This window comes from Phocoena sinus, chromosome 2, assembly GCF_008692025.1.
Source record: "Phocoena sinus isolate mPhoSin1 chromosome 2, mPhoSin1.pri, whole genome shotgun sequence".
In the NCBI taxonomy this organism is placed as follows: domain Eukaryota; kingdom Metazoa; phylum Chordata; class Mammalia; order Artiodactyla; family Phocoenidae; genus Phocoena; species Phocoena sinus.
The window spans coordinates 66,777,286-67,065,643 of NC_045764.1; the positions used below are offsets into that span (position 1 = coordinate 66,777,286).

Consider the following 288,358-nt stretch of genomic DNA (forward strand, 5'->3'; position numbering starts at 1 on the left):
TCTTTTAGTGACAAAAAGAACCCCACGGAGTTAAGAACGGCCATTCCTCTGTGAGCTAGTCTGAAGGTCACTTGTTAAGCAGGGTGCAGCCAGCTCTGTCCTAGGTCCCCCGCTGGGGATGGTGCCGGTTTAAGAGAGGTATAAAGCAAGGTGCCTAGGTCTGTTGGCAGGGGGTGACTCATCTCCCATCCCAGCTCTGGATCCGTTCCTGGGAGGCCTCCTCGCACGACCCCTTTCCTCTCCCTCTTCTCCCCATCCCCCTCCTCCCCTCCCCCTCCCCCCTCCCGTAAGGGGAAGCCCTAGGCACCCCTTCCCCATCTCCTCCCCCCACCCACCACTAAACCACCACCCTCGCCTGGTTCCCTGTTTCAGAGCAGTCCCTGATCCCTTCCCTTTGCATCAGCCAGAGGGAGGGGTTCATTCCTGCTTCAGCTGAGTGGCATCCAGCCTCCCGGGGCAAGGATTCAGGGCTTATGTGGTCTGGCGGAGACCCTTCTTCCTCTGCCCCGGGCTGCATCCCTGCCTGGGACGCAGCTCCCATTTCTCACATCGGCGACTTCCTGGAGAGTGCGAGGGGCTAGAGCTGGTGAGCACCAGGCCCGGGCTAGGCTGTGACCACCGGGCTGCAGAGGTCTGGCTCAGACCCCTTCTCCTCCTTCCCTGCCTTTTCTTCCCTCCCTTCATGTTCCCCGGCTCTTCCTTCTGCCACCTCCTCAGCTCCCAGCCTCTTCGAATTGCAGACTCACCAGGCCCCTCCCCGCCATTGTCCCTTGGGCAGGGCAGGGAGGGGGGAGCTGCTTAAGGTCACAGAGCAGGTCAGGGGCTGGGCTGGGACAGGAACCCCATCCAGCCTCTTTCCAGCTATTCAGAACAGAACAGGCAGCCTCAGAGGAAGGTGAGGTGAGCGCCCTCCTCTGGCCGTTCCTTGGAGAGAGCTGACCTGGGGCAGCGAGGGTCCTGCTGCCCCCTTCTGAGCCTCCCTTCTTTGATACTTGGGGCGTTTCGGACGCTGGCTCTTCTGTGTGCCTGCTCTGCCACGAGGCCCCCCTCGTGCCTATGGTTGGGTTATTCATTCTGGGGTGAAGTGGGAGGTGACAGAAGGGACACAGCTCCAAAAAAATGGGCTTGATAGGAAGGCCATAACCTGCCACCTGCTGGCTGGATTCAAGCTCCAAGCAAACTTCCTGGTCTTTGAATCTTGCCTTAATCACTGTGACCTTGAAATCCAAGACCTTTGTCTTCAGTGTCGCCATCTCCCTCCTCCCACCTGAGCCCACCCTTTTTCATTGCCCCGTTGTTTCCTTTCTTCGGTCCTTCAACCCTGTTCACGTCAGCATCCCAATCCCAGGGGGATATGTATAGGTAGGGCTCTGGTAATAAGGGCAATGCTTAACCCAAAAGGTCTGTGCTCATGGGGGGATTCCAGGCAATGGGACAGCCAGCTATAAGGGAGGGGCTCTGGGACAGGAGCTTCGTAGAACTCTGCAGACCCGACCCTGTAGATGCTCACCTTCTCTCTCACAGTAAGGCTGATCCACTCGTGTCTGTTACTGAATTAAAATTCTAAGGGAAGATAGTGTGCAGGTTGTTCCCAAAGAGAAACACACACGCACAGAGAATGAGGGGCTTCTGTCAACATCGCCCTCTTCCCCTCCCTGCTCCAAGGGCCTGCGTCCCTCCTCCCTGGGCTGGTGGACTGGAGGGGCAGGGGTGGAGGACAGGGATCTGGTAACGCTTCCGGTGGTGAAGGTGGGTGTCTGCTTCTGCCCCAGACAGCCCTGTCAGCGCAGCCCTTCCAAGCAGGAAGGCTAAGGGACAGGGCCCTTGTGGTGGAGATGTCTGCAATATGAAGGCATTTTCCACAGTGAAGAAGCAGCCATGTTCTGCACGGCCCACTGGCAGTCTGGGATGTCTGCCCAGCGCCAGGAGAGGGTTTAAAAATGCCCAAGCCCATCTTGGGCTCTTGGGAGGCTGGCTGAAGGGAATCTGGGAGTCAGCAAATCCCTAACAGCTGCCTGTTCCACACGGAACCTGGCAGAGGGTGGAACTCACCCCGGCCTTCAGGGGCTACACGTCCTGCTGGGTGACACGATATCCATAGATGGACCACTGGTTGGAGCCCCTCAAGGGCAGGCCTGGTTCTTTTTTTTTTTTTTTTTTTTTTGCAGTGCGCGGGCCTCTCACTGTTGTGGCCTCTCCCGTTGCGGAGCACAGGCTCCGGACGCGCAGGCTCAGCGGCCACGGCTCACAGGCCCAGCCGCTCCGCGGCATGTAGGATCTTCCCGGACCAGGGCACTAACCCGTGTCCCCTGCATCAGCTCTCAACCACTGCGCCACCAGGGAAGCCCCAGTCCTGGTTCTTTCCCATCTCTGGGTTTCCAGCGCCCAGTACTGAGTAGATCCAGCCACTCAGGGTGTGTTAGGCTGAGTTGAAAACCCAGGTAGGTGTTGGTATGTGGAGGGTTGTGAGACAAGAATTCTAGGCATGCCCCAGAGGGACTTCTCCATACAAGAGAAGGGTCTGGAGTTTAGCCTGAGATGTTCTCACTTGGAGAAAAGAAGGGAGCAAGCACCTGGTGGGGAACATGGCAGTGGGAAGGGGTACAAAGAGCTAGAGGGCCTTGTTCTCCTATATGGTTATAATAATCAAAGCAACGTGGTGGGCAAGGCCGTAACTGTCAGCAGGATCAGTGTAACAGACAAGGCATGGAGTACATCCTGGTATGTGAAGAACTAAAGGACATGTGGACAACCAACAAGCAATTGATGGGTTCATCAACAAATGCAGCTGGGAAGTGGGCTGCCTGGAGAGAAACCACGTTCGACTCTGACCTTGGACAATCTGCCATAATAAGTGATGATTAAAGAGCTGCCCAGTTGGGCTCAGAATTGGGGGTCCCGTGGGACAGAGGCACACATGAGACAGGTCACCTTGTGCGTTCACCTGCTCCCCTGGGCCCAGGTGGGAGGAAGCCTTAGTCAAGGACCCAGCTCCACCCACCTTCCTTGGCATCCCCAGAGAAGGAGCTCACGAAGGCCAAACTCTCAATGACCTTAGCATTTCTTTCAAGCCCAGGACTGTGACTTGATCTACAGCAGAAACTCCAGGAGTGTCTTTTTCAAATTCATGTTTAGCAAAAGTACTTTTCTGCACCCAAGCCCTGTAGGAAGCCACCCTGCTGCTTCCCTTCGCCTGATATACTTCTTGTTTGTACCACTCATGCTAGACAATGGGTGGTCTTGGGGATCTATCCCATTCTTCCAAATGCTAGTGTGGTGGAAACTCAAGTGTTAGACCAGGAATGGACCCTCCAATTTTCCTATCCCCCCCCCCTTTTTTTTGCTGCATTGCGTGGCACGTGGGATCTTAGTTCCCCGACCAGGGATCAAACCCGTGCCCTCTGCGTTGGAAGCATGGAGTCTCAACCATCGGACTGCCAGGGTAGTCCCTATACCCTCATTTTATAGATGGAGAAAGTGAAGCCCAGAGAGGAGAAGTGAACTTCTTCCCGTCACACAGCCCGTCAGAGGCAGAGCTGGGCCTGCACCACGCCCTCCCTGTCCCGGTGTCCTGCCCACTGCTCTTCCACTGCCTTTTATCACTTCCTCTCCTGCCCTTTTTTCTAAGGCTTTCATTGCTTGCCTGTGGCTCTTCTGAGTTTCCTGGGCTGTCCACACTGCCACATGCCTGTCCACTTTGCAGCCTGACAACTCTGCTCCATGACAACTCTGGCTGGGTCAGAGAGCGAGGGTGTCCCAGCAGCCTGGCAGCCCCTGGTCTCACGATGGGCCCCAGCCCTCCGCCCAGAAGACACCCTGCCCAGCGCTGAGCCTGGCTGAGGACCAGGAACACGTGCCTCCTCTGGCTCTGGGCTCAGAAGATCCTCATCCCTGTGTGTCTTCTCCGTTACACCCGCTAAATGACCTTCAGCATGTCACACTCTGGACCTGACGGCTCTTCTGGAAAACGGGAACAGTTAGAACATAGCACCTAGAGCTGTGAAGATCAAAGGAGTCAAATACGTGGAATAGTGCTTTGTAAACTGCAAAGCACCATTCCAATGGTGTCCTTCAGACCCCAACACAGGGCTGGACCTACAGCAGATGCCTACTGAATAACTGTTGAGCAGTGGTTCTCAACTGGGGGCGATTCTGACACCCCAGGGGCCACTGGGTGATACCTGGAGACATTTTTCTTTATCACAACTGGGTGCTGTGGCATCTGACGGGTGGAGGCCGGGGATGCTGCTAAACTGTTTACAGGGCGCAGGACAGCCCTCACAGCAAAGAATTATCTGGCGCCATATGTCCACAGGGCTGACGTTCAGAAGCCTTGCTGTAGATGGATGAAAGTGTGAAATTGTATCTGTAGACACAGATGTGATTTGTTGTTCCACTAAAGCAAAGGAGCTGTGGCCGGGGAGCTGACCATCAGATACCATGGTGACCAAGAGCAGGAACCTCCCAGGTTAAATGAGCTGGCTGTGCCCAGGTCCGGTAAGTTGAAAACATTTTATTTCAATTCTATCCTCAGGAGGCAGCATAAATAATCACAGAAGACCACAAAGGTCAGTGGGGAGGAAAAAAAAGCTTCAGAAGTGTGGGGAAGAGGAGATGTAAGCTTACACAGTCTAGCTGCGGGGTCTGGGGGGTGAGGAGACCCTGCTTTAGCTGGCTGAGAGGGTGGAAGGCTCTTGGGGGAAAAGCCCGAGGGGTCAGGGGGGCTTTCCCTGCCCAGGTCACTGGGGGGGCTTAGGGAGCCCCGCCTGTGTGGATGGATGCTCTGCAGGGTGGCCGTGGGACCAGCAGTGTGGAGCACAATGCATGTAGTAGGTCCTAGCTAATGAGAGAGAAGAGTGGACACCCACTTCTTGGTGCCCAGGCCAGACCTCACCCCTAAACTGTGACTTTTCTAAGAACAGTGTTCATGGACTCCATAGGTAGTGACAAATGAAGGGAGAAAAAGAGGAAAAAAAGAAAATTGTAGAAGACCAAGTGAAATGTGGCATCTCCCAGGGTCCTGTGAGCCTGGGCTGCTTTTCAGTTTCTTTATCTGCAAAATGGGGAGAATGCTCCCTTCCTCTGGGAGCTGAGATGAGGCTCAAATGGGATCCTAAGTGTCGAAGGGCTGTGTAAACTTTAAAGTGCTACACCCACGTGAGGGGCTGTGGTCATCCTACAACTGTTAAGGCTGACCGTGACTGAGAGAGCAGGGCCGAGACATGCACACAGAGCAGCCCCTGGAGCCATCCGGCCCCTGCTCGGCCTCCCCAGGGCCAGCTCCACCCTTCTCAGCCTCAGCCTCCAGGAGGAAGAGGCCTCATCTCAGAGGGAGTCCCCTGGGGGGTGGGAGCAGAAGGTGGGGGCCGGGAGGACGTAGGGACACTGAGTGTGAGGGGCCTCGACTGGGCAGTGAGACACATTGGCACTACTGGTGTTGGGAGGCTCCCAGTCTTCTCCTCCACGGAGACTTGGGCCCTGGTGATGCCCCCGTGGGATTGGCATCTTGATGCAGTGGGAAGGGTCCGGGCCTGAGGTCTGCACACCACTGGTCCTGGTCCTGGGTCCACTGTTCATCTTAGTGAAGCCACTACCCCATTGCAACCCTCAGTTCTGTCACTTGTAAAATGGAGACACGATTCCCTACCCTGCCTGCTTCACAAAGTCAATGGGAGAAGGGTGTTGCCAGAGCTTTGAAGAGCCTCAGGGGAAAGCAAGGGGGCATTATGGCCTTGGCGAGCGATCCTCTTAATTCCCTGAAGATAAGAGAGAGGGGGCAAGAGACAGGAAGGAGTTGGGCTGCTCGCAACCCTTGTCAGGTGAGTGGGCTTCCAGGGCTGCGGGGGGGGGGGGGGGGGGGGGGGGGGGGGGGGGGGGGGGGGGGGGGGAGAGGTGGGGGATGGGAGGGAGAACAGCTGATGCCGGCAATCCAGCCCTTACTGTGCGTCCATCAGGGCCACTGTGAGCCCCAGCAGGGAGCACGGAGATGTCCTGGCAGCCCCCTTTGCAGGGGAAAAGTTCAACCTCTAAGTCTCCTGGGGTCCTGGCTTCCCCCTCCGCTCCCTGGTCCATTGAGGGCACCCCTCGGGGAGTCCGAGGTCTTTGCCAGCCAAGGGGAAGCCGAGGCTCCTGGGGTGGCAGGGGAAGGGGCTGACAGCCTGGGTCTCCGGGAGAGGCTGGGGGCTTTTGTTAGCATGAGGTCGACAGGTCAAAGGTCAGCTTCCAGTTCTTGAGGTGGCAGGTGGGGTCCTCAGGCACTCCCCCAGCTCCAGTCCTGGCTCTGTCTCTGGGGTCACCGGAGAATGGGAAGTTAAGGGACGAGTAGAAACAACGGAGAGATCGGCTTAGAAAGCAGCTCAGCCGGGGGAGCTAACAGTTCTTGGGGCTGTTGCGCAAGTTTTTCAGTTCCAGCTGTAGCTGCCGAATGCGGATGTCCTTCTGGGCCAGCTCCTCCTTCAACCTCCGAATCTCATCCTGCTGCCGGAAGAACATCCGGAGGAGCTGGGGTGGGCGAGAGAGGGGGCCGGTGAGCCGAAGAGAGCAGGTGAGAAGGTGACATTTCCAGGGGGCATCCAGACCCCCAACTCCACCCCCACGCCCCTTGAAGCCGCTGTCCTCCTGGCCCAGGCCTCCCACCCCTCCCCTGTGCCGGTGTCCCAGGTGACTCAGGTCACTGCCGCTCTCCCTTCTCCAGATTCAGCTCATGGCTCCCACCCACGTCCACCCCCAGCCCGCACCGTGAGGCAGAGAAGAAAAGCTCTGGCATATGCAGACCCGCCTCGGGCACTGATCCAGGGTCACTGAAGAAGGGATGAGTCCACACAGGCCAGTTTTCCAATATCCCAAGCTCACCCGTTCAGGGCTTCAAACGGAATACTTCATTTACCTCCCACTCGGAATAGAAAGCTTTCTAAAATGTTCTGCATCCTTTTCTCAACGAAGCTCAGGATACAGAATGGAATCCAGCTTTTTTTCCTGCTGGAAGGGGACTAGCACGGCGCACCAAAGTCTGCACCAGCCATCGCTGGAGTGGCCATGAGCAAAGCATGGGAATCTGACAGACCCTCGCTTAGATGGCTCCCTGGATTAACCAGCCTCTCCATTTCTTCCATAAAACAGACTGACTGATGCCCGCAAAACGTAGCCTCCACAGGCTCCTGGAGGACCCCACACACTTGAGCTGAAAGTTACCAATAAGCAGTCGTGTTGGTCCTCAAACTGCCTACTGTGAGTTGCATCTGTTTTTGTATAATGATTGCACAGTTTAATTAAATATGACATAAACTGATGAAACAGGAATACAAAAAGAGAGTTGCTGTTTCCATAAAAACTAAGTTGAATGCATTCGAGAATCTTGAAGAAGGGTGTGCTTGAAGAAATCTTGAATCTTGAAGAAAGTTGTTACTGAATTAGGTGTGGATGATATACACATAAAAGATTGGGGAATATTCTATATCTTGATTGTATGGTAGTGGTCACCCAGCTGTAGGCATATGTCAAAACTCATGGAACTGTACACTACGAAGGATGAATTTTACCGTAGGTCAATTACACCTCAATAAACCTGTCTTAAAAAAAAACCCGGGGGACTTCCCTGGTGGTCCAGTGGCTAAGACTCCACGCTCCCAATGCAGGGGGCATGGGTTCAATCCCTGGTCAGGGAACTAGATCCCACACACCACAACTAAGAGTTTGCATGCCGCAGCGAAGATCCCACATGCCGCAACTAAGACCCAGAGCAGCCAAATAAATAAATAAATATTAAAAAAAAAAAACTGGGGAAAACTTTGAAAAAACAAGGGCTTTGTTTTCAGATTGATTTTAAGTTCCACTTAAAAGAAACTGAAACTGGAAACTGGAGTTAAAGTGTGATTTATTTGACAAAGACATAGCAGATCCCAACTGGGACGTCCTCAAAGAAGAGGTCTTGGTCCTACATCAAAACGTGTGGAATGAATGTATATGTTTTACATTTAAATGAAAATAAATTGTTTAAAGAATATATATATATATATATATATATATATATATATATATATATAAATTTTGTGATTCTTCCTTTAACTGACTTTTTTTTTTCATTAACCAACAAACCAGTCCTGGTTACGTCTGTTCACAGGGATGCTGTGGTGTCTGTCCTGCACTAAGTGATTCTACGCACTCCTGTGCCTTCCAAGTTCTCCAAGTTTCTTTGTATAATTTTTTGAATCTACTTTTGTTTAAAAAACAGATTTACTGAAGTGTAATTCATGTACCATAAATTTCACTCATTTTAAGTCAATTTCAGTGAGTTTTAGTAAAATTACAGAGCTGTACAATGATGTCTTCTCCCCTGTGTCAAGCTACCTGTTGTCTCTTCACACTTTAGACCAATGTGTCTACTGTTCACAGCCCCATTATCTCATTGGTTGCTTTCCAATCTTCTGTGATGATTAAAACTGTGGGTAAAACCAGAGTAACAGACTCTGAGCAATTTTTTTTTTCCCCAAGAAGTAAAGTATCCAGGCTGTAGTGTAGAGAGATTGTGGCGTCTGTGCTGTCTGCTCAGAGACCCTTTAAAATATTTCTCCAGGGTCCTCCTTCTGATACAGACAAGTCCATAGCTAAAGGTTACTCATTGTAACTGCTATTCACCCTGCCTCTTCTCCACACCCAGTACTAGAATCAACTTCAGGTTCTTGTTATGGCCCTGGGCTATCGCAGCAATCAACTATGTCTACCTTCTCAAGGTACTTAAAAGAAAAAAAAAATTTTTTTTTAATGGAAAACAAAAACAAGTACCCATCATCCATTTTCAGGAAATAACATGCAAGCACTCTTCTTCTTTTTTTTTTTTTTTTTTTTTTTTTTTTTTAATTTTTGGCCGTTCCACGTCGCATGCGGGATCTTAGTTCCCTGACCAGGGATCGAACCTGCACCCCCTGCACTGGAAGCATGGAGTCTTAACCGCTGGACCACCAGGGAAGTGCCCACGTGACCACTCTTGCTTCGGCTTTACTCTTACCTACTTTCCCTGTACCACCCTCCTCGCGATTATTTTGAAGCAAATCCCATTGATCACACGGTCTCATCCAGCCTTAGAAATCTGAACATCCCTCTATAATGGCACATAAACATATTTTATAGCAATTATCAATTTACCTGCCAGTTTCACCTTTAAGACTGTGAGGTCCCAGAGGTTAGGAATGGTCTTACTTTTATGAATAACAGCGATAATTATAAGTTGGTGTGACAAGAAATCCTGTAAGATGGCCCCATGTTATCCTCTCCTTTCATGGGTAGACGGGGCCTAGTAACTTGCTTCAAATGAACAGAATATGGCAGACATGACAGTATGTCATTTGCAAGGGGAGTTGACAAAAAGACTGTGGCTTCCATCCTGGACACCCTCTCTTCCTCACTGCCATGCTGTGAGCAGCCCTGTGGAGAGGTCCATATCGCAAGGACCTGAGGGAGGTATCCGGCCGACAACTCTTGAGGGACTGAGACCCTTTGTCCAATGACCTGTGAGGAAATAAGTCTTGCCGGCAACCAAGTGAGTGAACCTGGAAGCAGATCCTTCCACAGGTGAGTCTTCAGATGCGACCGCAGCCCTGGCTGGTGGTTCACACCCTCATGAGAGACCTCAAGCCGCGTGCACCCACAGATACTATGCGATAATAAATGTTTGGGGTTTAAGTCCCTAAGTCTTGGGGTAATTTGTTACATGGTAATCGAGAGCTAATACAGTTAGCCTCTTTATGCATTTAACGTGAGCAGGAAGAGTGCTAGATACTTAGCAATGGTCTCTTTAATGCTCACAGCATTTCATAGCCCCGTTTTACCATGAGGAAATGGACTTAGGGAAGTCAGGAAACATGTTCAGGCACAGCCAGGAATTGAGAGGGCCAGGATCCAAATGCAGGTGGGTCCCTGCCGCCATCTCCACCGCAGCTGCATCAAGCCCAGGGCCTGGCACACGGTGGGCATTCCGTGAATCCTGGCTGAGCTGAACTACGCTGGTGCCAGGGACCGAGGGTGTGGCTGGAAGGAGAGGCCTCTGGGGGGCGTGGACAAGGCCCAGCTCCGGTTACCCCTGATGAGCTGCTCCCTTTCCAAATGGTACAAAGAGTACTTTCATCAACACGCAGCCTCTTCCACAAAAACAGGAAATCATCAGACCTTGCTGCTGCTGCCATGCCAGGGAGGAAAGCAGTGCTGTAACGCACGAGGCTGGCTTTCCCCATGAGTCAGGAATTTATAACTCCAGATGACAGCAACATTCTGAAATGGATTCACGAGGGGACACGTAACTCTGGGTTCGCGGGTTTGAGGGGCATCAGTATCCCTACCGTAGCCCAGCCTCTAGTTATTGGGGTCAGAGGCAACGGAAGCCAACAGCAGGCTACTTATGGTATTTGTCAGAGAAAGAAAAACGCCCCAGAACGGAGCTAGCTTAAAGGCCTGAAGCCCATAATTGAAATGCAGAGGTCTCGCTCTGCCGGGATGTGTGGCAGCAATAACTTACATTCCTTACCTCATTCTCTGTCCTGGGTGGGACATTTTCTAATAAATCTATTCCGTTGACCACAACGCTCTTCTTTTCTTTGATGGGAGCCTTGAATACCATTTTGGGGGACTTCTTATAGCCTTCTTTCAAAGACATCAGCACAGGATCTAAGAAAGGCAAGGGACGTGTTCTCACTGTCAGTTCCATTGACTGTCAAGTGATGGTGGCTCTCACTTAACACCACGCCCGACAGTCGTGTGAGGGCAAGTTCAATGAGGAGGATATGCAAGGGGAAGGGGGTGGGCTAGACCGAATGCCAGGGTTGCAGTCTCCTAGCCTCTTCTGGGAAGCCCACCCCTTGCGGTACCTCGGTTGATGCCTCCCAGCCACTCATCGGGGGTCAGAGCTGGCTCTGTGCCCGGCGTCATGGGGTAAATGTCTTCCTGGTAGGAATCCGACTGCAGCGGGGGAAGCAGAAGAGTGGACAGATGGGGGGCTGCTGAGAAAGCCCGTGCTCTCCAGTCAGATTCTCCTCTTTGCTGACGTCCAACCGCATACCTGCTGCCCTGTCTCCGGCCTTTGTACTCAGTGTCTCCCATTTGGAATTCCCACCTTGCCTTCCGTAGCCAGCCAAACTGTCCTCACCTTGGAGCGGTCTCCATCCCCCACCCCAATCCACAGGAAAAGGGCTCCTTCTTCCGGGCTCCGCCAGGCTTACAGTCAGTGGCGAGAAAGCTAGGCTTCAATGCCAGGGGCCCTTTGGAACCAGCCCAGCCCCACTCACCCTCCGGGGCACGATCATGGAGATAGGCTCAATCAGGCCCTTGAGAGTCACCAGCTTGTAGAATCGGAACACCTCGCAGGCAGACACATCCAGCCCGTGCTTGGGCATAACCCCTGTGGACGGGCATACATACGGCTACATGGGGTCCCGGGAATCCCCCCTCATCGCCCCTCCTTCCTGATGACCTTGGCCAGGGGAAAGGCACAGGTGGAGGGCACTAGGTTTGGAGGCAATGACCCATACAGTAGACAGGAGGGGGCTGGGGGCTTCCTGAGTCAGGCTCTGTCTCTGGGTGGTAACTTCTCAAATAAGCCCCGTGGGCCGGACCTGCCTCACCAAGGGGCACACTATAGATTTGGGGCCTTTGAGAACTGGAAGGGGCTGCAGAACTATTTGAATCTAATCCATTCTTTTTACAGATGAGACTCTTGAGGGTCAGCGGAGACGGGGCTTTGGCCCGAGGTCACACAGTGTTGCCACTGCATAAGCCACAGAGACCATCACCTTCTGAAATGAACTGGTTTCCCGAAGCCTCTGTGCCCCCAGTCTTCAGAGAGAAAGAAGGAGGGAGAAAGCTTTCCCCGTGCACCCCAGAGGTTTACACGCAGCCCAAGACTGCCGTTCCGTCGTGTGTCTTATAGGACCGACAGGGGTGCATGTGTGCACGTATGTCTGCGTGGGCACCAGATACAACATCCCTAACAGCTGCGTCATGTGAACGCCGGCTGGGGCAGCAGTGCAGTGTGGGGGTAGGAACACAAGCTTTGGGGTGGGACAGAAGCCTGGGTCTGAATCCCGACTCTCCCCTCTTTCTGGCCGGGAGTCCTTGGGCAAGTCACTGCTCTCTGAGCTCCAGCTTCCCTGGTGGCCTAGAGGAGTCCAGTAGCGGCCCCTCACGAGGTGGTCGGGGGACTCAGTGTGAAGCTGCTTGTTAACTGCCCGGCAGTGATGAGCACAGATGACATTAGTTTCTTTCTCCAGGATGTGAATGTGAGTTAAGGTTCTACCTCTCCTCGGCTGGAGCAGAAGGCTGCTCTTCCAGAGAAGGGAATTCCAGGAGCTGGAGGGAAGTGGCATCATGGTACCAAGTGAAACCAGCAGACTTGGGTTTGAATCCTGGCTCTGCCACTTAGGAGCTATGTGACCTGCCTGGGGTGAGTGACAAAGCCACTTGGAACCTACGAAAAGTGCCTGGCTCGTGGCAAATGCTCAACAGTGGCACAGGTGAGGAGGACAAGGAGAAATAGCTATTCTCAGTTGCCCCTCCCTCCTCCCCATGTCCTGCTGACCCAACTTTCTTTTTTTTTTGCGGTACGCGGGCCTCTCACCGTTGTGGCCTCTCCCGTTGTGGAGCGCAGGCTCAGCGGCCATGGCTCATGGGCCCAGCCGCTCCGTGGCATGTGGGATCTTCCCGGACCGGGGCACGAACCCGTGTCCCCTGCATCGGCAGGCGGACTCTCAACCACTGCGCCACCAGGGAAGCCCTGACCCAGCTTTCTAAACATCTCCTGGATCCATCCTCATCTCCTCATCCCCATGCCATCCCCCTAGTTACCATTCTCTCTTGCCTAGAAGTCCACAGGGGCCTCCTAACTGGTCTCTCTGCCTCCCTCCTGCCCTTTCAAGATCCAGTCTCCCTACAGAAGCCAGAGCAATCTTAAACCAACCTTTCAGATCACATCACACGGTCCCATTCCCGCCTACCCATCCACCCAAGAAAAAGAAAATTCTACGAGTTCCCGGTGAAACCCCAACTCCTTCCCCTGGGTGATGGTTAATGTCGGTGGGCCCAGTAAAGTAGATGGCCCTCCCCAATGTGGGTGGGCATCTTTCAACCCATCGCAGGACTGAACAGAACAAAGGCCAGAGGAAGGAGGAATTTGCCCTTTTTTCCCTGCCTTGCTGCTTGAGCTAGGACATCTCACCTCATCCCCTGCCCTTGGACTGGCATTCACACCATCGGCTCCCTGGGGTCTCAGGCCTTCAGACTTGAGCTGGATTATACCACTGGCTTTCCTGGGCCTCCAACTTGCAGAGGGAAGATTGTGAGACTTCACAGCCTCCATAATCATGTGAACCAAATCCTTGCAATTCCCCTTTTATAAATATACTTGGTTGTTTCTCTGGAGAACTCTAATATACCCTGTCTAATGCATCCCATGGGAGCTGGCCCCTGCACATCTCTCCAGCTTAATCCCCTAACACTTACCCATCTTCCGCATGTTTACGCTTAGCCACACTCACCTCCCTTCTGCTCCTAGAACATGCCAGGCTCTTTCTGGCCTCAGGGCCTTTGCACTAACTGTTCTTTCTGCTGGCACTACTCTTCCCCTTTCCTGCCTTTCGGATCTCAGTTTAAAATGTCACCTCCACAGCAAGGCTTCCCCCGACCACCTGGTCTAAAACAGCCCCCGTCACTCTCTGTTCTATTACCCCATCTGATGCTCTTCTTAGAACTTACTACCATCCAATATTTTCCTTACTTATTTGTTTACTGTCTGTCTGTCCCTCAGTGGGATGTGAGTGAGGCTGTGTTCTGTTTTATTTATCACTTTACCCCTGGACTAGTCCAGGGTCTGGCACAGTCCAGGGTCTGGCACACAGCTGGTACCCAGTACATGTCTGCTGAATGACTACAGGAAGGAACAGGAGCCAAGTACTCTGCCAGGTGTTTTGTATACATGATCTCTAAGCTTTACAACAGCCCTTCAAGGTAGGTTTAATTACCCCCATTTTACAGACGAGGAAACTGGGACACAGAGGGGTTAGGGACACAGTCCCTAACCAGAATATAAACCTAGCTTGGACTCCAAAGTCCAGGCTGCTTTTTATACTATTTGATGATGGGGTGACAGCGAGGGAGGTGGGGATGACAGAGCCCTGGGGAAGGGTGGAGTCAGTGGAATGGTCATTCGGACCTCAGGCATATCTCTGGGCCTCCATTTTGCTGCTGGTCCCTGAGAGGGGTCCTTGGGCCCCTCCAGCCCTGATGTCTCTGAAGCTGGCCCTCAGGCCGTGTCCATACCCAGATCCTCAGAGGGACAAGACCAGACAGAAATTCTAAGCAGAGGAGGGAACAGATCCCTGAAGAGATTCCTTCCTCTGGGTGATTTGGACCACAAATGGGGGACTGCTGAATCGGATGTACTGCCAGTGTGAGTCACTGGGCATGAAGACTTCACTGTAAGGCTTTAGCGGTGGGAGAGTGTAAGGCGTGAAGGACGGACTCACTACACTCGTCAATCCTGGAGCCCTCTATGGGATTTGCCTGAGAACCTGGGGATGCAGTGAGGGGGACACCCTGGAATTCCTCCTGTCTTCTCAGGCAAGGACAGAGCTGCTTTGGGGGACTGAGGGTCCTGACTTCCCAGAGGCTTCAGGAAGGGACATGCTCCTGGACCCCGTTCTGACCTTTAGTTACTGAACCTCCTCCCACCATGTCAGAACAACAATGGGCTTCGGCCTCCCCATCTGCAAATGGGAATGAAGGTACCGCGCACACTCCTGCAGGCTGCTGATGGCCAGAGATGACAGAGCACACCAAGCCCCATGGGGTGACGGAGCCGGTCTTCAGGCTGGCTGAAGAAGGGCGGGCTGACCTTCACAGGGCGGCACCCAGAGGTTCCATTCTGACCTGCCCATGAGCCGTGGCCTTCTGAGTCTGACTTTTCATTTTGGGGGCAGGGTGGCCCGAAAGCCAAATTCCAGTGTCTCCTTCTACAGCCTAACAACCGCAAGAGCCCCCGGACCCCCTTACCGAGGCCTTTCTGCGGGGCTGGGGAGCGGAACTCCATGAGGTAACTCAGGTAGGGCTTCTCGGTGCTGATCTCGTAGTATCTGATGTTTCCATCTCCCTAGGGGCCGGGTGTGGGGAGGGAGGTGAGGAAGGAAGAGAGGAAGGGGCGGGCTCAGCAGGTCCTGGTCCAGCGGGCTGCTGAAAAGAGCCTCTGCCATGCCTCCGAGGTGGTCAAAAGACCCAGGAAGCCTGGCCTCTAGGCCCCCACTAGGGGACTGGCCGGGGGCGGTGGGGTGGAGGTCGGGTGCTGTGCGCGTGCGTGCACGGTCACGGGCCTACAGACAGACTTTCTAACAAGATCTCCTGGCAGGTGCCTCCAATCCCATCATTAGGGATGATTCACGTCAGGCTCTGATCCTTATTCCCAAGTAAAACCCCACTCCAATCCACCCCTGAAGGGATTCTCAGTCACTGACACCGCAACAGAATGCCTGTCCGACTTGAGGGTAGGTTTTGACCCATGTTGGGTCAGGGGAAGGGCAGAGAGGCTAGGCTCTTCTTGGGAGGTAGGGCAGGAGCGGGGGCCCAATGGGGGCAGGGGTCTCCCACAGCCTGTCCCTGTCCCTCCCCCATCTTCTCCTACCTTTCCAGCCAGGTAGAGCATGTGTGTGTCAGCGTCGTAGAAGGGGAACAGGAGGCCGGAGAGCCCATCGATTTCCTCCTCGATCAGGGGCATGGACAGGTCCTCCTGCGGGCCGGGGGCCAGTATCAAGGCAGGATGGCACCTCGCCTTCCCCAATCCCAGCAAAGCCCCCGGAGTAACAACGCTTTGATGTTGCCCCACCCGCTCCGGCCTCCCTGCGGCTGACCTGGTCCCAGAGGGCGATCTGTCTCGTGTTCCACCTGGAGACCCCCGTCGTGAGAAGCCGCTTCATGTTTCCCAGGAAGACCACCCGGTTCACTCTGTGGTTTTTGCAGTTCGCCTCCTGGCAGGGACAGAGAGCTGGTGAGCCAGGCCCCAGACAATAGGGTGCTGGACTGGGCTGCCTGGTGGCCCCCAAACATACGTCCATGTCTTACTCCCCAGAACCTCTGGGTCATCCACGGGGGCCCTAAATGCCATCACAAGTGTCCTTATTTAGAAGAGAAAGGTAAAGGGAGACTCCACAGACGCAGAAAGGAGAAGGCAGTGTGACCACGGAGGCAGAGATTGGAGAGGTGAGGCCACAAGCCAAGGAAGCCACCAGAAGCCGGAAGAGACCAGGAAGGCTTCTCCCCTAGAGCCGCCGGAGGGAGCCAGACTTCCGGCCTCCAGAACTGTGAGAGGATCAATTTCTGTTGTTGTAAGGCACATCGCTTGTGGTAGTTTGTCACAGCAGCCACAGGAAATGACTACAGGTGCTGTGGGGCAATGGAGGCTGGGGACCAAGAAACCAGGCCTCGCTGCCAGGTCCCAGAGCGGATGGGGGATGGGGAAGGAGGGAACTAATTGGACCAAGTCCCAGGCAGGGCCTGAGCTGGGCTGGGTGCCAGGTGCTCTCACCAAGGCATCTCTGAACTGTCACAATACCTACTGCAAGGACTCTCTGAGGATGGAGAGCTCGAGGCTCAGGAGGCCGGGGACTCATGCTGGTTCACTGCGGGGCGACTCACTTCACCGGGGGCTCCTTCTAACTGGGCCATCCTCTGCCTTCTCTCCTGCCTCTGGACTCATGACACCTCCTTTCCCTCCTAACACATGGTGGCCCTTTGCCAGGATGAGTCAGCGTGAGGCAGGAACCAGAGGCTGGTGGAGCAGTGCAGAGACCCAGGCTGGCGTCACTCACTCTGGATTTTAGTTCCAAGTTCTGCCGAAAAAGTGTAACCCTGGAGGAGTCCCTCACCCTCTCTGGGCATGTGTCCACATCTGTGAGAAGGAGGTTGGGGTCTCTGCTCTCTTATATCTTTTCTCCTTGGCATGGGCTCTGGGGTCCAACTGTCTGGGTTTGAATTCTAGCTCCTCCTGTAACTGTGAGAATCAGGTCAGCCCCTCTCCAAGGGGCAGCGTTGCCATGTGGGAAATGGGAAGAGTAACAGTACCCACCTCAGAGGGTTAAATGAAGGGACGATGGGGAGCCCCTGGCACAGTGCCTGCCACACAATGAGCTCTGAGTAAATGGTGGCCAATACCAATGACACTAATAACTATGGTGATTATTGTTTGTAGTAGATGACATTCTGGTCCTGCAATATTGGCTTTTTCCAAGATAAACACAACCAGGTCACGCACCAATCTTTCTTGCGTTAGGAGGTAAACCTCAGATCTCATCCAAATTTTCCATCCCATCTAGCTCCATGACCGGCACACAGTAGGTGCTCAAGAAATGTAAATTTCTTACTCCCAAATGACATCTAATCCCTTCCTCAGAGTTAAGACCCAGAGTCAAAGACCAAAACTGGAGCTAAGTTCACCATCCACCTCCCCTCTTGGAGTTGTCCCTGGGACTGACTCCCGAGCCACTTTCTCCAGTTTCGTCCCATGCAGGTGGCTGGGCAGTGAGTCCAAAGTCCCCTCCTCCTGTGTCTACGATGGTCAACACCCAGGGATTCATGCGCTGAAGGGGGTTACCAGTTTGGCCCCCAGAGCAGGCAGAAGAATCCCATCTGGGGAGAGGGGTGGAGTCTGTGGGAAGGCTACTGAGGTCCCTCCACTTCCAGAACAAGGCAGGGCTCCTCTGAGCGGAGAAGAGCCCAGAACAGATGGGGTGGTCCCCAGAGGTGCAGGCCAGGTGCTCGGGAGAGGGGAGCTGGCACAGCCCTTCCCTCCAGGGCCGGCTGAAAGCAGAGCCCTGGGTCCCAATACCTTTCCTTCCCCTCGAGAAAGATGCGGGGCTTCACCTGCAGAACGCGGCCGGAGCGGGGCTCGATCACACGCAGTTTCTTGTCCTTGCACGTGGTGGTAAGCAGGCTGCCGTCAGTGTTGAAGGACATGCAGAGGATCACGTCCGAGTGGCAGTCTATCATCTTCACCGGTTCGCCCACGTCCAGGTTCCAGATGAGGACCTGGGAGGGCGGATACACAGGAGGTGGGCTCAGCCCTGCTGCTGCTGGCACAGGGTGGCTGTCCCCAGTCTGCACCCGATGGCCCTGGGAGAGACGCCCCACGCGGGGTTGGATGTGCTGGGATGAGGGATGGTGTCGGTGGGTTCTATATCAAAGGCTGATGTGTCCCTGTCACACAAATCCACAACTATCCTTGGGCAGATCCCAGCCCCAGCCTGGGCTCAGTTTCTGCTTCTAGCAAGAAGGGTGAGTGTTCCTGGCCAGGTTCCACTGGCTGGCACACCTCTTTTGAGGGCATGCCTGGGGGTAGGGGCTGGGGCTCCATTCTCCCCACCAGCAGCTTTGGACGCTTCTTTTTCCTACTAGGAGGGCAGCAGCCACTTCTTGGTTAAGAAGTGGCCAGGCAGAGAGTGTGGGCACGGAGTGGGCATTCTTCTCCAATTTATCAGTGCCGGAGAAGGCAGTAAAGATGCCTCCAGCCTCTGTGAACCCCAGGAATGACGGGCGCACAGAAGATGCTCAGCTGTGTTGTTGAATGAGCGAATGAATGGATGTGACAATACTGGTTAACAGGCTCGGAAAAGTAACAGTGCTCCCTACAGGCCCCCCAAAGTGCCTTTCTCTCTCCCTCCACTTCCCCGCCGAGTCGGCTCTGGCCACAGTGCCCACCGGCTGCCCACCTTGTAGTCGTAGCCAGCACTGAACAGGATGTTGTTGGTGGTAGGGTGCCACTCGACCAGCCCCACGCGCCGGCTGTGCCCATGCAGCTCCAGAAGAGCCTCCGTCATGTTCCGCTTCAGCCCGCCCTCGGGGATCTCCCAGATCCGCACCTGCAGAGGGGAAGGAGGGCCTCGGCTGGCTGGGCAGGGCCAGGAGAAGCCCCTGCTGCCCTCTTCCTCAGACACCAGGCTTTCGGAGATCTGCCTGGTAAGGTATCTCCTGGCCAGGGTGGTGGGCAGAGCCCGACTGAGGCCTGGGGGGGAGGTTGCAGGGTGTGGCTAGAGAGAAAAGAGACCATCTCCTCTGTGCCTTTGGGAGGGTTTTCTCCAATTAGTCTCTGCAGACGTTGGTGACTGTTCTTACGGGCATATCGTGATTGTTATTGTCTAGCCAGGCCCAGAGGATCACACATGGAGCAGCTTTTAGCAAGTGCTGTATTCAAAGCCTATCTCTGCTTCCCTTCCACACCCTTGTAATAGTGCCTTCAGCCCCAGCGCCTCTGTTTGTACTACATGGCCTGTCCCTCACTCTGTTCCCCACCCGGGATGGACACCTGAGCAGAGGGAAACCCATCTAGGAGACTGGGAGGCCCAGAGTCTCTCCTGAAAGATGATGAACCGAGGGGCAGAGACCGATGAGATGCTGGAGCCTGAGCCGGAAGGATTCAGAGCCTGGATGCAGCTATTATCAGTCTTATGGGTGCTGATAAAGAAGCAAAGAAGAGAGAGGAGGGTGCAACTCATGGAGAGAAGCAGAGAGAAGCAATCACGCAGCCCTGGATAGAGAGAAACGGCAATTTCTCTGCGATCTTTGAATAACCCCCTGATCATTTACATCAACGCTGGTAGGCTTCTGTTTCTCAAGCCAAGCATACCCTGCAAGTTTCAACTGTTTCATCTATAAATGGAGCGGGGCGGGGGGAGTCTTTGCCTTGCCTGGTCTACTGGCAGAATAAAATAAGATAGTGGTTGGAAGAGTTTGTAAACTATAAAGTGCTCTAAAGACCTATGGAATTATAGTTCTTGTTATAATTGTTATCATCATCATTAATGCTATTTATTATGATCTAACTGGGTGGAGAAGAAAAAGCACATGTGACTATAGCTTAGGACACCTTTAACACAAACGTTTAGAAAATCTGAACTCCACCCTTGCCAGTAAGGAGAAAAACAGGGAAGACAGCTTTGAGATACCATTTATAATCTTCTAAAATAGCCAACTGAAAGAAAAAAAAAAAACAGTATGGACAAGATTATACGGGAACTTATAGATTCAGTTGGTGTTGGTGGTATTACAAATCAGAGAAACTCTGTTTTGGAAGCAATTCGGCAATCTTTAGTAGGAACCATAGAGACACTTGTATTATATTCCTTGATCTAGTTATTTCACTCTTAACATTCAAAATAAGCCCAATTCTCCACGCATGAAGATGTTCATTGCAATACAGAAAATTCAGAAATACTCCAAGTGACCAACATTAGGGCAACAATTTAATATGTCACAGCAATATGGACTATTAGCCACTTGACGATAATTCTGAAGGCTATGAATAAAGAGGAAAAACATGCTAAAGAAAGCCAAAGGCAGTCCCGAAGACAGGGCAGCAAGGCCGGGAACCGGGGGTACCTCTAAGGGAATTCCCTTGTGGGTTTCCCTTCTTGGTGCTTTACCCTCAGGCTGTAGAAATGAGTATTTCCCACACGTTATGTTCCCCCGAAGACCCAGCTCGGCACATGTAGACCATGGGAGGCCCCAGGTCCAGTCAAGGATTAGGGGTCACCCTTAGAAGTACCATCCTCAGTTTCAAAAACATACTTGAGAAAAAGTTTATAGTTAGGGGACAGTTTGAGGTTTTCCTGTCGTCATTGAATCATCTCCTGTGTTTGCTCCAGCTCTCCAGGAAAGCCCAACACTCACAAAAGCCTGCATGGTGGCAGGAGCCTGGGGGAGGGAGGTGATGGAAAGGGGGCCCAGCATGCCCTACGGTCTTTCCCCGACAGCCCTGTGCAAGGGTCTTCTGAGATGAGGTCTCGTCTGGAAATGGCAGGGAGGGTGGAGTGGGGACCAAGGTAGATGACTCAGTAGTCACCAATAAGACACTCATTCTTCTTGTCCCCAAATGCTCCAGAGGAAGGTGACCCTTGAAGAGTGGAGACTAATGCTTGTGTTACACACACACACACACACACACACACACACACACATACATCGTACATACAATACCTCCCCCATCCTCCGCATTTCTTTCTTTTTTACCCAAAGGTATGCTATGATACATGTACTTCTGCAACTTGCTTTTCTCATGTAACTAGTGCTAGTGAGCATTTTTCCACACCACTACGCATGGCTCTACCTTATCTTTTTAAGTGGCCAGAGGGACAGCTGTTATGTGGCCATGCCGTGATGGGTTTAATCAACTTCTGTTAATGGACACCTGGGCTCTGCCCATTTTTTTTCATTGTTACAATTCATTCTGTGATGATCAGGCCTGCCATACAAGTTTGTGCATGGCTGTGAGTATTCCTGTAGGACACATGCCTAGAAGTGTTTCACTTTTTTAGTTACTATAAAATTGTCCTCAAAAGCTGTCCCAGGGACTTCTCTGGTGGCGCAGTGGTTAAGAATCCCCTTGCCAATGCAGGGGACACGGGTTCGAGCCCTGGTCCGGGAAGATCCCACATGCCACGGAGCAACTAAGCCCGTGCACCACAACTACTGAGCCCATGCAGCTAGAGTGCCTAGAGCCTGTGCTCTGCAACAAGAGAAACCACCGCGCAATGAGAAGCCTGCTCACTGCAACTAGAGAAAGCCTGCACGCAGCAATGAAGATCCAACGCAGCCAAAAATAAAAAAAAAAATTTTAATTAAAAAAAAAAAGCTGTCCCAGTTTTTACCAGCAGAGTCAGAGTGTTTCTTTACCCATGTCTCTAAAACTATACCTTCGAAAACACGTTTCTGCCCATCAGATCAAAAATGCCATCTCCCTGTTGTTTGGATTTGCATGTCTTTGATTCTTAGAAATACCAGGCATCTTTTTCCGTGTTGACAGGCTACCCTTGTTTACACTTGAGCAGGAAGCCTGAGATGCTTTCAGGGTCAAGGGGACGAAACTTGAAGGAGCAGAAAGGCAGGCCAGTGTGGAGGCATCTGGGGGCAAAGGATCTTGTCTATGGCCAGACAAGTACATACACACGCGAACCCATGTCATTCAGTGTGTAAGTGTTGATTAGGAAGGGGAGAAAATCTGGCCTTTGAGAAAATCTTTGAAACCGAAAGTTGAGTCTCATTCATTCCACTCACACCTCTTATGAGCCAGGCCGTGGGACAATGAGGCAATGGGAGGGGCGCTGAGCTTGCCCCATAGCCTGCTCCTGAGCGCACATGGCAGAGAACCTACAGGAGCTCAGAGCTGGGGGCCCTGAATCCAGTCTTGGGGGTGACGGGGTGGAAGGGTCAGGAGGCACAGTGTTATTAGAAGAGGGGATGTGACCCACATTTGAAAAGACAGGCTGGGAATGTGGGGAATGATGAGACAGAAAAATGACCCCGTGTGTGGGTTCAGGCACACTGGGCAGAGAAGCCGCAGGAGGGTCAGCCCGGCTGGTGTGGGGCAGGGGAGGCCAGAGGCCATGTGTGTCATCCCTGGTTATCGATGTCCCAAGGAATCCTGCTCGGGCTGAGGCTCAGAAGGAAGCCTTTTTCCAGAACAGCCTAATTCCCGAGGAGCCAGCTAACGGAGGCATCCCTGGATGGCATCACGTGCAGGGTAAGGTAGAGAGACGGGGTGGGGGTGGGGGGGAGCTGTGAAGGGCGGGTCCACTCAGGCTCTAATCCCATTGACCAGCTGGATGACCTTGGACAAGCCGGTTAACCTCTCTGGGGTTCAGGATCCTCATCCAGGTGATGAATTGAGAGGTATGTACCTTTTAGAGGTGTGTGGGTGGAGCTAAACTGAGCTTCAGGGTCCTTGTGAGTCTGAGGCTTTCTAGCCATAGGAGCTGATTTGTTGGCGTGACAGCTCTGCCTAGGAACCGAGGGGCTAAGCCAAGCGGATGGAGAGGGCAGGCACTGTCTGTGACCAGGCTCAGTCCCCGGACTGGCGCCAAGTCCAGAGGAATGAAGGGCTGCAGGGGGTAAGCCAAGAGCTGTTTTCACCAGTAACTGCTAGACTTGGGTCTCAAATGGAAAATGTCCCACAGAGAAGGAGAGAGGCGTCTTGCCTCATAACTCCATTTGATTCCAGCCACTTCTCTCCCTGGGCCCCAGTTTTCTCTTCTGCACACTGAGACAGTATTAATCTTCCAAACTTCTCTGCTTTTGACATCATTGAATGTTATCACCGGGTGGGGGGGGGGGAAGAGACTAGCTCCGTTTGATCCACCACTACAGCTAACAGTTGGCAGCACGCACGACAGGAGCTCAGAGGAGGAGCTGCAGTTCACAGTGGGCCTAAGTAGCTGGAAAAGGAATTCCAGTCCCTAAATATTCAAGGGATTTGCTGGGAACAAAGAGTGGATGGGTTTGGGAGGAGTGCTATAGATCTGTTCAGAGGTTGCTCTCAGAGAGGTTACTTCAATTCAACAGGAAACCAAATAGAGTCTGCCAAACGGGATTTCTGGAAGGAAGGGGAGGAGAGAAGTGGTAAAAGCGCTTTCTCCAGCAAGCCAGCTGTGCCTGGGACTGTCCCTTTCATAGGTCCCTGGGTCAGAGCCCTGTTTAGTTAAATTCAGTTCCAATCAATCCAACGAAATATGCCTACCCCCCTCCCCGGCCCCGGTCACAGTGTTGGCCACCGGGGGCCAGTCCTTGGTCTCAAGTAGCTCACAGTCTTGTGGGGTTGACAGCAGACACGTGCAGACAAGGCTAAGCCAAGGCGGCTGAAAGGGACAGTTTATAAAGCTGCAAAACCAAGTGTCCCTGTGCATGGGTGAGGGAGCAGCTGGGCCAAGGAAGTGAGAGCTTTGTGGCCTTACAAGCTCCATTCGAATCCAGGCTCTGACCTTATCGGCTGTGAGACCTCAGCCAACTTATTAGCCTCTCTGCAACTGTAAGAATAATTACACCTACGTTACAGCTGTTATGAAGACTAGATATATACCCTACGAAGCAGATTACTAAGCACCCTTAGTAATACTTAACAATGCGTGCTTAGTATTAATTAAGGATTATATACAAGTCTTAGATAGGTCAGATTTTAGATGTGATTTCTATTTTTCATCTGTGCTTTGTGGCCCCCTGTGTAGTCAATGAATGTGGTATGAAGTCTGTCTCCGTTTTATGGAATGCAAATACATTTCCTCTTTAAAATTATTATGTGATTAGGAAGGTGTCTGGCTGGGTCTCTCTGCTTTCTGATACATTGAGGATTGTGGCTGCTAGTGACTTAGGGCCAGGGCCTAGTGAGGGCCTACTCAGCCCCTCTGACAACACTGTTCTAAGGGAAAGAATGCTATGGTTAGGGGAATTGCTTGTTACACAGCTACAGCAAACAAGCTACTTATTGTCTGTATCTGATGTATAGGAGCTAAGACAAGGAGTTGGAGTTCACAGTGGTCCTAAGTAGCTGGGTAAAGCTATGGATTCCAACTCCTTAGTATTTACTTCAAAAACAACCCCGTTTGGAGTAGTGCGGGGAGGAACAGGCAAGTATAAGATATGGTTACTGCCCTCTGATGGCATCCAATTTAGCTGTACTACATTACACTGCCATTGGTCCTAGGATTTCCATCCAACAAATCCACAGAAACACTGCCTGGGGCTGAGATCAGAGCAACTCTCATGTCTCTTCTGCAGTGAGAAGAAAGAAACCGTGAGGGTCTCGCCCAGAGGGTCTTGGAACTCCCACCTCCTCATTTCTTGCCAACTATTCTGTTTACTACTAGAAACTGAGTTTACCGTCACTCACCTAAACAAGAGGTAGAACCTCAAAGTCTACCTTAATGTTATCTTCTGACCACTTAACTGTTTCCCAACATGGGAAACAAATCACCCCTAAGAGAGGGAGGTGAGAGAGGCCACCTGAGGGCCCAGAAGGAAGCCTGATTGAGCATCTACTGCTGAGAGTCTTGTGAGGTACCTGCCAGCAGATTAAATGAAATGCTAAATGTGAGGCTGGACACATGAAAGGATATGTGCTACCTATTATTATTACTATTATCATTAATGACTATTCTTACACAGGTAAGGAAACGAGGCACAGACAGGTTAGGAAACTTGCCCAGGTTGCACAGCCAGGAAGTGGGGAGCTGGGATTCAAACTCAGGATTTGAATCAGGCAAACTGCCCTGTTTCTCTCTTCTGAATCTCTGCCCCTGCCCAATCCCTTCCTTCTTCCCTGGATGGACTCTGACAACCTGGAGAGGGCATGGTCTGTCTTTCTGCTCATCTGTTCCAAAAAAGAGGTGCCACTCCCTGGCCTCAAGAATCTAAAAATTACCCCATTTGGGTCACAGACAACCTTCAAGGCCTCCCACTGATGGTCAACTCCTCCATACATGGGTGGGGTCTTTAAATTCACTGCCCTATCTCTAGGGTGAGGAACAGTGCCTGGAATATAACAGGCACCTAAGACATACTTGTTCAATGAACAAACCAACGGAAGAAGCTGAGAAGCCCAGAAACTTTCTGACCATTAGCAGATTCAGCAATGAGTCACGTGTAAGGAAGCAGGCTAGCCCTTGCTCTGGCTGGTGGCGAGCTAGATAGATGGCAAATCACCCCTTTAGTTCTGAATGGGAAGGCAGACCTGGTGGGGATTTCTTTCCTACATTTTAAGGCTTAGCATTCAGCTTAGTCTTTTTTGGAAACCAGTGATGGGAGGCCTATTTGGGGCCTCAAGAAGCAAAGAGTGAGATACAGTGGAAAGAGCACTGTGTCTCTCTCTTCCAACCCTCTAGCCAGCACTCACCAGGGCAGGTTATCTAAACTCTTTGGTCCCCACATCAATGGTTATAGAGTTTTTAGTAGCCAAGAAACACTATATTCATTTTGTTCTCATGATAAGCCCAATATGGTCCCCATTTTATAGCAGGACTATTTCAAGATCACAGACACGGGAAGTGGCAGGGCCAGGATTTGAACCTAGGCTATGGCCTCCTGAGCCTGGCTGCCTAACGACTGAGCCACACCTGTGCACTGGTAGTGTCTCTGCAGCTGCCAAGTGCATTGGTAAGGCCTCTCGGGGCTGCTTTCCTTCCATCTCTAACAGAGATGTTGCTCCCTTTCACCTCAGAGAGGTATTGGTTCTCAAACTCGTGTGTGTGTGCGTGTGTGTGTAGGAGCAGGGTGGTGGGTGGCTTCCGGCTGCTTCCAGCAGGGTTCTCATCCTGCCCCAGCCCACCCCCAGGTTCTTTCGGGAGGAGCATCACCTGGGGGGTGAGGGCAGCTGCTGGATGGAGAAGCAGAGAAATAGAAGGGAAAGGAAGGATGCTGAGCCTGGGAGAGGGGCCTGCCTCCCTCCTCCTCCTCCCTCTGGGATCACTCTCTCCTCTCCCTGAGATGTCAGAAACCTCTCTCTGTGGCTGCTGGAGAAGGGCTGGGAGCACGAGGCTTGGAAACCCATAGTGCCCTTCCCTATCGCCTGCCAGCCGCCCTCCCTAGCTGCGGCAGAAGCTATAAAAAGCACAGCCCTTCAACAATAGGTGACATCACCCAGCGGCGGAAAGAACTGGATTCTGCCAGATGCCAGGGAGAGTTACAGCCCCCATCTCTCCCTCAGGATGGAAGCCCCTTGGGAAAGGGCTTGGGTATGTTCCGTTGGCTCCCTGGAAGGATGGGGTTAGACCCCTGAGGACCTCCTCACGCTGTCGGGGAGGGGAGGCTGGGGGGAGGGGAGGCTGATCCTGAGGGACATGGGGGATGGACATCACTGGACATTTTTCAAGGGATGGGGATATGGAAAAGGAGCTGGGAGGGGGTGGGGGCTGGCTAGATCCCTTCAGTGTCCTCTGAATGTTGTGAGACAAGTAGAGGGCGGGGGAAGGGTGGCAGTGGGTGTGCAGGGCCTGCCGGGATACGTGGGCCTGGCGTGCTGCAAACGGCATCTCTCTGGGCCCCTTCAGTCTGATTCCCTCCCTAGCCCTGGTGTGTATCACAGTGCCTGGTGCATAGTAGGTGTGCTGACTGACCTCTTAACCTTGGTTCTGGGTGTCATGTCTGATGCGCAGTAAGTTGACCGTGTGGTCTGCAGAGGCTCGAGGGAGGCCTGCCCGTGGAGGGGGGCTTTGGCAGAGGCGGGAAGGTCAGTCAGAGTGGTCCTGGCAGCTCTGACTGGCCTCCTCCCCCCCACCTTGGGGGCCGCTGGTCCTCTGCCTTTACAGCCCCTCTCCCAGGACCTGGGTGAGGATGCCCGGCTCCATGTGCTCTCGGTGCTCCACAAGGGCTTTGCACAGAGAGCACGCTGAGATCGAAACACTGAGTGTTGGATGGATCTGAACTGTCAGCCCTTCCAGAATCTGAGCCTCAGTTTCCTCACTTAAAACTAGGGCTGTGAGTAGGTGCTCAGGGTGCTGGCTGGGAGTCAGGAGACCTGGGTTCCAGCCCTGTCTGGGATGTGACTCCCTGTGTGACCTTGGGCAGGGGCTTCCCCTGGGCCCTCAGTGTGCCCTTCTCCAGGAGGGGCATCGTTCCAGCCTCGGGGTGTCAGGGGGTGCTGACTCCAATGCCAAGATCCTTGGCCCTGAGGCTGGGGAGGGGTGGAGACCTGAGGGGCAAAGAGAGGGTTTGTGAGCGGCCGCTTCTGGGCAGCTGGACCGGCACCCAGAGCAAGAGCTTAGATCCTCGCTGATCTGTGACGTCACCCCCCTTCTCTCTGGATCAGTGGCTCTGGGGCCATCCTCTCTCTCCCTGTGCCCCTAAGCCCGGTGTCCTTTCTCTTTACACCCTGACATGTACCCAAGCCATACCCTTCTCTTGGGTGCTCCCCTTCTCTCTGCTGAGCCATATTCCAGCATTTGCCCAGCGTGCCTGGGCTCCACTTCCTCCACAAAGCCCCTGTGACCACCCCCCAGCCCCTTCCCTGACCCCCAGAGCGTGCAGTGTCTCCACACTGCATACGTGGTGTCCTGGCTCATGTTCGGATGGCTTGAGAAGCACAAGTCTCACTTCAAAGTTCAGCTGCTCACCCTGGTGACCCAAGCCTTCTCTCTCTGCTCCCAACCTCCCTTTGCAGCCACCCCTCCTGCCCATTCCCCTCCCTGGTCACCACCCCAGGACCCCAGCCACACCAGATGACCCCCGTCTCCCAAGCACACCATATGAACCCTGCTATCGTCAGAATGTTTGTCTTGTGCCCAAATTCAAATCCTAACCCCCAAAGCTGATGGCATTAGGAGGTGGGGCCTTTGGGGGTGGGCAATAGGTCATGAGGGTGGGGCCCTCATGAATGGGATTAGTGACCTTATAAAAGACACCCCCACAGAGCTCCACCCCCTCCACTATATGAGGACACAATGAGAAGAGAGCCCTTACCTGACCATGGTGTACACTGATCTCAGACTTCCAGCCTCCAGAACCACGAGCAATACATTTCTGTTGTTTAAAAGCCACTCAGTCTGTGGTACTTTGTTATAGCAGCCCAAGTGGACTGAGACATACTCCCTCCAGGCCTTTCCCTATGTCCTTTCCCCGGGCCTCATAGAACATTTTCTCTGCTGTCAAATTCCTGCTTCTCCAGGGTCTATTCAGCCCTCTAGGCCCCTCTACCCTGCCTGTACCTCGGCCAAAAGTAATTCCTCTCTCCTCCCTGTGCACACAGTGCTCTGTTAGACCTTCTGTGGATGCAACGACTTCACTCTGCATCCTGAGACCAACAGGCATAGTGCTAGGCACAGACCTCGCATCCTCATAGCAACCGCCTCAGGGACGTACCAGTATTATTGCTATAAAACGAGGAGCAACACTGAGGCTCAGAGAGGGTACATAACATGCCCTTGGTCACCCAGCTAGTAAATGGTGAAGCTGAGATTCAATTCCAGGTCCAGCAGAGTCCACAGTCCAAGCTGATCATTGAAGCCAGCATCCTAGGCAGGCACACCGTGGTCCAATGTGTGTGACGCTGAAGAGAGCCGCTTGGCTCGTGCAGTCAGGGCCGGGCCCTATGCTTTTCTTGAGCACACAGCATGGGCGTCTGGTTTATTAGCTTGGGTCCCGGAGGACGTGGCGCCTGACTCAGGTGAAATAAGGTGCTGAGCTAGAACCCGGCAGGGTCATCAGGGCGAGTGACCCCTCCCACCCTCGCCCTGATTCAGGAAGTTCAGGACCTGAGGTGGAGCCAGGACAGCCAGCAACTCTGAGAGCCCAGCCTAACCTGTCCCCCCACACCCAGATGGACACTGCCCTTCTCCTTCCCAGCTGGCTCCCGGTGAAATACGAGACACCGGAGGGGCCTGAGGCTTCCAACACGGACTCTCTGTATTCGTGTCATCACAAGACTTCATAGATCAGGAAGAGCGTGGGCTCTGGGGCCAGCAGTCCTCCTCTCCTCTCTAGTTCTGTGACCTGACCCCAGCCCTCAGCTTGGGGTGGCAATGCCTGTCGCACAGGGTGTCAATGAGGGCTAATGGCACATAGAGTGTCCAGCCCAGAGTGGCTGGAAAAGTCAGTGTAAGGCAGCCCTGAGTTTCAGGGGTGTTTGCTCTTCAATGACTAGTGACAGTGGCTCAACACTTCAGCACAGGCAGGGACGGAGCGGGCTGTGGTCGCTGACACTCCTTGGACTCCCTGCACCCAGGAGAGAACAACGGACAGCACCTCCAAGTGCCCTCTCTCCCACTGAGCCCAGTCCTAACCTATACTGACCACTGAGCTCCCCAGCCCCCACTAACTCCAGCTGCCTCCTTCTCAGCCCAGGAAGCGACCAGTGTCCTCGTTGCCCTCTGGGTTTCCTCACTTGTCCTGGGCTCCATCACCTGTGCTCATCCTCTGGCCTGTCGGTTCTCTGACCCCTGGTCACTGTCTCCGTCTTGTTGAAGAAAGTAGCCAAACCTGATGGGTCGTGCCCATCACAAGTTCTTGCCCTCCCTGCTCACATGGGCCCTGCCCCTGATGCTGCTGCTCTCAGGAATCCTCTTGGGTTGACTCAGGGCTTTGACCTTCAGGAGTGGGTCAAGCCCATTCCCTTAGCCCCTCCCCAGCACTCCCTTTTATTAGGTACTGTGCCAGCTGACCTCCTCCATACCCCCTAATTTATTAACCAATGGAGACTATTTACTGCGAATCTCATTCATTAGTTGGGCTATATTCATTCTCTCATGCATTCATTTATCTTTCCATTCTATCCATCTATCCATTCACCTTCATCCAGTCATCTATTCATCCAATCATCCTTCCTCCTTCCATTCAACTATCTATCCATTATCCATGCATTCAGTCTTCTGTCCATCAATGTAGTCATCCATCCAAAAATCCATTCATCTAGTCACTCATCTAGCCATCTCTCCATCCATCCATCCATCCATCCAGGTATCCATTCCATTGAATACCTACTATGTATTTACCATGTACTAGGCTCTGTGCTGGATGCCTGGGATTCAGAACCAAAAAGGCCATGGCCTCTACTCTCAGGAGCTCTCAGGCTGGTCTGGAAAGACAGGAGACATGAGCTCCAAAGTTCCTTCTAGTTCCAATATCCTGGGAATCTACGACCTGCACCCGGGCTATGCCAGTGGGTACTAGAGAGATGCTTGTGGCCTGATCTTCCTTCACCCGGGAACACCAGGGGCTGGAGCAGCCCCTCCTCACCAGCTCAGCTGAGGCTCTGAAATCCCCTCTTGCTTCCAGGCTGGGGTGTTGACATTGCTTAAGGGCAATTGAGGAAAGGCATGGGGCCCCTCTCCAGAAACACGGAGCCTGCTGCCAACTCCTGACTCTACCTCCACGTATGAAAGTCAGCAGAGCCCGGGGAAAGGGTGGCCAGACAGTGGCTTCACATTTTACTCTCCCTGGATTCTTCAACTCCCCTCTCCAAACTTTCTGCCACCTTTCTTCCCTGTATCTCATCCTTCCCACCTGTTCCCTCTTCCCTTCCCCTCCATCGCCTCTCTGTTCCCTCCTCTTCATTCCCCTTCTCCTGTTTCTTCTCTCTCCCCACTAAGTGGTGGAACACATGATGTTCAAATCCTGGGCCATCATTTTGGGTCCTTGGATAAGTCATGACAATCCTCAGACCAGTGTCCTCCCCTAAAACCGTGGCTCACAGAGGACAAAACTAGATGGTACACTTGCCCAGCCTGCAAGAACAGGGCCTCTTTTCCTCATGGCTCATCCACTTCTTCCCTCTTCCCCCTTCCTCCTTGTCCATAGTATTCTTCCTATCCTTCTCCTTTTGAGACTACAGATGAGTGCCAAATCACACACTTCATCTTTTTTTTTTTCTTCTGATTCTCACCTACAAAGTCAACACCTCCAAATGAAAACATGCTAAAGGTACAAATAGTCCATGGATTCACTCCCTCTGTCCTCTTCCTAACTCCCCATCCTGGGGCTAGCTGGAAGGATGACCAAGAGAACAGAGGAAGGGCAAAGAAGGGAGAAGGAGGGCATTTAGGGAGGAAGACATCCAAGAAGCAGGGAGGTGCCCCCATGCACCCACCCTCCCCACGGAGCACCCCTCCTGCTCACCGACGTGTCCTCCGAGCACGAGGCAATGATGTTGTCGATGAAGGGGTTCCACTTGATGTCCAGCACGTTGCCCTGGTGACCACAGACCTTGGGGTAGTTGGGTTCAATCCTGCCCGTCTGCAGAGGAGAGAGAGAGACAGAGACAGAGAGAGAGAGAGAGAAAAGGGAATTAGTTTGATGAACCTGGGGTGACTTGAAAGAAGAGCCTTTATCCTGGGCTTCTATACTGGACCAGAAGGTCCTTGAGGGCCCACTAATGTCTTTGGGCCCCTGCATCCGGCTGAGCCATACTGCTCTGTGGCTGCAGTCTCCCAACACCGAATGGTCGTGGGGAGGGTCCCACAGCAGGGTGGTGGGTGGGGCCGTGCGTGTCCACACGACACCTGTGCACAACTTAGAGAAAGGTGCCCCTTCCTCAAGTAAAAATGTTTAAAGTTAAGGTGTAACTGTCCACCTGAACGACCAAAGCCTGGTGGGCAGCAGCCCTGGCAGTTACTGGGCCGTGTGCCTGTACTCCCCGCTGCCTCTCAGGGCGGGTGACACAGCCAGGTTTGGATCAAGAGGCGGCTCTTTGCTGCTGCTCCGGGAATCAGTGGAGACGCCTGAAGCTCGGGGTCCACCCATACACTCTCATATGTTATCCTGCCTGGGATGTGAGCGGTGCCATTCCCAGATGTGGCATGCTTGTCCAGTGTGCATCTTAAAACACCTGTACCCAGTGCCCTGTGGCCGAAAGCACAGTCTTTGGAGCCACACAGGCCTGTGTTTGAATCACAGCTCTGCCACTCTTTAGCCCGGTGGCCTTTGGAAAGTCAATGAGCCTCAGTTTCCTCATTTCTTTTTCTTTCTTTCTTTCTTTTTTAAGGCTTCAGCAACTTTATTTTCAGACACATGGATACAAAATCAGCTGGAAAGCTTGAGAGTGCAGCTGTCATGAGAGAGGTTCCTCACTAGTACTGTGAAGATTAAATGAGCTCATGTGCTTAGCAAAGTACTTAGTGTGGAGGTTGTCATCATAGTGAATGCTCAATATACGATACTAGTTATTATCATACAGGTTAGATGACACTTCCTCCAGGAAGTCTCCCCTGATCCCTCAATGGATTAAGAACTCCTCTGTGAGCTCAGGGCATTCTGTGCTTCCCTCTATTATAGGCACCATCATGCAGAATTGCAGTCTGTTTCTATCTGTCTATGAGCAACTGAGGATAGGCCTCCTTGTCTCTGAATCTCCAGCTCCTTACAAGCCTGGCACACAGTGGGTGCTCAGTACATGACTTGAAATACATCCTGCAGGGGGGATGAAGTCCACAAAAGATGGAACAAAGGGTGTGGGGGTGAGGGGTAGTTCCATACTTAGTTGTCTATAAAGGCGGCAGGGAAGGGAGGGGAAATTGCAGGCAGAGGCTGTGTCTCCATTCCCAGGTCTTTTTAATATTAGCTTTTTGGGGTGTGGAGGAAATAAGGAGGGTTTTTCCAGTCACTGCCCATCTGCTAACAGTGGTTAGGTGGTCAGAGGCACCTGAGGCAAACCTCACCGTCCTTTAGGTTCCTCAACTGAATAAGGAGGAAGGCAACCAGTTTTTGCCAAGCCCCTGCTACACGTGCCTTATATCACTACTTCACCAGTGTGATGGGCAAGAGTTCTTTCAGAGTGTGCATTCTGCCATAACCTCTTCCCCAGCCACTTCTTGCCTGTATATCTATCAGCTCATCTCCGTATCATTTGACTTTTTGTGACACCGCAGTGGCAAGGTGCGTAGAGGAAAAAAAAAAAACCTAGAGAAAATGGCAGTGGTATGGAGGGTGAGGAATGAGGTAGAGAAAGAGAGAGGCAAAAGGCCTTGGAGGTTGTACTTAGAAGAACTTCACTGACACTGTACACTGGGGGAAATCAGAAAATGGAGGAAAAGGATTGGGGGTGTATTGCTCTCAGTGAAGAATGGGATCCCCTCTGACATTCCATGAGGGATGCAATTCGAATTGGAATATCTTTTCCAATGACTTTTAGGCCGTTGGACTATGTTTCTTTAGTTGAGACTCTGAGCAGAGACCGAGCCACATGTGGCCCTGGGATTTATTAGGGTTACACAGTAGCTTCTTTAACTCTCACAAAACCCTGGGAATTAGGCACGAGGAAATTAAGGCCCAGAAAGGTTAAGCCACTTGCCCAAGGTTACCCAGCTGAAAGCAAAGCTAGGATTCCCACACCGGTATAACCCTCAAAGCTGAGCTGAATCCTACTGCTTATTGCTAGCCAGCTCCCCTCTCTCCAGCTCTGACGTCCACAGGCAGACAGGCCCTGCATTGTCTGCTTCCACAGCTCACTTGCTCTCTGACAGAGCCTCCTCTCCTTATATCTGGTCCCAAAGGCTACCCTGAGTGGTCCCTGAGTAAAGCTGTCTGCATTAAGCTTTCGGCAACCAGGCAGATCTGCATCAGTCAATAGGTGGCCATCAGCTAGCAGCAGCTTCTGGCCAGCAGCCTGCAGGTGATGTCCTAGAGGGACAGGTGAAGCCACATCACTGCAATGTATTCAGAATGGCGAGAGGTCAGGGCCCTGCATCAGGAAGGGAATTAGTAGCGGATGATCCCGACGTAACGTATCCTTCCAGGTGGACCTCTGTGAATGCCTTCCCCAAAGGGGTGTGTAACGATGATTTTCATCACTGAATCATACTGTTTGCAGCCATGGGAAATGGCTCAAGGGGAGGGACCTCCTTTCAACCTGGCAGCTTTGATTTTCCCATTTTATAGAGCAGAGTTCATATAAAAAATTTTTTTTCTTTGCAGCTTTGTTTGATCTTAGTTTCCTGACCAAGGATTGAACCTGGGCCCATGGCAGTGAAAGTGCCGAGTCCTAACAATTAGACTGCCAAGAAATTCCCAAAATTTTGTTTGAAAGACAAGTTTCATTGCTAAGAAGAAAAGTATGAAAGCCACAGTTTTATAGAGAAATCATGCAACTTTTAAAATGCAATTATTAACTCCAGGAAAAGAGCTGTATAAGAAAGCTAATACAATCATAGTGATAATGACTTGGGTACAATGTTTACATCATGGTAATAACGTAAATCCTGAATATTTATTTAAACACGAGTTGTGCTATAATATACTGGCAAGGCAGAGGTAGGAAAATTGTGTGTGTGTACAGTTAAGAGGGGAGACAGAGCTGGTAGAGAGCCAGATCCCCATCTTCCATAATAGGAAGTCAATAGACAATGTCTAAGATTTAAAAAACCAGACATAGCCGTGAAAGCATGTAACTAAGAAAGACGAGGAGAAGTACAAAAAGACACAGCTCAAAACATTGGAAGCAGCTACCTATAGGGAGTGGGAAATGAGGGGTGTAGCAAAGTAGGATAGGGATCGAGGGTACAGGCCCTGGTGTGCTGGTAAATGTTTAACAACCGGTTTTCCAGGAAAAAAAAAGGCCATGGTTTGGAACATTTGCCAGTTTCAGTGGCAAATGCCCACTATGCCTAACTTCAAGCTACCAAGGTGATATCACCAAAAGTAGAGTTAAAAGAGACTCACAGTAGCTCACCAGATCGTAGTAAAATAGTTAGTAAGGAATAAGTTTTTAACATTAGTACCTCTGTTTTTGACATCATTCATTTAATTGAAAGTTGCATAATTTAATTTTTAATAATGGTCGTTTTTAAAAACTGGGTTGCAAAACTCCTAAAAATTTAACAGTAAGCTCTCATGAGTTGGTATAAGCCAACCCCAGCACCTCCCTTGTAGTGCTATAGGCCTTGCAGTGTACTATTAGACTTCATGAACTCTGCACAATTATTACTCTGATAGACATAAAAATTAAAGCACAAACCAATAAAGTACATGTATAGGTGTTCTAAAGGAAGCTTGTTCTGAAATTATTTTTTTCTGAATTTAAATAAATGTGAACAATCCTCTCCCCAGACCCTCCAAATGCCCCTGTTTTCTGTTCTACTTTCTGGATAGGGGTGTGACTACAGACCAAATCCGAATCTGGTTCTTAACTGCTACCCAATACTGCCTTCTCATACTTGGGCTCAAGCCAACACTAGTAGCTATTATTAATATAATATATTAATACAATCAAATTTATATTGATTTACAGATATCATCAAATTTAATCCTCATAACAACCACACCTTACATCTGAGAAAACAGATGTGTAAAGAGTTTCTCAGGAGCGGAGTCAAGGTTTTGCACTGTTTTATAACTTTAGAATCACTGTTGAGATGGTCAGCTCACAGAACTGTCCCAGTGGGAGGCTTCTCAGTGGTCCTGGGGTCTAACCTGCCATCTGGTGTTTGAACCTCAAAGAGAGCTTGAGTCTCAACAGAGCTGGAGCAGAGGCCTTGCTGCATGGGGTGGGGTCGGGATGCCTGTTACACAGCATCTATAATCATTAGGGAGATCTTCATGCTGTTAGGATGGGCCTTATCCTGGAGGCCTCAGAGGACAAATCCAATCCCCCTTTGCTGGGGCAGATTTTCAATGTCAAATGTTGGGTGGCAGCTGTTATGTACCCCAAGTCTTCTCAAGGAGGAGCCCAGTGCTGGGGATCAGGCTGCATGTCAAACACAGCTGAGCTGCCAAAGACAAGAGTTGGGGGGTGCTGGGACATGACCTCTCAACAGGGTGCAGGGGAGTGAGAAGCATGGCAACTTTCCCACAGATCCATTTGACAGGGTCTCAAAGACTTTTAAAAGGTTCATAGCCTTTGAACAATAACCCCACTTTGGGAATTTATCCCAGTCAACAGGGAAGCATACGAAGACACTCAGTGCCATGTTATTTATAATAGGGAACAATAATAAATGCTCAACAATGTGGCATTGCCAAAACGAATTATAGGACACCAATATAATGGAATATTATGAGGTAATTTAAATCATAGTTTCAAAAAATATTTAATGGCATGGGAATTACTCAAGCTCTAATGGTAAGTGAAATAGTCAGAATCAAGTTATATATGCAAAATGATCCTTAGCTATTAAAAGAAAAATACATCAAAAGTTAATAGTGGCAGGACTTCCCGGGTGGCACAGTGGTTGAGACTCCGTGCTCCCAATGCAGGGGGCCCAGATTTGATTCCTGGTGGGGGAACTGTGTCCTGCATGCATGCTGCAACTGGGAGTTCGCATGCCACAACTGGGGAGCCTGCCTGCCACAACTAAGACCTGGTGCAACCAAATAAAAAAATAATAATAATTAAAAAAAAATTAAGAGTGGCAATCTCTGGCTAGTTGGATATCAGTGGTTTCTAATTCTTCCCCAATGAACATTTACAATTTCTATTAAAGATATAGATGTTATTTAAAACACACACATACACACTCACCATAGTTTTTTATTTTGTTTTTGTTTTTAGTACCCCAGGTGGGAGGTGATCACCACAGTTTTGATTGAAAACTATTCCTCTCCGGTTTTGGTCAAACAGATCTTAAAGAAATGAGATACAGACTGGGGTCGACCAGATTTATGTTCCAGAAGCTTCTGTGGAACACAGATGTATCTGCTTATATAGGCTTCTTTACTCCCTTATTATGATGCAGATCGTTTAGGGGAAAATAAGATCCTTGAAACTGAATAAAATTATACAACTAATTGAAAATAGGTTTTAGAGTGCGTGTGTGTGGCGTGCGTGTGGGCAGGGCAGGCCAGGCCCTGCCTTGGCGGGTTGGTAGGTGTGGCTCACCCAGCAGGCTGCCAGGGGAACGGCGCGTGCCCTGGGCCTCAGTCCAGGCTTTATCTGAACCCATTGAACTGACTGAGGACGAGATATTTTCAAAACAACCTGCACGACAGCTTCAGCTTCCTAGAATTTCCCATGGCTGCAAAGCTGAATTCTGTGCACAGAGCAAAATGTTTTCTTACCTGGGATATCAGTGTAGTGAGGCAGAAAGAACAGACTTAGCAAGAGGTAGGGTTTCTAGGCCCAGTCCCAATTCACCTCACCAGCTGAATGACCTTGAACATGGCCCTTGGCCTCTCTGGGCTTCCCAGATTCCTAGACCCTGGGCTAATGCCCTCTCTGCTTCTTTGTGGCTGCCCTTTTTACTGTATGAAGCCAGGCACACCTGCAACTGGAGGGCCTTGCTTCTGGCATACCAGGACAGAAGTTAGGGATGCACATCAGGTCACGGGATGGAAATACTAATGATAACAAAAAAGACGAGGGTGATAAAGGACCATTTGACAAGTGCTTCAAAAGTGCCTTGTGGGGCTTCCCTGGTGGCGCAGTGGTTGAGAGTCCGCCTGCCGATGCAGGGGACACAGGTTCATGCCCCCATCTGGGAAGATCCCACGTGCCGCGGAGTGGCTGGGCCCGTGAACCATGGCCGCTGAGCCTGCGTGTCCGGAGCCTGTGCTCCACAACGGAAGAGGCCACAACAGTGAGAGGCCCGCATACTGCAAAAAAAAAAAAAAAAAAAAAAAAAAGTGCCTTGTGCTCAGCAATTTGTATACATCATTGTATTTAAGTCTGAAACAAAGTTTCATTAAATCCAGCAAGGACCTACTGTATAGCACAGGGAACTCTGCTCAATATTCTGTAATAACCTAAATGGGAAAAGAATTTGAAAAAGAATAGATACGTGTATATGTATAACTGAATCACTTTGCTGTCACCTGAAACTAACACAACAGTGTTAATCAACTATGCTCCAATATAAAATAAAAATTTTAAAAAAGTTTTAGTAAATCCTTACGACCCTCCTGTAACAATCCATTTTCTGGATGAGAAAACCAAGCTCTGGGCCATGATTTGCCAAAGGTGATGCAGCTGGGCCAGGAGGAGTTGCAGTTTGCACTGGCTGTTGTCTGGCTATGCTGCCCTCCTATTTCAGAATGTAGAGACTTGATAAATTAGGAGGAAAAGTCATACATCAGAAGTAGGGCCTCAGAATTTCTCATAAGGTTCTCGGAAGGGGCTGGCAGGCAACTCAGTTGTGAAGACCTTATACTTGCTCCTGAAGACCCGCACTTTCCCCACTCTGTCTCCCCCATCCCCCTAGTGATTCTCAAACTTTGCTTTTTTTTTTTTTTTTGTGGTACGCGGGCCTCTCACTGTTGTGGCCTCTCTCATTGCGGAGCACAGGCTCCGGACGCGCAGGCTCAACGGCCATGGCTCACGGGCCCAGCCGCTCCGTGGCATGTGGGATCCTCCCGGCCCGGGGCACGAACCCGCGTCCCCTGCATCGGCAGGCGGACTCTCAACCAGTGTGCCACCAGGGAAGCCCTCAAACTTTGCTTTTGTTTTAGAATCACCTGGGACGTTTAAAAAACCCCAGGGCCCCGATGGGTACCCCATATCAATTTAATCACAGTGTCTGGGAGTGGGCAGCCAGGCATCAGTATTTTTTTTTTAAAAGATTTCCAAGTGATTCCATTGGGCAGTGAAGTTTGGGAACCACTACCCTAGAGGCTCCATATTCTGCTGGGGCCTCAGGGAAGCACCTGCGCTCATTCATTCTAGGACAGGGGCGGAGACCATCAGTGTTACCCGATGTAGGTGCAGGGGGTGGGGTGAGAAATCAAAAAACAGTATCGCGTGTTTAATGCACGCCCAGATAAAGCGAATAGAAAGATAAACAGTCACGTCAGGTGCTGTACAATTTAAAGGAAGCCCCAGGGCAATGGATAACCCTGACAGAGGAGATGGGTGAGCTAATGGTGGCACCCCAAGCTTCCGCGTGACAAATGTTTGGGGATCCCCACCCCTCTGCCTCCGTCATCACACTCCCTCTTCCACGTGCTGCCCCATGCATCCCAGACCATCCAGGTAGGCTGCCTGCCGTCTTCTCTCTTCTGGATGGAAGGTGACATTAAATGAGAGAGTTATTATACAATGGGTACTGTAGTCCTTCTCTCCAAAACTCTGGGCAAAGTCAGGCCCCCTGTGTCCAAGCCTCTGGGGTGTGAAGCAGGCCTCACCCTCCAGCTCACAGCCCTTGACACTTCACAAAGCGCTTACACATGCATTATCTAATTATTACTGCCCAGGGAAGGGGTGACTCGAGGAGACTTGAGTTTCCGGTCACCTCACGTCGCAGTGACACTAGAACGAGTTTGTGCAGCTTCAGAACTCTGAGTACCACTGTGGCATCTCAGCAGGAATGAGGGGTGTTTCGTGTTCCTAAACACTGGGTGCCCTTCGTCCAAGGTGTGGGTTGCTGTCACCCCAGGGTGTGCCCAATCTGCCAGTGACGGTCCCCCACACAGCTGCACACACAGTCACGCACGCTCACACGTTTATACACCGCCCCCCTCCATACAAGCTTCTCTCCACGCCACTTCTGCTCAGGCCTCTGCACTCCTTCCCTCCCTCCATCCCAATCAGAACTTACTGGGCTCATGTCCCACACTTTAGTGGCCTGCTGTCTTCAGCCCGTTAATCTGAAATAATGTATATAATAAACGGGAGCCTTCTAAGGAGGACACTGGGGGGTGTAATGCGTCAGTCCATTTCTCCTTGTGGGTCATCTATGTGCATGTTCACAGGAGCCTTTAGAGAAAGCCATTTGGCCCAGAAGTGGACTCTCCTGGGTTTTCAGACTCCTGGGCAGTCCTCTAGGAGATCTATTTTGGGTAGAGGGCTTTATTCATACTTGAGCTCCCAGGACTGCCTTGCAGGATTTCTGAAGTGGGTCCACTGATTTGTCCCCTTGCCTCTAGCATCTGCCCTCTGCAATTCTCTCCAATCCATCTTACATAATGTTGCCTAATTCTTCCAGAGTACAGCTCTGCTGCAATAACTATTCCACTCTGAACTTTTCAATGGCTCCCTACTATCTTGACTTTAAAAGCCAAACTCCTTATGGGACATCAGAGCTACTGTGGTCCCAGCCTGACCCCGCTTTGACGTAACAGCCCACCCCACTGCACGACACACACATGACTATACATACACCCCTAGCCTCCAATGCTCCCGCCGCCTAGATGACCTTTGGTTCCTGGTTCATCCCTGCCACCAGGCTGTGAACACCTCGAAGACTGTGACCTTGGCCCAGGCATCTTCAGAGCATCCTTCAATGCCAGCTCATAGCAAGAACTCAAGCTGGGTGAATGACTGTCACCCTGTTTCCTACCTCTGGGTCTCTACTCACGCTGTTCCCTGAGACCAGACTCCCTTCCCTTCTTGTGCACGTCCATTTTCGTCACCCAGAAAATATCACCCAGGGAACAGACACATCTCTCCCTTCCTCATGCCAGGAGATAGTTCTGGATCCTGCTCTCCTTGAGAAGTTCTAGATGTGGGGCTGAGCTTCGGGGTAGGTTCACAGTCAAACGGCAGCAGGTGCAGCACAGGCTGTGATGCTCTGAAGTCAGTCACCCAGTCAGACAGAAGTTCACGGCGAGACCTCAGGAAGCCTCCCAACTTGATGACTTCCTGTTGTGATTCTCCCCCTCAGTCTTTTTATCTTTGTGTTTTTCAAGCTGGAAAGGGTTTGCTGGTTTTTCCAGTCGAAATCCCTAGTGTGTATGTGCGTGTGTGCGTGCGTATGTACTGGGGGAGAGTGTGGGAGTAGGTCCCCAGGGGCGGGGTGGGGGTGGAGTTTGTTTGGGGAAGAGATGTAAGCAATTCTGTTTCTCCTGGTATCTGAGCACTTGGAGATGAACTCGGTTTTCCCAGGCTCCAGGAAGAAGAGTGATGGGGCCACCTTTGTCCTTGGTCCTGGGCAGTGTCCTGTTGCAGAGCCCAGCAGAAGAGATAAGAGACTCCTTGGGGCTGGGATAGGAAGAAGTAGAGGAACAGTGGATGCATGAGTGACAGAGAGAGAGAGAGAGAGAGAGAGAGAGAGAGAGAGAGAGAGTGTGTGTGTGTGTGTGTGTGTGTGTGTGTGTGTGTGTGTGTGTGTGTTGGGGAGAGGCCTGCCTGGGACATCAGAGCTCATGCTGGCCCCTGTGGTTTCCTGATTACTGGCCCCTTCTTATAAAACTCTGTGCTAAAACACATGAAGAAAATAAGAAAATTCCAAACTCAGTGTGCCTGATGAATCTGCATAGGGGGTGGTTTTTGATGGGGTGTCCTGGAGGTGTGGATTTCTAGCCCTGGCTGCTCACAGGGGAGACAGACAAAGAGCCGGACAAAGTGTAGGGTGGGCTGTGCTTTGGTGGGGGAAATGCCAGAGCACAGGAGAGGGGCAAGTACTTGAGGTTCTGAAATCCAGAAAGCCTTCCCAGAGGAGGTGTGGAAGGCCCGAAGGATTGATAGCACACAGCCAGGGACGGCGTGGGGAATGCTTAGGACCCAGAAGGACCAGCCCCTGCAAAGGCTGAGGAATATTTGGGAAAGCCAAATAAGTAGAAAGGCCACAGAGAAAGGCCCAGATCAGAGGGTTCAGCAACTTGCCGGTCTCATGAAGGAGTCTGGACTCTACCCCATGGGCCTAAGTATAATGGGGCTGGGGACCACAGAGAGAAGGAGAGTCCCTCACACCCAAGTCACCCCATCATGTCCTAGTGTCCCACAGTGGGGAAGGAGGGGAGCGAGCCAAAATCCATAGCTGTTGGAAATGTGAAAGAATTGGCAAAAAATACATAGCAGCATCTATGAAAATTGTGAGGGAAGCCATAGTTTTTCTTTTACAATGGGTAGAAAAGCAGATTTCTGGCTGTGGCAGAGAAGCAAAAGCGAAAGAGGGCTCGCACCATCTCCAGGCTGTCAACACCAGCCCTGCCACAGAGTCAAGAGGATAAAAATCCCTATTTCCATTTGCCCATCTGGCCCAGGGAAAAGGAGAGAAAGGTGGACTCTCCCGCCTGAAGCCCTTCCTGCAACCTCCTCACATACTTAACTTCTCCTGCAGAATGAAAGGGAACTCATTTGGGGCCATGATTTTCGGCCAGCCCACCTGGGATTCCGGGAGCATCACTAAAGCTCTGTTCCCAGTGGACAGGTCAGCAGCCCGGGAGTCAGGGGACCTGGGCTCATCTCAGCTCTGCCGCTCACTGGCTGGGTGGCCTGGGACAAGTCTCTGTGTCTCAGTTTCTCCCTCTGAAAAGTGGAGACATTCTGGAGGGCTAGCGAGAACAAACACAGGGTACACTTGCCACCCCTCAGGCTTCAGGCTCTACGGCAGGCATTGCTAATAGCTCACTGCCACTGCCTCCCTCCTGAGCCCCGCCATCCTTGGTGATCAGAGTGGGAAATGAGATGAAGTCTGAATGTCTGCCTAGGGCCACGTGACCCCCTAGAGCTCTGACAGCTGTTTGCTAAGCCTCTGAGATCGCGGTACCTCTCTGCATTCAGAGTTGATTCCTAGAGGTCTCTGATAAATTAACCCTCAGAAATGCCTACACATTTGCCCCTTCTTCTCCAGGCCCACCATGCTCACGCCCCGCGGAGGCACTTCAGCACTCTCCCAACTGCTCTCCTTCGCGCTTGCCTCTTCCCAAACCCCAGTGTGACTCTGGCGCTCTATAACGATCACTTGCATTACGCAACTCCTCCAGAACCTTCCACGGTTGGAACCATTTGTAGGAATTTTGGCAGTTGGGTATCCAAGCCCCCTTCCTGATTTGGGGGAACTCTCCCACTGTGTGCTGTACTGATGGGATGCAGTGCCTTACCTCCCATTGTGAGAACTGAAATGGGGCTCCTCCTACCCGGGGTCCTCTGCTGGCCAAGGAGGGACACGTAGCCTGGCTTGGCCAATCAGACCTTCCATCCGGGATGGCCAAGGACTGATTTAACTTCCTCTGGGCCCCCAGGAGCTGCCTTGGTGCTCACCAGTGTTCCAAGTCCGATTCTCCACTGCCCCCAGCTCCTTGAATCTGTGAAGGCCCCAAATCCCCTTCTGCTCAGAAAGACCAGGGGCGACTTCTGTGGCTAGTCAGGGATCTTGACTCGGTCAGCGCCCTTATCCCTACCTCATTAGATCTAGCTCGTCTGCTTGGCCTTTGAGGGACCCACACACCCTGTTCCCCACCCTCTCTCAACCTTAGCAGCCAGTTTGCTCAACTCTATTGAGGTCATACTTCTCAATTTTAAATGCTGTGTCTCAGGTCCTTATAAAATACTGAAATCTCCCTAAATCCCAATATTTTGATGACCACGTTTTTTTTCTCAAACTGCTTCTCACATATAGAAGAAATACAGAACTTCTTTGCCAGATCATGTGTATCCTAACCCTTGGATTGGGAAAACATGGTCCCCAAACTGTCGAACGAGAGCCTCACCACCTTCCTCACGACACCCATCCTTGGAAGGACGTGGGCCTCTGGGCCTCTGCAAACCTTAATCATCTTTCCAGAGGCATCCTGACTCCTGCTCCTGTTGAAATGTCTCATCTGACTTCTCCACATCTTGTGATTTCCCTTTTCCTTTGCTTTCACAAGGCTTTCTACCCATAACCCACCATTTATGATAATAATGGCAATCATTCACTGAGAGTCTTCTACATGTCAGGCCTGAAACCAAGTGTTACTTCAATTATTTACCATGATAACTGTATGAAGTACATATCATTGTGTCCATTTTACAGATGAAGAAACTGAAACTCAGTGAAATTAATTAACACAGTGCAAGGCCAGGATTCAAGCTTCAGTCTGTGTGACTTTTGAATTAGAATGTAAGCTACATGAGGTGTGGTGCTTGGTCTAGTTCTCTGCTATAACCCCAGCATCTGGAATCATGCCTGACTGATGGCAGGCTCTCAGTAAATTTTTCTTGAATGAATTAATGATGCCATAAACTGTGGACCTAATCAGGTCCCCTGTACAGTTGCATGGGTTGTACACTGCACAGTTCAAGGGGGTCCCATTCACACAGTGTGCAGCCTTCTGTGGTGCTCTGGGCTTAGCCATGATGCTGCCCTGCTTCTTCATTTAGCACCGCCTTGTGTTGTTTGCTTTGTTTCATGGTTGTTGTTTGTCTTTCCCAAGAGGTTATCAGTACCTTCATCTTAAATTAGATAATCACGGAGGGTTCTCAGCAGAGTGTGGGATACAAGTGAAACCTAAGAAGTATAAGACATGCTTCTTACGCCCTCTGGCCACAAATACAACGTCAAGTTTATATTCAAGATCAAATGATTCCTCAGTCACATGCTGCCAGTTGCACAGATGCTACTTTTGTCAGCAGTGGGAGTGGTCACAGGGTATCATCCACATTCTCCCGAGCTGGGCCACTCCTCTGCCTTACCTCTTTGGGATTATCGACTGAGCGAACCCACCATCCATCAAGAGCGTGCTGACTCTGTCGAGGCCCAACACACACCGCCTTCCTTGCTTAGACACCACGAAGACTCAGCCCTGGGCTGCCACTGCCCCATGGGAGCTGTGAAATGCATGGGCAGAGCAGGGGCCCTCTGGCTCAGACCCTCAGCCTTGCTCCATCAGGGACATCTAAGAGGCCAAAGAAAGAGCTGTACCACCTCCAAGGCAATGGCCCTGGAACCTCAATGGCCTTGAAAATGTCCTTTAAACAGCAAGTGAGCAGCCCAGTCCTTAGATGCCCCTTCCTCTCCCAAGCCCTCTCCCTGCTGAATCTGCAGAGGCTGGTGATCCTCAGGGGCTGGGGCTGGTGGGAGAAGGAACCTATCGCAGCACTTCAGGCTCTGAAGCTCCAAGGTCCAGTTTCAGCTCTGCTCTCCCTGATGAGTGACTGAGCAAGTTCCTTCCTCCTGGGCTTCAGTTTCCTCATGACACAATAAACATAAGCTCACTGGGTACAGCGCCTGGCACCAAATAAGCATTCAATCAATATTAGCTATCGTTATCATCTGCAAAATGAGGGTTTGAGTGCCCCCTCCACCCCTGTGTTCTGCACAGCAACTGCCCCCAGGACCACACCCTCCCCTGCCCTGTGCTCAGTGTCTCACGGCTCTGTCCCCCGACCCGATGGTGAGCTCTCCGAGGGTGGGCGTGTGTGTAACCCATCTTCACACCCCAGACCTAGCACAGCCCCTACACATATGCCCAGAAGTGGCTGGTGAACAGAACTGAAATATCAGGGCCCTTCCAGCTCTGATGGTCTATGGTTATAAGTTGAACCTCCACCCATATGCTCATCAAACACAGACAAGGACCCTTCCTGGGTTTGGCACTGGCCACCTAGAGAAGAAATCCCTCCTCCGAATGCCAGCTCCATGACAATATGTGATTTTCTTAACTGCTGTATCCCCAACACCTAGCACAGTGCCAGGCACATAGGAGACTCTACTGAAAAATATTTATTGAATGAATGCATGAGTGGGAAGCAGGTGACACTTCCAGGAAGGCCCACACCCTCCCTCACTCACCTGGAGGGCCAGGGCAGGGATTAGCTCCTACTGTCAAGCCGAGATGGGCTGTCGGGGGGGCAGGGAGGGGAACACATCCCCTGGTACGCCTGCCACCTGGCCTCTAGCCAGACCCTTTATGTTTCCAGTGACCTGGGGCTACTCTAATTCTCAAAACATAAATGGGACATGAGGCTTGGCTTGCATTGGGCACTAGGGGACACAGCCATGAAGGCCGGGGGTGGGGTGCATAGTGCCTGTGTGTCTGGAGGCTCCCCACGGGAGACGGTGTGGGCCGCTCCTCTGAGCCTGGCCCTGGCTGCCCCACCTGCCGATCCCTGGCACACTCAGGTTGCCCGGCGGCCCCATGGCCACCTCCTGGGGGGAGGTGTGGGGAAGGGGCAGAGAGGGCTCCCATCGACGTAGAAATTGGGGCTTCCTGGTCCTCCAGAGCCCACACTCTGCCCTGTGGAGCGCCAGGCCATGCCTGGCTTGATGGTCTCCCCAGATTGGGTGGCGAGGGGCTAACCCACCCGTGTTGCAGAATGGGTGCTGAGCGACTCTCCTGGGGATGTTGAGTGCATGTTAAGCCTTAGTCAGGAAGGGACAGTGGCACTTGGGGTGCAAAGGGGGGCTCTCGTCCGTTACAGAAGGCCACGATCAGTCTCCTTGGCCAAGGCTCTGGGCCTCGCTGGGCCCCAGGAGGCAAGGGCTTTTCATGGAGCCTGAACTCTGCGTGGGAGGGAGAGGAAGCCCTGGTGCCATCCAGCCTCACGTCTTTTTTTTTTTTTTAATTTATTTATCTACAGCTGCATTGAGTCTTTGTTGCAGTGCGCGGGCTTCTCATTGCAGTGGCTTCTCTTGTTGCAGAGCATGGGCTCTAGGCACACGAGCTTCAGTAGGGCTTAGTTGCTCCGCAGCATGTGGGATCTTCCTGGACCAAGGCTCGAACCCCTGTCCCCTACATTGGCAGGCAGATTCTTAACCACCGCACTACCAGGGAAGTCCCAGCCTCACGTCTTTATACAGTTGCAGAGACCCTGTGGCCAGCTGAGCCAGATGATCAGGATGTGTTCTTGACATGACAGTAGAGGAGACCTAGCCACCCAGCCATGGAAGCAGGAGGAAGGCTCAGGAGGAGGAGAGGGGACAGGCGGTCACCCTCTGTCACCTCAGTCCTGACAACTGAAGACAATGATCTTCAGCTAGCTGAAGGCCAAGGCGGGCCAGGAGGAGGAAGAAGAGGTTCCACTTGAATTCAGCACCCTCTCTTGGAGTATCTACACAGCTCATAACAACTCCCTCACTACGGCCTTCATAGATGCTGCGGCTCGAAGTCATGTTAACCATCCCCAACACACACACACACACACACACACAGCTGACTGGATCAGAATGAACGTCTAATTCAAGCTGAGCCAATCAGATTCCCTGATCTGCCCGCCACCCCCACCTTCCCAATACACACATACATTCAGCTGATTGGACCAGGATGAACATCTAATTTGAGTGTCGAGCCAATCAAATTCCCTGACCACCCTATTTAAAGTTGTAACTACCCTCCACCCTCCCATACCTCTGTCAGCTTCCTTAATTTATCTTTCTCCCTAGCATTAGTTACCTTCTATTACACTCTATGATGTACTTAATTGTCTGTCTCCTCCACTACAGTGTAGGTTCCACAAAGGTCAGAATTTTGTCTGTTTTGTTCTCTGCTGGATCCCCACTGCTTCCAACAGTGCCTGGCACAGAGTAGGGGCTCAGTAAAAATTGGATGAGTGAGTGAATTCTTTCCAGGTGATGTAATAATGGCTAACATTTACTGAACACCTGCTATGTATTCGTGTTTTCTAAGCACTTTAAATATATACTAACTTGTTATAACCTTCATTTTACAGATGACATTTTACAGATGACAACAGGTACTGGGTATATGTGTGTGTGTATTATTCTATCGATGACCTTGGTTTTATGGTTTACAAACATGTTTATTAACATCTTACTTGAGTCTCACCACTCCCCTAATTTTCGAGATGAGAGAACTGAGGCTCAGAAAGGTTAACTGACTTGCTCAAGGTGAGTCAGCAAAAAAAGTGTCAGAGCTGAAACTACAACCTAGGATTACACACCCTTCCCCCAAGTCCCCAGCTCTTTCCAGACACCAAGGCACCCCTGCCTGTGTCTAGAAGATGCTGTTCCAGCCCTCAGAAGCTTATGCTTTCCCTGGGAAGATAAGCTAGAGGAAGGGACAGATCTGCAGGCCCAAGCAGAGGTTGAACTCACTGAGGAAGGGGAATTAGCACAAGCTTGTTTCCCTTCAGTTACTGTGAAATCCTCACAAAGGACTGACAGCAAAGCAAAAAAGCAGACGCTGGAAAGGGAACTCCAGAGCAGACTGAAGGGGGATACAAACACTCCAATTCACGCTGGATCAGAAGTATTTTCGCCATCATGGCTGCCTTCTTCAGATTACCTTCTGCTCTATTTCCCAATTAAAGTACGGCTCATGGAGCTGAGAACAATACTGTTCTTCCAGCTTGTGGTCTGACCAGCACAAAAGGGAGGGGGAAAGATTTCCTTCTTCTTTCTTGACTGTAAGATCTTGCTGCCTTATAAAAAGAACTCTGATTCTCCAGTTGACTCAGATCTGAACTTCCACCATTAGGGATTCATTCCTTTGGGTCTACACCTTGCTGCTCTTAACATATAGACACAACTGAGCAGGGCACAGTGGTGGGAGATGTTGTTGGTCATTGCCAACACATTCTGAATGAGCTTTGGGAACTTTCCTAGAGGCAGAACTCAGGGGAAAGAGCATGAGGGCACTAGTGGAAAGGGTGGAGAGGGGGAGAAAAAGAGAAAGAATAAGGTGGCTGGGTAAATTATCATATTATTACTATTATGAACTCTTAACCTCAGACCTTGCCTGATGAGGTCACTGGGCACCACTGAGTTTGGTGTTGTTCATGCTGTGTCTCACAGAGGCGCCCCTATCCATGAGCTTCTTTCTCTCTGGCAGTCAGAGCCTCTGCCTCTCCACCCACCATCAGTGTGAGGCCCAGAGAGGCGAGGCCACTTACTCAAGGTCACCCAGGGAACAGTAGGTGATGTTATGCCCAGGGCCACACCCAGGTTTCCATATACCCAGGTCAGTCCCCAGTCCCGTCCCTGTCAATTTTGGAGGCCCTGTTCCAGAAGGGGGCAGTAAGGTCACCCCGAGAAGGCACAGGGCACACATCAGTTACTTGAGCGTGGTTTACTGGCTTCCCTCCACGTCACAGAGACTGGTGGGGCATTCTGCTGACCTTGCCCGCCTTTCTGGTACATATGTGCAGGGGTTATACCTCTACTGTCTTCCTGAAGTCCCCTCAGCAGAGAGCTCTCAGACCCCAAATGGTTGCTTCTTATCTGGAAAGCCTCCCTGCACCAGAGAAATGGCATAGTGGACAGTAAGGGGAAGCTGTGCTACTGCCATTCCACCAGCAGAGGGCGGTGGCTGCGCTGCTCTCAGCTGCATCCTGAATTCTAGACTGTGAGAGGAAATGTAGCACGCCAGCTCTCTCTTCCTAAGGCTCTGGTTCCTGAGACACACTCCTGCCTTGGCTTGAATGCTTCCAGGCAACTGTAGCTTACTAATGTGATATACTCACTAGAACATTCTTCTTTATATTGAGATGAAAATCTGCCCTCTTGTAACTCTCACTATGAGCACCTAGCTTTGCTTCCGGGCCACACAGAAAAAGTCAAGCACTTTTTTAATCTGCCAGTTCTTGGGAGTTGGAGTCCTGTTCCTAGTTGGCCACCTGCAGTGCTGTGTGATTTCTGGCAAGACACTTTCCTTAACTTTTTTTTTTTTTTTTTTTTTTTTTTTTGCGGTACGCAGGCCTCTCACTGTTGTGGCCTCTCCTGTTGAGGAGCACAGGCTCCGGATGCGCAGGCTCCGCGGCCATGGCTCATGGGCCCAGCCGCTCTGCGGCATGTGGGATCTTCCCGGACCGGGGCACGAACCCGTGTCCCCTGCATCGCCAGGCGGACTCTCAACCACTGTGCCACCAGAGATGCCCTTAACATCTTTATTGGAGTATGAATGCTTTATAATGGTGTTAGTTTCTGCCTTATAACAAAGTGAATCAGCTATACATATATCCCCATATCTCCTCCCTCTTGCGTCTCCCTCCCACCCTCCCTATCCCACCCCTCTAGGTGGTCACAAAGCACCGAGCTGGTCTCCCTGTGCCATGTGGCTGCTTCCCACTAGCTATCGATTTTACATTTGGTGGTATATATAAGTCCATGCCACTCTCTCACTTCGTCCCAGCTTACCCTTCCCTCTCCTCGTGTCCTCAAGTCCATTCTCTACGTCTGCGTCTTTATTCCTGTCCTGCCCCTAGGTTCTTCAGAACCTTTTTTTTTTTTTTAGATTCCATATATATGTGTTAGCATACGGTATTTGTTTTTCTCTTTCTGACTTACTTCACTCTGTATGACAGACTCTAGGTCCATCCACCTCACTACAAAGAACTCAGTTTCGTTTCTTTTTATGGCTGAGTAATATTCCATTGTAGATATGTGCCACATCTTCTTTATCCATTCATCTGTCGATAGACACTTAGGTTGCTTAATGGGGTGGATTCTGATTGATCTAAGACTCCTTCCAATTCTGACATTCCAAACGACATCCCTTTCACAGTGACCGCTGAAGGGCAGAAGTGTGCACCCCACTCTTGGGAGGTTTCCAGTACTCATGGCACTGCTTTACCACCCTCCAAGCTACAACCTATTCTTAGACCTTTTCCTTAGGATGTGGGTTGTCTGGGCTGCTGCACACTCACCCACTTCCACCTGAGCTCATCTACAGCCCCGGCCACACCTGACACCTTCCACTAAGTGCACTGACCCAACTGCCATGCAGGGGTGCTGCTTGTGAGTCACTGAGCTCATACCCCTGGCTCTCACCATTCCACCTATAACGCCTGGACATTTGGTGGGGAGGGGAGAGGACAGGTTCAAGGGTGGCAGGTCCCCACCTCATCATCTGGAAGTGCCTCGATTTTTCTCGTTCCCTTTCCACCTCTCCCCAGGCCTCTCATCCTGGACCAGGATTCTTCCTGGTTCTCGTGCTGCCTTTTCTTCTCATTTGCAAAGCTCAGCCACTGCGTGATTTGTGGTTTCTTTTGAGAGTCAGACGGACTCACTGTCGTTAAGACGTTTTTGTTTTAATTTCAAAAGTTATCCATACTCAAAGAAGACAACTTGAAAACACCCCCAAAGCATACACATACACACGCATACCCCAACTCCAAATCACCCAGTCGTTCTACTATCCTCAGGGATAATCACTGTTATTTTTGGTGTGAGTCTTCCCCAAGCTGCACTCAGTGAACAAGTGGAATCAGGGCCTTTCGTTCCTGTTCACTATCCCTGTGGGCGCCCCCTCAGGCTCTCCAGAGCTCCCCCAAAAGTCGGGCATAATCAGAATTTTGTGAGTTGATGCACAGCCCCCCACAGCCTTGTAACACTACGTCTTCCTGTGAAGCGCTTTAACCCTGGGATGTGGTAAGAGGCAGCCTCCAGGATGGCCCCCTGCAATCTCCACCTCCTGGTGTACATACTGTACCCTCCCACGTTGCACCAGCGTCATTGTGTGTGATGCTAAAGAATGCAGTGAGAGCTACAAAAGCTTGTGGTTTCTGCCTTGGGCTCGCTTCCTCTCTTGGATCACCAGTCAGAGGAGGCCAGCTGCCATGAGTGAGGACACTTAGCCTGTGGAGAGGCCTGGGTGGTGAGGCAGTAAGCCCTCCTACCATCAGCCACATGAGTGAGCTTGGAAACAAGTTCCCCCAACTGAGCCTTCAGATGACTGTGGCCCCAGCCGACAGCTTAGCTGCATACCTCATGAGAGATCCTGAGCCAGAACTTCCCAGCCAAGTTTGGGGGTAATTTGCTATGCACTAGTAGAAACTAATACAGACATAGTTTCCATTTGTCATGGGACAGGCAGAACAGGCATTATCATCTCAGATTTTGACGTGAGAAACCAAGGCACAGAAGAGCTAAGCCATGTGGGTGAGACGTTCACCTACATGTGGGTCCACAGCCAATGAGGAGTGAACCTGATGTGTGAACTGTCTTGGGTACCCAGTATGAACTCCAATTCCTGACTTTTCAGAGGCCCCCTCCTCACTTAAAAAAAAAAAGTCGTTAAAAAAAAAAAGAAAAAGAAAAAGGAAAGTTGGGGAATACAGATGAGGGATAGCTACTATTATGACCTGGTAAATATTAGCTCCATTTTATACCCAGCTGGAGAGTGTTGTTTTTTCCTGTGCCATTAAATAGTCCTTGACATCACCATTTTTATTGGCTGTATTTTATTTCATAGTATGGCTATACCACAGTACATAAAGCAATCCCCTATTTTTGGATCAACAAGAGGTTCATAATTTCCAACACTTTAAAAAGGTTATGGTCAACGCAGTGGAATCTTTGCACACATTTGTAATATTTTTATAAGGATAAATTCCTGTATGTGAAAAGGCTGGGTTAACGAGACTGCACTAAAAAAAAATGCTTTTCTTATGCATTTTTAAATGCCCTTGAAAAAAGCTGTACTAATTTATATTTCCATCAACAACTCAAGACCATTCCTCGAACCTCTGATAGCACAGGATGTTGTGATATCTTTAATTTGCTTATTTTTAGATGAAGAAAATAAGATCTCATTGTTTCTATTTGCAAACCTTTGGTGTCTAGTAGGGTTGATTATGTCTCCATTTGCTCACTGGACATCTGCATTTCTCTGCTTGTGAATTACCTCCTTATATGAGGTATGCAAATTTTTTCTCATGGGACGTTTATCTTTTTCTTAATAAGAGCTGTTTGTATTAATCCTTTACATTTAGTGTTCCTTTTCACTGTTGATCCATCTACAAAAATGAATGATTCTGAATATTTTTACTTTGTCTCTTGGTCCCTATCCAGTTCCATATCTAGTTGGTTATCTATAAATAATCTTTTTATTAGCAGGAAACTGTTAGGGATTTCTTTGTTGAACCCAAAGAACCACCCTTGGGATGATCTTTCCAGTAAGTTCGGATTTATTCCTGGCCCAGGGGTACAGAATCGTAGTTAGCTCAGAGATAGCTTTGCTCATAGCTCTCCAAGTGGGGCCACCCAGTGATACACCAGAAGTCAGGGGCAGTCATGGGAATGGGTTCCTCTTGTTAGTTCTCCTGGCCCGGGCCCACTCCTGTGTTTATGCAAAGCACTGCAATTGCTTTCAGAGAATATGTTCCACCCACTAGGCCAGAATAATCTACCACACTCCTCACACCTATACCCACTTTGCCCTGGCCAGAGAGAGGCCCTGTCAAGATTCCCATTAGGGAGTCCACCCATCTGCAGGTTGGCAAAGGTACCTGTATAGATTTCAAACACTCAGACGCAAATAAGCTATCGTCCAAGTGTAAACAAGGTGTCTCGCTTCTCAAAGTCAGAGTCCTGTCTCAGGCTTCCTAAGGGATCTATTATTATGTGTATTTCTTTGGCAGCTCAAGTAAGAGGCAACCTTGAGCTTGAAATCCTCCAAAGGCTTCCCTCCGCACTTAGGTGAAAATCCTAACTCCTTCATAAGATCTCTAGAGTTCTGGGTAATCTAGCCCTGCCTATCTCTCCAGCTGCATCTCCCACTGCTCTCCTGCTCATGCACGATGCTCCCCCTACATTAGCCTTCTTTTCTGTCTTGGGCCTTAGCACATGCTGTTCCCTCTGGCTAAGACACCTTTCCCTGTGGTCTTTTTTTTTTTTTTGCGGTACGTGGGCCTCTCACTGTTGTGACCTCTCCCATTGCGGGTCCAGCCGCTCCGCGGCATGTAGGATCTTCCCGGACCGGGGCACGAACCCGTGTCCCCTGCATCGGCAGGCGGACTCTCAACCACTGCGCCACCAGGGAAGCCCTCCCCGTGGTCTTTACGTGACTGGATCCTTCCCATCCAAGTTTTCAGAGAGATCTTTCTTAACCATCTTATCTTATATATTCCTCCTAAGTCTCTCCTGCATTACTGAGTTGTTGTTTTCACAGCACTTATCCCTATCTGAAATAATCTTACAGACTGGAATGTTTTCTTGTTTATAGTTTGTGTCCTCGTATTGCCTGTGACTGGCCCACACAGCTCCTGAGAACAGGGACCTTGTCTGTGCACCCTGTCTTCACTGTCTGCATGATCCAGAAGGTTCTCTCATCTCCTGTGGCTCCCCTTGTTGCTCTCTCCTCCCACCCTCAGCCATGCCTGCAGATTGCCAAGTCTGGGCATTCGGGGGTTGGGGGGCAGACGACCCAGGCCATCTCGCTGACTGAGGCTTCCTATGTGCCAGGTACTGCTAACCTGCTAACCTCTTGGCCTACCTCATCTTGTCTTCTTCTGGTTCTATCATTTTGCAGCTGAGTGACTTTAGATATGTCACGTCACTTTCCTGTGCCTCCGTTTCCTCATCTGTAAAATGGGGCAGCCTTTGTTTCACAGGATTGCTGTGAGCATTCAGTAAGACAAGGAACAGTCCCTGGCCCACTGCACGCGCTCAATAGGTGTGAGCGATTATCGTTCTCGTAACAACCCTGCCAGGTAGGATTTATTTATTTATTTTATCATCCTTATTGGAGTATAATTGCTTTACATTGTTGTGTTAGTTTCTGCTGTATAACAAAGTGAATCAGCTATACATATACGTACATCCCCATATCCCCTCCCTCTTGCGTCTCCCTCCCACCCTCCCTCAGGTAGGATTTATTACTTCCAGTTTATAAATAAGACCAAGGTTTTAGGGTCTATAGCTCAGCTGGGAAGTAGCTGAGTCAGGATTCTAGCTCCAAAGCCTATGACTTCATGGCCACATATTCTAATTCTTTTTATAGAGACAGACCTAACCGATCTGGAGTCTCTCTCTTCTTAGCAACTGCCTCCCCACAAATATAGAACTAACTCTTTCCGCGTTCTTGCAGCGTGAGTCAGTGCCACATTACCCCAGGCTTCAGTGTACTCTCCCGTCTCACAGATGAGGCAAACTGAGGCTGAGAAGGAGTTCATGGGTGAGCAGAGAAGCCCAGTGCAAAGCTGGTTCACCGGATACTGCTTCCAGACACCCAACCTGGCTAATTCTCCACGTAGGGGTATGGCTGTGGGCAGCTGGGCTGGGATCTGCCGGAAGCCTCTGTCTTGTCCACAGAGCCTGACCCATCACATCCCTTGTCCATGGGTTTAATTTCAAAGATCTGTAGTCAGGCAGACTTGGGGCTTTGGCTAAGACTTGTCACCACTCTGAGCCTCAAGAGGTTTCCTCGCCCAAAAAGATCTCAGTCTAGTATCCTGGTGGAACCCTGGCTGTTGGGAATAGAAGGTTGAGTGGGAATTGTCCCCGGCCTCAAGGAGCCCAGCAGGTAGTAGCAGGAACAGGTGTGAAAACAGACGGAGACCCTCCGAGTGGCAGGGACGGGTGCGAGCAGAACCAGCTGGTAGATCAGAGGGAGAAGCAAGGCAGCTCTGAGAGCTTTCCCCAAGGCGGTGCCCCGGAGCTGTGCGGAAAGGATAGGCAGGGTTCCTCCACGTGAAGGGGAGGGGGAAGGGCAAGGAGGTGGGAAAGACCGGGATGCCTCAGGGCTGGTATGGAGGATGGGGTGAATCCCGAAGGAGGGGTGGGACGTTCGGTGCAGCCAGGTAGGTGTGAACTTAATCCGGAAAGGGAGAGGAAGGCTTGGGAACTTTCAGAGTCAGGGTGGCCCCGAGAGAGTGAGGGGAGATCCAGGAGGGGCGAGGCTGGAGAGAGGGACTGCAGTGCCTGCTCGCTGTGCAGACGGGCACTTCATTGTGACTGTGGGGCCTCTCATGACCCTGAGGAGAAGCTGAGAGTTGTAACTCGCCCAAGGTCACACAGCTAGTTTCCGGCAGGGCCAAGATTTGGAGCCGAGTCTTCTGAACATAAAGCTGTGTACTACTATAATATATATATTTATGTGTATTTATGTGTACTACTATAATATATATATTTATCTCAAGGAGGTGACTGCAATAGTATACATTAAAAATGACAATGCAGAGGCCTCCTGTCCACCATGGAGCTAAGAGAGACACAAAGCTCCTTTGGCCCCTTCCTTACCCATCCCCCAATACTCAGCTTCCCCCCACCCCACCCCCGCCAGCCCCCGCCTTACTGACCACTCCAGCTGTCCAGGAAGAGCTCACTCAGGGAGAAGGGAGGCACCTTCTCAGGCCATTTCCCTTTCTTTGTCTGCGGCTCAGACAGGAGGGGTTAGCTGGGCAGGAGCAGAGGTTGGAGAAAGAAAGGAAGAAAGGAAATTCCCAACAGCTGTCAGGAAAGAGACTGTCTCTTGGAAATGCTATCACCCTCTCCCTAGGTCCTGTAAGTTCGAACACTGGGGGATAGGGGAGGCTGTCATCCTTTGCCTTTCACATGAGCATCACCCCACCCAACTCACGTCCTAAAATCTCAGCTCCCTTCTACTTCACTTTCAGTACGTCTGAGCACCATCTGATGACTTGGCATATGCCAGGTCTTGTGCCAGTGGCACAGAATATCCCCAAGGAATTCTCTGTCTGAAGCCCCTTCCCTACCTCAAACAAATGGGGCACCCAGTTTTGGCAAGTAGAGTAAGCTGTTAATGGTAGAATCTAGGTGGTGTTCACTGCAGAACTATTTGAACTTTGATGTATGTTTGAAAAGTTGCATAATAAAATGTTGGCAGAAAAAAGCTATCTTTCCCAACCCAGAGTATCTAATGGATAAACATGTGACATTTTGCCATCAAAGTTAGGAATAAGACACCACTATTATTTAACACTTTCCTGGAGGTACTAGCCAAAGTAATTAGAAAAGAAAAAGATACTAGAGGTATAAAGATAATAAATAAATAGGTAAAATTATCACTACTCACAAGTGATAAGATAGCACCCCTAGACAACCCAAGAGAACCACTGAAAAACTACTGTAAACTATCAGCAAATTTAGGAACATGGTGGGATAAAAAATTTACTATAGCGAGGAGAAAAGCTAAATATGTATAACAAGAAATATATAAGATCTATGTATAAGACCTTATGTATAAGATCTAGGAAAAATTTTAACACACTACAAAAGGCCACAAGAGACTAGAACAAGTAAACTATGTTCATAGATGAACTCAACATTAGAAGGCTGTTCACTCTCTTTAATTTATGCTATGAATTGAACATAGTCCTGGTAAAAATAAGAGGGTTTTTTGTATCTATATAAGCAGATTCCAAAATTAAATACTGAAATAAACAGGCAACAAGGGTCAGCTAACATTTGAGAAAAGATCATGATGAATGATGACTAGCCTTAATGATATTAAAACACATTATAAAGCCTTAGTGACACAGCACTGTGGTACTGGTACATGAATAGAGAGACAGATCCGTAGAAAAGAATGGACAGTCCATAAATAAACCCAAATACATGCAGAAACGTAGAGTGTAGTAAAAACTGCATTTCAAATCAGCAGAGGAAAGATGGATTTTTCATTAAGCGGTATTAGGACAACTGGATAACCACCTGGAAAAAAATTAAGTTGAATCTATACCTCATACTTTACACCAAGATAAACTTCAAATGAAGCAAAGATTTAAATACAAAAATGAAATTATCAAAGTATTGGAAGGCCTGGTAGGAAGACTACTTTATAACCTCAGAGAAGGAAAGGACTTTTTAACCATGGTCCAAGATCCAGAAAAGACAAAAGACTGGTAAATTAGACTTCTTGAAATTTCAAAGAGGAAATCTCCAGTGCAAAAAGCGCCATTTGAAAGGTATATTTGCAACTCATATCCTAAAAAAAGGGGCTAATTTCCCTAATATATAAAGAACTTTTAAAATCAATAAGAAAGGAATCAGTCATCCTACAGAAAAAATGGGTAAAGGATATGGATAGACAATTCACACAAAGAGGAAATGCAAATAGATTTTAAACGTATAAAGATATATCAACCTCGTTTTTGATAAGATATTCACTGAAGCTACTCTGAGACAGTTTCCCACTCACCATCTTGGCAAAAAATTTTAAAGTACGGTAATATTCCACTTTCAAGGGGGTAGGGAAATGTATACTTTGCTGGTGAGAATATAAATTGTCACAACCTCAGTGAAAGACAATTTTGTCAAATGTCTATCAAAATTTCAAAAGCACATACCTTTTCCCCCCAACTTGAAAATTTGAACTATGGTATATTTATATCCAATAAAATACTGAGATCTCAGCTATATAACTTCTTAAATTTGTACATAAGTACATACTCACGTAAGTACTACTGCAATCAAGATTTCTATCACCCTAAAAGTGTCCTCATGCCAACTCAAAATGCAACCACTATTCTGACTTCCAACATCACAGATCAATTTTGCCTATTTCTGAACTTTGCATAAATGAAATCATACAGTGTGTACTGTTTTGTGTCTGGCTTCTTCTGCTCAACATGTTTTAAAGATCCATCATTGCTGCTGTGGGTATTAGGAGTTATTCTTTTTTACTGCTGTGTACTGTTCTATTTTATAAATCTTTCACAATTTGTTTATCTGGCTGAGGGAGGTTTGGGTTGTTTCTAGTTTAGGGCTATTATGAAAAAAGCTGCTACGGACATCCTTCTATAAGTCTTTTTTTTTGTGTGTGGATATATGTACTCATTTTTCTTGGGTATAAGCCTATGAATGGGATTGCTTGGTCATAGGATGGACATTTGCTTAACTTTTTTAGACACTGTGGAACAGTTTTCCAAAGTGGCTGTAACATTTTACACTCCCACCAGCAAAGTACGAGAGTTCCAGTTGCTCCTCATCAACACTTAACATTGTCAGTCTTCCAAATTTTGGCCATTCTGGTGTGTGTATAGTAATAGAACTCACGGTTTTGACTTGCATTTTCCTAGTGAGCAACAATGGGCACTGCATGGAGATAAACAATTTATACAAAAATGAAGAGCAAATAGGTGTTCAACAAATAAAGAGAGTTTCAGCCTCAGTCTTGATAAAAGTATGCTAATTAAAACTACCCTGAGAAAGTAGCAGCTTTTCATAGGCTTATTGGCCATTTGGAGGTCCACTTTCACGCAATGCCCATTTAAGTCTTACGCCCACCCCCTTTTTTTTAACATTTTTTAATTCCTCATGTATATGCATTGCAAACGTTGCCCCTATGTCTGTGGTTTGCCTTTTCACTTTCTTCATGGTATCTTTTGATAAGCAAACGTTTTTTAATTTTGATACGGTCCAATTTATCAGTTGTTTTTGTAATTATTGTTTTTTGTGTCCTATTGAACAATCTTTGCCTACTACAATGTCAGGAAGAAATTCTCCTGTGTGTGTGTGTGTGTGTGTGTGTGTGTGTGTGTGTGTGTGTGTGTTTCCTGGGAGAAAGTACATACCTCTAGAACCATCAATTCAATTTCTAGAAATTTATTCTACAGTTATATGAAACAAGGCATGTCCACAGTTCTTCTCTGCAGCACTGTTTGTGATAGTGAAGTTTGGAAACAATCTAGATAGTCATTAGCGGGCAATATGTGCCTCAACAAACGATGGTGCGTCCAAACAAGGGAACACTGTGTAGCTGTAAAAATGGATGAGGAAACTTTCTGTATTTGATGTGGAAAGCTCTCCAATATATATAATTCCACACAAAAAAGCAAGATACGTAGGGAACAACGTAAGTACTGTGCTGTCATTGTGTGAAAAGGAATATGTGTGTATGAATATACATACATATTTCAGGAAAGACATTTGAGAAACTGAGCACTGGTTGCCTCCTGGTAGACAAACTGAGTAAGTGGAAGCTAAGTATGAGAGGCACACTTTTCACTGTATGTCCTTTGCTTTTGAAGTTTAAACTATATGAAGATTTTTACCTATCTGAAAAGAAATACTTGTAAATAGATGTTATTCTAAGTAGGTAAGATTTTCTATAATGTGGATATTGGTGAGAAAGGGCCGCCCAGAGTGGGGAAGAGCTAGAGCAAAGGTGTGAAGGAGAGAAAGTCAAGTCCCCCATGCCTGGGGAGGTGACAGCACTTATAGACCTTTATGTCCAGCCTCACCACAGCCTCAGTGTTGCATTCCAATCAGCAGGGGCTTTCACTGTCTCAGGTGCAAGCCCTCTGGGATGGCTGGTAGCACTGAGCCCACAGGGAAGTGCCTACCACTGTCAGGACTGTGTTGGGGTACTTGATCTACCCTGTGTTATTTAAACCTTGTTCCCATCCCAATGAGGAGTCTTAGGAATTATGTCTATTGGACAGAGGAGGAAAGTAAAGCTCAGAGAGGTTAAGTAACTTGTCCAAGGTCACACAGCCATGAAGTAGCCTAAGTGGGACCACGGCTGTGTATCTTCCCCTCTCCAGAACTCTGGAAGAGACGGCGGGGAAAGGGAGGATGGAAAGAGTTAAGCACCCAAGAGCAAGCAACCGGGCTCTTCCCTGGCTCTTTCTCAGGCAGCCCCTCCCCCTCCCACCCAGGTTGCTATTTGGCCTGGGGCCCCATCCACAATTCCCAACTGCCGCCCCCCCACCCCCCCCACCTCTCCCACCCCCACCCCTCCACCGACTGCAGGAAGGAGGCACAGATGGCAGGCGAGGATGAAGCCCCCAGCCAGGCTCACCCAGCTGTCACTTTGGAGAGAACCATGCATATCCTCCTCCTCCTCTCTTGAACAATTGGGAGCTGGCCAGCCTGGCCCCAGCTGTTCCCTCTCCCTGGTCCAGGGCTCCTGCAGACACATGCTTCTGAGGCCTTTGTCTCCGGGGAGGAGAAACAGACTACCAGAACGTGAGAGCTGGACAAGAAAGACCTCAAATGACAATGGGTTCGACATCTCATTTCACAGATGGGGAAACTGAGGCCCAGAAAGGCAATGGGACTTGCCCAAGGTTACAAAGAACCAGGCAGAGAAGTCAGGCTTCCCCACTGCCAGCAAAGTGTAGGATGTGGGGTACCTCACAGGGGTGCTCAGGCAGGTTGCATTGCCCCCTCCCCACCAAGCTTCCACCAGAGCACTTCTGCTTGTCTTGATTTCAGACAATTATAATCTGCCTGCAATTTTATTTCAGCGGTCTTCAACCTGGGTCCACAGACCCTTTAAGAGGTCTATGAGCTTGGCTAGGAGGAAAATCACATCTATATTTTCACTAGCTTCTAAATGAAATTCAGTATGTCCTTTGTTTATAAATGAGGTAACAGACCACAGAAGCATTAGCTGAACCTGTAACTTTTTCATCAATAGACGTCATAGATATTTTCGGATCTCCTTACCCTGTTACTGCTATCTCAAATACTGTTTACACTCATCACTGCTTTGAAGTTACAGTACTGATTATGCTGTCTACTTGATCATGTTATTTAATGCATTAATATAAAAGCACACTGACTACTATATCACAATTCTGGTATATATTTTGATAACTAAATTTCAATGTAATCGGTTTCCTTTGTAATCCTGTATATTTTATTTTATGTACTTAAAAACCTTGCTATGTGAATGGGTCCATAGGCTTTTCTAAACTACGCCTACTGCCCTCAGAAGTTGAGATAAAGGAGTAAGCCTGGGGATGGGGGCAGGGCTGGCTGGTGTCCCAAGTGAGGAAGCCCACACACAGAGAGAGGCTTGCTCTGTGCCAGGCATCCTTCCAGGCTTTATGTAACACCTCACTGAATCCTCAGAATGCCCTTGGGAAGGAGGGTTAAAAGAGACTGGTATTTCTCCCATTCTGCAGATGAGAAAACAGAGGCACAGAAGAGTTAGGTCACTTGCCCAAAGTACATGGCTAGTAAATGGTAGAGCTGGGACTTGAATCCAGATAGACCAAGGCCAGAGCCTTCGTGCCTCCTCATTGGGCATATGGCTTCCCTGTCTGGGTAGATGGGAGCCTCTCACAAAAAGTCCCTAAGGTGTTGCTGCTGCTGCCTGGGTGCTTCTCTTGGTGGCGGTGGTGGTGGAGGAGTGGGATCCTGAGGGTCTGCTGCCCGAACTGATCATCTGACACATGGGGCTGTAACTAGCTACGCGCCCGTGACCAAGTCCATTGACCTCTTTCGGCCTCAGTGTCTCCATCTATAAAATGCAGAGTTCCAAGCACTGCCACCCATACCTTCCCCCTCTGGTGTTCACTTGAGGGATGACCCACTTGGAAACTTAGGCATAGGTTGCTTAGTAACTAAAATCAAGGTCTTGGCTGAATAGAATGGAAAGTGGGGAGGACAGGCTAGCGTCATGCTAGCTGATGCCACACAGCGGTCTCTTGTCTTAAGAGGCTGAGTGCTGTGACCTATCTCACCCCATCCTACCTCCCAGTCAAGGTGGCCTGGCCCTTTAAGAGCCTTGGGATGGGGATGGAGGTTGGGGAGGGACTGGAGGAAGGCCGTCCGGAAAAGGAAACTGCCTAAGGCCTAAACCAGAACTGGAGTTTCTGAGGCTAACACATACTCATTGTTCTGGAAGCTGCCAAAAGATGACCAAATAGCAGGGGTCTTGGCCAAGGCCTCAGGGCCCCACTGGCCCCCAGGGAGATGCTCTGCTTCAAGCTAGCCCACCTTAGTTCCACTTCCTGTGCCCCTCCTGAGCCCTATACCACTTCTGCTACCTGAAGTGTGGGAGTCCATGGGCCAAGGAGGAGGGAGCTTCTGAAACTACAGCCTCAGGCCTGACAGGACAGGGCAAGGGGATGGCTGCCCTGTGTGGACAGCTCCCCCTGCTGTCTGTGAAATTCCACAGACGTGTTAGCAACACATTCCTTTGGGTCTCAAGTGTTTGGCCTCCTTAAAACTCATCTAACCTTAACCAAGTGAAAAATCCCCTGGTAAAGGAAGCCACTGTCATCACCAACACTTTAGTAGGTCTGATTCTGTACTCAGGAGCAGCTGAGTGCAAGGATTCCTGGGTAAGGGCACTGAGGGCGTTCACGCATGCTATAGAGAGTTGCATAAGACCCTTCTCCTTGGGGCCAGGATTTCTCCTGGGTCCAACAAGGTGCTTGGAATAGTGACCATGTAAGACTGGAATTGGAGCACTGGAGAGGTGGGCGTGGGTTGTGAGGATCGTGTGGCCTCAGGCTCAGGGCACAGAATCTCACACCCATGCCCACCCAACAGGCCTGTGCCTCGCATCCGAGCCAGCTGGATTCCAGAGAGCCCCTGTTCCCAGTTCCCTTCCCCACCACCAACCTGGAGCTTATTATAGTAGTTGTAATAATAGAAGCAGTACAGCGCAGGTTTATTGAGTACTGGCTGTATACCAGACACGATATGCATCCCTTATCTCTTTTAACCCTGGCGGAGAAGAGGACTCCCGACAAGCAGGCAGGCTGACTTACAGGTACATGATTGGGCCCCAAAGCGGGCGAGTCCCCTCCCCTAATTCCCTTCCTCCGGGCACTCAGCCTGGTACATTACATCCGTGTGCCCCTCTGGAGGGCTCTAGGCACCTTCCTAGAGCAGGGTGGCGGTTCACTGCTAGGAATGCTCGGGGGGGGGGGTGTCTGGTAGGAAGGCCAAAGACAAGCCTCCCCGCTTGCTGACTGTGGGCGCAGGTGCCCAAGGGCTATTTCTGGGCCTGAGTGGACTGAGGAAGGGGAGGGGATGGGCGAAGCCCTCGGCATCACGATAGTTTCTAGTTACCGAGCACACACTCCATGCCAGGTTATGTGCTAAGTGCTTGATACAGCACCTTATTTAATCATCACAGCTACCTGGGAAACAAGTACCATTATTATTTCACAAACAGAGAAAGTGAGGCACAGAGAGGTTACATGCCCAGGGGTTTCCAGCTAAGGGATGGAGCTTTGATTTCTAAAGGTACCGGGGTCTCCGTCAGAGGGAAAACGGGGAGCAGCGCAAGCTAACTGTCAAGCTGGTTTGGAATCCAGGACGGTACCTGCGGTCAGAGTGAGGGCGCGTGGCGGGAGTTCACAGTCCTAGGGGACCAGGCCCTATTACTTCCAGCTTCACTGGCTCTGCTAGGAAAGAGAAGAAAGAAGCTAGCAGAGGCCCAGGCCCTGAGGCAGAGGGATGGACTCTGACTCCCCAGGATACCCACCAGCCAGGCTGTATCCCTGGCCCATGTACCTCCAATCCAGAGACAGCACCTCATCCCATAACCGAGGAATAAAACCAGGGAGCGACATTTCCCCTTCTGCGGAAACGCTTGCCTTCATTTTCTCAAAAATAAGAAATTGTTCTTCCAAAAAAGGGAAGAACATCAAGCCAGGGTGTCAATCTCACGCCTCAGACGAATGCAATGCAGTTGAGACTTCTCTCTCTTTCCAGTGCCTTCTCCCCCTTTCCCAAAGTCACTTACTGTATATATATATATACACACACACACACGCACACACGCACGCTGTCACAGGCTTTGAGATGCAAATTGCACCAAGCAGAAGGCAGCTTGAAGAACAAAGAACGATTGAGGGAAGATCTGAAAGATGGAATTGGAAAAGGCTCTCTGAATTCTGCGGGAGAGGGGAGACCTCTCTGCAGAGGGGAGCAGGGATGACGATCTGGGACTTTTTTATGGGAGAGAGGATCGAGAGGCCCAGTGCTGACTGTGGGGAGTGATGGGGAGGGAGTGTTACAGAAATCTAGAGTGGAAGCCAAGGCTCTGGGGGTGAGCAAAGAAGTCTGGTTTGATTACAGTCTTCAGCACTGAGCTGGGCACTTTTCCCCTCCTCCTTTTAATATTAGGCCTCAAACGTACTGTGAGTCATGGAGCGAACAGGTCTGCCAACATCTGGGTTTGTTCCAGAGCAGCTAGGTAGGGCAATACTGTTCTAAGGGCTTTAAGGGGAGGATGCAGCCCCCCTTCAGTCCGGGAAGCCCCTGTAGGACACCACATTGTCCCTGGAGCCTGGAGGGGAGGGGCTCCCAGGACCAGCAAAGAGAAAACTCCAGCTGGGTAGATGTGGCACAGTGCCTCTGGGACCTGGCCTCACGTCAGCCCAGTGCCCAGTTGCTGAGCACCTACTGTGTGCAGGCCCTGTACAAATCAGACATGTCCCTACTCTCAGGGGCTCTCAGTCTAATCAAGGCAGCTAACTGGACTGCCAGCTAACTGGACTGGTCTTACTTACTGTGGCATCCCCAATTCTAGAACTGCGATTGAAAGAGCAGGTACTCAATAAACATTTATAAGATGGATGGGTGAGCGAGTGGGTCGGTGGATGGATGGATGGGTGGGTGGGTAGATGGATGGATAGGTGAGTGGATGGATGGATAGGTGAGTGGATGGATGGATAGGTGAGTGGATGGATAGCTGGATGGATGAGTGGGTGGGTAGATGGACAGATAGATGGACTAACCATCTAGAAAAGAAGTAAGCATGTAGACAGCACTCTAAGCGATAGACACAAAATGCCTCCGATGGGTATTGGGATGGGGAAAGCTTCACGGAGCTGGCCTCATCTGAGTTGGGCCTTGAGGGATGACATGGAGCCATTCTTATACTCTTCACAGTGCCTAACAGCACACGAATGAGGACCTATTTGCATAAGATGATGTCAGAAGGGAACAGAATTGTGAGAGCTAAATTGAACTCTAGAGATCATGGTCCAACCCCATTCATTTTGCACATAGGAAAACTAGGACACGGGAAGGTTAAGTGACTCACCTAAGGTCACACAGTAACTAAGTGGCAAGGCAGAGATTCCAGCAAGGTCTGTTTGCTCTTAGAGCCTGATCTCTTAGCACCGTCCTGTGCTGCTCTCCTGCTCCAGGGCTCTGCTCTCCTCACTGAGATGCCTTGTGGAATTTTGCTACCATTTCTGCTGCAGCCCAGCTCCACCACCCACCCCTGCAGGGCTGGGGGGACCAGGAGCAACTGCTCAGCCCTGCTTAGGCCTCTACCCTTGAATACCACAGACAGGGGAAGAAGCAAGAGGAGGCCACATTGATTGGGTTGGGAGAGGACAATACAGCATCCCATCCCCAAGACCCAGGGGTAAATGTTCCACCACCAGGTTGTTGAGACTAAGCACACATGAAGGGGGAAAGTGGAAGCCATAAGGCTTACACAGGGAGTAGGAGTGACCCCTCTCTGGAGACCAAGTCCAGCATCCCAATCCCAGAATTGGGTTATTTGCATTATATGAAGTTAAATCTGAACGTAAATTAACCAGGGACTCTGGTTTCTGGAGAATGCAATAACGCCCATCATTTTGAACTGCTGGCAGGAAGCAGTTAAGATGGACCTGTTCCATAGCTCCCTCCACGCACCATGGAGTTGGTTCCTTGAACAAGACATGAGCAGGACCCTATAGGGAACTCCCAGCTGCCTGGCCCACCAATGGGATGCCCCCTGCACATTTCAGAGACAAGGTCTGATGCTACTTGGGTCCCCAGTGCCTGGCACGGGACTGGGTGCCCAGTGCACGCCCCATGACTGAAGGAGTAATGCTCTCTTGTATGGTCCCCTGTTCCAGGACGCCTTCCCTCACCTCTCCTTGCTGACTAAAATTGTTGCTTCTGTCCTTCAGAGAGGAAGCTTCCCCACCGTCTAGGAAATATCTGCCCTCATGGCTTCCAGAAAAGATGGACACGTGAGGCATCAGCACATCACAGGAGCTCATAAAGTACTGGCTGAATTAATGTTCAAGGAAATCCTTGGACATGTGGAGACATTCAAATGACAGTAATAATAATACAAGGCACATCTGGAGACACGCCTCTCCCTAACCCTCTGTAAAGTGGGCTGGCATGTGGCTGGGGGAGCCCTGGCCTTAAATTCTGCCACCTGTGTGCTGTACAGTCTCCAAGGAGTCACTTGACTTCTCCAAGGCTCTATTTTTTCATCTATAAAATGGGAAAGATAACTGTACTTTCATTATGGGACTTGAGGTAAGATTCAAAAAGAGCTGGTATGTTAGACCCTCAAAAGCTCCCAAGGTGATTCTAGTGGACAACCAGGGCTGAGGACTGCTGGGTTACGGGGAAAACCCAGACCCCTGATGTCCACGCCAGGTTTCTTTCCTTCCTCCTAGGTGCCAGGGAGGTAGTAGGTAGCTGGCTAAAGCTCAGGCATGCCAAGCTCGCCTTCCAGCTTCGGCCTTCTTGTGGTCTGGCTGTAGACGTGGTAGGCAGGCAGCCCTGACGGAGTGCAGCAGGAAAGGGGCCGTGTACCTGGGGAGGCCCAAGTCATTAATCAGGCCTCTGGGCACCGTGCCTGGTCTCTGGAATATTCATAAGGCCCCTCCAGCTGTGCCAGGCAATCAGGGTGCTGATTGCTCCCCCATCTGCAGCTTAACATTCCACTCCAGAGAGGAGAGAGCTGGCGGCTGAATGTTAACCAGGGAAAAAACCGGCCTGAGCAAGAGCCCCGGGAAAGACAAATCCACTCCTTCGAGATCTGCCGGCCCGGCCAGAACTTATCCATCCCCCAGCGTCACAGGCAGTGGAAAGAGTCGAGGGTTCAGAAATAAGTGAACTGGTTTCTGGCGGCTCTGCAGCCTGTTTCCCCAGCTGTAAAATGGGGATGGCTCTACCACACGCCCCAAGAGGATTGATGAAGACGGAGTTTCTTGGACTGGAGCGCTGTACAAAGGCAAGGCATCATCATTGCTTGTAGCTGTGGTGGGCATGCTTCCTACCCTGGGGAAGAGTTTTTAATCACAAATATTTAAGTCTCAGGCAAGCTGGATTTAAGGGAAACTGAACAAAGGAAGAAAAGTTCTTGGAAAAGTCAGCCTCGGGCTCAGCCTCAGGGCAGGGATTTGGGGGTGCCAGGCTTGCTATTCTCATCTGCCCCAAACCTCTCAGAGAAGCAGGAAAGGAATGGGAAGGACATTTGACAGTAGACGGCCAAAAATTCAGAAAAGAACTACAAAAGCAGACAGTGCTCTGTGGCCTTCTGGTTGCCCAGGAAAAGAGTCTGGATCCAAGCAGTGCAGGGACAAAAGTGTGCCACCATGAGTTCACAGCTCATGAGTGACGCTCTAAGCAATGATTAGGACTCACCAAGATATGGCCAAAATCTTTCCTGTGTTTGTGTTGAATAATACAGGAAACTGTTTTTTAGAGAGATTTCTATCTAAACGGAGGGAAAAAAAAACTGGAGCTAAAATAATATAACCTTCTTCCTAGAAAACCGACCAATGTGGAACAGCTCATCTCTCCTGCTGACAGACAATGAGGGTCCTGAACTTGGCGTTTATTGTTATTGCTGTTTGTTGCTGCCCCGCCTCTATCCCCAAGACCAGCCAGCCCACAACAGTGTGCTCATCCCTGACCACAGAGGGCAGGACACTGACAGCCTTGGCCGAGGCAGCAGGGGAAGGTAAAAGTCGGCCTGATTCCTAAGCAGCCCCTCTCTGGGGGTGGGACCCTGTTCTGCAGAGTCTCAGACATCAGGGTCCTGCCTCAGACTAAAGGAACTGTTTAGATCCAGGAGCTGCCTTGCGCCTACCCTCCAGCCCTTCACCCTCACTCTGCGTACTTGTATCTTGCTAGCATTTTCTCCAGCCAGCTCAGAAGCACGTGTTCCTCTGGAAGAAAACATTTGTCATATACATCAAATGAGTGCAGAACTGAGCCCCTACTCTGGGTTATTTGTTCTCTGAAACCTCACAGGTTCCCTCTTCATGTCAACAATTTGCTTTTATTTCTTTTTTTTCTCTAAAGTATAAAACATTAAGTGTTTATCTTAAAAAAATTTAGATAATATAGTTAAGGAAAAAGAAGAAAATGAAAGAGCGCTCATGATCCCAATACTCAGAGAGAACCACTTTTAACATTAAATGTGGGACTCCCCTGGTGGCACAGTGGTTGAGAGTCCACCTGCCGATGCAGGGGACACGGGTTCGTGTCCTGGTCCGGGAAGATCCCACATGCCGCGGAGCGGCTGGGCCAGTGAGCCATGGCCGCTGAGCCTGCGCGTCTGGAACCTGTGCTCCGCAACGGGAGAGGCCACAGCAGTGAGAGGCCCGCATATCGCCAAAAAAAAAAGAATCCTCCTGCCGAATTGTATCAAACATTTAGAGAAGACCTAACACCTATCCTTCTCAAACTCTTCCAAAATACAGCAGAGGGAGGAACACTGCCAAACTCATTCTATGAGGCCACCATCACCCTGATACCAAAACTAGACAAAGATGTCACAAAGAAAGACAACTACAGGCCAATATCACTGATGAACATAGATGCAAAAATTCTCAACAAAATACTAGAAAACAGAATCCAACAGCACATTAAAAGGATCATACACCATGATCAAGTGGGGTTTATCCCAGGAATGCAATTCTGGATTCTTCAATATACGCAAATCAATCAATGTGATACATCATATTAACAAATTGAAGGATAAAAACCATATGATCATCTCAATAGATGCAGAGAAAGCTTTCGACAAAATTCAACACCCATTTATGATAAAAACCCTGCAGAAAGTAGGCATAGAGGGAACTTACCTCAACATAATAAAGGCCATATATGACAAACCCACAGCCAACATCGTCCTCAATGGTGAAAAACTGAAAGCATTTCCACTAAGATCAGGAACAAGACAAGGTTGCCCACTCTCACCACTATTATTCAACATAGTTTTGGAAGTTTTAGCCACAGCAATCAGAGAAGAAAAGGAAATAAAAGGAATCCAAATCGGAAAAGAAGAAGTAAAGCTGTCACTGTTTGCAGATGACATGATACTATACATAGAGAATCCTAAAGATGCTACCAGAAAACTACTAGAGCTAATCAATGAATTTGGTAAAGTAGCAGGATACAAAATTAATGCACAGAAATCTCTTGCATTCCTGTACACTAATAATGAAAAATCTGAAAGTGAAATTAAGAAAACACTCCCATTTACCACTGCAACAAAAATAATAAAATATCTAGGAATAAACCTACCTAAGGAGACAAAAGACCTGTATGCAGAAAATTATAAGACACTGATGAAAGAAATTAAAGATGATACAAATAGATGGAGAGATATACCATGTTCTTGGATTGGAAGAATCAACATTGTGAAAATGACTATACTACCCAAAGCAATCTACAGATTCAATGCAATCCCTATGAAACTACCACTGGCATTTTTCATAGAACTAGAACAAAAAATTTCACAATTTGTATGGAAACACAAAAGACCCCGAATAGCCAAAGCAATCTTGAGAAAGAAAAATGGAGCTGGAGGAATCAGGTTCCCTGACTTCAGACTATACTACAAAGCTACAGTAATCAAGACAGTATGGTACTGGCACAAACACAGAAATATAGATCAATGGAACAGGATAGAAAGCCCAGAGGTAAATCCACACACATATGGTCACCTTACCTTTGATAAATGAGGCAAGAATATACAGTGGAGAAAAGACAGCCTCTTCAATAAGTGGTGTTAGGGAAACTGGACAGCTACATGCAAAAGAATGAAATTAGAACACTCCCTAACACCATACACAAAAATAAACTCAAAACGGATTAAAGATCTAAATGTAAGGCCAGAAACTATCAAATTCTTAGAGGAAAACATAGGCAGAACACTCTATGACATAAATCACAGAAAGATCCTTTTTGACCCACCTCCTAGGGAAATGGAAATAAAAACAAAAATAAACAAATGGGACCTAATGAAACTTAAAAGCTTTTGCAGAGCAAGGGAAACCATAAACAAGACGAAAAGACAGCCCTCAGAATGGGAGAAAATATTTGCAAATGAAGCAACTGACAAAGGATTAATCTCCAAAATTTACAAGCAGCTCATGCAGCTCAATATCAAAAAAACAAACAACCCAATCCAAAAATGGGCAGAAGACCTAAATAGACATTTCTCCAAAGAAGATATACAGACTACCAACAAACACATGAAAGAATGCTCAACATCATTAATCATTAGAGAAATGCAAATCAAAACTACAATGAGATATCATCTCACACCAGTCAGAATGGCCATCATCAAAAAATCTAGAAACAATAAATGCTGGAGAGGGTGTGGAGAAAAGGCAACCTTCCTGCACTGTTGGTGGGAAAGTAAACTGATACAGCCACTATGGAGAACAGCATGGAGGTTCCTTAAAAAACTAAAAATAGAACTACCATATGACCCAGCAATCCCACTACTGGGCATATACCCTGAGAAAAACATAATTCAAAGAGAGTCATGTACCAAAATGTTCATTGCAGCTCTATTTACAATAGCCAGGACATGGAAGTAATCTAAGTGTTCATCAACAGATGAATGGATAAAGAAGATGTGGCACATATATACAATGGAATGTTAGTCATAAAAGGAAACGAAATTGAGTTATTTGTAGTGAGGTGGATGGATCTAGAGTCTGTCCTACAGAGTGAAGTAAGTCAAAAAGAAGAAAACAAATACCATATGCTAACACATATATATGGAATCTTAAAAAAAAAAAAAAGGTCACGAAGAACCTAGGGGCAAGACGAGAATAAAGACACAGATCTACTAGAGAATGGAGTTAAGGATACGGGGAGGGGGAAAGGTAAGCTGGGACAAAGTGAGAGAGTGGCATGGACATATATACACTATCAAAAGTAAAATAGATAGCTAGTGGGAAGCAGCCGCATAGCACAGGGAGATCAGCTCTGTGCTTTGTGACCACCTAGAGTGGTGGGATAGGAAGGGAGATGCAAGAGGGAAGAGATATGCGGACATATGTATATGTATAACTGATTCACTTTGTTATAAAGCAGAAATTAACACACCATTGTAAAGCAATTATACTCCAATAAAGATGTTTTTTAAAATAAATAAAATAAGCATAAAAAAAAAAAAAAGAATCCGCCTGCCAATGCAGGGGTCACAGGTTCGATACCTGGTCTGGAAAGATCCCATATGGTGCGGAGCAACTGGTCCCGTGTGCCACAACTACTGAGCCCGTGTGCTGCAACTACTGAAGCCCACGCACCTAGAGCCCATGCTCTGCAACAAGCAACTGCAATGAGAAGCTTGCACACCGCAACAAAGAGTAGCCCCCGCTCGCCACAACTAGAGAAAGCCTGTGCGCAGCAACCAAGACCCAACGCAGCCAAAAAAAAAAAACAACAAACCAACATTAGGTGTCTTTTCCAAATAGGTGGATGGCTAGATAGATATTTTTCAAGGGGATTAATCAGATTTTACCTTTTTTTCCCCTCAGTTAACAGTGGGTGATAAATTTTCTCTCATTAAATATTCCCTTGCATCAGTGGTTCTAAAAGTATTGTCTGGGAACCCTTGGAGATCCCCAAGGCTTTTTCAGGGAGTCCGCTGGGTTAAAACTATTTTCATAATAATACAAGACATTATTTGCCTTTTCACTCATTCTCTCAGGACTGTACAGTGGAGTTTTCCAGAGGCTGTGTGATATTGCAACAGGCTGAATGTAGAAGCAGATATGCAAATCCAGCCATCTTTTACTAAGCCAGACTAATTTAAAGAGATTTGCAAATGTCATTCTTCTCATTAATTTTTTTTGGAAAATATAATTATTTTTTCATAAAAATATGTTTTTTGGGAGTACGTAAAATGGGTTTATTATTAGGTGAATTAACAAATGCATATTTTTGAAATTCCATTTTTTTTTTTTTTTTTTTTTTGCGGCTTGTGGGATCTTATTTCCCCAACCAGGGATTGAATACGGGCCCTCTGAAGTGAAAGTGCAGCATCCTAACCACTGGACTGCCAGGGAATTCCCTGAAATTCCTTCATTTTTACTTTGAATATGCTAAATATTAATAGATATAGCCATATAAGCAAAAGCTCTTTGGGGTTCTCAAAAATGTTTAAGAGCATAAAGTGATTCTGAGGCTGAACACTTGAGAACAACTACTCTGCACCATCACCTTTGCTGGCTGCATAGCACCCCTTTCTGTGGATGGCCCCTAATTTGTTCACTCATTTCCTTATTGAAATGGGTTGCTTCCAATTTTCACTACTATAAAAGCGCCGCACAAATCATCGAGTACCTACGTAAAGTGAAAACTTCCTGGAATGAGAGAAAACAACAGAAACCAACTGGAAGGGTGAGCCAGCACTATTAGTCCATTACTAATCAAATTAAACAAAATGTACCACAGGATGTGAACAAATAAAGTTGAAAGGCTATGTGCACGTTGAATATATATATATGTGTACAGATACATATGTTCACATAGAGAGCAAGACTTACGCTCTGTAAAGAGTCCTTTTTTTTCTGCTGTCTATGAAGTGGTTACAAAAGCTGATCAGGGCTTCCCTGGTGGCGCAGTGGTTGAGAGTCCGCCTGCCGATGCAGGGGACACAGGTTCGTGCCTCGCTCCGGGAAGATCCCACATGCCGCGGAGCGGCTGGGCCCGTGAGCCATGACCACTGAGCCTGTGCGTCCAGAGCCTGTGCTCCGCAACGGGAGAGGCCACAACAGTGAGAGGCCCGCGTACCGCAAAAACAAAAAACAAACAAAAAGCTGATCATATTCTAGAGCAGTGCTATGGATGGTATGAAACTCTTTGGTACCATTACAGAAACTGAGAGGAATTTAGAAACTTTAAGCAATTTGAGAGAGAAATTTTATTTCTGTAGGTAGGAAACAATAAAAAATGATGTTTGTAAAAAAGTTGAGTACAAAAATGCTGCAGACTTTCAAAAATATATACTTGAGAGTATTTCTGTGGAACAGATTCCTAGAAGTGGAATTGCTGGGTCAATGGACACGCATCTTTAAATGTTAATAGATATTGACAAGTTACCTTCATTTACACCTCACCAAGAGTAAGATGTAAATATACCAAATGTCCTGAGAGTGTATGTGAGTGCCTGCCCTCTGACATCTTTGGCAAAACCAAAGATTATGATTCTTTTAAATCTTTTTCTACTTAGTAGGCTAAAAGTTACATTTTGTCTTCTATGAATTGCTTATTCATATCCCTTGCCCATTTTCTATTGGGTCCTTTTTCTTATTGATTTTTCTTAACTCTTTATATATTCTGGACAAGCATCTTTTGTCTGTCATATATTGCAAATATTGGCTTGCCTCAATTACGTGGCTTGCCTTTCAATTTTGCTTACATGTCTCACTAGAGTACAAAAACTGCCTTTAAAACTTTTATTCTAAATTTATTCTAACCTATTAATCATTTCCTTTATGGTTTTATGCATTCTCATCTGGCTTAGGAAGGCTTTTCTTGTTGCATGATTTTAAAAATACTCTCCATTTCCCTCTAATACACTTGCAGCTTTTCTTTTTATTTCTTAATATTTAGATCTTCAATCCATCTGGAATTAATTTTTGTTATGGTATGAGGCATTGACTGTTGACCTTTGCAATCCATGTAGTGGAGTATGGCAGGGTGCCGGCAATGGGCTTGAGCCCCAGTAAGAACCAGCCCATGCATTGCTGGGGACCTGTAGGCCTGCCTGCTGCAGCTGGAGCTAAGCTGGTTCCCAAGTGGACAGATATCTGAGCCCATCTGGTTCAGGAGGGGAGGCAAGCTACATTTCAGAATCCTTCCCAATGAGATAGAGCTGTTGTGGGCATCTGTAAAGTTGACAAGCAGAGCTGATGACACTCCAAGAAAGCACCAAAACATCTTTACCATGTAGTTTGGTTCTCGGAGAGCTTTCTGTCCATTACCCTCCTTGATGACAACATCGCTATGTAGGTGGAAGGGGATTTAAGATGCCCACTTTACCATTACAGAAAATAAGGTGCAGAGGGGTTAAGTGACGCGCCCAAGGTCACGCTCCCGGTGAGTGGCAGAGCCCAAATAGAACCTAGACTACCTGCTCCCAAGTCCACAGCTCCTCCGACCTCTCTATGCATCAGGCTCTGAGTCCCTGTCACCGCAGCTGCCCCCTTTAGTGGAAGGGAGGGTCTGGCCTAAGGCTTTCCCAAAACTGTGCTCCCCCACTGTGGGCAGGTGAGACTGGAAAAATCCATCCTCCACCACCAGCTGACGGAGGGTTTCGAGGCTTCCTTGGGCATGTACCTCCTCCTCTCCCCGAGTTTGGTGGAGGGTGGGAGTGATGAGTCAGGCTGGGGAGGGAGAGCTCAGCCATAAACAAGCGGGACTGACAGCAAGCACTTTCCTTGAGGCACGTGACCTCCCACGGGCCTCCGGGGACTCTGCCTGAATGGCAAAGCTTCAAAATTTCATGATCTAGGCTCTGCACATTTAATTTGCTATATTCTCGAAGGCAGCCACAGAAGGGAAGAAGCTTTTAGAGAGGAGGTGGGGGATGAGAGAGAAGGTAAATTATTTCTAGTCCCTCAATGAAGAGTCTGAAATGTTATTTTTAATGAGTGTGTCATTTTTGCAGACACCCAATGTGACTATGCTGGGTCTTTATCCCCTCCAGCTCCAAACCAAAGGGACACCCAGGACGCAGAATTGTAGAGCTGGGTCTGGCCTTGGAGATCAGACGATCCAATCCCTTGGGGTTAATGGGAACCCCATGTACCCCAAAGCAAGTGACTTGTCCAAGTTGGGGAAGTTCTGGGAACAGATCTCAGGTCTCCTCAATGTACTTGTTCTCTCCTTGGATATTCCTCAGGTCCCCCACCTACACTTGCTCTGGTGACCCTTGGGGAAAGCCTTGGGGAAGGCACAGCCACTGGACACACGATGAGAAAGTAAAAGGTGGGGGTCAGAGAGGAACAGGGGCAACAGGCCCAACAGTGACCAAGCAGGGCTTCTCTCCACCCTGGGACTGCAATCAGGCCTACGGAGGTACGGGTGCCTACCTGTTCCAGGGGGATGACGAGGAAGGAGCCACCTCCCGCGCTCTCAGTGACAATGGCCAGGAAGCGGGCGTTGACGGCGCAAAAATGGTTATCATGCACATTCTTGGTGATGGGGATCCCGTCGAAGCAGTGCTCCCGGTTGGCCACCTTCCCGTAGACGTTCCGGAACTTGGAGCTGCGGTATTGCGGACGCCAGGACATCTGTGAGGGGCCAGAAGAGACAAGGGTCAGGCCGGGGACTGCTTCCCGAAGGGCTGAGCTGGGCACGTGCGGGAGGTCTCAGGGATGCAGGAGGTGAGGAAAGCCCAGTACCTGCCCTCAGGATGCAGGGAGAGGGGAAGGAACCTCCAAGAATCGGGTGCCTGGCCCTGTGCTGGAGGACTTACTCTTTCAATAAAGTCCCACAAGAGCAAAGACTGGCATGAGGGCATCCACACACTTCCTGCTTTCAGTATACACGTCCACACCACCTTCCAGAAAGGATGGAGGATCCTTTCACTCTCAAGGGACGTGCCACGTGATAGAGCAGACCATCCATCCAATAACATGTCTGGGCTGCCTCTTGCGTGTCAGAAACTGTGCTTAATTTAGTATGGGACGTGCAGACAGAGGAGGCTGGGTGTTCACAAAGGGAGAGAACAATTCTAATGATGAGGGGCGGGGGAGGAAGACAGCCCCTTCACGTGCAGCAAGGCAAATGACCACCCATTATCATACACTCCTCTGATTCTCTCTAGGGCTTCTAACCCACAAGTGCACCCTCAGAAATCTCTTAGTCCTGTACATCATCACCATCATCATTATAAGCGTCATCATCATCATCATCATCACCACCAGGCCCAGAGAGGTAAAGTGATTTGTCCAAGGCCACACAGCTAATGAGTAGGATCATGAACACAGGTCTCCTGATTGGAAATCTGAGACTCTTTCTTATGGCAGATTACCCTTTGGAGCAAGGTTTCTCAGTGTGTGGCCCACAGATCACCTGTATCAAAATCAGCCGGGATGGGGGAGGTTTCTCAGCCTCCTACATCATTTGTTAGAAATGTTGATTCCTGGCTCCCAATCCAGACCTACTAAATCCAATATTTTGGGAATGGGGCCCAGAAGGAGGCATTTTAATCCAGCTTCCCTGCCCCAGAGTGAGACAGAAATACGCCGAGGTTTGAGAGCCCCTGTTCTAGAGAATGGAATGGTACCCCTCTCTACCCCTCACCACCCACCAACCATGACACAGGGACCAACCTACTGCATGAGTGTCCCATGCTGTGCACAGTGGAGAACACAGATACACAGATGTGCATGTGGGGGTGTGTGGAGGACAGAATGGGCAGCCCACCGTGGAGTTCAGCTTTGTTGTAGGATGGCGCCTCCTATGGGGAAGCCCTACGAATGGGCGCCATGGCAGATGGAGCTCAAGTAGGTGCTCTCCTGGCAGACACGCATCCAAGCTCAATGAGCAACGGCAAGTTCCCAGCCGGGGCCTGGCATTCGGTAGGCGCTCAATAAGCGCTTTATTAAATGAACATCCTTCTGGCCCGACTTTGCCATTATCCATCCTCTCCCCTTCCTGCCAAATCTCCTGATATACCTTGAGTCTCCCACCCCATCTCAGGACAGAAATTTCTTCAGATGAAATTTCCAAGGGGCGGAAAACAAAAGGAAATACCACCACAGAATCAGGAAACCAACCCTGGGAATTTGACTGAAAACAAAACTTTGCATCTGATTTAAATAAAGCCAGGAGCTCAGCCACAAAGGCCTCTGTATTGAAGGAAGATGCTCAGATCCAATGAGGAGAATCCCAGGGATTCTTCAGGCAAGCCCTCTTCCAGCCAGCTCTCTGGGCCTCCACCCACCTTCTCCAATCCCCCAGGCCACTCTCCACGCCGCAGGGCCAGCCGCCCTACTCTCCACTCCTCCCCACCTCCCAGCCTCTGCCCACTCTGTACCCCTTTTCCTCCTGCCTTCTCCCCTCTCTGCCGAGTTCTGCCCAAGACTGTTCAGAACAAAGTCCCGCTGGAGAGGCAAGTGCACTGGATGGGAGCCTGGTTGGTCATTCCTGGCTGTGTGACCTCAGACTATCCTCTTCTGACAGATTCCTCATCAGGATTATATCAGTGATGCCCCGAGTGTGGTCCCAGGCGGTCACTCATGGTTCCTTTACATGGTACAGAGATGAAGTTTTAAATTTTAGTAGTTACATATTTATTTTTAATTTGCATTAGAAAAAATGTAACTTGCATGCCAAGTCCATGATTTCACAGGTATTAGTGCTAAGAAAGCTAAGTTTAAAAATAATGAATTAATTCAAAGAAAAATACAGCATGAAAAATATAGTCTCGGTGGTACATGGTCCCGGCAGAAGTTCTGTCTGATATGGGAGTATTGGAGATCACTCTGTCTCTTTCAGGTAGAACATTCTAGATTCCATAGTTCCCCCTGAAGACAAAGGAGGTGGTGGGCCTGCTCATTCCAACCTCTTTTTCCTTGTTGGTGCAGTTCTGGCCTGGAATGCCTTCGCTCTCTTCTCTGTCCAGCCCAACCTTAGCCTTCAGGGCCTGACTTGAATCTGACTGCCCTCTCAAAGGTCCAGCAGAGAGAACTCTGTGGGGATCAGCCCCAGCCTGCATCCTAGGAAAAACAGAGAGCGTCTCTCAGCAAGCCCGGCGCTGGCCTCTCCCCACTGGCTGGTAGGCTGAGGCTGACCTCTCCGCTGGACCTTTGGAAGGGCTGGGGGAAGGAGGCGAGGGGGCCCTTATCACTGGGCCTGCAGCTTCACCCCTCTTGAAGCCACAGTGAGCATGCCTGGCAGAGCGCTGGACCGAGAGTCTGCAGTCCTGGGTTTTCACTCCCCATTCTAACTCCTACTAGCCTTGGAAAGACACTTTGCCTCCCTGAGATATTCTAAAATGAGACCCATAATTCCTGACTTTATCTGGTTACTTTAAGAGTCAAAATGAGATATGTAGGTACAAGGTCTCATTCAAGATAAGATATCACTGCTGGGCTTCCCTGGTGGCGCAGTGGTTGAGAGTACGCCTGCCGATGCGGAGGACACGGGTTCGTGCCCCGGTCCGGGAGGATCCCACATGCCGCGGAGCGGCTGGGCCCGTGAGCCATGGCCGCTGAGCCTGCGCATCCGGAGCCTGTGCTCCGCAATGGGAGAGGCCACAACAGTGAGAGGCCCGTGTACCGCAAAAACAAACAAACAAACAAAAATATATCACTGCTGCTCCCGTGGGCCCAGTCTACTGAGAGATGTCTGGAAAGCATCAGACACGGACTCCACTTTCAAATATCTTACAAGCCAACGGAGGAGACGAAATGGATGCTTGACAAGTTTATGGTAGTGAGAGGTCAGGGAAGTGGGGGTCGGGGTGGGCTTCATGGAGGAGGGGCCATCTGCCAGCACGGGACACTGACAGAGCACCGGGCACTGTGCACAACCCCTGCGAGGTGGGAACTATGACTGTCCTGTTGCACAGGGTGGGAAACAGACCCAGCCCAAGTTCAGACAGTGAGCAGGCACGGGATTCACTGGAACCTGTTCTGACTCTGCAGACCATATTATATTCTCTCCAACTTCTTATTATAAAATACTTCAAAATGCAAAAATAGTTGAGAGCGTGGTCCAATAATCACCCACCACCTGGGTTCATCATCATTAACATGTTGACACGTTCCTTTATGTACCTACTTCTTTCGGTTTTTTTAGTTTTGTGGAATTGTTTGAAAGGAAGTTGCCAACATGATGACTCCTGCCCCTTTATTACGTCAGCACACATTTCCTACAAAGGAGGATGATTGCCTACGTGAGCACCTCACTATTACCACCTCTAAGAAAACTAACAACAATTCTTCAATACTGTCTAATACCCAGCCAATATTCAAAATTCTTCAAAATGCCTTTTACAGCTATTCCATATTTTGAACCAGGATTGGGAGCTGTGTTGCTCCCATGTATTTCATTTGCTTGTGATCTCTCTTTTGACTCCTTTATATCTAGAACACTCCCATCACTTTTTTTTTTAGTGACACTGACTTCTTAAAGACATCAAATCAGTTGTCTTAGAAAATGTTCTAGGGGCTTCCCTGGTGGTGCAGTGGTTAAGAATCCACCTGCCAATGCAGGGGACACGGGTTCGAGCCCTGGTCTGGGAAGATCCCACATGCCACGGAGCAGCTAAGCCCATGTGCCACAACTACTGAGCCTGTTCTCTAGAGCCCGCAAGCCACAACTACTGAGACCGCGCGCCTAGAGCCCGTGCTCCGCAACAAGAGAAGCCACTGCAACGAGAAGCTCGTGCACTGCAACGAAGAGTAGCCCCCGCTCACTGCAACTAGAGAAAGCCCGCGTGCAGCAACGAAGACCCAACTCAGCCAAAAATAAAGTAAAAAAAGAAAATGTTCTAGCGATTTGTCTCATGTTGCTTTGTGTTCTCTTCAAAGTTATTCCTGGATTCCCTATAAACTTTAGGAGTCAGATGTAAAGCCTTGATTCAATTCACATTAAAGATGCCCCTGTTGTTAATCCCTGGCTTGGGCAGGGTGAGGATAGGGAAGAAGGGACAGAGGGAACTTGTGAACATGTACCTGGCCTGGCTGGCAGCAGTGAGGGGGCCAGCTGGCCAGTGCCGAGTGTTTGCTCTGGAGGGCGGTGGACAGACAGCTAGACGACCTGGGAGGTCAGATCAGGCACCGGCACACACTGTGGGCCAAAGTGGAGCATCTGGAGGCCCCAGAGTTCTGACCTTTCCTCCTGTGCTTACCAAGGGGCTGACTTCATTCTGAGGTCAGATGCACGGGTGTGCAGGCAGGGAACACAAAAGCCTCCTCCCTATTCTGCAGAGAGAGGAGGCCACGCTGAGGCTGGGACTGAAAGAGCCACCCAGACCTCACAGGGAAATCAGTGTGGCAGCCAAGAGGTCACCTGAAAATCTGGCCCTTTGCCCCTTGCCCTCAAGCTCAGCCCAGATCCTGGTGGATTCCTCCCTGCTAGTTCTAGTGAGGGCAGGACACTCTCTATGAACCTTACAGGAGCAATCAGCACAAGACTGAGACACATTTGAGCTCCCTAAAAGAAAGGACTTTCTTAATGGTTAGAGCTGCCTGAGATGGAAAAGGAAGTTATCATGATAGGTAATGAGCTTCCCATCCCTGGAAGGGTTCAAGATTGAGGTGGATGATCTCTGGGTTAAGGGCAGATGAGACTAGATGGCCTTCCAGCCCCCAAATAATACAGTTCCTCTACTTTATTAAAAACATTGTGTTGCATGCCGCGGCAGCGGCTGGGCCCGTGAGCCATGGCCGCTGAGCCTGCGCGTCCGGAGCCTGTGCTCCACAACGGGAGAGGCCACAGCAGTGAGAGGCCCGCGTATCGCAAAAAAAAAAAAAAAAAAAAAAAAAAAAAAAAAAACATTGTGTTGCAAAGAGAGGCGTGCTGGGGTCAGAGAGCAACAAACAGGACACCCTGGCCAGCGACGTTTCTTCTCTGTAAAACAGGGATCGTAACGCCTCCCGGGCTGCGTTGCTGTGACAAGGAAGGACAATGGCTCTCATGGCAATTGCCATCTCCCCCTAGGCCTTCCCACATTGCTGATTACTGCACGGTCACTTATTTCAAGGTACGTATGTTTTCTCTCTCCCGTTACTAGATTGTAAGTTAGGCGATCATCCAACTCCTACTGGCCCCTGCACAGCCGCCCTCCACCCCAGGCCTGGCGCTGGATTCCTGTCTATAGGAGCCTCCCAGTAACCCTGGTTGAATACTCTCTTGGTATGCTGGGAGGGCAAGGGTCAAGTTCAGGCACAACTTCCCAGTTCCTTGGAGGCGACAGGGTGAACCTCACCCCAGGGCTGTGCCGTCAGTTTACTGAAGTTTTGAGTTTTGAGCTGATACCCCACTCCTGGCCGCAGGATGAGGGCCTGGTCATTACTCTCACCCCATTAGGGCTTCTGGGCCCAAGCCCTTCCTTGTAGTGTTTGTCCTTGCGGTCACTCAGCCTCATCTCCTCTGGCCTCCTTGTCACCGGGATGCCAAGGCCCCTTGAACTCAGTACACCCTTCAGGCTGGGGCTTAATGAGTCCCTTACCACTGACAGCACAGTATCAGCAAGGTGACCAATTCCATGACGCTCCCCAGCTGCCACCTCAACATCACCTCATTTGCCCCCAGCCGCAGCTGTCCAGTGCACAGAGCTGGACAGATACTACAGTCCCATTGAAAATATTTGGTACATATGTGACTAATTTGAGGCTCGGAGAGGTTGAGAGACTGGCCCAAAGTCACAAGCGGTGAAAGTGGCAGAGACAAGACCTCAGTCAAGACGTCCTGACTCTTCAAAAGACTTGGGTGAAAGCAATCTACAGATTCAATGCAATCCCTATCAAACTACCAACGGCATTTTTTACAGAACTAGAACAAAAAAATCTTAAAATTTGTATGGAGACACAAAAGACCCTGAATAGCCAAAGCAATCTTGAGGGAAAAAAACGGAGCTGGAGGAATCAGACTCCCTGACATCAGACTGTACTACAAAGCTACTGTCATCAAGACAATATGGTACCGGCACAAAAACAAATATAGATCAATGGAACAGGATAGAAAGTCCAGAGATAAACCCATGCACCTATGGTCAACTAATCTATGACAAAGGAGGCAAGGATATAGAATGGAGAAAAGAGTCTCTTCAATAAGTGGTGCTGGGAAAACTGGACAGCTACATGTAAAAGAATGAGATTACAACACTCTCTAACACCATACACAAAAACAAACTCAAAATTAAAGACCTAAATGTAAGACCAGACACTATAAAACTCATAGAGGAAAACACAGGGAGAACACTCTTTGACATAAATCACAGTAAGATCCTTTTTGACCCACCTCCTAGAAAAATGGAAATAAAAACAAAAATAAACAAATGGGACCTAATGAAACTTAAAAGCTTTTGCACAGCAAAGGAAACTATAAACAAGACGAAAAGACAACCCTCAGAATGGGAGAAAATATTTGCAAATGAAGCAACTAACAAAGGATTAATCTCCAAAACGTACCAACAGCTCATGCAGCTCAATATCAAAAAAACAAACAACCCAGTCCAAAAATGGGCAGAAGACCTAAATAGACATTTCTCCAAAGAAGATATACAGATGGCCAAGAAGCACATGAACACCTGCTCAACATTACTAATTATTAGAGAAATGCAAATCAAAACTATAATGAGGTATCACCTCACACCAGTTAGAATGGGCATCATCAGAAAATCTACAAACAACAAATGCTGGAGAGGGTGTGGAGAAAAGGGAACCCTCTTGCACTGCTGGTGGGAATGTAAACTGACACAGCCACTATGGAGAACAGTATGGAGGTTCCTTAAAACACTAAAAATAGGGGGGACCTTGAAGATGGCGGAAGAGTAAGACGCGGAGATCGCCTTCCTCCCCACGGATACACCAGAAATACATCCACACGTGGAACAACTCCTACAGAACTCCTACTGAAGGCTGGCAGAAGACCTCAGACCTCCCAAAAGGCAAGAAACTCCCCACGTAACTGGGTAGGGCAAAAGAAAAAACAGAGACAAAAGAATAAGGACGGCACCTGCACCAGTGGGAGGGAGCTGTGAAGGAGGAAAAGTTTCCACACACTAGGAAGCCCCTCCGCGGGCGGAGACTGCGGGAGGCAGAGGGGGGAGTTTCGGGACCGCGGAGTAGTGCACAGCGACGGGTGCGGAGGGCAAAGCGGGGAGATTCCTGCACAGACGATCGGTGCCGACCAGCACTCACCAACCCGAGAGGCTTGCTGCTCACCCACCGGGGCGGGCGGGGCTGCGAGCTGAGGCTCGGGTTTTGGTTTTGGACGGAGCTCAGGGAGAGGACTGGGGTTGGCGGCTTGAACATAGCCTGAAGGGGTTAGTGCACCACGACTAGCCGGGAGGGAGTTCGGGGAAAAGCCTGCACCGGCCGAAGAGGCAAGAGACTTTTTCTTCCCTCTTTGTTTCCTGGTGCGCGAGGAGAGGGGTTTAAGAGCGCTGCTTAAAGGAACTCCAGAGACGGGCGCGAGCCGCGGCTAAAAGCGCGAACCCCAGAGACGGGCGCGAGCCGCGGCTGAGGGCGCGAGCCCCCGAGACGGGCGCGAGCCGCGGCTGAAAGCGCAAACCCCAGAGACGGGCGCGAGCCGCGGCTACAACCGCGGACCCCAGAGACGGGCGGGAGACGCTAAGGCTGCTGCTGCCGCCACCAAGGGGCCTGTGTGCGAGCACAGGTCACTCTCCACACCCCTCTTCCGCGGAGCCTGTGCAGCCCGCCACTGCCAGGTTCCCGGGATCCAGGGACAACGTCCCCGGGACAGCGCACGGCGGGCCTCAGGCTGGTGCAACGTCACGCCGGCCTCTGCCGCAACGTCACGCTGCCTCTGCCGCCGCAGGCCGGCCCCGCACGCAGTGCCCCTCCTTCCCCCATCCCCCAACCCCCGGCCTGAGTGAGCCGGAGGCCCCGAATCAGCGGCTCCTTTAACCCCGTCCTGTCTGAGCGAAAAAACAGACGCCCTCCAGCGACCTACACGCAAGAGGCAGGGCCAAATCCAAAGCTGAGCTCCTGTGAGCTGTGAGAACAAAGAAGAGAAAGGGAAATCTCTCCCAGCAGCCACAGAAGCAGCGGATTAAAGCTCCACAATCAACTTGATATACCCTGCATCTGTGGAATACCTGAATAGACAAGGAATGATCCCAAATTGAAGAGGTGGAATTTAGGAGCGAGATCTATGATTTTTTTCCCTTTTCCTCTTTTTGTGAATGTGTACGTGTATGCTTCTGTGTGACATCTAGTCTGTATACTCTAGCTTCCACCATTTGTCCTAGGGCTATATCCGTCCATGACTTTTTTTTAAAAATTCTTTTTCTTAATAATTAAGTTTAATTGTAATAACTTTATTATACTTTACCTTCGTTCTTTCTTTCTTTCCTTCCTTCCCTCCCTCCTTTAGACAACGAATCACCCCAAATTGAGGAGGTGGTCTCAGGGAGCAGGATTTATGATTTTTCCCCCTTTACCTCTTTTTGTGAAGGTGTATGTGTATGCTTCTGTGTAAGATTTTCTCTGTATAGCTTTGCTTCCAACATTTGTCCTAAGGTTCTATCCGTCCCTTTTTTTTTTTTTTCTAAATATTTTTTAATTCAATAACTATATTATACTTTACTTTATTTTTACTGTATCATCTTTCTTTCTGTCTTTTTTTCCTTCTTTCCCTCCTTCCTTCCTTCCTCCCTCCCTCCCTCCCTCCCTCCTTTCTTTCCTTCTTTGCTTCTTTCTTCCTTCCTTCCTTTCCTCCTTTCCCTCTTTCTTTACTCATACTTCTACTAATTCTCCCTACTTTTTCTCCCTTTTATTCTGAGCTGTGTGGATGAAAGGCTCTTGGTGCTCCAGCCAGGAGTCAGGGCTCTGCCTCTGAGGTAGGAGAGCCAACTTCAGGACACTGGTCAACAAGAGACCTCCCAGCTCCACATAATATTAAACGGTGGAAATATCCCAGAGACCTCCATCTTAACACCAGCACCCAGCTTCACTCAACGACCAGCAAGCCATAGTGCTGGACAACCTATGCCAAACAACTAGCAAAACAGGAACACACCCCCACCCATTAGCAGAGAGGCTGCCTAAAATCATAATAAGGCCACAGACACCCCAAAACACACCACCAGACGTGAACCTGCCCACTAGAGAGACAAGATCCAGCCTCATCCAGCACAACACAGGCACTAGTCCCCTCCACCAGGAAGCCTACACAACCCACTGAAACAACCTTAGCCACTGGAGACAGACATCAAAAACAACGGGAACTACGAACCTGCAGCCTGCAAAAAGGAGACCCCAAACACAGTAAGATAAGCAAAATGAGAAGACAGAAAAACACACAGCAGATGAAGGAGCAAGATAAAAACCCACCAGACCTAACAAATGAAGAGGAAATAGGCAATCTACCTGAAAAAGAATTCAGAATAATGATAGTAAGGATGATCCGAAATCTTGGAAGTAGAATGGACAAAATGCAAGAAACAGTTAACAAGGACCTACAAGAACTAAAGATGAAACAAGCAACGATGAACAATGCAATAAATGAAATTAAAATCACTCTAGATAGGATCAATAGCAGAATAACTGAGGCAGAAGAACGGATAAGTGACCTGGAAGATAAAGTAGTGGAAATAACTACTGCAGAGCAGAATAAAGAAAAAAGAATGAAAAGAACTGAGGACAGTCTCAGAGACCTCTGGGACAACATGAAACGCACCAACATTCGAATTATAGGGGTTCCAGAAGAAGAAGAAAGAAAGAAAGGGACTGAGAAAATATTTGAAGAGATTATAGTTGAAAACTTCCCTAATATGGGAAAGGAAATAGTTAATCAAGTCCAGGAAGCACAGAGGGTCCCATACAGGATAAATACAAGGAGAAACACGCCAAGACACATATTAATCAAACTGTCAAAAATTAAATACAAAGAAAGCATATTAAAAGCAGCAAGGGAAAAACAACAAATAACACACAAGGGAATCCCCATAAGGTTAACAGCTGATCTCTCAGCAGAAACCCTACAAGCCAGAAGGGAGTGGCAGGACATACTGAAAGTGATGAAGGAGAATAGCCTGAAACCAAGACTACTCTACCCAGCAAGGATCTCATTCACATTTGATGGAGAAATTAAAACCTTTACAGACAAGCAAAAGCTGAGAGAGTTCAGCACCACCAAACCAGCTTTACAACAAATGCTAAAGGAACTTCTCTAGACACGAAACACAAGAGTAGGAAATGACCTATAGTAGCGAACCCAAAACAATATATAAAATGGAAATAGGAACATACATATCAATAATTACCTTAAATGTAAATGGACTAAATGCTCCCACCAAAAGACACAGATTGGCTGAATGGATACAAAAACAAGACCCTTATATATGCTGTCTACAAGAGACCCACTTCAGACCTAGAGACACATACAGACTGAAAGTAAGGGGATGGAAAAAGATATTCCATGCAAATGGAAACCAAAAGAAAGCTGGAGTAGCAATTCTCATATCAGACAAAATAGACTTTAAAATAAGGACTATTAAAAGGGACAAAGAAGGACACTACATAATGATCAAGGGATCGATCCAAGAAGAAGATATAACAATTGTAAATATTTATGCACCCAACATAGGAGCACCTCAATACATAAGGCAAATACTAACAACCATAAAAGGGGAGATCAACAGTAACACATTCATAGTAGGGGACTTTAACACCCCACTTTCACCCATGGACAGATCATCCAAAATGAAAATAAATAAGGAAACACAAGCTTTAAATGATACATTAAACAAGATGGACTTAATTGATATTTATAGGACACTCCATCCAAAAACAACAGAATACACATTTTTCTCAAGTGCTCATGGAACATTCTCCAGGATAGATCATATCTTGGGTCACAAATCAAGCCTTGGTAAATTTAAGAAAACTGAAATTGTATCAAGTATCTTTTCCGACCACAACGCCATGAGACTAGATATCAATTACAGGAAAAGATCTGTAAAAAATACAAACACATGGAGGCTAAACAATACACTACTTAATAATGAAGTGATCACTGAAGAAATCAAAGAGGAAATAAAAAAATACCTAGAAACAAATGACAATGGAGACACAACGACCCAAAACCTATGGGATGCAGCAAAAGCAGTTCTAAGGGGGAAGTTTATAGCAATACAAGCCCACCTTAAGAAGCAGGAAACATCTCGAATAAACAACCTAACCTTGCACCTCAAGCAATTAGAGAAAGAAGAACAAAAAAAACCCAAAACTAGCAGAAGGAAAGAAATCATAAAAATCAGATCAGAAATAAATGAAAAAGAAATGAAGGAAACAATAGCAAAGATCAATAAAACTAAAAGCTGGTTCTTTGAGAAGATAAACAAAATAGATAAACCACTAGCCAGACTCATCAAGAAAAAAAGGGAGAAGACTCAAATCAATAGAATTAGAAATGAAAAAGGAGAAGTAACAACTGACACTGCAGAAATAAAAAAAATCATGAGAGATTACTACAAGCAACTCTATGCCAATAAAATGGACAATCTGGAAGAAATGGACAAATTCTTAGAAATGCACAACCTGCCAAGACTGAATCAGGAAGAAATAGAAAATATGAACAGACCAATCACAAGCACTGAAATTGAAACTGTGATTAAAAACCTTCCAACAAACAAAAGCCCAGGACCAGATGGCTTCACAGGTGAATTCTATCAAACGTTTAGAGAAGAGCTAACACCTATCCTTCTCAAACTCTTCCAAAATATAGCAGAGGGAGGAACACTCCCAAATTCCTTCTACGAAGCCACCATCACCTTGATACCAAAACCAGACAAGGATGTCACAAAGAAAGAAAACTACAGGCCAATATCACTGATGAACATAGATGCAAAAATCCTCAACAAAATACTAGCAAACAGAATCCAACAGCACATTAAAAGGATCATACACCATGATCAAGTGGGGTTTATTCCAGGAATGCAAGGATTCTTCAATATACGCAAATCTATCAATGTGATAAACCATATTAACAAATTGAAGGAGAAAAACCATATGATCATCTCAATAGATGCAGAGAAAGCTTTCGACAAAATTCAACACCCATTTATGATAAAAACCCTCCAGAAAGTAGGTATAGAGGGAACTTTCCTAAACATAATAAAAGCAATATATGACAAGCCCACAGCAAACATCATCCTCAATGGTGAAAAACTGAAAGCATTTCCACTAAGATCAGGAACAAGACAAGGTTGCCCACTCTCACCACTCTTATTCAACATAGTTTTGGAAGTTTTAGCCACAGCAATCAGAGAAGAAAAGGAAATAAAAGGAATCCAAATCGGAAAAGAAGAAGTAAAGCTGTCACTGTTTGCAGATGACATGATACTATACATAGAGAATCCTAAAGATGCTACCAGAAAACTACTAGAGCTAATCAATGAATTTGGTAAAGTAGCAGGATACAAAATTAATGCACAGAAATCTCTGGCATTCCTATATACTAATGATGAAAAATCTGAAAGTGAAATCAAGAAAACACTCCCATTTACCATTGCAACAAAAAGAATAAAATATCTAGGAATAAACCTACCTAAGGATACGAAAGACCTGTATGCAGAAAATTATAAGACACTGATGAAAGAAATTAAAGATGATACAAATAGATGGAGAGATATACCATGTTCTTGGATGGGAAGAATCAACATTGTGAAAATGACTCTACTACCCAAAGCAATCTACAGATTCAATGCAATCCCTATCAAACTACCACTGGCATTTTTCACAGAACTAGAACAAAAAATTTCGCAATTTGTATGGAAACACAAAAGACCCCGAATAGCCAAAGCAATCTTTAGAACGAAAAAAGGAGCTGGAGGAATCAGGCTCCCTGACTTCAGACTATATTACAAAGCAACAGTAATCAAGACAGTATGGTACTGGCACAAAAACAGAAAGATAGATCAGTGGAACAGGATAGAAAGCCCAGAGATAAACCCACGCACATATGGACACCTTATCTTTGATAAAGGAGGCAGGAATGTACAGTGGAGAAAGGACAGCCTCTTCAATAAATGGTGCTGGGAAAACTGGACAGGTACATGTAAAAGTATGAGATTAGATCACTCCCTAACACCATACACAAAAATAAGCTCAAAATGGATTAAAGACCTAAATGTAAGGCCAGAAACTATCAAACTCTTAGAAGAAAACATAGGAAGAACACTCTATGACATAAATCACAGCAAGATCCTTTCTGACCCACCTCCTAGAGTAATGGAAATAAAAACAAAAATAAACAAATGGGACCTAATGAAACTTCAAAGCTTTTGCACAGCAAAGGAAACCATAACCAAGACCAAAAGACAACCCTCAGAATGGGAGAAAACATTTGCAAATGAAGCAACTGACAAAGGATTAATCTCCAAAATTTACAAGCAGCTCATGCAGCTCAATAACAAAAAAACAAACAACCCCATCCAAAAATGGGCAGAAGACCTAAATAGACATTTCTCCAAAGAAGATATACAGAATGCCAACAAACACATGAAAGAATGCTCAACATCATTAATCATTAGAGAAATGCAAATCAAAACTACAATGAGATATCATCTCACACCAGTCAGAATGGCCATCATCAAAAAATCTATAAACAATAAATGCTGGAGAGGGTGTGGAGAAAAGGGGACACTCTTGCACTGCTGGTGGGAATGTGAATTGGTTCAGCCACTGTGGAGAACAGTATGGAGGTTCCTTAAAAAACTACAAATAGAATTACCATATGACCCAGCAATCCCACTACTTGGAATATACCCTGAGAAAACCAAAATTCAAAGAGAGTCATGTACCAAAATGTTCATTGCAGCTCTATTTACAATAGCCAGGACATGGAAACAACCTAAGCGCCCATCATCGGATGAATGGATAAAGAAGATGTGGCACATATACACAATGGAATATTACTCAGCCTTAAAAAGAAATGAAATTGAGCTATTTGTAATGAGATGGATAGACCTAGAATCTGTCATACAGAGTGAAGTAAGTCAGAAAGAAAAAGACAAATACCGTATGCTAACACATATATATGGAATTTAAGGGAAAAAAATGTCATGAAGAACCTAGGGGTAAGATAGGAATAAAGACGCAGACCTACTGGAGAACGGACTTAAGGATATGGGGAGGGGGAAGGGTGAGTTTTGACAGGGCGAGAGAGAGTCATGGACATATACACACTAACAAACGTAGTAAGGTAGATAGCTGGGGGGAAGCAGCCGCAAGGCACAGGGATATTAGCTCGGTGCTTTGTGACAGCCTGGAAGGGTGGGATGGGGAGAGTGGGAGGGAGGGAGATGCAAGAGTGAAGACATATGGGAACATATGTATATGTATAGCTGATTCACTTTGTTGTAAAGCAGAAACTAACACACCATTGTAAAGCAATTATACCCCAATAAAGATTTTTAAAAAAAAAAAAAAAAAAAAAAAACACTAAAAATAGAATTACCATATGACCCAGCAATCCCACTACTGGACATATATCCAGAGAAAACCATAATTCAAAAAGACACATGCACCCCAATGTTCATTGCAGCACTATTTACAATAGCCAGGTCATGGAAGCAACCTAAGTGTCCATCGACAGATGAATGGATAAAGAAGATATGGTACATATGTACAATGGAATATTACTCAGCTATAAAAAGGAACAAAACTGGGTCATCTGTAGAGACGTGGAAGGACCTAGAGACTGTCACACAGAGTGAAGTAAGTCAGAAAGAGAAAAATAAGTATCGTATATTAACTCATATATGTGGAATCTAGAAGAATGGTACAGATGAACCGGTTTGCAAGGCAGAAATAGAGACACAGATGTAGAGAACAAACGTATGGACACCAAGTGGGGAAAGTGGTGGGGTGGGCGGGGATGAATTGGGAGGTTAGGATTGACATACATATACTAATATTTATAAAATAGATAACTAATAAGAACCTGCTGTATTAAATAAATAAATGAAAATTAAAAAATAAAAAAGTAAAAAGTAAATGATAAAATAAATAAATAAAATAATGTTGAAAAACCAAACCAAACAAAAAAGACTTGGGTGGCCTCAGGTCCTTGTTCTACCACTTAACGGCAAAGTCCCTCTAAGGGACTTTAAGTTTCTAACTGTTTAGAAACTTAAACTGTTTAGAAACAGTTTAAGTTTCTAAACTGATCTAAATCTCTGCTTCTGTAGCTATAAGATGGAAACAATTATGTTAACTGCCCAATAAGTTGTAATAAGAATTAAATGAGATATTTGGATAAAAAGCTAAAAGAAAAAAAAAAGGAAATTCTGACTCTTAGTTTACTGTTCTTTCCAACATAGTACACATCTCTCCTCTTCCAGCCTCTCCACCCAAGCTCTTACTCCTCCCTACTTGTTCCATACAGTACAGGGCACTACACGAAAGTGTAAAGAAACTGTATAGGAAGCAGGGTTTGGAGGAGTCAGAAAGAATCTAAAGGTTTCTATCTTGGCTGTTATTTGCTAGCTGTGTGACTTCAGACTAGTTACTCAACTTCTCTGAGCATCAGTTTCTTTACCTGTAAAATTCGAATAACGTTATCCAGCTCACTGGATGCAATGAAGTGACCAAATGCTAAATGCCTGGCAAGGTGTCTGGCACGGAGGTGGGGTGGGGAGGGCGTGCTCATCACACACTAGTTCTACCCTCCCCTCTTCTCCTATAAGGGAGAGACTCTGACCTCAATTAAGTGTTTACTTGGGGAGGGCCAAGCTCTGGCAGGAGAAGGAGGGGGCTGAGCTGGGCTGAGGGTCAGGAAGAGGGAGGGAAAGGCTCTGGCCTCCAGATGTGCGTGGCTGCTGGGCCTGCCTCCTGGCGGCCTCTCCCTGGGCCCAGGGCCATCCTGGTCTCCCTCTGAGAGGGGGAGGGCCCGGAAGGAGGAAGTGTTCATTTTGCAGCTGAACGGCCCTTACAGCCTCTCAAGAAATGGAAGCAGGCTTTTTTCTCCTCTGAGATAATCTCTGTGTACACTCCAGGTGGAGACAAATTGTATCCTGTCCTCCAATCCTAAAAATGATTTATTGTGGCCAGCGGGTGCACTTTCTAGATGACGATGGCTAAAACTCAGTCCTGTAACCGGAACACAAAAAAATGTACGAGGGCAGTTTTTGTTCCCGTCTCTGACTCAGGGGACGGGCGGAGCTCATGGCTACATCCTTGGGGAGAGCTGTCAGCTGGGGAGCCCAGGAGGCCTCAGGATCTGCCCTGGTGGACACTGGACACTTGTTCTCATGGGGCAGCCCGCCAGGATCTGTGGGAGAGCCACTCCCTGTCCACGTGCTATCAGAGAAAGGCTGACATTTTTAGTCTTGTTTGGTTCACTACCTGTGTGACCTGGGATAAGGCATCTTCTTTCTCCAGGCTTGGTGTTCTTTTTGGTGAAACGTGGGTATCAGCCACACCTATGCCTTGGAATCCCTATCAGGATGGGACATGAGAACACTGGGGACAGGGGCTTTGCAAAAAGTGTGCCGAACGACAGATACTATCATCAATATCTCCAGTGAATTCTCCCACATCATTCTGGGTTCACCAGCGACCGCTGGTCAACTGGTCCTCCTCCAACTCTATGTCAGCCCTGCTTTCCAGAGCCCAGGGCTGGACACATGGGAGGGATACAGCGCATGTTCCCAAACTGAAGGGAGCAGAAGTGGATCAGCCTGGGGTCTTGAGAAGCACGTCAGGTCAGGCAGTAATTACTGACGGACTCTTCACTTCAGTTTCCTCCTCTGTGAAATGAAAGGCTAGGATCTTTTTAGCAGAACACTTTCTCTAAATAAAGTATTACTCAGAACTCCAAAATGTAAAATGGGCAAAGTTGGAGATGTTTGCATTCAAATCTAGCAGGAAACTGGGAGTACCTTCAAGCAGTGGTCCTGGGACTGCACCGTGGAACCCAATTTGAGAACCTCTGGTGTGAGGAAAGGTGCCAGAAACCCATGTTCCAGCTGGCTCAGCCACTAACTCGCTAAGGACCCTCAGGCAGATCCCTCCTTCTTCTCTCACAGGAGGTATTTGGGCCAGATGGCCCACCCTCTAGCTCTGCCATGTAATGGTCTTACTGGGTTCTCACTGGCTATCAGGACTTCTGAGAAGATCTTGTAGCCATTCAAGAAATACCCAGCATGGGCTTCCCTGGTGGCACAGAGGTTGGGAGTCCGCCTGCCGATGCAGGGGATGCGGGTTCGTGCCCCGGTCCAGGAGGATCCCATCCCACATGCCACGGAGCGGCTGGGCCCGTGAGCCGTGGCCGCTGAGCCTGTGCGTCTGGAGCCTGTGCTCCGCAACGGGAGAGGCCACGACAGTGAGAGGCCCGCGTACCACAAAAAACAACAAAAAAGAAATACCCAGCATGAAGAAGCTGGACCACAAGTGTTCTCGCTTAAATGCTCTCTGACTGCAGAATCCGCTGGGTTTGGGCCTCCAGGGATCCAGGAGTCCCTCGAGGGTCTGCCTCTGAAGTCCCTGTACCCCGTGGCACAGCTGATCTCAGCAGGGACGCAGGACGGAGGAAGCTGACCCACTGACCCACTACCATATTGAACAGCACAGATTACAAATCATTTCCATCACTGCAGACAGTTCTATTGCATGGCGCTGGTAGAATATCAATTAGCCCCCCAAAGTCACATCCTAGAGGAAAAGAATCCAACTCAACGTCCACACCTGGGAGCTCCTGGCTGGGATGCACAGGGACCACAAAAGGTCAGGATCTGGAGTCACCCCCACTGACTTCCTCTCCATCCTTAGCAGATGTACAATTCTTAGGTTCCACGCCAACTCACAGAGCCTCTTGGGCAAGCCCCTCAGTCTTCTCAACCATGAAATGGGGATTCCTCCCCTCTGTCATGTTCCATCTTGCCTCCCTTACACCATCAGGGAGTAGATCAAAGTCAGGCGCGGCTGGGATGGCACCTTCTCAACAGACTGCAGATGGAGGATTCAGATCTGGCACCCATGGATGCTGCATTCTGCCCATCACCCGACACAAGTCCAGCCAGATATGGAGTCTATTCCTGCAGCAGGCTTCTGCCCTGAAGCCCTGCAGCCTTTCCTGTTCTGCTGAGCAGGACTGGACACGTGAGAAGGCTTCCAGCCTCCTCTGCTCCAAGCTCTTCAGGAAAGCTTCCCATCTCCCTTGAGATGGCTCCTGAGCTGGGCAGATGCCAGATTCTGAAGTCCCCAGATTCTGTCCTGTGTTCCCTTTTTCTGGCTCATCACGCTAATAACAATAGCCTACATTTATTAAGCGCTTACTGTGACCCAAATATTTTACATTCATTACATCCTGTAATCCTCATAATAACCCCGAGGTAAAGATACAACTATTAATCCCCATTCACAGATGAAACTGGGCTTGTTCAAAGTCACTTAAGTGGAGTAACTGGGATCTGAACTCCGACCTGACACCAGGGTCTCTTACTTTACATGTTTACTCCCCAGTTGCACTGGATGTTAGTGAGGGCAGCAACTATGTCTCATTCTTCTCCATTTTTCCAGGCCTTACCATTAGGCTTAATAAAGTATTGATGAATGTTTACTAAATATGTGAATAAGTAAAGGAATAAGAGGACAGGAAGAAGGAAGAGTGACCCTGTCACTTCCCCTTAAAGCCTCTAAAAACTCCCTTGGTCCTCCCACATCATAAACCTTGCCCATCCCCTTGTAGGGATCTGCAGGACCAGATCCCAACTTGTAAGATCCCACCTGGGCAGAAAGCAAGGAGAAGGAAATATGTTCCTCCCTATGGGCCCAACTTCTCTTACATGTGGTCCTAACACAAAAAGGTTTTCATAGAACCATAGCCTGCCAGCGCAGCAGAGGACCCTTGGGTCCACTAAAATCTAGCCTTTCATTTCACAGACTTAGGCCCAGAAGGAGGAAGTGACTTGTCCAAGGTCACACAGCAAGGTCACCTGATGACCAAGCCACCCTGCAAGCCTCCTTGTGGGAGGGCGGGGGATAAAGGGATGGGGGGTGAGGGGACAGGACATGGTGCTGCCACCTCTCCTCTGCAGGTAGACCTGGGGGAACTGTCTGGGGTGGGCAGGCCCCACCCAGGGAAGTACCCGCCTTCTACTGGGATTCTGAGTTCTGTATTCCTCTGCCCAGGGAGGGAGGGGGCGGTGGAGCCCAAAGCACAGGCCCAACAGATGGTTTCTATTTGCAGCCACTGCGCCTGGTCTGTGCCAGACTCCTGACCTATTTTGAGGAACTGAGGGCCCCACTGGCTCAGGGATGGCCTCCCACTCGCACCCCTTAACCCACAGTTTGGCAGGAGATCAGATGGGTGGTTCAGGGCCAGTGGAGGTGGGGAGTGGAGGAGGAAAACCTTTGAAAATGAGACTGGGGTGGATGCCTGCAAGCTTGAACTCCAGAGCAGGGATCCTCAGAGTGTGAGCCCCAGGCATCATCTGGGGTGTTTGTGGAAATTCAGGTTCCTGGGCCCCACTTCAGGCCTGCGGGATCACACTCCCTGGGAGTGGGCTGGGGACTCTGCATCTGAACCAAGCTCCCCAGGTGATCCCTGTTATTCAGTGTACTGTCTGTGGACCAGTAGCACTGGCATCACCTGGGAGCTGGTTAGAAATGCAGAATCCCAGGCCCCACCCAGGACTGAAGGAGAACCTGCAGAATCTGCGTGCATCAGAATCACCCCATGGGCTTGTTAAAACACAGATCGCTAGGCCTCACCTCCAGAGTTTCTGATTCAGGAAGTCTGCGGGCCTGGGAACATGCATTTCTAACAAGTCGCCAGGTGATGTGAAGCTAAGTAAGTCCCTGAGCTGTACTGCAGTGGGCGCTGTACCCTTTGAGGCCCTGGTGCTCTCACCTTTCAGAAGTCCCTTTACCTCTCCGAGTTTCAGTTTGTCCATCTGTAAAATGGATATCATTCACACCTTTTTCCTAGGGCAGTTGTGAGGCACCAATGAAATAATAACGTGTGTGAAAGTGCTTTGTGAACTACTATTGTTATTATAAAAATTATTATATAAATCAATTTGTACCTTACAAAGTGGTATAGGCCCTGTCATTGGCCCTTGACAGCCGCCCTGCCCTACAGCAAGTCAGTCAAAGAGCTATGCATTCCTAGAGGGCTTTATTCTGCGCTCCTGGACTGTCCAGCACAAGACCAGGCCTGGAGTAACTGCTCAATAAGGGCTGGCGGAATTCAGCCCAAGATGGTTGATTCCCAGGCCCACTCTCTTTCCACTGCAGTCTCTACTTCTCACATCCTCCTTCAAGGCCCCCTGGTCCCTTGGCAGGCGAAGCTAAGCAACTTTTTTTTTAAAAAACGGTTGTTTGATAGTTGAGGTTAAAGGGCGAGCTGGGGACACACCAGCCCCAGCTGCCACCCCTCAGGCTCCTCCCCCGTGAAACGCCCTGCCCGACTCTCAGGATGAGCTGGGATCCCACACTGAGAGCACCTGGCCCAGCCCCTGGCACATGGTGGGTGCACCCTCCATGCAGGGGTCCTTCCCACGATGGGATCTGATAACCTGAGCGTCCCCGAGCTGGGGCACTGCAGGGCTCGTACGTTTCTGGTCTAAAACGATGTGCCAAGTGTGCTCCCCAGGAAAGGGGGTGATTGGAGCTGCCCACAGGTGGAATCCCATGGGCCTCCCCAGGGCACTGCAGAGGAGCCCTTCTACTTGTTGGTCCCTGTACACAGGGGACCCTCAGACCATCCACCTCATGGACCAGGACCTTGGCTCCCTGTTGCCTGGAAATGCAGGGAAGATGGGCTGCTAAACAATCCCTGGGGGAATGTGTAATGTGACTTGGGCCTTCTCCTTCCCAAGAGATAACTTATCTAAATTGGCAACAGGGGAGGACCGCACTATCTCTGTAGAGGACAGAGGAAGCCAGCCCATCTCTCAGTGCTCAAATGAGAAGGGAAAGGTTGAAAACCTTTATGCTACTGTCAATCATCTTGGGTACAAGACGGGGCAGTGAGCAGACACCAGGCCACATGCACAGAGTTTACTCAGGGACAAACTCTGCATTGATTACTCTGCACTGTCCCCAAGGGATGTGTGTGTGTGTGTGTGTGTGTGTGTGTGTGTGTGTGTGTGTGTGTGTGTGTGTGGCTTTTGTTTGAAAAACCCTCTGACCGATGACTGTCTCGCGATGTTCTACCTTTCACCGACTGCACTATGAAAAGAATCTACTAGTTAATTTAGGACCCGGCAAGGAAAGCGGACTCTTCCTGGATCTTTGGCCAATTCCCCTAGCACAGCCTCTGTTCCCCAAACTCACAAGGGACACAGCCTCCTTCTAGGTGGCTGTGTTGTGTCCCCAGGGGACCTTCAGCTCAGCTCCAGAGCTCTGCCCAGTAGAAGGGACCCACACTCAGTGGTGATTGGCTTGGGGTTTAAATGTGAGCTATGTGAGGCTGTGGTTGGCAACAGAGAGAAGGGCAGAGAGAAGTGTGAAGAGCATCATTTTTACTTTCTAGATATGTCGCTGTGCTTTTTTTACTCTTTAGCACTTTCTAACCGTGGACCTTCCCTCTCTTCCTCTTAACGGCACCTGTTCACCCAGAAAGGGTTAGGACTGTTCAAGCAGGAATCTGAACAATTCAGGTTCTGACATCCAGTATGGGATCTGCAGCCACACAACAGTCTTCCGAGTCAGACTTGAGAGGCTTTTCTTGACTCCCATCTCCCCCTGATAGCAAGTGAAGGAAGTCACCTGGCTGACCAGACAGCAGAGAAGTCCTGGTCAGACACCAGAGGGAGGGGAAAGCCCACTCCTTGCAGACGGAAAGACTGAGGATGGGAAGGAAAAGAGAGGGAAGTGCAGGTTCAGACGCGTGCCTTAATTTTCCATACTCTGGGCCAGAATCTCAGCAGGGTGGTGCTCCCATAGGTTGAGGGTGGTGCCGAGGGCAGAGGGTGGAGGCGTTTCTCTCCAGCTTCTTGACTGGGATTCTAGAAGGAGAGAGACCACTACTCAGGATGGTCCTGGGCCAAATAAGAGGTGGCCTCTCAGAATTAAGATGGCCAAGGGGAATGGTCAGACAGAGAGGACCAGGCACGCACTCTTGAGCCTCCTTCAGCTCTTGGCTGGTGGAGAGAACCCAGCAGTCAGGCCCGTCACATCCCAGAGGAGGAGGCGGAAAATCTAAGAGCCACAGGCCACCTGGAGTTTGCAGCAGAGGCTGTGGGGAAGACAGGCCTGGGGCAAGATGAATAGTGAGACAAAGGCCCAGCGGGGGATGGACCCTGCCATCAGGGCCAAGGGAAAACGGACCATGAGTTTGTCCACAGCAGACTTCAGTGGCAGATACCCAAAGAACGCCCTGGGATGGGACAGACCAGCCACACCTCAGTGGACGTCAGCTAGGACATGTCTGAGGACCGGCGCAGAGCCAGAGGTCTCCCTCCCCCTGACACCCCGGCTGTCTGCATGCCCAGATGCCATTTTACAAAAGAGCCGGAAGAGGAGGAGCTCTGAAAGATGAACCTTTGGAGTCACTCAAGCAGAAGCCAAATTAGCTCAAAGAGGCTGAGTCTTTACATCACAGGACTGTGTAAATCACTGAATCAGATCAACTCCACTGGACAGGAATGAATGTGTTTTATCACTGTGACCCTTCGAGGTAGGGCTCCTAAATGGGATCAGATCAGTTTTAGAGAAAATAAAGAAGCTGTACCTTCTTACACACTACTATATATAAAATAAACAACGAGGACCTACTATATAGCACAGGGAACTATACTCAGTATCTTATAATAACCTATAATGGAAAAGAATCTGAAAAAGAATATATGTATGTGTATGTGTGTGTGTGTGTGTGTGTGTGTGTGTGTGTGTGTGTAACTGAATCACTTTGCTGTACATCTGAAACTAACACATTGTAAATCAACCATGCCTCAATTGAAAAAAAAAAAAAAGACTCTGTATATTCTTTGCACACCCAAGTTGTCAGGGCCGCCATGTAAAGCCATGAAGGCTGTGCACTGCACAGCTTGACCAGGTGAACGGCGCCCCCTGGAGTTATGCAATGTGGGGGCGGGGTTGCCTGCGAGTCCCTTCGCAATGAAGAAGTGGCCTCAGAAGCAGGAGGCAGAGTGAGAGAGCTCCCATCACAACCACAGAGGCCAGGCTTGAGCAGACAACAAGATAACCAGGGGGATCCCGAGCACTTGTAGCTCTGAAACGTCATCCCAGGCTTCTGATGCCATGTCTTGTGGCTGCCCTGGGAGCTGGGGAGCCTGCCTGCTGGTCACTCTCTTGTCTTCCATTAGTAACGGTCAACAGAGAGAGTCTGTTTCTAGCAACCAACAGAGATCTCACTCCAGCAATGCAGAGGGACAACATGTGGCCCTCCTAGGGCAGCTGCCCTCAGCCATTCCAGCCACCAGTCTACACTGACAAGTGTCTACACTGGCAAGTGGAAGCGTCTTGTCCCTGGCAGCTCAGGAGAAGCGACTCCCCTTGCAAGGGTGTGTCAGGACTTTCTCTGGTGTGGTTGGCGGTGTCAAGGGGCTAATGAATTGGCTCCAGTGGGTCTCTGACCACCCTGTCCCTGGGGACTCGCCCTTCCTAAGCACTGCAGCATTTCCTAGCTGCAGCTCCCAGTGGGCACTCGGTGTACACTTCATGGTCTGATCTGTTCTCTTTACGTGCAGAAAGAAGGCTCAGGAAGGCTATAAGTGGGGCCCCCATGCCAGCTTTGAAGGCTGGAAAGAGCAGGAACTCTGAAATCAGACAGACCTGGGTTTAAATCCTAGTACCACCGCTTACTAGGGACGTACCATACTTTGGACAAGTTCATTAGCTTTTCAGAACTTGTATTCTCAACTGTAAAAATGGAGAAACACAATACCTACTCCTCTGGGCAGTTTCCAGCCTCTTGGTCTCTTTCAGGGTGTCCTGCACATACAGTCAACAGTCAGCTGTCGGGTAAGTGACCGGCTTCTGAGGGGCTGGAGGGAGGGAGCCAAGCATAACTTTAACGGTTCTGTGACTCTGCCATCTGGGTGTTCCCTGGGAGCAATGGGACAAGTGCTTGGAAAAGGGAGGTGTGGCAGATGTCCTGACTGGCTACATACCAGCCATCCCCACCCCTTTCCACCCACCTCCACTACAGGAGGGATACTCACTGTCCCAGCGTCCCTCACACTTAGGAGAGACCCTATGACCCAGTTTTGTGGGGGGCTTTTGGGAGAGTTTTTTTCTCATGAATAAAAGAAGAGAGACATAAGAAAAACTCTTTCTTGACAAACTGGCTGTTACACTGCTTCCAGCCTTTGTTTGCATTTGAGAATGTAAAGCCTGGAGCTGTGGCAGCCATCTTGGGCCCATGAGGTGACAAGCCCAGGATCAAAAGCTAACGTGATGAAGAGGCAGACCAGAAGAACAGAAAAAGCCTGTGTTCTTAATGACACTGCTGAGCCACAAAACCAACCCTAGACCTCCTCCCTCCAGGCCTCTTGTTCAATAAATCATAAATATGCCTACAGCTTGAGTCATTCTTGATTGACTTTTGTTACTTACAGCCAAAAGCATCCCAACTGATAGAGATGAAGCAGAAAGGGCAGGGGTAGCAGATGTCTCGGTCTTTGACCATTGCCCGTGACCTGCCTCCATGAGGTCTTCATGTCTCAGAGGCTCTGCTCCCATAGACAAGAACCTAGAGATTATGAGGAGACCTGGATACCACACAGCCCCACTCATGCCTGGCATGCCCACCCCTGCCAGAAGGCAAAGGAAACCAAGGTCCCTCCATTCCCTTTCCAGGTTTTCTCTCCTCTCCCAGTGGAGCTCCTCCGGGTGGTCTGATGCAGCCCCCTCTATCTTCTGTGCACGTGTGGGAAAAGCTGCACAGCTCAGGGGTTAATAATGACGACCGCTGGGGGAAAAAAGCGATAATCAGATTCATACTGCCCGTTGCTACACAACCACAACACACGGCACCTCCCCAGCAACACTGGTAAGGCTTGAAAAGAGGTTTCCCCCATCCCCCCTCTTCTTCTTTATTCCACTGAATGCTGTCATTACTACAGAAACCATGAGGAAGAGGGGTGAAGATGAAAATGAGGTTATGTATGTTAAACATCTGGCACAGTGCCTGGGGGGTAATGAGCAAACACCAGCACCCTGCCTTTCCCTTCCAACACAATGGCAATGCGGTGAGAAAACAAAGACGCCGAGCAGGTCCTAAAGGGCGGGGGTGCCTTCGGCAGGGGACCCTCCCATTGTCCTTATGGGGTTCTTGGTTTCTGAAGTACCTTCTCCTTTCTCTCATGTTACACACACAGACACACACAGACACACACACACACACACACAGACACACACACACACACAGCTGGTTCAAGAGCCCAAGCTCCTTGATTCCACTGTGAGTTGGGGTCACGGTCACAGGGTCAGAGTTCTCAATTAGCATCTTCTTCAGCCCCATCCCAACGTGCCTGACCCGATCCCCACCGAGGCTGCTCCCATCACTGACCCTTCTGCTGGTCCCCCGTCCACTTCATGAACACATCACAAAGCCCTTGAAGTTGCTGGGTGCTCAACCTTTTCACACACATCACTGCATCCCAGTCCTGGCCCAGGATGGGTTCTTTACTTCAGTCCTCCCAGGTCACTCCGGTTCCCTGAGTGCCAACCCACTGGCAGCAGCTGGCCTCTGCAGTCTCACCTCTGCAGATACAGTTTCTCTATTGACAAAATCCATGGAGTCAGGACCACCCCAGTCTGTATGGTGCTTTGGTGAGAATAGACAAAGATGCCTCTTCTTCTGGGCAGACACAGCTCCAGGCTAGAGTCCACAGCTTGATAAGTGGAACACGGGCTGGACTGCAGCCCCAGGTGCTCCTTTGCCGGGTGCACTTGTGCAGGGCACAACACACACAACTGTCTGTGGCGGCCATGCATGGAGCCTCTCCAATCAGCCTCCTGTGTTTCTGACCTAAATGCTATTCTCGGACACTGACCACCCTAGAACTTTTCGTTACTGAGCGTCCCAGTTCCGGGGGCAACAACTTTCCAGAACACCAAGACCAAGATTGTGCAGTACTCTCCAGCACAATCCCATGGCTCACTCAGCACTCCCTGCAGGGCTCCCCTCGGCTAACACAAGTTAAAGTCATAGCACCTCTGCCACCCAGTTCCAATTCATTCCTCCCTGTCCTGCCTGGAGGTGAATCACACAGCTGGAGACACAGGGGTCCTTGTGTTAGCATCCCACCCTGGTTAGAGGCCCTTTTCTACCACTAACAAGCTACTGTCACGGAGAAGTTGCTTTACTTCTCAGGGCCTTGTCTGCAGGTCAAGTGGAGATAATAGTGGTGCTTCCTCATGGGTTTGATGTGAGGATTAACTGAGAAAATGCATGTAAAATGCTTACATCATCACCTGACACATACTATGTGATCAATACATGCAGCTACTGTAAAATCCTTTGACTCAGCAGTTCCTGTTTCTTTGTCTATAACATGCGTAAGGCGATATGTTGCAGGTTTTAATGTTTTTGACAATGTGTAGGACTTGCTGTGTGCCAGGTACTGTAGTTCTAAGCATATCACAATATTAATTCATCCTCATAGCACCCCAGTGAGGTAGGTACTATTATCTTCCCCTAATTGAGGAGAGGAAACTGAGGTACAGGGGTTCAGTAACTTGCCCAAGGTCACCTCGGGAAGAGGTACAGCAGGGATTCAAACCCAGGCCTTCCAGCTCCACTGGGTGTGTGCTTAACAAGTAGGCTGTGGGGCATCGATGCCTATTGTGGGAACTAAATGAGAAAACACATGCAGAGTGCTTGGCACACAGAAGGCACTCAATATACGGTCATTATGCTAATGTAGCATTATTGTTCAATGTTCATCATCATTATTACTAATATATGCAAAGTGCCCACCGAAATCAAGCGGCCCTTTCTTCTTCTCCCTCCCTCCAGCACTGATGTTGCTGTGTTTTGGTGGTGGGTGGGATTCTTGGCACTCTTTGGAGAAGGTTTCCTGCTGGGTTTCCAGTTTGGGGGCAGGGAGAGAAGATTTGGGGTACAAAGGAGAGGATGAATAAACTCCCTGGGCACCGAGCCTCATTGAACTAGTGGTACCTCAGACACACAGCAAATCAAGTTGCCTCCAACAGGGGGAGGCTGGGTGGTGTGGGTAAGCAGGGGGCGCCCAGGGGCCTGTGGGGTAGGGAAGCAGATGGAGGGAGACCAAGCTGCCCCTGCAAGATCCAATTCAGCAAATGATAACTAAGACGCCTAAGACCATCTCTGAGGCCCAGTGCAAATGCCCCTTCCTCCAGGAAGCCTTTCTAGATCTCCCAGTCGGATCAACCCCTTTCCCTTCTAACACTTTATATTTCTAGCCCAGCCCCACCCGTATTCTGCCTACTGTTTTAGATTCACAGCACAAAGAGGCCAAATGTCTTTTTGACTATAGGCTTCTGGGGAGCAGGGACCAGGTCTGTAATATCTGTATCCCCCGCAGGGCCTTTTGTACAGTAGAGGCTTAATGAATGCTTGTTAATTGAATAGTGAATGAATAAGACACAGCTCCTGCCCACTTGGGGCCTTTCTGTCCTGTGGCCTCATCACTGCAGAGCAACTAACTGTGTGGTTGTTGAGACCCCGAGTTAGCCTGAGAGGTGAAAAACATGAGGGCCTGGGGGAATGTCGGGGGGACATGGGGGATGACAGCCTCTGTTCCCAACAACAAGGGCTCGGCCGCACCAGGAGGAGGGCAGTGTCACCCTGGGCCGCCTTTCCTTCCCCGCCCTGGCTTCGGCCAGCACCCAGTCATCCCCTCGGGCTGGGGGTCTGTCCAGGCCCCTCTACCTCCTGCACACTTCCTCCTCTCGTCATCCCATCCCGCCCTGAAGACAATGACCAGACCTGCCCCGGTGCCTCTCACCAAACCATCACTCTGGGTCTCTCCTCCCACTAACTGCTACAGCCAGACTCATCTGGTCCCAGGCACGTGGTTACCTCCCCCTCCCAACCCCAAAACGGCCCAAGGGGACTCCTGGCCTCTCCTCTCTGTGTCCTGGAGTCCCACCCATCTCTCTCACACAGTTCCTGTGCCCTCTCCACCAACATGCTCTTTCCTCTTAGGGTCCGTCCACACTGCGGGTCCCTTCACAGCGCTTGCAGGCACTTAGAGTAAGGTGCTCCACCCTGGTGCACTGCTTTTCCTGTGTTCAGATCTTGCCTCTAAATTCCCTGAGGGTTAGGATGGTGCCTTAGTCATCTCCAGATCCCCCACATGAAACCCACACAGGGAAAAAATAATAATGAATATACAAAATGAAAGTAAAACAAATAAGCAAGCAAAAATAAAAATTAATAAGTAATAAGTAACTTAACAAATAACATTTATTCAGTGCTTATTATGTGCCAGGCACTGTGAGAAGAAATTTACGTGAATTAACTTAGTATTATCCTTCTTAGGCTGACATTATTGTACCCATTTTGCAGATGCAGGAATGGAGGCAGAGAGAAGCCAAGTCGCTTGCTAAAGGTCCCACAGTCAGCAGTGGTGGGACTGGAGGTTAGACCCAGGAGTCTGGCTCCAGGGCCGGTGCTCAGAGCCCTCACCACTCTCATGAGTAATTGCTGAGGGGCTCGATGATACGCACCTCTTAACTGCTCTTCAAATCTGAACTTCCAGAGCGAGACTGGCAGCTGGGAAGCTAGGGATACGGCCCCAGCCTCTGGTCAGACCTCCAGGCCGCTCTCTGAAGCAGTGGTTCTCAGCCCTTGCAGCACCTTAAATTCACCTGAGGAGGTCTTTTTTTCACAAGTATTGATGCCTGGGCCACCCCAGCCAAGGAGATGGAATGTTGATGATGGGATCTGGGCATCTGTACTTTTAAGAGGCCCCCTCAGTGAGAACTAAGAGCCGCTGCTGTAAAGGCAGTGATTCTCATGGGGGCCCTGGCTACATCTCGCTACCTCGTCCTCTCACTCAAAGGCCAGCAGTCCTGCATCTGTATCATCCAGGCCGCTGTCTTCTTTTTGTCCACAGCACTCCTCCCCAAAGGGCCCAGGGGAGGCAAAAGAGCAAAACTCAACCAGTCATGACACCAGGCCCCCTACCTGCAGCCAGAGAAGGCGCTGGGATATGAATGAGTCTGGAGTAGTCTCGAGAGGTTTTTCGACTTTCTCTGGGGCACTGAACCTCCCCCCCGTCACTGTTTCCATCCTTAAGGCGTAATGACATAATTCCAACCCCCTGGGGATTGGTGCCATTTTCCCCATTATTTACACGTTTGTACAATTTGGTCTTCACCCTTCCTAGGAACAGGCTTTGATGGTATAACTTGCAGGGCCCTTGTGTATCTTTGATCCGCCGAGCATATCTGGTGGGGAAGGGCAGAGGGCCCTAGAGCCCTGGGCCTCTCAGGGAAAGCGGTAAGCTGCCGGAAATGAGGCCACAGCTTGTCCTCCAAAGGGTGCAGCCAGACTTCCAGGACAATGGCCAGTTAGGCCTTTGGTAGAGTATGTTCCAAGAACAAAACAATCCAGGGGCAGTGCCAACTTCCTGGTTTGAAAATACAGCATCTCAGGGTCAAGTCCTTGAAAGGAATGGATCATGAACCCTGTGCCCAGGCAACCCCTGTGCCCAAAGTGCCTGCCCAGACCCGCTGACCAGCCACTCTCTGCAGGGTCCAGCCTCTTCCATGCCACAGCCCCTGCCCATGCTCAGCCTTCCGAATGGTCTGTCCCTCCTGGTGGGCAGACTCTTACTCATTCAAGGTCACCTCATCTGGGGAGCCTTTCCTCATAGTCCTAGGGACTAGGTACCGTTCTGTCTTCTCAAAACATCTTTTCACACGGCTCACGGAGCCCTTACCCCAGTGTGTAGCTTCTACACTTGTAGGTCAGTCCACAAGTGTGGTTTCTCCCACTAGTATATGACCTTGGGGCAAGAATCCTTCCTCTCTGCAACCCCAGCACTTAGCCAGCACAAGCCACAAGAGCCACAGACTCAAGCTGGCCCGCAGATGTGAGGCTCAAGGGCCAGCGCAGTGATTCAAAATGTTCTGACTTGGTTGCCAACATTAAAAAAATCAGGATATGTCCCATAAAAAAACCTGGATTTCTTGCTTTTCTTGAAACACCAGAAATCAGATCTGGCCCCTCTGGGCCCACATTTCCATTGTTGCTCCTTCAGGGGCTAAGTGGGTTGTCCCAGTCCTGCCCAAGCCACCTCCTTCATCATGGTTCTTGTCTGCGTCTTGTAGACACTTGAACGCTGAGTGCCTGGTAGAGGCATGCTGTAGGTAATTAAAAAAATATTGCTGGGAATTCCCTGGCAGTCCAGAGGTTAGGACTCCATGCTTCCAATGCAGGGGACATGGGTTCGATCCCTGGTCAGGGAATTGGGATCCCGCATGCTACCCAGTACAGCCAAAAAATAAATAAATAAAAGAAAATTGCTGAAGAATGAGTCTACTTTGACTTTCGAAGCAGCCAGTTCAGAAAGATCTACATGTGAATCAAACAAACTGCATTTCCTGTTAGACAGCATTTTTGGACGACAGCTGGGGACAACTAAATTACCCCAAGAGGATACACTATGGCACCTCCATACAGCAGTAAAAAGGAGCAAACTACTGACACCCCCAATGCCATGGATGAATCTCAAATACATTACGTTGTGTGAAACAAGCCAGACACAAGGCTGCCTGAGTGACTCCACTTGCAGGCAGACCTCGTTTTACCGTGCTTCGCAGATGTTGCATGTTTTACAAATTGAAGGTCTGTGGCAACCCTGCATCAAGCAGGTCTATCGGCGCCGGTTTTCCAACAGCATTTGCTCACTTTGTGTCTCTGTGTCCCATTGTGGTAATTCTCACAGTATTTCAAACTTTTTCATTGTTATTGTATTTGGTGGTCTGTGATCAGGGACCATGTTTTAAGATTTTTTATTTTCTGGCTGTGCTGTGCAGCATGTGGGATCCTAGTTCCCCGACCAGGGATCGAACCCTTGCTCCCTGCATTGGAAGTGCAGAGTTCTAACCACTGGACCACCAGGGAAGTCCCTGTGATCAGTGATCTTTGATGTTACTATTGTAATTTTTTTGTTTTGTACTTTTCAATTAAGATAGGTACATTGTTTTTTAGACATAATGCTATATTACACACTATTAAGTGTGTATAGACTACATTATAGTGTAGACATAACTTTTGTATGTCTACACTATACTGAGAAACCCAAAACTTTGTGTGGCTCGCTTTACTGTGATATTTGTTTCACTGCAGTGGTCTAGAACAGCAATATCTCCAAGGTAGGCACATATATGATATTCTGGAAAAGACAAAACTATAAAGACAGAAAACAGATTGGAGGCATGGCCAGGCACTGGGTCCTAGGAGGAGTTGACTACAAAAGGGCGGAAGGGAATTTTGTAGGGGGGGTGACGGCAACATGCTATATCATGATTTTGATGGCGGTTACACGCTGTATGCAGCTGTTGAAACGCACAGAACTGTACACTAAAAAGGATGACTATTACTGCTGTAAATTATACCTCAACAAACCTGGCTTTTAAAAAAATTACCGAAAGGAATTTTGGTCCTAGTTCTCAATACAGAAACTTGCATAAAAGAAAGCTTCCAGTGAGAGATTCCTAAGCCCTGTTTGGCGGACCGAGCAGACCTGGGTCCCTTTGCCCCTGCGGTGACGTTCTCTGCATACTCACTGCAAGGAGCCTTGTACTGTAGCACGGAGAAAGGGTCCCTGGGAATGCTGCGGCTTGTCCCCACTTGTCCTGTAATGTCCCCACTTTGGACAGGTGTAGCTTTCGGCCGCTAACACTGGAGCTAAAAACAAGAGACTCTTGGCCCAAACTAAGAGCCACTGAATTCGAAGCTCTGAAGTCAGACCCCAGGAACCTGCCACTCTGCTGTTTAGAAAGTCCCTCAGGTGCGTTCAGCATATAATATTTGAGACACATGATATATTGGTTTTAGGCCCTACAGACAGTAGTTCCCAATATGAGTTCCAGGCTGGGGAAAACAATGCATGGTACCTTTCAAAGACACGGATGCTCTGCGCGTCATTATTATTATTTGCGTTGGTAACTGTGTTCACTGTTGATTCTAATATCCAACCTCGGCAGGATGTTTCAAGCTTACAGAACGCCCTGACGTGGAGGACCTCATCTAATCCAGGCAGCTGGCTGGCTTGATTTATCCCCATTTATTAGATGAGGAAACAGAGAGGTTAGGTTGCCTGCCAAGATGGGGCAGGGGCAGGACCTGTGACCCTGGTGCTTTGAGTCCAGCTCTCCTCTCTTTCCATCCCTCTGTCCCTCTGGCTCGAAATCCTCCTTCCCACTGGAGGACGAACTGAGGAGGGCTGAGCAGAGAGGGAGGAATCAGAAAGGGTTTCCTCTCACTCCAGCTGTCAATAAACCTGTCTGTGTTCCCTGTGCCCAGGCTCAGAGCAGCTGCTGAACTCATGCTGAGGGGGTGAACTGCTCAAGGTGCCCGTCTCCAATCTCACTCCTAGCAAGTGGCACAAACCGGAGTTACCCAGGAGCTGTGATCCAGCAAGCAGTGATCGCACCCGGCCCTAGCTGCCTGTATCTGCTGCTCCTGGGAGCACCAGGAGCCTGGGTGCTGGCACAGAGAAGTCCTGCAGGATCTCCAGAGCAAAGGAAGCTGAAGGCTGCCCTTGGCCCCTCCCACCAGGATGCCCAAGATGACTCCTGGACATTGTCCAAGATGGCCTCACCCACTTCTGTTTCTTTAGGAGGGGACGGGGTGGAACTGAGGAGGCGGGATAAACAGGGCAATGAGTGGGAAAGGCTGGAGGTCATTCCTGGCAGCTTGCACATGTTGGATACTGCCAGCATTCCCACGTGACCTTCCAACAGTGCTGCAAAGGGCCCACAGTCTCTGTCTAGCTGCTTCAGTTCTCACCCCAGCTCTGCCACTCTGGAAAGTCTTGGGGCCTCAATTCCAGAGGCACAGGGTGAAGGTGAAAAGAATAGAGCCATATCCTTGCTGCATGACCCTAAGCAAGTAACATCACTTCTCTGAGCCTCAGTTTCCTCATCTATAAAATGGGGATGTCATTAATAGTGTTTACCTCATAGAGTTGATGTGAAGATTAGATTCCATAAAATATAAAAAGCACCTGACACGTCTAGGCCTCTATAAATTTTAACTGTCACCACTACCACCACCACCCTCAGTTTCTCAGTCTGTGAAATGGGAATAATCCTAAACCCTGCCCTGCCAACCTCACAGGGGTATTGTGAGGTAAGGTAAAACTGAAAATTCCATGAGGACAGAGACTGAGTCTGCTTTGTTCCCCTGAGGCATCCCCAGGATTTAGAATAGTGCCTGGAAATATTAGGTGCTTAGCAAATATGAATGAATGAATGAATGAAGTGTGGGGATGTATCCTGTGACTCTGAAGGTACTCCACAGGGACGAGCTGCTTTTGTTTCTAATGAGTAGTCAGTGATGTCCAATGACAGAATGGGTCATGTTGGGAAGTGCTGAGTTCCCCATCACTGGAGGCAATTAAACTGGAAGGTCACTTGGCACAGGTGTCAGAGATGGGACTCACACATCAGGTTCAGGTTGAACTGGATGACACCTCGAGAGTCCTTGCAACTCATGCTCATGCATTCCATCCCAAATCCTTCAGCCACCAACTGCCTTCTCTAGCCAATTCACATTCAAGTGAATGTAAAACCAGCCCTGGCATCCTCATGCTGGATGTGGAGTCACAGACTCCACCCAGATGCATGGCCTCAAACCACACTCGCGTCCACACACACTTACTCCACTCGGCACACACAGCCGCTCACCGAGCAGTCGTCACCATCACCACTAACAACGGCAGCAGCTGAAGTACTGAGCGCTCACTGAAAACCAGTGGGCTCAGCCCTGTCTTGCTCCAAAGCCTGTCCTCTTGAGCCACACTGCCTTCCTAACACAAACCAACAACCAAACCAAAGCAAACTCCACTGGTTCTCACAAGGCCGATTCCAGCGCAGCTGACATCCCAACCTCGGTGGCAGGGGCAACTGAGCAAACCTGCCCATTGGGAAGGAAGGTCATGAGCCCAAAGGCACGTTTTCACCTCAAGTGCACGTGCACTGGTCTCCAGGTTCATGCAAGTGTGGAACCCCAGCCAGCAGCGGACTCCTGCTGGGGCATAAGCAGCACATGGACCCCAGCTTGCGAATGGCTCCAACCCACCTTTGTAATTCATCTCTATGACTGCCTTCCTCAACCGTACATCACAAACTGGACCCTTCCTGGTCACCTCTGGGCCTCTGCCTTATCAGGGGTGCTTTCTCTTCTCCTGGCAAACCCTATTCTCCTGCTCAGCAAAGCCTCTTTGATCCCTCTCTGATCATCCCTCCTCCGTGCTCCCTCTATAACACCTGTTCCGGTCCTCCATTCCAGTACTTACTGCAGTGTTCTCTGGCTCGTTGTTTACGTGTCTGCCTCCCTTGCCAGACCGTGAGTCCCTTGGGGCCGGGGCAGCGTCTGATTCAATGTGCAAGCCCATCTGTGAGCGCAGGGCCTGGCACTGCAAAGATGCCCAGTCAACACTGTGGTTTCATTACTAATGGCCAGGAAGGTCCCCACACAGGGCACTGGCAGGGTTAGCAGTGGTCATATAGTGGACACTTTTCACTGCTGATATAATCCATCCACATGGAGCTGAGTAAGCAGGCGAGGAGAACATCTGCGGCTCGTTTCGAAAGCAGTAACTTCCCAGAAGTGGATGGCGTGGCATCGGGATGTACCGTTCACACTGCTCCTAAGTGGAGCCCGGCCAGTAGACTGCCTTGCTTTCACCCAGCCGACTTTCTACCATTTGTTGGGGGATTTCATCACAGAAACTGGCTCCCCACCCAACCCTGCCCGACACACATGGCAGGATGACCTGGAAATCCTCGAACCCTGGTCCTGCCACAGCTGGCTAGGTGATGGCAGGCCCACCCCATCTCTGGGCCTCCATTTGCTCATCTGAAAAACAGGAGAAACAACCCCTGGTACATCTGCCCTATAGGGCTGGGGTAAAAGGGGATGAGTGAGTAAAAGACAGAAGGCGCTTTGGAAATATGAAAATGATTCAAAACCAAGATGCGGGGCCAGATGAGGTTGGAAGAGGAAGGCTCTCTTCACTCTTGTAGCTTCAAATCTCCTACAAGACCCACAGGCAAGGTCCTATCTGGGCCTCGGCTTCATCACTTGTCAGATGGGGGGTTCAGCTGAATCAGTGTTTTCCAAACTTCATCATTTGTGAACCCCTGTCAACACGTTTTCACCACCTCTACACATCACCTGAACCATATTTATTTTAAAATTTTGTTTAAATTGACTTTTTCTAAACTTTGAGCATCTGCTTGAGCCTCATTCTAAGCAATTTTACACATGACAAAACAGTTTTCATGTGTTAACTACATTTGTTTCTAATACACATTACATAAATATGTGACAATTAAACCAAACCACGTTCATCCAGGTCCCACTGAAACCATCTTGTGCACCACTAGTGGTCCATGTCCATTCTTTAAGAAACACAGAGAGAGGATCCTTCAGGCTCTTTCCAGCTCCAAGAGCCCAAGGTTTACATCTGTGTGATGCACCCACCTGGCACCCAGCCCTGGAACAGAAGCCCTAGGAGATGGTAAGATAATCCCCACTTTCCAGAAGATTCCAATCTTGTTTGTGAAAAACTGTTTTCCAGTTGCTTCAGTGTGCTTTACTTGTATTTTATTTAAAGTTTGCTCTAAGGCATTATACCTAAATGTATATATTATAGTGGGATGAAAAATTAAGTAGGTGACAAAATTCAGATTATAGGAAAGTCAGGGTAGGAGAACGGAGGCAAGGCAAAATGAATACATAAAAGGCTTCCTGGAATTCTTGAATGCTCCCTGGAAGAGTACCACAGATTGGAGCTCTGAGCTTCCTCGAAGCCAAAGTAAAAATGGAAACATGACTCATTCTCCTTTCATTCTTATCAGCACGGTACATATAAGCAATGTTCTCATCTGCGTCCCTGAGGTAAGTATGATGTGCTGGTCTCTGAGGCTGCTGACCTAGGCAGGAAGATGCTGCTCCCTTCTCCTGACAGGTGTCCTTGCCTCTCTCTGAGCCCAGCTCCTGTGCTGATGCCACTGTGCTCTTCCCCCAAATGCAAGTTGGATCAGATCACTTCCCTTTCTCAAAAATATATACTGTTTTCCTCTTACCTCCAGAATGAAATTTAAAACTTTCAGGCTTGTATTCAGGCACCACCATGAACTAGCCCCAAAGTATCTTTAGGGTCAAATCTCTGGGAACCTCACATTTGGATCTCAGTGAAACTGCCAGAGTCAGATCTTGGCTCTACCACTTAGAAGCCGTGTAACCCCAGGCAAGATACATAACTTCCCTCAGACTCAATTTCCTCACCCTTAACATGAAGACATAAAGAGCTCTGTCTCATGGGGTAATTCTGAGAACCGAACGTGATGACCCTGGAAAGGCACAGCTCACATGCCGTTAGCTCTTCTGCGGGGCCCTCTCGTTATCTCCTGGCCTGTGCTCTTGCTGTGGCTTCGCTCTGGCTGCCTTTCCCCTTTCTTTGTTGACTGAAATCCTATCATTCATCCAGATGCAGCTCAAGTGCCACTTGAACCAGGGGCTTCCCCTGATTTTCCCAATCAAAAGAGCCCATTCCTTGCTCTCTTTTCCCACAGCACATAATTTATATGCAATACAATACATGCAATACATGCAACACTCAGCTGCGTTTCTCACCCTGGAGGGTTACCTCCTACCAGTAGGCTATAGAATCCAAGTGGTAGATTGCTACTGTCACAAAAAAAGAAAAGAGAAGGGAAGAAAAGGCTAGAAAATATCAGCATGCATGGCATGACTCTGTATTTAGTTCTGTATATATAACATATGTATGTGTGCATGTGCTTGGTCACAACACAAAATGATTTTCTTACTAGAGGTCACAGCCAAAAAATGTCTGGAAGCCGCAGCACTATCTGTGGGTTCGTGGAGGGCAGGAACCAAGCACCTCTGTGTCCCCAGCAGTTAGCACAGAGCCTGGCACATAGTAGGTGCTCAGTAAACACCAACTGAAGTGACCTGAAAATCTAGTCATCCGGAACAGTGTGTTTACTAGGGTATTCCAGGTGCCCGAGATTCAACTGTAAACCCCCATGTTCAGCCACAATTTCTGGGGGCCCCATTCAGGCACAGGGTCCACCCAGCAGGACTGCAGTTACCCAGTGGGGATTTCAAAATCGAGGATGCTGGGAAAAGAACAGTGTGGCTTAGTCCCTGCTTACCCAGGACCCCCTCACAAGACTCCATTTTCATCTTCTATAAGATGGGAGTGATGATGCCAGCAGCACCCATCCCACAGGGAGAGAACGCAGTGAGGAAAGGCCTAGAGTTGATCTGGTCCTGCTCTTCACATCAAGTTTGCTGAGAAGGAACATACACAAGCACATGCTTATCCACATACACATGCATGCACATACTCACACTCACACATACACACACACACACATAGTTACAGACATGCACATACACATACATTTCACAGGTGGGAGCGTGGAGGCCCAGTGAGGGCAACTGACTTTCCTAAAGTCACACAGCAGACTAGGGGCAGAGCTGGGACTAAACAAGTCCCTTGGGTCCCAGACCAAGAACGAAGAGAGGACAAATGATGTATTCAACAGAAAGATGTTTGGAAAAACACAGAAGGTCCCTTTCAAGAGTGAGAGGCGATGTCAGGCCCATCTGCACGACCTGCAGAGGCAAGAGGCTGCAGTGGCCGACATGGCCCTCTCCTCCCGCGCTGCCCCTGCGTTCCGGCCCATCCCCAGCTGCCAGTCCCCTAGGGCCACCTGTGCCAGGACAGCACCCTGTCCTGCTCTGTAGAGCCAGAGGGAGCCGATGTCTTTGGAAAGCATGGACTTGGAGGCAAATAGACCCGGCTGTTACTCAATGCCAACAATTCCTGGGCCATTTTCTTAACCCCTCAGGGCTGTGGATTCTCATCTGGTAACCACAATTACTGCTCCATTTCCATGATTCTTGGGAGAATGAAAGGAGACGAGGAAAGTTAAGGACCTGGTAAGTGTGTATAAACTTTAGTTCCTGCCCTTCTTCCCTCTTCCTCGAAACCCTTTATTCCATCCTCAGAGATTTCTTCCAAACAAAAACAAAACACCTCTGACCATATCTCCTCCTGCTCTAACACCTTCAATGTCCTACACCAAGAGAAGAAAGTCCAAGCCTCGCAAAACACTCAAAATCCTTCATGGATTGGATTCTGTTCCTTTACCTCGTTAACCCTTTTGTCCATCAACGGAGCCATCCGTTTTGTCCATCCACTGTCACCTGGGACCACAGGGTTTGCTGAGAATGAACACACACACACACGTAAGCACACACTTTCATGTATACGTGTGTGTGCGCGCGCGCACACACACACACACACACACACAGCACTTTCCCCTCAGACTTGCCTTCCCCACATCCTCCCTTCAAAACCCCAATTCCAAAGCCTTCTCGCGGCTGGAATTAGTCTGCCTGTGTGAGTTTAGTTCCAGAACTGGGTGCACTTCAGCACGCCGTGTCATCACTCCTTGCGTGCCGGCCTGTCTTTCCCCAGAGACCACGAGCGCCCAGGAGGTAAGACCCCGATCTTGGGCCGCTGGGTGACACTCAGTCCAGGCACCCAGGGCTCTCACTGAAGACTGCGGTGCAGGACTCCCTGTGCGTGTTGGGGCCCACATGCCAACAGCTGCACTCACGGCCTGTCAGAATCACTCGGGCTATGGCCTGGAACATTTGCACAACTGCTCACAGCATCCAGCAGGCATCTGAATCTGGATCCAGGGCAGCCACCGGCTTTCAAGGGAGTGTGGCATGGCAGAAAGGCCAGCAGGCCAGGCAGCAAGGGACCCTGGTGGGGGCTGGGTGACCTTGAGCAAAGACTTCCCTTCTGTAGGAGTCACAGTCAAATTCTGAAACCTATAAATAACACTGAAAATAAGGCTACATGCCTGTCTGAGAAGGAACTAGGACAACCGAGAGCTTTTTCAAGCTACATGCATCCCGCCCAAGATTCTTAACTCTCCTCCTCCTAATAAATGTATATCAGGATCTGGGATGGTGGAGAAGAGGCATGACTATTATTCTGAAAGGCCCCTGAGATAACTCTGATTGGTCATGTCCCCAACAGCAACCCAGTTAGGCCCACGATTATACTGTTCGGTACCGAAGCACAAGCTGTAGAGTCAGTCCTTGCGCAAATCTACACCAGGGCACGATGCTCAACCAACCCAAGGCAGGACACAATGCCCTCCAGGCAGAGTGCAGGGCAGTGGGAAAAGGGTTCTTCCAGCACAGAAGGGAGAAAAGGGTTTGCTGGCCAGGGCTGCTGGGTGGAGGGAGTGAGCCTGCGTGTCAACCACCGGCAGGTCTGGCCTGCAGAAGGGGCTCTATAAATGGCAGCCTCCTCCGCCCTCCTCCTCTGGGGGAAGTCTGTCTTTCATCAGGCAGGAAGCAACTAGGAGGGAAGGCTATCCATCTTCCTTCTGCTCCTCTGAGCCTGACCACAGCCTCTGGCTCAGGAATGGGCCTGTTACAAAGGCTCGAAAACCCTTTCTCATTCCACAAACATCTACTTTATGACCCTTTCTCATTCCACAAACATCTACTGTATGGTTGCCCCGTACCAGGTCCCCAAGTTAGGGGCTCCAGAGGAGCAAGACCCGCCTGCACCCCTCAAGAGGCTCCCCGTCCAGGGGGATGACTGACTTTCTGTCCACCCTGATTACGAAGGTCCCCATTAGTCCCGTCTCTTGGGTGCCTGAGGCGCTTAGGCCACACCACAGGTGCCCCAGGGAATTACTGGCTGACTGGAGCCAGGGTTAGCCAGAGAGCCTCTGTTAATGACCAAACAGTGCGTTCTGAGCAGATCTGGGAGCCCTGGGAGGTGGTGGGAGGGGGGACCGTTTCCCTGACTGACTGCCCTGAACTTGCAGTGAGCCATCGATCCTGCTTCAGCCAGGAAGGCCGGCCGTGGTGTCCACGACGCCTCACCTCTCTCTCCACTCAGAGGCCCCGCTGCAGAGCCCATCTCCTGCACGCAGCATGCCCACCATCCCACCCTCTGGGCATGCAGTGCCTGGTAAACAGGACTCTGTAGGGGGCAAGCCCCCATCCCACCCGGCTCCCACACACAGAAGCTTTGTCTGAGCTGCTGATGCATAATACATGGGCACAGGCCTGGACCAGCCGCGGGCCCATCTTGGACAACAGGCCCGTCACTAAGAGGCTGTGAGGGGCGCAGCCAGGACACAATGTGCTCCAGTTAGAGCTGAGGGCAGTGGATAAAGGGCTCACTGGGGCCCTGGAACCAGCCCCTCCCCCAGCACACAGTGCAGGGGTGGAGAAGAAGGCTGTCCTCAGAGGGCCCCGGGGTTGTCCTGAAATCCTCCCAGCCGCTTTCCAGTGCAGCCTCCAGCCACATCCTTGACTCCTGGGCTTGGCTGTTTCTCCCTGTGGCCCGTGGAGAGTCATCCAGGACCCTTCCTTGTCTTGGTCCCCATGTTCCTTCCTTAAATGAGTTTCTGTAGCAGGCATTGCCACCGTCAAGGTCTATTTTGCTCCCTGGGGTCTTGGGCTCCCTGATCTTGGCGACCCCAGAGGCCCCTCACCTACCCACACCCACACATCAGTGGGAAAACAACATGGAGATAACAGAGAATAAGAGAGAGACATAATGAATCATCACCTACTACGCACTTCCTAAAAGAGGCCATGCACAATTTTATGTGATAAAACAGCACCCTTTGTCTTGCAGGGTGTTTAAGTAGGATAGATCCACATGCAGTCATCTCTATATAAGCAGAATTGGGGAATTACAGGTACAGCTGCTTTAGCAATAAGGGTCTGGAAGATTCCCTTTTGAACCACCATGCAAACACACTGAAGATGTGTTCAGAGGGTCTCGCTAGCACAGAGATGCTTCCTCTGAGGCCCGCTCCCAGAAATTCTGATTCAGAAGGTCTGGAAGAGAGTCCAGGAATCTGCATCTGAATAAACACCTAAGAGATTCCAATGCAGGTGGGCACAGATGATGCTTTAAGATGTATTGGTTAATGAAAAATTACAGGTTTCAAATACCCAAGTAAGTACCACACACTGGTGGTTCACTAAACAACCCACAACAAACTAAATCAATAATGATAGAGTTAAACTCACAGCCATTTTCAGTTAAAAAGCAGAAGCAGCAGCAACTGGACATTGGAGCCAACTCAAGATGACACGGAGGGCAAAGAATGCTTACTGAGAATTCCTGGGTTTCTGGTACACAGCAGGAGCTTTGCCAAAGACTGCAAGGCACCAGCCACGTTTGTAAATTTTAAGGCCCCAATAAACTCTAGGGATGTACTAATTTGGGTTTCCAGATACCAAATATGGTTTGATAATCCTTGGGTTTTTTTTTTTTTTTAACTTTTAATTTTATATTGGAGTATAGTTGATTTCCAATGTTGTGTTACTTTCAGGTGTACAGCAAAGTGATTCGGTTATACATATACATGTATCTATTCTTTTTCAAATTCTTTTCCCATTTAGGTTGTTACATAATATTGAGCAGAGTTCCCTGTGCTATCCAGTAGGTCCTTGTTGGTTATCCATTTTAAATATAGCAGTGTGTACAAGTCAATCCCAAACTCCCTAACTATTCCTCCCCCCACCCTTACTCCCCACCCCCAGTAACCCTAAGTTCATTCTCTAAGTCTGTGTAAAATAAAAATTTATGGAATTATGCTTCATTGGCTGTTAAGACTCTAAGGAAGGGCTTGCAATTCCAAATCTGTTCTCAACCCTTCAGGGACAGACTGGTCCCTCTATATTCACTTTCGGTTCTTGTCAACACACACATGCATCTGCGACAAGAGATTTTAAGACCTTCATTAATTTTATCTGTTTCTGGAGTCCACCCCAATAAAAAATGAGCAATGCGGACACATTTTACATATCAGGATGTTTCTGAAAAGTAGAAAGTCGGACCCACCTAACTGTTCAATAATAACAGGCTGATAAAATCAAGTATATTTATGTTCACATGACAGACTATTATAATACAAGCATGAAAAGTGTGTTTTTGTCTTTTTTTTTTTTGCGGTACGCGGGCCTCTCACTGTTGTGGCCTCTCCCGTTGCGGAGCACAGGCTCTGGACGCGCAGGCTCAGCGGCCATGGCTCACGGGCGCAGCCGCTCTGCGGCACGTGGGACCTTCCCGGACCGGGGCACGAACCCGTGTCCCCTGCATCGGCAGGCAGACTCTCAACCACTGCGCCACCAGGGAAGCCCGAAAAGTGTGTTTTTGAAGCATATACCATATTTCATCAAATCGAACTCAACTGATTGTAGGACTGACCATTATTTCATTATTTTACGTTCTTCCGAGAAAGAAAAACATGTAGTGATAAGCTAGGACATGCTGTCTATTGAAAATATATCCCAATTTCAGAAATCACAAAATGTGCAATATTGTAATCAATGAAATATAGTAATAATACCGTGAGAAAATGCTCCTGGTACAATATTATAATAATAAATGCAAAAGGGAGGATATACTTAAATATACCCATAGGAAAAAAAAAAGTGAAAGGAAAAGCAGAAAAATGGCCCAGAATGAACACATATCGTCTTTATAATCTGAAAAAGATATCATTTTTTAAAATAATCATAAAAATAAGTCCACTGGAATGGGTAAAATCATGGCAAGCACGTGCACGTCCACAGAGAGCCAGTTCCCACAGTCGCACTCCCTCATGCTGAAGAACTGCAGCTGGCTTAGGTCAGTTGTTGCTCAGTACATGGGATGGTTCCCAATGTTTTGCTAACAGAAGCCTTAAAGTGCTTCTTTCATTTTCACTCTTGGGTTATTTCCGTGGCCACCTGCAGGGTGTGGCATGGAAGGTGTCAGCTGGCAGCTCTGTGAGTTGGAGTTAAGGGACAGGTTGGTGTGTGAGGTCCATTTTCTCTCAGATCCTATTTCTCTATACGTGAACATTCTGGACTGTCCTGAGGCCGTGCTGGCCTCCCTAACCCACCTCACAGAGGTTGAAATTCCTCAACTGGGGAACAGAGTATCTTACTCTGCAAGGTGATAAGTCATTTCAGTAAAAGTGAGATGAAAACATCAGATCCTCAAGATTTGGGACCCTGGGAGAGACGTACCCTCAGGTACTGAAGATGGATGTAGGATCTAGTCTGAGGCCAGGTTTCCACAAACAGAACTTAAAGGCACAAGGGGCTTGGGGAGGACGAGGGAGGGATGGGAGAGTAGGTGGGGGCGATGAATGAGAGGAGGGGATGTGAGGGAAAATGCAGAAGGGACATGACACCAAAGGAAAGGGCGCGAAAAAGGAAACCTGGTGCCTGGGAGACAACCTTCTCCAAGGAAAGCAGCAAGTCAGAGTCCATGCCCGCCTCCCTGCAGGGCCAGGGAAAGGCCGGATCTCTACCATCTTTGGATGCCATGCCTAACTCCCAAGAGGTATCTGGATCAGTAGGAAAAAAGGGAGGGGGTGGAGGTAAACAGAAGGGTGTGAAGATGCAGGACTCACACAGGATCCATATCCCCATCAGGATGTCCCCCGGCTGTGCCCATGCCCAGCAGCCCCAAGGGACCAGCCAACACGTCAGGAATGGTCAGAACATTGAACTGGGGACCTGGAGACTAAGGTCTGAATTGTGACTCTTTCAAGTGACCTTCAGTACATCATGTGCCCTCCAGTACTCAGTGTCAGGAAAAGTAAAATTGGAGGGCATAAATCAAGTGATCTTTAAGGCCCTTTCTGATTTGGACATCTATGTTTCCAAAAGAGGTGCAACTCAGGGAACTCACTCACTTAAAAATTTTTTTATTTTATTTTTTAATAATTATATACTTAAGGTGTACAAGATGATGATTTGGTATATATCTATACACAGTGAAACGATTACTAAGGTCAAGCTAATTAATACATTCATCTCCTCGAATAGTTGCCATTTTGTGTGTGTGTGTGGTGAGAGCACCTGAAATCTACTCTCTTGGTAAACATCCAGTATTCAATACAGTATTATTAACTATAGTCACCATACTGTGCATTAGATCTCTAGACTTGTTCATCCTATTAACTGCAACTCTGTACCCTTTTACCATGACCTCCTCATTTCCCCATCTTCCTGCCCCTGGTAACCACCATTCTGCTCTCTGCTTATACGTATTTATTTGGCTTTTTAAGATTCCACATATAAGTGAGATCATGCAGGTTCTTTTTCTTTCTGTGTCTGACTTATTTCACTGAGCATAATGTCCTCCAGTTTCATCCATGTTGTTGCAAATGGCAGGAAATCCTTTTTTAAGGTTGAATAATATTCCACTGTATATCTACATCACATCTTCTTTATCCGTTCATCTGTCGATGGACACTTAGGTTACTTCCATATCTTGGCTATTGTGAGTAACGCTACAATGAACATGGGGGGTGCAGATAGCTCTCTGAGATACTGAATTCATTTCCTTTGGATATAAACCCAGAAGAGGAATTGCTGGATCATATGGTAGTTCTATTTTTAATTTTTTGAGGAACCTCCATACTGTTTTCCATAACGGCTGTACCAATTTACATTCCCACCAATGGTGTACCGGGGTTTCCTTTTCTCCACATCCTCAACAACCCTTATTATATTTTATTTATTTATTTTTTAATAATAGCCATCCCAACAGGAATGAGGAGATATCTCACTGTGGTTTTGATTTGCATTTCCCCAATGATTTGTGATGTTGAGCACCTTTTCATATACCTGTTGGCCATCTGTATGTCTTCTTTGGAAAAATGTCTGGTCAGATCCTTTGCCCGCTGTTTTAACTGGGTTGTCATTTGTTGTTGTTGATTTGGTTTTTGTTTTTTGCTATTGAGTTGTATGAGTTCCTTTTATATTTTGGATATTAGTTCCTTAGTGGATATATGGTTTGAAAATATGTTCTCTCAATCCATAGGTTGCCTTTTCTTTTTGTTGACGGTTTCCTTTGCTGTGCAGAACATTTTAGTTTGATATAGTCCCACTTGTTTATTTTTGTTTTTGTTGCCTGAGCTTTGGGTGTCATATCCAAAAAATCATTGCCAAGGTTAATGTCAAGGAGATTTTCCCCTATGTTTTCTTCTAGGAGATTTATGGTTTCATGCCTTACATTTAAGTCTTTAATCCATTTTAAGTTGATTTTTGTGTATGCTGTTAAGATAAGGATCCAATTTCTTTGCTTTGCGTGTGGATAGCCAGTTTTCCCAACACCGTTTATTGAAGAGACTAATCCTTTCCCCATTGTGTTTTCTTGGCACCCTTGTAGAAAATTAGTTGAGTGTATATGCTCGGGTTTATTTCTGAGCTCAAGTCACTCATTTTGTTCATCAAACAATTACTAAACATACATCATCTGTGCAAGGCACAGCGTTAGGACCACAGGAGAAAACGCAAAGCAGGATGGGAGGCCACACTCACGGAACACTGAATACTTGTCAGGCACCAAGCTACCCTATATTAGCGACAATCCTAAGGGGCAGGTATTATTTTTTCCACTCTACAGACAGTAAAACTGAGGCTCAGGCCTGTTCGGTTATCTGCCCAAGGTCACAGAATGCTAAGTGGTTGAGTTGAGAGCCTAACCCAAGTTAACCCACTACGCCTCGTCTTCCTGCTAAGAAAAAGAGCTCCACCTTTGCCTTCAAAGAACTCACAGTCCAGTGAGTGTCTCAGCCAACCAACAGAACAGCAATACTGAGCGGGAGGCAGAACAATGCCTGACTGACCCAACAGAGAGATGAAGGAGTAGAGGAAACGCTGGCATGGAGTCTGCCTGAAGCTTGACTCAGATTCCAGATTCGCAGTGCGGAACCAGGGGTAAGGGAGGGGAGGAGCGGCACTGGCATTTCAGGTAGAGGATACGGCACAAGGCGTGAATGCAGAGAGGGTGAAGTTCATGGGCCATCGGCAAAGGGCAAGGAGTCTGCTGCTGTTAGAACAGAGGAGTCTGGAGACAAGCCTCAGAAGACAGGTGGGGCCAGGCAGCAGGGGTCTTGGATGTCAAGTTAAGGGTCCGTAGTGAAGGGGTGCACCCCTGGACCTAAGGCAGCCCCCAGCCCTTCCTCCACAAGGTCAGGAGGAAAACGCAGAACTTCAGGGCAGGGAGTGGCTCACCACTTGCTTCCTAAACCAGTGGAAGCACCAGAGACCCCATTCACCCTGCAGAGCCGGGGCTCTTCCTCTAGGCCGCATCCATCCACATTTACTGAGGGCCGCTGGTGCCGGGCCGCGGGACTGCAAACTCCCTGAGGACAGGGCCCATTTCTGAGAGATCTTCAATGCCTACCCTGTGAGAGGTGCTCCAGAAATACTCACCTAGTTAATTCTGAATAACAAGTAGAATTATCACCACATCCTTTTTCTCTCTGTGTCTGAGCCTCTGGCCAGGTTTCCACCAAGAGAACTAAGAGGGTGGAGGGGAGAGGTTGGTTACACAATTACAGGGCCCCCTAGGGATGCGCTAGCTGGCCAATCTGGATTCCAGGTCCAGCCAGTGTACTGGACTCCCCCGCCCCATTCCAGCCTGTCTGCCATCACTGCCAGTGACGAGTCCCAAAAGGCCCATCCACAGGCGTGTGGTGAAAATCGGCTCTCAGATCCCACGTCCTCACCAGCTGACCCCAGCTCACCCCTGGGCAGCCAGCACAGCAGCCTGCCATCAGTAGCTTGTGTGCCTTTGGTTAAGTCACACAGGAGGCTCTGGGAAAAGAACAACAGTGAGGGGGCCAAGGACCAGGAGAACAGGCCTGGCAATGGAAGGAGCTGGGAGGCCAGTGGCAAAGAGAAGACAGAGACACCAGTGATCTCCCGAATACACATCTACTCCCCAGCTCAGGGAAACCTTCCATCAAAGACAACACAGCACTTCCTGTGTCACCAGCCACTAGCGGGATGTAAGGCTCAGCCCCAGGGTTCAGAGATCCCCCTTCCTTTTCCTCTCCATTGACCCTCCTCTGGTTCAGTCTCCCGTTACCTCGTGCCTAGATGCTTGGTGTGGACCACAAATTGACCCAAATAGCCAGGGCCCTCTTCTTAAATATGGACCCTGCTGGGAGAAAGAAGGAAGACCGTCCCTAATGGGCGGGTGTGACCCAGTCCACCAGATCCTCTTTCCCCTCTGCCAGAAAGGGTTGAAGACGGCGCACCAGAGGACGAGCACAGATTCTCCTGACATAGCAAATATGCCCCTGCAGGGCAGCTCCACCCCTGGTCCTGACAAGGCCCCACACTCATGCCGCTCTTGTTACCAACAGCTCCCTTGTCCCGTCCGCCAGGCCAAATCCCAGCCATTCCCAAGGCCCAGTTCAAATGCTGCTTCTCCTCGAGCCCTGCCCTGCTTCCCCGGCCCGCTGTGCTCTCACCCAGGGCCCTCGGGACTTGCCACTGCACTGGCTGCAATCACAAGTCAGCTTCCTCTCTGCTGCCCCTGGAGGACGGGGTCTGAGTCTGAGTTCTCTCTCTGTGCCTGGCATCGAGTAGGGGTTGCAGTAAATACATGGTGAGTTTTAGTAAATACTTGTTGCAATATCTGTTGAATGGATGGATGGAGGGCTGGAATAGTGGACACAGCAGGAGGCAGATGACGATGATAAAGAATCCCAAGTCCCCTCCTGGAGCCCCATCACTCCCTTGGTGGGAAGCCTGAGAAAAGGCATTTAGGAGTCTGGCTGGGGAGGGGCAAAGAACAAAGCCTTGAGGCTCCAACCACTCAGGATTCAAGAATCCTTAGGAGAGGAGGAGCTGGGAAGAAGAGGAGAGTGCGTTCCCTGACCCTTGGTTCTCACATCAGCCTCCAACAAATCCCTGCGGTGCACAAAGAGCTAAATTCTTGAAAAACAGAAATGTACGCCCCCCAACACACACACACACACACACACACACACACACACACACACAAAGGTAGAGGGAGATGGGCTCCCGGATGCACAGACTGGCCTGGCAGGGGAGTTGTCCCCAAGGCCACAGGCTTCCGGGGAACCAGAGCGTGGGGGAGGGGGTACCCGCCTTGCTGGCCCTTTTCCCAGAAGGCCTGGACACTGTAACCACCACCTGCGGGTCTGCCCATGGATAGCCAGCCACAGGAGGCCAAATTCTGATCACTGAACCCTGGGCACTGGCGCAGCCTCTGACTTCCAGCCCTCAGACTGCAATGGCCCTGCCGAGGCCCCTCGGTCTGGTTTCAGTTGCCTAGGTCCACGGGAAAGGAAACACTTGCCCAGAGGCACGTTGCAGGAAAAGTGTGGTAAAGCCCCCTCCCAAGGGCGGCATCTCACAGTCTATAAATCTCTTTTTGAAGTTAGTCTAGCAGCTGCAGCTGAGCCGGAGGGTGGCAGCCAGGCACACGGGAGTCCTCATTCCAAAGACCCTACTTCACGGGGCTCTATGCCTGAGGGCATCTGACTTTGACTGAAAGATGATACACACCCTGGGGTCTCGGGAAAGTAGGGGACGTGAACGTGGGATGGCATGTGTTCCTGGAGACCTAGTCTGACCCACCTTAGACAGGGGCTGGAAGTGACTAGCCAAGAAAGCACTTTTTGAAAAGGACTCTGAGGTGGGTTCCATGTCCCCTCCCCTTGAATCTGGTATGAAAGTGACACTATGTGACTTCTGAGGCTAGGTCCTAAGAGGTCATGATCTTCTGCCTTGTTTGCTTGAACACTTGTTCTTGGGACCCTGAGTGATTATGTAAGAAATCTGACTCTCTGAGGCTGCCATGCCATGAGGAAGCCCAAGCCACATGGAGATGTCCTGTGTAGATGCTCCCGTCCACAGTTACAGCTGGGCCCAGCCTTTAAGTCACCCCAGTCCAGGCACCAGACATGAGAGTGAAGAAACTTTCAGATGATTCCAGCCCCCGCCACACTGGTGTTCAAGTCACACCTAGTCATTTGTGTTTTCCTAGCTGAGACCCCCAGACATTGTGGAACATGGACGCCCTGCTGTCCCCTCTGTGCCCTGTCTGGATGTCTGACCAACAGAACCCATGCAGCCCCTTGCTAACCCCTCCACCCACTCCAAAAGCCCAATGTCCGTCTCCACCCTGGTAAGCCAGGGAGACTCGGGACGCTTGGGGAAGGCTCCTTTTTGTAGCACCGTCCATCGCAGGATGCCCTTTCCACAGCTCCGAATCAATCAAGTGAATGCAGGATGTACCGAATACCTGCAAAGCGCCTGCCCCGTGCCCGCAGCTCCAGGAGATGCTGAAAGCATCTTCCGTGCCCACCCGCTGGGCTCAAGTAACTCGTCCTCTATCTGGAGCCATCAGAGGCTGATCAAAGTGTAAGTCAATGTTCAGTTATGCTCTGGATTTTCCTCTGTCCCAGTTTCAAATATTCTGACCCACTGTATCCATGAGCTATCAAAACCTCTGCGTCATTTCAATGTTTCTATATCCAAAGCTGCATTTTCTACATGACCTCTTCCACCCAGAAGCAGCTCAAAAATCTTGCAGACCGTGGGCCAGAATTTGGCGTATGGAAAACGTTTACTTTAAGGAAAGCAACTGACCAACAAATGCTTTGTTCAGTTCAACAGAACAGATGCTGACAGCCTGCGAGGTCCTGTGCTGGGCACTGCGGGGCCCATCTATGCAGTTCTAGACTCAGGAATCCCAGAGCTGAATGGGCCTCATCCACACTGACCAACACAGAGCCCAAAGACCCCTCACGCTTGCCCTCCGGACAGCAGCTGGTGCAGGTGACCTCTCCCTCCTCCTTGACCTTCCCTTGGCCACACCTTCTCAGTCACTTCTGAAGCATTTTCCCCTCCTCGGTCTCAGCCAGAGAGAGCCTGGGGCTCAAACCTGCCACTTCTCTTTCACTTTAACCCAGCCCCTAGCCTCCATGGGAATTACCTGGGCAGCTCTGAATAAATGCTGATGGGCCACCACTCCAGAGATTCTGATTCACTGATCTGGAGGGACCCGCAAGGGACTCTGAAGGCATCGGTGGATGAGACCCACTGCCTCTACTCTTCCCTGCCTGAGGTCATCCACACTCAGAGAGTTAAACACCTTCTACAAGCTGATGGCTCTGACATTTCCACCTGACACCTGGACCTCTTTCCTGAGCTTCAGACCTATCCCTTTAGATTCTCGCAGACACCTCTAACCTAACACATCGGGAACCAACTACTGATCTCCTCACCCCAGGCTGCTCCTCCTCGGCCACCAGGACTCCCAGTGAATGGGACTTTTATTCCACAAACCTGAGAGCCGTCTATGAATTCCCCCTTTTTCTCTCCCTCAGCCCACGCGGAGGTCCTGGCAATTCTCCCTTCACTTTTCAATCTCAGAGCATCTGCATTTTCCAAAGAACTTTTACACGGTTATAATCCTGGTCTGCATAAACCTTTGTATCCAGCCCTTTCCACTTAGCAGGAAGTTTCCCACATGCACAGCGTTTGGTATGACACTTTTTAATGGTGGCAAAATGCTCCATCGAATAAATGCTGCTTAATCTGCTTAGCCAGTCTCATATTGTAAAGCCTTTATTTTGCTTCCAAATTTTAGTTATAAATAATGCCGTGATGAGCAAGCATCTTGATGCACAGAGCCTCTCCCCGCCCCTGGATTATTTCCTTTGGACAGAGTCCCAGAAGTGGGATTACTAGGTCACAGGACTGTGGACATTTTTATGGCTTGTGAAGCACGTTGCCAAACTGCTCTCCAAAAAGGGTGAAACTACTTTACTTTCATGTGTCTTTTTGATGCCTTATACAGGTTGGAATATGCCACCACAGACCCAGGACAGTCCTGGCGGCTGAGAGTCTGGAGTTCTTCTTCTTTTATTTTAAAAACTTCTTAAAAGTTTGCTTAATTCTCTCCTAATTATCAACGTGATAAATACACAATACAGAAAGGCAAACCCAGGGGCTTCCCTGGTGGCACAGTGGTTGAGAGTCCGCCTGATGATGCAGGGGACGCGGGTCCGTGCCCCGGTCCGGGAAGATCCCACATGCCGCGGAGCGGCTGGGCCCGTGAGCCATGGCCGCTGAGCCTGCGCGTCCAGAGCCTGTGCTCTGCAACGGGAGAGGCCACAACAGTGAGAGGCCCGCGTACCGCAAAAAAAAAAAGGCAAACCCAGAAATGTACAACCAAATAAACAAAAGCACCTATAATCCCACCTTCCCGTAGGTTCTCAGAAGACAAGACTCATTATCGTAATGCTAGAATGGGGAACTCAGACTGAATTTACACAGAAGGGAGTTGGTTGTTTTATTTTTTAAAAAATTTATTTATTTGGCTGCACCGGGTCTTGCTGGCGGCACACGGGATCTTCGCTGCCGCGCACGGGATCTTTTGGTTGCAGCATGCGGGATCTTTAGTTGCGGCATGTGGGGTCTTTAGTGGCGGCATGCAGGATCTAGTTCCCTGACCAGGGATTGAACCCCGGCCCTCTGCATTGGGAGCACGGGACCACTGGACCGCCAAGGAAGTCCCGAGGTGGTTGTTTTAATCACGGCTTTACATAGAGAGACCCTGGCCTTTCTGGAGTAGTCCCCTGGGAAGGACATGTACATATTCTTGCCACTCTGTTAAGGTCAAATCACCTCTTTTTTAAATAAACAAACAAACAAACAAAAATCACTTTTTAAACTCCTGGTGTGAAATCCCACTTAGGACTGGCTAGGGATATCCTCAGTGCCTATCGTTGCCCTACAGTGATAGGGTTCATCTCCTCAGTCACATCCAGAGTCATTCAGACACAAGCCTGGTCCTTTCCAGGTGGGGAAGATGGCTTGGGGGTGGGGGAGGAGGCCGGCTGTGAAGTGTGAAACTGATTTCCGACCTTAGGAGCCGGTACTGAAAGCTGCTCCCAAGGTGGCCCCAGAACGTTCTTAACAATAGCTGGAGCCCCTGGAACACATGTTAAGAGAAGGGAGCACCCGGAGTGACAACACTGATAAGCAAACAGTAAAGAGGAAGAGGGGCAGCTCTGTTGAGGATTTACTATGTGCTGGGCTGAGGGTCAAGCGCTTTACACATGTAAAATAAATGTAATGCTCACAATGCTACTTGTACAACAAGGAGTTACAACAGTAACTACTATTATTATCCCCATTTACAGACAAGACACTGAGGGATTAGAACTTGTTCAGGACCCCAGCAGTCTGGCTCCGCAGCCCAGGCTCTTACTCTGAATCTCCCGGTGCACGTGTTGCAGGATGAGCCTCCAAGGAGACCAGCTGCCCCTCTGAATTCTGTGAGGCGGCACTCCTCCCCCTGTTCCGTTCACCTTGACCACCCAACTTAGACACAGCATCCCCATGTGTATTAGTGTGCTAGGGCTGCCATAACAGAAGGCCACCGACCGGATGGCTTAAACAACCTCCCCGTTCTGGAAGCTGGAAGTCCAAGATCAAGGTGCCAGCAGGGTTGGTTTCTGGCGAGAGCTATCTTCCTGGCTTGCAGACGGCCACCTTCCCTCTGTGTGACACACACTCCTGGTGTCTCCTCCTCTTCTTATAAGGACATCAGTCCTGTAGGATTAGGATGCCATCCTTATTACCTGGTTTAACCTTAATTACCTCCTTCAAGGCACTATCTCCAAATTCAGACACACTAAGGGTTATGGCTTTAACATATGAATGGCGGGGCACCATCAGTTCGTAACACCTTCCTGACCTGAGAAACACAGACTCCTGACATCTGCCAGATGACCCTGCACTGTCGCCATAGCTCATCCTCCATGAAGGCTCTGCTGTCATCATGCCTAGTATTAGCTTTTTCTTACTAGATTATGATTATTTGAAGGTTACAGGCCAATCTTCACTCATCTGTGCATACCACCCCATTCATTCATCCAACTCATTCATTCACTCTGCTGTCCACAAACTAGTTTAGGAATCACCTACTAGGAGCCAGGCCCTGTGTTAGCCCTGGGACTTCAATGGTGCACAGGATACAGCGATAACTCTGCATCCTAACGCAGCCAACCTGTCCACTTCTCTCTTCTGTACTCCCTAACCCCAGGCCACCTGACAGCTCTCACCTCCTGTCCCAGACCCAGATTGGGCAGGGGGCTCTTGAACACCTTCCTGCTCAGAGGAAACAGATGGTATTAATCCAATGGGGCAGCCATTTCTAAGCAAGGGACTGCAAAGCTGTGTGTCCCCTCCCTGTAAATAAAATTATACATGTCCCAACCAGGGAAATAAATGTGTACTTGCAAGACTCATACAAGCAGTCCCTCTTGCCCAGGAAACAGGTTTGTTTCCATGAAATATTTCTATTAGAAAACAGAAAGGAATTGCCTCTTGGTGTTCTCAGATAGGCAAAAGGTGGGCGTTGCGTATCTCACTGAACCTCCCTTCACTGAAGTAGAGAACCATGAAACTCACAGCGACCATCCTTACCCCAGGAGGGGCAACAAAATAAGGGGAAACCTCAGTAGGCAAAACCATGGCGATGACAGGTGGATCCTATTTAACTTGGTACATGAGAGGGATGGGCAGGCGTTAAAGACACATATTACAAAGGGCAGTGGGAGCCCTTTTTGCTCCTGTTTCTCTTAGTGGCCTGAAATTCCCATATCAAACTGAATTAAAACATCTAGGTACAATGTATAAAATAGATAAACAACAAGGACGTACTGTAGAGCATAGGGAACTGTATTCAGTATCTGTTAATAACCTATAATGGAAAAGAATCTGAAAAAGAACAGATATACATATATATATACACGTATAAGTGAGTCACTTTGCTGTACACCTGAAACACCGTAAATCAACTGCACTCCAATTAAAAAGGAAACCATCTACGTACAATGTATGTGTGTGTGCCTGGGGTCAGACCCTCATTTGGGCCAAATATCCCAATCACTCCAACACTCCCCCTCCCTTGTTCCCTTCCACAGCACCGAGTGGCCTTAAATGAAATACTAAGAATACTTTAATTTTTTAACCACAAAGAAATGCTTGCCAGAGTGGCCTTTTAAAAATCTAAATCTGGTGCCATTCCCCTGCACAGTGCACAGCTCCCTCCTCTGCCCTCCGAATCAAGTCCACGGTCCTTACGTCTTGGATTTTGACGGCTCTCTTGGCCTTGGCCTCACCATGGCACACTTATGCCCTCACTGTGTTCAATTTCTTTCTGTTCCTCAAAGCCTCTGTCTCTCTCTTCCGGGCCCTGGCACACGCCACTGCTTCCTCTACCTTGGTCACTCTTCCCAACTGTCCACTGGCCAAATCCTCCCCCTCCTTCTGGTCTCTGCTTTAGTGCCTTCCTGGCCCCCTAGGCTGCATTAGCCGCTCCTCCTCTGGGTGCCTGACGCCCCCCCCCCCAACCCGCGTAACCCTGTAATAGTTGCCTGGTCAGACCCTGTGCTCCCCACCGCCACATTCATCACTTCATCCTCAGGACCATCTAAAAGGCAGCAGCACACAGGCAGAGCTCAGGGGATGCTGGCTGAATGAAGGGGTCCAGTGAGAGGCGGGCCCCTCAACACCTCAGTGCCCACCCTCTGCCCAGTCATGGAGGCCATGGGCTGTTATCTCATCCATTCCTACATCTCCAGGGCCTGGCACAGGGACTGGCACACAGCAGATGCTCAAGAAATGTTTGCTGCACTAAGGGGAGTGGATATGCAGGAGAGAGGAGAAAACTCCGCTTTCCGGATAGATCTTCAGACCGCTACTGTCAGCTGTTCACACACCCACACACCTGCATACCACGCCATCCTCCTCAATGGAGACCCACCCACGTCACGAGTGCCACTGGGAGGTGTCCTGTCCCTTTTAATTAAAACTCAAGACAGGTGGCCTCCTCCCTACTCATTCCTCTCTCTCCAGGTCATTTCTGAAGACTGAGAATCAGCAGGACAGCTGAGAAGGAGTTGTGGATGCGGAGAAATCGCTGGGTTTGCATCTCTGCCTTCCAACCCTCCTCCCACATTACACAGTCTTCCTGTAGGTGACCAGGCCCAGGGGCAGTAGGGCCAGGGGCCTGGAGGTCTCGCAACCAGGAGGCTGGGGGCTGGGGCCAGGGCTGTCCCTGGCTTACTGTTTTTATTTCCTTTTCTTTTCCACTCCTTCACCAAAGGCCCAGTTTTAGGGGGGCCCCTTCCTCCTCGGGTGGGGAAGGCAAAGCGCCTGGCGCAGGTCCATCACCCGCAGTCATGGAGGCAGGAAGGTCTCTGAAGGTCCTGGGAGCCACATCAAAAGAGAAGCTCCCGGGCCTGGTCCCTGGGGTGGGACTGAGGGTAGAGAGAGGCTGCTAGCAAATTCCCCTTTCTCCTTCAGGCTGAGCTTCCTCCGAAGACAAAGGTGAGGGTTGACTGTGTTGGAGGAGTTTGTCACCTGGCGGGAAGCAAACCTGGTATGTACTTGCCTAAGTCCACTTCTGGGCAGACTGTGATGAAAAACATCCCGGATGCACAAACCAAGCAGAGAGGCAAAACAGGGCTGGGAGAGAGGCAAACATTCCAGGAAGGCCTCCTGGAGGGGACTGCAACTTCCACATTTTAGAAAGATTTGGAAAACAAACGGCACTCAAACCACTGGAATTGTGTGTGTGTGTCTGTGTGTGTATTTTAGATGAAGGGGTGTGTGTGTTCTTTCTTTGTGGAGGAAGGGAAACCCCCTGACCAGCAATGAGGCTGTGGGATCATCTCTGAGTATCTTTTATCCCCGCAGCACTGGCAGGAATAGTGGACTACACCACAGGGGCCTGGGTGGCTGCTGCAGAGGCTGCTTCCATCACCTCTCCCCAGCCCAGGGCCTCTGCTGTCCCTGCCAAGCAACAGGGATAGCAGCAATCCATACAGAGGAGTGGGTGGGGGACCCGTGAGCCAGTCTCCAAGGACGCAGTTCATTAGGACGCATCCTCTGTTGCCATGGAGATTCCCGGCCCACAGAGCCTGGCTAATAGTTCCTAAATTCACTCAGGCCTCGAGCACAATTAGACAAGATGCATTTTCGAGTTGGAGCATAATGAGACCCGGACGTCCGGAAAGCATATGGCAGCCTCCCAGGGGACGGCAGAGCCCCGGGAGAGCACACTGCTGCCACAAGGTCACCAGGTCACCGCCTCTCTTGGGCGGGAGGTCTGGGAGGCACTGGGGAGCACTTCCCCTCCTTTAGAATTCTTCAGCAGCACAGCCTCTGTCTGAGCAGTGCTGGGGGATGGGAGAAAGGAAAAATAAGCTCTCCATATCTGTCCCAGGCCCTTCTAGGGAGAGGGCTGGGAGGCTTTATCCTGCATCCTCTGATAAATTTGCCAACAAATGCATCTCACATGGCTGAAGCTATGCTTCACGCACAGAATAGATCCTCCTATCCATGCAAAAACACAAATATGTCATTCAAAAATCTCTACTTGAACATACACAGGGCCAGACACAAGAAACACGCCATGCGGCTTACAGCGTCGCACGCTCCTTCCCGCTCAGGGCATGCGGCTTGCCCTCTGGCAGGGGAGACAGGGCATGTTCGACTAGAACCATCTCAACATGGCAGTGACATGAGAAGGATGGAGTTAGGAGGAGAGATCAGAGAAGGCTCCCTGGAGGAGGTGGCATTTTGGCTGGGCCTTGAAAGCAGGGATCAAGAGACCTTTTGAGCAGAGAGGGAGCAGAAAAGCACAAGTTGAGTTTGGGGGCAGCCAGCGGACCAGTGTGGCTGGAGGGCAGGGTCTGGGCAGGGGCCAAGGAGGTAAATGGTGGCTCTAGAGGGAAGGCATTGAATGCTCAGCTAAGTGGCCCAGGCAGGGGGAAGCCAAAGAATACTGCCACCCAGGTAGGCAATGGAGTCCAGGCTGATAAGACCCCAACCCCACACTCCCCTAATCCAGGGCAGTCCCAAGCCCAGTTTGGGCCTGAACCCAGGACAGGCTCCCAGTGCGGCAGCCCCAGCTCCCATCCCCACCAGCTTCCCTCAATCAGTGTCACCCTTCCAGGCCTCCAGGATCTCCGGTCAGAATCGAAACTCTCCTCTGACAGGCTCCTGCGCAAAGCCCCCAGTGTTCTAAACACAGACCAGCCTCTTGGTGCCCAGTACAGAGAGGGTCAGGGAGAGGGGAGAGTTAAGGTTTGCTGTAGGATTAAAAGTAGGGAGGAAGGAGCTGGGGAGAGAAGACAGCAAAGAGGGGCAACTTGGGCCTGGCGGGCTCTGGGGAGGAACGCTTACCAGGGACTTGCCTCTCTAGGGCACCAAGCTCCTCCTGGCTTCTTGAAGGTCCATGCTTTTTTAGAAGGCAGGCCTACTCTCTTGAGAAAACTGGATTACCATCTTTGGGTCAATTTTTTCTCCCAGGAGTTTGCTATTAGGAAAAATCACTGACCTCACATGATAGAGAAGCAGAAATGGCAAAACTTCCTGTTTGTTCTCTCTCACTTTCTCCTCCTCCCATCCCCACCCCCAATCTCTCTCTGTCCAGGAACCCAGCTCAGTTCCCCAGAAACCAGGATACCCCAATTCCAGCCGGCTGCTGCCCCTCTTCTCCTGGGGTTGCCTACAGAGCCTGAGGCACTGAGCTTCAGCCTCTGTGGGATCTGATTTTCTAAATCCAAAAACGCTCTCAGAGCCAAGTCTGTGGAACAAGGGAGATGGTCTGGTTTGAAGGGGCCTGGATCTGGGACACAGAACTGCTGACCAGAGAAGACTCCTCCTGGGTTTCCCGGGAGCCCCTGGACCCCCGCTGACTTCTACCTCTCAGGCACCTCCACAGGTTCATCAACCTCCAAAACATGACCCCGAGTCCTGTTTCCTCTCTGGCCCTCACTGTTCCTTTTGGCCAGCTCAGGCCTCGTGCTTGGACCATCACAATGGCCCCCAGCGGGTCTGCTGCCCTCGAGCCTACCAAGCGCAATGGGTCTAACTGTGCGGTCCCCCAGCAGAGGAACAGGGACAGAGCGAGAGAATGAGCCAGGCAGTTAAGGGCATGGGCCCTGGGGTGCATCAAGGATGGGACAGAACCTTGGCTCCATCTCAGTTTACCAGTTGTGTGACCGTGGACATGTTACTTAACTCCTTGGAGCCTCAGTATCCTCATCCACAAAATGGACATAACAGTAGCACCTTCCCTCCCCCATCCCTGCGGCTCACAGGCTGTTGAAAGGATGATAGTAAGATGCGTGTAAAACAGCACAGTCCCTGGAACATGGTCAGCACTAAGTAAACATTTATCATTAGTATTTTGTTATTGGTGAGTTCCAGTCCTACAGCGCCACCCTCCTTGCCACTCAAACCCAGGCCAGCCCAGAACAGATGTGCTCGGCAGCCAGCAAAGCGGCAGCACCACTTCCCTCCGTCGTTTCTCCTTGACCCAGGAAGGCTGGGCCTCTTAATTGCTCTTTGGTTTTACTCAATTTGAAATGAGCAGGACACCAGTTCCCCACAGGGGAAAAATAAATATGCTTCTGTTCACAATACTAACGAGGCTGGAGACAACGGAGGCTGGCAGGGGAGGGCAGCCCCTGAGGACTTCTGCCGGCCCTGCAGAAGGGTGCGGCCCAGTGTTGAGCATCCTCAAGAGGGGAGGAGGGATGGGAGGCTCTGGCTGCGCTGCACAGGCCCCAGATCAGGGCCAGGCTGGCTCAGGTAACCCACAGAACGGGGTGTGGGAAGCCCACTGCGGGGATGCCCACGGATTCACGATCCAGCTCTTCTCCGGGGAGCTCCGGGACCACCCTGGCTGTCATCTTCCTCTCCTCCTATTCAGTCACCAAGGCCTGGAGAGTCCTCCCGGGCCCACTGTCTCTGCCCTGGTTCAGACACTCACTGGCTCCCAGCCTCCAGCCTGTCGCTCTCCTGCCCGTCCTCCCCTGAGGGGTCACTCTCGCTCAGTCAGTTGACAAACAAGCGAGCAGGAAGCCCGTGCCAGCCTGGGGGAGGCAGGAGGACTCCGAGGGACCCAGGCCCAGGTTCCCCCTCCTTTCTGACCTCTCCCCTCGTGCTCCCCCAGACAAAAGCCTCACAGCTGTGCCCTGAGTGGGAGGCAGCCCCCTCCTCGGAGCCTGGGAGCTCTCTGCTCTCTCAGCCAGAAAGATCTTCCCAGATTCCACGTGCCTCCTCCCTCCCCTCGTTCCACCCTGGGCCCCCCAACATCCCCTTTTCAGAGCTGCTCTGTCTAAAGCAGCCCCTCCCATCGCTCTGCCCTCTGACCCCACTGCATTTTTCTTCAGAGCATTTACCACCACCTGACACCTAGTGTTTATGTATTTGTGTTCTGTCCTATCTCCCCACCCTCCAGGGCCAGTCCCCTGAGGGCAGGGACTTTTTCTGGCTTGTTCACGGGTGTGGATGTGTCCCATCGTCTAGAACGGTGGCTGGCACAGTACGTGCTTAATGATGTTTATTGTCGTGGAATCTAATGACTGGATCACATCCATTTCCCACATACAACTCATGCATAACTCACCCTGGCCTCCACGTTTACCTCCCCTCTGGCTACTCCCCGAGTGCACTCCCCACCTTCCCAGCTCCTGACCCTCTATGCTCAGACCTCCCCGGGCAACCTGGAAGCTCCAGAACATTTCAGGAGTGACCCTGCCCTTGTCTCTACTCATCTGTGCCTTCCCTCCTCCACCCTTTCCCAAATCCTACTCACCCTTCAAAGTCAGACACAAATACCACCTCCCCTCGGAAGCCTTGTCCAGTCTCCCAGGGCACAGAACTGTGGCCTTCAGGACCTGTGTTCAGTGCTACTTCAATCACTCCATCAGTATCTGTGTCTGCCTCCCAGGCAGAATTCAACTTCCTTAAAGGTCAGGGAGATTGGTCTCTTCTGTGTGTCCCCCGAGGCCGCACAGTCCCTGGCATGGAACAGGTGCTTAGTGGATGGTAGTTTGTATTAAGATTCAGACTGTTCTAATGCTAAGACCTGTTATTAACGGTTACCTCTTACAAGGTCCACCACAGGAGACAGAACAGCAAGCCAGCCCTGGAGCTGAGAACAGAAGCCCAGCCCCAGGGGCCAAACTGAGGGCAGGGATCCAGGTTCCCTGAGTGTGGACAGCAGATGATCTGAGGTTGGCCATGAGGCTTGGGCATGGAGCCACAGACTTCCACATCTGAATACAAGGCTGATCCCACTGTCAGGGAGAAGTGCTGCCTGCCAACTCCCAAGGGATGGAAACCGACACCCCCGTCCCCTTCCTGGGAGGAAATCCGGCCAGCATTCTCAGGGACATGGGACAGCAGGGTTCAGCTGAAGGAGGAAGGAGGGAAGGGGCCACAGAGTGGGCCTGGGTCCCAGAGCACCCCCTCTGGCTTGACCCCACACGCCACAGCTGAGGCTGCCAGTGGCACTGGCCACTCAATCCTTCTCCTGGTCAGTTCTCTGGCCTTGAACACTGCATGGCTAGGACTTTTGCATGGTACAATGCTCCCTACATCCCTCCCTACTCCTTCACTGCTTCAGAGCAAACCCACTCCACAGCTCATCTGACTCTCCAAACACTATCAAGGGGCAAACAGAACTGGACTGATACCCCAGAGAGGTTAAGCAACTTGCCCAAGGTCACAGAGCATGTTAGAAACAAAGCCCAGAATAGAAACTAGGCTGAGATTTCAATTGTCATTTGGAGTCACCAGGAAAGCATGTGCTGAAAGGCTTTCCTGGGGCTGGAGGCAGGAGGTTGAGAGGGCTTTGTCGCCTCCAGAAATCCTACTCCCCTTTATTCTGCAAGTACACAGGCTCTGTCTGGCTTCAAACCCAAAGAAATCTCTGCTCACTGGCTCTCAGACTCAGGAAGCAGCCCATTCCCCGTGGCTTCTTTCCTGGAAGATGCATTCAATAAACAGAGCTCCTTTCTCATCTTCCTGCATAAATATTTCAGGAGACTAAGAAACAAACAGATCTGTGTTTGATCTGCTGGCCACTCAGAAAGGAGGGCTCCTCTATCCCAGGCAGGACCCCCGCCCCCTCCCCAGGCACTGCAGTGTCCACCAGGCCGTGGGAAATACAAGACGGCAGAGAGAGCCACTTTCCTACAGCAGCTCCTCACCTGGGTTGGGGAACCTTGTGGGAGCAGAAGAGCAGAGCCCAGTTTTACCAGAAGTGCCCCTCCCCTCACCACTTGCCATTCCTAGAAATGGAGAACATGGTCTGCCAAGAGTCTGTTGCTCTTGGGGACACTTCAGTCGCTGCGGCCCAAGAGCACACGGCAGGGGACAGGGGGTTCCGCACAGACAGGCACTGCCTACGGGGAAGGGGGCGCAGAGCCTCCCAGAACAGGTGGACCACAGTCTGGCTGGAGACCTCGGCAACTTATCGGGCCAGTTCCCCCAAGCCTCCTCAAACAATCCTCTTATTTATCCATTCAAACGCTCATGGAGCACATTATTCTTGGACCCGGAACATTCAGCGGCTCCCCACTGCAGACAGGACTCTGACTTCTCAGACTGTCACCTCCTGGGCTTCCCAACCTTGCCCCACCCCAGCCTCCCAACCACATCTCTCCCTGCCCAAGTCATACTCCGCACTCCAGTTAGCCTGGTTCCTCCCTTTCCCCCACGAGTCTTTCCCTCTCCTAAATGCTGTTCTATCTTTGCCTTTTCTCCTCTCTTTCTTTTCTCTTGCCCTTCTCAGGATGGTGCATGTGCCACCTCCTCCATGAAGCCTTCCTTGACCATCCCACCCCACAGTGATCCTGCCTCTCCCCTGAGCTCCTTCGTGGTTCGCTGCCACCACTGCCTCCCCGGGGAATGCTCCTGTGACACTCTCATGTGTGAGGGCTTATCGTTCCAACTCAGTTACAAGCATCTAGAGAGCCAGGCTCTAGCTCTTGTTTCAGCGGAGTGTCTGAGGATGAGGGCTGCGTCTGGACTGGGCTGCTCCAGAAGGAAACTCAGCTCTGAGGAAATTTTGATGCCCAGGCCCTACCTCCCAGAGATTCTGATTCTGTTGTTCTGGGGGGTGGGGGTGGGTGCAGGGAGGACCAACTACATAATCTGCAGGGCCGCTTGATCAAAAATTATGAAGAATTTCAAGACAGTGTCAGCAGAGTACTAAACCAAGCATCGCGCAGGTCACACACCTGTGACACTGACCCTGAGCACAAGCATATAAACCTCCCCAGGTGGTCTGCAGCCAGCATTAGAATCACCGCTAACGGCAACGAGGAGCCACTGAAGATTCTGCACCTCTGAGCTCCCAAAACAGTGCACGCATCTGCGTCTCCTTCACCTCTGCAAGCTTGGGCTGCCTGGGGCACAAGCAAATATTTGTAGAGTGAATGAATACATGAATGGATGGAGACATATGGAGCTGGAACCAGAAAGCTGAGAAGGATCTTTTTTCCATTAAAAATGTATTCAATTATTAATATTTATTATTAATAGATAAATAGAATAATTATTCCTTTATATAAAACCAAACATCAATGTTTTAATATTCCTATATTAAAATAGGTCCGACATGCCTATAGAGCACAAGCCTTAAGTGTTCAGCTTGCAAAGTTTTTACGCATGTACACATTCACCTAACCACCGTCATTCCAGAAGGTTCTCTCGTGCGCTATCCCAGTGAATACTACACCCCCACCCCCCAACCAGGTCACCACTGAAAACTGGAAAGAATTTTCATCAAAGAAGGACTCTGGCTGAAGGGGGCAGAATCAGCACAGGGGAGGGTGTATTAAAGAGATGTGGAAGAGGCTGACTCATAAAATTCCCTTCTTGTGTGTGGAGGGCTGATGTTTACACCAAATGGGAGGGGGCAGGCACAAAGGTTCAGACAGGCTGAGCGACTTAAGGCTCAAAGGCACAGGGCAAGCCAGGGGCAGAGCTGGGACTCGAACTCTGGTCCTCAACCTCCAAGTTTCATAAACCCTCAGCAGTCTGGAGTGAACGTGTGTGTGCGTGTGCGTGTGTGTGTGCGCGCGCTGGAGGACGCAGCTCAGAAGGAGACTCTGGCTGTAGGGTCCGGGAGAGCTGGGGGAGGGGAGCTGGGCAGCAACAGGGCATAAGCACATCTGTAAGCTCACTCCTGCACCCAGCCTCGAACCAGGTGATACTATCCTAAGCTTGTTGGGAAAACTGAGTCCCAACCAGAGGGGATCAACCCAAGACCACACAGCCACACGGTGTCAGAGCTGGAGTTTAAGCAGGGGGCTCCAAAATCCCATTCCAGGAGTCTTCTCACCAGGCCATAAGCAAGACTTCCTAGAAGGAGACTTAGGGCCTCTCTGCCCCCTCCCCGCACCCTGTCTTCTCAAGCCCAGATTCAACCTTTCTGGCAGCCCGAGGCAGATGAGAAAGGCCAGCACCGTGCAGTGGTCCCAGCCAGGGGTATCTCCTTGGGGGAGAGAGGGGCACGTGCTGTGCTCACCCAGGCATGGGAAGACGCCAGCAGGAAATCTGGGCTGGGGGCCCGGAACCCGCACTCCTACCTCATGATACGTGGGCTTTGTCAATGTTCACTCGCCGCTCTGCCTCCAGGGCAACATGGGTTGGGGTGGACCATCTAAAGTGCAAGTCAGGGCTTCCCTGGTGGTGCAGTGGTTAAGAATCTGCCTGCCAAAGGAGGGGACACAGGTTCGAGCCCTGGTCCGGGAAGATCCCACATGCCGCGGAGCAACTAAGCCTGTGCACCACAACTACTGAGCCTGTGCTCTAGAGCCCGTGAGCCACAACTACTGAGCCCGTGTGCCACAACTACTGAGCCCGTGTGCCACAACTACTGAAGCTCATGCACGTAGAGCCCGTGCTCCTCAACAAGAGAAGCCACCGCACTGCAACCAAGAGTACCCCTGCTCGCCACAACTAGAGAAAGCCCGCGTGCAGCAACGAAGACCCAGTGTAGAATAAAATAAATAAATAAATTTATTAAAAAATAAAGTGCAAGTCAGACCACATCACTCTTCTGCTTAAAACCCCTTGGGGGCTCCTGGCACCACCAGGGGTGAAGTTCACGCTTATTGGTTGGGCAGCCCTGGCTCCCCAGCTCCTGCCTGCCTCCCAGCCTGTTTGTCACTTGCCGTCCTACCCTTTCCACCCAGCAACATCCAACTCGCCTCTCTCCCGGAATAAGCCAGACCTGCGCTTATTCCGGGAGAGGTCCTGGCATGGACCTCTCTCCCTCCATGCCTTTGTTTATGCCAGCCCTCTACCTGGAATGCCTTCCCCTTCCTTCACCCACCTCTGCCTACTCATCCTTGACAGCTGAGATGAGATCTCTTCCTCCAGAAAGCGTCCTTGGCCCCCCACGCTGTCCCCATGGCTTCAAAGTTCTGTGCTCACATCTCCACTCCCCCGCTTACCGGCCTCCCTTCCCCATATCCCTGCGGCCGTGTGTCCTTCTGAGCCACCATCTCCTCCACGAGACTGCACCCCCCCAAGGAGGGGGCAGCCTGGGTTCATCCCTGCATGCTCAGTGCCACGTGCTTTGGGCCTGGCACACAAGTGCTCAGCAAAAGTTTTCTGAATGAATCTAAGGCCTCATTTGATTTTCGTGAGGGTGAGGGGTGGGGAGGGTGGTCGGTGGTCAGGGAGCAGGGCGGCCAGGGTGCAGAGGTGCGCAGAACAAGGCTGGTCATCCTCTCCACGTCCGTTCCCTGGGCAAAACAGCTCTCCCCTCCTGTCTCACCTTCCCCCTCAGGAGCCTCTCCTGAGTCTCATTGCTTAGGGGCTTGCTATCAGCAAGCTAAGGCATCATCCCTCCCAGGGGAATTTATATTTTAATAACATCTAGAAGGCCCCAAGGAACTGAATTCTATAGTGGCTTCTGGGCATGGTGACTGGGAGGGTATTCTTTAAAAAGCAACCACACGGCAAGATCAGCCGTCCACTGCCAGGCCAGGGCGCTGCTAAGTTTCTGCATGTCCGTGGGGCTATGTAATCAGACGTACCAAGCTCAGGTCCCAGCTCACCCTTCCCCACTGTGTGCGCCAGGGTGAGTGCTGCCCTCTCGGAGGCTCAGTCTCCCCACCTGTAAGGTGGGAATGACAGCAGAGTGCGGGGGACCGTGCGATAATGGATGTGCACTGGCCGGTGGTGGGGGCAGGCTCAGCAGAGCAGTGTGGTTCCTGCTGCTTTTCTAAAGCAAAGGCCCACAGAGCTTGCAGCTCCCACGGCCACCCCCCAGCACTCCGGTCCTCCCGGGGCCTGCAGAGGCGCGGCTTTGTTTGTGGCTCCTGAGCCCCCCTCTCCTTCCCTCCGCCCACTCTCCCTTCCTCCCTCCCTCCATCCCTCCAAGCCAGAGTTCCAGGGAAAACTTTGTCTGGAGACTTCTCAAGCCAGTGATAAGGCCTGGCCAGAGGAAAGCTCTTAGCAACCCAGACTCCCAACCCAGAGGCCCTTCTAATGGTTTCAGAGAAACAAAGGAGGGAAAGATTGCCTGCAGCTCTGCGTGCCAGGTGGGCCGGCTTCCAGGAGGGAGAGTGAGGTTCACGGCCGCCTGTGGAGGCCAAGGTGGCCGCCTGGCATGTAGGACACATGGGCCACCAGATCTGGGTAATCACAGCCCCACGGCCGAGCAGAAAGAGCCTCAGAAGTCGTTCCTTCTGCCTTTGCCACGGCCTGACCAGGCCCTGGGGCAGGCTGCTCCTGGCTGGTCACTTGGGGAGCCAGTCCTCTTCATTTGGGTGCCCACTGCCAGCTAGACTGAGTTCTGAAAGTCTACTTTCTGGAACTTTCTCCCACCCCCACTTCTGAATCAGTCCTTGGCCTGATTTCTAGTAGAAGCCTAGAAAAACCCACTAAACTGAAGTTCATCCAACCCAAACCTGCCACTAGGCAGGAGGGAGCCCCAGTTCCTGCTCAGCCACTGGTGCCCCTTTGGGTAAACCTTCTGGGGCCTCAGTTTTCTCCTCTACAAAACGAGGGAGCCCATTACATCTCTTTAGAGTCCCTTCCAGTTCTAGCAGTCTGTAGATCTCTAGGAGTAAGGACTTAGCCCAAGCAGCAACATCCAGGGAATAGTCTAGGCTTGTTTCAAATCCTGCCCAATCTCGCCCCTTTACACCAGGTACCCCATGGTCTATACCACACCTTTTCTACCGTGCATAGCCCTTTGATGAACACTATGAAAGGTACTAAAAAGAATCAGATGTAATCTCTGGCCTCAGCAAGCTCGTAATTAAGGAGTCAAGGTTCATGTTCATAAAGCAATCAGCAAACAACATAACACCTTGGGCTTTTATTTGTATCTGGTGTAGTGGAGACGGGGTGCTACAGGAGTTCTCCGGACAGAGAAATTAACACGGATGCAGACCCTGAAAAGGCCAGTTTAACAGGACAACTCAGGCCCTGAAATAGCTTCAGTGCGTAACAGCTTGAGTTTGTCCTCAGATATCATAATGATTAAGGCAGGAAGGTAGACCCCTGGGCTTTAGAGGACAGATGTGTGATAATAAAAAGTTATCAGATGGCTGCTCAGGTACACAGAAATCCCCTTTCCCAGAATTCCAAATTTCCCGGACTCCCAAATTTCCCCATGCATTCCTGCAAACTGATCTTTCACCCGGAGGTCGGCAGGGCAGGCAGAAACAGCATTATCTTTAGGAAGTTAAACAAAAAACCTCAAGAATTAAATCGTTTTGTCCCCCATCCACCAACACCTTTCTTTTCATCAGCTGTTCCATGTCTTAGAAATTCCGCCAGATCCCAGATCATAAAGCTGTTAGTTCTGAAATCACACTTAAGGTGTTTAAACGGTTCGCTGTAAATGCTTCAAGCTACTAGAGCATATTCCTTTCCATAAACCTAAAGGAAAAGCAAGTCTGAGCCCCAAAGGCATAAGGACGCGTCTGGAGCAAAGGTCAAGGTCCCTTGCCACGGGGGACAGGATGGGATCTCTCTGCCCAGAGACCCAGGCAGGACTGTGCTCTGGGACCCATCCTCCCCAGCCTTCCACAGGGAGCCGGGGCTTGCAGGGAGCCAGGATGATACACATCAAGGGTTGGGATGCTTTATTTGGCTCACTTTTCAAATGAAAGCAGGACGCCCAATTTTTACTGCCAGATTATTTATCCCAAGCATATTAAAACAGCCAAAATAGAATAGGAAGAGAGGAAAAACAACTTTTTATCTGCGCCCAACTAGCCTGATGGAGTAGAAAACAGATAGAGGCTGTTTGGAAGAGATGAACTCCTCTTTTTCATACCAACAGAGTATGAATCAATTCTGAAGTCAGGACTACAGCGCAGGAAAAGTGGGTTAGCTATTGGATGGAAGTGCCAAACTCTGAAGGCCATGAAACGCTGGTGATGGGAGGGGGGCGGGAGGGAGCGCGAATTAGACATGACAATAACCATCCCCTTCCGTGACATCTACGACCGCTTTACACATTACAGCACCCTAGTAAGGTTGAGTCCTAACTCCATTTTCAAAGATGAGAAAACAGAGGCTCAGAGATGTTGAGGGACTAGCCCAGGGTCACAAGGTAAGAAAAAAGTGGCAAAGAGCAAGGCTTGGACTCTTCTGCCTCCGGGCCCCCTGCTCTGGTCCCATGTTTTGGGGTCATTCCAGCCTGATGGAATGGCAAGCCAGAAGGCCCGGGAGGTAGGCTCAGGCCCTCCCCAGCTTTGAGACCCTAGTAAGTTACCTCACTGCCCTCTCTGGGCCTGTTTCTGCTCCTATGGAAATGGGAACAATAATAGCACAGACCTCAGAGGTAATCAGGAAGATTAAATGAGTAAATACATATGAAACACTTTTTATGTGCCTGGCATAAACTAAGCACCCTCAAAGGGTTAGCTACGTTTGTTGTTGTGTTTATTTCACCGTCAGCTCCTTGAAAGCAGGGACTTAACACCTGGTGAAAGGCTCCAAACAGCCTACTAAGAAATTAGTATTTATTACGATTAGGAGTCATTCTCATATTCCTAGAAAGCGTGGAGTTCACGAAGGCAGAGGGCTGGACCAGACGACCTCAGACGGCTCTAGAGTTAAGCCCTGAGCGTGGGGGCTTCTTCCCAGGGATTAGCGTGAGCACCACCCAGAATGAGCCTCCCCACATTCCCATCTGCGGGCAGCCAGAGCCTCCCACAGTGTCACCATCTGTCTCACTCAGGGGCCAGTAAGTTTAAGCCTGTGAAAAATGTCACCTTCTCTGAGCTCGGGCAGGGCAGAAACCAAAATGCAGACACCCAACAGACTTGCAACATTAAAAATTCTGCATCTGTCCCTATGGTTTTACTGTAAAGACCAAGGCCCAATCCAGATAAGCAGAAAGGTTTAAAAAACAAAATCAGTCATAATTGGGCCCAGTAAAAATGGAAGGTAGAAATTTTTCCTGCCAGAGCAAAGTTTCCTTTTGGGAAAAAAAAAAAAAAAAAATGACCCCTCCCCAGAGCTGCTTGCGAGCCAGGAGGGCCCCTGCCCTCCCTTACGCAGCCCGGGGAGACCCTGGGAGGGCAGCAGAAGGCTGGGCAACGGCATGTGGCACTTCCACACCCCTCAGGTCAGTTTAAGAAGTGGCCCAGTGACAAGCCATCTTCCAGCTGCAGGGAGGAGGAAGGAAAGAGTGCCAGAGTCAGGCGGCCCAGGGCTGGACCCATCTCTGTTCTGCCTCACTGGGCAAGCTCTTGCAGCTTCCTTGGCCTCTCTGTGCCTGATTCCTCATCTGTAAAGCGGAAACAGCTGTAATCTACGCCATGAAGTCTCTCTGATGATGAAATGAGCCAATACCTGGGCTTAGCCCTCACCAATGCCTGGCATGCAGGAAGTGATCCTGGAGAGCTGTTTTTGACTCCAGACGTCTGCTCATTCTGCCCTGTTCCCTCTGCCTGTTATCCTCTCCTCAGCTCCCCCCATTCCACCTGCCACCTCCTACTCAACCTTCATGATTCAGCTAACAGTCACTTCTGAGCCCCCTTATTAGGTCAGGCCCCCTGCTATTATTCCCAGAGGTCCCTGTACTGCTCATTTCATAACCCCCAGGACACTCACTGTCAGCACTTGTTTAATTTTCTGTCTTCCCGGTGTTAATAGCTAACCCTAACTGCCAGGCGTGTGGTAAGTGCTTCACACAGATCAGCTCATTTAATCTTTACAATCATCCTTTTAAGTACTACTATTATCGATCCCAATTAAAGGATGGGGAAACAGATGTTCAGAGAGGTTAGGCAACCTGCCCAAGAACACACTGCAAGTAAATGATACAGTGCCATCCTGTCTGACTCGAAAGCTGGCATTCTTAGGCACCCCCTGGGAATCGAGGGTCATCTCAAGAGAAGGCTGCTTCTGGTAAGGGCTTGCAGGCCTGGTCCACAGACCTGCGTTCCCTAGACAAAGCTAGCTTCGCGGCAATGAAGAAGGCCCTGCCTCTGCCCCACCTTGTTCTGCTGCTGTGCTGGCCGCCCTACCTATAAGCAGCCTTATCTAATGCCGGATACCACGTGCAGGATGTCTTCCTTACCCAGCACCATTCCCCCAGTCATTCACATTGTTCCCAGCTCCAGCAAAGGCCACAGGAAGTCTAAGCACGATACACCCACGAGTGTCACTCTCAAGGCGCATACACCTCCACGGCAGGGCCACAGACACACAGACAGGAGCCCTACGCTTTGGGGGTAGGGGCTGCAGAATATGACAGAGCCCCAGCAGGAGAGGCCTGGAGTTCAGAGGCATGTGTGCTCTGGAGTCAGACAGCCCAGGTATAGATCCCTGCTCCCCCACCCGCTAAACCTGCAACCTTGAGCAAATCACCTACTCTCACTGAGCCTCAGTTTTGTCCTCTGGAAAATGGGATCATCCAATAATAGAATCACTTTCATGGTGAACAGAGTAAATGCAATCATGCCCGCCCAATGCCTGCTTAATAACTGTTATTCTCATCTTCACAGAATGTGGACCATTACGTGATCAGATTGAGAAGGTTCTGGCTCAAAGTCAGAAGATCTGGGTGTGCATCCCGGCTCTGACCCACATTAGCTCTGTGACTAGGGTGTGGTCATCCCTCTACTCAGAGACTCTGTTTATTCATCCGTAAATAGGGGGAACCCTCCCCACCATGGGACGGGCATAGGGATTCACTGCAGTAACCCATGTTTGTGTTCCGTAAACAGGACAGTCGTGAGCAAACCTGGGCGCCTCCCATCGCTGTGTTAATTAATTGGAAGGAGGGTGCCAGCCAGAAACCAATTACCAAGTCCCTCCAGGGGCCTCTGCGGGGGGGGGGGGGGGCCGGGGGGAGGGAGAGAGGAAGGGTGAGTGGCAGTTCCACCCCCAGTCCCCCCCTCACCTCCCACCCTACTTGTGCCTCCTTCGCAGCTGGTCCCACACTCCAGGCCCACAAAGGAGAGGCTCATTCTAAACAGCTTCTTTTCATGTGGAAGCCACCGGATTTGCATCTGTCCTTCCCTGGCAGGGCCTGCTCTCAGCCAGCTGCTCTGGAGCTTCCCAGGCTGCAGGCAGCTCGGGGCTGGGGCCCCGAACCTGTGGGGTACAGGGGCAGGGAAAGGAAGCGAACAGAACAAGCTGATCAGAAGAGGGAAGGAGAAGGGGCTGGGCACAGAGGGAATTTGCACATTCCCTCATCTCCTGGACACCAGACAAATTCTGTGGCCAGCTATCCAAATCAGAATCTGGGCTGCCCCGGTGCCAGGGAGCCGGCGGCAGCTGAGGCCATGTCCTGCTCCAGGCTGGCCAACCCGGGAGAGAAGTGGAAAAACTCACTCCATCGCTGGAGCTGCCAGGGTCTGATGCTGCCAGGCCATTGGTCCAGGCAGTGTCCGTACACTCAAACTGGCCGAGCCCATGTCTGGTGCTGACTCCACAGGCTTGGCTGGCTGTGGGGTGATTCTGGGGCCCTGGGAGCCTCACAACCCTTCCCAGATGCCTACTAGGTGCTGCCATAGATGCCAAGGTGGCAACAATCCACCCCAGCCAAAAGAACACAGGGCCTCCGGGGCACACTGAGGAAGGGAGTAATCACCAGGGGCTTTTCTGGAGAGTGAGGGAGAGACAGCAAAGAAGGAAAGGGCCTGTATTTACTAAGCACTATATAGCATGCAGCCAAGACCAGCCTCTCCCAGCTTGTGTCCACTGGACCTTGACACTCCTAACCCAGGACGCTGAGATACCTCCTTCCACATCCATCCCCTCAAAGGGCCTGGACAGCAGGGGCTGTGGCTATGCATTCGTGACCCTAATGCCTAACACAGGGCCCGGCCCAGAGCGGGAGCTCAGAGGGTGCTGGCTTGAACGAATGAGTGAATGTTAGCTAGATACCTTCTGCATGAGGATGCTAGCGATCTGGAAAAAAGCCTCGCGAGGAAGGAGGAGGTATGGTGAGTGCATGGAGTGTACAGGAGGCAGAATTCCCAACCTGCCCCTAAGTGTCTGGGAGCTGGTCTGTGCTGGTACCTCTCAGCCTTTTTAATGAGGTTCTCTCATCTCTTCTCGCAGTAAGAGCCAGACAGGAAAAAGGTTGCTGAGAATGTGGATATCTGGGGTCCAGGCATCCTAGGTAGACGGCATCTGGGTCCAGAGTTGAAGCAGAAGGGCTTGTAACCCCCTTCCCTATCCTGACCCTGGGCTCCCTCACACCCGGACCCAAAAAAGGGAGAGGGAAACCCAGACACTAGCAGTCCAGGCTTGGGGCGACGCAGGGGGGCAAAAAACACCTGCCCTGCTCCGGCTTCCTGAAGTCCCCCCTCACCGGGCAGCCAGGCGGAAAGAGCACTGATCAGGAGTCAGGAGGACCCAGGTTCCAGCCCCTCCAGCCTCAAACTTGCTTGAGCGGCTTTAGGCAAATCACAGTTCTGTTCCCTGAGCCTAAGTTCCCTCATTTGTCAGGGGAGAGAATTGGATGATTCAACTGCTTGAACATTCTGTTCTTCTATAAGCCGCTCCACAGGGGCCCTAGAGACATGTGATCTTTGCCAAACAATTAACTGTTATTAGCTACCTGGGCAGGACAACACCGTCCTATCACATTCAGCAGGAGCCAGGGGCTCCCACCAGCGAGCTGAGCTCTGCTGGAACAGGGGCAGGAGAGGAAGGCTGACCTGCAGAAAGAAGGGCCAGGGCGCGGCTGACGATACTGCTTGTGGACCTGGAATCGACTGCTTAGAGGGGGATGCTGGCATCCAGTGTCCTCTCTTTGCCCACGTTCCTTCTCCTAAGTCCTTCCTAGGTGCAGCAGGCATTCCTGCTGCCCGGGGTACTTTGTTCTTGGTCCCCTGGCCCCCTGAGCTAGCCTGGGGAACTTGGAAAGCACTGAGCTCAGCAGCACCTAACTTAACAAGGCACACCTGGGAACAAGGCTACCCAGTCACTAGAAGCCACCACCTTGCTTACCTAGAAGCCACATCTCTGGTCACATCACAGACAAAAATCGCTCCAAAGGACCCCTGAGCAGCGAAAAGGTGGTGGTAAGGCCTACGTTACAGCTCACAGGCTTTTCTTATAGCCTATTGACTAGTACTCTACACACATTTCTAATATAGTTTGTTCTGTTTTTCCAGGTGAATGCAATTTAGAAACAGCTATTTAGACACAGAGAAGCACTGCTAAGTGCTAAGTCAGGTATATGACTGAAATGGAATAGAGACAGAAAAATTATAAAAATCAGGCACAAGGATTTGAAGAATAAAATCATCTGGAATAAGATCATCTTGTTACTGGGAGGGCCGCCTTCACTCCCTCACCCTTGACTTGCCCTATGGAAGGACACTGGACCAAAACTGGGAGGAGGCTGGGCCTTGACCTCCTGTGGATATCTGCAGGCTGGGAAGCTGCATCTGGTCCTTCCCTCTCCTCTCTAGTTTTTCTTCCTTTCTTCTCCTCCTCATTATATAAAGAAACTAAGGCAGCTTACTAAAATATACACAATAAAATAGAGTTTAAAACATCATAACCAGGAAAAATGTCATCAGGCTAGACGGTCACAATTCAAAATCTGCATGGTGTTAGGGCAGGAGCCCCTCCAGAAAACCCCCAGGTTTTATATGCAGCCTCACCAGCTGTACCCCACAATGAAGGGGGCTAGGTGTATGTATGAGAGGGAGGGTGGCAAACGGAAAACAGAGCCCCTCTGCCCCAAGGAAGTGCTACTGAGGATCCAGCAACTGACCATCTGGTTTCCTCTTCTCCACTTCCCAGGCTCTCTGAGCTAACAAGATTGTCTCCTACAATACAATCCACACCTAACCCTGGCCCTGAGGATCTGCCCTGCGGGAGGTCTGACACAAAGGCTCAGAGCAAGGGTCCAAGGGGCAGGAAGCTGGGGCTTGCCCAAAACGGGTGACTCTGCCTAGAGGCAGCAAGAGCCAGGGCCTCACCCTCTAATCCATTCCCTCCCCAGCCTACCACCCCACTAAGCAGTGATCCCACCTCCCAGACTCCTGTTAGGGTTCTTCTTGTAACCAGACCAATTCCAGAGAAAAAAGAGCTTCCTGGTCTCCATCAGAGCTGACTTCCTTGCCAGAGTTGAAGCTGTCCCAAAGCCCCGAAGAAGGTGGAACCAATTCTCGCATTTCACAGATGGGAAAACAGAGGCCTAGAGATGGAAGTGACTGGTCCAAGGTCACACAGCCTGTTAGTGGCTGATTTAGGACTACAGGCAAAGCCTTCAGACTCCCAGAGCACTATGGTTTCTTCTCAAACTCAGAGAGGAGCCTTTACCAGCAGGCTTTTAGGCTTTTAGGCCTGCCCCCAGGCCCCTCCCCCGTAGCCCTCTTGCTCCTCCAGCCCTCCCCACTAGTCTGTGAAGGGCTGGCAAAGGAAGAGAAGACAGGGTTAAGGTGGGGGTTTTATTTAATCCTCTGAGCTGGCTTAAACTGATACCACATTGGTTAGAACAGGAAGAGAGAGACAGAGGGATTTGGAGGGGGATGGGGTGGAAGGGGGTACATTAGTGAATAATCACTGGATACCAAGAGGCCAGGCCTGCCAATGGGTTTAACAGACAGGTACTCACCTTCATGGACTCCCCACCCCAGGGCCCAGGCCTCCAAGCAGTGCCCCTCTACCACTGGAATCACCCAGTCTCCAAGGTGCAGGGCAATGGAAAGATCACAGGCCATAGATCGCGATAGACCTGAGGGCAAACCCCAGCTCTGCCGCTTACTCACTGTGTGACCTCAGGCAAGTTACTTTACCTCTCTGAGCCTCAGCTTCTTCCTCTGTTAAAGGGGCCTGAACACACCTTCCTTGCAGGCCTCCTGGGAAGGAAGGCTGCCTGAGCTCACATACTTAAAGAGACACAGGGGAGGCATCTAGTCAAATCTCGGTGCTGTTATTACAAATCTCACATCCTTTATCTCATCCAGGCCCATCCATTACTCTTCTACTCCAACCTGCTTACGTCTTTGACATTAATAACCTTAATGACAATAATCCTTCCCAGACAAACAGCGTTTGTATCACTTCAAATCACTAAGCATCCTGCACCCTGTGGGTCACAGCAGCCCTGCCAGTAGTAGCCAGAGCTAAGGTAGCCCCTCAGCCCCCAAGTTCATCTTCCCACAATGCTTCCAAGTCCTGATTTCGGAATTGAGCCCAAAGACCCTGAATGAACACGCTGTCTTATGGCAGATCTCAGGGGGGCATGGGTAGCCCCTGGCTTATCAGATGGAACCACAATCACCGCTCCCATCACTTCCATGGTTGACCCACCACCTGGCCCACTGCTCTGACCACAAACAAGCTGCCCTTCCCACTTTGGCCTCCACCTCTCCAATTCCGAGAGCCAGCGGGGCAGCTGGTGGAGTCTGGCCTTGGGTACGTGGCTCCACAAACCCAAGGCCAAGCCCAGGCTGTGATCTCCTTACCCTGACAGAGCTGTCTGAAAAGTGTCACAATCACACCCTTGATTTTATTGGTTCTTCAACTGCCCGTCACCACCCCCAGGGTCCATATTATCATCCTAATCCTCACATTCCACAGGAGGAAACTGAGGGCCAAAGCAGAAGGGCCCAGCCAAGGTCACCCAGGGGATTTGGGATAGTGATGGAGAGTGAACTCAGGTCTCCTAAACCCCGGACACTTTCCACTATCCAGGTCTGCTTCCCACTTAACTCTTTCTTCCCCACAGCAGGGAAGCGCCCAGTCTCTCCAGTAAACCTGGGCACCTATGACAAGGTCCAAGAACTCTCCTCCAACATGGGAGCTGCCACTGTGCGCTGCTGCCTTCCTCGCCACAGTCCCTCCCCATATCTTCCAGCCGGCCACGGCAGAACCTTTCCCATGCCGGGTAGCAACTCCCAGGACTGGGGAGAACCTTCTCCACAGGCTGCCTTTGGAGTGGGGCCAGAGTTCCTGGGATGGGCGGCAGAAGCCGGCAGGTGGGGTGGGCTTTCACCTCGGCTAGCCTCCTCAGGGCGGCAAGCCCACTCCCACACCCACTGCCCAGCTCCAGTCCCTGCCAGCGACGCTCCCCGCGGCCCGCACCAACGGGGACCCCACGGAGCTGCCCCACACTGCTCTCCAGGGGTTAAAAATGCAGCATCCTAAACAAGGGTTAAAAATGCAGTCCTGGGGTTGAGCCGGTGCGAGGGATCCTGTCCAAACCAAGGCGGCTGCCAAAGCGGCATCCTCCCCCTTCCCTCCGCGGTCCTCGGGGGGCCGGAGCGACTCGGGCGACTGGGGGAGCAAGAGAAGCGCACGCAGCACCTTCCCGACACCACTGCCCCCTCCCCACGCCCACACCCCCGCGCTCCCCGCAACCCAGGCCTGGGGCTGCAAGCGCCTGCCGGTGCCGGGCGCGGCGGACGAGGGGTGCTTACCTTTGTGACAGTCATGCAGAAACTCCGGGGCGGTGCGGGGGTGCGGGCGCGGCGTGCGGGGGCGGCGGCCGGGGTCGGCGGCGGGCCCCGGGAGGCGGCGGGAAGGGGGTCCGGCGCGGCTCGAGCGCTTCCCGCGCCCCGCGGGAGGCTCAGCCGAGCCTGGGGGGCAGCACTTCGGGCGGGCAGCGCGCAGGGACCGCTCGTCGGCGCTCGCCCGCCGCTCGTCGCTGATGTCAGCCCCGAATGTGCATTTATAATAGATGAGCCTCCTTCGCCGCAGGAAGGCGAGGCAGGAAGAAAGGGAGCGAGGGAGAGGGCCCGGGCTGGGGGGCGGGGGGGAGGAAGAGGGGCCGGGAACTCGCTACAAAGGAGGAGGCGGAAGGAGAAGGAGGAGGAAGCGCACGCCCGCCCGCCGCCGTGCCCCGCGCCTCGGGGCTCGGTCGCCGGCCGCTGGGCACCGCTGCTGGCGAAGCCGGGGGCCGGCGCCCAGGCCCGCGGCCTTAACCCCTTCAGGCCCACGGCCGCTACGCGGCTGGGCAAGGCTGGGTCCTGGCACCTGCTGGGTGGGGGGTGGGCAGCGACCCGGGCTCTCGGTGCCCTGTTGGCCCCGGGACGCTGGTGAAGTCACACCCTAGACGGCCGAGGCGCCTCCTGGGCTGAGAAGAGCGCCGGGCTCGCCCCCTGGAGGTTCGCAAAGTCGGCCAGGAGTGCCGCGCTGCTGGCGGCGAGGGGCGTGGCACCGCCCGCGCGGAGCTCGGCCCGCACCCCTGCCTAGCGCAGACCTCGACCCGAGGGGCGTGGGATGGGAGGCGCCAGCACTGGTCTGAGTCTCATTCCCGCAGCGAGGCGGTGGCCCAGAGGGGCTCGTAGCCAGTTTTACAGAGGAGGAAACTGAGGGGCAGGGTGGAAAGTGACTTAGACAACGGCACGCAGCCAAGCGGGCGTTTCTCCAGGAGCCCGCTCTTTCCTTGTCGCCGCAAGCTCTGTACCGAACCCCCTGTGATAAAAGCTACGTTCTAGAGAGAGGACGGGCCCTGCCCCAAGTGTGTCTGTACGACCCCTGGGTGCGGCGCGGCTTTGGGGGAACACAGGTGCGTCCTCTGTGGCGAACTAATCCTGACCTGGGTCACACCATATCCTGGAAATGCTTCAGGGACTTGAGGGACAATCACCTGAAAGTGTCCCCGCAAGTCTTCTGAAACGAGTCCTCCAGCTGAGTACCCGAGCAGAACCGGTTTCGGGAGATCCTGAACCGCTGAGACTGCGGAGGGGCGGGGTTAGCGGAGATGGAGCGGAGGGATCGGCTACGCATCACAATCTCCCTCCACGCCCGGAAGTGCTGGATTCCTCCTGCTGATGATCATGCGATTCAATTAACTAGACGACGTGGTCGCTGTGGTGCGCACACCTGACCTGTGGAAGGTGCCGGAAGAACAGAGAGCAGATCGGATGGCTCCCTTCAAGGACCCCACTGTTTAGAGCAACAACAATAATAATCAGCAGCTGTAGAGCTCTTTGTGGATCGTCATGCTACTTTTATTTACATTTTCTCCTGTAATCCTAAATTAGTGCAACAGTATGAGGAAGGAATGACCATTGTCAGTTTGCTGATGGGTGAACAAAGAGAGGGGCGAGGACCTCCCCCAGATGACACAGTGACAGACCCAAGACTTGAACAGGGTCTTTTTCAGTCCAGCACAGCACTGTGCTTTGGATCTGTGAATTCCAGGGCCACTCATACCTGCTGCCTTATTTGAGCTTCACACTTGTCTTGGGAGGTGGATGGTCAGCTAGTAGTCCTGTTTTCACCCATGAGGAGCTTGAATGACTTACTCGATCTCTTGGGTAGCAGATGTTGTCGCAAGCCTCAGGCATCTCCTTTGTGCGGACGCTTCCTAGTTGTGTTCCCATGTTGGACCTCATGCTTTTGACCACATTGCTCACCTGCCAGGAATGCCCTCCTTATTATTCTGCACTGATCCAAACCCTCCCGGCCTCTCATGGCCCCACCTCCTTGCCAAACCCCTGACAACTCCAACCCCCTGGTTGCCCGTGTTGCATTTGGGTCCAAGTGTCTGGTCTTGTTTTCATGAGCTTCTGGTCAATGTAGACTGTGAGCCCACAGGCGTTCTGAGCACCAAGGCATGCCTTCTCTTACCGTGTACCCCTCAGTGAATATTTAATGCCAGTAGGTGCTCAGTGAATATTTAATGCCACCAAGAACAAATTAAGCAAAATAGACCTTCAACCGGCAGCAGAAGAAATTTAAATAGGCTACATGAACGCATTTGCCCTTAGCGAGCTCTCCAGCATCAGAAGTGGTCACATTCCCTGTCTGGGCTGTCTTGGGCAGGTCAGCCTCAAGCAAGACAGGAGGATGGACCTCAAAACCTTTCCAAGGCCCCTCCAGCCCCTGGAAACCGTTAAAGGGCAACTCAGGAACACTAGTCACCCTGCCCCCATGACTGTGACTCATCCATTTTTATCTCTCATGGATATTTAAAATCCCAGATTGTCATCCTCGGCTACCCAGCATGCCTCTTGGCACCTTCCCCACCATCCACCAGCATTGTGGGCTCTGGGAACGAGACAAACACTTAATATCAGCTTAAGCCAAATGTAATTAGGAACATCAATCTGCTGCCCACAACCCACATGACACACTCCCAAAGCAGAAAGAAAATGTTTCTGATTCCTCGCATGCTGCTGGCTCGCCCCTTCTGTCACTCTCCCCAATCAGAACAGAGGTCTGGAAGAGCTAGGGCCCTCTCAAAGAACTTGGCATTCCCTCTGTAAGTCAAGGGCTTGGCCCCTAGGAGATACTCAGAAATGTGTGCATTTTCTGTGGTGTGAGTGTCTATACCACAATACCTCCCGCCTCCTGGTCCCCTGTGACCTGGCCCATCTTAGTTTGAATTCTCCCCAAAGCAGAGCCTGAGAAAGGAATTGGATGCAGGTGGCTTAATTGGAAGGCGATCCCAGGAAGCAAGAGTGGAAGAGTGAATGGGGTAATTAGTGAGATTGGGAAGGAGGAAAAGCCAACATAAAAATTGGCTTTATATTGTGTGTTCTCAAGGTCACTGCTGGAGCCAAGGGGGCCCACTTCCCTGGAGGCATCTGGGATGTGTCCAGATTGCCTGCCAAGAGTCATTCAGTGGGCATTCATCCATGGGGCCCTCTTCCCCACTGTTTGAGGGCTGCCCCTTATGGCATTACTTCAGCTTGGAGAATGCCCTGGGGCAGAAAGTAGAAAGACACCCCCTCCCCACCAGCTCTTACTTGAGGTGGGATGCTGTTAGTTCAAGTCTGAGCTCTCTTGGACCATCTACTGAACTATAGGTGAAACTGGAGGGAGGCGGAGGGGACGTGTTAAAAATTGTGGAATAGGGCTTCCCTGGTGGCGCAGTGGTTGAGAGTCCGCCTGCCGATGCAGGGGACACGGGTTAGTGCCCCAGTCCGGGAAGATTCCACACGCAGTGGAGCGGCTCGGCCCATGAGCCATGACCACTGAGCTTGCGCGTCCGGAGCCTGTGCTCCGCAACAGGAGAGGCCACAACAGTGAGAGGCCTGCGTACCGCAAAAAAAAAAAAAAAGTGAAATAAATGAGAGTTTGCAGTGGAAGCTCTGGTCTCCTTTAGACTCTTTCATGCCTCAGTGCTGTAAACCATGCTCTGTCCTCAGCCTTGAATACCTTTATACCTCTTTCTCTGCATGGCAAACTCCTATTCATTTTTCAAATCTCAGCTCAGAAGGCACTACCTCTATGTAGCTGTCCTGATACTACCTCCACGGTTGCCTGATTCACACTGTAGTATAATTATCAAAATTAAGTATATTTGTCCTGTCTCTTTTGATGGGGCTGTGACCATGTGTTCTGTCTCTTTCTTTTTTTAATCACAAAAAGCAGTTGACACATAGGAGATGCTGGATAACTGCTCAACCAATCCAATAGGGCTGCCACGGGCACCTGTAGCTTCAGCCTTAATAATCCCTTGGCTCAAATCCCAGCATGCCATAGGGAGGCATCTCGACATCAGGCTCTGACCCATTCAGTATGTTTGTTTGCCTAGCTTTTTCCCAGGCCCCGTATTGGATGCCACTGTGCAGAGTGAGGAAGGCTTGGTCCTTGCCTGCAAGAAGCTTGTAGTCTCCTAGGAAAGACCCGCAGCTGTGACCACACATCCCAGACCATGGGTGGGAGCTGCACTGTAGCACGGGGCCAGGGGGAGGGAGATTCCCAAAGTTGTGGAGCCCGTAGGAGGGAGGTTCTCCTCCAGTCCTCACTGGCTGCCTCGTTCATGCCACCCCCGACACACATCCATATACCACCTGCCCTCAGGAACTCAGTGTCACGCCCTGCAGATCCTACTGTCCCTCAATTCCTTTCCTTCGTCTCCGTCTCTACAGTTACTGCCCTAGCACAGCAGTGTGTTTTGACTGGTCCTTCTGCCTCCTGCCGAACAATCCATTCTCCACCCAGCAGCTCATGCACCCCTGACCAAACGCACACACATCTGCCTCGTTGAAACCCATCAGGGGTTCCCAGCTGCCTCTGGGATGAGGTCCAAACCGGGTCCTCCAAGACCCTTCCCAACCCCTGCACCTCTGTGTTGTCTCTCTCATCACACTCTTGTCTTTCTCTCCACCTGAGCACCTTCCAGACTCTTCCTCATTCTTTCCTCAGATGTTGCCTCCTCCAGGAAGCCCTCCTGCACTGTGACTGGGATGGTTTAGATGCCCAGCCTCTGTGCTACTTTCCATAACTCCCTGAGCCTCCTTCTTTTCTGTACTTCTGCATTGGTTTTTTGTTGTTGTTGTTTTTTGTTTTTATCATTTCCTGGTTGTGTGTTTGACTTCCTGCTGGAGAACGAGCTGCTTGAGGACAGGGATTGGCTCTTTCTCTTAATAATTCCATCACACAGCAATTGCCTTATTCAATACCCTTACCTGCATATAATTCTTCTGGTCTTCATTTCCTTCTTCTTTTTTTTTTTTTTTTTTGGCGGTACGTGGGCTTCTCACTGTTGTGGCCTCTCCCGTTGTGGGGCACAGGCTCCAGACGCGCAGGCTCAGCAGCCATGGCTCACGGGCCCAGCCGCTCCATGGCATGTGGGATCTTCCCGGACCAGGGCACGGACCCGTGTCCCCTGCATTGGCAGGCGGACTCTCAACCACCGCGCCACCAGGGAAGCCCCTTTCTTTCTTTTTTATTGTCTCCCCATGCTCTCTCCCCCTTACCTGTCTCCACTGGTGCAGCTACTTTTCCATCTGCTTCAAGTCTGTATGTCTGTGACCTCCCCACACCTCTTCACTAAATCCCTAGTGACTACCTTTCCCACTCTGCCCCCTCCCCTCCTGGCACCCCCTCTGCTGCTCTTCATGTCTGGGTGTGGGGTTCTCCCCTCGACTTTCATGGTTTCTCTCTTTCTCCTGTCTCTCCTTCAGCTCTATCCTCCCACCACGTCTGCTTGTTTTTGTCCTACAGCCTTTCTCATCTCTGTGTGTTTCCCTCTCCCTGTCCCTGTGGCTCTGTCTCTCTTCTCTGTCCCCCTTGCTCTCTTTCTTTGTCCCTCACCCCCTTTCTCCATGGCCTCTGTACAACACACACATGCTGACTCTGGTGTGGGAGAAATGCTGGGCTGCTCTCGGGGTGTCCTCTCTCACCCCATATCTGACAGGTGATGACCGGTGAGCCACCTGGAAGCAGGCAGGTCTGGGGCCTCTGAGAGCTGCATCCTTCACTGGGGATGCCTTCACCTGGGCAGCAGGCTCTTTGCTCTCAATCCACTCTAGGAGCTTGTGCGCATGTGTGTGGGACTGGATGGATCCATATGTGTACTGCGCATAGGTGGGGCGTATGGAAATGGATGATGGAGGGAGGAGCCTCGTAACTGGGCTCAGTGAGGGAACCTCGGGGTCAGCGTCCCCAGAGCTCTGCTCTCCCAGCTCTCCCTGGGGCCATGATGGCAAACAGACACATTCACTCACAGGGAGGACAGATGGCTCACCCTGGTAGGGCTCCCTGGCAGAGGCTGCACGTGCGTGCAGCCCAGAGACAGATGTGCTCCAGAAACACTGTGCGCTCTCACAGAGTGCAGTGGCTAAGTACCCGGCTCCGGAGCCGTAATGTGTGGGTGCAAACCCCAGCTCCCGCACAATGTCATCAGGACACTTGTTTGACCTCCTTGTACTCCATCTCCTTTTATTCATCATGAAGATAATAATAACTCTGGCCTCACAGAGCTCTTATGAGGTGTAAATGAGAGAAAGCACTTGGGGCAGTGTATCCAGTCCATAAATCCTGCTATCACTATGAGAAATCAACAGTGTTCCTTGAACGGTGTTCAATCCTTCAGTCCTCATAATTTTTAAGTCAGGGTGGACTAAACAACGATTTTTAAAAATTTGTAATTAATTTTTAATGTGAGAATACACATTATAGGGAAGAACATCTTGCCAATCGTTATCAGCATCACCATCACCATCATCATTCTGTTAATCTATACAGTACTTATTATGTGCCAAGAACTATTAATACTAATATAAATATAATATATGTGTATGTGTTGGACTAAACAACTATCATCTTCCCCATTTCTCAGGAAAGGAAACTGAGGCTGGGAGAGATGACGCAGGTTGCCCAGGCTCACAGCTAACGTGTAGCAGAGTGGGCCCAGGGCCCAGGCCTGACTCCGTCTTTGCTGCGCTTTCCACAACCCCAAGTATCTGCCTGAGCATCTTGTGTATTAGGGCCCCTCCAGGGTGGGAGTCAGGAAGCTGAGTTCTTGCTCAAGCATTGCTGCATATAAGCACGTGGTTTATCAAAGCCCCATCTCCCAGCCAAGCCATGGTTCATTCATTTATAGAATGGGATTACAAAAACCCATCTACTTAAGAACTATAAATTGGCGAACATTATAGTTAACATGAAAAATGTTTGGGAAAAAAAATAAAAGGAAAGAAAAAAGGAAAAAAAGCCTGCCATGCCACCAATAACCAACAGAAGGCGAAAGCAGTCCCTTGTATAGAGCCACTTGGGCCCTGGGAATTTCCAGCCTTTAGATCCTTTGGATCTAAACTTTGATAACACCCACATCAGTGGTTCTCAAAGTGTGGGTCTCAAACCAGCATCAGCTTCACATGCGGGCTTGTTATAAATGCAGATTTGTGAGCCCTGCACCAAGTTTACTGACTCAGGGTCCAGCAGTAGGTTTAAATAGGTAGGCCCTCCAGGGGATTCTGAGAATCACTGATTTACATCATAAGGTATCGTGAGCACCCCGTCAGATAAATTCTATGTCCCAGGTAATACAGTTGAATTTTAACTTGGCCTTCAATATCTTAACCAGCGGCTTTCAAAATCTTTCCTCTGAGGACAAGATTACAAGTATGACAGGGGACAGAAAGGTGACCACAGGTGCCTGAAACAGCTCCAGCAAGGGACTGTAGCTTTGACGCTTCCTGCTTTGGTTGAAATTGTGTGCAAACTTAGTGGCTCCGGGTACTGTCCTGGTTTAGCCCCACTTGCTTGTCTGAGGTTGAACCTGAAGTTACACCCAGGAGTGGAAATGGCAAGTATCCTGACAGGCTCGTGGGAGAACAAGGGTGGGTCTCAGAGCCTGAAAGCAAGGTCTTGGAGATCCACGTAGAGTCTAGCAGCCTCTCCCAGATGCCCCTCAGCCAGACCAGCCCCTAGCAGGGCCCCCCTGGTCCTGCTCACCCCTGGCCCTCTGTGCCCGCCCCCAGGATGGCGCTCCTCCATTCTCTCCGGGGCTGGCCAGATCTGGCTACACTTCAGGGCTCAGCAGAAAGCCGCAGGGATACTCTGTCCCCTCCCTCCACTGTGCTCCCAGAACTTAGCAGCTCTTCCATGTTAAATCCCCCGAGGCCTCTGCCATTGCTGCGTCTCAGTCCCTAATTCTTTGTAAAGAGCAGGCTTTGGACCAGATGGTCGCCAAGGCCTTCTGTGCCTGCTCCAAGATGTTCTGAGCTCTAGTTCACAAGAACAACTCTTATCTCTCTCAGTCAAATCTGCCCTTAGCATGTGCAGGGCCTTGTGTCTGCAGGACCCTTGTTAAAAACAAAATTCAACTGAGTAAACTTGAAGATCTAATTGGCTTTATTAGGTGATTCATGAATCGGCAGCATCCCATCTTGCAACTAGAAGGGTGCTCCGAGGGGTGGTAGAAAATGGAAGGTTTTTATAGAAAGACAGGAGAGGCAATTCACAAAAGAAAAGAGGGGATTATTTTTAGGTCAGGACGTCCTCTTTTTGTAGGGAAGGGACTGGCAAGGGTTTTATCATGCAGATTGCCTCTTTTTCCTCTGGGGCCTGGAGAGGGCCTATGTGACAGATTACCTCATTGTTGGTGACCAGAAAATTCCAGACTGGTTTGTTATGATTACATTTCTGGTGAAGACTGAAGCTGCAATTAGGTTAGGTATTAAATCTAGGTTTGGTGTCATGGGCTTTAGCACAAGCGACGCCGTTTGGGGCATGCGGTTTTTCTCTTTAACACCCCTGTCTAGAGCAACAATTTGATTTTTAAATAGAATACAAAATTCTTGGCCCTTATGAGGTATTGTGATTTATCAACAAATGGGTAGAGAAAAGGTCTTAACATATTTGTTTATTGTCCAATCAGTGCACGTGAAGATTCTTTGTAGGACCCAAGAACCAGCTTTTCCTGTTCAGGTCCAGGAACCACCTCTTCATGTTCTTTATTGTCAAATATGTCATTCCTGGTTAATTTCCTTTCTTCCATCATGAAAAAAAAAGTGAGAATGCTGTTATTATGCACAATGCCGTGGCTCACAGGAACCTGTTTGTATCGAAACAACATGGATGTTTTTGCCTCTGCGGTTTCCTGCTACCCTTTACTTAATGCTGGTTGCGGCCTTACTCCTGACCCTGCATCATCCATTGTATTGCCATGAATCCTGGCTTCCAGTGACTCTTTCACAGGGTCAGCTTCACTGGTGATGACCATAAATGCAAGTCTTACCCAATGTGCCGGAGAATGAGAAGGATCATTTGTTTTCTGGTCATAAACTGACCATTCAGAATGTTCGGGTGTAAATGACAAACGCTTTAGGCCACAGAAGTCCGCAATGGGGTGGGGGATGCCCTGGGTACTCTTGGAAATTAGCACCAGGGTAAAGGATGCTTGCTGCCACCCCTGCCACTCTTGGTGCTGTATAGGCCGGAGGTGACACCACGATCAAAGCATAGAAGGGCAGGAGCCACCGCACAGACCCACACACGGGGCTCAAGCCCAAGGGTCAGCAGTGGACTAATGGTAGCCCAGAAGCCGGAACTTGTCCTGAGTCTGATGTGAGGATCACTCAGAATCAGCACATCAGCACCATTCCAGTGGCCCAGTCTCTCAGGATCTCAATCCTGCAAAAGCCATATGGCACCAGCCAGGCTGTGGGAGCAACCAGCTCACCAGACCGCTCTCTTAGACCTGGAGCTTGGCCCCAAGGGCTCTAGGACAGCTCCCCGGTGTGTGTGAGTCCTGGGGGTGCTGGTGAAGCATTACTGCACAAACTCCATGTCTGGGAGAAAGGTCGGAGAATACCCAAGGGGGAGAAATGGGGGCCCCAGGCAGGGTCCAGTCCAGGCTCTCTCAGGCACCTTGCCTAAATGGCACTGTTGGTCCCAACAGGTCCAGGTACTTGTGTTCTCCTCAGCAAAGCTGGGACAGGCTCAGCTTCCAAGACTTCACTGAACCCCAGGGAAGAACAAAAGGAGAGCTTGAAAGCACCCCTACTTTCCTACTTGGGGTTCCCCAGGCCCTCTGACCAGCCCACTTTGCTTATTCCCAATATTTTAGCCCCTGGTCTTGTCTCAAAGTGAGGATAACAGTTTATGAATCACCACCCAGAAGTTTCCCCTAAAGTCTTACAGTTTCATGATCAAGACATACAATAGCCCCTAACACATTCTATGGGTCCAGAATTACCCTGATACCAAATCCAGACAAAGACATCACAAGAAAAGGAAGCTACAGACCAATATCCCTTATGAATATAGATGGTCTAAGTTCTAAATAATTGCTTTGTTACATGCAGACATTATGATCCTTCCGACAACCCCATGAAGTTGCACCCATTTTTCAGGTGGGAAAACTAAGGTGCGGAGGCTAAGTGACTTACATGCAGTCATACAGCTTCGAGTGGCTGAGCCAAGATTCAGACTTGTTTCCAACTCCAGCTCCTTCTATCACACCACCCAACCAGCCACAGAGGGAAATAGAAACAGCTGACCCTGCAGGTTTGTCCCTTCGTTTCAGTGTCACCTCTGCAAGACTCCTTGCTCAGGTGACTCACCAGAGTAGCCTCTCCCTGCAGGTGAGATGCTTCTCCAAGCCTGCTGTGAAGGGCACAGGCCCCACTGGAAAATGACTCCTTAGCCAAGGAACACACATCAGCCTGCACACTGTGAGAGTTACGTGCGTAGGAATGCAGTGGAGTGGGAGGCAATCTGTCACTACCTGGGCAAGGCCTTTAACTTAACTCTATGTACCTCAGTCTCCTCATCTGCTAAATGGGGGCTAAACTCCAAAACACTGACAACACTGAATGCTGGTGAGGATGTGAGGCCATGGGGACTCTCATTCATTGCTGGGGGGATGCAAAATGGTACAGTCACTTCGGAAGACAGTTTGGCAGGTTCTTATCAAACTAAACCTATCCTCACCATACAACCCAACAACCGCACTCTTTGGTATTTACCCAGAGGAGGTGAAAACACGTCCACATGAAACCCTACATATGGATGTCTATAGGAGTAGGCAGCTTTATTCATAACTGCCAAAACTTGGAAGCCACCAAGATATCTTTTAGCAGGTGATGGATAAATAAACTGTGGTGCATCCAGACAATGGAATATTATTCGGCGTTAAGGAAATAAGCTATCAAGTCATAAAAAGACATGGAGGAACCTTAAATGCATATTACAAAGTAAAAGGCGCCAATCTGAAAAGGTTATATACTGTATGATTTCAACTGTATGACATTCTAGAAAAGGCAAAACCATAGAGACAGTAAAAAAATCAGCAGTTGGGGTTAAGGGCAGGGAGGAATGAATAGGGGGAGTGCAGAGGATTTTTAGGGCAGTGAAAGTACCCTGTATGATGCTGTAATGGTGGATACATGTCATTATACATGTGTCAAAACCCATAGAACATACAACGCCAAGAGTGAACCATAATATAAACTACGGACTTTGTGCCATCATGTGTCAAGGTAGGCTTGCAGATTGTAACAAATGTACCCTCTGGGGGGGATGTTGATAGAGGGGGGCTGGGTCTGTGTGAGGGCAAGGGGTATATGGGAAAGCTCTGTAATTTCCGCTCAACTTCTCTGTGAACCTAAAACTGCTCTAAAAAATAAAAATCTATTTTTAAAAGTGGGGCAAAACCACCCAGGTCTCAGGCTGGGATAAAGAAGCTAATGCCGGTGGAAACAAGTTTGCGGACGGCAAATTGGTTTGCTGATATAAGAGATTGATACTGTTATGTGTTTAAATCCCAGCTGTGCCAGAGCTCTGCCGCGGGAGTTCAGGTCAGTCATGTTGACTTTTGCGTCCCAATGGCCTTCGCTGCAAACCAAGACGATAATGCTTGTTCATCGTTCCCATCCCCATGACAACCTCTCAGATTGTAAGTGGCAAGTTACGATGATAATGATGATGATGGTGGTAGTGGTGGTGGTGGCCACCATTTATGCCCAGGCACTGTGTTAAGTCCTCTATACACATTATCTCATTTAATCCTTACAATTGTCCTGATTTTACTGATGAGAAACTGAAGCATGGGGTTGGGGGAAGAGGGGAGGGCTGCGGGGTGGAGGACAGGCAACTTGCCCCGGGTCACACAGCTGGTCAGCAGCAAAGCAGGTTCTGGAAGAGTCAGTGCTTGTACTCAACCGTCAGCTTTGCTCCCACGCCGCCCAGGCTTACCCTGGAGGGCACCCCAGGTGGTGACCCCATTGCCTGATGACTGGGGACAGGCTTCATAACAAATGATGGCCATGTCTAACATTTCTGTAGGACTTACGATAAGCCACAACTATTCTTAAACATGTGACATGCCCTGTTCCTCTTAGTTCTTAGAGTAACTCCACGAGGTAGGTACTATCATTATGCCCATTTTACAGATGAGCAAACTGAAGCCGACAACTCAAAGAACAGAAAATGTCAGACCCAAGAGGGAATATGGGGATCAATTGGTCCGAGTCCCTTACTGGACATTCTGCTTCTCCCAGGTGAGCTTGGGTCCTCCAGCTGCTGCAAGGTCAGTCGAGTCAGGTGTGAGTGAGTGAATGAGTGTGTGTGTGTGTGTGTGTATATAATGCCCACTTTGCTGTGTTGTTGCTGCAACACTTCCATTTGGGACCCACCAAATCAATAGCCAAGAGAAGCCACACCTGGGCCTCCAGAGCCCTGCCCTCTGCTACGTTCACCCCGGGAGCTCATGGCAGTACAGGCCCCTTCCCCCACCCAGAACTATTTTTTGTCCCCATATTCCAGGCTGGGGAAGGAAAGTGAGGAGCTTGGAGCCTAACTTGCCTCTTAAACACAGAGGAGGCCTGTGGAACAGGAATGGGCCACAGTGGGAGGACAGGGCAGCCAGTAGCCCAGGGAAGCAAAGCATCCAGGGCCAGCAAGTCCATTCAGCGTCCTGACTCCCAGCAGGTGTGTCCCGAGGCTGGAGGGGAGGGGCCAGCATCCCTATGGGCACCTCCTCTTGGTATCCACTGGATCCAAGACTGGATTTTAAGTGGACCCCTTAAACTGAACCCCTCAGAGAAGACATTCTGTGTGGTGATCAGGAGCAAAAGGCTTTAGCATCACCCAGATCTGAGTCCAAATACCGTCTCTGCTACTCCCTGGCTGTGTGACCTTGGTTGAATTACTTAGCCTCTCTGGGCCCCAGTATCCTCCTCTATCTAATGGGGATAAGGACAGAAGCCACCTCACAGGACAAAGTCTGGTCTGTACCTGGCCTGGGTCAGGGGCTCAGAACATATTAGCCTCTTTCAGGTATAAAATGGGATTCCTGGTGGCGCAGTGGTTGAGAGTCCGCCTGCCGATGCAGGGGACGCGGGTTCGTAACCTGGTCCGGGAAGATCCCACATGCCGCGGAGCGGCTGGGCCCGTGAGCCATGGCCGCTGAGCCTGCGCGTCCGGAGCCTGTGCTCCGCAACGGGAGAGGCCACAACAGTGAGAGCCCGCGTACCGCAAAAAAAAAAAAAAAAAAGGGGGATTCCTAATAGTACCCGCCTTGTCATCAAGGTTAAATGAGTAACACACATAACAAGTGCTTAGGAAGGATCCTGGCACAGAGAAAGGGCTGGCTTTTTATTATTAACATCCTCCTTCTCCCTGCCCCTTCTCCCCATCCAAACAGGGCACCTAGGGCATGGGGATGGGGGCTGCTTGACTTTTAGGCTACAAAGTGCAAAGCTGGCATTGTTCTCAGCTGCCTCCCTTTGGCTGTGGAGGAAAGATAGGGCTGCGGGAATTCTTTAACACCAGTTAGCACCGTGAGGCTCCCTTCTCCTCTCACCCTGGTCTGCCTCCCTGCTGGCTGGGGGCCTGGAACCACGCGGCAGAGGAGGCAGCCAGGCCGGAGGAAGGGGGATATTGTGGAACCATCGGTTAAGGCTGGGGGGGCACCAGCGGAGCCCCGGCAGGTATTATTCCTAGAACGCAGGAATGATCCAGAAGGAAGTGAGGTGGGCATGGAGGCTGGGGCGGGCCTGTTCTTCAGGGCTTTAGATAAATGCCTCTCCCAGTCAGTCGCCCTCCTAGTGCATCTGATACCCAGAGTGAGGGGGTCATCCCTTCCTCCATACAACAAACACTCTGAGTTATAATCTTGCACAGAAAGAAATCATAAACATGGCTGGAAAAAAATGCAGACGGTGAAAATGTTTGTTTGAACTTCATATGTATCCATGCCAATAAAAAAATTTTTTAATAAAAACACAAAAAAGGAAAATAGTACTGATTAATACTTTCCAACTACATTAATGTGTTTTTGAAAATGGGGCAAAACTTATATTTCTATACTAGTCGCAGTGGCAAATAAAAACATTACAGTTTCTGTAAATCTATGAATGACAATGTCCAAATATCTTCTCAAATTCATGTTCAGTGGACAGTAAAGCCATATTTGCCCATCTATCTTTGCTCATAATTCATTAAAGTACCTCATTAATTTAATGTTTTTTAAATCTGAAACTATTTTATCGCATCAAGAATATAGAAACATTGTAACTAGCCATTCCAAATGACTCAAAATATTTTTCTCTTTTGATAGAGTTCTATGTATACATATATACATAATAAACTAAAACACGTATATATATCTGTGTAGAAACAAACTGTTTATTTATAATTATTTATTATGTATATATGTACATGGAATTTAAGACTTAATCCTGAGGTTATAAAGTTTCATTTTATTTTTAAACAAATTTTTGGAGTACAATTACAATGGTGTGTTAGTTTCTGCTTTATAACAAAGTGAATCAACCATAGTATACATATATCCCCATAGCCCCTCCCTCTTGCATCTCCCTCCCACCCTCCCTATCCCACCCCTCTACCTGGTCACAAAGCACAGAGCTGATCTCCCTGTGCTATGCGGCTGCTTCCCACTAACTATATATTTTACATTTGGTACTGTATATATGTCCATGCCACTCTCTCACTTCCTCCCAGCTTACCCTTCCCCCTCCCTGTGCCCTCAAGTCCATTCTCTACATCTGCGTCTTTATTCGTGTCCTGTCCCTAGGTTCTTCAGACCTTTTTTTTTTTGATTCCATATATGTGTGTTAGCATACGGTATTAGTATTTGTTTTTCTCTTTCTGACTTACTTCACTCTGTATGACTGACTCTAGGTCCATCCACCTCACTACAAATGACTCAATTTCGTTTCTTTTTATGGCTGAGTAATACTCCATTGTATATATGTGCCACATCTTCATCTGTCAATGGACACTTAGATTGCTTCCATGTCCTGGCAATTGTAAATAGTACTGCAATGAACATTGTACAACGTTACTCTTTTAAATTATGGTTTTCTCAGGGTATATGCCCAGTAGTGGGATTGCTGGGTCGTATGGTAGTTCTATTTTTAGTTTTTTAAGGAACATTCATACTGTTCTCCCTAGTGGCTGTATCAATTTACATTCCTACCAACAGTGCAAGAGGGCTCCCTTTTCTCCACACCCTCTCCAGCATTTACTGTTTGTAGATATTTTGGTGATGGCCATTCTGACTGGTGTGAGGAGTTTTGATTTGCATTTCTCTAACGATTAGTGATGTTGAGCATCCTTTCATGTGTTTGTTGGCAGTCTGGATATCTTCTTTGGAGAAACGTCTATTTAGGTCTTCTGCCCATTTTTGGATTGGGTTGTTTGTTTTTTGATATTGAGCTGCATGAGCTGCTTCTATATTTTGGAGATTAATCCTTTGTCAGTTTCTTCATTCGCAAATATTTTCTCCCATTCTGAGGGTTGTGTTTTCGTCTTGTTTATGGTTTCCCTTGCTGTGCACAAGCTTTTAAGTTTCATTAGGTCCCATTTGTTTATTTTTGGTTTTATTTCCATTTCTCTAGGAGGTGGGTCAAAAGAGATCTTGCTGTGATTTAAGTCATAGAGTGTTCTGCCTATGTTTTCTTCCAGGAGTTTTACAGTGTCTGGCCTTACATTTAGGTCTTTAATTCATTTTGAGTTTATTTTTGTGTATGGTGTTAGGGAGTGTTCTAATTTCATTCTTTTACATGTAGCTGTCCAGTTTTCCCAGCACCACTTATAGAGGAGGTTGTCTTTTCTCATTGCATATTCCTGTCTCCTTTATCAAAAATAAGATGACCATATGTGCATGGGTTTATCTCTGGGCTTTCTATCCTGTTCCATTGATCTATATTTCTGTTTTGTGCCAGTACCATACTGTCTTGATTATTGTAGCTTAGTCGTATAGTATGAAGTCATGGAGCCTGATTCCTCCAGCTCCATTTTTCTTTCTCAAGATTGCTTTGGCTTTTGGGGGTCTTTTGTGTTTCCACACAAATTGTGAAATTTTTTGTTCTAGTTCTGTGAAAAATGCCAGTGGTAGTTTGATAGGGATTGCATTGAATCTGTGGATTGCTTTGGATGTTATAGTAATGTTCACAATGTTGATTCTTCCAATTCAAGAACATGGTATATCTCTCCATCTGTTTGTATCGTCTTTAATTTCTTTCATCAGTATCTTATAGTTTTCTGCATACAGGTCTTTTGTCTCCTTAGGTAGGTTTATTCCTAGGTATTTTATTCTTTTTGTTGCAATGGTAAATGGGAGTGTTTCCTTAATTTTACTTTCAGATTTTTCATCATTAGTGTATAGGAATGCAAGAGATTTCTGTGCATTAATTTTGTATCCTGCTACTTTACCAAATTCATTGATTAGCTCTAGTAGCTTTTTGGTAGCATCTTTAGGATTCTCTATGTATAGTATCATGTCATCTGCAAACAGTGACAGCTTTACTTCTTCTTTTCCAATTTGAATTCCTTTTATTTCTTTTTCTTTTCTGATTGCTGTGGCTAAAACTTCCAAAACAATGTTGAATAACAGTTGTGAGACTGGGCAACCTGTCTTGTTCCTGATCTTAGTGGAAATGGTTTCAGTTTTCCACCACTGAGAACGATGTTGGCTGTGGGTTTGTCATATATGGCCTTTATTATGTTGAGGTAGGTTCCCTTTATGCCTGCTTTCTGGAGAGTTTTTATCATAAATGGGTGTTGAATTTTGTCAAAAGCTTTTTCTGCATCTGTTGAGATTATCATATGGTTTTTATCCTTCAAGTTGTTAATATGGTGTACCACATTGATTGATTTGCGTATATTGAAAAATCCTTGCACTCCTGGGATAAACCCCACTTGATCATGATGCATGATCCTTTTAATGTGCTGTTGGATTCTGTTTGCTAGTATTTTGTTGAGGATTTTTGAATCTATATTCATCAGTGATATTGGTCTGTAGTTTTCTTTTTTGCGGGCATTTTGTCTGGTTTTGGTATCAGGTTGATGGTGGCCTCATAGAATGAGTTTGGGAGTGTTCCTCCCTCCGTTATATTTTGGAAGAGTTTGAGAAGGATAGGTGTTAGCTCTTCCCTAAATGTTTGATAGAATTCGCCTGTGAAGCCATCTGGTCCTGGGCTTTTGTTTGTTGGAAGATTTTTAATCACAGTTTCAATTTTAGTTCTTGTGATTGGTCTGTTTATATTTTCTACTTCTTCCTGGTTCAGAGTCAGAAGGTTGTGCTTTTCTAAGAATTTGTCCATTTCTTCCAGGTTATCCATTTTATTGGCATAGAGATGCTTGTAGTAATCTCTCATGATCCTTTGTATTTCTGCAGTGTCAGTTGTTACTTCTCCTATTTCATTTCTAATTTTGTTGATCTGAGTCTTTTCCCTTTTTTTCTTGATGAGTCTGGCTAATGGTTTATCAATTTTGTTTATCTTCTCAAAGAACCAGCTTTAAGTTTTATTGATCTTTGCTATCGTTTCCTTCATTTCTTTTTCATTTATTTCTGACCTGATCTTTATGATTTCTTTCCTTCTGCTAACTTTGGGGTTTTTTTTGTTCTTCTCTAATTGCTTTAGGTGTAAGGTTGGATTGTTTATTTGAGATGTTCGTTGTTTCTTGAGGTAGGATTGTATTGCTATAAACCTCCCTCCCAGAACTGCATTGCTGCATCCCAAAGGTTTTGAGTCGTTGTGTTTACATTGTCATTTGTTTCTAGGTATTTTTTGATTTCCTGTTTGATTTCTTCAGTGATCTCTTGGTTATTTAGTAGTGTATCGTTTAGCCTCTATGTGTTTGTAGTTTTTACAGTTTTTTTCCCTGTAATTGATATCTAGTCTCATAGCGTTGTGGTTGGAAAAGATAGTTGATACGATTTCAATTTTCTTAAATTTACCAAGGCCAGGGCTTCCCTGGTGGCGCAGTGGTGGAGCGTCTGCCTGCCGATGTGGGAGACGCGGGTTTGTGCCCCAGTCTGGGAGGATCCCACATGCCGCGGAGCGGCTGGGCCTGTGAGCCATGGCCGCTGAGCCTGTGCATCCGGAGCCTGTGCTCTGCAGCAGGGAAAAAAATATAATAATAATAATAATTTACCAAGGCTTGATTTGTGATCCAAGATATTATCTATCCTGGAGAATGTTCCATGAGCACATGAGAAGAAAGTTTATTTTGTTGTTCTTGGATGGAATGTCCTATAAATATCAATTAAGTCCACCTTGTTTAATGTATCATTTAAAGCTTGTGTTTCCTTATTTATTTTCATTTTGGATGATCTGTCCATTGGTGAAAGTGGGGTGTTAAAGTTCCCTACTATGATTGCGTTACTGTCAATTTCCTCTTTTATCGCTGTTAGTATTTGCCTTATGTATGGAGGCATTCCTCTGTTGAGTACATAAATATTTCAATTGTTATATCTTCTTCTTGATCACTTGATCATCATGTAGTGTCCTTCTTTGTCTCTTGTAATAGTCTTTATTTTAAAGTCTATTTTGTCTGATATGAGAATTGCTACTCCAGCTTTCTTTTGATTTCCATTTGCATGCAATATCTTTTTCCATTCCCTCACTTTCAGTCTGTATGTGTCCCTAGGCCTGAAGTCAGTCTCCTGTAGACAGCGTATATACAGGTCTTGTTTTTGTATCCATTCAGCCAGTCTATGTCTTTTAGTTGGAGCATTTAGTCCATTTACATTTAAGGTAATTATCAATATGTATTTTCCTATTACCATTTTCTTAATTGTTTTGGGTTTGTTATTGTAGGGCTTTTCCTTCTCTTGTATTTCCTGCCTAGAGAAATTCCTTCAGCATTTATTGTAAAGCTGGTTTGGTGGTGCTGAATTCTCTTAGCTTTTGCTTGTCTGTAAAGGTTTAATTTCTCGGTCGAATCTGAATGAGATCCTTGCTGGTTAGAATAATCTCGGTTGTAGGTTTTTGCCTTTCATCACTTTAAATATGTCCTGCCACTCCCTTCTGGCTTGGAGAGTTTCTGCTGAAAGATCAGCTGTTAACCTTATGGGGATTCTCTTGTATGATATTTTCTTTTTTCTGCTCTGCAGTAGTTATTTCCACTATTTTATCTTCCAGGTCACTTATCCGTTCTTCTGCCTCAGTTATTCTGCTATTGATTCCTCCTAGAGAATTTTTAATTTCATTCACTGTGTTCATCATTGTTTGTTTGCTCTTTAGTTCTTCTTGTTCCTTGTTAAACGTTTCTTGTATTTTCTCCATTCTATTTCTAAGATTTGGGATCATCTTTACTATCATTACTCTGAATTCTTTTTCAGGTAGACTGCCTATTTCCTCTTCATTTGTTTGGTCTGGTGGGTTTTTACTTTGCTCCTTCATGTGCTGCGTATTTCTCTGTCTTCTCATTTTGCTTATCTTACTGTGTTTGGGGTCTCCTTTTCACAGGCTGCAGGTTCACAGTTCCTGTTGTTTTTGGTGTCTCCCCCCATTGGGTAAGGTTGCTTCAGTGGGTTGTGTAGGCTTCCTGGTGGAGGGGACTGGTGCTTGTGTTCTGGTGGGTGAGGCTGGATCTTGTCTCTCTGGTGGCAGGAACGCATCTGGTGGTGTGTTTTGGGGTGTCTGTGAACTTATTATGATTTTAGACAGCCTCTCTGCTAGTGGGTGAGGTTTTGTTCCTGTGTTGCTGGCTGTTTGGCATGGGGTGTCCAGCACTAGAGCTTGCTGGTCGTTGAGTGGAGCTGGGTCTTAGCATTGAGACAGAGATCTCTGGGAGAGCTCTTGCTGATTGATATTACATGGGGGCCAGGAGGTCTCTGGTGGACCAATGTCCTCAACTCGGCTCTCCCACCTCAGAGGCTCAGGCCTGACACCCGGCTGGATCACCAAGACCCTGTCACCCACACGGCACTTTTTTCTACAAAGAAATAGAAGATGTCCTTTGTTGCCTTGCTGCCTTCATTCAAGATGTAGTAGATCCTTATTGCATCAACATCAGCTTCATTTAGAAGCTCTTAAATGGTCCATATAAAGAGAAGCAATTTGGAACCGTATTACTGACTTGCACCATGATCCCAGCACCTAGGAAATTCTTTGATGAATTTAACAGGTCAAAAATCTCTAGATCTATCATGGAACTCCTTGGTTAGTCTAGAGGGCATCGAGGACCTGACTCTCCAGACAGCCTCTACCTCTACTACTAGTGCATCCCATTATTTTTAACTTAAAAAATTACCTTTACATGAAGCAATAGATAAATAAACAGTTAGGAAAAGTAGGATAGATTTGGTAGAAATTCTAAAAATTCCGTGTCACAACAAATCCCAGAAATTGCAATACTGTTTATATCTTTGTTTCTTTGGTACTGATTATAGTGGGTTTTTTTTTTAATAGTGTTTTTTAAATGTTTTTTGTAGTCAAAAATTTCCCATAAAATATCTTCACCAGAAATTTTTTTCACTCTATTTGGGAAAAACTTCTGAAGTTTTCCTTCTCCAAAAGTCAGGGAAAGTGGCTGCAAGACAGAGAACATTTGACACATGGCTTTAAAAAGATGACAGAATTGAGTAACTCAGGTTCTATTTCTTCATCTTTATAATGACTGTAATCATTGATAATTTTGAATCTACTGAGATACAAACTATGTCAGAAGACGGTTTGAAGGATTTCACTATAATTAAATTGATCTCCAAACCATCCCACATAGAAGCTTGGTTTAGGTGTGTCAAGGCCCACTGTATAATTGGGAGTTTACATGTTGAAAACAATGTTTTTTAAAGGGTAAATAATAAAAAGTGCCAACATACAATGCACTCCTTCCCCACACACATTCAACAATAAATACAGCAATTATTTAGAACTTAGACCATCTAATGTTCACAGGGCTACTGGCTTGCAGTTTTCTTTTCATGTGACGTCTTTGTCTGGATTTGGTATGAGGGTAATGCTGGCCTCATAGGATGAATTAAAAAGTATTCCTTCCTCTTCTATTATTTTGGAAGAGTTGGAGAAAGATTAGTGTTGATTCTTCTTTAAATGACTGGTGGACTTCACCAGTGAAGTCATCTGGTTCTGGGCTTCCCTTAGATGGGAAATTGTTTATTATTGATTCAGCCTCTTTACCACATATAGATCTGTTCAGATTTTCTATTTGTTCTTGAGTCAAGTTTGGTAGTTTGTGTCTTTCTAGGAATTTGTTTATTGCATCTATAGGTTATTCAGTTGTTTGGCACACAGTTGTTCATATTCTCTTATCATCTTTTTTCATTGCTGTGTAGTTGGTAGTAATGTCCCCAGTTTCATTTCTGATTTTAGTAATTTGAGTCCTCTTTCTTCTTTCTTAGCTAATGGTGTGCCAATTTTGTGATCTTTCCAAAGAACCAACTTTTTTGTTTCATTGATTTTCTCTATTTTTCTCGTCTCTATTTTCTTTATCTCTGCTCTAATCCTTACTATTTTCTTCCTTCTGCTTGCTTTGGGTTCAGTTTGCTCTTTTTTTCTAGTTTCTTAAGATATAAAGTTAACGATTTGAGATCTTTCTTCTATTATAACATAGGCATTTACAGCTAAAATTTCCATCTAGGCACTGCTATTGCTGAATCCCAGAAGTTCTCGTATGTTGTGTTTTTGTTCTCATTGTGTCAAAGTGTTTTCTAACTTTCTCATCTCCCTTGTGATTTCTTCTTTGACCCACTGGTTGTTTAAGAGTGTGTTGTTTAATTTCCAAATATTTGTGAATTTCCCAGCTTTCCTCCTGTTGTTGGTTTCTAGTTTCATTCCATTGTGGTCAGAGAAGATCCTTTGGATGATTTAAATTTTAAAAATTTATTGAGACTTGTTTTGTGACCTGACATGTGGTCTACCCTGGAGAATGTTCCATGTGCACTGAGAAGAATGTATACTCTGCTACTCTTGGGTGGGGGGTTCTGTATGTGCCTGTCAGGTCTATTTGGGTTATAGCTCTGTTAAGGTCCTTTATTCCCTTATTGATCTCTTTTCTAGTTGTTCTATGCATTATTGAAAATGGGGTATTGAAATCTCCAACTATTATTGTAGAACTGTGTATCTCTCCCTTCAGTTCTGTCTGTGTTTTCAACATATATTTTGGGACTCTGTTGTTAGGAGCATTTTTGTTTATATCATTATATCTTCTTGATGGATTGATCCTTTTATGAATATATAATATCCCAATCTCTTGTAACAATTTTTTATCTAAAATTTATTTTGTTTGCTGTTAGTATGTATAGCCACCCAGCTCTATTTTGGTTACTATTTGCATGGAATATCTTTTTCTATCCATTCATTTTCAGCCTATTTGTGTCTTTTGGGGGGGTTTCCAGTATAGGGTTGCCAGATTTAGCAAATAAAAATATAGGATTCCCAGTTAAGTTTCAATTTTAAGATACAGTGAGTAATTTTTTAGTATAAGTATATTCTGTGCAATCTTTGGAGTGCATTTATACTAAAAAAATTATTCATTTTTTAATCTGAAATTCAAATTTAACTGGGCATCCTGTATTTTATTTGGGAATCCTATTCCAATAAGAATTTAAAGATATAGGCCCTACCCTCTGAGAACTTCTGATTTAAGGGGAAAAATTAGGACCTACCTTGGCAAGGCTCCTAGTTCAAGGAGGAGAATGGAGATGGGAAGAGGCTACACAATCTTACCATGAGGTAAGGGGAGCTGGCCAGGCCTTTGCCTCAGGGTGCCTGCTCCTTCCTGGTTCTCCCAAGTTTCCCCCCAACTCAATTCATTGTAGAACTGGGAAGTCCCAGCTAGCCCACATTAGGGACAAGGTCTGTGGGAAAACAGGGCACTCACAACCCCCAAATCACCCACTTTCACGTGTGCGTGTACACACCACAGCACACTCATGTTCACAGGCACACCCTTTACTATATACACATTTTCACACACTACCATACACACAGGCCCGCCAAACACACTAGCAGGATAAACACGGTCTCGTACATGCAGACCCACTGAAACATGTTCCACTCACACTGACACGTGGTCCTGCACATGAGTGCATCCCTGTTGACGCTCAATCAACGCTGTACACAATAATAGATCACAGTCACAACAAACCTTGCACTCTCTGCCTGTCCTTTCTCAAGCTCTAGATGTGTGTGTGTGTGTGTGTGTGTGTAGGGGGGAGGGGGACATTTTTTTCCTGCTATCTCTATCTGGATAACTGTCCATCTTCCACTCTCCCACCCCAGCCGTCTGCCTCCCTCCCTGCAGGAAGGCGGAGGGACGATGGGCGGGTGGGCCTGGTCTCCATGACAACCAAGGACCCTCTTCTCTGGAAGAAGGTGCTGGGAGGCAGTGTTGGCTTTTGCCCAGGTCCTTGCTCTGAGTGGGGCTGGGGGTGAGGCCAGTGGGGGGAGTAGGGGGAGGAAGGGATGGGATGACCAACTGAATCTGGGAGAGTGGAGCTGCAGGCCCTGCCCAAGTCCTCCAAAGTGGCAGATGGGCATCATGGTGCCTGAGAGGAACTGGGAAGAAGGGGCAGCCCAGTGTGGCATATGCAGGAGAACCCCCCCAATCCCCCAGCGCAACCCACCGCTGATATGCTTGAGCCACCCTCAGATCTGGTTCTGGAAAAGTCCCTTTCAAAGCTCCCTTTCCTGGGCCCCCACGAGTGCTGAGAGGTGAAGTTGTGCTGGGGGTGTGGGAGAGGCACAGACCCCTTAAAACCACCAGGGCTCTTGTGCTCTTTGTGTGCCATTCCCTTGGGGGGAGTGTGGCCCCTCCTACATTTCTGTTTTGGATCCTATCCTTGGTGGCTGGTAGGGAAGATTACCCTGATTGTGCTACAAGAATTCCATAAAGAGTGGGTGCTAATTTGTGCAAACCCCAAACAGGGTGAGGAGGGCTGGGCTCTAGTTCCTCCGGGCGCCTCAGGTTGTCCTGGCTCTTCCCTCGTATCGGACACATTAATACGAAGACCAGCTTATGCCAGGCTCCCTGCCCTAGAGGTCTGGAAAACTGACCAGAAAGCGAGGGATTTAGGGAGGGCAGCTAGAGAGGAGCCCCACTAGCAAGGAGCATAGAGGAAGAACATGGGTTGGTCGTGGAGGACTGTGCTTGGAGAGACAGAAGGATGTGTGTTCCGCTTGATCCCTCTTGAAGAAAGAATGGGCAGATTGGCTGCAGGGAGTGCAGTTAGCTGACAGCCTCCAGCACCTTCTATCCACAGAATATTAAGCCTTATCTTCCCAAGCAGCCCTCAGCCAATGACTAAGCACCGCAAGTTTCAAGGGCCTGCCCGTTTCAGCCCACAGCAGGACTCCTCAGAGGGCAGTCTGGGCTCCAGAGCTCCCTGTGGGTAGGGGCTGGTGGAGATGTTGTCAGACCTGCATCTCTGTCTGAGGCTCTTCCTGCCAATCCTGCTTCCTCCCTCCCCATCTTTCACAAGTTTAAGCCTCAGCCAAGCTCTTGCACTCCTAACTCCATCTCAATGTCCGCTTACCAGAGGGCCCAAACTGGCACAGATGTCAAGAGCCACACTCGTGGGCGAAACAGTTCCTCTTGCGCCCTAGAGTTAAGAAGGATGTGGTCCGCCCCGCCCCCTGCTGGACACACTGCGGAACTACACCTCCATACTGCAGCCGGTGGGGAGCATGGCGTGGTCTCGCTGAGGCATCGGGCTCAGAGACTGTTCGCTGTGAGAACTTCAGGGATCACTCACTGTACCAACAGGGAAACTGAGGCCCGGAGGAGTAAAGGATCAAACACATAGAAGGCCGTGGGGGACATCCTGCCACCACCAAGGTCGTTTCCTCTGCCCCCCATCTTGTCCCTTCAGCTCTTCTGTGTGTGCTGGCGTGGGTACCATCCACTGTGCCCTCTTTTCCTTCCTTGGTGGGCATCCTTGCTCACACTGGCCTTCATCCCCACTCCTAGGACCCCTGTGACTGCCTCCCCATAGGTGCTTTTGGTCCACCCACCTCTCTGCAGCCAGGGTGACTTTCCTGGATCTCAAGTCAAACCCCATTCCTTTCCAGCCTAAAGCCCACCATGGCACCCCGCCTGCAAGGTCCACCGCAGTGGCTTCCACCTCCCTCACTCCGTATCCTCACCCAGTTGTCACCGAGCACACGAAAACTGCAAAAGCCCCAAGTCCCCAGCCAGTGATGCCGTTTCTTCCACATATACTGAGCCCCCTGCGCCCGATGGCCCGTCTCAGAGCCCGGCTCACATCCTCCTCCCCTCCCCTCCCTGAGCCTGCGCACTGACCTTTATCTGACACGGCAGGTGCAGTCATTTCTTAGTGCTGCTGTAACAAAATGCCACAAACCCGGAGGCTTAACGACAGCACAAGTTTATTCTCACACAGCTCTGGAGGCCAGAAGCCCAAAGTCAGTCTCGCTGGGCTAACATCGCGGTGTCTGCAGGGCCGCTTCCATCTGGAGGCTCATATTTAGCCCACCTATTCAGGCCACTATTCAGTAGGGGGGGTTCAATCCAGGCTCTCAGAGCGTAAGAAGGGGGACGAGGTCTTTATTTTCCTGAGCCTAACTGACCTTTATCGAGGTACCCCAGCGTGTATTGTTTTTCCACACCACCAAATAATCCTCCATTTCTCAGTGGACACTGACGGGATGCCCAGAAAATTTAACTCAGTTCTGACACTATCTACCTGGAGATGGTATCAAATCCCCCAGGTTAAGGTCTCAGTCTTACAAGACTGCCTCCCCGCCTACTTCAGATGCCAATTACAAGTCCCAGGTTACCACCTGTGCTTCTGACCGGCTGGCTATAGATCAGAGGTAGCTACAACCCCTCTGCAGGTTTGATCAATTTGCTAGAGCAGCTCACAGAATGCAGAGAAACATTTACTTACATCCACCAGTTTATTATAAAAGGATGTCATTTAGGAACAGCCAGATGGAAGAGATGCACAGGGCAAGGCATGTGGGAAGGGCACGGAGCTTCCATACCCTCTCAGCACGCCACTCTCCCCAAATCTCCATGTGTTCACCAACCCAGAAGCCCATCCACTCTGGTTTTTCAAGAGTTTTTATGGAGCTTAATCGGTAGCCCTTCCCCAACTTCGCAGAGGTCAGTAGATGGGTCTGGAGGTTCCAACCCTCTAATCACTTGGTTTTTCTGGTGACCAGCCCCATCCTGAGGCTGTCTACAGCCCTACCCTAAGTCATCTCATTAGCCTACATTCAGGTGTGCTCAAAAGAGACTCCTAATACTCGGGAAATTCCAAGGGTTTTAGGAGCTCTGTGCCAGAAATGGGCAACAAAGACCATGTATACATATTTTTACAACACTGGCACACCAGCCAAAGTTGTCAGCAAGAAGTTGACCGTGGACTGCCCAAAAGACACAAGAGAACAGTTAAGTAGAGCTGCTTCCTAGGCCTCTGGCAGTAAAGGAGAATCCACCCTCACAGGCTGTGCCCAAAATGGGGCAGTCACAGAAGAGCACAGATAGGACGTTCAGGCCTGTTCCTGCTTAAAGCCGGCAGGGAAGTGGTTGGGATTGGGGGAAATTTACAGTTTTCGACTGCAGAGCGCAGGGATGTAAGGATCTTGAAGTGAGCCCTGATGATCTGCTTGTGAGTAGACAGTTCACAAGCAAACAGTCTTAGCAGACAGTCTTAGCATTCCTGGAGCAAGTAACTAAGTCATTTTTGCTTGGTCTCTCGGTTGACACAGGGACCGGAAATCCTCTTAGTTTGCTCACCTCACAAACGACTTCAGCTGCATAAGGTCACCGCCTCCCTACTGGGCTCTGCTGCTCCCTGACAGGGGCTACAGAGAGCAGAGACACCCCTCAGGCATGGTTCCACTGCAGGGATCCCCCCACCCAGGCTGCGAGGGCCCCCAGCTTGTGATTTGTCTGACAGGGCTCACTGAGGCTGTCCCTCAGAGGCTCTGGTTCTTCCCACTCCAGCCCTCAGGGCCCACAATGCCAGTCTGTCCTGCCAGCTCATCAGGGAAGCCACAGGCAGTGCCAGGGGCCCTTCCTGAGACAACATCTTCAGTGACTACTAGGACAGGGGGAGGGCTGGTGCCTGTGATGGGACAGCTGGGCCTGCCCAAGGCTGGACGGTGTGAGAGGCGGCCTCCCACCTCAGCCCCTGCTGTGGGGCAGGGGGAGGGGGTGAGGTGCTGGGGGAGCCAGGCCCTGGAGGGCGTCATGGAGGAGCAGAATGGAAACAACAGCCCTGCAGGACTGGGACTAGCAGAGGCCTGGCTGGGAAGAGCTGGAAGACACCCAAACAGGAAACAGCACAGGGGCTCTGGCTCCTCGGACCTGAGCCTTAGGGTGGGCAGGGAGCAGACAGCCCTGCTGGGAAGGCCTGATGTCTGGGCCCACTTTCTTATTCCACCTCTAATTAGCTGTGTGGCCTTGGACAAGACAGCACCAAGGAATGCTCAGGTGGGAAGGGACTGTTAAGAGAATCGAGCTCTCCTGGGTGCACACTGAAACCACATGGAGACTTTAAAATGCAGATGTCAGGGCCCCACCCCAGAAAGTCTGGCTTAATTCGCTTGGGGGGACAAGGCCTCAGCATCTGTAGTTTTGAAAAGCTTCCCAGGTGGCTTTCCTGTGCACCTGGACTGAGAAGCAGCACGTCCTTCAATCTACAACTTTCGGTGTTGATACCCCTGGGTGTGGTATCACACCTTTCAGAGTCAGACAGGCCTGGGTTCAAATCCCAGCTCTGCCATTTACTAGCTGTGGAGGGTGACCTTGTCTGACCTTGGCTCCAAACACTGGGGCCCCTTCCTGGCTGTTAGTACTCTGAGTAACTTAACTGTCAGCTTACTCAACCTCTCTGAGCCTCAACTTCCTCATCCACAAAGTGAAAGCAACACCTTTTTCACTTGATATCCGGCAGACAAGGAGAATGAGACTCGGAGATGTCAACTCACTCCCTTGGGGCACTGGTGACTGTATCAGAGCCGGGAGCACCCAGGTGATCGATTTGTCTGTGAGCCACCTTCTCCTGGAAGCTCACTGTCACTCACTTGCCCACTTTGGGGAGTGGGAAGGGGAGGGCTAGACCCTCATCTATTTGAGGAAAGCCCTGAGCTTATGAAACACACCAGCTCCTGATTTCCAAATAGACTTTTTGGTTTTAAACTTTCTTTTTGTTATGAATATCAGTAGAAAATGTGGGGAAAAAAATTCAGAAAATTATAGAAAAGCAAAAGAAAGAAAGAAAGAAAGAAAGAAAGAAAGAGAAAGAAAGAAGAAAGAAAGAAAGAAAGAGAAAGAAAGAAAGAAAGGAAAGGAAAGAAAAAAGAAAGAAAGAAAAGAAAAAAAAACAAATAACAAAACAAACACCCAAAGTACCAAATATATGGTCAGTCAAGTTTTTGCTTTGGCATATTGCTTTTAAGTTTCTTTCTTTGCAATTTTCTTGGCAGACTTGAGTTTATAACATTAAGATAATTTTGTATAATATATATTTATTTGTATTTTGAGTATTTATGAGTATTTTCTCACATCATTAAATTTTTTTTTGCAAACATCTTTTTTTTAAGGCCTCATAATAGTCCTTCCTCTGAGGGGCCCTAGAGTCATAACTATTGCCCTGCTGTGGAACAGTTTCCATTTTCCCAATTATAAGAACTGTCGTGAGGTACATTTTCTAACGTAAATCTTTCCTTACACATCTGTGCCTATTTCCTTAGGACACATTCTTAGAAGAGAAATTGCTGGGTGAAAGGAAACAAGCATTTCTAAGCTACAGATTCTCAAGTTGCTCTCCAGACGGATTTACCAATCCACGCCCCAGTGTCCCACCTGACACGGGGCATCGCCGAATATGAGGATGCTTTGCAGCTTAATAGTTATTTCTTTGATTTCTCATGAAGGTTAGCATCTTTCTCCATGTGCTTCCTGTCATTTGCTAATGGAGAATTCAAAGCCTCTAACCTAAGGCCAGGGTCACACAGGGTGTGAAGGGGACATTCTAGCCTCCAGCTTTCCTCCATTGTGGGGATCTGCCGGTGTGAGAGTCAACAGTTCTACAGCCCCTGCCTCCCCCAAAGCCCAGGCCTGACTCTGCGTGCGCTGTAACAGGGAGTTTGGAGTAAGAGGGCAGGGTTGCTTCTCCAGGAACCTGGACAAATGTCCCAGCCTGAGCAATGGCAGTCACGGGGCTTAGAACTGGAGCGCTTTTCCTGCTAGGACGGTGCAGAGGCAGGGGCCGGGGAGGAGGGTAAAGCTCTCTTCAGTCCTGGCAACCACATTCTCTGGGGGGCACTCCCTGGTTTCCAGGTGGGCATCTCCTGAGGGTTTTGCTTGGGGCCCTCGGCACAACTCAGCCAAGATTCCTGCTCAGGACTGCCCCCACCTGCTCCCGGTCCTGAGGCATGAATCCCTGGATGGTCCTTCCAACAGTTGCCTCTGAGTCCAGTCCCCTTGACCTCCCAGCTGCTCACCCCAGTTCCCCAAATGGGACCAACGGCACCACCTACTGGCAAAGTTAAAATCTCTGTGTTACTTGCCTCTTCTCCCTCCTTCTCCCCATATCCTAATAGTACCAGGACCTGACCAGTCCACCTGCTGAGCTTCTTCTGACCATCACTGCCTCTCCAGCCTGTCACTGCCATGCTCACCTTCCCACTGGACTACTGCACAGCCACCAACTTGCTCTCCCCACATCCTTCTTGTCCCCTGTAATCCTTTCTCCCTTAGGAAATCAGAGGGACCTTTCCAGGATTCCAGTGTGATCTAGCCATCCCCTGCTTATAACCCTCAATGGCTCCCCGTTCCTCTTAGGAAATATCCAAACCTCCTTCCATGGCTTGTAAGATCCTGAGTGGTCTGGCCCCTGCCCTGGTCTCTCTCCTCATCTCTGACAGCTCCCCTCACCTGCATCCTCACTGTACCACATATAGGGCATGAAAGTGCCAGGAGCTCTCTCACTTTTTCGCCTTTGCCCGGGCTGCTTCCTCTGCCCCTTTGCTGGACTCACTCCTACTAACACTTCAAAACTCTGCTAAACATCACCTCCTCCAAGAAGCCTTCACCCTCCTATTAGTTTCTTGTGGCTGCTGTAACAAATGATCACAAACTGAGTGTCTTAAAAGGATTCAAATTTACTCTTACAGCTCTGGGGACCGTAAGTCCAAAATGAGTCTCACGGGGTCAAATCAAGGTATTGGCAGGGGTGCACTCCTTCTGGAAGGTTCAGGGGAGAATCTGATCTTTGCCTTTTTCAGCTTCTGAGGCCGCCTGCATTCCTTGCTTCGTGGCCACTTCCTCCCATCATTCCAGCCTCTCTTGTTTCCATCAACTGTCTCTTCTCTCTCTCTGACCCTTCTGCCTCCCTCTTATAAGGACCTTTGTGATTACATTGGTTCCACCCAGATAATCCAGGATAACCTTCCCGTCTCAAGATCTTTGATTTAATCACATCTGTAAAGTCTCTTTTGCAACATAAGGTAATGTTCACAGGTTCTGGGGATTAGGACACAGACGTCTTTGGGGGGGAACCATTATTCAGCCTACCACACCATCCCCTCTCCCTCAGTTATGGTTGAGATGCATTTTTTCTGTGCTTACACAGCTCTCTGAGATCTCCTCTTTACTGGAGTACATCTCCCTCTATGCAATTCTCCCTTCTCTTGTCTGACTGCCCTGCTAGGCTGAGCTGCAGTGACTGGGCTGTCCTATGTGCCCCTATGTTCCAGGGCCTGGCATCGTGCCTGGCGTGTAAGCGGTGCTCCCTGAATGTTTGTCAAGTGAATGAATGGCAACCTCTCTGCTTCTTCAGTCACCCGAAGGCTGGCAACAGGAAGCCCAGCTCGTGGGCAGTCTCTGTAACTACCCAGCACCACGGTTGGGCTGCAAGCGTCCCTCTTCCCTGCTCTCTGCCGCTCAGGGGCAGAGACCCCAGCCAGCCCACCAAGTTGTGAGATCTGCTTAAGCAAAAGTCTGGAGGTAAGAACAACGATATTGTAATCAGAGAGGCTGACAATTTGGGGTGGCTGAAGCCTGAGATTCTGTGAAAAGGAATGGAGGAGGAGGCTAGAAATGAGGCCGGAAAGGGTCCTTATCATGTTTGGGGTGCCTCAAATGTGTGCAGGAGGCTGTCTTCCATGGGGAGGAGGTGGTTCCAGCCAGCTGGTGCTAAAAAGACTGGAGACTCATGAGCACACACACTCTGCACACAGCCTCCCTCTGATGGGGCTGTCACCGAGGCAACAGATGAAGCTGGTTGCCCAGCAACAAGACCCTGCCTCCCCCATCCCTCCTATGGCCATTTCTGCCCCTTGGGAGCTTTGAGCCCTTTCTAGATTGCTCCAGTGTTTAGATGGGGCCAGATTCCCTCTGTGTCCAAATGCCAAGAGTAACAGATGAAAGGACTGTTTTGCGGTGGTTGGGGTCAGGGCCGTGGATTCAGCATCAGGAGAGAGGAGGACCGAGGTGGCCTAGCTGAGGAGGGGAACAAGGAAGTGTTTCAGCCTCTCTCTTTCCTGGGTGTTTTTCCTTTTCCATTTTACTAAAGTGAAGCAGGAAGAGCACCAGCCTGGGAGTCAGGAGAACTGGTGCCATGGCCTGGATCTGCCTCTCACCTGCTGAGTGTTTCGAGCAAAGGATGTTTCCTCCCTCCTTCTCAGTTTCTGCATCTGTGACAGGAGGGTTTGGGCAAACTGATCGCCAAGGCCCCTTCTGGGCCTGACATTCTGTGATCCAGAACCTCAGGGGCAGAGATGGACAAGACACCAGACCCCAGGTTCCAGCCAGGGGTCTGTCCCACCCTACCCCACTAACCCTGCAGCCTCTGGTCTTGGTCTATGGGGAGAGTGGGAAGGAGGGCCATTTGGCTCTGAGCATCACATTGATGAAGGGCCCTAAATCCAGACTTCAGATGTCACACCAAAGAAGGTTCTAGTCACTCTCATGTTTCATAAGTGAAAAGTATTCATCAGTAATCATAAGCATTTAAAATAAGCTGCAGGCTTTGTAAATCTAGTTGCCATTTTTCATTTTTCAAATATACCTCACTCTAAAGAAATGAAAACAGCCCAGGTGTCCGTCTACCTGCGAGGGTCCTAGCTCGCCAGTTCCAGGGGGCTAGCTGCTCAGTGGCCCTTCCAGGGGATCAGGGGATCTGGGGGTCTGGATGGCCTGGAGATGATGTGGGACCTTCAGAGGGAGAGATGTGGCTGGTCAAGGGCCAGGTCTGTGGGGGGCAGTAGGGGAGCTGAGTGTTGAGGAGAAATTGAGGCTGAGAAGGCAGAGCTGGGGGAGGGGCTGCCCAGACACCCACTTATCCCTCTGCTCCCAAAGCCGGGAGCGATACTACCTTACGCACAGTCCACGTGGGGACCTGGGGACTAAGGAGCTCCAAGATACAAGCCACCCCTAGTGCCAGGCTGCACCTTGAGCCTGCACTGAGGAGGCCTAGGGGTCATTCTCTGGGTTTACCGATGCCCAGCACACTGAGAGTGAGGACTGGGGTGGACTGGGCTGGGGGTTGGGCACTCACACTGAATGAGGCCCTAGAGCATCCGGACTCTGCGCCCTTTGAGCTGCCTCTCTTTGGGGTCATGCCTTAGCTTCTCCCAGCTGTATCTTCCCCACCCACCTTGGCAGATGATGAGTGGGGAACCCCGTTCAGGGTCACTGAATGGGTGGATACCCTGGGCCCCCTTTCCCTGGAGAGTCAGGAGCCTCCTCTCCACCCAGACACACACCCAGCACGGCTGTGGGAAGCCGATCATCGCAACCTCTTCGAGCAGGCTCTGCCCACCAAACAGCCCACACTTGTGGTGGAGGCGGCAGCCTGCAGGTGGGAGAGAGATGGGAAGTATAAGGAGAGTAAAGTGTCTCCCTCTGGGATGCATGTGGCCTGGGTTCAATCCCTGGCTCTGTCACGACTGCAGGAAAGCAGCATGCCCTCTTTAGTCTCAGCGTCCCCCTCCGGAAAAGCTGGACTCTCCAGAACCCCTTCCATCTCAAATGTCCTCTGGCTCCAGAGGGTCCTCCCCTGTCTGCTGGAGAAAGCCTTCCCCTGGAGCGACTGGGAGATTTGTTCTGAGACAGCACCACCTGCTGGCCATTCTGGGAATGATGCCCATCCTTTCTCAGGTGACCCTAGAATCCCAGAACTCAGTGGTGTCAAAATGTACCCGTTGAGCCTTACTTTGCACCTGGAACATTTCATTAAAAGTTTACAGCAAATTGTACTAGATAGGTGCTATTGTGTTCCAATTTTATAGATTATGCAACTGAACTTTAGAGAGGTTAAATAATTTGCCTAAGGTGGTCTGGGGTGGGGCTGAAATTCAATGCTGCCATTCTGACTCCATAGCCCCTCACATCACCAAGTAGCCCCCATGACAGGCAGGTTTCAGAGGAGTCCTGAAGCCCAGGCAGAGTGACTTGCCAAGGCCACATAGCAAGTCAATGGCAAAGCTGGGAGAAAATCTAAATCAACTAGAGGGAGCGTTACACCAAGCTTGCTTCTGGGGCTCGTCTGAGCAACGCTGCATTTTCATGTGGCAAAATGAAGTAGCTTCAAATCTGCCTCAGGCAAGGAGGTTTCTCTATAGAGAACTCTCAGCTTCAAGCACACCTGGGGCCTGGCATCTTTCCTCTCCGCCTCTTGGCCGGCTCTACTTTCTTCCAGGCCTGGAAAACCTACCAAGTGTAATTTGCACCCTCCAGGAAGCAGGAAGCATAGCAGGACTGAGAGAAGCTAAGTGACTTGCCCGTGGTCACCAGCAGTTTCGTGGAAGGGCTGGGGCTGCAGTGGAGTGACCCAATTGCCAAGTGACCCAAAAGCTCAGGGCCTTTCCCATTCCGTCCTCCCTGTGGCCACTCCCCCCTGCCCCACAGAAGGCTCGAGCTGGTTCTGCCAGAGGCTAGCCAAGGGCCAGAGTGGAAGCAGGAGGGAAGGAGCTGGAAGTCTTTGCTCAAGACAGCAGGAGGTTTTGGTGCCACAAGAGCAGACACATGAAACAACCCGCCAATAAAAAGGAAAAAAAAAACAAGCATGTGAAGTCCAGCTCTAAAATGCCAGGAAGGAAGATTGACAGATTAAAAACTGCTAAACCAAACTCTCAGAGAGCTGTACACTACACAGCAAGATGCCCTCAGTGGTGCGATGTCACTGGCCACCTCGAGGGACGGTGTAGACAGATACATACACAACAGAAGGTAATATACCAACATACTGACAGTGTTATTTCTGGGTAGTAGGGCTAGAAGTGATTTTTCATCTCCTTGCTTATACGTATTTTCTACTTTTTCTGCAAATAATCTGTATTGCTCTTGTAATAGAAAAAATTATCTGCAAAAATGAAAGAAAGAAGGAGGGTATCTATGATTTGGGGAAGAGGAGGAAGAATTCCTTAAACTATAAAAATCATAAATGAATAAAGAAAAGATTAGTAAGTTAGACTAAAGATATTTGCCATTCATATAACAGACAAGGGATTAGGATATGATGTAGGAAGAGCCCCTATCAAGCATAAGTAAAAGATAAATAAATCAAGATAAAAATGGGCTAAGAATATGAAAAGCAATTTGCAGAAGAGGACATCCAAGTCATTGATAAGTACATGAAAAGGTGTTCACCCTCACTTGTTGTACCACTGCTCATTCATCATACTGGCAAAAATGGCAAAGTCTGAAAAGCATTGAGTGTTGGTAAAGAGGTAGACACATGAACACTCTCGTGTGCTGCTAGAAGGAGTGTAAATTAGACCAACTTGGAAAGCAACTTGGCAACTGTGATATATTTGAGAGTACTCACAGCAGCTTCATTTTGACATGTATCCCTAGAGAAATGCTCACATATATGTGCAGGGAGATGTACATGCAGTGGTGGTGCTGGAGCTGACTTGTACGAGCTCACGAGATGGATTGTGTCAACTCTTCTCAACTCTGCATTCAGTGACGTCACGTCAGTAGCTTGAAATCAGTCATGGTGAGATTATTTATACCCTGGAAATTAACGAACACTACAGACCAGGGCTCTTTTTTACAGAAAGCTGATGGTTAAACATTTACCAGTACACCACTGCAAAGATGCTCTTTGCAGCTCTGATTTTAATAGAAAGACATTGGCTAATCCACATGTCCATTAACAGAAGAGATGAATAAAATGTGGTATACTTATTCTATAAAATAGTGTACAGACATTAAAAGAAAAGAATTAGATTTATATATCAACAAGGACTGACCTAAAAATCACACTGTTATAAAAAAGGTGACTGAAATATTTAGTAGGATGCTATGTAAATTAAAAATGATAATTAATACTATTTATGTAACGTATGCCTGTATTTTAAATTGACTGGAAGAATAAACACCAGATTCATTGTGGTAGCTGCCTTTGGGGAGAAGAAGGTGAGAAGAAGGAGATAGGGGACTTTATGTGAGGTGTTTTATTTCTTTTATTTACTAAAATAATTCTGACAAAATATTAATGACTATCATTATAGATGGTAGAGTTGCACATATTTGTGATGGTCTCTATTTTCTGTATTTTTAAAATAAAGGGAGCAGTGCTATGAACTTTCTTGCTCTATCTGTGGTTACTGGGTGCAGTTGATTCACATGAACTCGCTTTATGAGGAGGCATAATTCCAGGAGTACTTGGGCTCCTCTAGTTGATTGTCTTTATCAATCCTGTAGCTAATAAAGTTGTCCTCTTTGCACTGGCTGCCAGGAAGCTCAGCAGCAGATATCTGGCCTATCTCTAGCAACTGTACTGGATCTCCCAGTTTGCATTTACCTCATTCCTTATTTTATCTTCTCTTTCTTACCATTACTTCCCCTTTGTTGTGATTTCTCTTATTTTTCAAATCCATCAGATATATAAGATGTGATCCAACCTGAGAGAAACTATCCTGATTGCTTACCTAAAACATTAGTATTTATGTTTTTACAAATACTAGTATTTGTAGCTTTTTTTTTTTGTCCTGGCCTAAAGGACCGGGCGTGGACAGAGGGCAAATACTAGCTAAGGTCAAGGCTAAAGTCAGTGGAGGAAAAGGTCAGCATAAGGTCCTGCCCCAGCAAGGGGCAGGACCAAGGCAGGATCAAGAGCATAACAAGGCAACATTTGTTCATTCATTCATTCATTCATTTTCATTCACTAAGTAACTGTTGAGCACCAGGCACTGGGTCAGAGGCAGGCAGGCTGCGAGAGAAGGAAAAAAAATGCACTGTGTTGGGCAGTGAAGACAGGCCAGGTAGGAGACTAGCAGCAGCTGCTGGTGGCCCACTTAGACCCCCAGGCTCTAGAATTACCAAAACCCAACACAGAGTGGCAGAGGATCTGGGCTGGAGGCGGCAGACTGTTCCCACTTTGACAGGACTCCATGCAGGTCCCTGAACACCTTGGAAGTCCTTGGGGTAGCTGAGCCAGGATTCAATTTACAGAAAGTCACTCTACACACACACACACACACACACACACACACACACACACACACACACACACACACTGCAATTAGATGACAGAATCTTACACCGAGTTCGGGGAAGTCTAGGAGCAAGTCACTCGTCTCTAGATGTGTTTCTTTTTTTTTAAGATTTAATTTTATTTATGTTTGGCTGTGTTGGGTTTTCGTTGCTGTGCACAGGCTTTCTCTAATTGTGGCCAGTGGGGGCTACCCTTCCTTGTGGTGTGTGGGCTTCTTGCGGTGGCTTCTCTTGTTGCAGAGCATGGGCTCTAGGCACGCGGGCTTGAGTAGCTGTGGCACGCAGGCTCAGTAGTTGTGGTGCACGGGCTTAGTTGCTCTGCAGCATGTGGGATCTTCCCGGACCAGGGCTCAAACCCATGTCCCCTGCATTGGCAGGTGGATTCTTAACCACTGCGCCACAGGGAAGCCCTCTAGATAGGTTTCTTCAATGGCAAGGAACACTACAATTCCTTGTCTGGTCAACCTCCAGACAGAAAATGTGAAGGGGGAGGAGTGGAATATAATGGACAATCAACAAGACAGTGGTTCTATATTCAGAAAACGGCCTCGAGCCCATTTTTCACCCGGAGAACCGAGGGTGGCCAACACAGTTCCTGTTGGAATTTTGCCCTGGAAAATGAGTGACACAAGCTGGCAAGAGAGGAACAGCAGAGTGGGGTGAGGTCTGGGTGTTTAGGAGGCCCCGTGCTGAGGAAATGGGACCTTTCTGGAGGAAATGCCAAGTCTCTGAGTGACCGCTGGCCCTCACAGGCTTTCTGGGTGCGGGCACAGCTGTCGTCACTTTCTGCAGCACGACCCTGGGCTGGGGGCTGGGGATGTCCGGGCCTGAGCCCAGGAGGCGACCTTGGCTCCCGCCGCCCACCCCCCTGGGGGGCCCACAGCCTCCCAGACAGGCCTCATTGACCCTGGATCTTTACCCTACTGACCTGGACGATGGGATTTCTCTCTCCTGAAAAAGGAATGTTTCTGCCAGGACCAAAGGAAGGGGAAACCTCTTTGGCTCCTTCAAGGGCTTCCCCGGCTGCTACTCTGTCCCCTTTCCCAGGATTACCACCCTTCCTACTCTGGTCCAGGCAGGGCTCCAAGGGGAGGAAGGAGAGAGTCTGGTTGGGGAGCAGTGGGTCTCAGCCTTGGAGAGCTTCTGGGCTGGTGGGAGAGGCCAGTGGCGAAACCCCATTCTTTATCTCACGAACTTTAAAATGTGGGGAGTGGGTTTCTCTGGTGGCGCAGTGGTTGAGAGTCTGCCTGCCGATGCAGAGGACACGGGTTCATGCCCCGGTCCGGGAGGATCCCACATGCCGCGGAGTGGCTGGGCCCATGAGCCATGGCCGCTGAGCCTGCACATCCGGAGCCTGTGCTCTGCAGTGGGAGAGGCCACGGCAGTGAGAGGCCCGCATACCACCAAAAAAAAAAAAAAAATGTGGGGGGTGACCATACCCAGACAGGCAATGCAATTCAATTCATGATTCAATTCACAGGATTGAATTTACTACCTCATGGCTGCCAGGGACTGGGCTGGGTGCAATAGGGAGGCCACAGACTTTGGCGTCATATAAACCCCAGACCTAACATTTATAGCAGCAAATGCCTTTATATATCAATGCAGTGAAAAAGTGAAAATAAATGAACTAAGCCCCTAGATTGAAAAGCTAGGGGAAAATCCATGAAGGCTCAGGGTCTTCATTTATTCGCACCTTCCTCATTGATTGGATACTCTGCATGTGCTGGGCATCGTGATTTTATTTATCATCATAACTCCTTCAAACCTCAGAGTCCCACGAAGGAGGAGCTATTATTTCCACCATTTCATAGATGCAGAAAATGAGGCACAGAAAGGTCACTACTAGTCAGTGACTTGACTCCATTGCTCGACTCCTGCAGTGAGCAGGGCCTGGGGCCAGGCACCAGAGGGAGCACGGAGATGTCACTGTGCCATCCCCATCCTCTTAAGAATTTAGGGTCAATTCGGGGTGTGGTGCCCTTCCCCGGGCCACCTTGGGAGCCCTGCTCAGGTGCTGTCCCCCAGACAGAAGGTCATTCCTTGTTCTCTGCTCCTACTGCAGGGCCTGGGCTGAGTCCTAGGCTTCTCTGCATCCCCAGCAACTAGCTCAGCACACAGGTGCCGGGTAGGTGGGTCAATGGATGAAATAAATGATGCTTAGTGCCATTGGTCACTGGTGACACACACACACACACACACACACACACACACACACACACACACACACACACACACACACACACACCACTGCATATTGTTACATGCTGTCCTGCAATTGCTCCACCCAGTAACCCTCTAAGGGAGGTACTGAGGCAGGAGATAGATGGGCTCCAGGTTAGACATTTACAGCCAGCCTCCTGTTTACACTTCCAGATAAAAATAACCACAGGAACAGAGTAAACAGCTGGACTCTGCCTCCAGTGGACTCTTTAAGATAACAGCAGCGGCAGGGGCAGAGAAGAGCTGAGCCCTGCCCAGATGGGAGATGAAGAGACCACATATTCCTCTTTCTCGAGGTCAAGGAGACCTTCCCGACTACACATGCACAGAAAGACTCCTTGGGGGTCAAAAAGGGAGGCGGCGCCACCCCATAGTATGTGATGTCAACTTACCCATAGGCCTCTTCGCTAGAATCCATCTTGGCTAAGAGATGCCTGCGCACGCATGGGAGGACCCAGAGATATACCAAATATGGACTAGAGCCAGGCAATGTGATATGACTGGCCAGAGGAAACACGGAAAAAATGCCCCATTTAAGTGATCCAAACTACCATGGGGGTGTGGCTCTCTCTCTGATCTCGCCCGTGTGAGTCTATCCATGTGTACCCTCTTTCCTCCTAATAAACACTTCACTTGTTTCCCTACTTTCCATCTTTGTGGGAATTTATTTCAATGAATGCCAATAGGCCAGCAGGCCAGGGCCTTGTCACTGGCCACTGGCCCTGTTGGTCTAGTGGCAAGGTTCAATGCTCTCACTGCCACAGCCTGACTTCAGTCTCTGGCTGAGAAACCAAAATCTTGCTTCAAGCCGCTGCAGGCCAAGGCCACCCAAGATCAGTACCATCATGATCTCCTTTTTTACCGATGGGTAAACTGAGCCACACAGAGATACAGCCACTCTCTCAGGAGGAGGAGAGCCAGGGTGTGGATTCGCAGTTGGGGCGCCGGCGCCCCTTCTCTCAGCCACCACCCTACACAGCTAGCTGTCTACAGCAGGGGGCATAAAAGCTTGGGTTGGGCTGGTGTGGACACCAGGGTGGGGTCTGAGATACCCCTTAGACAACCAGAGAAAGGGATGGGGGTATATTCCAGGAGGTAGACACGCCACGTGTTCAGCAGACTGTTCCGAATCGAGGGCTGGGGAGAGGAGCAGGGGGGGATCTGGAGTTTCAGGGGGGCTTCATCCCCTTACCTGGGCAGCCAGTGAAGGCTGCTGGGCAGGGGGCCACAAAGGGGAAGCTGGGGAGACAGGACTGGCAATCACAAGCAGTGGTGGACGAGGGGAAGACGGGAGGGAACAGGGCAGGAGGACAGAGGGGAGATTTCTAGAATTGTCTTGCGGGGAGGAATGGAAGCCCTGAGCTCAGAGACAGGCACAGGGCCTGGAAAGGAGGCATAAATTCAAGAGCCATTACAAGAGATGGATCCTTGGAAGCAAACGGGAGGGTCTCTATGGGAACCACTTGACTCTGTCCCTGGGAAACTGGCCTTGCTGGCCTTCTAGTAGCATTTTTAGTCATTCCCTCAAGCCCCTGGGGTGAGAGACAAGGGAGGGGAGAGGGTGGTAAGGTGGGGGTGGGGACCCACCAGCCTCCCGAATGCTTTTAGCGTCTGTGTCTCTGCAACGTCAGGAATGGGCTCAGACACCAAGATAAACAACTTGTTGACCTGGCCCAGCCTGAGAACAATGCTGATAGTGACTGTGAATCAGCCCCAGGCTCGGGTCCAGGAGCCAGAGACGTTTCCCTGCGGGCGGGGGGAGGGAGCAAGCCAGCCACTCTTCTGGAAATTTCCACACATTATTCCCCTTTTAGAGGAGAGAAAGCTGAGGGCTACAGAAAGGACATGACTTGTTCAAGGTCACATGGCAGCAGCAGAGCCAGTGCTGGAAAATGCCTCCGTCGAAACTAAGCCCAGGGTTACTGTGATTGTGGGTGCTCCCGATTCACAACGCCTCCCCGACTGCAAGCCTTCCTGAGCTATCTCCACCTGGCCAGCCTGACGCTTTTCAGATCTGCGCTGCCCTGGTAGTTCAGAGTTTCCTCTGTTGTGCAATAATCTCTGACAACCCAGCAGAAGTCTGGAACAAGGCATTTCTTGTTAAATATTCCGGGTAGCGGAGCATCACTCAACAAATCACATATCGATACTGACTGCTGATTATCAAAGAAGGAGCTACACAATATGTGAGTGGGCACTGGGGCTGCTGGAAAATATTCCTATTTCCCTCCTTCTTGGCACATGGTAGGACTGAATGTCTCTGCTCTCTTTGGGAATTAAGTGAAGCCATATGACTTGCCCTGACCTATAAAATGTGAGTTGAAGTAATGTATGACCCTCTTGGGAAGCTTGAAGAGCCAGTGTACAATTTTGGCAGTGTCCCCCTTCCTGCTCGGCAACTGTGAAAGCAAGTGTTGAGCTGGAGCCTGGGGTGGCCTGGTTGCTGGGTGACTACCATGAGCGAGGTCCCCTTCCTACTGGACATGAAGTGTGAGCCAGAAATCAAGTCTTGTTCATCTGGGGGTTGTTGTTAGCATGGTTTAGCCTATCCTATCCTGACAGAAATTTGTATTTGAAAGTGGGGTGTTGTTGAAAGACACAAAAAACAAAAATACGTGGCATACTCTTAAGAGTTCCAAGGCAGACAGTGAGAAAACTGATGTTGGAGGCTGGAAAGATGGTGATCCATGCAGTGGAGAAGCATTAGGTAAAACAACTGGCTGCGGTTACTTGGAACGTAGCCTAGTTTGAAGACAGAAAGCTAATAGTGTAATTTGCTTAATGTTGGCTGCATTTGGCAAGGCACTGCAAAGAAGTGATAAGCTCAGATATTACGTGGTTAAGGATGGGTCAGCCTAATACATGGGCGCACATGGTAGGATGGGATCTGGAACATTTGGGGTCTTCCACCTCCAGCCAAGAGGAAGTAAAGGACTGGATTTACTGGCTTGCCTGAAACAACTAAACATATGAAACAATGGTTTTCAAGACACTGGACCTCAGTCAACAAAGGACAGGGATCCCCAAACACAACAAACAAATAAGATGGCTGCCTCATCATGCTGCCTTGAGTTTCCCAGCCACAGTGCAGGGTGAAGGAACACAGGCAGGTCCTGGCAGACTCCCTGAGGTGAGGAGACAGAACTGAATCTAGGGAGACCAAGGCAGCTAGAACTTACAGGGCACAGTGCTGGAGAGGAGAGAGCCACACAGAGAAAGGACTGCAAAGATCCACAGACAGTCCCCCTCAAGTCTTCAGCAGAGTACTGAGAAGCACACTGTATGCAAGGAGACTACCTGAGCCAGAGGAAGAAGCACCTGAAAGGATTAGAGGTGCAGAAGCTCACATAGGGCCAGGAATAGTACTTGTTATCCAGTCAGACTGAACAACGTCACAAATCACAGAGCATTGGGCAAAGTACTCAGAGGGTCTTGCTTCAGTGGTGGGGGACAGTTAGCTCTAAATGATGTTATTTGGGGACTTCCCTAGTGGTCCAGTGGTTAAGACTCCACGCTTGCACTACAGGGGGTGCGGGTTCGATCCCTGGTTGGGGAACTAAGATCCCACATGCCACGTGGCATGGCCATAAAACCATTTTTTTTACATGATGTTGTTTTGATGAAACTAAACCACCATGGCAATATGATTATGGTATTGACTGCGCTGATGTAGATTCTTTTAGGTTCAGCATATTATTATCTTGTGCTGTGTGATGATCCAACTCCCCCATCACTTTTTCCTCTATCCAAACTACTATAAAACCTTTGTTCATTTAGTGGGTTTGACATCACTTGGTGTGAGCTCATCATCTATGTGCTATGCCTCCTTCTGTTCTAGTTTTACTACCTCTTAAAATAAAACAGTATTACTTGGTGCCAATAGGACTCTTAGTTCAAATGAAAATTAGGGCCCTGAAATTACATAATGATACTTATTTATAAAATGTTAAATAGATCCCTGATCTTCAAAGTGTGGGCTGCAGAACCCTGGAGGTTGCTGAGACCTTTCAGAGGCTCTACAAAGTCAACACTATTTTCATAATAATACTTAGACATTATTTTCCCTTTTCACTCTGTTGAAATTTACACTAATGGTGCAAAAGCAAAGGTGAGTAAAACTGCTGGTGCTTTAGCATGAATTGTGGTAGTGGCCCAGAGTGTACTAGTAGATTCTGATTGTGTTTTTCACCACCACGCACTTGCAAAAAAAAAAAAAAAAAAGACAGTTTGACTTATGGCCTTGATGAAGCAGTAAAAATTATTCATTTTATTAAATATTGAATCTTGGCTACGTGCCTGTTTAATATTCTGACTCTGATAAAATGGGAAAGATGCATTAAGCAGTTCTGCTGTATGCAAAAGTATGGGGGCTGCCTAGAGGACAAGGACTTGTGTGACTGGTTGAGTTGTGAGTTAAACTAGGTACATTTTTCATGGGACACCATTTTTATTTGAAAGACAAGGTACAGCTATTCAGACTTGGGTATTTGGCTGACACAATCTTGAAAATGAATGAAGTGAGCCTACCATTTCAAGAAAAATAACTGACATCGTTGCTGTCCATTATAAAATTCAAACTTCCAAGTGCAACTTAGTATTTTAGAAAATGTGTATTTGCCACTGTGAGGTTGACAGCTTCCCAATTGGTTGCAATATTAAGGAATGTTATTTTTTAATACTGTATAACGAAATGTATCAACGTTTGGAAGATCTACGTAACTCAGTGAACGAATGTTTTCCAAATGATCAATGCGTGACGTTTCAAAATCATTCACAGGCAAAATATCCATTTAAAGTGCAAGGCTGACAAGTGGATTTCAGTGTAACAGAGTATAGGGAGTTCACTGATATGGTTTCAGAGTCCTCACTGCAACTAACCTTTAAGAAGCCACCACTTGTTGATCTTTGGTGCACTGTCAAAGAAGAATATTTACAATCACCTTTAAAAACTGTTAAAATACCCCCTCCCCTTTTCAACTACCTATCTGTGTGAAGCAAAGTTTTCTTTTTTTTAACTTTTAAAAACAGCTTTACTGAAATATCATTGACATATAAAGATATTATTTAAGGTGTACAACCTGATGTTTTGATATACATTGTGAAAATATCAGCACTATCAGCCCAATTAACATATCCATCACCTCACACAGTTACCACTGCGTGTGTGTGTGTGTGTGCGCGCACACGCATGTGTGGTGAGATGCAGACTTTCTTCATATACTTCAACCAAAACAACATATTACCATAGATTGACTGCAGAAGTAGATAGGAGAAGCCAGTTGTCTTCTACCATATCAAACATCAAAGATATTTCCAAAAATGTAAAACAATGCTACTTTTCCCACTTATTTGATTTGTCTTGGAAAATAGTTATTTTCATTAAAATGCATTATGTTAATATATAACAGGTTTATTGTTGTTATTTTAAAGAATTAATTTAAAAGTAATTTTAATTTTAAAGTAAATATTTCAAAAATTTCTCCTTTTTTTAGTATGGTAATTGTGGATAGACATAGCCCATATGTGTCAGTTATCAACTTGACTCTCAGTTCTAAATTCGCCCTTCACACCTAGCTCTGCAAAAATGGAGCTGGGCCCTTCAAACAATTTTTTCTTTGCCAGCTGGCACAATGTTAAGCTTTGTCAGTAGAGGGTGCTAGAGAGAGACTGCAGGAGGAATGGGTTTTCCTTTCTGGTTCCAGTGTGCTTTCTTGGTAGGCTTCTGAAGCCTGGGCTTCTGTGGTACCCAGCTCTGTTATATTGCGACTAAACTTTCTCTTTGGTCACTGAACTGTTTCCTATGTTGTAGAAACTTACAGATGTTAAGTAGTATAATACAATTCAAATATATTGCAAATGTTTCAACTCAGGCACAAAAACTGAAACATAAGAGTGTGACTACCATTCTGTGATATAATTTTTTAAAAGGATTCATAGTTTTTCAAACCATTAATGCCTCAGGACTTTAGTTGGCTCACCTCATAGAAATGAGGACCCTCGGCCAACGCTCCTTCCCTGATGAGACAAAGCGAGAACCAGATCTGTTGACAACACCTAGTCCCCTCCAGGAATCCTCCTCTTTTTTGCCACTGGATCTAGGGGAGCTGGAAGACAACACAGCTTTTTTTTTTTTTTATGTATGCATAAACATGTAAGTTTCTTTTCTCTAGGTAAAGATATATTCACATAGAATGAATCTGAAGACTAGGATTTAATCAAAATAGCAGACAGCAAGAACCAAGGAGGGGCCAAATCATCTGGGGCAATACAGGCTCTGACCATGCCAAGGACAAGGGAGTGCAGTCCATGAGATACAGCAGCCACAAACCCCAGCAATGATGCCGGTGCCACACCCAGGACCTCCTCACAGTCACCAGTCAAGGGAGCACTCAGGACCAGCTTTTTTTTTTTTTTTTTTTTTTTTTTTACTGTACGCGGGCCTCTCACTGTTGTGGTCTCTCCCGTTGCGGAGCACAGGCTCTGGACGCACAGGCTCAGCGGCCATGGCACACGGGCCCAGCCGCTCCGCGGGCATGTGGGATCTTCCCGGACCGGGGCACGAACCCGTGTCGCCTGCATCGGAAGGCGGACTCTCAACCACTGCGCCACCAGGGAAGCCCAGGACCAGCTTTTCTGAAGCTGAAATCAGCAATGCCAGAGGATACAGCATGAATCTGAAGACCTATCTCTCCCCCAAATGCCACACCTGTTCATTTTTACCTAATGAAACCAAGCATTGTTTTTTTTTTTTTTGTTTTGTTTTTGTTTTTGTTTTTGTTTTTTGTGGTACGCGGGCCTCTCACTGTTGTGGCCTCTCCCGTCGCGGAGCACAGGCTCCGGACGCGCAGGCCCAGCGGCCATGGCTCACGGGGCCAGCAGCTCCGCGGCATGTGGGATCCTCCCGGACCGGGGCACGAACCCGCGTCCCCTGCATCAGCAGGCGGACTCCCAACCACTGCGCCACCAGGGAAGCCCCCAAGCATTGTTTTTAAAAAGACTAAATTATTTTATGAACTAAAAATTATTGGGGTAGATGAAATTGTAGTATTTTTTGCCTCTGCTCCTCAATGAATAGTGACTTGAAAGAGATCAGATCAATTATTGGAGAAGAAAAATAAAATTATCAATTTATCTGATTATCTGAAGGTGACCTAAGTATGCGTGAGACCTTGCTACCTGGGCATACTTTATTGTTCCCCTTAAATTATACCCACTCTATGAACAAGACTCTCCCCTAACCCCACATTAGACATCTGATATTCAACATATACTTATTAAATTGAAGTTACTGAACTACAACTATGTGCTCATTAGTAGGAGTTGGCAAAGTTTTTCAGTACAGGGCCAGATAGTAAATATTTTAGATTTTTTAAAATTAAAAAATTTTTTTTAATATTTTAGATTTTGCAGGCTGCATATGTTCCCTATAGCAACTATTCAATTCTGCTGTTGTATTGTAAAAGCAGCCATATGTAAATGTGGTTGTGTTCCAATAAAACTTTATTTACAAAAACAAGCAGTAGGCCAGTGTGACCCATGGGTTCTAGTTTGCTAACCTCTGCTCTAAGGCATAGCAGCCAGAGTCTGCCCATGCTGTTGCCTATTACTGTCTCTGGAGACTAATGACCTCTCCTCTTCTGCCTTTCAAATATCACATGAGTGCGCCTCACAGGCAAACTAATCCAGAACCACATTGAAGGGAATTCTGGGAAATGTAGTTCTTGGCTTTCCCTCTTCAAGAGCATGGCAGTGATTATTAGTTGGCAACAGATAATCCAGTGATGATTAGTTGCCAACAGATAATCTATAAATCAAGAAGATTTATAGACCATGATGCCAGAATGACAGAAACCAAGTCTTCAGAATCATCTATCATTCGTTAGATTAAAACAATGGATTTGGCTTGCTTAAATGAGGTAGTTAAATGAATTCTCTCTCATATCATGTAGATAGGGTTGGGATGGCACACCCCAGGGTCAGGAGCCCAGGCTCCTTCAATCTCAATGCTCCATCATTCATGGCCTCCCTGCAAAAATCACTTTATCATTCAAGTGGGCTGGCTGCTGGAGCCAGGTCCACATTCCAGCCACAGAAAGGAGGTTGGAGAGACGAAAGGCATAGCACCTCCATATATGGACACTTTCTAGAACATGTGTGTGTGTGTCACTTCTGTTTACATTTCATTGGCCAGAGCTTAGTCACAAAGACAAACCTGGATGCAAGAGAGGATGAGAATTTAGTTTTAATTTCAGGTGGCCATGTGCCCAGCTAAAAATCAGGTGGTCTATAACCAAGAAAGAAAGGAAGAACAGACATTAAAAGACAACCAGTGATCTTTGACATATCAAGGTTTCATGATGGCACTTTATAAAGACTAAGGTTCTGAAACCATACCATGTTGCTACATGCCAGGTACATACTCATGCCACATTCTTACTGGCCAAAGTTCTGAATGTTGTGCCATTATATGCCAGGATTCTGAATCACATAAGAGTCTCCTTGGCCAAAGTTCTAGAATTAGACAAGATTCTTTCAGGCCAAAATTCCAGATTCACATCAAATTCGCATAAGCCAAGATTCAGAATCACAAAGTCCAATAAACCAACCTTCCCAGATCGCAGGAGATTCTTTTGATTGAGCACCCAGAATGATATGAGACTCCTACAGAAAAAGCTTTCAGACTCATGCAAGATTCCTATAGGCCAAGGTACGGAAATCAAGATTCCAGAATTACCGTAAGTTTCTTATGGACTAGGCTTCTAGAATCAGGTAATATTTTTGTAAGCAAGTTTCTGAAATAACACAGTGTTAACACAGTAATATCATGATAGGCAGGATCCTGGAATCAAGCATTTCTTTCAAGCCAAGTTTTCAGAATCATGTAATGTTTTAATAAATCAAGTTTCCAGAATCATGCAAGTTTATTACAGCTCAAGTTTCCAGAAGCACATAAAGTTATGAAATGGCATACATCGTTATTAGCCAAAATTGCAAATCACATAACATTTTCACAGGCTAATGTTCCAGAATCACACAAAATTCTTTTAAACCATTGGATCTAGAAACACAGCACTCCTAGAGTCTAATGTTCCATAAGCCTATACAATTCTCATAGACCAAGTTTCCAGAATCATGCAGTGTCCTTAAACTACCTGAGTTCTAGAATCCCACATAATTCTTACAGATGACATTCCTGGTTTCTGGTTCCTAAATCTCCCCCTGAGCCACCATCTGAAGTTGACTGTCTGCTCCCAAGTTAGGATTCACAAAACATTACCCCCTCCAACGCAGATGGCAGGCACTCTTCCTCTTTCTAGGCACCTCCAACTGTGGCATAAGCTCTAACAGATTCCAGAAGTGTTTATGTATGTGTGAGAGGCAGGAGGACCAGAGTGGTAGCATCATTAGTGTACTGAGGGTTAATAGTGATAATAATTAGAACAACATTTATTGAATGCCTACTATGTGCATCATACTAAGTTATGATGTACTTTATCTCATTTAATCATCCCAGCAACCCTGTGATTGAATTATCATTATGACTAACATCACTGATAATTATCATCAACACCCTCACTTTATAGATGGTCAAACTCAGTCTCAGAAAAGTTAGGTCACCTAAGGTCATGCAACTATGAAGTAGTAGTTTCAAAATTATAAGCCTTGTTCTTGGTTCCAGGGCCACGGGGAGATGCCTCCAGCTTTGGAGGCAAAGCATAGGAAAAGACAGTCCTACCCTTGAGATCAAAACTACCATCTTTCATTAGCAAAATGATTAAAAGGAGCCATCTACTGAAATGATCCTTCTTAGGAGTGAATAGAAAGAGAAGAGCCAAGGAGATATGGGGAGGCAAGAGTCTAAATAAGGCGACCAAGATGAAGTCTTGAGTGTTCTCTCACGTAACTAAGAACCATGAACCAGGACTCATTGTTCTGGCACATGTGGAAAGAACAGATGTATTGGCTAAGGGGCTGTAACCATCAGTATGTTTTCAAAGGTTAATTTAGCAGTCTTTAATCAGCAGTGACTGGGGAAAAGTGGATGCCTTCATTGGCTGGCATGAGTATTCTGGTCCAGATAAATTCCTAAGGTAGAAGAGAGTATACCGTTCAGCAGTCATGTGTTGAGTTTCTATCATGTTCCTGGGTCTGGAGATAAAATACTATAAAAATGTATAAGGCAAAATCTTTGTCTTTAAGAAATTCCACTTGAACAGGAGGAAGAGGTGAACCAAGATCAAACCTAAGTACAGTTCCGGGGGTGCCCACATGCGTGCATGCACACGCACACGCATGTGTGTGTGTGTGTGTGTGTGTGTGTGTGTGTGTGTGTGTGCACGTATACATGCATAGAGAGGTGAGTGGAGAAGACTTCATGGAGATGGAGATGGTGGGCTGGCTCTGTAAACAGAAGAAGGAAGAAGTCTGCTGGGGGTGGAACTGGCAGAGGTGTTGACAAGCCTTGCCAGCCAGAGGACCCCACCAGACACACAGGTTCCTCAAGGAAAAGGCCACATGTGTACATGAAGAACCACGAGGAACTCTGCCTGCGCTGGACAAAGCGCTCCTGTTGGGGAGCCTAGGGAGCAGGGAGATTAGGGCCAAACTGAGCCTTGTTTGGATCTATCAATGGTTATATAAAGATACTGAATGTGAGGATCTAAGACGGGGGCTATGCCCAAGCATGTGTGGAGACTGGTAGGAAAAGATATATATTGTAAGCTGTAGAACAACCAGCAAGAAATAAAACAAGGATATATACCTAATTAGTCAATAAAGGTCCAGACAGTTTGCAAGTAAAAGGATGGAATCAGATATTCCGGGAAAACAACAAGCATAAGAAAACATGTGTGATTGTATTAGTATTGGAAGAAGTAGAGTTTAGAAAAAAGAATATTACTAGAGATAAAAATGAATATGTAGGATGGAGACCTTCAAGATGGAGGAGGAGTAAGACATGGAGATTACCTTCTTCCCCACAAATACATCAGAAATACATCTATACGTGGAACAACTCCTACAGAACGACTACTGAATGCTGGCAGAAGACCTCAGACTTCCCAAAAGGCAAGAAACTCCCCACGTACCTGGGTAGGGCAAAAGAAAAAAGAATAAAGAGAGACAAAAGAATAGGGATGGGACCTACACTTCTGGGAGGGATCTGTGAAGGAGGAAAAGTTTCCACACACTAGGAAGCCCCTTTACTGGCAGAGACGGGGTGTGGCAGGGGGGAAGCTTCAGAGCCACCGAGGAGAGCATAGCAATAGGGGTGCAGAGGGCAAAGCAGAGATATTCCCGCACAGAGGATCGGGGCCGACCAGCACTCACCAGCCTGAGAGGTTCGTCTGCTCACCCACTGGGACAGGTGCGGGCTGGGAGCTGAGGCTCCAGCTTCTTCGGAGGTCAGATCCCAGGGAGAAGACTGGCTGCGTGAACACAGCCTGAAGGGGGCTGGTGCGCCACAGCTAGCTGGGAGGGAGCCCGGGAAAAAGGCTGGAACTGCCTAAGAGGCAAGAGACCATTGTTTCTGGGTGCGCGAGGAGAGGAGATTCAGAGCACCGCCTAAACGAGCTCCAGAGATGGGCGCGAGCCGCGACTACCAGCATGGACACCAGAGATGGGCATGAGATGCTAAGGCTGCTGCTGCAGCCACCAAGGAGCCTGTATGCAAGCACAGGTCACTATCTACACCTCCCCTCCTGAGAGTCTGCGCAGCCCGCCACTGCCAGGGTCCCGTGATCTAGGGACAACTTCCCCGAGAGAACACACGGCACGCCTCAGGCTGGTGCAACGTCACACTGGCCTCTGCTGCCGCAGGCTCGCCCCACATCCATACCCCTCCCTCCCCACGGCCTGAGTGAACCAGAGTCCCCGAATCAGCTGCTACTTTAACCCCATGCTGTCTGGGCAGGAACAGATGCCCTCAGGAGACCTACACACAGAGGCAGGGCCAAATTCAAAGCTGAACCCCAGGAGCTCTGTGAACAAAGAAGAGAAAGGGAAATTTCTCCCAGCAGCCTCAGGAGCAGCAGATTAATTCTCTACAATCAACTTGATGTACCCTGCATCTGTGGAATACCTGAATAGACAATGAATCATCCCAAAATTCAGGTGGTGGACTTTGGGAGCAACTGTAGACTTGGGGTTTGCTTTCTGCATCTAATTTGTTTCTGGTTTTATGTTTATCTTAGTTTAGTATTTAGAGTTTATTATCATTGGTGGATTTGTTTATTGATTTGGTTGCTCTCTTCCCTTTTTTTTTTTTTGCGGTATGCGGGCCTCTCACTGTTGTGGCTTCTCCCGTTGCAGAACACAGGCTCCAGACGCGCAGGCTCAGTGGCCATGGCTCACGGGCCCAGCCGCTCCAAGGCATGTGGGATCTTCCTGGACCGGGGCACGAACCCGTGTCCCCTGCATCGGCAGGTGGACTCTCAACCACTGCGCCACCAAGGAAGCCCCCTTTTTTTAATATATAGATATATATACATTTTTTTCCTTTTTCTCTTTTTGTGAGTGTATATGTTTCTTTGTGTGAGTTTGTCTGTATAGCTTTGATTTTACCAGTGTCCTAGGGTTTTGTCTGTCCTCTGTTTTCTTTTTTACTATAGTTTTTAGTGTTTGTGATCATTGGTGGATTTGGGTTTTGGTTTGGTTGCTTTCTTCTTTCTTTCTTTTTTTTTTTCCTTTTTTATTACTTTTTAATTTTTAATAACTTTTTAATTTTTTATTTTAATAACTTTATTTTATCTTACTTTTTTCTTTATTTCTTTCTTTAGTTCTCCCTTTTCTTCAGAGCTGTGTGGCTAACAGGGTCTTGGTGCTCCAACCGGTGTCAGGCCTCTGCCTCTGCGGTGGGAGAGCCGAGTTCAGGACACTGGTCCACCAGAGACCTCCCAGCTCCATGTAATATCAAATGGCGAAAGATCTCCCAGAGATCTCCATCTGAACGCTAAGACCCAGCTCCACTCAACAACCAGCAAGCTGCAGTGCTGGACACCCCATGCCAAACAACAAGCAAGGCAGGAAAACAACCGCACCCATTAGCAGAGGGGCCGCCTAAAATCATAATAAGTTCACAGACACCCTAAAACATCACTGGATGCAGTCTTGCCTACCAGAAACACAAGATCCAGCCTCATCCACCAGAACACAGGCACCAGTCCCCTCCACCAGGAAGCCTACACAACCCACTGAACCAAGCTTAGCCACTGGGGGCAGACACCAAAAACAATAGGAACAATGAACCTGCAGCCTGCGGAAAGGAAACCCCAAACACAGTAAGTTAAGCAAAATGAGAAGAAAAATACACAGCAGATGAAGGAGCAAAGTAAAAACCCACCAAACCAAACAACTGAAGAGGAAATAAGCAGTCTACCTGAAAAAGAGTTCAGAGTAATGATAGTAAATATGATCCAAAACTTGGAAATAGAATGGAGAAAATACAAGAAATGTTTAACAAGGACCTAGAAGAACTAAAGAGCAAACAAACAATGACAAACAACACAATAAACGAAATTAAAAATTCTCTAGAAGGACTCAATAGCAGAATAATTGAGGCAGAAAAATGGATAAGTGACCTGGAATATAAAATAGTGGAAATAACTACCTCAGAGAAGAATAAAGAAAAAGGAATCACAAGAATTGAGGACAGTCTGAGACCTCTGGGACATTAAACACACCGAAGTTCGATTTATACGGGTCCCAGAAGAAGAAGAGAAAAAGAAATGGACTCAGAAAATATTTGAAGAGATTATAGTCTAAAACTTCTCTAATATGAGAAAGGAAATAGTCATCAAATCCAGGAAGCATAGAGTCCCATACAGGATAAATCCAAGGAGAAACACGCCAAGACACATATTAAACAAACTATCAAAAATTAAATACCAAGAAAAAATATTAAAAGCAGCAAGGGAAAAGCAACAAATAACATATAAAGGAATCCCCATAAGGTTAACAGCTGATCTTTCAGCAGAAACTCTCCAAGCCAGAAGGGAGTGGCAGGACATATTTAAAGTGATGAAAGGCAAAAACCTACAACCGAGATTACTCTACCAGGCAAGGATCTCATTCAGATTCAATGGAGAAATTACAACCTTTACAGACAAGCAGAAGCTAAGAGAATCCAGCACCACCAAAGCAGCCTTACAACAAATGCTAAAGGAACTTCTCTAGGCAGGAAACACAAGACAAGGAAAAGTCCTACAATAAAAAACCCAAAACAATTAAGAAAATGGTAATAGGAACATACATATCGATAACTACCTTAAATGTAAATGGACTAAATGCTCCAATCAAAAGACAAAGACAGGCTGAATGGATACAAAAGCAAGACCTCTACAGGAGACCCACTTCAGACCTAAGGACACATACAGACTGAAAGTGAGGGGATGGAAAAAGATATTCCATGCAAATGGAAATCAAAAGAAAGCTGGAGTAGCAATTCTCATATCAGACAATATCGACTTTAAAATAAAGACTATTACAAGAGACAAAGAAGGACACTACATGATAATCAAGGGATCAATCCAAGAAGAAGATATAACAATTGTAAATATTTATGCACCCAACAGAGGAACGCCTCAATACATAAGGCAAATTCTAACAGCCATAAAAGGGGAAATTGACAACAACACAATCATAGTAGGGGACTTTAACACCTGACTTTCACCAATGGACAGATCATCCAAAATGAAAATAAATAAGGAAACACAAGCTTTAAGTGACACATTAAACAAAATGGACTTCAGTGATATTTACAGGACATTCCATCCAAGAAACAACAGAATACAGTTTCTTCTCAAGTGTTCATGGAACATTCTCCAGGGTAGATCATATCTTGGGTCACGTATCAAGCCTTGGTAAATTTAAGAAAATTCAAATCATATCAAGTATCTTTTCCGACCACAGTGCTATGAGACTAAATTACAGAAAAAAAACTGTAAAAGAAACAAACACATGGAGGCTAAACAATACACTACTAAATAACCAAGAGATCACTGAAGAAATCAAAGAGGAAATCAAAAAATACCTAGAAACAGATGACAATGAAAACACAATGACCCAAAACCTATGGAATGCAGCAAAAGCAGTACTAAGAGGGCAGCTTATAGCAATACAGTCCTCTCTCAAGAAACAAGAAACATCTCAAATAAACAGCCTAACCTTAAACCTAAAGCAATTAGAGAAAGAAGAACAAAAAAAAAACCCCCCAAAGTTAGCAGAAGGAAAGAAGTCATAAAGATTAGATCTGAAATAAATGAAAAAGAAATGAAGGAAACAATAGCAGAGATCAATAAAACTAAAACCTGGTTCTTTGAGAAGATAAACAAAATTGATAAACCATTAGCCAGACTCATCAAGAAAAAAAGGGAAAAGACTCAAAACAATAGAATTAGAAATGAAAAAGGAGAAGTAACAACTGACACTGCAGAAATACAAAGGATCATGAGAGATTACTACAAGCAACTCTATGCCAATAAAATGGACAACCTGGAAGAAATGGACAAATTCTTAGAAAGGCACAACCTTCCAAGACTGAACCAGGAAAAAACAGAAAATAAAAACAGACCAATCACAAGCACTGAAATTGTGACTGTGATTAAAAATCTTCCAAAAAGCAAAACCCCAGGACCAGATGGCTTCACAGGTGGATTCTATCAAACATTTAGAGACGAGCTAACACCTATCCTTCTCAAACTCTTCCAAAATATAGTAGAGGGAGGAACACTCCCAAACTCATTCTATGAGGCCACCATCACACTTATACCAAAAGCAAACACAGATGTCACAAAGAAAACTACAGGCCAATATCACTGATGAACATAGATGCAAAAATCCTCAACAAAATACTAGCAAACAGAAACCACCAGCACATTAAAAGGATCATACACCATGATCAAGTGGGGTTTATCCCAGGAATGAAAGGATTCTTCAATATATGCAAATCAATCACTGTGATAAACCATATTAACAAACTGAAGGAGATAACCCATATGATCATCTCAATAGATGCAGAAAAAGCATTTGACAAAATTCAACCCCCATTTATGATAAAAACCCTCCAGAAAGTAGGCATAGAGGGAACTTATCTCAACATAATAAAGGCCATATATGACAAACGCACAGCCAACATCATTCTCAATGGTGAAAAACTGAAACTATTTCCTCTATGATCAGGAACAAGACAAGGTTGTCCACACTCACCACTATTACTCAACATAGTTTTGGAAGTTTTAGCCACAGCAATCAGAAAAGAAAAAGAAATAAAAGGAATCCAAATTGGAAAAGAAGAACTAAAACTGTCACTGTTTGCAGATGACATGATACTATACATAGAGAATCCTAAAGATGCTACCAGAAAACTACTAGAGCTAATCAATGAATTTGGTAAAGTAAAAGGATACAAAATTAATGCACAGAAATCTCTTGCATTCCTATACACTAATGATGAAAAATCTGAAAGTGAAATTAAGGAAACACTCCCATTTACCACTGCAACAAAAAGAATGAAATACCTAGGAATAAACCTATCTAAGGAGATAAAAGACCTGTATGCAGAAAATTATAAGACACTGATGAAAGAAATTAAAGATGATACAAACAGATGGAGAGGTATACCACGTTTCTGGATTGGAAGAATCAACAATGTGAAAATGACTATACTACCCAAAGCCATATACAGATTCAATGCAATCCCTGTCAAACTACCACTGGCATTTTTCACAGAACTAGAACCAAAAATTTCACAATTTGTATGGAAACACAAAAGACCCCGAATAGCCAAAGCAATCTTGAGAAAGAAAAACAGAGCTGGAGCAATCAAGCTCTCTGACTTCAGACTATACTACAAAGCTGCAGTAATCAAGACAGTATGGTACTGGCACAAAAACAGAAATATAGATCAATGGAACAGGATAGGAAGCCCAGAGATAAACCCATGCACCTATGGTCACCTTATTTTTGATAAAGAAGGCAAGAATATACAATGGAGAAAAGACAGCGTGTTCAATAAGTGATGCTGGGAAAACTGGACAGCTACATGTAAAAGAATGAAATTAGAACACACCCTAACACCATACACAAAAAAACTCAAAATGGTTAAAGTCCTAAATGTAAGGCCAGACACTATTAAACTCTTAGAGGAAAACATAGGAAGAACACTCTTTGACATAAATCACAGCAAGATCCTTTTTAACCCACCTCCTAGAGAAATGGAAATAACGAAAACATACAAGTGGGACCTAATGAAACTTAAAAGCTTTTGCACAGCAAAGGAAACCATAATCAAGACAAAAAGACAACACTCAGAATGGGAGAAAATATTTGCAAATGAAGCCACTGATTAAGGATTAATCTCCAAAATGTACAAGCAGCTCAATATCAAAAAAACAAACAACCCAATCCAAAAATGGGCAGAAGACCGAAATAGACATTTCTCCAAAGAAGATATACAGACTGCCAACAAACACATGAAAGAATGCTCAACATCATTATTCATTAGAGAAATGCAAATGAAAACTACAATGAGATATCATCTCACACTGGTCAGAATGGCCATCATCAAAAAATCTAGAAACGATAAATGCTGGAGAGGGTGTGGAGAAAAGGGGAACCTCTTGTACTGTTGGTGGGAATGTAAATGGATACAGCCACTATGGAGAACAGTTTGGAGGTTCCTTAAAAAACTAAAAATAGAACTACCATATGATCCAGCAATCCCAGTATTGGGTATATACCCTGAGAAGGCCATAATTCAAAAAGAGTCATGTACCACAATGTTCATTGCAGTACTATTTACAATAGTCAGGATATGGAAGCAACCTAAGTGTCATTGACAGATGAATGGATAAAGAAGATGTGGCACATAAATACAATGGAATATTACTCAGCCATAAAAAGAAACGAAATTGAGTTATTTGTAGTGAGGTGGATGGACCTAGAGTCTGTCATACAGAGTGAAGTAAGTCAGAAAGAGAAAAACGAATACCATATGCTAACACATATATATGGAATCTAAAAAAAAAAAGGTTAAGAAGAGCTTAGGGGCAGGACAGGAATAAAGATGCAGATGTAAAGAACGGATTTGAGGACATGGGGAGGGGGAAGGGTAAGCTGGAACGAAGGGAGAGAGTGGCATGGACATATATACACTACCAAATGTAAAATAGATAGCTAGTGGGAAGCAGCCACATAGCACAGGGAGATCAGCTCGGTGCTTTGTGACCACCTAGAGGGGTGGGATAGGGAGGGTGGGAGGGAGACACAAGAGGGGAGAGATATGGGGATATATGTATATGTATAGCTGATTCACTTTGTTATAAAGCAGAAACTAATACACCATTGTAAAGCAATTATAATCCAATAAAGACGTTAAAAAATGAATATGTAATTATAATAAAACACAGTTCATCAAGAGGATACAAAATCCCAAATATGCATACTTCTACTAATACAGCTTTAAAATGTGTGAAGTAAAACTTACAGAATTGCAAAGATTAATAGACAGATCCACAATTATTGTTGGAGATTTCAATATTCCTCTCTCAATAGAAGTAATCAGAAAATCAGTAAGGATAGAAAAGACTTGAACAGCACTTCCAGCCAATTAGACCTAATTGACATTTATTGAACATCTACTTGACAACAGAATGCACTCTTTTTTCAAGTGCACATAGAATATCTATTCAGATAGACCATTTTCTGTACCATAAAAAAGTCTCAATGTATTTTGAAGGACTGGAAACAAAGTATGCTTTCTGATCAAAATGGAATTAAACCACCAATCAATAACAGACAGGTATCAAAATCCCAAATACGTGGCATTTGAAATAACTCTTGATTCAGAGAGTAAATCACAAGGGATATTTTAAAAAATATTTTAACTCAGTGAAAATGAAAACTCAACATAAAATTTCTGGGACACTGCTTAACAAAAAAATTTTGGCTTTAAATGTTTATTTTAGAAATGTGTTTTATCAATATTGTAAGCTTCATTCTTAAAAACACTAGGAGAAAACAAGCAAATTACACCCAAAGGAAGTGAAAAGATAATAAGGAACAGAAATAGGAAACGGAAAAATAATTGAGAAATCCAACAAAACCAACAGCTGACTTTTGAAAAGATCAATAAATTGAGAAACTTGTGACAAGATTCATGAGAGCGAGAGAGAGAGCGAGAGCGAGAGAGAGAGAGGAAGGATATAAATTACTAACATAATGAATGAAAGAGAAGGCATAACTACAGATTCTAGAGAGGATAACAGCATAGTAAGGGAATGTAATATAAAACTTTATGCTAATAAAATCAACAACTTGGATTAAATGGCCAATTGCTTAAAGACACAGCTTACTCAAGAAGAAATAAAAACCCAAATAATCTTATATATGTGAAGAATATGTTCCTTGAACTTGTGAATGATACCTCATCCTTAGCATTGTTTGTATTACCTACTGTGACCTACTTTGACTGATATGACTTGTACATGTGAAAGAACATGAGAAAATAAAATGCTTTGGCTATTTATTCCTAAATTGATAAACACACAGAGCAAAAAGTAGTGAATAGAGTTATGCTTACCAAGACATTAAATATGGAAGCATATGGAAAAATATTGTATCTCCTGATCAGTCACCATAAGGACACACACAGAGAGTCAGGGAATAAAACCGCAGTCTACCACACCATCATCATCTACCACTTCCCAATGAGCAACCCATGTGCTGGGCTCCCTGCGTCTCTCCAGAAAACACTGGAATGCCAGATCAGAGGATCTGATAGTGACTGAGGCAGACAGAAAGGAAGACAAATTCAGGAATTCAGGTTTCCTACTCCAGTACCACCTTTTAAGTTTGCTCTGGCCATTTAGCTTTTAAAGGAAATAATTGCTTGAATTTATGAATGTTTAATTAAGTCATTTGTGTGGTTTCTTAGTTCTGTTTCTGCATATAGGTTTTGCTAACAACTGAGTAGTAAAATTGAAATTGAAACTGAAATCAGAAAGTCAAGCACAACACATATTTCATCAAAGAAATTGAATAAATAATTTAAAAGCTTTTCCCTAAATTAAAACATTCCAGATCCAGATGACTTCACTGGTGAATTCCAACCAACATTTAAGAAAGCAATCATACCAATTCTAAACAAACTCTTTCATAACAAAGGAGAAGGAGAGAACTCTTTATGTCCCAACTCTTTATGAGACCATCATACACTGACACTAAAACTATACAAAGACATCACAGAAAAAGAAAAACTACAGACCAGTATCACTCATGAACATATATTCAAAAATCCTTTAAAAATATAAGCAAATAGAACTAGTGATATTTTAAGGGATATACACAATGTAAAAGTAAGGTTTATCCCAGGAGTGCAAGGCTGCTTTAATATTCAAAAATTAACTAATGAAATTCACAATGTTAGTAAAATGAAGGATGAAAACCATATAACCATCTTAATAGACACAGAGAAACTACCTGAGAAAATTCGGTTTATGATAAAAATTCTCAATAAACTAGGAGTAGAAAGGAACTCCCTTGACTTGATAAGAGAGGATCGGTTAATTTTGGAAGACTACTTTTTGCTTCTAATGTGACAAACAAGATGAATGTCTGCTTTTATCACTTCTACTCAAAATTGTCCTAGAGATCCAACTCAGGGCAAAAAGGTGAGAAAATGAAATAAAAGGCATCTGAACTGGAAAGGAAGAAGTAAAACTGTCTTCACTCATAGATGACATGATTCTGTGCATAGAAAATCCTAAGCAATCTTTTTAAAAAAAAACTACCAGAATAAGTGACTTTCGCAAGGTGACGAGGCCAATACACAAAACTCAACTGCTTTTCTCTACTAGCAACAACAACTAGAAATCAAAATTTAACAAAATACCATTTACAGCAGTATCAAATAATATTTTTTTGGAAAGTAGTATTACCTTAGTAATACTTAGGGATACATTTAGGAAATACTTAGGGATAAATTTGACAAAAATATATGCAAGACCTATACTTTAAAACCTATGAAACATCTCTGGAAGAAATTTAGTAAGGCCAAAATAAATGGAGAGCTGTATTAGGTTCATGGTTTAGAATACTGTTAAGATGTTAATCCACTCCACTTTGGCTGATAGATTCAAGGCAATCCCAATGAAATCCCAGAAGGCCTTTTTTGAGATTGAGAAGCTTATTCTAAAATTTACATGAAAATGCAAAATACTTAGGATGGCTGAAACGATTCTGGAAAAAAAGTTGGAGGACCTATATTACCTAATTTTAATACTTACTATAAAGCTACAGTTAGCAAGAGAGTGTGGTACTGGCATCAAGGTAGTCATATAGATCAATGGAACAGAATAAAGAGTCAAAAATAACTCAGACAGATGGTCAATTATTTTTGACATAGTTCAAAAAAGGAAAGGACAGTCTGTTAAAACATGGTGCTGGAATATCTAGATGACTATGTGGGAAGACAACTCCTCAATCCCTACTGAACATTACACATAAAAATTAACTCAAAATAGGTAAAATACCTAATGGTAAAAGATAAAATTATAAAACCTACATAAAATACATGGGAGAAAATCTTTGTGACTTTGGGGTAGGCAAGGATTTCTTAGCTAGGAAAGCAAAAACACACAAAGAAAAAATTGATAGGACTTCCCTGGTGGTACAGTGGTTAGAAACTGCCTGCCAATGCAGGGGACACAGGTTCGATCCCTGGTCTGGGAATATCCCACATGTCATGGAGCAACTAAGTCTGTGTGCCACAACTACTGAAGCCTGCGCACCTCTAGAGCCCACACACCACAACTACTGAGCCCATGCGCTGCAACTACTGAAGCCTATGTGCTCTAGGGCCTGCGTGCCTCAACTACTGAGCCCACATACTGCAACTACTGAAGACCACATGCCTAGAACCCATGCTCCACAACAAGAGAAGCCACCGTAATGAGAAGTCCGCACACCACAACGAAGAGTAGCCCCCACTCGCCACAACTAGAGAAAGCCTGTGCACAGCAATGAAGACCCAACACAGCCAAAAAAAAAAAAAATTGATAACTTGGTCATTGTATTAGTCTGCTAGGCCTTCCACAACAGAATACCACAGACTGGGTGGCTGAAACATCAGGAATTGGTATTCTCACAGTCCTGAAGACTAGGAGTCTAAGATCAAGGTGCCAGCAGGCTGGTTTTTACTGAGGCCTCTCTCCTTGGCTTGCAGATGGCTGCCTTTCCACTGCGTCCTCACATGACCTTCTCTCTATATCTGAGCATCTCTATGTCTCTCACTCTTCCTATAAGGACACCAGCTCTATTGGATTAGGGCCCCACCCTTATTACATAATTTAACCTTAATTACTACTTTGAAGGTCCTATCTCCAAATACAGCCACTTGGGGCTTAGGGCTTCAGCATATGAATTTCAGGGGGAACACAATTCAGTTCATAATGATCTTTATCAAAATTTAAAACTTCTGCTCTTTGAAAATTTCTTAAATAAATGAAAAAACAGGCCACAGGCTGGGGTAAAATATTCACTTCACATACATCTGACAAAAGACTTATATCCTGAATCTGTGAAGAACACTTAGAATTCTACAATAACAGAAAAACCAACTAAAAATGTTCAGTAGGTTAGAAAAGACACTTCACCAAAGATGATGTATTAATGACCAATAAGCACATGAAAAGATGCCCAACATCATTAGCCACCAGGAAAATGAAAATTAAAAACCACAATGAGATATAACTATATACCCACACCTACCCATTAAAAAACTGACAATTCTAACAATTGGCAGGATGTGGAGCATTGCTGGTGATAGTGTAAAATGATATAATCCTTTCAGAAAATTTTGACAGTTTTATTAAGCAGACATTTATCATATGACCCAGCAATTCTACTCCTAGGCATTTACCCAAGAGATATGAAAACATATGTCCATGAAAGACTCATACAGAAATGTTTGTTAGCAGCTTAATAAAAGCCAAAAACTAAATATAACCAAAATGTCCATAAACTAGTGAGTGGATAAATTGTGGGACATACATATAACGGAATATTACTCACAGTAAAAGGGAATGGCTATTGATACATGCAACCACATGGATGAATCTCAAAATAATTATGCTGTGTGAAAGAAGCCAGGCACAAAAGAAAACGTATTTAGGATTCCACACGTTTGAAACTCTAGAAATTCTAGAAACAACAAATCTATGCTATAGTGACAAAAAGCTGATCAGTGGTTGCCTGGGGTTGGTTGTCAATCACTCTGATTGGAAGGTGGCACAAGCATACTTTTGGGGGTGAAGAAAGTTTTTTTTTGGCTAGGAAAACTTTATTATGCTCTATGTGTCCAGGGAGCTCATACATGCACATACACACTCACACAGGCACACACACCTAATACTGCTCACGGCATTGGCCATGGGCACAGAGTGGCCCTCGAGTTGGGAAGAGGCCCAGAATTCTGCTCTGGTGCCTCCTCACCACAGTCTCCTGCACTGCAGCCTGGGGTCCAGATAGGTATTGTGGAGGCAGCACCTCCACACTTCCAGGCCAGGATCCTTGCTCAGTCCTAGTGCCTGTACCAGGTCCTCTGCGAGCCCACTCTTCAACGTCCGTCTCAAAGACTTGCGGTTGCCACGGAACACTTGCCTTCCAGAGCAGCTAAGGCACGAGGACTGCTCTTGGTCACGGACTGCACCAGCAGGTCCATGATCACATCTGAAGTGTCACTGGGTAAACTGGAGCCTGGAGGTTCTTCTTGGGGTACAGTGCAGGGCCCCACTGCTGTGGGCATGACTGGGGAGCTGCCCTGGACCATGCCTGAGGGAGCCAGATAGGGAGGTCAGGCCAAAGTGTTGTTTTGATGTTTTTTACATGGATGTATACATTTGTTAAAACTCTTTGCACTGTACACTTTAAATGGGTTCATTTTACTATATACACACATATACACATGTACATATAAATGTATATATACATGTATATACAAATAATACCTCAATAAAGTTGATTAAAATAATTTTTAAAATCCAGCAAATTTGACTCTCTACCCAGCAGCCCAACATAACCAATGTTGACAATTTCAATCTTCATGGATTGCAGTTTCTGTGCTGGGGACAGATGTAAATTAGGCTAAATTTGATACAGGAGTTTAGAGATGTTCGAGTGAACAAGTAACAGAACTCACACTTCCAATTTTAAACAACTGAAAAATATTTTCCCCAAACTCTGTCAAGAGTTGAGTTACTGGGACTTCCCCAGTGGCACAGTGGTTAAGAGTCCACCTGCCAATGTAGGGGACACGGGTTCGAGCCCTGGTCTGGGAAGATCCCACATGCCGTGGAGCAGCTGAGCCCGTGCACCACAACTACTGAGCCTGCGCTCTGGAGCCCACGAGTCACAACTACCGAGCCCTCATGCCACAACTACTGAAGCCTGCACGCCTAGAGCCCGTGCTCTGCAACAAGAGAAGCCACCACAATGAGAAGCCCGTGCATCATGATGAAGAGTAGCCCCCACTCGCCACAACTAGAGAAAGCCTGTGTGCAGCAACGAAGTCTGAACGCAGCCAAAAAATTAATTAATCAATTAAAAAAAAAAAAGAGTTCAGTTACTCCCAGCTTGGTAACTCACAAAGCCTTGTTGAATCCTTCTGTGACTCAGAACGAGGGGACGCTATCCTTTTCCAAATTTTGACAAGCTCACCAGTAATCTGTTTCAAAACATCTGTAGTCCTTCCTGACTTTTTCAGCAATGTTTCACTGCTCTTTTCTTTTCAAATGCTTCAGAATTGACTTTGAAAATAAAGGTTGTATTTTCCCCACTCCTCAAATTTTGAATGACTTATTTCAGAAATGGCTTCAATTTATATGCCTGTCACTTTAGACCATAACAGTCCCCATTAACTGTTAAATGATGTCAGTTTGCTTTACTTTTCGGTTTTAGTGGGGATTTTTTGCTGGGTTTGCTGCCTGTCTGAGAGGGGCAGATTTGTCTGATTTAGTTATACCCAGATGTGCCTAAATAAAAGACAGAGGAGAACAAGATACTGAGTCAGAGTTTCAGTGAATTTATGTTGTATTTCTCATAAATTCCTGTGGGTTTCTCTTGGCACCAAAATTTATTATTCTCTGTTCCTTTTAAAATACAATCTGATGCAATAGTTAAGGGCCAGTGTCAGGCTGGGAGCCTCCACCTCTGATCAGCAGCTGCCACACAGCATAAATCAATTCAGCAAAAGCATTCCCAGAGCATCTGCTGTGCACTCAGATCTTTGGTGAGCCCGATGGAATATTCAGAAGAAGTTCTGGCTTCAGGGCGCCTACAACAAAAGAGAAGCACGAATGGCTGCTAGGCTTCGGGCTAGGATAACTAAATTTTACTTAAGATTCCTCTGTTTAATTAGCAACATTCATTCAAGAATTCATTTAACTTCTTTGCTAAATGAATTTTAATGAGATTCCACATCATGATTTTCAAAATAGGAAAAAAATTCTTTATATTTATAGGATTGGGGTGAGGTTCAAAGAAGATAATGCTTAGGTTGTCAGTTTATAAAATATAAATGCAATAAAATTGTAAAGTTCATTTATTAGAATGTGATTGGGGAGATAAGCCTAAGACGACTCAGCAAAAAGTGTATGAAAGTATGATTTATTTGTTTATGCCCCCATAGAACAGCAAAAAGGGATCAGGGTAGGGCTTCCTATGTGGCGCAGTGGTTGAGAGTCCGCCTGCCGATGCAGGGAACACGGGTTCGTGCCCCAGTCCGGGAAGATCCCACATGCCGCGGAGCGGCTGGGCCCGTGAGCCATGGCCACTGAGCCTGCACGTCTGGAGCCTGTGCTCCTCAACAGGAGAGGCCACAACAGTGAGAGGTCCGCGTACCGCAAAAAAAAAAAAAAAAAAAAAGGGATCAGGGTAAACAATAGTTTCAATTAACTTGAAAATTATTAAAACAAGATTTTAAAAGATGAAAAGGTAGGGATCCACTTTGGGCTATGATGGAATAGCTTGTGTCAATTACAGTTTTCATTGAGATCAACTGGAAAAGCTGGATAAATTAAAAAAAAAAATCTCTTTGAACCACTGTAGGACTCCCAAGGCAGTCACTATTCAAGGGGCCAAGATTTTGGAGAAAAAAAAGAAAGTCCTTTGAAAGATATGACCATTTGTTCATCACTTTTCCCCTTGGGATGTCTGGTGTAGGGTGAGAAGCTGAGGGGCCTGGCAGAGGTTACCCACAAAGAAGCAGAGAAGCCAGCAGAGTTTAGGCTATCTCATAGAGCAGAAAAATAAAAGCCACAGTTCTGGGCTTCCAAGGCAGCCAGGATTTGAGGAGTCAGATCTAAGAGACAATGGAGGCACAGAGAAGTGAGCCTGGCAGTTGGCATTTTTCTCCTTGAGATATTTGCCAAGTCTTAGCTATGTAGGGTAAGGAGTTAAGAAGCCAAGCAAAAGGTGGCTGAAAAGTTCCATGGTCCCTGGGAGACAAAAATCTGAATTTAGGGTTTTCCAAGGATGAAGGACCCAAGAATTACCCCAGGTTCTCAGCTGGGACCCATGGAGGGCTACTGTCTGAACGATTAACCAGAAGAAGACTGACTCTTAGAAAGACTGAAACCAGGCCTCAGGTCACTCAGCCTTCGATTGAACTGAAGTAGACCAGTGGCCCCTACTCTAGCTGCTTGCCAGAGGACAGGGTGAATCCTCTACAGAGGAATGTGACATCATCCAAAACCTCCACAAATTTAAATATAAGCTTACCAGTATTGAATCAAAAATACTAGGTGTACCAAGTCACACGGCCAAGAGAAGAAACAGACAAGAAAAAAGGTCAGGAAAAACAAACCCACAGAGAGCCTAGATATTAGAGTTATGAGACCCTAACTTTCAAATAACTCTGATTAATGTTCAGAAGAAGAAAGAACAGGATGGAGAATTTTAGTTGAGAACTATAATCTATATTTAAAAATCAAACAAATTCTAAAACTGAAAAATTATGTAATTCATGGTATTAAGAATTCAAAAGATGATGCAATAGCAGATTGAAACAGCTGAAGAGGATTAGTTAAATTGTACTTAAGTCATTAGAAAATATCCAGTCTGAAGTCCAATACAAATAAACAAAAATACTGAAAACAAGACACATATGGGATATGGTAGAATGTTTAAATATACATCCAAATATGCATATAATTGAAGCCCTGGAAGGGGGAAGAGAGAAGAATAGAGAAGTAGTGGTATTTAAAGAAATAATTCCAACAATGACAAGACATCAAGCTAGAGATTCAGGAAGTGCTAAAAGTCCAAGCAGGATAAATACGAAGAAAATCACACCTAGGAACATCATAGTGAATCTCTAAACACCAAAGAAAAAGAGAATATTCTTAAAAGTGCTCGGAGAAAAAGATGCATACCTTCAAAAGCAGAATAAAAAGATGAAAACCAGAAAAAAATGCAATGATTTCTTCAAACTGCTAAAATAATAATAATAAAACCTAGAATTCTATACACAGTGGAAAAAATCTTCCAAAAGTGTAGGCAAAATAAAGTTATTTCTACACAGAACAAGAACCAAAGAGAATTCAGCACCAGTAGACCAGCACTAAAAAATACCACTAAAGTGTGTTCAGGCAGAAGTAAAATGATCCAGATGGGGAAAAAAAGGACATGCAGGAAGGAATGAAGAACAACAGAAAGGGTAAATGCGTGGGTAAGTCTAAATGAATATCGACATAAGATAATGTAATATGAAGTTTCACATACATATAGACTTGCAGTGCATGACAATAACAAAAAGGAGTAAATGGAGTTTGTGTTCTAAGCGTCTAGCACTGCCTAAGAATTTACAAAAGGACTACTTTCTATTAGACTCTAATAAGTTAAATAATCTAAGGCAATCTCTATAGTAAAAGAATGTCAAACTGACAAGATAATGGGTAAATGGAATGTATCTTATTATTGCAAAAGAAAAAGGCACATAAAACAGGTAGGAAAAATAGAAAACAAATAGTAAGGATGGAAAATATACAACCAAATGTGTCAGCCAAATAACAAAATACTCCAATTAAATGTAAAAAAAGAAAATACTGAAAAGAAGTAAGAGACATATGGGACATGGAATAAATACTCCATTTAAAAGACATAGATTTTCGGACTAGATTTTTAAAAAATATATGTGTCTTACAAGAGACTCGTCTTAAATATTAAGTTGAAACCTACGAAAAGGCCAATATTCAACCATTTTTGACTTACAAAAATGGCAGTTTCATATGGTTCAACCTAAAATGAGGGCACAGTGAAGCTGAAGGGACAGAAAAAAATATACTATGCAAACAGTGGCCAAGAGAAAGTAGAGATTAAGGTAAGAAGCATTTCTAGCATCAGAGGGATATTCTATAATGATTAAAGTGCCAATCCATCAGGATGACTCAACTATCCTAAATTCTTATGAACCTAATGGCATAGCTTCAAAATATGTAAAGCAAAAATGAACAGAACTCACAGGAAAAATAGACAAAATCACAATCATAAGGAGAGGCTCTAATATACCTCTTTGTAACTGATGAAACAAGCAACAACAACAACAAATCTATAAGGATATAGACCTGAACAACGCAATTGACTAAATTCACCTAATTGGCATACACAGAATCTGCACATAACATCAACAGAAAACAAATTAATTTCAAGTGTACCTGAAACATGTACCAACACTGACCACATGCTAGACCATAAAGCAAATCTCAACAAATTTCAAGTGGTAGAAATGATTCAAAGTATATTCTTTGACTGTAGTGGACTAAATTAAAAAAATCAATTTAAAAAAAGATAACTGGAAAACTCCCAGATGTTTGAAAATTAATCATTATGCTTCATATAATACATAGACCAAAAAAATCACAATAGAAATTAGAAAGCGGTGTGAACTGAATAATATGATAAATATGACCTATCAAAACTTATAAAGCTAAAGGTGTACTTAGAGGAAAGTTTATAACCTTAAATGCCTATATTAAAAGAAAAACTGAAAATCATTTATGTAAGTATCCATCTCAAGAAATTAGAAAATGAGTAACAAATTATAGCCAAAGGAAATAGTAGAAGGAAATAATAGATATAAAAGCAGATATTAGTGAAATAGAATATAAACAATAAAAGAAAATCAACAAAGTTTGTTGTTGGAAAGATGAATGAAATTGATAAACCTCTAGAAAAACTAATCAAGGAACAAAAGAGAGAGGGCACAAATTACCAACATCAGTAATGAAAGGACAAATATTCATAATGAATTAATATAGGCCACACTGCAGAGTGATTAAGAGTACAGCCTGTAAAACCAGACTGCCTAGGTCTTTGGGGTTTAAATAGAATTAATATTATTCACAATTGTCAAGATATGGAAACAACCTAAGTGTCCATCAAATGGATTAATGAATAAAGATATGGTACATATATACACACAATGGAATGTTATTCAGCCATGAGGAAGAAGGACCTACCTAACGTTGGAAACCTATTTACCGTTTGCAACAACGTGGATGGACCTTGAAGGTATTATGCTAAGTGAAATAAGTGACACAGAGAATGATATATACTGTATGATATCACTTACATGTGGAATCTGAAAAAGCCAAACTCATAGAAACAGACTAGAATGGTTACTAGGGGTAGGAGATGGTGATCAAATGTACAAACTTCTAGCTATAAGAGGAATAAGTTCTGGGGCTCTAATGTACAGCATGCTGATTAAAGTTAACAATAGTGTGTTGTATATTTGCAAGTTGCTAAGAGAGTGGATCTCAAATGTTCTCACCACAAAAAAGAAATGGTAATTACGTGGTATGATGCAGGTGTTAGCTATGTTGGTAATCGTTTTGCAATATAGAAATGTATCAAATCAACAAGCTGTACACCTTAAACTTATACATTATATGTCAAATATATCTCAATGAAGCTAAAAACTTAAATTAAATTAACAACGTAGAATTAACCCATCCGATGGTTTTGGAAGATCCATGGCCGTTGTCTTTTCAAATATGGCTTTTGCTCCATTTCCTCACTTTTCTCCTTCTAGGACTCCAACCACACACGTTTATGGATGTGTGCTTCTATGCATTTGCACACTTTCTGAAGTCAGATCTCCTGGGCCCTTGTCTGTCCTGGACACATTCTCTGCAGGCTACTGGGACTGGCTTCTCCTGGGGCGCCCTCTGCAGGATACTTAATCCTGGAGTGAGGTGGGGGAGGGGACAGGCACAGCAGAAGTGGCCCTGCAGCAGTGGTCCTGTGCACATGCATGATGAACGGCCCGGTCAGGGGCTCCCCAAATGAGAGGGGCTCGCTGGCGCCCTGTGTGTTCTCTCTGCCTTTGCTCCCGTACATGCAGGATTGGGCTGGAGCTGGAGAGCATGGGCGTGCTGTCTGAAATCAGTGACCAGAGAGCACAGGCCCTGCCCAGGCTCCTCCTAGACTGGAGGTCATCCCAGGGCGCTGAATGAGGGACCTCACACATCTGGCTTGCTCTGTGTCTACACAGGCCCCTTGACCTCTCAGTGTTTACAGCTATGAAGAGAAGCCCTTTCTTTCTTTCAGCCAGGGCACGGCCACCCGCCCGCCCCATTTCATCAGAAAGAAGCAGAAAAGGTCATCACAGGGTTACCAGAGAGCCCCTGGGAAGCCCTCGGGTGGAGAGCAGCCCAAGGTGTGTTTCTCCAGCTGCAGCTGAAGCACATGCCCAGATGGTCCCAATTCCAGCAGCAAGAATGTGGTGCTGCGGATTGAACTCACCACAGAAATAAAGGCCTGGCCACTGTTTCCTGGGAGCAAAGGGAGAAGAGGCCAAAGGCAGGAGGAGAGACCAGAGATGAGGGAGAAGAGAAAAACAACAACAAGGAAATTGGGAGGGAGCAGCAAATGGAGGGTGGGTGGGAATCGGCAAGACAGAGGGGAGGGAACAAGGCCAGGGGAGGAGAGAAGCGGCAGAGGGGAAATGGAGGAGGGCAGAGAGGAGTGTGTCCCTAGGACACTGCCATCCACACCTTTCACGTGATGGCTAAGACGATTTGCATTTTACCAAGGATAGAGCCTAAAATCCTAAAGCATGAAGCACTAGTGGTGGGATTCAGGCACAAGAATCTCAAGTGCCGGAGATGGCCCTTGATCTCGGAGGCCCCTTACTTCCCTTCCTAGGTTTAGGATTCATCCCAGGACACTGCAGCCTAATGCTGGCAACTGAAAGCTGGAAATGGGAGAAACTTTTCCTGTTTTCAAAAAGCATCTGCTCTTTGGAAACAAACTTCAGTGAGAAACGTGAAAACCAGAATCACTCTCAAAGAATAAAACTGACTCCCTCCAAGCCCGTGTTCTAGATCACAGAAGCTTCTCTGTCACCCTGGGATTGTGTGCTCAGGCTCCCCATGGCTTTGGGAAGACCCAGGCAGTATGAGGATGTCATTTCAAAGCCGGGACAGCCAGATTATGGTCTGGCTGCATGGCCCTTCTGGGAATGGGGATTCAGGGCAAAGGAATCTGCCTTAATGTTTTTTCCAAAGGCCCAGTTCTGTGCTTTCGTGATTCTGGCTCTTGGAGGCTCCCTTTACCTCTGCCCGGCCCTTAGCCAGGACCGTCTCCTCCCTGGGCCCTCAGACTCTGAAACCGAAGGCGGCTTGTGGCCTGAGAGACTGGCCCTCAGCTGTCTGAGAGATGGATGGAGAAGGCGGTCTGTCCTTTGCGGAGAGGAGGAGAAGCGCTACCAGCTGCAAAACAGAACATGCGAGCCAGGCCACCGCTGGCAGGGGAGGGTGCTTTCCAAGTGGAAAGCGGTGAGAAATATGTTGGAATCTGCCTCCAGAGTCATGGAGGCAGATTTTCTTTTTTTAATGTCCTTTTCAAACACATATTTTGAAAAGCTATTTAAAGGCGGGGGAAATTAATTAGGGCCCTTTGTGCTGGATCCCCTTCCCCAGAGTTCCTCTAGCAAGAGAAGTAAAAATAGAACCTGTGAGGGGTTGAAAATGTACTGCAAACAAAGATCATATTTAAGAGCCCAACGAAGCATGACTGTCCAAATAGGAAGAAAGGAATGAATTATTTCCATCGCTGCAGAGGGAAATGGTGGCAGTCTTCTCGGGGTCGTTGGGAACAGCCTGAAAACTGGAAAAGCCCTAGGAGGCTGGGAGGAAAGGCCTTGCCAAGAGACAGACCCTGTTTGTGTCCCTCAGATAATCATCACTTTTGTCCCAGCTCTATTACTGAGGAGGACTGAGGAAATCAGGAAGAAGTAGAGAAAAGCAGAGTTTGGAGGATATTAAAAATCTCTTCCACTTACGGAACAATTCGACCTTTTAAATATACTCTTCCATTCATTTGATCCTCAACTGCCCCCCAAAAAGGTAGACGTGGTGGGAGTTTTCATTTTCTCCCAATGAGAATGCTTGGCGAGTCCAAAGTAACACAAAAGTGTTTCTGGCAGGCCACGTAAGGTGGGGAGTCAGATGTATGATTCCCAGGCTGGCCAAGTTTCAGTGCAGCACAGCAGTGAGGAGCACAGGCTTGCGGCCAGGGAGGCCCGGGAGTGAGGCTCAGTCCAACCACTCACCGGCAAGTCACTCCCACACTCGGAGCCTCAGCTTCCTCTTCTCTCCTGGGAACATTCTCTCCTGGGAGCATTCAGCCTGAACAGACCCCACACACACATGTTTAAAGGCTGTCATGATGATGAAAGGAAAGGAGGTATCTGAAAACTTAGCACGTGCCTGGTGAATAGCAAGCACTACGTCAACTGTTGCTATCAGCTTTGTCATCATGCCGGGATGCAGACAAAGGAGAATGATGCTGGAGAAGGGAGGGGGGATGCACACCTTCTACACTGAGGCACAAGTCCTAACTCAAGGAGTCAAAGATCCTTGAGTCATGCGACCTGGGATACATTACATCATCTTCAAGTCTCAGTCTCCTCAGCTGTATAATGGGGATAATAGTAGCTTCTGTGGCTGAGACAATGCTCTATGTTCACCCTACCATGTCTTCTTCCTGAGTTCACAGTAGACCTATATTTCCCAGCTCCCTTGCTGTTAGATCGAGGGCCTAGAACTGAGTTCTTCCCAATGGAATATAGGTAGAAGTGACACAAGGTATCCCAGCCCTGAGTCTTAAAAGTATCCACGTGTTCCTGCAGCCCGATTTTCTCCCTCAGAGGAGATGGAGATGGTGTAGCTCCAGGATGGAGGAGTCATGACACAGAACGAAGCCACCCAACCTACACTGGATTCTGCTGTGAGGGAGAAGAAAGCCTTTGCTGTGAAGAGTCACTGAGATTAGGGGTTATTTGTGTCTCAGCACATCCCAGCTCCTGGTTAACACACCTCCTGGGGTCAGGGGAGGGGCAGGGGGCATGAGGATTAAATGAAATCTAGTGGGGCAGGACTCAGCCAAACATGGATGGCTACTCTGCCGGTTTCAGGACAGAGGGCTTGGGCACAGAAACGGTACTAGAAACCCTTGGGTCCCTGGGATCTTTAGGCTTACATACTACTAATATGCAAAAAGCTGCCATCTAGTGAGCTTATACTATGTGCCAGACACTGGCTGAGGAGCTTTCTCTGCGTTAGCACTCACACCTGGGATGGCCCTGGGAGGGAGGGTATAGGGTGCACCTAGAGGGTCAGCGGAGCGTGGTAGTTCTGAGTGAGGACACAGGGGCCCTCTGGCCAGGGTGTGACTCTGGACTTACAGTGTGACTTTGAACAGTTTACTTGACCTTTCTGGGCCTCAGCAACCACATCTGCACAATGTTGTGAGGGTTTAAATGAGTTATTCCACGTAAAGCACTTCGCACATAATAAATACTCTAACAATGTTGGCTACTCCAAGCGCTTCCTTTCACAGATGATGAGGCTCAGAGAGGTAACATGACTTGCCCGTGGACACACGTCTAGTGAGAGGTTGAGCCTGGAACTGAAGACAGTGTGACTCCAGAGCTGGTGCTCATCTCTCTGTATTTGCAGGAGTAAACGCTCTGTGCCCCATCAGGAGACCCCAGGAGAATCACAGCTATCACGCCTCATCATTGTCACCATCATCACCACCACCAGCACCCCCTACTTTGTAATAGCACTTCACAGTTTTCACAATGAGTTTTAACATTCTACCTCATTTCATCCTCACAGAAATTCTGATTCCCACTGTACGAACAAGAAAGAGAGCGATGGCTTACCCAGGATTGCTCACTCCATGGTGGGAGAGCAGGGCTTGAACCCAGGTCCTTTCCCCAACATAGCAGTGATGGGGCACCTTCAGCCTTGCCTTAAGCAGCCACATTTTCCTCCACAGCCCACTCCTCTCTACCTAGGTTAGCCTCCAGCTTCTCTGTGGTCAGTGGACTGGGGAGACCTGGCCTGGGGGAGCAGGGCAGTGCCATCTCCTGCAGCGGTGCCACCTGACTTTGTTGGGAGCAGAGTGACACACCATCCCCAGGGCTGAGTGGAGACCCTGTGAAGGGGCAGGGCCAAGATCTGCTGTGGCCCAGGTTGCTAAGGAGGATCTGGCTGGAGCACATGCTGTACAGATGCCCAGAACAGAGGATGTTTGGCCAAAGGGATCCAGCCTGGGCCTCTCTGCAGTGTACAGGGTAGTGAGAGCTCCTCATGGGGTCAAGGCCAGCCTCACGCCCCACCTGAGCTGTGCTCTGGTCCATGGTCCAGCCACACACTAAAGTCTAACCCTAGCCAGGACTGACCTCAACCCTGGCCACACACAGACCCTTAAACCAGGCACAGACTGGCTCCAAACCTCAGTCACAGGCTGACCTTGAACCCAGCCATGGTGTTACCCCACCTAGAGACCGACTAGAGACTGCCTCTGAGAATGACCCATACTTGACCCCAGCCCACAAGGGCTGCCCTTAACTGCCATGAACTAACCACTCACTGATCACAAACTGACCCCTGATCACTAACCCCTAACCCTGGGCCAGCCTGACCCTACAATAGCCTAATCTAGAGCATGTGTCACTGGACATACAAATAATAGGGCAAGTAAATCTTCACTGTACAACACTTAGACCCCCCATTAGGTTGGGGAGCGGGGGGCATGGTCATCTCTACAAACACGTATGTAACCCGTATTCTCTGAGGAAGAACCCTGATGTGAGGAAAACACATGGTGAGATGGTCTCAGCTACCTCCTCCAGGCTGGGCAGCACTTGAGTCCACCCTAGTAGAAATCTTAACAGAAAGAGAGAAATCTGCCTAACTCTTTTATGAGGGCACTGTAACCCTGCTTTCAAAACTTTATAAGGACATTACAAGAAAATTACAGACTATTTCACTCATTGCCATAGCTGTAGCTCTTCATAAAACATTAGTAATATTATTTTTAAAATAGCACATCTTGACTAAGAAAGGTTTATCCCAGGAATGTAAGGATGGTCCAGTATCAGGAAAGCTAACCATGTATCTCACACATTAATAAGAGATAAAAATCACATGTGTCTCAACAGGCGCATAGAAATTGTTTGAAAAGGTCATGTCTCTTTACGATAAAAAGTCTTAGAGCCTAAAAATAGGGTATTTTTTTTAACCCTAAAAAGGTTCTCTACTAAAATCCTACAGCAAATATACTTTATGATAAATATTTTAGAAGTTTAGATACATTCTTCCTTCGTTAAGGTACAAGACAGTTATGACTACCGTTATTCAATACAGTACTGGAGGGCCTGGTCAATGCAATATAATAAGAAAAAGAAATGAGGATTATAATACAACTATTGTGATGGAAGAGATGAAACTGTCAGTGATAGAGAATATGATTATCTACAAACAAAAACTAACATCGAGCAGGTAAACTAATAGAACTAAAATACATAGTTTCACAAGATGGCTGGATATAAGATCAACCTACAAAACTCATTAGCATTCCTCCAAAATACCAACCAACAATTAGAAAATATAGTAGAAAATAAACTTCTATTCACAATAGCAACAAATCTATAAATTATGTGAGGATTAACCAAGTGAATAAATAAGACGTTTGTGAATCAAACTGTAAAACTTTATAACAAAGGTAAACACCAGCTGGATGTAAAAGGTAAATTTAAACAACTTATAGAAGACATACTAGAAGAAAAGCCTTGTCTGGGGCTTCTTATGTGGCCCCAATGGTACAAACCTTAAAAGGGAAAAATGATGATTTGTCTACATTAACAATTTTTGTTCAATAAAAAACACAATGTACAGGGGCTTCCCTGGTGGCGCAGTGGTTGGGGGTCCGCCTGCTGATGCAGGGGACGCGGGTTCATGCCCCGGTCTGGGAGGATCCCGCGTGCCGTGGAGCGGCTGGGCCCGTGGGCCATGGCCGCTGAGCCTGCGCGTCCGGAGCCTGTTGCTCCGCGGTGGGAGAGGCCACAGCAGTGAGGGGCCCGCATACCGCAAAAAGAAAAAAAAAAAAAACACAATGTACAAAGTTAAGCAAATGATAACCTGGGAGAAAATATTTTCAATGACTAAAATGGAGTACGGATGTAAAAGATACATAAGGAATTCTTGCAAATCAACAAGTTAAGACACACAACCCAATGCCAATCGATAAATTGTCAAAGGTGATAAAAAATCAACTTGCAGGGCTTCCCTGGTGGCGCAGTGGTTGAGAGTCCGCCTGCCGATGCAGGGGACACGGGTTTGTGCCCCGGTCTGGGATGATCCCACATGCCAAGGAGCGGCTGGGCCCGTGAGCCATGGCTGTTGAGCCTGCGCGTCCGGAGCCTGTGCTCCGCAACGGGAGAGGCCACAACAGTGAGAGGCCCGTGTACCACACACACACACACACACAAAAAAGCAACTTGCAGAAGGAAAATGCCAAATGGCTAAGAAGTATATGAAGGGAAACACCAGCTCATGGCCCTTAGAGAAATGCAAATTCAGACAACTACAACATGCCCCCGATACCCATAATCCTAACAAAAATTAGAAAGCTGTATAACATCACCCATAATCCTGACAAAAATTAGAAGGCTGGAGAAGTGGGGGAGCAGAACTTACTCAGGTGGGAGCATCTATTCTGAAGAGTGACCTGGTCATACTTAGTGAATGAATTTTCTGCAGTACAAGCCCACCACAGGTATTCAATCCAGAGAGACTCTCCCACAGTCCTACGGAGAAGACAGGGAAGGATAATCACCCCAGAAATGCTGGCGGCAGCAGAGTATCAACAGAAATCCTAGCATTCTAAGTCCACTGTTGTTGATACGCACTGTGGAACCTGTGCCACAGGTGGAGCAACACTGCATGTACATACAGCAATTAGGGGTAGGTCTTAAAAAACGTAGCACTGACAGAAAAAATGCAAGGAAGTAGACAGCTAAATCACATTAGCATTTATGTAAATTAAAAGCAAATACACATAAAGAGCACTACATATTTCCCCAAGATACACACATATCTAAAGACATATATTACATACTTTGGAGTGGGGTCCAATGTGAGGAAGGGAACTAGACCAGTTGGGGGAAGAAAGCAAAAAGTAAAATAAAACAAGACAGGGGTTTTATTAGTTTCTATTACTGGTACACATTTCTACAAACCCAGTGGCTTACCACAACACAAATGTATTATCTTACAGTGCTGGAGGTCAGAAGTCCAAGATCAGTCTCATTGGGCTAAAGTCAAGGTGTCAGGAGGGCTGGTTCCTTCTGGAGGCTCCAGGCTGGCACCATGTCCTTTCCTTTGCCTTTCCTTCTAGAGGTTGCCTGCACTCCTTGGCTCACGGCCCCTTCCTCTATCTTTGGAGCCAGCAGTGTAGCATCTTTCCATCTCCTTCACTCACTCTGCTTCCATCACCACATTGTTTTTTCTGACGCTAACCCTCCAGCTTCTCTTTTATGTGGACCCTTGTGATAACATGGAGCCCATCCAGATAATCCAGGACAGTCCCTCCATCTCAAGATCCTCTTCTTAATCACATGTGCAAAGTCTGTTTTGCCATGTAAGATAACATATTCAAAGGTACCCGAGACTAGTACTCGGGCATCTTTGAGGGACCACTAATTTGCCTACCACAGTGACTTTGCATGGACAGATGATGTTGGAATTCCATGAATCAGAGTAATACTCTCAAGTCTCTATAATTTAGGCTTTATAGAAAAGCACTCTGAAGGAGAAGTGTGGAGTGCTGAGAGAGTGTATGTCACTGGTACTATGTCCCTCTTAGAAGGCTTGGGATGGTTTGATGCCTATGTTTTCTTATGGCTGTGGTAACAAAGCACCACAAGCTGGGTGGCTTTAAAGAACAGAAATTTATTCTTTCACAGCTCTGCAGGCTTGAAGTTCAAGATCAAGGTGTCACCAGGGCCATGCTCTCTCTGAAAGCTCTAGAGGAGAATCTGTTCCATGTCTTTCTCTTAACTTCTGATGATGCTGTCAATTCTTGGTTTGTAGAAGCATCAGTCCACTCTCTGCCTCCTCATCACATGGCCTTCTCCCTGAGTGTCCCTGTGTCTGTGTCTCTTCTCTTCTTATAAGGACACCAGTCAAAATGGATGAAGGCCCATCCTAAGGACTTCATCTTTACTTGATTATACCTACAAAGACTCTATTCCTAACTAAGGTCACATTCACAGGTACTGGGGGTTAGGACTTCAGCATATCTTTTGGTGGGGGACACAATTCAACCCATAGCAGTGCCATGTCACAGGCTCCCATTGCACAAGCAGCACTTGTCCACTGTATTATGATTGCTGGTCCACCTCCCTACTCCCCTACCAGACCGCAAGTGCTGTGAGAACAAGACCACGGCAGTCATACTCACCACTCCATCCCCAGGGCCTGGCACACAGTACACAAAATACTTTTTGAATGAGCGAATGCCCCCGGAATGAATAAGGAGATCCCTGCTCCGACTGTACCTGTTGCTCCCTCTTGCCTTAGCGGCCCGCCTGCATGTGACTGTATCTGGCAATTACTCCCATTCAGCACCACAGGGGAGCCTTAGTCTGAAAGAAATGGACAGCAGTGCTCAGAGTCACTCCTGTGGCTTCACACCAGTTCTGCCTGGCAATAATCCAGGGGCAGATGTGAAGGTGAGTGCTGTATGCTTATCCCCAAATTGGCCCACCTGCAAACTCACTTGGAGGCTGCAGTCAATGCTGCAGGCCCAGTTCCAATTATCCCAGCTGCACAGACTCACTGTTCAGAGGGGAGGGGAAAGGCCACACGCCCAGCACCCTGAAAGTCATCTGACTCCCCATCGGAGAGCTTCCTCACCAGTGTCAGAGGTGGGGTGGGCGGGACGAGGTGGGAGGGAAACGTGGTGAAAAGCAAACCCTTTGCCCCGGCTGTTATTTAGAAACCATGAGTTGCCCTTGTTGACGTCACCTGCGGGAGTTCAAAACAAGGGAGAAGCTGACCTGGCCCCATGTTCACTTGCTACATGGGTTTGTGTAAAGGGATTCGGAACTCTTCCAGGGCACGCAAATGTCAATACAGGAACAGTAACCACAGACGGGAACTGATTATTCCTCTAGATCTAAAAGCACCACCCTGTTTTAATTACTTGGTGTGAGGTGCTGAGGGGGTGGCCTGAAATGAATTCTGTACACAGGAAAAAAACAAATTATGGGAACCTTGAACCAAAGAAGCACAAACTCCTACAAACAGTCGGGACAGCGTCTGACCATTACACTTATAAAGTCTCATGGACTCATTTGCTCAGCCGTCTTATGAGGTAGGAGGGCAGGAATTGTACCCAGGGAGCCCCAAGCACAGAAGGTAGAGGAGAATGCTGACCATTCCGGAGACTCAGGCCTGAGCCTGGGACCCCTTGGTACCTCCTGGCTAAAGGCATAGTTTATAATAACTGGATTTTGTCCCATCCAGTAAGACCCCAGGCCGTGGTGGTTTCTCGGAGGACGGAGAAGGCATCAGGGAGTCTGGCTGGGGGACTCTGGGACCCCAAAGCAACGGGTGTCGGGAGGCCGAGAACTGCCGTGCACAGGAGCTGAAACACTGGCCGTGGGGCCTGCAATTATCATTACCCCAGTGAGACGTGTCTGGTTGTCCAGAACTTTCTAGTCGTTGATGAAAACCAACCTGTTAACGCTTTAGGAATTTGCTGGCTGGCTCCCTCTGCTTCCTCGGGGATGGCGTTTGCAGCAGAAGCAGGCCAGGTGTGGGGTCAATGAAGATGAACAGGAGCAGGTGGTGAGACGGGGTTCAAGGAGAATGAGCTAGGTGCGGGTTCGGGCGGAACCGCTGACGTCTGGACCGGCACCAGGGGCTCGGAGCAGACACTAACATCTACCCGGAAAGGGAAATAAAATCCCCTGCTGGCAGTCCACAGAAACCTAAAATTCGGTGGGGGTGAAATGGGGAAGATTGCACTAAAGGGGTAAGACGAGAAAGCGGGATACTCTGCCGCGAGGACGGCGGAGGGCTTCCGGAAACCGCCCCGCTGTTTCCGGTTCTGCAATCCTTTCTTGCCGCGGTTCCTTCCTTCCGCGGTTCCTTCCGCGCTGACGTCCTGTCTCTGACAGAATCCTTCCCTTCCCTCAAGGCAGAGCTCAAAAGCTTCCCCTCGGTGAGGAGGCTTGTCTTGTCCTCAGACACTGCCTGGAGCCACTGAGTCGCCGCGTGAGCAAGTAGCCTCCAGCTTCGTGTGCTGCTGCCCAGTGATGGCCGACCCCGCCCCACCGAGGAGTCTCAGGTACGAGCTCCCTTTGTTCTCAAAGCTGCAGATGTTGTTTGTGCGAGTCCCCAAACACCGCCACCCTCCAGCGGCTCCGAGCAGAATCACGCTCTTCATCCTGTTCCTGCCAAAATGTTAGCCCAGTGCTAGGGGCTCTGTGACCCAGTCAGGTTATTAAAATCAAAGTCTGTTGGGTGATTGTCTAGATCATTTAAGTAATATTGTCACCATGCACCGTTCTAACTTCTCTTTAACTCTGAATCGCACTCCTCCCCTGCCCCCCTTTTCTGAGTTCAAATCCTCTTGGAGGGGGTGCTGTGGTGGCTCCCCTCCAGCATGGCCCCGAGGACCCACCTCCTGCTGTTCACACCTTGTGTGGCCTCCTCCCACTTGGTGCCAGGGTTGTGTGAACGATGGTGTGTGAACAGTGTAATATGGCAGAAGTGAGTGGGCCACGTACAAGATTCCGTTCTAAAAGACACTGCAGCTTGGGGTGTCTCTCTCTCTCATCACTTACTCGGGGGATAGCCAACTGCCATGTTATGAGCAGCTCTGCGGAGCTGAGGCCTCTTGCCAACAGCAACGTGAGTGAGATAAGAAGCTGGTCCTCCAGCCCCAGACGAGACTTTCAATGTCTGCAGCCCAGGCTGACAGCTTGACTACAACTTCGTAAGAGGCCCGGAGCAGAGCCACCCAGTTAAGCTGCTCCCAGATTCCTGCCTGTCGGAAACTGTGGGAGACAATCAGTGTTTGTTGTTTTAAGTTGCTAAGCTTTGGGGTAATTTGTTATGCAGCAATAGCTAGCTAATAACCAGGGCTCTTGGGTAGGTGGGGGACCTCAGGCTCAGCCCCTGCCAGCAGCCAGCCAGGGCAGCAGGGAGGGGAGATTTACTCACAGGACTGGAGGCACAGCCAGGAGAAAAGGGCCCCAGGTCTGGGCTTGTTTCTGTGTGATGGCAGCAGCCTCTGCAGATGGAGGGTACTGGCTGAGTGGGTGGATCATGTCCCTGGCCAGAGCACAGCTTTGCATCGCCTTTCTGTGGTCAAGGAAGTCCCACGTTCAATAAATAGTGGCTAGTGCTGTAACTGACTGTGCCATGCTCTTAGTTTGGACCCTACTGGGGATTTCATTTGGTAGGAAGGTGTTAGGTTTTTGCAAGTTCCAGAAGGTCCAGCTGTTTGGAGCAAGCCTAGTGTACGTGGACAGAGTTCATTGCTGGGGGCAGGGCTGCCACGGGTTGAGCAGGGCAGGTGTTGGTTGCACAGGGCACTGCAGGGCCAGCCAGGGCAGTGAGTCAGTGGCCCATCTTCCCAGTGAGACCAATGGGTCAGTGAAGAAAGAAGCTGTGACCCGGTCAGTAGACACATCTGCATCCAGGCTCATCAGGGCCCTGAACACCCAGGGCAGCTGGTGCCAGCCCTTGCCCAGTGGGGGTGAGGATTCTAGAGGACATGCTGTTTGATCAGAACTGGCTCACATTATGGGTGAAGGGGCCGAGGGGCTGTGGCTGAGAAGAGGTGGATTGAGAGCTGTAGTATGTGGCCCCGTGGACAGTTCTGTCGTGGCAGGGCCACTTGTCAGCTTTCCTCCATGCCAGCCTTAGAAAACATCCCCAACCCTGGCTTGATGAAGCAGTGAGGACTCTTTCAGCTGCAAGTGGCAGAAACCTAGCTCGATATTGATAACAACCAATACTTACTTAGTGCTTGCATTTCCTTTCTGTATATTAACTCAGGGAATCCTCGCAACAACCTAAAGGTGGATATTCTTATCCCCATTTTGTAGATAAGGAATATGAGTTAGACTGACCCAGGTCCCGCTGCCGGGAAGTGATAGAGCCAGGATTTGGTCTAGGCAGGCTGGCTCCAGAGCCCATGTCGTTAACACCATGGAGAGGAAAACTCTCCCTTCAGGTTCACCAGAGGCTCAAATGATTTCACCAGTACCTGCCTCCTCACCAGTTCTCAGGCAGTTGATGTTGATCTAGTCTCTTTCCTCTCCGTGTGGCCATCAGCAGCCTAAGGCTTATACCACACCCAACTGTTTAAACAACAGCACCAGAAACTAGTCTCAGTGAGCTCCCTGGGGTCATATGCTCACCTCTGAGCCGCTTTCTGTGGCCCCAAGGCATTTGATGCTCTAAAAGGCCAGGGTTGGGTCACAGGCCCTGAGAGCCAGGCCTGGAATCAGAACCCCAGAACCCCATGGCCTAAGAATGGGGAGAGGGGTCTTATTTGCCCAGAAAACAGGGGAGCAGGTGCTGCACAAACACAGCAAATGTGTCTGAAACAACATTACTGTCTTCCAATATTTTTTAATGGGGGATGAGGGGATATAACAACACCATTAAAGAATGTTCTGGAAACACACACACACACACACACGCCTCTATGCCACACCGAACACAACTCTTTTTACTCTTGCTCATTACCTCCAGGCCTTGTCCTCACACATACATCTTTTAGGCAGTGATAGCCCACAGTACAATTCTCCTGTCTGCAGGTAAGATCTTTAGAGACTATGGCTAGCCTGGGGACGGTGTGGCTAATTTCCTTTCATACGAGACATAAAGGAATCTTGTCACTGTGGGCCTCTGACCATAAGCTTATAGTTTCCAGGGTGTTTTTTTGGTTTGTTTGTTTTCTCATGTTGGAATGTTGCCCTTGTGGCTCCATGAGATCAACAGTGGCTTGTTTCTGGGGTGCTGGAATGGGTAAGACGGGGAGGCACCAGGTGACAGTGCTGGCCTGACCTCCCCCTCCACAAGCCACACAGACAGCCCTTGCCAGGGTCCTGGGCAGGGGTGGCCCTTACGCTTGGGCTCATCCACAAGAGTCCTTCGCCAGGCACTTCCGTGGGGCTGGCTTTCAATGCCTGGGCCTATAAGCTGATGGCCAGGATCATTCTGTAATGCAAGTGGTCACAGAAGGAATAATAAGTAGAGTGTACTTTTTGGAGCACATTCTCTATATGCCAAGTGCTATGGAAAGCTTTTTTGCACACATTCTTTCCCTGAACCCTCATAACAACACTGGGATGTAAGTACAGTTGTTGCCCCTGATTCACATGTGAGGTTTCATAAGCGACCTCATCAAGATCACACAGGTGGGGAAGGTGGAGCCCTGATTCACACCCACCAGTCAGAAGCCATGTTCACAACCACTTTGAGAGGGGGAGCAGGAGGTTAAAGGGCACAGACTCTGGACCCTCATTGTCCAGAGATAAATCCAGGCTTTGCCACTTACTGGCTGAGTGACTCTGAGCAGGCTACTCCATGTCTCTGTGCCTTAGCTTCTCATCTGTAAACTGGGGCAGCGGGGGGGGGGGGGGAATTTTAATACCTACTTCAGAGGGTACAAGCATTAATGCCCATAAAATACTTCAGCTTTGGCCAGGAACAAAGGAAGTGCTCAGTAAATGCTAGCTGTTAGTATTATGCTGATGCAAAATCTTGAAAGAGAGTGAGTCTTCGGGAAGGGGGCTGAGGACCAGTTCAAATGGGACATGGTGCTTGGCCCTGGGTGGGAGTGCAGGAAGGAGGGATAGACCCAGAGATACATGGATGGAATAACAGATGTGTGAAGTGAGCTCTAAAGTACAGCAGACTGTGATTTGTTCTAACATACCTTTCAAAGACAGAGAGGAAATTGTTTAATTCTGGGTGGAAATCTGGAAGAGTTTCAAGGAAGGGGCAGCTTTTGACTTGGACCTTGATAGAAGCCCAAGAGCATATAGATAGATGAGGAGGAGACATTTTTAAAAGAGGCAAGGAGGTAAGGAGGGTGTGGAGTCCTGGCATGGGAGTGGAGGGTCAGTTCTGGAAGACAAGGAGAGAGGGAGGTATAGAGGGAGGGCTGGAAATGGGGGAGGAACCCAGAGTGCCCAGCAGGGTCCCGCAGGAACTTGGAGGTGTGGCTCGGGGAGGAGGTCTACCTGGTAGCAGAACAGGGGTGTTTATGATAACGTCCTGCAGCCTGGGCCACGCTCCCCGCCACCTCGTCTCTGTGTTTAGGACCCATGGGGGTCACAGCCCCATCTGCTGCCACCTGGGTGGGCCGTGCTGCTTCGCCCAGGATCAGTGGCAACCCCCGCCCACACAGACCCCAGGAGGGAAAGCAGTCACTCTGCTCAGACTTGATTCTTCTTCCAGGCCCTGTCCCTGAACAAAGCCAGCATTTATAGCTCGGGCACTGTAGGGTAGGGTTACCCGGGCTGTTTATGACTTGGGATAGAGGATTTTCCTGGAGAGGAGAAGCCCCTTTCTGTCCCATTTGAAAGCCATTTGGGCTTTTGGGAAGGGGCTGGGTGATGGCATTTTGCCCTTAAAAATACAGTGAAGACCAGAAACGAAAGAATTCTGATGAAGTCATTCTTCCTTCCAGAGAGCTACTTAGGGCTTGGTGGGACTCCCAGATTTCAGAAATGTGGGAAGCCCACAGAGAATGGCGGTTTTGGTCAGGAAGAGCCGTCCTCCAGGACAGGGGAGACCCGTGGTGCCCTGGCACCAGGCCAGCCTGCTGGAGGCGGGGGGAAGACCCCCAGGCCCTTGCCCAAGTGTGCTGGGGCCCGTCCCTCTCCGGTCTCCTGTCCAGGTGCTCCACCCGCAGAAGGAGATGGGGCTGAGTGACTAGCCGGGCTCCCCTTGTGTTGATGCTGTGCCCTCTTCTGAAGCCCCTTCAGGCCATCAAGCTGGGAGTAGGGGTGGGGCATTGAGAAGATTTTCAAGCCACTGCCACTCTCCTTACTGGGAACCATGGCTGTCCCTTTGACCCTGAGGCCCAGACTGAAGGCCTTAGCTCATCTCACATTCCATGGGCCACCCAAGGATCCCAGGCCATGCAGAGAGATGGGTGATCTCTAGCACCCCTCTCCTCGCCAGGGCATGCCCCAAGCTGTCCCCACTTCCTACCGCACTGTGTGATTGAGGGGCTCCAGGAAACCTCTTTCCTTTCCCAAACTGTTCCTTCAACCCCTGTCATGGTCAGGCATTTCCCTGGTCAGAATCATCACTTGGGCTTCAGGGTCTGTGTCTCCAGAAGGCTCCCCTGCCAAGTAGGCATCACAAGCCAGGCAGGGGAAGAGTGAATTAGGGGCAGGGAACCAGGCAAAGGAGACAGGACTTGGGAGGATTTAGCAAACTCAGGAAAGAAAAGGGGTTTGGAGAAAGTTTTTGACCAGAATTTAAAATCTGGCAGGATGATGAAAAGTAAAGAAGAGAGGAATGGAAGTAAAAAGGGAGCAGGAAGGCAGGGATGGAGAAGTAGGAGAGAGAAGGAAAGGAAAAACAGAGGAATGAGAGCAAGGAGACAGGGGTCAGAAAGGAGAAAGGGGGGAGAGGGAGGGGAGGGAAAGAGGGGTGAGAGTGATAGAAGGGAACCTGGAAGTGGGGAGGGAGAGGAGGAGGCAGAAGGAACATGGGGCGGGCAGGTCTTCAGGACCTGGCCTGCCCTCTGTCCTGGGTATCCTGGTGGTAGGTCCTCGGGGGCAGACAGTGCCTCTCAGTGGGGACCCCTCTTCCAAGGTTCTGGGCTGGGGGCTTTTTATCTCTCCCTCTACCCACCAGTTTATTACCTGCCAAAAAAAAAGCGCTTCTCTTTCCATTTTGGGGGAAAGAAAATGTAAGTATTCCCAGAAAAGTAGAGCTCATTAACTGTGGGAAGCAGTTGGTTACCTATCCAGTAGACAGACAGACATGCACACATGAACATGCATGCACATATGTACACTTACATAGCCCTCTAGACCTGCCAAGCCGAATATGGTAGGCATGCTGCTCTGTGTTGTACAGAACAGATATAGAATACTTCCATCATTGCAGAAAGTTCTACTAGACTGCACTGCTCTAGGTTCTTGCCAAAGCCCTGACTGTGCTTAGGTGCTCACTTTCCCACTTATTCTGGAAGGTGATGCAGAGCCCCAGGCACACTCGGGAGCGGGGTGGGAGGGGGGTGTTCATTAGCTTAAGCCAATCTTGGTAATTCCCTGCTCAGTGATGGGTTTAGTCTGGGCCTGCGACGCAGCCCTGGCCAATGAGACATAAGGGGAATTCTGCTAGGGGAGAGGGGGTAGCTTCTAGAATATCTTCATCACTAGAGATACTGGCAGGAAATGCCTGCTCCTTCCCTGAGCTCCATGCTGCCTGTGTCAATCCCCCAGAACTGCCACATCTACCCAGCCACTCACTGGCTGTGGCAATGAGCCCCGAATCCACCAGTTCTGGGGTCCCTGGACTGCTGGTTGTGTGATGTCGTACATTTTCCTCATGTTTTAGTTATGAACTTCTACTTACAGCCAAAAGCATCCTAAAACATACAACAGTTTTTAATGAAAGAATTCACTAGCTACTCTCAGAAAGCTGAGAGATGTGACTGTCTCAGCCACAAGATGGATATTTACATGGGGAGGTAACTATTGGGCTTCTGGCAAGTGGAAGAACATTGAACTTGGAATGAGCAGAGCTAAGATCTAGACCTGAACCTGCTACCAACTCACTGTGTGACTTGGACAAATCAAATACTGACTCTGAGTGTTAGTATTCCCATCTGTGAAATGGGGAGAATGAAGTACCCTTCAGAGAAAAGGGTCTCAGGCAGTTATTATTGCTGATATTGATAATTCCTTTCCTTTGTAGAGTTGATAAATCATTTTTATTGTCTGATCTATAAAACCCTTTTGAGATAGGAATTACTGCCTTCATTTCAGAGAAGAAAATACCAAGGTCCAGAGTGTCTTAAGTTTTGTCCAAGGCCCCCATTGGCAAGTCATAGAGCTGGGATGTGTACTTAACATCAAATCCTGGGCTCTGTCCACTCTCACCTGGGCGAGGCTGAGTAGCATTCATTCACCCTTTAGAGTGAGTTAGCTCCAGACTGTCCAACTGATGGTCATAGTTGAAACCTAGGCTCTAGGAAACAGGCCAGGGTTAGGGAGTAGGAGGACAGGAGTTTGAGAGGCCTGGAGACCTGGCTCCATATGAGGAAGGCAGGTGGTAAGCTAGCTTAGGTGCTATGTCAGGGTGAGGGTGCACAGGCTACTGCATGGAGGCTGAGGGCTGGCACCTTCAGAAGTGACTGATGCTGGGCAGAGTTCTGACTGAGGCCTCAGGAGACTTGGGTTCAATTCCCAACTCTGCTCTTTCTAGCTGTGTGATCATAGGCGAGTCCCTTAACCTTTCTGAGCCTGTTAACCCACCTGTAAAATGGAAACGGTAATCCTTGCCCATTCATGTTGATATTACATAGATCAACTGAGGTGCTTTATGAACTGTAAAGCATTAGAGACATCAAAACGATTGCTTGGGCTTCCCTGGTGGCAGAGTGGTTGAGAGTCCACCTGCCTTTGCAGGGAACACCGGTTCGTGCCCCAGTCCGGGAGGATCCCACATGCCGCAGAGCGGCTGGACCCGTGAGCCATGGCTGCTGAGCCTGTGCGTCCGGAGCCTGTGCTCCGCAATGGGAGAGTCCACAACAGTGAGAGGCCGGCGTACCGCAAACAAAAAAACGATTGCTTTAAGTGGGGGGAGGAAGAACACTGAGAAAGAAGTCCTATATACAGTCGGCCCTCCATAGCCCCATCAGCCAATGCCAAATTTTATATAAGGGACTTGCAGATTTTGGTACCCACAGGGGTCCTGGAATCAATCCCCCAATGCCCTTGGATACTGAGGGGCCACTGTATGTCAGCAAAGCACAAGACCCCTTGTATGCTGGGGTCTGGGCCCTGGGGACTGGTCCCAGCACCAGGAGAAAACAGCAGTTTGCCTGGAAAACATTGACAAGAAACCAGAGCACGTTGAAGGGCATCTTGTTAAAAACTACATATATACAATGGAATATTACTCAGCCATAAAAAGAAATGAAATTGAGTTATTTGTAGTGAGGTGGATGGACCTAGAGTCTGTCATACAGAGTGAAGTAAGTCAGAAAGAGAAAAACAAATACCGTATGCTAACACATATATATGGAATCTAAAAAAAAAAAAAAAAAAAGGTCATGAAGAACCTAAGGGCAAGACAGGAATAAAGACACAGACCTACTAGAGAATGAACTTGAGGATATGAGGAGGGGGGAAGGGTAAGCTGGGACAAAGTGAGAGAGTGGCATAGACATATATAAACTACCAAATGTAAAATAGATAGCTAGTGGGAAGCAGCCGCATAGCACAGGGAGATCAGCTCTATGCTTTGTGACCACCTAGAGGGGTGGGATAGGGAGGGTGGGAGGGAGGGAGACCCAAGAGGGAAGAGATATGGGGACATATGTATATGTATAACTGATTCACTTTGTTATAAAGCAGAAACTAACACACCATTGTAAGGCAATTATACTTCAATAAAGATGTTAAAGACAAAACAAAACAAAAAAACACAACCTGGTGAGGCTCCGGGATGGGGTTGTTAATGAGGTGTGATCCCAAAAGTGCGAGACCTGAGTGGATTCTGCAAAAAGCCTGCTGGCTTTGATCCCTCTTCTCTTATAAAATGTTATTTGTGCTCTCAGCCCCTCAAATTCCTAGACGGACGAATCAGTCTGGGCTGCCCATGGAATTTGAAAAGAATAAGTTTTCAAAAAACCACATTTGGAAACAATAGTTACCAGAAGTGTCTGGGTCTCAGAGGAAAATCAAATACCCTAATCCTCGGTTGCCCCTGTTCTCCAAGCATCCTTCCAACTAATGCCTTCCACCGTGCGCCCTCCTAACAGGAGACATACCATTTAATGAGGAGCTATTTCACCCTGTGCTCCTGAGCCATGAAAATGAAATACGACCAGATGCAGCAGCTGTGCCCTAGCAGATTCCTCGACACCCTTCCCTAGGGAGCGAATGGTCCCAGAGGGCCGAGGTCTGCTCTGTCCAGTCCCACTCCACCACTGTCTCCTCAGGAGGAGCTTGCTGTGTGGCAATAACAGGAGTCAGCTGGTTTCTTACCTATCTTGAACATTTAAAAATTCTAACCAAAGCTATATACGTTCTTAGTTTAAAAAAATCAAATAGTACCATAAAATTTATAGCAAAAACAGCAGTGTCCTGATTTTGAAAATGAGGCAACCACTTTCAGTACTTTTTGGAGTGCGTGTACCTGCATACTTCTATATAATAAGCTTATAATTCTGATTCTTGATTTTTCAACTTTAGATTTAGCCATTAACTGTCAAATGACAACTTAGCTCTCTAACACTCTGTCCCATCAATACACCCTGTAAGCTCAGTTCTCCTTTGCTGGGGCCAGCCCTGTCTGGGCCCCTGTCCTCTTGCTTCAATCTGGTTATGGCTGAGCCTGTGTGGATCTGCCATCTGGGCAATAACAAGAACAAGCCAGGTAAACAGGTTTGAGAACAACTCCTTGGTGAGCACACGCTGCATAGTAGGGGCAGAGCGCGAGGGCCAACAGAGAGTAGCCCAATCAGCGTGCTCTGCAGAAGAAATGGAAGGGGTTGGCTGAGAGTGGGGAGGTTATGATGAGTATGTGTCAGGCCCTTGGGAACAGAGAGCAGCTGTTAGACCCAAACGGTCTACGAGGGATTCCAACTCGCCCAAGAACCTCTAAGAGTCGAGAGCCGCTGCAACACGCAAGAGGTTTATTAGGAGCCGATGCACCGGGGTTCCCTGAACCTCACGCAGGAGGCCGATGAGGAACCCCTAAAAGCGGAATCACATACTTTTTATAGGTTTATTTACTCATAGGGCAGGTATATTCTCACAATGATTGGGTAAATGTGGTGACTTTTGAATTCATTGGCTTAGGAACTTTTGCCCCACCTTCTGGCCGTTACAGTTGTTTGTTCATTGTGGCGGTTAGGGCGTATACCTGTTACGGGCAACTGGAAAATTACCCGCTGGCTGGAAAGTCCCCGTCAACTGAAAAACTCCAAGAATTGGTTTCGATAGGGAGAAGAATTGGTTTCGATAGGGAGAAGGAGTGGCGCACGATAGGGAGAAGAATTGGTTTCGATAGGGAGAAGGAGTGGCGCAAGAGGTTGGTTTATGGGAACAAGTGAGGGGGTGGAAAGTCCCTAAAGGCCCCACACGGCAAGCATTCATTCTGACCATGGTAATCAGAGAAGGCTTCCTAGTGGAGGTGGCCAGTGAGCTAGACCTTGGGCAGTTAATAACATTTCAATATGCTGAGGAATGGGAAATCCCAAAATCGTTTGCAGCAGAGGAAAGAGTATAAGGAAGGGAGAGCAGAGACCTGAAAGTGAATTGTAAGGAGTGGTTGTGTGTTGCCAGAGCATGAAACGGATGCGCTGGGAATGAGGCTGGAGGGGTGAGAGCTGGCCTAGATGCAGAGGGTGAGGGCACCTGTGCACACATGGGTGCCAAGGAGGGTATGCCAGCAGTAGTCACACATGGTCTTGTTTATTTCATTCTAATGGCCTGTAGCTTGACAAGGAACATGCACTTTATCCTTTGCTAAAATGGAGGCACTGAATATCAAGGTTTTGAGTAAGAGAGTGTCCCTCTGCTGTGGGACAGGACGAGTAAGCAGAGGCCAGAGGGGAGAATTCAGGGACAAGACAATAACCACAGCCAGGAGCTGGAGGAGAGATGCGTGCAAGAAATGTGTTGTTATTTTCTTAAAGTCTGTCTTATTTACCACGGTATCCTCAGAACCTAGATGTGTGTGTGCACAGTGGGTGCTGGTGAATATTTGATAAATAAATGCATGAATCTCCCTAGGCCCATAGTTCAGCCATTGGCCCAGGGAGTGGACCTCAGGTCCCCACTACCCACAGACCCATCGACTTCCAACTCCTTTCCCGAGAGCTGGGAATCTCCACCATCTGTTGCCCCCTTACCCATCCCGCAGGGACTGCTTGTCTTCTTTTCTGGCACCATCTCCTCTGAAAGCTTAGGCTTTCTCAGACCCTGAAAAGGAGATTGTTTCAAATCCACTCCTCTTTCGTCCCTGCAAATATCTCTGAAGAAGGGGATCCCCAAAGCCCAGCTTCAGTCTCAGATTGGGAAAGAGCTCTATGTGAAAAATAGAAACCCAAGGAGATAGCATCTTCCCGATTCTTCCATGGAGCACAAATAAACACAAATGCGTACCTTCGCACTTTGCCCTGTGCCTGACATGTGACGGGCCCTCGGACCATGCTGTTGTTATGAGTAATCAGCGCTAAGTGCTACCTGGAGTCACCCAAGGGGCTGTCCTTGGGCGGGATGCTGTGGGACCCTCCCTCCCCTCCCAGCCTGTGGGCAGCAGAGCCCCGGAAACGATGCTGGGTCAAGGTCAGTGCTCCCGGCCACACGGGCGAGGTCTCCACTCTGAGTACTCTGCACGCTCCAGCCACCCCTCCAGGCCCTGGGGAGAAGGGCTGTGAGGTCACTTCTGGCAAAGGCATTCCCCTTCACATCCTCCTTTTCTTGAGTCAAAGCAACCCGTGATTCAACCTCCAGGGAAAAGGAGTAAAGAAGAGCATTGAAAACAGCCGGAAGGGCCTGAGGAAAAGAGGTCTGCCTGAGTAACTGATGGGGTTGTATGATGGAAGCAGGGACATTGTTGCTTTTAGAGACAGATTAAATCTCTGCTCTCTGCAATTTACTAGTTTTGTGTGATCTTGGGTAGGTTACAGACCTCTCTGAGTCTCAGTTTTCTCATCTGTACATTGGGAATCATAGACCCTAACTCTTGGGTAGTTGTGAGGTTGAAAGTGGCCAGTGCTGGTCCATCAACTGTGCTTTTACTGGCCTGCAGCAAGGTAAAAACAGCAACGGGGGAGTAAGTGTTCAGAAATGTTTGTAGAGTTTGAAATTGCCTGACATCCAAGCATGTGATCAGGGGACTTGCCTCACTGAACAGGGTGTGGACCAAAATATTGACCTTCATTGGACTGGAAATACATTCTAAAAACTAAAAACAAAAATCTGGTCCTTCACCACCGATAGTTTGGTAAGCACTGTTGTAAAGAGTATGGCCTCCCAGTACATGAACTGGGGAATGCTCCAGCAGCACTGGGTTGGTGTACTTCCCCTGGCCCCAGCTGTCCAGGTTGGTCTGTGGCAGCCTCCCCCTTCCTTTCCTGAGGTGTCCTCCATGCCTGGCACTGGTCTTCAGACTGGATCATCACCTTGACTCTTGCCTCCAGCTCAGCCCTCACATCCAACCAGTTGTCAAGTCCTGTCTCGCCTCCTACCTATGTGTCCCTCATTTATGTCCCCTTCCCTTCAGCCACACTGCCACTAGCAGAGCACAGGTCTTCACTGCCACAAGGATGCTGTGGTCCTCCCCACTCAACTCCATCCTCCATGATGCCTGCAGAGGGAATTTTTAATTTATTTAAATAAATATTTGAAATTTGAGAATAGTTTTAGATTTACAGGAAAGTTGCAAGGGTAGTAGAGGAGTTCCATATACCTTTCACCCCTATACAGAGACTGGAACCTAAAAGGCAAACAAGAATTGAATTTTATTTAAAAGCTCCATCATTCTGCCAAGGGGTTTAGCATTTATAAAGAGGACCCACACGTACACACACAAAAAACATATAAAAAACGATGCTGAACTCAATGGACTAAATCACAAATGATGGAAATTCAGGCACCAGCAGGAGAGGTATTTGGGAAAAGATATTTCCTGTCTGTGCTTCTAGGGTCACACCCGTCTGACTATGATCCCTGGCCACAGAGTCCTTGAATCCAGCTCCCCTCGCCCTGGAGAATTCGTCAACCACTCCACAACACGCTGCTGGATTTGATTCCCATACTGCCATTGTCTCTGGGGCAAAATCACCCAGCCAATCCAGAAGTCAGCTTTAGGGACTGACACACAGGCCCCATTTGGGCAGATCCAGCAAGCAGGGTTTCCAACCACACAGGCATGCTGCCATCACGTTAGTCATCAGATGTGGGCCGTGACGAGACCCTTAGACAACATCTCAGTGGACAGATGGGGAAACTGAGGCCCAGAGAATGAAAGGGGCTTGCCCACTGTCAGTCATCCTTCATTTGTTCACTTGTTAATTCACTCATTCAATAAACATTTGGGGAACATCTTCTACAAACCAGATCCCATGCTGTTGGAGAGAAAATGAATGTGATTCCACAGTTTAAAAATAAAAAACAAACAGTCCAGGCTCAGTGGTGCAGGGACATCCCCAAAATTCCTTCCAGGACACTGCATCCCCCATGCTGGAGGCAGAGTACTTGGTTCACTGTGAAGACTTGTGAATAGCTCTGGCCAATCTGGATGGAGACTGAATCCCCACAGGCACCATTCCTTCCAGTTAAAGCTTTTTTTCCTCATCAGTCACTGGTCTAGTTCTCTCTTTCCTACTTCCAATCCATTCTCTCCCCTTGCCTGTACCCTGTGTCGATTTTATTTGCCCCTGGAACCCTGGCACCTAGAACAGTGCCCAGCACATGGGAGGGGCTCAATGAATATTTACCAAACAAATGGAAATGCTACAGAAACTTGAAAGCACCAGGACTAGCAGCATTGTGGTTGGGAGGGTTGCACGTGGTAGGGTTCAGTCACTGAAGCTACTGGGGAGGTCTTGGGTTCAAATCTCAGCCCCGCTTCTGGCTAGACAACTAGCTGGGTGGCTTAGAACAAGTCACTTCCCCTCTGTGAACCTGTTTCTTCCTCTACCTCACAAGATCCAATAAGACAGCACTTCATAAAACACCTGGTTCTTCGTGTGCCTGACACATAAAGGATCATCTAGTAAAACAACTTGATTATGTTTGCCTTTTGTTTTTTAGTTTGTTCTTACAAAGATGGGCAGCTGGATGTTAGGGAAGGAGAACAGGGACAGGGAATAGACTCCAACCAGGGGCTCTCTTAAAATTCACTGTTGTCATCAACCACTGAGATCTGGGGATCCTTTGTTACCACAACATTACCTAGTCTATCCTGACTAATACAGGACCTCTTTGGGAATCTGATGAAAGCTTGGACCGCAAGAAAACTGCATATTCATGCAAAATTTAGAACCTTTCAACTTCAATATCATAAGATTTCATCTGTTTCTAAGATCCTTGATGCCACATGGCTTCCTCCTCTCAGCCTTGGAATCTGGGGCACCTGGGTGTGAGTGATGCTGGGTCAGGGGTCATGAAGGCTTGAGAGGTTAAGATATGGCAGAGGGGGACTGACCCTGTCACCACGGAGCAAGGCTTGAGTTGTACAAGTGAGTCAGGAGCTGGGGAGAGAGCTTGAGTACAAACTTGGTCTTTTTGGATGCTTTCTTGAGTCTGAGCTTGTTTTACAGATGCTTTCATTAGCCTAAGCTTGTTTTTTGAATGCCTTCTGCTGCCAGCTACATTATAGCCCCTCCTAGTGTGACGACATGTTGCTATCAAAGGGCTGCAGAAGAAGGGGTGCTTGTTGTTATTGTGAGCAAACACTGCATAAACAATCAGCTCACATGCATGTGCTTCCCAGAGCATGTGACCAATGGCCTGGAGGTGGCTCAGGCTAAGAGGTGGAGGGAGGGGCATTTTGAGGTCAACAGAAACCTCACTTGAGGGGCATCTCCATAGGTGGGAACAGAAGAGAGAGTCATTGCCAAGGCCACATGCACAGGATCGAGGGTCACAAGTACCGGATGGAGCTGAGAACAGGAGGGGCTTCACATTCCAAATGTGACTCTCAGCTTGAGTCACACGTGGAGCCTCTCCTGGGTGATACATTCCCCTCTGGCTGAAAGGGCAAGCTGCTCCAAGGCCAATTGGTGAGTTCAGACAGCTGCCCAGGGATGTCTCTGGCCACTCAAGGGTGTACACTTCAAAGTGGACAGTCAGGGGTGAAGGAAGGACCTCAGCCTGGGGTCAGGACTCTTGGTTCAAATCCTGGCCTCACTGTCAGCCACCTAGGTGACCCAAGGCTAGGTCACCACTCTCTGGGCACCTTGTTTACTAGGCACTGAAGGTACTCTCCCAGCTTTGAAGGGCCTCACACAGAGGTCTCCACCAGCTCAGGGTCAGGGCTGGCTTCTGGGGCACTGGCAAGTGACTGACTGGTGGAGCTCGACCACCCCCTTCTGTCAGATGTTCACAGCTCAGTCCGTGGTCAGGGGCCACAGGAAGCCTCCCTGCTCCCCAGTATCCCCCACAGGTCATTAGTATTCAGTGTAGGAAGAGAAGACCACTCACCTGCAGTTGCAGCATCAACAAAAGACCTACAGTTCCACCATTAGAGCTTCACACCTTTGGATGAAGCAGTGTTTCCTATTAAAATGCAAATGCCCCCAGGCATTCACAAGGTAACTTGTGAAGCTGTTAGCAGTTATGTACACTCTCTATGAATTGATAAATAGGCCCTTCCCAAGAACCAGCTGGCAGGGAACAGATTTGGATAAAAGGGAGGAAGGAAAGTTAAGTACCTAGAGGATGGGAACAAATTTGTGTGGGAGCATGATAATAAGATGGGTAATAGCAAATACTTATACATCATGCATTATGTGCCAGGCACTGTTCTAAGCAATAGATATAGATATGGATGTGGATTTACTCATTTAATTGTGACAGTAGCCCTAAGGGGTAGGTGTTATCATCACAATGTTACAAATTAGGGAACAGAGGCACAGAAAGGTCATGTGTGCGGGCCTTTGTCCCTCAAGATCCACCCTTCTTCACCTTTCTCCCGGAGGGTCTGTGCCCTGAGGGGCTGATTTACAGTCAACTTTACCTGCTCCCTTGTCCTCTGGCGGGAAGACAGGGAGATCAGAGTATTTGCCCAGCTCCCTCCCCACCAGCCCTTTCAGTCCTAGAGGCAGAACAACCTCCTCTGTAGGAGTTGCCCCATCCTTTATGAGTTCCCTTTCCCCTGTGCACACTGCTGTAAATAACCCCTTCTGCAAACTCTGTGAGGGGCTGTCTGTTTCCTGTGGGACCCTGCTCAAGATCACTCATCTCGTAAGAGGCAGCACCAGGTTCAAACCCTGGCAACCCAGCTGCAGGCTTCCAGGAGCCTCTCATCAAAAAGGCCAATGGCCCACGGCCCTGCTGCACACCAGGGTCTATAGAACGGAATCTCGCAGGGCTTGGGTCAGTGTCTCACCAGGTGAGGTTTGCAGCCTTGAGACTGAGCAAGGGTCCAGAACATTCCTGCCATTCATCTTGAGTGAAATGAGAGCCACAGTCTCCCTGCACTACTTAAATTCTCTCCCACAGCCAGTCGTCCAAGCGTGCATACTCTAATCCTTGGAAGTTACGAAGCCCTTGCTCTATGGAGAAAGGGAGTATGCAGATGTAGCAAGGTGGTGCAGACCCAGAAGCGAGGGAAAGTTACTACTAAGCTTGGATAGGTCAGGGAGTTCTGTAGAACTCCGTCCCCATCTGGCCCATCCCTGTGCATCTAGGTACCCTTTCCTGAACCAGCCTGAGCAGCTGGGCATCCATCTGATTCTCCAAGCTTGAAACCACCTCAAGAAGCCTCCCTTGTGTGCCCAGCCAAGCCCACAGACGGCCTTCTCTCCCTCCTCCAGACTCATAGATGGACAGATTTTTGCCAAAAGTTCCACCCAGTCTTCTGAATGGGAGCCACTGCTAGGGTTCGGCATTCTCTCTATAGTCTGTTGACAGAGGAATACGCCCCTGAAACATAACTAAATAATCTAAGTGCCAGGGTCATGGCCATAGCCACCTCTGTTGCTCCCCCACACCAAAGCACAGCAGACCATGTAGAAGACAGCCAGTGGGGCCTTGAAGTCTTTCAGTCCAGCTCCTCACTTTGCGAAGGGAGAAGCTGAGACCCAGAGAGGGACGTGACACACCAGTTCTCCTGGCTCCCAGTGCACTGGTCTTCCCCTGGCACCCAGCTGCCAGCAGGGCCATTGGCTGCAGGCAGGTGACGACTTCTACTGGACAGAGGCTACTGTGAGGTTGGCAGGAGGAGTCAGAGCCCTGCATTCTCCCCACCATGACATTCCAAGGCTCCTCCAGCAGATGCTTGCTTTGGAGCCTAAAAGCTGGTAATTGGGAGGAATTGGTGTGACTCATGTACCAAACACTGTTTTTGTTTTTCCTCTTTCTTAACAATCTCAACTATTCGCTATTTCTATTTCGGGGCCAGATGCAATTTCATCATTTTCTTTCTCCTTGCCTGGGATTCTGTGTCGCATTGCCATGGGAACCCTGGGCCCCCTCCCTAGCTGTCATGAAGGTGCCTGCGTGTTGGTCAGGGAGCTGAGGGAGGGGCTCACGGCCACTGCAGCGGCTGCAGCCAAGGCAGGACTGAGCTCGCACACCCCAGCCTCACTCCAAGGCCAGCCCAGGATGCTTGCCTTGCCTGCCCCATGGCATTCCTGCCCTCAGCTGACCCCTCGGTCCCCCAACACTTGATTCTTCCAGGGTCCCAGACCTGCAGCTCCTCACTCAGGCCTTGCCTTTCCCAGAAAGCTTCCTCCACAGGCCCTGTCCTGTGACCCTCCCCCAGCCTCCCTGCCTCCAGTCTTCCACCTGTGTCCATCCTCTACAGAGCTACCAGAGTCATCTTTTATGTTTTAATTTTTATTTAACCAAAGTACCACATACACCTTTGTTAAAATTGTGCTAAAAATCGATGAAAGACTGTAGTCCTCTGCCCCCTACCCTCTCTCTAGCGGCACCAGCTTTCAATTCTTTCAGCTTTTTCTCTGGTTGGGACTTTAGATTTTTGAAAAGAAATATATGTGTGTGTGTGTGTGTGTGTGTGTGTGTGTGTGTACATCGCTATTTCTTGAATAGTTTGTTTTTAGCAAAATCTCTTGGCTTCCTGTCATGGTAGTTTGGGATTTAACACTTTTACCCATGACTCTCCCACTTGCTTTACTCCCATATTTTCAAAAGCACAAATTCTAGTGGAAGTAGTAAGCAGTGTTCCCATTATTAGACCTGTGTAGAAATTGTTCATGACGGTTCAAGTAGTGACAGTGTTTACTGGCTTTGGCCTATAACTGTTTCTGCCTGGAGTTCATCCCTCAGACCTGAGCCTCTGGGGTTCCTGTCCTGGGCCCCATGCTGGCCCTCCTGTGGCTACATCTCTGTGGAAGGACCGAGGCATTCACAGGGCCAAAGTGATGTCCCTTCCTGGGGCCCACACCCCTCCCCTCTAGACCATGCTTTGGGTTCCTGGGACCCCAAATTCCCTAGTCAAATGGCCCCAAGCCCACTTCTGGGGAATCTTCTCCAGAACCGTCCCTCCCAAGAACGGTCCACACTGGTGGGTGCACCCCCCTCAGCCCTGGGGGTGGCCAAGAGGCAGATGCTTTCTGGTGGGGTGTGAATGGAACGCAGATATGAAGGCTGTGTGTCCACACACACGTGCACAGGGCCCCACGTGTGGCAGGCTGTGGGGGAGAGCCTGAGCCAGGGGGCAGGACTAGACTTAGTAATGGCTTTCTTCCTGTCTCCCACCCACCTCCATTTCCTTGGTTTTCTATATTCCCATTATTCCCCTTAGTGTTCCAAAAATACCTGTCACATGTTCATCAGGAATTTTACCAAATGCTCCAATTCCCTCAAACCACCTAATCCATCTATTCTGTTTTCCCCCTTCTTATGTAAAGAAACTAAAGAAGAAACACTCAACACCCACTGAGTGCAAGGCAATGTGCTAGGTGCTGGGGGACTATGCAATGAGCAAGGCATAGCTCCTGTCCTCCAGGGCTTGCAATCTGGTGAGAAGGAAACTGGGCTTCGAGGCAGCTTTCTGAACTCTACATGGATCCAGGCACCCATGATGGCTGGGTGCGGGGTGGGGGGGGACCCAGATACACAGAGAAAGACAGGCAGGTGGGATGCAGGGTGTGATGTTTCCATCTTATGGATCCATAAACTTTTTTAAAAAAAATTAATTAATTTATTTATTTTTGGCTACGTTGGGTCTTCGTTGCTGCATGGGGGCTTTCTCTACTCGTGGCAAAGGGGGGGCTACTCTTTGTTGCGGTGCGCGGGCTTCTCATTGCAGTGGTTTCTCTTGTTGCAGAGCACGGGCTCCAGGCACGCGGGCTTCAGTAGTTGTGGCACGGAGGCTCAGTAATTGTGGTGCACGGGCTTAGTTGCTCTAGGCATGCGGGCTTCAGTAGTTGTGGCACAGAGGCTCAGTAGTTGTGGTGCACGGGCTTAGTTGCTCTGCGGCATTTGGGATCTTCCTGGATCAGGGCTCAAACCCATGTCCCCTGCATTGGCAGGCAGATTCTTAACCACTGCGCCACAGGGAAGTCCTGGATCCATAAACTTCTTAATTTGAAATTTGTTCAAACAAATTGAATGGGAGACACATAAAATCAATAAGAGAAATAGAAGCAAGTTGTTTATAGAACCCTGGGGGTGGCTCAGAGCATAGTTTGAAAACCACTTCTCCAAGATACTATAGCAAAGGTGTTTATAGCCATGTTGCCTGTTTGCAACTATAAGTGCCAAATAGGGACATCACTTGTTGCTACTTGCTCCACAGGAGTTGAAATTAAGCCAAGGGCTTCCTTTAGCCAGGGAGATGGGAGTTTCCTACCTCTACCTTAACTCAAAGGAGTAAGTGGCTAATAGTAGATGTGAGGGGCGGCACCACGCTGGGGTGGGTTGTTCAGTTCAGGGTGAGTGGATCCTGTGCTCCTCGAACCATGTCATGGAGACACCCACATACTCCAGAAAGCACCAGGCGCTGCTGTCTGTCTGGTACCCATCTCTCCACCCATTCCTCCATTGGCTCACTCATCACATGCTTGGGGAGCACCAAAGTGTGCAGGTTCTTTGTCAGGTGTTTGGAGCTACAGTGGTGAACCAAATACCTGAATCTTGGGGGCCAGTAAAGGAGACAAGGGACGTGCCACAGAATGGGTACTGGTCAAGTGTTATGGGAACTCAGAGGTGGGAGAAATCTCCTCCAGCTGAAAGGTTCAGGAAGGGCTCCCTGTAGGAGATGACACTAAAGCTAATCCTTGAAGGCTGGTGGAACCTGGGGAATCAGAAGGAGCCCATTTGGGGCCAAGGCTCTGGTTGGAAAGGCATGAGGAACAGTTCCTTTCAGCTAGAGCATGGTGGTGTGGAGGTGGGTAGAGCAGTGGTGAAATACACACACACCCAAAGCTGCCCTGGACCCAGACCCATCTGGACCACACCAGCTCATACATGCATCTGTGTCACCTAGGACCCTTTTCCAGCATTTTCCATGTGTGCATCTTGTCCTATTAACTCTAGCTTGAGCACCCCAAGGGACAGCACTATTTCATCTTTCGTAGGACAGGTAGCTGCATAAAGGGGATGTGCAATAAAGACTTCCCTTGTGGTGCAGTGGTTAAGAATCCACCTGCCAATTCAGGGGACATGGGTTCGAACCCTGGTCTGGGAAGATCCCACATGCCACAGAGCAACTAAGCCCATGCGCCACAACTACTGAGCCTGTGCTCTAGAGCCCATGAACCACAACTACTGAGCCCATGTGCCACAGATACTGAAGCCCGTGACCCTAGAGTCCATGCTCCACAACAAGAGAAGCCACCGCAATGAGAAGTCCGCACACTGCAATGAAGAGTAGCCCCTGCTCATTGCAACTAGAGAAAGCCTGCGTGCAGCAACAAAGACACAACGCAGCCAAAAAAAAATAAAAGCTTTAAAGCTTTAAAAAATAAATAAAGCCTTGCTTATTGAGCTCCTCCTGGCTCTGGGATACAGAAATAAACAAAGAGATGGTGTCCTTCCATCATGGCACTGACACTTGAGGGAAAAGCAGCAGGCACAGGCTCTCGCATGGCTGGCTATAAATTCATTCCCCTGCTTACCCTGAAGATTGGGCAGAACAAACAAGGGCTGGACCTGGGTTTTAATCTCAGCTCCCTGCTTAGCTGTGAGACTTAGGGAAAGCTATTCACCTCTCTGAGCTTGCACCCTAATTTATAAAAGTGGTGCTTGTAACCCTTCCTCACAGTGCTATTGTGGGGCTAAGATGAAACAGTCTGGAAGAGCGTCCCCCACAGTGCCTGGTACACGTAGTGGCTGTTTCACAAGTATTGGTCCCTTTCCCTTCCTCAGTTTGAGGTCTCAGTTTTCTCATCTATATAAATGGCCCATTCAGGCCAGGTGATCTGCTTGTAAAAGTCCTTCTCACAGCTGTAACAGTTTCTGATTTAAAAAAAATCCAAAAAGATAGGGGCAGTTGGAGGGCTCGTGTATTGTTCTCTGTGGTAAATCAGTCCCTGTATGAAGTCACTTCACCTCCCCGGCGTTTGTCAGGTTTTCCCTTTGTGTGCGGAGAGTGTTGGGACCTGCCAACCCGCGCCACCCCGAGCCGCACTGGCTACTTCTCTGTGTGTAAATGGCTTTACCATCGGGTGCAGCTTAACCATCCCTCGCAGTCCCGCAGAGAGGAAAATAGCCTTTCTTATGCAACCTTGTCTGGAGAGACAGAGAGCGAATGAGCACGGCTAAAAATATTTCATTTTCGTGTGTGTGGTGTGGGGCAGAGAAGGAGGGGCTGTGGGAAGGTGGGTCATATTGCCAAATGCTCTGGATTTTTATCTGCGCTCAGCCGGGAATACAAGAAATAACAGGAGAGTGGTAGCTCTGGCCACGTGGAATCTATCCCATGGTGCTTTCAGTCCAGGATTCTGATTCCTCCTCCTCCTTGCTAGCTCATGCACCCAGCCTCCAGGTGCTACCCCAGGCCTCAGTCATGGACACCATCAGTGCCCTGCCCAGATTCTCAAAGCTCCCATCCTCTAGCTTCCTGGAGCTTTGCTGCTAATGGCTAGCACCGGTGACCTTCGGCACGTTGCTCGTGGACACTGGAACACAAGTGTCCAGGGAAAGCTGCACGTGGTAGGAGTTGATCCCTATCCATCCACCCCATAGCCAGTGACTGACCGGAGAGGGAGTACTGAGGTGTCATTCACACCTCAGAGCTCCCCTGGGATCGGGCTGAGTGTGGAACTCCACCTGCAACTCCACCCTGCCTGGCTTCTTCCCCTGATGCAACCTGCTCCACCCCTCCCTTACCAGTTTTCCCTGGGAGCACACCTTTAACCAGTCCTTCGCTCCTGACACCTCAGCTCTGAGTCTGCTTCAGGGACAACCCCATTTATGAAGCCTTCCTCCGGGAGCCCACCCTGACTCCAGACCAGCTGCCTTTTCTGCACCTTCCTAATGAACTCTCCTCTGATTGTTGGCAGCAAGCATTTAAGTGCTGTGTTCCTTTGACTCCAGGATGACCTGGGTGTTTGTAAGGAGGAGATCTGCATTTTGATCAGCCTGCCCTGTTCCTCATGTTATTCTTATGCACGCTATATTTTAAGAACCTCTGTATAGAGGATTCTTGGAGTATTCCTTACCTCTTTTGCCAGACCACAAACTCCTTGTAAGATAATAACTATTTTCTTAATGTTTTGTGCAAAATGCTCTGATATGCGTCAAGCCATTTGATCCTCCCAACCGCACCATGTGGTAAAAAAATTTAAAAAGTGATTATTATCCTCACTGTGAACAAGCAAGTCTCAAGAATATTAAATGGGAGGGGTAGAAAAGATTCAAGGGTAGAATGGGTGGTCTAGATGACCTTTAAGACCCCTCCAACTATGACCTTTTAGTCTATTCTGTTTTAATTTCTCTGTGTCTCTATTCAAGTTAATCAGCTGGTTAGGAGTGGAGGAAAGGAACAAAGATGTGTATGTATGATCTATTAAGTATGACAATCCAATGAGATTGTTATTATTATTACATCTATTTGTATAATAGATAAATAAATATACTTATATATAAGTATATAATAAAACAGGCTCAGAACAGTTAAATGAAATAATAATCGTTGTACTTTTTTAAGGGCCAGTGACAGAAATCTCGCTCAAATTAACATAAATAGAAAAGAATATTTATTGCAGTATCTGGCTTCAGGCCTGGCTGGATCTAGGAACTCGAACAATATTAAGTTATTGCTTCTTCCATGTGTCTGGGAAAGAAGATTCCAAGCAGTTCCCTTGTCATCCTCAGAGTCCTAGTCCCAGAGGAAAAGAGAGTGCCCTTTCTGATAGCTCTTGGGGAAGAAAAGAAGAAGGCTTAAGGAAGACTCTAATTGGCCCTGCCTTGATCATGGCCTGATACCAGAACAAATCATTTTGGCTAGGTTGATGAGTCCTTGAATGCCCAGACCTCAGCCTTGTGCCCATACCTGGCCAGGAAGGATAGGTCAGCCCCATCTGAATCACAGGGGAATGGGAGAGAGAATCAGGGCAAACCAAGGGACTGAACCACAAATGACTTGCCAAAGGTCAAGGGCTTAGTAAGTGGTAAAGTTAAGATTTGAACCCAGGTTTTTGTCTTGATGTAGAGAGTTGGTTCCTTTATTCCACAGCTGTGATCCACAGTACCTAGCCAGTACCAGAGGCACCATCACGGTCAACATTAGCAGCCATGGCAGCTGTTAAGTTTTTAACATAAAGGGCACCTTTAACTTTTCAAATTACTTTGACCAACACTCTCTTTTTCCTCATCCTCAGAAAACTGAGACATATGGACTAATTGTAAATTCACATGCAGTTGTGGGAACCAATATAGAGAGATCCATGTATCTTTCACCCAGTTTCCCCCATGGTAACATCTGGTGAAATTATAGCACAGTATCACAGTGAGGATGTTGACATTGATACAGTTGAGAAGACACAGATCATTTCCAACCACAGGATCCTACATGATGCCCTTTTATAGCCTTATACACTTCTTTCCTGTCCCCATCTCCTCCTTAATCCCTGGCAACCACTGGAGAGGCACATGTTCTCTATTTATATAATTTTGTCATTTAAAGAATGTTGTGTAAATGGAATCATACAGTGTGTAACCTTTTGGGGTTGGCTTTTTTCACACAGCATAGTTTTCTGTAGATTCAGCACAGCTGTTGCACATATCAATATCTTATCCCTTTTTATTGCTGAACAGCATTCCGTGATGTGGATATACCACCAGCTTGTTTTTAACCATTCACCTGTTAAGGGACATCTGAGTTGGTTCCAGTTTTGGACTGTTACAAATAAAACCGTTATTAACATTCACGTACATGTTGTTGGTTTTCTTTTAAGATTTATTTTTTTATATAAATTTATTTATTTGGTTTTTTTTAACTTTTGGCTGTGTTGGGTCTTTGTTGCTGTGCGCAGGCTTCCTCTAGTTCCAGCGAGTGGGGGCTGCTTTTCGTTGCGGTGCGCGGGCCTCTCATTGTCGTAGCTTCTCTTGTTGCGGAGCACGGGCTCTAGGCACGCGGGCCTCAGTAGTTGTGGCTCGTGGGCTTAGTTGCTCCACGGCACGTGGGATCTTCCCAGACCAGAGATCGAACCCGTGTCCCCTGCATTGGCAGGAGGATTCTTAACCACTGCGCCACCAGGGAAGGCCCACGTACATGTTTTTATGTGAACACAAGTCTTTGTTTCTTTGGGATAAGTGCTTAGGGGTGCAATTGCTGGGTCATATGGTAGTTGCATGTTTAGCTTTTTAAGAAACTGCCAAATTGTTTTGCAGAGTGGCTGTGCCATCTTACATTCTCACCAGCAATGTGTGAGTGATCCAGTCTCTCCACACTGTCACTGTTTTTATTTTAGCCATCCTGAGAGTAGTGCTATCTCACTGTAGTATTAATCTGCATGACCTTTGTGACTAATGATGATGAACATCTCTTTGTGTGCTTATTTGCCATCTGAATATCCTCTCTGGTGAAATGTCTGTGCCTATCTTTGCCCTTTTCCTAACTGGATTGAGTTTTTTACTGTTGAGTTTTGAGAATGCTTCAGATATTCTTTAGATATTCTAAATACTAGTTCTTGTCAGTTACATGGTTTGCAAGTATTTTTCCTCAGGCTGTAGCTTGTTTTTCACCCACAGGGTGAAATAAAATATTTTTTAGAATAAAAGTTTTAATTTTGATGAGGTCCAACTTATGATTTTTTCCTTTTATGGATCATGATTTTGGTATCAAGTCTAAGGACTCTTTGTTTAGCCCTAGATCACAGAGATTTTCCCTCTATTTTATTTTTCCCAAATGTTTTATAGTTTTATGCTTTATATTAAAGTCTGCAATTCATTTTGGGTTAATGTTTGTAGAAGGTGTGAGGTTTGGATCAAGGTTTATTTTTCTGCTTATGGATGTTCAATCACTCCAGCACCATTTGTGGAAAAGGCTATCCTTTCTCTGTTGAATTGCTTTTGCAGCTTTGTCAAAAATCAGTTGGGTATATTTGTGTGGGTCGATTTCAGAGCTCTCTATTCTGTTCTGTTGATCTGTGTGTCTGTCCTGCCACCAATACCACACAATCTTGATTGCTATAGCTATTCAGTAAGTCTCGAAATTGAGTAGACTGATTTCTCCCAATTTATTTTTCTTTCTCAAAATTATTCTCGCTATTCTGGTTCTTTTGTCTTTCCATATAAATTTTAGAATAAGCTTATCTATATTGACACAGTATCTTGTAGAAACTGCATTAAACCTATATATTAATTTGGGGAGTATGGACATCTTTACTATTTTGAGTCTTCAGTCCACGAACACAGACATAAATACACAAACAGCACAATACCACTTTTTTTTGGTCTCTTTCCAGTTTTATTTATTAGCATCTCAGCAGCTATAACACATATGGATCAAGTAAGTAATAAGGTGTTCACTCAACAACAATAACAGCAATGTACATATGTCTACGTATATTTCACATGCATTTAGAATTGGGTATACCTAGTCTCTGCTTCTAAGATAAACAGAGAAGACATTCATGTTAACTAAAACATCCAGTACTATGTGATATATGATTTAGTACGTAAACACAGAAGAAACACAGTGGAGAAGATGCCTACATGTTCTCTCAGATCCGATTTGAGTTAGTGATTCTGACTCACAATACCACTTTTATAAAGATTTAAAACAATAACACACTAAAACTAAACACACATATTTGGTGAACACATTTTTAAAGTAAGAAAATGATGAATACAAGATTCGGGACAGTGGTTGACTCGGGAGGGGGAGGCAGGAAGATGGGATGGGAGAAATACATATGTTACCAGTGTTTCATTTCTTGGTATTAGATGGTAGGTTCAAGGATGTTTATTAAAACACCTACATAAAAAAATAAGCAATGACTACAGCAGTGGTGAACCATACTGACATATCCATGTTGTGCAGATCCTGAAGCTTATCTAATTTGGGGAAGGAGAGACAGTGCAAGAAAAAAATATACAAAATATAAAATCAGGTATAAAACTATTTAGAACTAGAAATCACAAATTGTAAGTTTTGAAAATGTGACAATGCAAACATCACAAAATCCAAAACAATACTGTAATATTTTCATTACTAATAATTGCACTCTAACACATCTCAAGGATACTGATACTTTCTTTCCCCTATATATATATTTTTAACATCTTTATTGGGGTATAATTGCTTTACAAAGGTGTGTTAGTTTCTGCTTTATAACAAAGTAAATCAGTTATACATATACATATGTTCCCATATCTCTTCCCTCTTGCGTCTCCCTCCCTCCCACCCTCCCTATCCCACCCTCCCTATCCCACCCCTCCAGGCGGTCACAAAGCACCGAGCTGCTATCCCTGTGCTATGCGGCTGCTTCCCACTAGCTATCTACCTTACGTTTGGTAGTGTATATATGTCCATGCCTCTCTCTCGCTTTGTCACAGCTCAGCCTTCCCCCTCCCCATATCCTCAAGTCCGTTCTCCAGTAGGTCTGTGTCTTTATTCCTGTCTTACCCCTAGGTTCTTCATGACATTTTTTTTTTTAAATTCCAAATATATTTGTTAGCATACGGTATTTGTCTTTCTCTTTCTGACTTACTTCACTCTGTAGGACAGACTCTAGATCTATCCACCTCATTACAAATAGCTCAATTTTGTTTCTTTTTATGGTTGAGTAATATTCCGTTGTATATATGTGCCACATCTTCTTTATCCATTCATCCGATGATAGGCACTTAGGTTGTCTCCATCTCCGGGCTATCGTAAATAGAGCTGCAATGAACATTTTGGTACATGACTCTTTTTGAATTATGGTTTTCTCAGGGTATATACCCAGTAGTGGGATTGCTGGGTCATATGGTAGTTCTATTTGTAGTTTTTTAAGGAACCTCCATACTGTTCTCCATAGTCTGTACCAATTCACATTCCCACCAGCAGTGCAGGAGCGTTCCCTTTTCTCCACACCCTTTCCAGCATTTATTGTTTCTAGATTTTTTGATGATGGCCATTCTGTCTGGTGTGAGATGATATCTCATTGTAGTTTTGATTTGCATTTCTCTAATGATTAATGATGTTGAGCATTCTTTCATGTGTTTGTTGGCAGTCTGTATATCTTCTTTGGAGAAATGTCTATTTTGGTCTTCTGCCCATTTTTGGACTGGGTTGTTTGTTTTTTTGTTATTGAGCTGCATGAGCTGCTTGTAAATTTTGGAAATTAATCCCTTGTCAGTTGCTTCATTTGCAAATATTTTCTCCCATTCTGAGGGTTGTCTTTTGGTCTTGTTTATAGTTTCCTTTGCTGTGCAAAAGCTTTGAAGTTTCACTAGGTCCCATTTGTTTATTTTTGTTTTTATTTCCATTTCTCGAGGAGGTAGGTCAAAAAGGATCTTGCTGTGATTTATGTCATAGAGTGTTCTGCCTATGTTTTCCTCTAAGAATTTGATAGTTTCTGGCCTTACATTTAGGTCTTTAATCCACTTTGAGCTCATTTTTGTGTATGGTGTTAGGGAGTGATCTAATCTCATACTTTTACATGTACCTGTCCAGTTTTCCTGCACCACTTATTTAAGAGACTGTCCTTTCTCCACTGTACATTCCTGCCTCCTTTATCAAAGATAAGGTGACCATATGTGTGTGGGTTTATCTCTGGGTTTTCTATCCTGTTCCATTGATCTATCTTTCTGTTTTTGTGCCAGTACCATACTGTCTTGATTACTGTAGCTTTGTAGTATAGTCTGAAGTCAGGGAGCCTGATTCCTCCAGCTCCATTTTCGTTCTCAAGATTGCTTTGGCTATTTGGAATCTTTTGTGTTTCCATACAAATTGTGAAATATTTTGTTCTAGTTCTGTGAAAAAATGCCAGTTGTAGTCTGTTAGGGATTGCATCGAATCTGTAGATTGCTTTGCGTAGTAGGGTCATTTTCACAATGTTGATTCTTCAATCCAGAACATGGTATATCTCTCCATCTATTTGTATCATCTTTAATTTCTTTCATCAGTGTCTTATAATTTTCTGCATACAGGGCTTTTGTCTCCTTAGGTAGGTTTATTCCTAGATTATTTTATTCTTTCTGTTGCAATGGTAAATGGGAGTGTTTTCTTGATTTCACTTTCAGATTTTTCCTCATTAGTGTATAGGAATGCAAGAGATTTCTGTGCATTAATTTTGTATCCTGCAACTTTACCAAATTCATTGATTAGCTCTAGTAGTTTTCTGGTAGCATCTTTAGGATTCTCTATGTATAGTATCATGTCATCTGCAAACAGTGACAGTTTTAGTTCTTCTTTTCCAATTTGGATTCCTTTTATTTCCTTTTCTTCTCTGATTGCTGTGGCTAAAACTTCCAAAACTATATTGAATAAAAGTGGTGAGAGTGGGCAAACTTGTCTTGTTCCTGATCTTAGTGGAAATGCTTTCAGTTTTTCACCATTGAGGATGATGTTGGCTGTGGGTTTGTCATATATGGCCTTTATTATGTTGAGGAATGTTCCCTCTATGCCTACTTTCTGGAGGGTTTTTATCATAAATGGGTGTTGAATTTTGTCGAAAGCTTTCTCTGCATCTATTGAGATGATCATATGGTTTTTCTCCTTCAGTTTGTTAATATGGTTTATCACATTGATTGATTTGCATATATTGAAGAATCCTTGCATTCCTGGAATAAACCCCACTTGATCATGATATATGATCCTTTTAATGTGCTGTTGGATTCTGTTTGCTAGTATTTTGTTGAGGATTTTTGCATCTATGTTCATCAGTGATATTGGCCTGTAGTTTTCTTTTTTTGTGACATCTTTGTCTGGTTTTGGTATCAAGGTGATGGTGGCCTTGTAGAATGAATTTGGGAGTGTTCCTCACTCTGCTGTATTTTGGAAGAGTTTGAGAAGGATGGGTGTTAGCTCTTCTTTAAATGTTTGGTAGAATTCGCCTGTGAAGCCATCTGGTCCTGGGCTTTTGTTTGTTGGAAGATTTTTAATCACAGTTTCAATTTCAGTGCTTGTGATTGGTCTGTTCATATTTTCTATTTCTTCCTGATTCAATCTTGGCAGGTTGTGCATTTCTAAGAATTTGTCCATTTCTTCCAGGTTGTCCTTTTTATTGGCATAGAGTTGCTTGTAGTAATCTCTCATGATCTTTTGTATTTCTGCAGTGTCAGTTGTTACTTCTCCTTTTTCATTTCTAATTCTATTGATTTGAGTCTTCTCCCTTTTTTCTTGATGAGTCTGGCTAATGGTTTATCTATTTTGTTTATCTTCTCAAAGAACCAGCTTTTAGTTTTATTGATCTTTGCTATCATTTTCTTCATTTCTTTTTCATTTATTTCTGATCTGATCTTTATGATTTCTTTCCTTCTGCTAACTTTGGGGTTTTTTTGTTCTTCTTTCTCTAATTGCTTTAGGTGCAAGGTTAGGTTTTTTATTCGAGGTGTTTCCTGTTTCTTAAGGTGGGCTTGTATTGCTATAAACTTCCCTCTTAGAACTGCTTTTGCTGCATCCCATAGGTTTTGGGTCGTTGTGTCTCCATTGTCATTTGTTTCTAGGTATTTTTTAATTTCCTCTTTGATTTCTTCAGCGATCACTTCATTATTAAGTAGTGTATTGTTTAGCCTCCATGTGTTTGTATTTTTTACAGATCTCTTCCTGTAATTGATATCTAGTCTCATGGCACTGCGGTCGGAAAAGATACTTGATACAATTTCAATTTTCTTAAATTTACCAAGGCTCTTTTCATGACCCAAGATACGATCTATCCTGGAGAATGTTCCATGAGCACTTGAGAAAAATGTGTATTCTGTTGTTTGTGGATGGAGTGTCCTATATATATCAATTGAGTCCATCTTGTTTAATGTATCATTTAAAGCTTGTGTTTCCTTATTTATTTTCAGTTTGGATGATCTGTCCATTGGTGAAAGTGGGGTGTTAAAGTCCCCTACTATGAATGTGTTACTGTTGATTTCCCCTTTTATGGCTATTAGTATTTGCCTTATGTATTGAGGCGCTCCTATGTTGGGTGCATAAATATTTACAATTGTTATAGCTTCTTCTTGGTTCGATCCCTTGATCATTATGTAGTGTCCTTCTTTGTCTCTTCTAATAGTCTTTATGTTTTATTTTTTATTTTTTTGCGGTATGCGGGCCTCTCACTGTTGTGGCCTCTCCCGTTGCGGAGCACAGGCTCCGGACGCGCAGGCTCAGCGGCCATGGCTTACAGGCCCAGCCACTCCGCGGCATGCGGGATCTTCCTGGACCACGGCACGAACCCGTGTCCCCTGCATTGACAGGCGGACTCTCAAACACTGTGCCACCAGGGAAGCCCTAATAGTCTTTATTTTGAAGTCTATTTTGTCTGATATGAGAATTGCTACTCCAGCTTTCGTTTGGTTTCCATTTGCATGGAATACCTTTTTCCATCCCCTCACTTTCAGTCTGTATGTGTCTCTAGGTCTAAGTGGGTCTCTTGTAGACGACAGCATATATATGGGTCTTGTTTTTGTATCCATTCAGCCAATCTGTGTCTTTTGGTGGGAGCATTTAATCCATTTACATTTAAGGTAATTATCGAAACGTATGTTCCTATTCCCATTTTCTTAATTGTTTTGGGTTCCTTATTGTAGGTCTTTTCTTTCTCTTGTGTTTCTTGCCTAGAGAAGTTCCTTTAGCATTTGTTGTAAAGCTGGTTTGGTGGTGCTGAACTCTCTCAGCTTTTGCTTGTCTGTAAAGGTTTTATTTTCTCCATCAAATCTGAATGAGATCCTTGCTGGGTAGAGTAATCTTGGTTGCAGGTTTTTCTCCTTTATCACTTTAAATATGTCCAGCCACTCCCTTCTGGCTTGCAGAGTTTCTGCTGAAAGATCAGCTGTTAACCTTATGGGGATTCCCTTGTGTGTTATTTGTTGTTTTCCCCTTGCTGCTTTTAATATGCTTTCTTTGTATTTAATTTTTGACAGTTTGATTAATATGTGTCTTGGCGTATTTCTCCTTGGATTTATCTTGTATGGGACTCTGTGTTTCCTGGACTTGATTAACTATTTCCTTTCCTATATTAGGGAACTTTTCAACTATAATCTCTTCAAATATTTTCTCAGTTCCTTTCTTTTTCTCTTCTTCTTCTGGAACCCCTATAATTCAAATGTTGGTGCTTTTAATGTTTTCCCAGAGGTCTCTGAGACTGTCCTCAGTTCTTTTCATTCTTTTTTCTTTATTCTGCTCTGCAGTAGTTATTTCCACTATTTTATCTTCCAGGTCACTTATCCGTTCTTCTGCCTCAGTTATTCTGCTATTGATCCCATCTACAGTATTTTTCATTTTACTTATTGTGTTGTTCATCATTGTTTGTTTCATCTTTAGTTCTTGTAGGTCCTTGTTAAATGTTTCTTGCATTTTGTCTGTTCTATTTCCAAGATTTTGGATCATCTTTACTGTCATTATTCTGAATTCTTTTTCAGGTAGACTGCCTATTTCCTCTTCATTTGTTAGGTCTGGTGGGTTTTTATCTTGCTCCTTCATTTGCTCTGTGTTTTTCTGTCTTTTCATTTTGCTTATCTTACTGTGTTTGGGGTCTCCTTTTTGCGGACTGCAGGTTTGTATTTCCCGTTGTTTTTGATGTCTGTCCCCAGTGGCTAAGGTTGGTTCAGTGGGTTGTGTAGGCTTCCTGGTGGAGGGGACTAGTGCCTGTGTTCTGGTGGATGAGGCTGGATCTTGTCTCTCTGGTGGGCAGGTCCACATCTGGTGGTATCCCCTATATTTTAACATTTCTGACTGCCCCCTGTTTGACCTTCTATTTATATAATATGGATTTTCTAAAGAGAGGAAAGATAATTCCATTTTCACTCTGGCACGTGTTATCAAAATATGTTTTGTGTTGTTGGTAATTTGAAAAAATTGGCTTCACAGCTTGTTACTAGTAATATCGCACATAAATCTTCCCGTGAATTTTCCTGCTCAGCTGATGCTTTATGCCCAGAGGTTATTCCCTGGGCATCTGGCCCAGCTCAGTCCAGTCATCACCATCACTCCCACCTGCCAGACAGGTACCGAAGGAGCAGGGTGACAGTAAAGGCTGGATCTTAGTGGTGTCTCCTTCAGAGTCTTCTCCATGGGCTTTAAAATCAGGGTTCACATGTTTGGTGATGTCCCCCGGGGATAGGTGTTGGGGAGCTCTATGTACAATACATGGAGTCATGCTGACACCACCAGGGCACAGGTAATCAGGCATCCTGCACCCCCAGCAGAGAATGCCCAGCCTTGGAAGGGCCCAGTCAAGAGAGGAGTCCTGAAGCCTCAGCTTCATTAGCTCCACTGCCCATCACATCTGGAACCAAGACTCCTCACAGGTCACTAATAGTGAGATCCTCCATGCCGAGCCAGTCAGTGGTGGTTGCTGCACCTCTTTGGAACTCCCTCTGGAGGGGAAACTTTCTTGGTCACACAACCCAGGGCATGAGAGAGCTGCAGGCCCAATGGCTTACCCACATTTAGTCATTTTCTCAACAAAGATACAACAAGCATCTACTATGTGTCAGGCTCTTGTGCTAGGCACTGGGGTACCACAATGGACCTGCCCTGCGGGAGCATCCTTAAAGAGAAGATGTCATCAGTTTAAGTCTGGGCACATCTCCCTCTCAGAGTTAAGTGTTCCTGATGTTAGGTCTCCTCAGGCCCCCGCTCTTACTCCGTCAAACCATCACGTGTCCATCCCAGGCACACTGGGCACGTGCTTCATGTTTCTGTGTCCCCAGTGCCCAGCACACTTGCTCAGCATGCAGCGGGAGTCAACGTTAAATGGCACGGGGCAGCCAGAAAAGCCCCAGGGCAGGTGGACTGGAGGCCATGTTTTGAAGGAGCCCCAGGGAAGGCAGTAGAGCTGGGCTTTAGCACTGACCTTAGACACATTCCCAGACCGGTGTGACTTTGGCTTCTGACGCTCCACAGGAACCTGGCCACAACCAAAGTGGATTCCACTCCACTCCATCCCCAGGATGATGGGGAATCAGAGCGGGGAAACAGAACTTTCCTGAGGAGGGGAGAGGGGTGATGCAAGCGGCGGCGTCTGGTCTTTGGGAGCAGATAGTGCTGGACTGAGGCTTCCCCCCTCACTACTCAGCAGCCCCAGGGCCTCCTTGTACCCTGCACACTTGTGACCTTCTTCTCTGTGAACAGTGATGGGTGCCAGCCCAGCCATGTCTCCTGGGAGGGTGGAGGGAAGGCTACACATCCAGAAAGGCCAGAGTGACCTTGGTATGAACTCCCAGCCCTCTGGTCCCCACCAAGCCTCTCTGCTCCACAGGCCTGATCTTAACACAAGAGCAAAAGCTCCAGAAAGGTTGGGGCTAGTCCTTCTCCCCACTGGGCATCTAGGACAGTACCTGGAACATAATGGGGCAAGATAAATATTTATCAAAGGATGGAGGGACAGACTATTACAGTACTGCAAAATATAATGAACATAAAACTGTATTGTCAAAATAACACATCATCAGGCTAGTTGCTTTGGTTAAAATGACTTCCCAACTATAAAAAAATCTGACCTCAAAAATGTGTTTTCCACTTTTCAGGAGTACAAATGCCAATTTGGTGCTATTTGAAGAGCTCTCTCCTTTGTTGATGCTTTTTTTTTTTTTTTTTTTTTTTTTTTGTTGTTGATGCTTTTATTACTAACTCACTGTGAAAAGTTCGATTGCAGACTAGGAGAAGCAGAAAGCTGCCCAGAATGAGATTGTTATAGATCTTCAGTGCAGATGTCATAAAGCAGCAGATACTTCAGGTGTCCCAGTCAACCCCACCAGCAGCTCTGTAGTCCTAATCCCTACTCCATACCTAACAATCTCAGTGTAACAAAGGAAGGAGGGTGACTGTGTGTGCTTGTGTGTGTGACGTCTCTTTTCCCATCACATGTTCAGAATGCATGTTTCACTTGTGCCTCTGCTGAGCCCGGCCCTCCGCTCTGTCATGTGCCGTTTGTCAGGAGAGGGACCAATGCACCATGTTCAATAGACATGAAACCACATAAGGATGAGCCAAACCTACAAATTATCTGCTCGCTGGTTCCCCAGCCTGGATCCACATTGAAACCTCATCTTCCTGTATACCCAGGTTTATAGCTCATGTTCCTAAATATCATGCTTATACCTCCTCACCCTGACATTCACTTCTTTCTCTGTCTTCCTATACCCCCCAGCTACAGTTACTACCTGTCTATAGGCTGCCAGCCTATTGCATAGGTCTTGGCCCCCTGTAGTGTGATATAAGACCCAGATTCTCCTTGGCACAGTCCTAATCACCTTCAGACTCCCCCACTTCTGCCATCCCTCCTGTACCCTTGGAAATCTCCTTTATGACCTCCTCATAGGTCACCTCTATCTATTATGTATCAACCCCACCTCCCGTTGCATTTTCTCCCCCCAAAGGAAAGCTAACATCATCGATTACCTGCTACTGTTGTCTCCTTTCTTCTTTGTCCTTTGGTATTATTCATTTTACACTAGAAATTAAGCTCTTTGAGGGCAGGATGTGTCTGCTTTGTTCACCAAAGTATCCCCAGTGCCAGGCACAAGGTAGGCAGTCAATAAATATTACTGAACACAAAAATGCATAGCATCATTGAGCAACTGGCCAGTGGGTTTGGAACTAGCTCAATTCATCAGCTTCTGGGGCATTTTTAGAAACCCTAGTAGCTCCAGAAATGATGTTACTAAAGCCCCAGGAAAGGAACATTCTATTACATGATAAACAGCCTCCGCTCATAAAAGAAAAAAAAGAAAAATACCCACTTCTCTCCTCCCCACCACCAACCCCATCAAGAATTCCATCCTTTTTTAGACAAATCTACTTGGGGAGTAAGCACAACAGAATGTGGAAGGGGTCCCAATTTTACTAGGTGCATCTCTGGTTGCCTTAGAACTGTGGTTTGCTATTTTAACTGTGCATCATAAGTCCTGGGGAATTTGTTTAAAACACTATTCCTGGGCCCTATCCCCAGAGGCTTGGTTTTAGTAGGTCTGGAATAAAGCTCAGAATCTGTGTTTTTAATAATCTCTCTAGATGACTTAGAGGCAAGTGGCTCTCACATCTCACGTTGAGAGACTATCTTAGAGTTATGAAAATTCAACCAGTGTTGTCAGATGTGACCTGACACAGAGGAGGTTAAGGGGAGCTAGTTGATGCCAATATGGTGGCATCAGACACTCTATGAACCACAACTGGAAAGGGACGTATATGAAAACTGAAAGGACAGACAGAAACACAGCCAAGGACAAGTGCAAAAGCGTGATGTAGAATTCTTGACAAGGCTGAAGGCCAGAGTAGACTAAGAGGTGTTTCCTAAAGGAAATTGATGTATTTGAAGACTTGCCCTGTGAAGGAGAGTATGAACTTCAGGGGAGCTGCTCCAGGGGGTAGGTAGTTACAAGGAGACAGATATCAGCTCAACATACGAAAGAACTTTATCACAGACTCACCCTGCAGTGGAGTGGGCTTCATGATTTGCTTAAAAATTAGAGATATTTTATTTACCACAATTTCCTCTTAGAGAAAGCATTCCACAAGGCTAGAAAGAGGAGTAATGACCAGCAGCTGGACTTAAGAGTTGGATAAACCTCAAGGGGACAACCTCCATAACCAAATGTGATCACTGGTGTTAAATCACTGCTGGGGAATGGAGGTCTGGGAAACTGTGAGCTTTTACCTCCCTGCATGGTGAGTGCAAGTTTGGGCTGGAGCTGAACTGCTGGGCAGAGTAATTAGGAGCTGTATGGAGAAAGGGTAGAGGAAAAATAACACTGTAGCATGGTGGGTGGAGGCAAATCTGATGAGAAGGATGTCTGGAAGCTTTTATTGTTCTCATGTAGAGTATAACATATAATAGAGCCCTCCTCAAAATCGTCACTGAGCTTCATAGTTTTCACTTATGCTTTGGACAGTGAATTTGCTTTTGAGGGACATGGTAAGCTCTTGGTTCCTGATGAAGACTGACCTGGGACAAAATCAAAGTTTACTCAGAGAAGAAGAGTCAAATATGGGTTTTAGTGTAAGCTCCTCCTGTATGCCCAGCATGTGTTAACTACGTCAAATGCAATATTACAGTTAATTTTCACCATAATCCAATTAGGTAGAAATTATCATCTCTGTTTTTCAAGGAAGGAAACCGAGGGTCCAAAATGTCAAATGGCTTATTCAGTGATGGAACCTGGGATTCCAACCCAGGCCTGTCTGACCTGAAGGTCTGTATTTTTAAATACTGCTCCCACCTGTCACTGGAATGTTCAATCTGAGGCTGGTGACCCTCTGTCAGGTATGTGGTAAAGGGACTTCTGCACGGATAGGAGTTTGGGCCATGAGATTATGACTACACATAACTACACTGGATGTGAACACACACAGGTACACACTCTAAGGATGCACATATATGTCTTTCCACGCTTACAAAGGGACTGAATCATCCACAGCCCTCAACTTTGCCATGTCTTTTTCTCTGAGCCCTGTGTGGCCTCCATCAGAAGCTCCTGAGCCATGGGAGTTTGGCACCAGGAAGATACAGCATTTGCTTCCCCGACTCTACAAATAACGACTGGACACTTGCCCTGTGCCCAGCAGGGTACTAGGCACTGGGGACACAGGACTGAAAAAAAGCAGATAAGCTCCCTGCTCTCATGGAAGAGACAGACATTAACCAAATAACCACAAAGACAAACATACAATTGCATCATGATTCTGCTGTCATGGGGAGGTCCGTGGTGCTGTGGAGGGGGTCCCCTGAAGGAGCTGGGCTTGAGGACACATGGACTGAGGTCTGAGGATAAACAGGTGTTGTCAGGTAACGGATAGAGAAGAGCACTCTAGGCAGAAGGAACAGCATGTGCAAGGGTCCTGTGGTGAGAGGGAGTGTGGCCTTGGGGAACTGCAGGCAGGCTGATATAAGCTGGGCAGTGATAGAGGTGGAACAAGGCCTGAGAGAGGGCTGACCAGGCAGGGCTTTGGAGATGTGACAGTGACAATTCCCTAAAAACAGTAAGGAGCCATTGATGGACTTTAAAGACGGGGCACAGAGGAGTGTAACATATTTACATTTCAGAAAGGGGCCCTGGCTTCCTTGTGGGAAAGAGATGGAGAGGACCTAGCAGGGATGCAATTAGCCCTGCTGGGAGGTGACTGTACAGTCCAGAGCCATCACCACCAGAGATGAAGGTGACAGATGCCAAGGTTTTTAAGGAGTCAATACCAGGACTTCACTGGCCCAAGTCCTCAGCCACTTCTGCAGGGCACTGGGGTCCAGGACGGGATGCTCAGCCTTTTGGCCCACCTGAGAACAAAATAGACACTTGGAGGTAGCAAGAAGTCCCTACTTTGTCCTCCTAAGAACCATTTCCTCTTTGGCCGAGCTCAGGCATTTTGCTAAGTGGTAGGGGAGTGGTGGAGGGTGAAAAAGGGAGGCAAGTTCTCTAATTTCTGGGCCATTTTCCCATTTTTGTGTGGGAAAGTGCCCTACAGTTATCTGCACAGATTGTCAGATTGTCTGGCAGGAACACCAGCTGGGGCCCTCTGGGGAGAAGAAATGCATGATTCAGCTGGTGAGATGGAGCCAGGAAGGTTTGCGATTGATGGAGGAGGCTGGAGGGATGCTGGGGGTGAGGGGCAAGGAGTGAGGGGCATGGATTCCTCCTGGCAAGAGAGCTCTGGAGAACAGGGCAGAGACAGTGAGGAGGCCAGAATGAAGCTGGCCAGTGCCCCAGGCATGCCAAGCAGAAGGCAGGCTCCTGTGTGCCTCTTCCTGGAGGCGAAGCTGCTTGGCCAGGGAGCCAAGAAATAATAAGATAGGACTGATCGAGTGACTGATTCAGCAATGGGGTTGTTCTTGGTCCAGGCCCAGTCTGGAAATTACAGGCCTGGGTTGCAGCTTCCGGGACAGCTACTGGAATCAGGGGCCTGCTGGTAGTTGTGGTTGACAGCCACATGGCCCTGCCTCGCCTTACTGGGCCATGGTTATCGATTGGAGGAGGGGGGTCTCACTCCCGGTCCAGGCTGGAGAGCTGCTCCCATGAAGGCCCTGACAGGGTTGCCCCAGCAGCACAGATGTCAGAGAACACTGCATCTGCAACCCACTGCAAGATTATTCTGGCCTCATCTGGGTCCACCAGACAAGGGTGGTGAATTCTAAGTCTCCTTCACAGTAGTCATGAAAAATGCAGGTCTGTGTAGATGCCATCATGGTACAAAGGAGATGGGAAGTGGCTCTCTAATCCTAGCTCTGCCCTTGCTGTGTGGCTTTGGAACATTCACTCCCCCTTTCTGAGCCTCAGTTTCCCAACCAGAAAACGGAGACAATAGCATCTGTTTTGGTTCACAAGACTGTTGTGATGGTCAAAGTTCAACACATGGAAGAAAAGCAAGATAAGAATATAATGACCGTGATAACATCCCAACTGCCCTTCACCTCATGAGAAAAAGACCCTTAACCCTATTTTAGAGAAAGCAGAGACTCGTTGAGGTTAAGTATCTAAGATAAAGTGGATGGTGAGCGGCTGAGCCAGCGTTCCAGCCACATCCACCGACCCCAAGACAAAGGTTTCCTCCATCCCCCACCCCCACAGGTGTCTGTGGGTTAGTCTGGAGCCAATTAGCATTTAAGGTTTTTAAAAAAATATTAATCCTGAAATTCAGAACCAGAGGCAACAGTTGCCTTGTTAATTTTCAGATTTGAGAGTAAGCGAGACTATTAGGGTCAGCTCATAGCAACCTCTCCATGAACTCCAACTAAATAAAATATCTGGAGGTTTGTCCCCCCAGATCTGTGAAACAAGAGGAGCATGGTTAGAGTTGGAATTTTTTTTTTTTTTGATAGAGATCACCAAGTAGCAGGAACTTTAGAGATCAGGTATTTCCCCCACCCCCATTTTATACATAAGGAAACTGAGGTCCCAAGAAGGGAGGACCAGCACAGCGTCATCCTTGGCCAGCTAGAGGCAGAGCTGGGAGTCTTCCCTATTCTCCAGTGATGATCTTTCCAAAATAGCAGCTGCCTCACGAATTCACCACATGTGACTGGGTGATCTCAGGAAGGGAGGGGTGACATTTTCAAGGGGTCCTTCAGCAGGTCGCAGGGGTCCTTGCCTCTGCTAAGGTGCTAAGGGCTCTGTAGATGGAAGTTCAAGGCCCATGCTTAGCCCCACCAGGTCCCATCAACTATCTTTCTTCAACCCTCAAGACTCCCCAGCTCCATCTTTGTGCTCTATCCTGTCCACCAGCTACCACCTCCACCCACTCCTCCCTATTGCCTGCCTCAGTTTCCCCCACTGATGCCATCCTTTCTATGTATCCAAGTTTTACTCTTCCTTTAAGGGAGACATTCTGCCTGCTCTGTGAAGCTTATCTCAGGTTCTCTAGCCCTCTCTCTCTTCTCTGAACCAGGATAGTAATAACAATGGTAATTATTATTATTATAGTAACAATAATAATGATAATATATAATAATAATTATTATTACAGTAACTAACACTTATTGAGGTTTCAAACATGCCAAGTGCTACGCTAAGAGATCACCTCACATAAATCCTAGGTGCGTTATCACTCCCCACTGGGTACTATTTTTATCCCCATTTTGAAGGGGAGGAGGATACAGGGGATCTGGAGAGTTTAAGTAAGTTGCCCAAGGTCACACAGTTTGTCAGTGACAGAGCTGGGACACAAGCCCAGGGCTGGCTGTGTGAGTCAGGGGCTTTGCTCTAACCATCTTGCTTCACTGCCTCTGGGGACAGGGCCTGCAGCTCCTTCAGTCTCTACCACCCATCCTGGCAGCTTCTTACACCCTATCCCATTGGTGTCCGTTTCCCTGAATGACCCTCTAGACTGTGACCTCTCAAGGGAAGAATAGGCAAGTATGTGCTCTTTTCAGTCTCCCTGGTTCCTAGAGAATTAGGCAGAATTGGCTCTCAAAAAAAGACCATCCTTACCTTGCCTTCCAGAGAAGGACTCTGCTTCTGGGAAACAGGCAGACTTAAGTCAGCTTGGCCCATCTGCTAGTCAGTTTCCACATTCCCAGAAGACCAGGGTCTCTTTTTTGCAGTAGCAGAGCAAGTGGTCTCCTCCCATTCCATGCTGTAGATCTCTCGGGTCAGCTGCCTGTAAAATTCCCTACTTTTTTCTCCTCCTTCCTTGACTCTCAGCAGCGCCCTTCTACTCTCTCATCACCATCGAGCACTTCCAAGGACCTTGCTCCGTCTGTCTTGTCTGTAGACTGACAGCTCCTCACTGCCCCCAAGGCCCCAATCATTGCTCTGCCTGGCAAGTCTAGACAGCACCGGGAACAAGCTCATGCCTGCTACGTAGAGGAAGTGGCATCTCCCAGTTCCCTGGGCATTTCCCCCGGATGGGAGGTAATCAGCATCTCACCCTCATGCTACTCTAATGCCCACCCCTGGCTGCTCCGTGATAGCCACGTAAGTGCTGTCAGTGCTGGCAACCGCAGGGACCTGCTTGCCAATAACTTAGATCAGGGCAGTAGTAAGCAAAGTTACCTTCAGAGACAGACTGGTCCCATGTCAGCAAGACTGAGCTGCATCCTGATGGAAAGGTCTAAAGAGAGAATGTGTAGGTCACGTGGGGAGGGGTTGGCCAATCACAGAAGAGAGAGACTGGTGGTGTGCTCAGGCCACCACTGGGTAGTGCCTGGAAATACAGGCAGAGGAAGCCCTGGGCCATGGACTGGAAGCATTTTTATTCACATGAATTCATTTTGTTCAATCTCTAGTCATCCATTTATTCATCAAACACACCTGTGCCTTATGCTCCTCTAGTGTCTAGCATTCACTGGTGAGCAGAATTGGTGAGTTTCCATTGCATTTATCTCAATTTGTAATTTTATTTTTAGCTGTGTGGTTATTAGTAAATATGTCCTGCCTCCTTGTTAGGCTGTAAGCTCTCTTCTGCTCAGTGCTGTATCCCCAGTACCTACCATGGGATCTGGGTCAGAGTAGCACTTGATGAATATTCACTGACTGAGTATAGGACAGGTCACCCCTGTTGAGATGAGAGTTGCAGGAAATTTTATCAATAGACGTGAAGATTCCAGCCTCACTGGCAAGGCCATCCAGGTGTGATGGTCCCCCTGTCCTCATTGTGAGTGCCCTGAGCCACTTCCTACTGGGGATAAGGGCCCCCACTTAGCCCCCCTTCAGGAAGAAAATGTGGGCACACTGACAGGAGTACTGAGTTCTACTCTCAAATTAACAATGTAGTATTTAGGTTTATCCACGAGATTCATGTGCTTTGTTCAAGAGGACTTGCCCCTGCCCCACCCCCTTGGATGGAGGATGGGGCTGACAGGTGCAGATGTCTGGTGTTTCCTGGCTGCGGGTCAGTGTAATGAGTGTCCCCTTGAGGCCTTCTGGGAGATGGCTAACCTGAGATCCCCAGAGACCACGCTCAGGGTCAGCCTGGGAAACCTCTCCACTTAAGTGTCCACACCAGGACAGGTTCATGACCGCTCCCCAGTTCTGGAGCACTATCACATCTATGTTTAAGAACTGCCTCTACTCCTCTATCACTTCCCCAGAGCTGGAGGCCATCTGGGCAAAGAGGACCCTCAGAGATCATCGAATCCAACTCCCTTACTTTATTATTTTTATTTATTGTGACATATATCACATATACAGAAGTGCACAAGAGATGTGTGTATAGTTTATAGAATCATAAAAAGGAACATCATGTACACATCATCCACATTAAGGAATGAAACATTACCAGTACATTAGAACTGCCCACCCCCATTCCATGTAGTAATAACCCCCTCCCCCTAATACACACACTAGAGGTAATCATGTCTTGATTTGGGGTTAATAAATCTTTAATTTTGAAAACAGTTTACCCACCTAATATATATTTATTATTATTGAGATATAATTCACATACCATAAATTTTGCCCTTTCAGAGTTAACAATTCAGTAGTTTTTAGTGTACTTACACTGTTGTGCAACCATGATCTAATTGAAGAACATTTTTATCACCTCCAAAAGAAATTCCTTACCCCTTAGCAGTCACTCCCATTCTTCTCTCCCCATAATCCCTAGAACCGTTAATCTACCTTCCATCTCTGTAGATTTGCCTCTTCTGGACATTTTACGTAAATGGATCATACAGTATGTAATATTTTGTGACTGGCTTCTTTCACTAAGCATAATGTGTTCAAGACTCAGCCACGTTGTAGTTCTTCATTCCTTTTCAAGGCCCAATCATATTCCGTTGTGTAGATGTACCACATTTTGTTTTTCTGTCCATCAGGAAGTGACAGATATCTGTGTTGTTTTCACTCTATAGCTGTTATAATAATGCTACTATGAACATTCATGTACAAATTTTTTTAATTTATTTTTTGAGGTAACATTGGCTTGTAACATTGTATAAGTTTCCTGTGGCCAAAATTATATTTCTACTTCTGCATACGCTACAGCATGGTCACAAAAATTTAGTTTCCATCCGTTACCCTACAGTTTATCATGGGCAAATTTTTGTGTGAACATATTTTCAGTTCTGTTGGGTATGTACCTAGGAGTGGAATTTGGGGGTCATAGGGTAACTCTCATGTTTATTCATTTGAGGAACTGCCAAACTGTTTTTCAAAGTGTCTGCACCATTTTACCACCAACAATGTATCAATATACATTCTGATTTCTCTACATCCTCTCGACCACTTGTTATAGTCTGTCTTTTTGATCATAGCCATCCTAGTGGGTGTGAAGTGGTATCTCACTGTGGTTTTGATTTGCATTTCCCTAATGACTAATGATGTTGAGCATCTTTTCAAGTACTTATTGGCCATTCGTGTATTTTCTTTGGAGAAATGCCTATTCAAATCCTGTGCTTATTTTTTAAATTGGGCAATATGTATTTTTAAATAATAAATTTTCACATGCAAAAGAATGAAGTTTGTCTCCTGTATTACACCATATGCAAAAATTAACTCAAAATGGATCAAAGACCTAAACATAAGAGCTAAAACTATAAACTCTCAGAAGATGTGTATATGTCTTTATAACCTTGGATTAAAAATGATTTCTTAGATATGACACCAAAAGTACAGATGACAAAAGAAAAAATAGGTAAACTGAACATAATCAAAATTCAAACTTTCTGTGCTTCATAGAACACCATCAAGAAAGCGAACGTGGGAGAAAATTTGCGCAAATCATGTATTTGACAAAGAACTTGTATCTAGAATATATAAAGAACTATCACCATTCAATAATAAAAAAAACAAATAACCTAATTTTAAATAGGCAAAGGAATTAAAACTTCTTAATTTTAATGCAGTTAAATTTATCAATCTTTGCCTTTATGGTTTGCACTTATTTTATCTCATTCAGGAAATCTTTCCCTACCCTGAGGTCATAAAGATATTCTCCTATATTATCTTCTAATCTTTTCATAGTTTTTGCTTTTATATTTAAGCCTTTATTCCATCTGGAATTGATTTCTTTTTGTACTGTGTAAGGTAGGAAACTAATTTCATTTTTTTCCATATGGATAACCAATTGTCCTAGTACTGCAGCTCTGCAATGTCTGGTCTGTCATAAATCAAGCATGTACATATGTGAGACTTGATTTCTGAGCTCTCTATTCTATTTCATCGCTATGCTAATATCACACTGTGTTTATCATATTGCTATGATAAACCCTGATATCTGGCATGATGAGTCCACCATCTGGTTTGTTGAGGTTTTTAAAATCAGAGTGTCTTAGCTATTCTTGACTTTTTTGCTCTTTCATATAAACTTGAGAATCAGCTTGTTAAAAATTTTTTAAAAGTCTTTTTAAAAGTACTGTTGGGATTTTCATTGGAATTATATTGAATTTACATACCTACTTTGGGAGAACTGACATCACGATGATATTGGTCTTCCTATCCAAGAACGTGGTCTATCTTTCCATTTGTTTAGGTCTTTGTTAATGTCTTTCAGTTAAGTTTTATGATCTATCCATAAAAGGCTAACCCATCTCTGTTAAATTTATTCCTAAACTCTTTACATTTTTTGCTGTTTTTGTATTTGGTATTTTTTATAACTTTTTTATTGCTGTATAATATACATTAGAAAAGTACATATATCTTAAGTTAATAATCCACTGGATTGTCACATATTGAACACACCCATCTAATCAAGATCAAGAAGTAGAACGTTAATAGCATCCTCAAAATCCCCTTGTGCCCCCTGTCAGTCACTACCCTCTAGGGATAAGCACTGACCCAACTCTTTCTAACCCATCTAGATACCAGTCTATGTCACCTGTTTCTGAAATTCATTTAAATGAAATCATACAGGGTTTACTCTTTGAGGTCTGGCTTCTTCACTCAGCATTATACTTGTGAGATGTATTCACATTGTTATGTGTAATTGTAGCTCACTCATTCTCATTGCAGCATTGTGTGAATATACCACAATTCATTTATCCATTCTCCTGTTCATGAGCATCCTGTAGTTTCTAGTTTGGGCCTACTATGAATGGTGTGGTTAAAAACATTCTGATACCTGTCTTTTGGAAATATATTCTGGAGTAGAATTGCCAAATCATAGAGTAGCTGTATGTTCAACTTTAGGAGATTCTGCCTAACAATTTTCCAAAGTGATTTTACCAACCTACATTCCCACTAGCAATGTAAGAGGGTTCCGGGTGGTCCCCGCCCTTGCTACTAATTGATATTTTGTCTTTTCTCATTTTAAAATTCTGGTAGGAGTGAAGTTGTATCTCATTGTATGTTAGTTTTGAATGACTTTATTGAGATACAATTTACATACAATAAAGTTCATCTAGCAGCCGCTCTGGCCTCTGAGACAGACGGCATTTTGTATTCTGCCTATGGAATGTGTGTCTCTCTAAATAAACTTGCTTTCACTTAAAAAAGTAAATAAAGTCATCTATTTCAAGTGTGCAATTCAATAGTTTTTAGTCTGTTTTTTAGAGTTTTGCACCTATCACCATAATCTAATTTCAGAACATTTTCATCATCCCCAAAAGAAATTTTTTGCCCTTTACCAGTTACTCTCTCATCTCCCTCCACTTCCTGTCCCTCCTACCTCAGTCCTAGGCAGTACTGATCTACTTTTTTCCCTAAAAATCTGCTTATTCTGGACATTCCATATAAGTGGAATCCGAAAATATGTAGTCAATTATGACTAGCTTCTTTCACTTAGCATAATGTTCGCAGTGTTCATCCATGCTGTAGTATATGTCAGTACTCTATTCCTTTTTATTGCCAAGTAATAGTCCATTGTGTGGACATACTAAGTTGAATTTATCCATTTATCAGTTGATGAACATGTGGGATTTTCCCCCCACTTTTTGTTTGTTATTAATAATGCTGCTATGAACATCCATGTACAAGTTTTGTGTGGATATATGTTTTCATTTCTCTTGGATAGATATCTAGGAGTAAAATTGCTGAATCATATGGTAACTACTTGGGAACTGCCAGACATTTTTTTGCATGATTGCTGTTTCATTTTCGTTTTACATTCCCACAAGCAGTGTTGGAGAGTCCCAGTACTTTTTATTGTCTATTTTTATTTTTTTAATTTTTAAAATTATTATTCTGGTGTGTGTGAAGTTGTATCTCATTGTGATTTCAATTTGCATTTCCCAAGTGACTAATGATGTTGAACATCTTTTCCTGTGCTTATTGGCCATTTATATATCTTCTTTGGAGAAATGTCTGTTTAAATCCTTTGCTCACTTTTAATTGGGCTATTTGTCTTTATTATTATTAATGAGTTGTGAGTTCTTTATATATTCTGGATATAAGTCCTTTATTAGATTTATGATTTGCAAAAATTTACTCCCATTCTGAGAATTATCTTTTACCTTCTTGATGGTGTCCTTTGAAACACAAAGTTTTTAATCTTGGTAAAGCACAATTTAGTCTTCTCTTTTATCACCTCTAAGAAATCATTTTTTGACTCAGGTCATGAAGATTTATGCCCATGTTTTCTTCCAAGAGTTTTATAGTTTTAACTTACACTTAGGCCTGTGATTTATTTTGAGTTCATTTTTGTGTATGGGTGAAGTAGGGGTCCAAATTTATTCTCATTATGGTTTTAACTTGCATTTCTCTGATGACTAATGAAGTTGAGCAGCTTTTCATGTATTTATTGGTGATTTGAATTCCTCTTTCTAAAGTTTCTGTTCACCAAGTATTTTGTCCATTTATTAATTGAGATTTTTGTCTTTATCTTAATGATTTATAGGAGTTTTGTCTATATTCTGAGTATGAGTACTTTGTGGGCTAACTCACTTTGTGGATTTCATTTTCACTCTCCTGATGGTACCTTTGGATGAACAACATTTCTAATGTTAACATGGTTTGATTTATCATTTTTCCTTTATAGTTAGTGCTGTTTGTGTACTATTTAAGAGACCATTGCCTACTCCAAGGTCATGAAAGTGTTCTTGAATGTTTTCTTCTTCTTCTTCTTTACTTTTTTGCTTTTCACATTTAGATTTGTAATCCTTCTGGATTTGATTTGTGTGTGTGAGCTAGTGGAGCAAATACAATTTTTTACCCGGGGATAACCAATCAACCTAACAACATTTATTGAAAAAAAGGGCTGTTCGTATACTATGTTATAGTGTGACAGAATATTTGTGGATCAGTTAATAGACTCTCTAATCTGTCCCATTAATCTGCTTGTGTATCTACCACGCTTTTAACCACTATGGCTTTTTGATTGGTCTTGTTACCTGGTAGTGAAAGTCTTCCAGCTTAGTTTTTCTTGATATTATTTTAAATATTATAGATTTTTTGCATTTCTGTATGAATTTTAGAATCAACTTCCCTATGTTCACCAAATATACAAATACACACACGCATACAGATTTTGACACATTATGATGAATTTATAGATTAATTTGGGGAAATTGACATTTTTGTAATATTAAATCTTTCAATCCATGAACATGGTATATTCCTCCCTCTTTTTTGGACTTTAACATTTTTCTCAGTATTATTTTATACTTTTCACCATAGAAACCTTGCACATATATTGTGAGATTTATTCCTAGGTACTGATATTTCTTACAGTTTACTATGGTAAATTGTCTTTTAAAATTCCATTTTCTAAAAAAAAAGAATTCCATTTCCTACTTTTTTCTGGTACATAAAAATAAAAGATTTTTACTATTAACTTTGTAAACAGTGACATAGCTAAATTCACTTATTAATTCTAGCAGGTTGTCTGTAGGTTATTTTTGGATTATCTAGGCACACATTCATCTCATTTGTGAATAAAGAAAGTTTCATTTCTTCCATTCCAGTTCTTATGCCTTTCATTTCTTTTTCTTGCCTCATTGCACTTGGTAGAACCTCCAGTACAATGTTGAAGAGACATGATAGCAGACATCCTTGTCTTGTTCGTAATCTCAGGCAGAAAGTTTTCAAAATGTTATATTGATAATATAATATCAGTAATAACAGCTTAGTAAACAATTCTATAATAGCAACATTTAAGCATGATGTTTGCTGGAGACTTTTTTTGTAGATATTCCTTAACAGTTTAATTATGTTCCCTTCTGTTTATAGTTTCACATGAGATTTTTATCATAAATGAATGTTGAATTTTGTCAAATGCATTTTCTGAATCTATCAAGATGATCATATGATTTTTCCCTCTTTTTTATTTTATTTTATTTTATTTTACATCTTTATTGGAGTATAATTGCTTTACAATGGTGTGTTAGTTTCTGCTTTATAACAAAGTGAATCAGTTATACATATACATATGTTCCCATATGTCTTCCCTCTTGCGTCTCCCTCTCTCCCACCCTCCCTATCCCACCCCTCCAGGCAGTCACAAAGCACCAAGCTGATCTCCCTGTGCTATGCCGCTGCTTCCCACTAGCTATCTACCTTACGTTTGGTAGTGTATATATGTCCATGCCTCTCTCTCACTTTCTCACAGCTTACCCTTCCTCCTACCCATATCCTTAAGTCCATTCTCTAGTAGGTCTGTGTCTTTATTCCTGTCTTACCCCTAGGTTCTTCATGACTTTTTTTTCCTTAAATTCCATATATATGTGTTAGCATACGGTATTTGTCTTTCTCTTTCTGACTTACTTCACTCTGTATGACAGACTCTAGGTCTATCCACCTCATTACAAATAGCTCAATTTCGTTTCTTTTTATGGCTGAGTAATATTCCATTGTATATATGTGCCACATCTTCTTTATCCATTCATCCGATGATGGACACTTAGGTTGTTTCCATCTCCGGGCTATTGTAAATAGAGCTGCAATTAATATTTTGGCACATGACTCTTTTTGAATTATGGTATTCTCAGGGTATATGCCCAGTAGTGGGATTGCTGGGTCATATGGTAGTTTTATTTGTAGTTTTTTAAGGAACCTCCATACTGTTCTCCACAGTGGCTGTATCAATTTACATTCCCACCAACAGTGCAAGAGGGTTCCTTTTTCTCCACACCCTCTCCAGCATTTATCATTTCTAGATTTTCTGATGATGGCCATTCTGACTAGTGTGAGATGATATCTCATTGTAATTTTGATTTGCATTTCTCTAATGATTAATGATGTTGAGCATTCTTTCATGTGTTTGTTGGCAGTCTGTATATCTTCTTTGGAGAAATGTCTATTTAGGTCTTCTGCCCATTTTTGGATTGGGTTGTTTGTTTTTTTGTTATTGAGCTGCATGAGCTGCTTGTAAATTTTGGAGATTAATCCTTTGTCAGTTGTTTCATGTGCAAATATTTTCTCCAGTTCTCAGGGTTGTCTTTTGGTCCTGTTTATGGTTTCTTTTGCTGTGCAAAAGCTTTGAAGTTTCATTAGGTCCCATTTGTTTATTTTTGTTTTTATTTCCATTCCTCGAGGAGGTGGGTCAAAAAGGATCTTGCTGTGATTTATGTCATAGAGTGTTCTGCCTATGTTTTCCTCTAAGAGTTTGATAGTTTCTGGCCTTACATTTAGGTCTTTAATCCATTTTGAGCTTATTTTTGTGTATGGTGTTAGGGAGTGATCTAATCTCATACTTTTACATGTACCTGTCCAATTTTCCCAGCACCACTTACTGAAGAGGCTGTCCTTTCTCCATTGTACATTCCTGCCTCCTTTATCAAAGATAAGGTGACCATATGTGCGTGGGTTTATCTCTGGGGTTTCTATCCTGTTCCATTGATCTATCTTTCTGTTTTTGTTCCAGTACCATACTGTCTTGATTACGGCAGCTTTGTAGTATAGTCTGAAGTCAGGGAGCCTGATTCCTCTGCTCCGTTTTTCATTCTCAAGATTGCTTTGGCTATTCGGGGTCTTTTGTGTTTCCATACAAATTGTGAAATTTTTGGTTCTAGTTCTGTGAAAAATACCAGTGGTAGTTTGATAGGGATTGCATTGAATCGGTAGATTGCTTTGGGTAGTAGGGTCATTTTCACAATGTTGATTCTTCCAATCCAAGAACATGGTATATCTCTCCATCTATTTGTATCATCTTTAATTTCTTTCATCAGTGTCTTATAATTTTCTGCATACAGGTCTTTTGTCTGCTTAGGTAGGTTTATTCCTAGATATTTTATTCTTTCTGTTGCAATGGTAAATGGGAGTGTTTTCCTGATTTCTCTTTCAGATTTTTCATCATTGGTGTATAGGAATGCCAAAGATTTCTGTGCATTAATTTTGTATCCTGCTACTTTACCAAATTCATTGATTAGCTCTAGTAGTTTTCTGGTAGCATCTTTAGGATTCTCTATGTATAGTATCATGTCATCTGCAAACAGTGACAGCTTTACTTCTTCTTTTCCAATTTGGATTCCTTTTATTTCCTTTTCTTCTCCGATTGCTGTGGCTAAAACTTCCAAAACTATGTTGAATAAGAGTGGTGAGAGTGGGCAAACTTGTCTTGTTCCTGATCTTAGTGGAAATGCTTTCAGTTTTTCACCATTGAGGATGATGTTGGCTGTGGGTTTGTCATATATGGCCTTTATTATGTTGAGGAAAGTTCCCTCTCTGCCTACTTTCTGGAGGGTTTTTATCATAAATGGGTGTTGAATTTTGTCGAAAGCTTTCTCTGTATCTATTGAGATGATCATATGGTTTTTCTCCTTCAATTTGTTAATATGGTTTATCACATTGATTGATTTGCATATATTAAAGAATCCTTGCATTCCTGGTATAAACCCCACTTGATCATGGTGTATGATCCTTTTAATGTGCTGTTGGATTCTGTTTGCTAGTATTTTGTTGAGGATTTTTGCATCTATGTTCATCAGTGATATTGACCTGTAGTTTTCTTTCTTTGTGACATCCTTGTCTGGTTTTGGTATCAAGGTGTTGGTGGCCTTGTAGAATACAAAAACAAGACCCATGTATTTGCTGTCTACAAGAGACCCACTTCAGACCTAGAGACACATACAAACTGAAAGTAACGGGATGGAAAAAGATATTTCATGCAAATGGAAACCAAAAGAAAGCTGGAGTAGCAATTCTCATATCAGACAAAATAGACTTTAAAATAAAGAATATTAGAAGAGACAAAGAAGGACACTACATAATGATCAAGGGATCGATCCAAGAAGAAGATATAACAATTGTAAATATTTATGCACCCAACATAGAAGCACCTCAATACATACGGCAAATACTAACAGCCATAAAAGGAGAAATCGACAGTAACACATTCATAATAGGGGGCTTTCACACCCCACTTTCACCGATGGACAAATCATTCAAAATGAAAATACATAAGGAAACACAAGCTTTAAATGATACATTAAACAAGATGGACTTATTTGATATTTATAGGACATTCCATCCAAAAACAGCAGAATACACATTTTTCTCAAGTGCTCATGGAACATTCTCCAGGATAGATCATATCTTGGGTCACAAACTGAGCCTTGGTAAATTTAAGAAAATTGAAATTGTATCAAGTATCTTTTCCGACCACAACGCTGTGAGACTAGATATCAATTACAGGAAAAGATCTGTAAGAAATACAAACACATTGAGGCTAAACAATACACTACTTAATAACAAAGTGATCACTGAAGAAATCAAAGAGGAAATTAAAAAATACCTAGAAACAAATGACAATGGAGGCACAATGACCCGAAATCTATGGGATGCAGCAAAAGCAGTTCTAAAAGGGGAGTTTATAGCAATACAAGCCTACCTTAAGAAACAGGAAACATCTCGAATAAACAACCTAACCTTGCACCTAAAGCAATTAGAGAAAGAAGAACCAAAAACCCCCAAAGCTAGCAGAAGGAAAGAAATCATAAAGATCAGATCAGAAATAAATGAAAAAGAAATGAAGGAAACAATAGCAAAGATCAATAAAACTAAAAGCTGGTTCTTTGAGAAGATAAACAAAATAGATAAACCATTAGCCAGACTCATCAAGAAAAAAAGGGAGAAGACTCAAATCAATAGAATTAGAAATGAAAAAGGAGAAGTAACAACTGACACTGCAGGAATACAAAAGATCATGAGAGATTACTACAAGCAACTCCATGCCAATAAAATGGACAACCTGGAAGAAATGGAAGAATTCTTAGAAATGCACAACCTGCCAAGACTGAATCAGGAAGAAATAGAAAATATGAACAGACCAATCACAAGCACTGAAATTGAGACTGTGATTAAAAATCTTCCAACAAACAAAAGCCCAGGACCAGATGGCTTCACAGGCGAATTCTATGAAACATTTAGAGAAGAGCTAACACCTGTCCTTCTCAAACTTTTCCTCTTTTGTTAATATTGTGAATTATATCAATTGATTTTCTAATATTAACCCAAATTTACATTCCTAAAATAAATCCCAAATATCATAATGTATGGTCCTTTTTTATATGTTGCCATATTTTATTGATAAAATGTATTGATAATGATTTTTGCAACTATGTTCATGGGAGATGTTGATTTTTACCTTTCATTTCTTGCAATCCTTTTCACGTTGTAGTATCAAGGTGATACTGGCCTTATAAGAAGAGTTAGGAAGTGTTCCTTATTCTGATTTTCTCTGGAAAATTTGTGAAAAATTGGTATTATTTCTTCCCTAAATGTTCAGAAGAATTCACCTGTAAATCCATTTATTCCTAGAGTTTTCTTTCTAGGGAAGTATTTAATAACCAATTAAATTTCTTTAATAGATAACAGACTATTCAGATTTTCTGTTTACATCAGTTTTGATAAATTATATTTTTCAAAGAACTTTGTCCTCTAAATTTTTCTTTTTTCTTTTCTTTTTTTTGTTTTTTTGCGGTATGCAGGCCTCTCACTGTTGTGGCCTCTCCAGTCGTGGAGCACAGGCTCCGGACACGTAGGCTCAGTGGCCATGGCTCACGGGCCCAGCTGCTCTGCGGCATGTGGGATCTTCCCGGACCGGGGCATGAACCCATGTCCCCTGCATCGGCAGGCGGACTCTCAACCACTGCACCACCAGGGAAGCCCCCTTTTTTCTTTTTTTTAAAATTTTATTGAAATATAGTTAATTTACAATGTTGTGTTAATTTCTGCTGCACAGCAAAGTGACTCAATTATACATATATATATATTCTTTTTCATTATGGTTTATCACAGAATATTGAATACAGTTCCCTGTGCTACACAGTAGGACCTTGCTGTTTATGCATCCTATATATACTGATTGCATCTGCTAATCCCAAACTCCCAATCTTTCCCTCCCCTCCCCCGCCCCTTGGCACCCACAAGTCTGTTCTCTATGTCTGTGAGTCTGTTTCTCTTTCATAGCTATATTCATTTGTGTCATATTTTAGATTCCACATATAAGTGATATCATATGGTATTTGTCTTTCTCTTTCTGAGTTACTTCGCTTAGTATGATAATCTCTAGGTCCATCCATGTTGCTGAACGTTCTAATTGATTTGAATAAAGTTGTCCATAATATCTTCTTGTATTTTAAGATCTATAGTGGTGTCTAGATTTTCATTTCTGATGTTGGAATTTATGTTTTCTCTCTTTCTTTCATGATCAGTCTTGCTAGGGAGTTATCAGTTTACTAATCTTTTCAAAGAACAAGTTTTGGGGTTTTTTTTTCACATTGTAATTTATTTTCTATTACATTAGTTTCTGCCTTTACCTTTATTCTTTCTATCTGCTCTCTTTGGCATTTTTCTGCTGATCTCTTTAATAATTGTGTTAGAAGAGTATATTAAATTTTAGTCTTTTCTCTTTTCTAAGGAACTAATTTAGAGCTAGAAATTATAAATCAACTTTTTAGGAAAAAGTCCCTACAAGTTTTTATACATAATAGTTTCACTATTGTTCAGTTATAAGTATTTTATTTCTATTCTGATTTCTTTGTTGACCCATGAATTGTTTAGTAACATGGTATATTTAATTTTTTTAATACATGGGTTTTTTTCTAATAATCTTTTGGGTTTTTTTCTAACTCCATTGCATTGTGTTTAGAGAATATGACCTGTATGATACCAGTTCTTTGAAACTTTTGGAGATGAGTTTTGTAGCCTGATATATGGTCAGCTTTCATAAATGCTTCCCGTATATGCTTGAAAGTTTCTGTGTTCTTTAATCATTGGTTACAATGTTGTATATATGCCCATTAGATCAAAATTTGTATACTGTGCTTACTGATTTTTAAAAAAATTTATTAGAGGAAGTGTTGACTAGAAGTGTTTTTAAAATCTTTCACTACAGGGTATATTTGTCTATTTTTCACTGTAGCTCTATGAATTTCTGCTTTATATGTTTTTAGGATATGTTATATGCATACAGATGTAGAATTTCACATTTACTTGGTAGTTTTCTTCTATCATTATATACTGTACCTCTTTAACTGTACAATTACTTTTGATCTTTAAGTTCTTTTTTGTCTTTTATTAACACAAACATTTCAGGTTTAGTTTGTTAGTATTTGTCTAGCATATCTTTTTCCATGCTGAGACTTTTGATCTTTCTTTATTCTTTGTTATAAATACACCTGTGGTAAACAGCATATGATTGCCATATTCCTTTTTAATCTAGTCTGACAGTTTTTTTCTTTTGAGTTTTGTCTGTTTACATTTATTGTGTTTACTGAAATATTTAGATTTACTCCTAATATCTTATTGTGTACTATTTCTATTTCCTGCTTTTTTGTCTCTTTTCCCCACTGCTTTCTTGCTTTCTTTCACATTGAGAGTTTTTTCCTTTTCCCCTTTACTTTATTAGAAGCTGTATGTTATTTGTCTATTTGTTGAGTGATTGTGGAAGTTATCTGTATATGCATATTGAACTTAGCACTTGCTAAAGATGTTTCCTGCCTTCCTACCAGATAATATAAATATCTTAGAATTCTTTAACTCCAGTTACCTCTTTCTAATTCATTTGCTATTATTGTTCAGTATTCTATTTTTATCTTGTTTCTTCTCCATATTATTGACATTTTATGCAGTCCATATTATTCATATTTTAAACAGTTATTTTCTATTTGCCTACATATTTAAAAATATCTTTACCCATCATTCCTTCTTGAATCTTAAACCTTCCATCTAGAACTATTTTTTTCCATCTGGAGTACATACCTTATAATTGCCTTTAGTGAAGATTTTTGGTAATAAACCTAGTTTTTGTTTGTAAAGAAATGTCCAACTTTACCCTAATTCTTGAAGGATAGTTTCACTATGTATAGAATTCTACATTGGTAGTTATTTTCTCTCAACCTTTTTTTTTTTTCTGTTAAAACATCAGCTGCCAAACTGTCTTTTCCTCTCTGGCTGCTTTTGCAATAGTTACTGTCTGTCTAGGTGGGGTGTGCATGTGTGTGTGTGTGTGTGTGTTTATTTTTTGGAATTCATTAGGTTTTCTGGATATAAATAATAGAAGCTTTCAACAATTCTGTAAAATTATTAGTATTTATCTCTTCAAACTTTATCTCTTCCCCATTTTCTCTATTACCTCTTTCTGTAAATAAATTCAAAATATATTAAAATGTGTCACTCTGAAGTTAAGTCAGAAAGAGAAAAACAAATATAGTATATTAACACATATATGTGGAATCTAGAAAAATGGTACGGATGAACTGGTTTGCAAGGCAGAAATAGAGACACAGATGCAGAGATCAAACGTGTGGACACCAAGGGGAGAAAGCCAGGGTGGTGGTGGTGGTGTGATGAATTGGGAGATGGGATTGACATATATACACTAATATGTATAAAACAGATAACTAATAAGAACCTGCTATATAAAAATAAAATTTAAAAAAAACTTCTCACTCTGTCTTCCATGTCTCTTGACACCTCCCTCTCTTTCATATTTTTTAGTTCTTTGTGTTAATAGACTACACTTGGCTGTTCTTTGAAACTATTTTCCAATTTACAAATTCTCTCTTCAGAGTCTAATCTGCTCATTAACCAATTCACTTGGGTTTGTAGTTTCAGTTTTTACATTTTTCAGTTCTCAATCTCCTTGATTCTGTTTCAGACCTGTTTGTTTCTTGCTCATATTTATAATACTTTAAAATTTCTTCAAATGTATTAAACCTAGTTTTTCTGTCTGCTAATTCCAGAATATGAAGTCTTTATAGATCTGTCCCTGCTGTGTGATTTTTCTGCTGACCCTACATTTTAGTACCTTATTTCCTTGTGTGTTTTGTTTTATTTTGTCTTTACTGAGACAAAAGTTGCTCATTTTCCTTGGAAGAGAGTTGCTCATTTTCCTTGGAAGTTTATTTGTGGGAATTCTTTGAGGGCTGAGTTTAAAGAGTTCCTCCAGAGAGTGTTTATATTTGCTCCTTCCAGTGTAAGACCACTTAAAATTAAATTCTCCATTTGAGGTTTTTGAACCATGCTCTGTATAAATTTGGGTGGCAAAGTCATTTAAAGTTCACTTTATAATTTTGAAGTTTTAGAGTTTTTTCCTCTTTATCCACAATCAAGGTTTTTCTTTAAAGGCTACTTTCCATGCTCAAGCCTCTTTGCAGAGTTCACTTCTTATTCATTTACACTGCAGGTAAAGTTTTTTAGGGATGTCCTAGCTTTATGCAAAGAGATCTCCCATTATATCGGGTGACCCCTAGGCTTTCTGTTCTATTCCCTGCTTCTGTAAAACCATGAAACAGAAGCTGAAGATCCCCAAATTTTGACAGAAGTCCACAATTCAAAAGAGAGCTTTGGCACCAATTTACATCCAACGAGTTCTGGTTTCATCTCATTTGTGATTCCTTACTTTTATGCCAGCTTAGTGCTGCAATTAAAAATATTTTTTCTAACCAGAGGGCAGACAGGAGAAGCAAGAAGAACTACAATCCTGCAGCCTGTGGAACAAAAACCACATTCACAGAAAGACAAGATGAAAAGGCAGAGGTCTGTGTACCAGATGAAGGAACAAGATAAAACTCCAGAAAAAAAACTAAATGAAATGGAGATAGGCAATCTTCCAGAAAACTAATTCAGAATAATGATAATGAAGATGATCTAGGACCTCGGAGAAAGAATGGAGGCAAAGATCGAGAAGATGCAAGAAATGTTTAACAAAGATCTAGAAGAATTAAAGAACAAACAAACAGAGATGAACAATACAATAACTGAAATGAAAAATACACTAGAATGAATCAATAGCAGAATAACTGAGGCAGAAGAACAGATAAGTGACCTGGAAGACAGAATGGTGGAATTCACTGCTGTGGAACAGAATAAATAAAAAAGAATGAAAAGAAATGAAGACAGCCTAAGAGACCTCTGGGACAACATTAAACACAACAACATTCGCAGTATAGGGGTCCCGGAAGGAGAAGAGAGAGAGAAAAGACCTGAGAAAATATTTGAAGAGATTATAGTCGAAATTTTGCCTAACATGGGAAAGGAAGTAGTCACCCAAGTCCAGGAAGTGCAGAGAGTCCCATACAGGATAAACCCAAGGAGAAACATGTTGAGACACATAGCAATCAAATTGGCACAAATTAAAGACAAAGGAAAATTATTGAAAGCAGCAAGGGAAAAACGACAAATAACATACAAGGGAACTCCCATAAGGTTAACAGCTGATTTCTCAGCAGAAACTCTACAAGCCAGAAGGGAATGACATGATACACTTAAAGTGATGAAAGGGAAGGACCTACAACCAGGATTACTCTACATGACAAGGATCTCATTCAGATTCGATGGAGATATCAAAAGCTTTACAGACAAGCAAAAGCTAAGAGAATTC

At 47.3% G+C, this 288,358-nt stretch overlaps 1 protein-coding gene across 4 annotated transcripts; it reads right to left on the reverse strand.

Moving 5' to 3' along the window:
- Positions 1–5,890: 5,890 nt before the first annotated feature.
- On the reverse strand, positions 5,891–152,879 carry CORO2B (coronin 2B). 4 transcript variants are annotated; one of them, XM_032623968.1, is made up of 12 exons: positions 151,682–152,061; positions 75,320–75,520; positions 31,390–31,506; positions 18,732–18,881; positions 17,887–18,051; positions 15,879–15,995; positions 15,653–15,757; positions 15,031–15,127; positions 11,274–11,386; positions 10,857–10,947; positions 10,517–10,656; positions 5,891–6,501 (listed from the first exon to the last, which is right to left on the reverse strand). In XM_032623968.1, exons 1-12 carry the CDS (start codon positions 151,694–151,696, stop codon positions 6,370–6,372), a joined length of 1,443 nt encoding a protein of 480 aa, XP_032479859.1. In that variant the 5' UTR covers positions 151,697–152,061; the 3' UTR covers positions 5,891–6,369. The 4 variants fall into 4 exon arrangements, with proteins under 4 accessions (XP_032479859.1, XP_032479861.1, XP_032479862.1 ...); XM_032623970.1 differs by lacking the exon at positions 151,682–152,061 and adding an exon at positions 152,854–152,879 and having other exon boundaries at positions 6,370–6,501; XM_032623971.1 differs by lacking the exon at positions 151,682–152,061 and adding an exon at positions 146,206–146,249 and having other exon boundaries at positions 6,370–6,501.
- Positions 152,880–288,358: the final 135,479 nt, after the last annotated feature.

Bases quoted from the DNA above. Each gene is read 5' to 3' on its own strand.
- CORO2B (XM_032623968.1), bottom strand. The intron at 18,052-18,731 runs GTGGGCAGCCGG...CCGCCCTCCCAG, and splicing joins GTGCTGGCTACGACTACAAG to GTCCTCATCTGGAACCTGGA. The intron at 15,128-15,652 runs GTAGGAGAAGAT...CCCGGCCCCTAG, and splicing joins TGCTCTACCTGGCTGGAAAG to GGAGATGGAAACATCAGATA.